The sequence below is a fragment of the Chroicocephalus ridibundus genome, chromosome 1, assembly GCF_963924245.1.
Source record: "Chroicocephalus ridibundus chromosome 1, bChrRid1.1, whole genome shotgun sequence".
Classification (NCBI taxonomy): domain Eukaryota; kingdom Metazoa; phylum Chordata; class Aves; order Charadriiformes; family Laridae; genus Chroicocephalus; species Chroicocephalus ridibundus.
The window spans coordinates 180033824-180322181 of record NC_086284.1 but is presented as its reverse complement, the minus strand read 5'-3'; the positions used below and the strand labels follow the sequence as shown (position 1 = coordinate 180322181).

The window sequence follows — 288358 nt, the reverse complement described above, 5'->3', positions numbered from 1 at the left end:
CTGTCTTGGATGAAGTGAAGGCTTGAGACGCGTTGACTGGCACATTTCAGGCTGCAGAGGGTGGTATTTTTTGACTAATCTTTTTTTTTTTTTTGACAGCTTGTTCTAACAATTCTCAAGCCCCTCTCAAGAATTCCCACAATCGAAGTGCTCACATTCCCTCTTTGCTGGCGCTTCAGATAGGCTCTCCAATTTCATTTAATATCCAGCCTGCGTGTGACCAGAAAAGCTCTCGAAAATAGGTCCACTTTTAAGGTCATGGAGAAAGAACAGTCAATTCTTTAACGATCTGACCAGCACTGAGGCAATTCCTATGTATTTCATAGTAAGTGGTAATAGAAAACTTTCATAAAGAAAAACCCTAAACCATCCCAAATTGTGCTTTCCGTGAATGAATTTGAACACAAAAACTGCCTGCCTGTGGTCTGCAGGAGTTCAAACCCAAGATGTGTCAACATAAGTGCCGTGTCCAATCTCAGTCATAACGACACAGAGAGAGACCATTGCTAGTCCCTCTGCCAGGCACTAAGTAATTCCTTCCTGGAAGAGGTTTGTTCAGTCCCAGCAGGGAAAGAGGCAGCCCCGCTGCAGAGGCTGTCCAGCTATGTGGATTTTTTTCAGGAAACACTGTAAAAACATTTTCCTTCATGAGCCCGTGCTTGAACTGTGTACCTCTGTGATAACAATATTTTTGTTCTGCGTGGCTTTTTGCAGTGCTTAATGATGTGGCAGGTTTCAAAAATTCGGTGATTGAATGATTAAAATGTGTGGTGTAAAAGGTGGCAGAGGGATGGTTTCTTTGTTTGTTTGCTGTTTTCTTGCTTGATTTTCCTTATGTTAGAAGCAGGCAGAAGAACTCAACTAAACCAAAGCCCAAATGTGTTTTTTTTTCAATATACAGGAAATATAGACTTCCTTGTTTACACTGGGAATATTCTTTAATGAAGACAACTCTTGAAGTAATAGTCTATATGGGGGAGGCTGGGTCTGGAGCTATTTCTCCTAAGGGAATCGTGAATTAATAGGTGTTCCTCTCTCTTCCTCTCATTTCCTTCTGTTGGTAGTAAAAAGTCTATCCATACTGTAGCTTCAGTCCGTGTGGTTTTAATATCCTAGAGTGGTTCCCCCTCGGGACATAGCATAAGTGGGGAGAAGGAGTATATTTAGGAAAGGAGATAGTTTGTCAAGACTTAAAGAGCATTTTGATCAAAACAAGACCCCTGAAAGGCAATAGATTCAATAGAGATGATGTCAAATACATTGTCTAGCAATTCTGCGCTGCTTTCTTTGCTGCACCCTATGGTTTCTGGATTCAGAGGCAGAAAAGATACAGCCTGCCTTACCAAGCCACCGTGGTGTAAGAAATGAAGAGTGCCAAATATCCTGTCTCTGCTGATGGCCGGCAGCAGGTCCTCAGAGAGAGAATAAGAGGAACTTGGCACCCAGCGCCGTCGCCCAGCTCCGGGGGCTCTGCCTCCTTGGTGGGGACCATCTCTGCTCCCCGGGGGCTGCTCTGCTGGCCCAGACCTGCCTTTTGGGTCCGTCACCAACCCCCCTTTCCTCTGCCGATGCGGGGACCCTACCCAGGAGCTTTTTGTGCCTTCGGAAGTGTGCCACCGTCCTTCTCCCTTGAAGGGCAGCGCCGAGGGAGGAGGCAGAGACTGAGCCCCTTTTTTGGCCTGAATTCTACCCGGTTTAGTTCAGTAGAGGTGGGCGCCTTCCGCTGTGCCCCACACCGCTTCCTAGAAAGCACACGGTCACAGAGCTGTTTAAGAGACTTCTCACATCACTGGGGGGAAGCCATTTATTAATTTTATCTGCTTTTTTCCCCTGGGGAAGTAGTCCAAAGTCTGAAGTGGCATCAAGAAAAGCTAGAGGAATACTGACAGTTCTCATTTGGCAACTTGTCAAATGAAGCCATTTCCCACCGTTGCTGGTAATGTCTTTCATTATGCTTTTAATGAAATTGTATTGACATATTTATAGTCTAATAAAATAATAAAAAAAAAAAAAGATACCGTGGAAAAGCAGTTTTCAGGAGCTGAAATGTTTCAATAATGGTTTCATAAATGATTTTGATTTTTTTTTCAGTCATAAACTTTGGCAAAAGGAACTGTGGATAATTCAAACCCACTAATGAAATGGTCTCTGGACTGTGCCACTTAAATCCTCTAAGAGGTATATTCTGCTGCCTCTCCTTCGAATTTGATGCCCTCCGTTTTTAACATCTATGGGGAGCTGGCTACAATGTGTTGTATCTTCTTCCCGCACAGCCCGTTTATCCGCTATTATATTTTCCTACTCTCTTATCACTGGGAAAACAGCACTTTGACATACCATTTTATGATTTATAATTCGAAATACCCACCTGATCCATTTTTATTATGTCCTCAGTTGTTGAATTCAGAGTGAGTTAAAGTAGGGACTTTAGCATCTGTTTTGAAATTGTTAGGGATTGGCCAGAAAATTTTGTACTGATTCTGATGAGCATCTGTCAGTTTTTTTGTGGGGCAGTGGTGAGGGCTTCCAGATAGACTGTCATGTCTGGTGGATCTGGATCTGGACATTTCCTAAACCTGGAATCCAATCTGTTAATTGTGCTCATTTGTTTGAGTGCAGTTCTGGGTTTAGTAGTAGATGACATGTAATTTTTTTTCCATAGTTTTTTCTTTTGTAAACTCATAAAATGAGCCTGACTGAGAGCTATGTCTTTTCACTTCACTTTTATGAGTCGGCCAATTGCTGTATCCAGCTCAATTAACATCTGAATTTGCTTTCATGAAAAAAAAGAAAAAAGGCTATTGGTTCTATCCCAGAGGTCACAGCAGACTAAGGAAATAAAGGTCACGTCGCATCTTGAATTCAGAATGTGCAGATGCGATATGAAGATAAGATCTGAAACCCAGAAGGGAAAGGAAGACATATTTGCAGATACACTATGTATATGTAAATGGTAACAGACGATTTACTGCTGGAAAAGCGTGGTATCCCTTTTTTTTCTTTTAACAAAACAATGTCATAAAAATAGGCAAAGAAGAAAAACCCAAAATGGACCAATGAATTACAACACATACTCAATCACTGTTAAATATGAGACTGGGGGAATATATGCTAGTTTCTTAGGATATGGCCAGTAAATATATAGACCCTTAGTGGCAAATCTGGCTTCTCAGAACATTAGTTCCTATATCACAGATGAAAATAAGGATATAAACATCAAAAATAAAGAAGAAAAACAATACATATACCCATGAGATCTCTGTATAATCCAAATCAGTTGTCTGTAGGAGAGTTAAAAATACTTTATGCATTCAGGGAATACAGCTTTCCATCAGAGAAATAAAATAGATATATCTATAATGTATCAGCGCTGGTCTCATTTCCTCTCTTTGGGTTTGACTCTGATTTGATTTTGTAGAGCCATGCTTTTCCCTTTGAAATGCACCATCCCTAGCTCAGATGTAGGGATGAGCATCACTTCAGAGGCAGAACGCTTGGCACAATTTCTGCCCCTGTTGTAATTTCATCCTGTTCCACATTTCCAGTCTCCTTCTCTGCTTGCTGTGACTTCTGGCTGGAGCTTGGGCTGAGTAACTGCAGGGTTCACCGCGCTCGAGACGTGGCAAGTGCAGGGCTAATACATCATTTTACCCTCCGCGGGGCGGGGGGAGACATGTCGGCGAGGGGTGCAAGGAGGCTGGCCCAGTTTTTCAGCAAAAAGACCTGCGTGATACCTTTCAAAGTTTTATGGAGGAGTTGTCTGTTAAAGCCGTTTGTGGCTCTTACAGATATATTTGCCTATCTGCCTGTTTCTCTTTATTACCGGCTACCTTCAGGAGCGTGCCTGCAATGGCTTATGGACTTATGTAAGCGCCACATTTAGATACGGGCAGCTTTTGGTTTCATTTGCTCTCCCGAGAAGCAGTCCCTCCGTGCACTGATGCCTTTGGAAGGGCTGCGGATGGAGAGCTGGGTCACCTGTCACTTCACCTGCCATCTAACCACCGCAGACGGACAAGCAGTGGACACCGTTTTGCCTGAGAACTAAGGCTGCCCAAGTAGGTTTCTTGATGAAAACACAAACCCTAAAGTGCAAAGAAATCCTAAATTGAGGCAGCTCTTGCCAGAGGCATCTCCAAACATTAGCCAAGTGCCGCTGCAGCTCAGTTATCCCATCACAGCGATGACCACGTCTGCACGCTCACCTGCAGCACTGTCACTGTGTAGTCCAGAAAGAAAAATGACATTGCAATGCACACTTTTAAAACTGACGCTGCTCCATTAGACACTTACACATTGAATCTTAAAAACATAAATTTTACCCTAAAAGGAAAAAAAAAATCAAGCCGGTTGTTTCTGCGTATCCTACTTTACCTAAACTCACATTTCTAATGCATTTTAATAAAATATATCATGATTTTTAGAGCAATGGACGATTCACTGTTAACTGAAACCACGTACAAAAATCATACTGAAATCTACGCATTCCCTGTTTCTTGTTTATATTCATAATATACACAGCACTTTAAGTGACTGTAGTCTCCAGGTGTCAGCATGGGATGTTGTGTTCAGTCTCACAAACGGTGAAGTGAAGCTCAGACGGAGTAAATGAGTTCCCTGAGGTCACATGTGATGTTTGCAACAGGAGCTGGAGCTGCACTGAACTTCTCCGGTAGATCATTAAATGTGAGACTGTCCAGCCGTGTCTTTGCCGGAACAGGATGGCAGCCAACCAGGGCAGAATATGAGAATGTTCGTAATTTAGTGTTTGTGCATGTTTGAAGGCTGGTTTGTGTCAAGATAATCTGATGGACTTATGGAAACTATTCATGATTTTCATAGGCTCATAAGGGCGTTGGAGCAGAATTACAGTCCTGTGTCCCGGCTCCTGTGCTTCAAAAGCAGGGAAAGAAATTCTGCAGCAAATGGGTGTAGGACTTGGCTCCCACACGGTGTCTCATCTGAGCCTCAAATAGAGATCTGCAGGACCTTAAAGTAGGACATTTGACTTCTTGTCCTTAAGGATGATCAGCACAACACCCTTACGTACTCATAGAAGACTGTGTTTTGAAGTGTGGTATATGCTTAGCTTCAGTTACAGGTTGAGGCGCTGAATTTCTCTGGTCTTTATTTTACAAAATGTATGCTGGTTCTTGTGACACAGAAATACATAAAACATAAAAAGGAACAAAACGCAAATATAATTTAGCAGCATGGATTAGAAGCCCATAGAAAATAGAAGCAAGTCAGTCAGTTGTCGCCTCTAAAAGGTCTGGGATTGATTTGTTTGTCTGAATGGTAGAAATATTCTTAGAACTATTCTAAGGATGCTTTTAAATGATGGATTCATAAACTAACAGACTTTGTAATGTTTGTGCACAAAAATTTACTCAGTATGTAGTGTATTTCTTACTAATTTGCAAAGGCTGCTCTATGTCCTTCTCAGAAAACACAGGTTTAAATTTAGCTGTTAGTTAAAATTTTACTGCAAATTCAGAACTCATCTATTTGGATATCTACTAAATTCTATATTGTTTATTACTTTGTCTAAATAATTAGCGGCCTGATAGTACTCCTGGTCCATTTTAGTGGTGAGACTAATGATGTCTTCTGATATTGATCTTAAATGTGTCTCAGGCTATATCAAAGAGCAGTACACTTTTCATTTAACGTGGAACTTCAATGATAACACCTCCCAGGTTTTCACCGGATCGATCATCATGTTGGAGGAAAAAGTACCTTTTTCTTGAATGCTATTCAGTTTTAAAAGCTGATAATACACAAGAAAATAAAGGTTTCTTTTCTTGCATAGCAGTAAATAGCAACCACTTGACGAGTCATTGCAGCATGTGAAGTAATTCAATTTCACTCTTCAGTCAGTTTGTTTTAAATGAAAATCTTGCTTAGTTCCTTCCCAGTGTTTCCCACCTAGCTTTGGCTTTTGTAGGGTATACTGGAGAGTTAGCAACGGAGGCCTGTGTGTTCCCTTGATCCATAGAAGAGGAATTATACTGCAATGCAATTTAGGAAAGACAGGTAACAGTGCAAGGAAGCCCAATTTGAATCCATGCCTGGTTGTATAAACTTCACCTTTATTCTCCATTGTGCACCACAGAAGGTGAAATGTCCTTGAGTTTGTTAAATGTGGCCTTGGTCTTACAACTGCCACTCAGGGTCTGCAGCCCTGACATTGCAGCTGTCTGTGAAGCTGAGCTCAAATCACCCTGGCTCCGGCTTAGGAGGCAAATGAAGGGCTTGGATCAATGGTGGCAATATTTGGAACAAGAATTTAACCGGTTGCCTGAGGGTAAACGGGTTTGTATTTGCTTATTGATCCCGTGAGCTCCCCCTGGCTGGGCCACATCTCATGGCAGATGCTAAACTTTGCTAGAATTGATGTAGCTAATGGAGCTGGATCTCACCACCTCTGACCTCTCCTGGTCCTCCTTGTCAGACTGGACTGGGCATTCTCCTCTGATCTGCACCCGGGGCTGCCTTTGCTGAAACCCGTGAGCCAATGCTTATTCCATAGCTCCTTTTAAAATATCCCTGCTTTAGAACCCTCATCTTACATTTACGGCCCTAAAATTACAAGTGTGAATTCTCAAATAACAAACAGAAGTTTTCTTTCCCTGCAGACTGAGTACACTGTGGCATCTGTAAATACTTTCTTCTCTCCCCAGTGAGTCCAGAATAATACTGTAGCCTGTGCAGGTGGTCTCAGGGCAGGAATCACCAAAAGTCTCTACTCAAATTAGGAGCTCTTTCCTGGCTTTGCTGTTTCAGTGGAAACTGAATTTTTTTCTAAAGGAATGCCCTCTCCTCACGACTCCTCTCAAAAATCTCCCTGAGTTTTTCTACGTGATAAGTCGTCTTTAAAAATATCTTAATGAGTAAAGTTGATAGAGTATTTCAGGTATGTTCCCGCAGAGACTGTAGGACCATTCCAGGAAGGGGGTCGCCTGGATCTGCTGTCTAATAACTCTTTATCTGTGATAGAACTTAGCATAGCTACGGCTGGATGAATAGATTGCTCTCAGTCACCTACCAGTGGAAGTTTCTCTTCACAGCATCACTTTAAAAAGAAAGCAGTTCCCCTAAAATGTTAAATTGATGTTCCAGCTGAGAAAAATAACAGTAACTTTCGAAAGAGAGTTGATTTTTATACTCTTCTGGTTTAATAGCCAGCAGCCTTAGGTATCTGCAAATATATCCTGAATACATAATCAGCCTATGCTGAAACCAGCACAGGTTTCACATATCTCTTGTAAGTACAGCTCCTGAGAAGGGTACTTGCACCACAGCAATACACAGAAATCACCGCAGGAACTTAGAAAGTGCTCTGAAAATGTACCTGTAAAGTAGTGCTTTCAAGTAAACGCTATTCTCCAGTTTTGTAATCTGTCATGTGGATAAACGCCTCATTTACCAACCAGGTGGGGACCACAAAGCTCTGTTGTTGTAAAAGTTTGATTTTCCATTTCTTGGGACTGGAAAATAAAATACAGATTTGTCCTGGCTTTGTGGCAGAATTGGCAAACCATTAATTCCATTGATTCTCATGGCAGTGAAATTTATCAAACTGAAGTCCATTTGTATTAGCGAAAAAGGTTATATGCCATGGCATGGAGAACCCTCCTCTCATGCTCTACCTTTTATACTTTCACCTTTTTTTCTTTTTTTAAAGCACTGTTATACACCTTGTAAAGAACATAGAGTGGTAGATCATGAAGGCTTCTACTTGTGCTTGCCCACCGAACTCGATGCACTGTGTGTCAAAATTGCAAATACACCAAGTCTTGCGGAACGAAAATGTTTGCCAGGTTTCAGATGGATTTGGGAGGAGCAAAAGGCTGCTCGCAGCAGGCTGACCCACTGCACCTCTTGCCCCCCCAGCCTGCAACCTTCATGGATCCAAAGGCCTTTGGCAGGGTGTCAGACTAGGAGCAAATTTCCTTGATTTGAAGAAGAAAACACTCTGATTCGTGCTTGGGTAGGCTTTCCCCAACCCCGGCGGGTTTTTGACCGTGGTTGGTGTAAATCAGCAGTGGTGGTTTACCCCAGTGGCGATGCCGGTGACGCTCACCTCTGAACGGCGTGGAGGCGCACGAGAACAGGAGGGTTAAGGGAGATCCTGATTAAAGTTCCCTTTACTGATGCTCTTTGCCAATTTATATCCAAGTGCTACTTTGCTAATTAATGACTGCTCATGAAATGCCGTGTGTCAGCAATGAATCACTTACTTTTGTTGCACTTCAGTAGTATGCGACTAATGAGCAAGGACAACTCATATAATTAAAGCCTAAAATAGCCCTGTTGGTAGGACACAATCAAGTGTTTATATCTTGCTGTAGTGGGTGGACTAGACTATATCACTTTGCCTTTGCTAGTTTTGCAAGGAAATGATGGAGGGTTGTACACAGTGTTGTACATCACACTCTGAACCACTGACATAGTCCACTAGTTTTCCTCACAGGAGGGAAAACAAAATAATCACATTTCTGAGAGGGTAAGTAGCCACTACTAGCCAAAGCACCCCATATTAGTAGTCACATGCACAAATGACATAAAGCAAACTGTTTCCCAGATTCGTCAGTAGGAACACTGAATCCCATCTCCTCTGCCAAGGGATAAATCTGTCTGTTGTGGACCCACTTATTCTGATGAACATCAGGAAGGAAGGGGAGGTATCTATGTAGCCTATATCGAAAAGATAAGACAAAAAAAAAGACATTGTGGAAGGCATGGGCAGAAAAATGGACTTCTAGTGTTTTGGATACAAAATATTTCAATGTTTAGGAGTTCAAGTTTGTAATGAAAAACAGTTTTATGAAAGTATTGGCACATTCCTCCTCGCAAAAGCCCCTAACGTCTCCCTCCCGCTCCCTTTTACACACACCTACGTGGAAACTCAAGCTTCTGTGAAGGAACAAAAAGCTTGACCAACAGTAATGACCACTCCTGCTGGAGAAAACAAGAAGTTACTTTTTCAGGAAAAGAGCAATAAAGGTGAACATCCACTTTCCTTGGAGCAGGTTCTGAATGCTTTCTCAGCGTGTGAGCAGACCCAGTCTTGCTGCTCAGCAGTAAGAACAGCAACAGTTCTCCCATTGTCGCTCACACGACAGATCAACGTTTGTCCTTGTTATTGTCTGTAGCAAGCACCCGGCAGCCCCGGGGTATTGGCCTCATATGGAGGTTTAAAAAAAAATCCCACAAAATGAGGATCTTTTTTGAAATGACTTCTACAACTTCTCAGAAAGCTTTGTGAGCGTCTGACAAAAGCCCTGACTCTGGTGCGTACCGCGCAGTGGGATGACCAGCTGTGTGTTTTCACAGGCTTGTTTAGGAAAAACACTCTGCTTGGGTTGAATAGGGAAGACCTGAATCACCGTACTCTTGAAAAACACTGCAGCCCTCCCCACCTGGCCTCGCTTGAATGTTAAGCTAGGGACACACACGTGCTGTCTGGATCTTGTCCCCTTCGTGGTCCCCCCATGATCTCCAGTGACATCCCGACACTGGAAAGTTCCCCAAAGATAAATGGGGGGACAATTCCTCTTGCCGACATCTGCTCGTCCACATTTGTTTAGCTCTTTGGATGCTGTTTGTTTGCATCGACAGGAATGCGGATAACCACCCTCCACCTGAGCGGTTAGGTTGTGAGAGAAGACCTTGGGTGGAATTAATTTAGATGCTTTTGGTCTCTTGGTGTCCCTTTTGGTTAAGTCAAGGTTCTGTATGACTGCAGCGTGGAGGCAGGGATAAGAGTATGAGACTGTCAGAGCATCTGCAAAATGGGCACTTCATGTTTTTAAAAAACATGCACTGTTGTGGAACAGAAGCGTAATATATGCCATTAACATTAGTGTCATTGAGCAGCCTCTAAATTGCAGATTGGTGGGAAAAAAATTGATATGAAAATGTAAACAAGAGAAAATGAAAACCGTAATAAGCTCTCTACAGAAGAAGGGTAATCTACAATTAAATATAAAGGCTAAACTGAAACCGTGTGAAGGATGAGACATATTTCCTATTTTAGAGCTAAGACCGATGCTCTGTTTCTAACCCCCAAAGCTGTGACAAAAACTTAATGGTGTGAAGCAGAGACGCCATGTCAGACTTCACTCTGCATTCCTGGCTCTGGATGATTTATCACTTGCAGCCATTCCGTTTGCTATTAATTAAGTGCAAAAGTTACTAAAGTAAGTTAGCTTGGCTGTGCTGCATCTCCTTTTGAGCTTAGTTGAAAGTGAAAACAAAAGGCCTTTATTGCAGCTGCTGTAAATTCAGGTTCCAAGGGTATTCCTTTGCATTTGCACACTCATAAAATGGAAAAAGGCATCCTCGATTCTCTGCTGTAGGTGCTCTAACACTCATTCCAAATGTGTTCATGAAACCTGATTACTTCTTAACAAATAACCTGCATGTATTATAACATAGCCAGGAGGATGGATGGGATCTGGATGGTATTACCAGAGAATTCTGTCATTTTTTTTTTTTTCCCTGGCAGCAGACATATGGGCTTCGCTTTATGCTTTGGAAGACAACGAACTATTGACCACCAAATGATGGGAGAGCGACGTTCGATGCTGAGAAGGCCCTGCTGGAAGTGCCCTCTGGGAGACGGTGCTCAGCAGCGCAGGTATTTCTTGGAACTGGAGCTGACTATCAGCCAGGCTCTGTCTGTAGCTCTGACTGCTTTGGAAATGTCAGGAACGTCAGCCAAAATGGGAGGCTCGTGAGAGAGGAAGACAGAGCATCTTGCTGAGCTACGGCAGTAGCACGTTTGTGGCTGAATGTGAGTTTCCACTGCCTACTAGCACAGTTTTCAGAGCTGAGTGGAAAACGCACTCACCCTTTACATGACTTTGCTAGTGACACATCCCTACTCTGCTGGGAACGCGGATAGACAGATGCCTATCAGAAGGAGCTGTTTTTTCCCCAGCTCTGTTGAGAAGGATTTCCTGCTCCTCCTGTTGCACCGGAGGAGCGCTGGCCACTTTGTTTCTTTCCTTCTTTTCCTACTACCCATGGCATATTAGAGTTTCTCCCCATTTTCTTTTTCTTAATGGGAGGCAGGAAGAATGAAAGATAAACCCCAATAAAGGCAGGTCCGTAATGTCTGGGTAATTGGATGTCTTGCGATTCAAGCTATGCTGGAATAGAAAATACAAAACCGATGACTGATGTGGCTTTTTGTTCTCCAGTGAGCCGATTACAAGGTAAATGCTTCCTTCTTTCTTGTACAGTGATGATAAATTGAAGACAAGACGTGTTTGGGCAACGCAGGGGACCAGACAGTATTCAAACACAAGATGTAGAAAATTTTATCCCTCTGGGCGTCAGAAAGTGCCACCAAGCCCTCCTGTCAGGTGGGAGGTGTGCGGCGCAGATGAGCTGAGAAGGGACGCTGGGGGCACAAGAGACGGTGGGTGTCAGATACCACGGGCGGCTTCCAGTCCTTTCGTCTGGGCTGCAGTCGTACAACTTGTACCTGTTCTTTCCTCTGAGGATCTCAGGAGTTCTGCTGCAACCCCCCTCCAGTGTAGCAATGCTGTGCAAAGGAGAAATCTCGGTTTTATTCAGGAAACAGAGACTTAAGCGTTCCCGTCTAATTCCACGTTGAACAGCTGTTTGGAAGCTCCTCGTGCCGAACTTCTGAGGATCCAGCCCGCAGCAGGCGCTCAGGGTGCTTTAACTAAACATTCTGCTCCTGAAGTCATCCCTAAAATGTAAGTGATTCAGACAATCCTTCAGCTCCCACTTCAGCTCATTAGGAAGCGCAGGCCGCCGGGAGCAGCAGAGGCAGCCCAGGATACCTTCTGTGTAGAACTCTCTCTCGTGCGCTGATTTTAACAGCTCTCTGAAAAAGAGCTTCAATCACCGTTCGCCTTGGGAGACGCTTTCTTCTGAGCTGCCTGAACCCTCCCAAGACCCGTTCAGAGGCCAGGGTCTGCCAGGCTTCGATGTTTGCTGGACGAGGTCCAGTCCATGAGCCAGAGACACCAGCTCCCGCTCCTGCCGGAGGGGCCAAGGAGTGCAACTGGGATGAGTGCGAAGAAGCACCTGGGGGCTTCAGAAAGACAAAGCCCCACCCTGAGAGGTAATCTTAATGCTTAACAGAGTTTCCCAGAGCCAGAATTACTTGCTTTTCTGAAAGTAAGAATTTTAGCTAGTTGAAATGAGGATACATGGTGGGAGAAATTTATTCTTGATGGAATATTGTTATGCACAGTTTATTATTACTTTTCACACTGAAATATCTCATTGCGTCTCATGAGAACAGTCGTTAGACATTTTGACATACTTTCTATTCAATTCAGAAATTAACAGAGTGGCTTTAATGAAGTTCAAATAAACCTGGTATGAATACTGGGATACAAGACAATTATTTTGTTCCCAAATCAAGAAGAAAAAGAAGCGAAAGCCTATCTGAAGATAACAAAGATAATGTCAAAGAAAATAAAAAGATAAAAGAATGAACACGGCTATCATTCCCTTGAATATTGTGAAATGTGTTTTATGACATTTGGCTGTAATCACAATTAGCCATACTCACGGCTGTTTGCTTGGCTGTATCTGCAAATCCGAATGTGTGTGTATGAGAGGGTAATAGTGGCTGTACAAATTAATTTTCTTGTGAAGATCTGATTGCTCCACCTGTTATAGTCTGTCTACATCCTATATTCCCATCAAGTGTTGCCAATTAGTTCACAGAATGTGATTGAAGAATGAAAATAGAAGACCAAAATGTCTGATTTATAGACTGAATTGGTTATGCCCAGTGATTTTTTTGGATGCTGGTTTAAATATTCTGTTATTAAATTGATTAAATAATTAAATGCTGCTATAAACATGTCAGATGGTGTTTCACATCAATTTTCTACTGCTGAGTGAGACTCTCATTTACTTCCCGACGTAGTAAGTATTACTGAAGTACAGTTGGTGCTAGTCTTGAACAAGACTGATAAAGAACACTAAGGAAAGAAGGAAGGGATGAAAATACCCTCTGTAACCACACGTCAGTGAAAAACATAGTTAGCACGGGGCAGCTCATGCTGTTTGCATCTACTTTATTCTTGTTAAATAAAAAAGCTTTCTTTGCTGGATTGCGCAGAGCTGAAAGAATAACTGGTTACAAAGGGAAAAGATTATTTCACTGATTCCTTGCTTTCTTTAAAAGCAGTTTTGTGACAATACAATCACCAGAGCACAAGCTGCAGTCCTTGTATGCTTATTCAGTTGTAGAACTGACTATATTTGAGGAAGGATGAAAAGTTAAGACTGTAATAAATCCCAATATCAAAACAAAGCCACTTGCTGCAAATCATAATGTTAGTGAAACAGACAAATTAAAAAACGGTTTTGTGGAAAACATATAAGCTGATAAAATCCAGGTGGACCTGCAGGAAATTTGTAAAGCAAACTGTTATTAGGGCAACAAAGATGGTTGAGGGACTGGAGCATCTCCCTTATGAGGAAAGGCCAAGAGAGCTGGGACTCTTTAGCCTGGAGAAGAGAAGGCTGAGGGGAGACCTTATTAATGTTTACAAGTATCTAAAGGGTGGGTTTAAGGAGGATGGAGCCAGACTCTTTTCCGTGGTTTCCAGTAACAGGACAAGGGGTAACGGGTACAAGCTGGAACATAGGAAGTTCTGATCAAATATGAGAAAAAACTTCTTTACAGTGAGGGTGACAGAGCACTGGAACAGGCTGCCCAGGGAGGCTGTGGAGTCCTCTTCTCTGGAGACTTTCAAGACCCGCCTGGACGCAGTCCTGAGTGATGTGCTCTAGGCAATCCTGCTCTAGCAGGGGAGTTGGACTAGATCTCTAGAGGTCCCTTCCAACTCTGATAAATTCTGTGATTCCGTTATAAATAGTCAGCTATAGCCAGAGAGAAGGAGCTCCAGCTGCTGCGTGTTACTCTCTGCTCAGAGCTAAGGCTCGCTTGGAGCATCGTACCTGAGCTCCCTTTCTTCATATCTGATGGCACCTTGACTCCTGCTGCCTAGTTTCTGTTTTTGGGTTCAATCCTGTATTTTTTCTTTACCTACCCTGAACTTGCTCAGAATCCATTTAAGCTGTACTTATGGCTGGTTTAATAACCTCCTGGAGAGTCACAGTCGTTGCCGGGGTTTACAAATTTTTGCAGGAAGAGAAAAATCTGTACCTGCCTTTTTGATGGTGTTCTGACTTTGGCGTGTTATTTGGCCCACTGGCTGTTCTCCACCCATGTGCACAGAAGAGGGGGTAGCAGTTGGTATATCATGCAAAGATAGGGTAAAAGAAAAGGTGTGGAAGCCCATGAAACCCAAGGTTTTCTCCTGCAGTGTGGTCTTATTTGCATGGCTCCACTCACACCCCATCTTGCACCTTCTCTCTGGCCCAACAGACCTTACAATATCCAGAGGGTCTCCGTTTGCCCTTCAGAAATACTCGGAGATTTTTCTGGGTTGTGGACAACATCCTGTTTAATGAATAAGTAAGAGTTATGTGCTTTGGATAGGTTGCTACTTCATGCCCAGGTCCCTCCAGTGAAATTGGTGGGTTTGGGGCTGCAGAGCAAAAGAAGGCACTACTTCCAGCAGTACCACAGCACTTCTCTGCAGAGGAATCGCTCGTTTGCACTGTCTACACAGTGCCTAAATATAAATCTGTGTATAAAAAGGTTTAAAGAAGGCTGAGGAAGTTATGCTTATCGATACACTGCTGTCGAGAATATAGCTGGCTTGTCAGAGAGGATGGCTCCTTCACTGACACAGGACCCCTCTCAGGAGGCGCAGATGGATTTGCATGGAAAGAGCATGGTCAATAAATATTTCAACACGGGTTGAGAGTTTTTGTTGCTGTGCTTTGCTATGATTTGTTTTTTTGTATATCTTTAAATTTTAAGAGCATTCTGGATGCAGTGTGTGTATTTTGCCCCTAAGACTTTACTTCTTTTTCCTTTTTTCTTAAATGTATTCCATTAATTTAAAAGCAAATCAAGGCAGAGGCTGAAGATATATTCCCTGTATTTGGCAAACAGCAATTTCCATGCACAGGTTTGCCTTACAGCAAATGTAAGCCCCTCGGTTTTAAATATCCACATGGACTCCACATTCCGGGAGTCCCAATCTACATCAATCCTCTGCCACAGTGCCCTCCTGCATTTCTTCATCCTTTTTCTTGTTCCCTGAGTATTTTCAGGACTTAACTGTTTAGTGATTTATAAGTTGCATGCGAAAGCAGGCACTCCTGCTGCTGCGGCGGCAGCCAGGCGCCTGGGCACTTCCCCGCTCGCTGTCATTTTGCAGGTGCAAAGCAGAGGCCCTTTTGCAACCGGTCATTAATCTTGAACTGTCAGACTCAGACGTAAAGATTGGAAACTTCAGGTTCCCTTTTCAGACCAGCTCTGAGCTGCGCAAGCGCACAGTCACTATTCTCTGAATACGTATCAGAGTGGATTGCATTAAAGTCCTTTTTTCACTTGCTGGGGAAGAGATTCATTGAGAACTTACGGTTTGATGTGCGACAGGAAACTTGGGAATTTCACGCATCGAGTCTGAAGGCATATACTCCAGCTGAAAGCATGATGAAGGAGATCAAATTGGCATTGTGCTTTTGAGGCTAAGGTTCCTCCAGGTTTATTTAAGGGAACAAGTTAAATAATACTGTGAACAAAAGCAGAAAGCTTATAAAAGGATCAGGATAAATACTGAAAAATAAAATTATTCTTCAGCAGTAAAGAAACTGGAGAAGGCCAATACATCTTGACGACAAGTCAGCAACGATCACTATAAAAGATATACTTGGAATGGACGTCTCCACAATTCGAGTGACTGGCTTTATTCCAGGTCTGTATTTCTAAGGTTTAAAAATGGTAAGTGTCTGAAGAGCTCTAACGGTTTGGGGTGTGTGTGTGTTTTGGTAGAAATTGCTGTAACTAAGAACAGATATGACTGGAATTTGGAAGGCAACGTTTGTCGTTACTAAACTGGTTTGCTTATATTTACAGTTCTTGAAGAAGTATCAAGCGAGGAAGGTTTCAACTTGAAGCAAATCTGCAGTGTTGTTAGGAGACGTGAGAGTAGCTCCTTTGAGATGCTCTCTTCCTGTCTTGTAAATACACTTTGGCAATTTTACGTAGTGCACGGAGAGGCAGACGTAAGTGTCTGTACATCTCAGCTCATTCGGCACTATTCGATCTGAGGATTGTACTTCGGTGTGCATTTTATTAAATGCAAAACCGAGAAACAGAGAAAGCTTCTAAGCCCCGTGTCAGTGAACCACACAGTAAAAGCACAATTATAAAAATATAATAAATATTTATGCACTTAGCGCATATTGTAAACTGTGCACGTGCATAGAATAACAAAAGACTTAATACTGAAATATTTTCTGCCTTGCAGATTACTTTAGGCTACCACAGCCCAGCTGCTTTGGAAGCAAGATTATTTTCTTTTGCTGAAAGTGAACATTTTAAGATTTTCTTGTGCATGAAGAAGCAGGCACTTACTTGTACCTGACAAGGAAGATGTACATGACATAGTGTGTCCAGGATCAATATATCGATGTGGTGTATAATTGTCACTTTTTAGCAAGGGAACCTCCGCCCCTTCTGTGGACACAAATCGAGGTTCTTTTGCACTGTTTACTAGGCTTGCCCTGATTCTTATTCTGTCAAAATAAACTCTGAGATATAAACTCTATTCCTCTGCAGAAAATAAAACTCTACAACCTTTTTTTTTTTTTTTTTGTGAATGGAAATAAAGAAGGTTGAGAGATAAGTCTGGGGGCTATAATTATAGAAATGTATAAATGAAACTGTCAAATAATTCCTTTGAAGACCCTTTTTAGTGTGTATTTCAGAAAAGGAGCAATTTGTGTGATGCCAGCCTTCATTAATTGGAATTTCTGTGCCTTTGCTTTAATAAATTCGCTTCAGTTACTTGATCTTTTAAACTGTCCCATTAAGTGGCCCGCACTCGTTAAGGGAAAGGCATGAAGCGTGCGATCTGTGTGGAATTCTGCCTAAGTGCTGCATTCACTGATGAAAAAAGAAGTGGTGCCCATCCACTCATGGTGTAAATAGGCAACCTCCTTTCTGTGGAGAAGTGGGTGGAGAAGGAAGGCTGGAAAAGGTGATTTGGACGTCTGTTTCTGTAGGGTTTGGTCATGCCATGCTATGAATAACCTGATCTTATTCCCCTATGGAACCAAGTATATGAGTGAGTCCCATATGGCTAACCAAGGATTTTAAGGTAAGAATGTGCTTTTGAGTGCAGGATGAAGCCGATGGACGTATATTAAGTACGTGGTAAGCAGTGGCTTGGAAGCATCTGACAACAGAATAAAAAATACATCAGGATATGCATCACTGGCAGGAATCTTTCAACTGAAGCAGGTCTGATAAGGTTTTCTAGAGGGATGCTCCAGCCCCTTGCTATAGGGTGCGTTTCCATCATGTGGGCAGACTGATGGTCCTCTCCCCAGGTGACAGGAAGGCCCCCGAACCTCACCCATGTACTCTCCTTACATAAATGTTGTGTTTCCAACCGGACGAGAGGACGTCAAGCAGTCCTGGCCATAGAGGGCAGCATGCAGCTGGTGCCTGCCAGCCAGCCTCGGTGGATTGGTTATATGGAGAAGGTTCTTCCTTCTGTCCATGTGAAGGCATGGTGTGGGGCTACGGGGAGAGAAGGCAGCAGGGCTGGGAAAACAATTCAATAACCCAAGAGAGGGGACAGGATCAGGTCTTGGGCCAAATTCAGTTGTTGCAGTAGAACAGACCATTCATAGGGATTGGAGTTGGTAGTTCCAGTGCACAGTGAGGCACCTGCCAGTGGCAGTTTGCCTTTTCAGGGATGTTGTTCTTATACTTTAATGCACAAACAGGGATTGAGGAGGTATACCGTGATTCTTCCTCATTTTTCTTAGTATTATGTCAGCTCTTATGCTGATACTGTGACAAACACAGTACAAACACATCACACATGGAGAATGCTAGTTTGCGTGTCCATTTCTAATGACGTGGTAGTAACCAGGGGCTGGTAAGTGGGTATAAGTGGGCACAAGCAAATCTAATCATTAACGATATCAAGAATATCCTACAGATCACACCTTCAGGCGGGCACAGGCTACAGCCAAAAAAAAGTAATCTCTGCTTAACTGCACCTTTGCTTGGCGGTCCTGTCCCAGCCTGAGCACCCAGAGGACACTGTCTGACACCCAGGCCAGGGGGGAAGGCAGCAGTCCCCCAGGCAGCAGCATCACTCACCTTTTAGATGTCAGCCTAGTGTCCCGGGCATGCCGTGCCTGCAGGGACCACAGCCAAGCTGCTGGCACACCCAGCCTGCACCCACCATCTCGGCCGCTTTCCGTGGGGATCAGTACAGTGAGGTCTTGGTGAGTAATTGTCACCAAAGAAAAAAAAAAAAGGGGAAGCAAAGAAAACTGGTAGCAATGCTGTGGTCTAAGGGATCTACCAAAATGGCGGGACCTTAGGAGCTACTTCAGCTATAAATTGAAACTATCCCCTTTTTACATGCAGCAACAGGAAAAACTGTTCCTGAGCATTAATTTTAATGCCCTTTTTTCAAAAACCACAACTACTGTTGCAATTCTGTGCCCAGTTATGAAAAGCAGTACCTACTGTCCACAGTAATACATGCTGGAGGGAGGCAAGAGAAGGATTAGTGTTTTATGCCAACCTGATTCAGTAAGCGAACTCAAGTTACCTAAATCACATGAAATCCTAGGGTAGCTCATATGCGTTAAGCTAGGATGTCCAAATACCTTGCTAGGCTGATAGGCTTAGGCTTAGAGAATTCCTGAAGGAATCTGAAATAATTTCTGTTCCATACAGTGACTGCTGTTGCGAATTAGTTATATCTTTATCTTACACTGAAAAATAGAGGAGTTTCAGCTTCAGATTTGTCCTCTGCACGTTAGAGAAGAAGATGGCTTAAATGGCAACAGGGGATCTCCCTGAGATAGGGAGATATCTCAAGAACAACCACTGGTTGATGGAGGCTTCTGGTGAGCAGAAGAAATGGCAAACGGGCTCCCTGAAGAGAAAAAATCTACACAACCTATCAACATCTTGTCAAAATTCTGTAGATTAAGAATTTATTTTCTTCAGATGGATTTTCACATTTAAACCCATTCTGTTGATTATCTTTTAATTCATAAGCAAATACTTTCCCCCCATAAGTCCTTTTCCTTTCCATAATCTTCCTTTCTGGCTTCTCAGAAAAAAAAAATAATCACAGCATTTGAACTCCCTTGTGCCAAATTAGGATCCTTGGGTTTTAGGTACAGAATTAACCGGAAGGATATAAATGATTTGCCAGTAGTGAATATGACTGGTAAAGAGTCAGGTGGCATGCTGCACCTTTCTGGATATCTGGTTCCCAGATCCTGAAGTGAAATGCTTAACTCTCCCATGCACTGTGCCCCAGAGTGGTAACCGAAGAGCTCCCCCACTGAAGTGGAAAACCAGACAGAGTTACTCACAGGAACCAGTTCAGAGCTACTCAAGAGGAACCTGTTCAACGCTGCTTTTTCAACACCAGTCTGGAGCTCCAGTGCTGAACTCAAGGTCATAGAAAGGCACCACCATTCTCAGCCTAAATTTGTCTCTCGGATAGTCCTTGACACCTCTTTGATCAAAGAATGTGACTGACAGCTTTCTCTTTCCTTGAAATTTGGAAATAACGAGAGAGATGTCTGTAAAAAACCCATGAGTCTCGGGAGCAGGAGTCAAACTAATGGCTTTGTCTCCATGCTGAAGGTCCCAAGCACAGGGCTACAGCCCTGGTGGGGCTGCTCCATCATGAAGACCCCTGCGACTGCCGTGCCCTGCTGTTCTTCCCAGTGGCTTTGAGACACACCTGAGTGGGAAGAGCAGCAGAACATCCACTGATAGCGACAGTTATTCTCCTCCCTTTTGGGCGAGAATGGCCCAGTTTCACTGTTTCTTTGTCAGCCTTCCTGCAAAACTGTTGCTTTAGACTCCTGCAGCAGATGTGGGCTCAAGTCCCTACTGGGTGAGGAGGTCCTAAGATGATGGGGATTTGGAGGAGGAGGATAACAAGGGGCTTTTAATCTTTATGTTAGAAGTGAATAGCAGGAGAAGCACTGTTTGACATTTTATTAGGTGAGCGCTGGAGGGTGCCCTCTCTGCTTGGATCCTCTCTGCAGAAATAACGTCAGTGGGAATTTTTCAGTCACAGCTGTCAGGGACGGAGTCTTATTCACCTGCACTCGTACGCCTCTGCACTTCCACGCTTCCTTTTTCTTCTCTTAAACAAATTAAGATCAGTATTTTAAAGGTTAATTTCTGGCTGCGTTTATCTACTGTACCTTTGGCATCATTTGCATCATTTGAGGCTGTTCTTTGAAAATGTACTCGCAGCACTTTTGGGAATTGAAGCATGGAAGGAAAGAAAATTACATGTTTATCTTTATTTGATTTCTTAATTTGAGAAGCAGGGATAAGTTAATTAATTGACAAAGAGGTTTTAGATTTATCCCATTAGCAGTTAGGGCTGGGACTGTTGAGCAGTTAACTATTTTTGACGTGTCCAGAACCTGAGAAGATTGGGTTTTGTTACATATTGTTTTTTCTCACTCCAGGCTAAGGTATTTTATATTTGTTTTAATATTTTTTCTAAGTAGTGAGATTGCTAATATTAGCTAACAGGAAAGGATCTCTGCTGCCGATAGCTTATACTGAATGATTATTTTGCTGGGAGAGTAACGAGATGATTTTATGCTACAGTTACATAGCTCTGATTCCATACCTTCCCAATAGCTGGCGGTGTTGAGATTCAGGGTTCTTGCTAGATTCTGGTAAGACAGCTAAAGATCAGCTGATAACAATTAGTAGTAGTATTGCAGAATGTTAATAATACAAACAACTAGTAATTAACTTTTTGTCTGGTGATGATTCTTCAGAAATGTAATCAACAAGCACTGACTCTGGTGTGCTAAGTTCTGTACCTGAAATATCCAAGGCAACCAGGTAAGACATTTATACTTAATTCATTGTCCTCTGTGTTCTGTATGTTTGGAGGAGACTTTTAGTCATAGACAGACCACTAAATGAAAGCACCCATGAAATGCTGTGACAGCTAAACCCTTGCTCTGGCACAATTCTCCATACGTCCTTCAATTTCTAATCCCTTTTCCAGGCCAGCAGTGCATTAGGTATGTGGCAGGGAAACTCAAAAGTATTTTCGTATTCCATTCAGATCTCAAGTAATTTAATCAAAACCCTAAAGAGTTACACCCAGACTTGGTTTGGCTCTTTATATTTAGCATAACCTAATCCTAGGGCTTTATTTCCTTCTAAACTATCTGATTGAATGCTGATGTAAATTATTCTGCTTTTAGCGAAGCATTATTTCATTTTGGGCTCATGTTTCGTAACTTTGAGAATCAAAAAAACAGGAAGAATTTTTTCAGGTTGTTTCCAAGATTTGCTTAGCTAAGCTTTATGATGTGCCTGCAAGATTCGAAACAACAATACATATCTTGAGGGGTAGAAGGACATCAGTGACGTTTCATATTGCCCAGATCACAAAGGGAATGTATTGCACATCTTAATTCCTCTCTGACACATACAGGATTACAGGGTAATTTGGGCTGGAAGGGGCCTCAGGAGGCCTCTACCCCAACCCCTTGCTCACTACAGGGTCAGCTACAGGTTCAGAACTGATTGCCCAGGGCTGTACCCACAGTGTGGGCTTCAAAACCTCCAGGGACAGAGACTGCACAGACTCTCTGGGCACTTTGCTCCACTACTTGGTTGTCCTCATGGGGAAACATGCTTTTGTCCAGTCTGAACCTCCGAGGTTTCACCTTATGTCTGTTGCCTCTCAGCCTCCAGACACATGCTATTGGGAAGAGTTTGGGTCCATCTCCTTGGTATGCTCCTCACAGGTGTTGGGGGCTTCTGTGTGGTCCCCCCAAAGCCATTCCCTCTCTAGGTGAACAAGCCCTGATCCCTCTGCCTCTCCTCTGATCAGACACTCCAACCCCAACCATCGTGGCGGCCCTCCCCTGGACTCACTCCAGTTTATTGGTGCCTTTCCCGTACTGGGGAGCCCCAAACTGGAGGCAGTGCTCTAGATGTGGTCTAACAGCTGCTGAGTAAAGGAAATAATCACTTTCCTTGATCTGTTGGCTGTGCTCCTGCTGACACAGCCCAGGGTGCTGATGGCCTTCATCGCTGCCAGGGCTCATTGCTGGCCCACGTTCAGCTCGCTGCCCACCAGCACTCCCAGGACCTCCTCCACAGAGCTGCTCCCCAGCCTGCCTCGTTGCAAGGGTTTCTTCCTCCCCGGGGCACGGCATTGCATACGTCCTTGTTGAATTTCATAAGGCTCCTGTTGTCCCATTACTGGAACTTGACCTCAGGCAGGGTTGGAAATACAACGGGAAACAATTGAAAGGATACAATTGAATTGAGAGGTTGCTCTTGAATCATTCAGGACAGAAATTTAAATATATTAAAGGGAGGAAGAATGTGCAAAGCTATTCCAATGAATCCTTGAAATACCTTGAAATATGGAGACAGAGTCTTTCATCAAGCTCTGTAGGGTGTTAAGTGTAGTGTAAAACCTGCCGCTGTAGAAGCAGAGCCCACAACCACTTGCCCAGGAAAAAATTAATTAGTTGTCACAGCATGGAGCCCCATCACTAGCAACGGTTAGCTATATAAAGTGAACATTATGCATGTGAGGCAATAGGAGGTGCTGCGTATGCCCTCACACATATATACATATACACAGCGTGTTGGAATAAGACTGACAAAATGTTGATGGGACAGGCCTGCACATAGGTGGGAGCATGTACCTAGAAAATCCCCTACTTGTAATAGCAATTCATTAAAATCAAGCAAAACAGGTGGAGACACTTACTTCAGGTCCTGAGTGTAAACAAAGTGACACAGGCATAACTTCATTGTCCTACTCGCTCCCTAAATTAGGCTTTTTTTGAGAGTTATTTAGGATTACGGAAGGACATGAACTTAAAGGGAAATAGGTATTCTAATTTTTCATGTAAACAAGCTATTATTTGATTTTTCTCTGTAATTATTCAGCAGGAAGAAAATTAAAGACTATATTCCCTATCAAAAAACTTTATTAAGTATTTGGCCCAAATGACTTGATTGTATCATTTTAATGAATACAGAAAAAAAACTAATCAGCACAAAAATTCATTAATTATAACATGGCAGAAAGCCACTGAAATAGACAACAATTGTTCTTTAACAGACAGATAATTACTGAGACAGACTATTTCAAAGCCATCTTACAAATTTATCCAATGTGTGGGCAACAGATTCACCAGGGGTTCATAAAGCCCTCTCAGTGCTTTACATATACTCCTACATATTTCATCAGTTACCCTGCTAAGGCTGACTTCTTCTACAGTAGTCTACGTACACGAAAGGCAGAAGAATTTACCACAAAAAATGGGATCCTGATTTTAGGATCCATCTCTCTTTTCATAAACACAATTTGATAAAAATTGAAAACTTTGTGAAAAGAGTTATTGTACATAAAAGAAAGCCAAAAAGATTCTGAAATTGGATACAATTTGAAGACGCATCAGTGCCACCAGCTCCTGCAGTCCTCAAAAGTGAGGATTAAATTATATGTCTGTGTGGATGATGTGTTTTAGATCTGCAGAACTCAGGACACTGTGTTTTTTTCTTGAATGCAGTTCCTTTCTTTGGCCATTTGTTCCAATAAACAGACAGCAATCAAATTCTGAACCACAAGCCCAAACAATAGGTAATATCAAGGGCCTGAAATCTTAAAAGCTACTCGCAGCTGCTCAGACAAGAGAAATCCTAAAGAAGAAAACTGGGACAGAGTGTCAGGCAAAACATCCTGAAGAAGGAAGTGGTTCAAAGTGCGTGCTGGCCTCTTCCAGAAAATGAGAAAGCCACACTAATTTTTTGTCTTTGAATCTTAACTGATCAAAACATAGTAGCAGGACTGTCATGTCCAAAAAATCAGGACATGGGGTTTAGAAATTAAGAGAAAATATTTTTTCTTAGAAACCCTCCAAATAGCAGGATCATTTTATTCACCTTTGTATTTCTGGGCTTTTTTTTTTTTTTTTTGAAATTTCTGATACCAAGCTTTTGTCTTCAAGCAGTTAGGCTAGAAACTAACTATTTTTTCTTCCCACGTAAATGCTGAGGTTCACTATCAGTGCTGGCACTGCCCGGGAAGCATCAGACGGAGAAAGACCTGGGCTAAGCCTGAGAGAGTCTGGAATGCTAAGACAGCAGCGGACACCCCTGCACTGGCATGTGGCTGGAAGACCTACAGACGGTTTCCATGGGCCAGGTCTTCAGATGGTCTAAAGCGGGTTAATTCTGAAGAAGTCAATGGAGCTGTGTTGATTCACACCATCTGGGTATTTGGCTAAATCATTCCCTGGCAGAGTTACAGAGCTATAAAGGTGCCAGCGCTCTGCCACCGTCACTCTTTGTGGGTTGATTCTATATTTGCTGAAAGAAAACAATAATTGAGGCACTGATATTTGCTTGACAGATAATACTCATGGCAACAATCTCTCAGGCATTTATTGTGTACACAGTTATTGAGAACACTGACAGTTTTCCTTTACTTGATGATATAATAAAATGCTACAATTAGTACAAAATGTACTCAGCATTCAAAATATAGTCGTCCAGTGATATTCATTGTTCTTGTGATTGACAGATTTTAGTGGAGAAGGATGAATTTACTTAAGTGATATTTGCATATGTTTTTCAGTTGATGCTGATTGATTTGAAGTAGCCAAAGGCAATGTCATTTCTAGATTTTCGTTTCCCTACCAGGAACACTTACATTTGTTTTGAGGTTTCCCATTAATCCATGTAATCTATTGGGTAAGTTGTGATTTATTTCATCATGGATAGGTGCATTTCCTATGATGAACAAATGCTTGGTCTTTTGTTCCAGCCTTATGTCACTGAAAGGAACCAATGCATGCTTTGCTGGCTTTAAGATCACAAGACTGGGAAGTAAGGTCAGTTTTCTAAGCAGAAGGAGGCTGTAGGAGCACTGTGACATTCACAGTTAACAAGGTTGCTTTTCTAATTTTGCTGTAGTCAAGTGCTGTGGCAGTGCAGTGGTATCTAACGGAGTGAATAGTAGGAAGAGGACAACGTTTGTGTTGTGGAGGCAGAAACGGTAGAAAGAACCCCCAAAGGATCAGTGGGGGAGATAATGGCACACAAGATCCTGGTAACTCTTCTTTGTTACTGCCTAGTAGAACATTCGGTGGGTTTTCATTGCTTCATTTACTATAAGCCATTTGCCATGAAGCATAAAATTACCACATAAGTCTTTAGATAGATAGATAGATAGATAGATAGATAGATAGATAGATAGATAGATAGATAGATAGATAACAAATGCATGCAAACCATTATCAGCATGAGCTCAGGGTGCTTGCTGAGGCGCATCCTCATCAGATATTAAACCTGGGTGAGAACTCAGCTCTGAGGCGCTAAACTCATAAAAATCATTAAAGCTCCCCATCATATGTCGCATCAGCCCTTACCTCAGTGCCCTTGGAGGTCAGGGTGCAAAGGGCGGTTAGGTTCACTTCTGAATTGAGGTAAGACTGCTGTTTGCTGCAGCTAAATTATTGCTAATGCTGGAATTGCAGAATGGCAGAGGGACTCCGAGAGGTTATCTGGTCAAAGCCCTGGCTCAAAGCAAGTCCACTGAAATAAGATTGCTCAGGATCTTGTCCAGTCAAATTTTGAGTATCTCCATTGACAAAGATGCTATATCTTCTCTGGTCAAACTGGCCCAATGTTTGACTGCCCTCAGGGTAAATTTTTTTCTCCTAGCTTCTAATTTGAATCTCATGTGTTGCAATCTGTGCCCTCTCCTCTCATCCTGTCTCTGGGAAGAATTTGTCTCTGCCTCCTCTGTACAATTCTGTTAGGTAGCTGCAGGCAGCAAGAAGATTAACCTTTAGCAGTCTGTTCTTAAAGATTGCATAAACCCAGCTGTCAGCCACTCCTTGTACGCCACGTGCTCCTCACCCCTACTAAGGTCCAGGAAAAAGAAGTGAAGCACAAGGACTCTTCCTTGCTCTTCCCTCTTCTGTTCCTGGGTGCTCAAATCAGGTATCAGTGCTGATGCTGGCGGTCAGGATAATGAGGAAGAGAGAAGGATAAGAGATAGGAAGAGAGATAACGAGGAGAGAAGACTACTCAGGCAGGTATGGTCTAAGCAGGCTGCTGGGGCCCCTGTCTGGGAATGCAAGAAATCTAATTGCAAGCCCAGGCTTAATGGGAAGCAACAAATTAGGGAGTATTTACGTGCAAAGGTGATCCTGACTTGGGACAGAGCCTCAGCCCAGTCACACAAGCTCTTTGAGAAAAGAGCTGGTTCCTTTAGTGTAAGACTTCTCTGCAGCACAGCAGACACTGATAAAAATAATAACCATGCAACACAGCACGTGCAGATGCTGTTTATGTTCAGCACAGGTATTTTTAGAATAAGTTAAATACAGTTTTAAAAGATGGTGTTGTAACTCTGGCTCATATTCTTCCACCTGCAAGTCCATACTGAGATGTACAAAGTGTGCACCAAGCGAAGAGGAGCGATGTGCACTGATGGTACAAGGACTCATTCAGTGCACCTCTGACAAGGCTGGATTCAATGAGGCAGGCTGTCTTCACAAATAAGCAAGCCATGCATGCCCATCCAGTGCAGAAAACCTTTTTTCCACTCACTGCATGACTGTGTTGTTAAATACAGAATATCTGACAGTGTAAGACGAGTTTATCTTCAGAGGTGAGGTTTCGATTCCACCAAATTCATTCCCATTCCTTAAACTACCATAAGCTTGACTGGGATAAGGGGGATGGAGAGGAATGAAGCAGTTCTTCCCTGCCTCTTCCCCGACCCTGCACAGCTGGGTTTGCAGGATGGGAACAGCCCACTCTGTCCCTTAAGACATAGTGGGGCATCTCCATTCCTTTGGAGCTCCCCAAGGGGAGTATACACAGATTGCTTGGTTAACACTCTCCTGCTACTCACAGTAACTGCTCCAGCAAAGCCATACTCAGCAGCTTTCTGGGGGCTTGTCTGCTTGTAAAAAATCCAATGAACAACTGAGGGGACGCAGCAATTTCTTGCGCCTGTCAATCTGTTATTCCGTTGCCGATGCGCAGCATGTCGCAGAAGCATTTCCAGTAGTAGGAAGTAAAGTCTGGTTAATCTCTGTAAAGCCCAGAAACGGTTCTCCAATCATCCCAATTTAATGGGTGATTCTCCTGCAAGGATAGCAATGTCTACAAATTTAAGGTAGCTGTGGATTCAACAGAATACTAACTGAGATACAGGGGCTTTCGTGGCGTGATCTAGTGAATCATAACGATATGCATGTACAAGCAGTTTTTAAATTTTGTTTTAAACATTGAATTGCCGTGCAACATCAACATAACTTTGTCACAAGGTTTAGTGGGAAACACTTAGAGCAAAATATTGCCCTCTCAGCCAAATATGTCTCAGAGAGAAATATTCATGTCTTACAGTATGGCCATAGACGCAAACCAGAGCCTAGGAAAAAATACAACATTTTTAATATAAGTATTTATTTTAGGTTGATTTTATAATGAAATAGTTGACAGCCCTGGAGTACAAATATCATTATTTACTACACTAGTTAATTAAAATATGCCTGGTTTTGGCAGCCCCCCCTGGCCCCTGCCCCCATTCGTCCCGAAATACCAGTGCTACAGTACACAGGCAAAATAAATAAGGAAACAAAATTCTGAAGTCTACATGTATTGTATGTATGCTTTGAAGTCCTATTTATGGGCCAAATTAAAGAACTCGTAGAGGAGGCCCCTGTGGATGAGGAGTTTGTTCTGTGGTATAGGAGAAGCAAGTAGGATCCCCATGAGACTCCTATACCTCTCATTGCCACCTTCTTTTCTCCCATGGGGCATGTCTGGTCGCTCCACATAGTCATAAGAGTCTTCTTATTAGGATTCATTAAGCTTTGGGTCAGCATCAAGATGGCCATGGGTCTGAAGAGGATTCCCTTAGCGGGAGCTGGAACGCCTGGTGGACCCATGTCTTGTGAAGGCAGGCAGAGGAAGAGAGCACGTACGCATGCTCCCAACATTGGATGTCCTAAAAGGAGAAAAATACGTATTTCACTGGTAGGATGGTGGAATTGGCTGGCTTTTGGAACAGATGTGGCCCTCTCAGTGAGCAAACCTGTTACACCAATAATCTGGACGAGTTCTTCCCTGATGTCCTTAAAGCGAACTGCTGGGCAGAGATGGTTTTTATACCGAATAGCAGCCAGGATAGCAGAGAACGTGTGTGATACACACCTTCTTCCCTTCAAAACGCACTGCGGGTACGTAAAAAGCCAGTGTTTTCAAACTTCCCTGACCAAAGTGGATAATTGCAAGTGTAGGCTGTATGCACGCGCATGGAAAATGTGCAACACCCCCATCGGCTACAGGAGAGTCAGGGTTTCCCAGTGATCTTAATGGATCACTCTCCAAGTGATCTTAATGGATGAATACCACGAATTTCATCCTCTGCTTCTTCCAGGTTCTTTTTCAATAGCACTGCTGGAGAGAATAGCTTTTGTTCACACAAGTGGTCTCAGCTTCCAGTCAACATATTGCTCATGCTGACACTCTGAAGGGGAATCTGAAAGAAGGAGGGTCCTAATCCTGTTTGTACTCAAGCCCAAGGTAATTTGTCCTTGGTTGGCGCGTGTGTTGCTGTCTGCATTGGGTTAAGAGGGTATAAAAATGCTGCTGACAACACCCCTTAGGGTTTCCCTTAGGAATTCTTACGATGTGGGATAATTAGCAGGGCTCTGGGAAGCTGGGAGAGAGGTCCTTTTCCCCTTCAGGGTCTCCGTTGAATAACTCAGGCTCCCTCGGTATTTGCACAGCTCTCGCTGTATGATGGACCAGGATTTAAAGTAATCAAACAGGTAGCTACAAAGAGACAAAACCAAACAAAAAACGACCTAGCTGGTATCTAAATGGAGGATCCGGCAGCCAGACCTATACAACCAGATAAGTGATGCTGTTAAGGGTGCGTGCTCCCAGAGCAGCTCCTGGCGTGTTCAGTGGGAATTGCTATCTCCTCTGTGTGATGAAAAGCAGGTCATTCGCAGAGTGCCTGAACGTGGATTTAACAGCCTCAGTGGGGCTGTTTTCCTCTGAGGATGTGGTTTTCCTCTGAGGACCTCTTGGCCTTATGTTACACACTTCTCCCTCCCCCGTCCCTCAAAAGAAAAATAAAAAACCAAACCCAACTGCTGTAAATCAAGGAAAATTCATAACTTGCTTGAGGTATAACAGCTGTTGATTTAAGGCTCAACATCTTTGGGAGCACATTGCTGCTAGGAAGATAAAAATCTTTTTGACAAAGTTGTGACCATAAAAATTGCAAGGCTTTAGTCAACATTTAGAGAGGATTTGCATCTCCCTTATAATAAATAACAATAATAATAGCTCACATTTATACGGTGCTTCCCAGATTCAAAATGTTTTACAAACATCAGCTAATTAATCTTATTGAAATACTTTCCCTCGCAATACAGTGATATACAGTCCAAAATGCATCTCATAAAGGGGGCTGATGACTCATAAAATGCAGCATTTTCCTCGCTGTGTGACTATCACTGGCTTTTAAAATGGCAAATATAAAAATCACACACCTTTATATTTATGCAGCCTATTCTTCAATTATTACATCTGTGCAGTGGCCGCTATGGTTAATTTGGGCTGGGAGCATGACTGGAATTTGGATGTGCAGTCTGATTCTCTGGCCTCTTCATTTTGTGCTCTGGCATTTGCTCACGCTATGGGAGACCGGTGGCAGTCATCATCAGCCCGCTGAGGCTAATGGTCCTCAGCTCCTGCTCAAGGTCCATGGGTGAAACAGGCTGCTCCAGGGGGCAGGTCAGGGCGGGCACAAGTCTTTGAGGGGGCATCAGAGGGGTTACCTCCCTCTCTGCAAGGTCTGCAGAGGCCAGGGAGGGAGAACAGCATTGGCAGCTCTTGTAAATTCTCTCTGAACTTCTTGTTGCTCTGGTTGGGGAATGTAAAGGAGACCTGAAAGGGATATGTGCCAAACTTGCACTCCTTTTGTATCCCCCTCCTCGTATATCCCATCTCATACCATGTCCCTGAAGGAACATGAATCAAGCCAGTGGTGGTGAAAAAGGGTTTTTGCTAGCATAGTTTCAAGCACATATTTCTCCACTGACAGCCAATATTTTTGTGAGAATCCTACCAGTCAAACCATACCGTTGACTCACTGTCAATAACGGCGGATCGAGGTTTTTCTGCCATTCCTCAGCAAAACAACTCTGTGTCCCCAGTGCAGAGGACATGTCCTCAAAAGCTGGAAGCACAAAATAGGGTTGTAACAAAATAGGTTGTAACTAGGGATTTGCTTCTTCCAGTGTGTGCAGTACCTTTATTCAAAAAGGTAGATTTACAGCTTTCACCATTGTTGTTTACTGCTTCTTACTGAAAATGTAGGAGAAAATCCCACAATCTTTAAACTGACTAAAGATGAAGCCAAACTCAAGCCAACCTTTTTATCAATCAGATGCATAAACTAATGACTATTCTTGCTAATATACTTTACTTAGTCTTTGACTTACTAATTACTGCTACGACTACGGTAGCATTTTTTATAGCAAGCAGTAAGGTAATTGCATAGCTGTGGGATTATCTTGTGGGAGGGGATCATTGTTAAGGATTTCTGCTTTCTCTCTGTAGAAATTTTGAAAGACTGTGTTTTAGGTCTTGACTCTTATTTATATGAATGCCGCTTTACTCCATATAAGTAATATCAGAAGCATTACAGTGAATGCAAAAATAGTTTACTAAGTCCACAAGGCCCTTTTAAGCTGACAGAGTGGTACAAAGTGTCCTTAAACATTTATGAGAATCAGACTGTTGGGGCTCTTGTTTTGCTCAGATCCATGCTTGGTTTAAATCAGTTCTTTGACTGAAGAAAACGACAGCAGAGGAAAGCGAAACCTGTGGAGCTGGCTCTCTTCTCACAGGCGGGTCCTTTTGCACCACAACAAAAGTGATGATGGCATCCTAAAAATTTTTTGGCAACTACCAGCATGCATCTTTCTGGGCACCAGCTCTGCTGCTCAGGCCTGCCAGGCCCAGCACAACACAGATCCTGTGGCAGGTCTGGATCCAAAGCCTCAGATGCCTTAAGTGACTCGCTGAGACTTCAGGAGAGGAGCAGCCACCTGCAGCGAGGAAAGCCCTTTGTAAGCCAGCGCTGGGGAGGACGGACCTGGAGGCACCCAGCCACGGCTGTCAGCCTCTGTCAGGTAGCCCCAGCCTGCTCCTGACCTCCATCCTTGTTCTCGACAGTCCTTGGTGCAATCCTTGGGGTTTTCTAGCAGAAGCCCTTACCCAAATAGGCAGGTTTTGCGGTATTTGAACGCTCTGGCCAGTCTTGAAATGCTTTGCCTCTACTGCGGAAGGTCACTTTGAACAAAGGGGATAATGTAACCAACTGACCCTCTCCCCTTGTCTATTCAGTCATAAATGATGACTCCTGACTAAAATATATGTTTGCTACTTTTTGTGTCTGTTACCGCTGAAGAACCACCATTACCATGGAAGCGTGAGCCAGGTTCTCTCCGGTTTGTGCTTCGTCAGCAGGGAAACTGCCCGAGTTCAGGCTGCAGCAGGCTTATTGCTGGTGATGTGTGAAGTGGGATGCACAGAGCCAGCTTTCGGCTCCCGGATCCGCTTTGCAGGATTGCCCATTAGCAGAAGATAACTTTTCTGTGGGACTTCAGCAGATCGGAGCTGACAGTTGTCAATACGCGGGATGTGAATGTGGAGCCTTTCTGGTAGAAGTTCTAAAAAGTTACTGTTTAAGCTAGAAACTGTACTTTAAGCAGTGACACATGATGCTTTAGTGACAGGTATGGTTTTCAGATCATACCTTGCTTCTAATAAAATACTTTTTTGTATGTTACCAGTTCACATGAACGATGTTTGTATCATCACTCAGAGTATTGCCGTGACCTCATACTTACAGAATAATTCCTGCACTTTATTTACACATTTCAGAATGATTTTAAGCGCTTAGTTATAATTTGCATTTAAGCCTGAAAATAAATGTTTGAGATACCTAAGCATGAGTTTGTTGTTCAGACTCTGCTTTACACACAGCACTTAGCACAGAGCCTTCTTCGCATTTTTAAACTGAACCACATTGTCAGCTGGATAAGGGGAAAACTAATGAAAACTTTGCTCATAAGCAGGAATCAGCACTGCTCAGCAACTTTTAATTCATGTAAGCGCTAAGGAATTGACATAAATTTATGTGTAACCACCTAGTAATAGGTACAAAACAGATAAGGAAAAAAGTCATATCATATGACTAGAAATTGCCATGAATCTAGTAAGCAACAATTAATATCTCCCTTTTTGCAAATAACTATGTGCACAAATGCTCTGGATAGGTGCTCAGGATACTGTACTATAAAAAGGCAAAAACCTCAAAATCTACAGAAGACCTCAGAAGGAATAGGTCAGAATGTGGAGTTAGCTAGTATGGAAATATGGAGGACAGGGGAGTCCAAATGGCCCATATTTTACATGACAAAGCTCTTTCAATCATTATTTTTCTTAAAAGCAGAAGGAGTCCTCCGCATTTTATAGCCCAGTGGGTAGTGCCTCCAGCCAAGATGTGGGAAACAGAGGGTCAACCTTCCTTTCTTTCCAAAGGATTCAAAGCTACAGCTCCGTATGTAAGGGGAGAATGTTATGTTATCATTTATCTTGGGAGATAAGGATCTGAATATTTTTCAGGAAGATACCTTTTTTTTAGCGAAGCTTTTAGCATCACAGTTTTGAGTTTAAGCACGTAGGCTGCACTTAAATTCCCTTTTGGGTACGCAGGCCGGAGCTCCACGAGCACAGAGATGACAACGTTAAGCCGAGGGCAGCAGTATCGTGACAAATCTGTGCTTTTGACCTTAGTATAGTTGTCTTACCTCCTTTGACATCAACACCTCTTCTGGAAGAGCTGTTGAAGAGAAGTAACTTTTGGTCTTGTCATATGAGAAGAAACATGACCATGCAGGAAGAGCTTTTGACAAGTAATTGTAATGTCCCTCCTCATCTCCTCACACCCTCTTCTCTCAGCCCTTATGTTATAGAGAGTTGTTTTATAGTTTTTATATGTTTTTTTCTTATTGACTAAAACCTTTTAAATAATTTTCATTGAAATTAAGGCATTTATAGAGAAAATCCTAAACCATTTCTTAAGTGTAAAAGAAACAGTTTAGCTCCTTTTAATTGTGTCTACAGACCTGAAGAAAAATGAGCAACCTTTCCGTAATCCCGGCAGTCCCGTAGAGTGTCCCTTTCTCTGCATCCTTAGTCTTAGAGATCTGTAAGGAATAGTTAGGATAACCCTGCATAGATTTAAGCCTTTTGTAAAAGTTTATTCTCCCAGACACTACCCTTATCTATTTATATAATTTAAAATTTCAAAAGCAACGGACTTCTTGTAGTCAAGTATAGCTCTTCCAAGCTAAACCAGACTAATATTTTACAAACACCATAGCATAGTGCGGAAAGAAGAGAAATAAATAAATCAGCTGGTGAACCATTATCATTCACTTTACATTGTAAAAAACAAATATAGCTGTCATTTTCTAACTTTTATTGAAAATAAATTGAAAAAGTATATCATTCTTAAACCTAGCGAAGAATCAGAGAACTGCCTAATATTCTGTGATGCACATTACTTTTGCAATATATATTACAAAGGGGAAAAAAATAAAAAAAAGAAGTAGTGAGATGGTTTAAAGTTGTAAAAGTGGCTTATCATATCCCAGAACCATAAAAGACTCATTTGGAGGAATGAGAGAATAAAGAAGGAGGAAAAAATCAATTAAGAGTAAGCAAAGTAAATAGCGGTTGTTTCTATCTTCCTACGCTGCTTTGCAGCCCCTGTATCAAGCAGGGAAAGGGTAGGCGGGTGTAGGTGTTGTAAAAGTCCAATATTGGAATTGGCTCAAAACCTCAGATTTCCGAAATAGTTTATAACACCGAAGTATTATTTTTCAAGGATACCAACATAATTATGTAGACTTTTCTTCTAAAAAGTAAAAGAAACTTACTATCAATTTTCTTCCAGCTCTGTGGATTGGAGTCACAAAAGCAAAGCAAAGAGTAAGTCCCCACACTTTGTCAGTGTGTTCAGAGGCACATGGAGCTTCGGTGGCCCAGATGAACGAACAGGGTTGTGCTCCATGGGACACCGTCCCTTTTCCGAACACCCGAGCTGGGAGTCAGTTGTGCTGAGGACAGTTTTGATCTTCACCCCTCGTCAACCAGACTGAACACTGAGTCGGGTCAATTCCTTGTGTAGCTCAGCGAGTCCAACTGCATGATTCACGCTTGCCCTCCTATAACCAGACCAAGCCCACAAAACTAATCCCCAGGGCAACATAACAACAATCAGTTTACAATAAGTCTCCTCCAACCCACAAAGTTTTGGACCAAGTGGCTACACAGAAAGATTTCTTGATTAGTGTCAGTTGTCCCTTCTGCCACTCAAGGCCGGTTCAGCCCAGTTTCTGGCACTTTGTGCCTCACTACTACTGAAATCTAGAAAAATTGCATCATCACTATTTCGGATTTCAGAAACAGCTTGGTTGAGAAGTTCTGCATCGCAAATGCTTCAGACAGCCCTTTCCAGAGGATGATCAACGGCCAGCTGACGCACCCGGGGTGCTGACAGCTAATGAAACATGCACTGATGAGAAACCTGCTCACAAAGATAACGAGTATTTTATGCAATTTAGTTATACATTAAAAAAACACTGTCCAGTTTCCTCGGAGCAGTTGCTGATCACACATTAATTATCCTTTAGAAAAGACCATTACCAAAGGCTAATAAGGTTTAACCCTGTTGAGAGGAAAATACTTGTCCCATAAAATATTTTTCGATAGCCAACATATAATAGCTTGCTTCAGAAAAAAACAGCAGATGACATGTTTAGGGGGGAATGACGAGTTACCCAGTGTTCAGTTCCTTCAGAGGACCTCAGGAAACACAGAATACAAATTACATTCTAATTTATAGCATCCTAATTGTGTCACTTTACATGGGGAAATAAACAAAGCCTTCTTCATGTAATATACCTGACAAGCATCTATTACAGCATCCTCCAGAAGCAATTTCCAGGGAGATGTATTTTCATGTACAGTCTTATTAAAAAGTTGAGGAAATTGGAGAGTATATTTGACAGATAAAATTAGAAAATTATTGGAAATGGATAATCCATGCAGAAATTCAGAAGAAGAGTATGAAGGACCAAATACAAAGGCAGAGGAGAGGAAATACTTCAATTTATGAAGATAAAAGTGAGTGGTTTGCTTTCTTTTTCCTTGGTATTATTAACTTACATACAGGCATACAGTAGCTCCAAGAATTCCTAACCAAAACTGGAACCATTTTATATTAAATCCTTTATATATACTAAATCTGTTGCAGTGTGATTCTCCCTTCTTCTCTCTCCTTCCTAAAAATATCCATTTATACTTTCTACTGAGAGTAAGAAGCACACAAATTGTAATCAAATGCTAAATACAATTATCATTACAACAATTTCGCTTTGCCCATAGAGAGCTTCATGGTGTCATGTAATGTGAATCATTTCCTGGTTTGTGAAGAAAGACATATAATAATTTTGTTTTCACTTTAAACTGCCCGCTGTTTCCTGCAGCAGTCTTGGGAAAATGTGTGAAATAGTTCATACTTTTGCTCAATTCCTTTTAAATACAAGATTTAAAGTGTATGTGAGATGGGTGCATCTGTGCCCACTATAAATGTCATTGTATGAAGTTCTGTGCATGACTGCTCATTTTGGAGCCACTGGCAAAGCTCAACTTGATTTTGAACCTTTCATCTGCCATAGGAATACATATTTACATGTGACGGACGAATCTGCAACTTAATATTGTGGCTACTGTGTAAGTGACAAGTCTTACATCAGCTGCAAACTGTGGTGTTCAGGATTATTGTCAACAGAATCTGTCCAAAAGAACGCTTCGTTTTCATTGTCTTGAGCATATTTTCCCTGAAAATATATTTTTTTACATAATCCCCTTAATTAATTTTTATTGAGCAAGAAGTAATTTGCAAGAGATGGCTTTCAATATTTGGCACTGGGTAAAATACTCTTTTAGATGATGATTATTATATTTATCCTCAGTTTGGGGAGGTAGTACATGAAGATAACAGTAAAATAAACTGCAGTCTGTGGTATGCCTTAGATGTGGCATTGATTATGCGGCTGTGACTTTCCCATTTTGCCCCTGTTCCTGGCACCCAGTCAAGCTCCTGACAATAATGATTCAGGTTCTCATTCTTACTGAGCATCCCCTTCTATTTCTGTAAAAAGCCTTTTGGCTCAGCTGGCTCCTAAACAGGTGTATCCCTTTTTTCTGTACTTCATTAGGCGCCTTGCCAGGGAGAGAAAGGCTGATTCAACTTTCCTGTCAAACGGTCTCTTTTAAAGTGGCACCTTTTAAAGTCAGATCCGGTATTTTGCTGGTGTATCTGGGCTCAAGTTTGGGAGAAAACAGAGTATTCTTGGTTATCCCAGAAATAAAACCGTTAAGCTTTAGTGATGACATTGGAACACAGTTCTTTGCTCCTGCACATCTCACTGAAAAATATATATCATATTTCAGATATTTCCAGTAACAGTTGCCAACGTATGACCACAGATAAATAGATCTTTCATGGTTTTCTTAAGGTGGAATTATTCATACGGAAAAAGCTTTTTGGGAGATCCATACTGACAGTTTTTAATTGGGAAACATTTCCTTTGGAGAAAAACGGGCTTGAGCCCATCCAGAAGCTGAAAAAACAAGTTCTTAATGTAAATAAGGTTATAATCTGAAGGGTTTAGCTTCTCATTGTTTTGCCTAGGACCCTCCACAAAACCTGCTGAGATGTTCCTGCTCTGGGGAGCTACCGCAGTCCCCGCACCTTTCTGTGTGCGCCCCCAGGAATTACATCCTGCAGTGCCATTGCCCGCAGCCAACAAAGCTCCTTTTCTTGAGCAACGATGCCTCTGTTTTGATTCTGTCAGGGTGGTTTCCCAAGATATCTAAGATTCCTTCTGATTCAATGACTTACCAGTGGGCAAAAGGCCATCTCACTCTATTTTCATGCCTTCCAGGATATTTTTGATAGCAGGGAGCCTAAGGACAAATATTCTGCATTGAAAGTCTCTGGCCTCTGAACTGGTTGCAAGTTGGTGTGCGGTGAATTTTCCACTTGGATAGACCACAGCTAAATATGATGAATACTAAGGCTGAGGGTTACAGAGCCAGCTACAAGGTTTAGCTAGACCACTCCATGTGAAATGAATAGCAGTTACGTGGACAATTCTCTAGCTGGTTTTAATTAGACAATATGGGTGCAAGCATGGACATGCTGAATAGATAGATAATAAAAACAAAAACAAATGCAAAATAGTTTATTATTACTTTTTTTTTTAGATTGCTAAATCTCTACTGCAGCTGTCATGAGCCAAAGCTGCATGTTCAGTGCATCACATATAGGATTTTGATAATCACTCCCTAAGCTAAAGCTAAGCCTCCTTTGCACATTTGGTCATAGTCTCAGCCTGTGTTTGTGCTCTTGCTGCCTGTTTTCCACCTAGCCAGCAATCTATGCTTGGCTCCCCTCACCCTGGACTCAAACCAGATTGGGAAACGAGATCTCCGGTGCTTTTGCCATGGGGCTTGTGCAGCACATGAATGGGTGCTTCCAGCAAAGCTGTGGGAGACTGGCTTGCCACCCTGTGCTCCAACCGCTTGGTGACCAACCTGGTGGTTGCGGTTGCAACCGACCTCCCTGAGACACCGTGGGGAATAGCGGCCCCTGGACAGGTGGGGGTCTCAGGTGGGAGACAGAGGCTGGCAGCTGAGCCTGCCTATGTCCAGATTTGGGCTCAGCACCAGGAACCAGGAGGCTTCCTTGGCTACCACCCTCAGCCTGGACCAAACAGGCTGTATAGGTATATCCCACCTGTCTGAATGTACACACGGTTGTGCCACTGTAGCACCTGCACTGCTACAGCCTACCCTAGATTTCCACTATACAGGCTTAAAAATTAATAATTTAAGGAAAGCAAAGGAAAAAATTAATTTAAGGAGCTCTTGATGATGCCAGCTAATGTGGCCATCTATCCAGAAAGAGAAGATTATATATGCAACTTACAAAGAATGTTTGCAAACATTATCGTTAATGTGCACACCTTATCAACATACATTGATTTTATACGCATCCTTTAATTTAAATAGCTTTGATTTTCCGTCTGGAAGACAAAAGAGAACATTAATAGCCATCGCTTACTGAGTTTACAGAGCTGTACATTAGCTCCTCTAAAATGATCTTCCGTTTGTTATGCTTTAACTATTAATACTTAAAAGAATATTAAAAATGCTGGAAACCTGAGTCAGGTAGACACTATATAAATAAATTGCATATTTGATACTAATTCACCCTGTTACTTCCTATCATCCTCTATAAAATTGTATACTTCTGGCAAAGCTACCAACAACAATCTCTGTGTGCCAGTTTATTACCTGTATAGATATCATTATTCCCCTGTGACAGCAAAGTTAAATTCAAGGCATTTTTCATAAACTAGGAAAAATTACCTTTCCAGTGACATATGACACAACCTTCAACTACTAAATGAATCCAAGAAAAATTCTCCTTTGGGAAAAGACCTTGCACATGATTTGTCAGCCTTAAAAATGTTTTTTGAGAAAGTTAATTCTGAGAGGCTTAACAACCAAGCAGTGTTTTCTACCTATATTTAAACTGTCCTCTGCTGTGATGCATTTGAGAATCAAAACTACAGAAAAAAAAAATTTGCTTTGCTATATTTTAGCTGTACAAAGACTGTTAGGTCCTCACGGTGAGATCTGAGACCTTATTGGAAATCTCATATAAAAATCTTATTTGTAAATGTCACGTCGTGATTTTCAGCACCGAGGTGTTCCAGGAGATTGATGCTGCAATGAGGAGCCTGAGGAACGGAGACTAAAACTGAGGTGAGTTGTCTGGGGATTGACAGGGGAGTTAAAGTAGGATGAAGTGGTTGAAGCAAAAAGCATCAGCTTTGGGGAGGACAAAAGGATATTCATAAAAAGAGCACGCTCCTTCTAAAATCTCACCCAGATTTAACCTTCCTTCTGCTGTTGATAAAGATGTGTCTGTAAAGCCCATTGGCACCTGGGCTCCTTAGTGCTGGTCCATAGGCAGGATGATAACCTACAGATGCTACTACTGACCTCAGTTACTGAGATGGGGTGAATGCATTCTGCCTGCCCACAGCTCAGGGAGGGTTAATGAACGGCTTAATTGCCTCCCCTAGCTGAGATCAAGCTGCAGATTTGAACCAGCTGCTGTAAGAGACGGCTGCCTGGGCATCATGGGGCAGCAGGTGGTGAGGCTGCAGGCTGCCCTGGAGAGGCTTCAGAGATACAGGCTGACAGGAGTGGTGGAAAAAAGCAATGTGGAGAGGAAAACTGCCAAGCAGGAAGGTAGGAATCTGCAAAGGAAGAGGGAGAGATAGGGAAGGATGACCTGCTATTGCTTGTTCTAGACCTGGCAGGAAAGAGCACCTCTGTCCATCCCTGTCCCACCTGGATGGGCTGGGCTAGAGGCTCTGAAATTAGGGTAGAGGCTCGTAGCTGAGTTTGCAACCCCTTCCATCTACAGGGTGTGACTTTGAGCTGTTTGTTATCTGTGGGGACTGTCTCTCTTATGGTTGGCATGGGATGGGGATGCTTGACTTCATTGTAGGCACATGCAACAGGCTTCTGCTGCCTTGGTGGGATTCAGCTGTGCAGCACAGCTTGGTGTGTGCGGAGACCCTGAGGCTACCTCTTATGGCACCTGTGTGGCACTTGGTCTCACATGGGTGATCTTGCTGAAAAACATGTTGGAGCAGTCTGAGCAGCATGGTGTTTAACACAGCTAAACCCCTTCATCCCAGCTGGACCACAGCTCTTCCAGGTGATGCGATGCTATATAGATATACAGATACTTACCGTGCAGTGTAACTAAAAATACTGCAAAGGCAAGGCTCTGGTGTTTACTGAAGCAGGGTGACACTGTTAGTCTTCTCTATCCTGCAGTCTAAGAAAATTAAGTTTGCCGTCTGCATATGCATATAGTGTTAAAATTGGAATTTCCAGCGCTCTGGAAAACTTGCATTTCAAATAGGAGTAAAACCCTGGACGTGTGGAATTATTTATGTACATAACTTTTCAAAAGCAAATTGAGCAGCTTCTTCATGAAGGGAGGTATGTGGGTAAAGATCGGTCTGAGGAGTGGGGCAGGCAAGGTGGTCACGCTCCTAATGACTCCGTCACCGGCTGATTCTTGAGACATGGGTCGTGGTGAGTGTAGCTGCTGGCGAGATGGTGGGACTCCTGACCAGCTGGGGCTGGGGGACCTCACGCTTGATGTCTTCGGTAGGAGGCTAGGCCTGGCAGAAGCAGAGCTTGTGGTGTATGTATGGTGTTTCTGATGCAGCAGAGGCTAAAGAGCCCTCGTAGAAAACAGAACCCCGTTCTGTTAAGTATTTCACAAAAAATAACAGAAGGACATTCTGTCCGAACAATAGTTGCAGTCCTGGATACCCTGTTACTTTTTTCTTTAGGGTTTTTGTTTTATGCCATTACACATGCTCTCCCCACTTAAACTTTATCTGATGCTTTTGCAGCATTTCAGGATTTCAAGAGTGTAAGAAAAACCCCAAACAAACAAATATTCAAAGTCCATTTTTAAGCACATGGCCGCTCCTCCGTCCAGTAAGTGCAACTTTCAGAGAGGCAGATTGCTAGTGCACGTCTTCTGGTGCCGGTAAATATGTAGAAGTACCTGGTAACTGATCTATGAGAAGGTTTGGCTGGGAAAGGGTGGGGAAAGACTGATGAGAACAACTGATGCATGGTGGAGTCATGCAGAGACAGCTGTCTCTATAGCTGTATCCTGAGCAACTGCTGAGATGCGAGCACAGGGTGAAAGCTCTCTCGCTTGTTGTGTGTCATTCTTCACTCAACCTTATTGCGACTGCTTTTCCCCCCTCCTGTCCTCTCAGTAGAGAAGCATTTGCCCAGCAGTGTTTTGCAGTGGGTGGCTGTTCAGCTTACAGCAAATTTTGGAACGTGACTGGCTGTGCCAGCAGCTGCTATCTCAGTATTTCCATGGGGTGTAGCATCCAAACGCCACACAGGCATTAATAGCTCTTTTTCCTCAAAGGCTTTCCCACTGTCCGAAGGGATAAAGCTAGCAAAGGGGCACAGGAATGCAGGGGTTATGAAAGAAGGCTGTGACTGTACCGGGAAGTCAGTTGCTGAGTTTTTTGCAGTCTGGGCTATTTTGCTCTCTGTTGGACCATCCTTCCTACTTTATTCTGTTTGCTTGAGCTGAACTTACCGTGTTTGAACTTAATCAAGCCTCAGAGAAACTGCTGGACACTTACGTACTTGTTGGCAGGGTGCGTATGCAGGGGACTTTACTGGGCTTTTCATTCTTGGGAAATTTCTCTGAACTCCCTGAACACGCCTGCTGTGGCATGTGCTCCTGTGCAGCTCCCTAGTCTCTTTCCATCTAAATAATAGCCATATCTGATCATGGGAAACTGCATTTTCCACTGTCTTATATTCTCTGTTGTTTGTTTTATCATATGTTTTAAGGACTTAATCTAATTTTGGTAAAACCCAAGGGCTACCATTTGAAAGGATTCCCTTCCTTACCAGCAAGATTACCTGATACAGGACTACTTGATTTGGTTTAAGAGATTTTCAGGGATGATTTATTTTCCTTTATAAGTCTGTATATATTGAGAGAGGATGCAAAGGAGCTGGCTAGCTAAAAACCAGAATTTGTAAGCTTAAAGTGTTTTGTTGCTTTTAATGTGCATGCAGAATGAAGAAAATGTTTTGTTTGAGGGCTTATAACATACGAAAACTTCTTTCTCGTAGCTTCCAAAGTTGTTTGCATTAAGAAAAGCAACTAAAAGGGTTAACAAAGTTAAAAAAAAAAAAGGGCTTTTTAAAAATTAGAAATGTCGGAAACATTCTCTCAGCTCCTTTCAAGAAGACAAAGGGAACATAATTCCACTGTCCACAGTTCCTCCCAATAATATATGAGGATGCATTTGTTCAGTTCTGTAAGGCTAGGGGACAGCTGAGTTATTAGTGCTGTATTAGGGAACTGTGACCACACTCCAGCCAAGTCTTGATCTGAACGTCCTTTGCAGTACGTATGTCCCCTGACACTTTTAATTTTTTGTATACGTTTTTGAATGTCTGGGCTTTATCATCAGCAGAATCTGAAGCTGCTGTGTGCAAATCCACCCTGAACTTCACAACCAAGTATGCTATGATGTTGTATCTGATTGCTCATCTTTTCTGAAAGTGGGATTAGGGGGAGTTTACAATTATCTAGCTTTACTTCTCATGGAAAGCTACTGCAAAACTAATGCAACTAAGATACAGGAGCATTTTTCTTGTGGCAAAAATCACACAAGTCGGAGCTTCCCACTTACATTTTCCAAGATAAGTTTGATGATTATCCTGTAAATGAGCATTGATTTTTTTTTTTTCCCTGTAGATCCCATTACTTTCTATCCCAGAGAGATTGTTCTGTCTTCTTGCATACCTATTATAAATGTATAGCAAACATTTTCTTCGTACGTTATTGCTTTTTTCTTAAAAAAAGACGCCCTAAACCCCCAAACCCCAACCTCCTCCCTTCCCCATGATGCTCTGAATGCGAGATCCTGGCTATTTTTAGTACAGCGGGAGATGTGTGTGCTTTTATAACTGGCTGACCCACAAGGTGGCACTAAAGAGAAAAGTGACAACTTGGCTAATAAAAAGTGAAAACCAAAGGCAAAATGCCATATGCTGAATCAATATTATTTTAATTAGGAGCACGCTTCCTTTATTGTCAGTTAAGTTTTATTTTGTGAAAAACCTTAAAGCTATATAGCAGCAAAGATGGTTCATTGCCCCCATCCCATGTCAAAAGTTAAGTTTTAAAGAGAACGAATGAGACATAGGTCATCTACTTATCACCGTTCCAGAATCTCAAGGAGGATAATTGTGATCAAAATGTGGTTAATTAATTTTCTTCTCTAGGGAATAAAGGAATTCAAATTAACTAAAAGCTGAAATCTTCTTTTCAGTTATTAGTCATGTTGGTAAGAGATACGACACGAGGAATTATTTATCGTCTGCGATGTGAATGGGTTTTCTACTGGAATGTTTTGCTTGCTTAATTTTTATGCCTTTGCTGTTGAGTGCTCTGGTCTTATTTCATAAACAAATTATTTGAAATGATATGGTTCTGTGATCAAGAATTTTATACCAACAGGGGTTAAATCTTGCCACTTTGATAATGAATTCTCACCAAAAACATCTTAATCATGAAACTCCTTTTGAGATCCAAGTTACGAGTGAGTGGTCAGATTAACGCTTTTCTAACAAGAAAGTAGCAGCTGTGACTGTTCTGTAGACTGCTGACCTGAAGCTTACAACATAATTAAATAAATTGCCTCAGAGTAATTTCTAGAGCTTTATAACCAGACTAGCTATAATATCTTTATTTCCTCCGAAATGTGTGCTTATGGGATCAGTGCTATGAAGGGCGATAGGGGGCAGGAGTTTACTTGCAGAGACAAACTTAAAATAGTACCAATGCATTAAGAAAATAAATAAATATCTTTAAAGGGATTCTAAAATATTTTTCTGTGATGTGAGCAGTATTACAGAATACCTGGTAGTGTGCTCTGGGATCCACCAAATGATCAGATGTATTGGTAATGTACTTTGATGCTTAATGAAACTGCAACTTTGCAGGCACCCTGGAAATCAAACGTAACCCATGTGTAGCCTGAAAGACTGGAATCTAGAATGACTAGGGAGGATATCTTCATGTATTTTAAGCATTGGTTAAAGTTTAAGTGCTGCTGATGCATTCAGAATAGTTTTATCACTGCAAGCAGTTACTTTAAAAAAAAAAAAAAAGGAAGAAAATCAATAACTGGTAGTCTACATTCAAAGACCTCATTCGACTGGTTCACAATATTCATTGCGTGAGGAAATAAAAGCATCTCTTCCTCAGGATCCCAGTAAAAGCAAACCCAGGCAAAATTTGGCCAAGACGAGCACTTCTGCCCATTCAGCTGAACTCCTCACCCCTCTTGTAGTTTAGCCTCCCTTTTTGGGACTGCCTTTCGGCACTTGCTCCATTTTAAAGGCTAGCCAGAAGAAAGCTACATTTCAGCATGTACCAAAGTACGTGCTTTCTTGGAATCAATTATAAAAACACGGCAACCATAAACACATGCTGACCTGCTTCTTTCCAGTCCTCCTTCAGTGACAGTTTGGGCTCAATCAGAATTTAGACTGAGGAATTTCACAGTGATTCGGGTTGTAGAAGCTTGTTATTGGCTTTGCAGATCATTCTTCTCGAAGGATTGTTGCAAGCTGTATTTCCCTCAGCTGTAAAATTTTGGGCACGTTCCTTTTAAAAATTGTCTATTTCATACTCACCCAGGACATTTGGCAAGTCACTGATTCTGAAGGTGATTTGATTGGGAAGGTGAAAATCCGTGTGCATATCCTTACAATAACTCGGGGAGTCCACAGGAGGATACAACTGGTGATGGGGGGCTGACAGTCACATACTCTCATAGTGTCTACTGGACAGAAAAAGGGGCCCAAGGCAGGTCATGGTTAAGCACAACAAATGCTCCTGCATAAGGAGGGACTGTCTAGCTAAGCTAAATCAGGAGACCCACAAGGGAACATCCGTATTCTTTCCTTGTAAAATGAGAAATGGGATATTGAAAGAAACAAAAAAGCGCGGGATGTTTATGCTGCTCCACAAAACACCCTAAGCTCTCTCTGCATTGACAGCCACTACCAGAAGCCTGAACATGTACTGTACAGTTAAATGGACAAAAAGACTGTCCGCTGATTTTTTTAAAAAAAGTGTTTTAAAATAAGTTTTAATGGAAATAAACCCTTGCCTTGCCCACTATCGTGCCCCTTGTATTTTTCAGTGAAGAGGTGCTGAACTAGCAGATAAGACACGATCTAGGTGTGGAAATGTTGGTTCCTAACGCAATCTGGAGTTTCTACAAATTCTTGTTCTCCCCCTGAGACTAACTTCTTACCCCTAATTGATTCCCATTAGCCAGTTTTAAGTGTAATTATTCAGTGAAAGAAACAAACAGTATTATATCTGTGCTCTGCACCCCACTACTAACAACATGGCATTATTGAACTTGTGGAATCGAAATGGCTCATGCTTGAAAAAAAAACACCTTCAAGAAGCTGTGTTTAAAAACACCGAGGGGGAAAAAAAAACCACCTTTGTAAAGAAACTGAAATATACTTTAACTAAAACTGATAGTGGAGAATGAGGACACTCGCTTTCCTTCTAAATTGCTGCCGAAATGAGGAAAAAGAACCAAATGGAAAAAAAAAAGAAAAACTAGTTGCTGAGTAGATGTGAATAAATATGAAAACAGAACATCCAGGGAAAATAATGCATCTCAGCCACCTAATTTGGAAATTTAAAATATTTAATTCTCATATGAAAGTAGATATTTTTATCCTAAAAAAATTATCCCAAAAAAGTTGGCTTTTGAGTAAAAAAAGTGTTATGATTTTGTATGGTAGTACTGAATAGTTGTAAAAGGATTGAAAGAAAAAGGAAGAAAATTCCACAGCAAAGGACGACGATGGTATGATTTCAAAGCTCAGGGTGAAGGGGAAGCAGCGGGTGGTCACTGAGGCCAGGTGATACATAGGCAACACTCCATGTTGATGCCTCCTCAGATGTTCCTTTCAACACGAGAGGCGAGCAAAAAGAGGTGATGATGAGAGAGAAAGGAGGGAGGAGGAGAAGAAGATGCAGATTACTAGGGAGACCGTCTATCCTATGGTAAACTTTCAGCTTCTCATTAGATAGGACTTTACACACTGCCTGGTCCAGCACCATGCCCCTTCCTCTTATGCCTGTTCCTTTATAAAAGGAAAAATAACGCTTGTCCAAGATGAAGCTGCCTCTAGTCATCTGGCCATCTCTACTTATAAACTAAATATAAATATTGCTTAGTGCTACTGGGCTCAAGTAAGAGAGAAGGCAATTTGTACAGGTGGCGTGAGTGTGAAGGAGCAGAGGAGAATGATGGAAGAAAAGTTCTTTTCACAGAATCACAGAATGGTTGGGGTTGGAAGGGACCTTAAAGATCATCTAGTTCCAACCCCCCTGCCATGGGCAGGGACACCTCCCACTAGACCAGGCTGCTCAAAGCCCCATCCAGCCTGGCCTTGAACACCTCCAGGGATGGGGCAGCCACAGCTTCCCTGGGCAACCTGTTCCAGTGTCTCACCACCCACACAGTAAAGAATTTCTTCCTGATATCCAATCTAAATCTCCCCTCTTCCAGTTTGAAGCCATTACCCCATGTCCTATCGTAACACTCCCTGATAAAGAGTCCCTCCCCATCCTTCCTGTAGGCCCCCTTCAGGTACTGGAAGGCTGCTAATAAGGTCTCTCCGGAGCCTTCTCTTCTCCAGGCTTTCCTTGGTACGGTTAAGCCAGCACAAATCATTGTGTGTCAGCTTGTTTTACAATCCAGTGTTTTGGCTGTTTTGGCTTTTAATTAGAAAGTGTTTCCCTTAGCATTTTTCTTAGCAGCAATTTTTAACCTAAACAGAAGGTGTATTCCCCAGTGCCATATGTTACTGAACATAACCTGACATGTTACTGAAAATGTCTTCTGGAAAAAACCAAAACCACAAAATCCAAAACCCACTACAGGTAGGACCACTGCCCCAATCTGCTCCCTTTGGCCTACTTGCCAGCCTCAGGAGGACACAACGGTCCCCTGTTAGGCAGTGGCACTTCTCTGGGGAATTGATCATAACTTGCAAAGCCAACAGATGATAGGTTGCTAATTTTCTTTTGGCTTCTCTGGCAACCTGTCGTGGCCTGGAAACAGTCATTCCCCAGTCTTCCACCACTTGGTCTCAAAGACAGTAGCAAGTAACAGCTACACGGAAGCTGGGTCTGTGGGAAGTGAATAGTTCATAATACTTCAGGACGTCACCTTATTGATGTGTTTTGACCAACATGTCACTAGGCTATGAAGTGTAGTCCATTTTAGCACTCAAACAGAAGGGATTAACAGCTATGGGTACCCTTGACTTTGAAGTATGCACGGAGAATCCAACTATGACCACAGAAATGCCTGACTGAGGCTGAAAGGGTCAGTGGAGCACTGACAGATGTGGGCTGGCTAGGTCTTTTTTCCCTCTAATTCTTCCCTGTATAAATTCCAGTTGTTTCTGGGCTTCGCATAGATGGATATTTTCTGAGCCCTGCACCATGTTGGTTTTTTTTTGTGTGTGTGTGAGTGGGGTCAGTATGATAAAGTCTGTCTGTAAACCTTTGATAGACCCAGATGAATGAAGGACAGATCACTCGGGTTAAAAGCAGAAAAAGTTAGGCAGCCTCCGAAAGCTCTAACGCGCTGATCCCTTGTTTGGGTGAACTGTACTCGGCTGCGTGATATACAAGGTTGCTCACTTATAGAGCTTTTCTTCCAAGACTGTAAAGCACCAGTGTGGATACGGAGAGATGTTTGCGGGCAATCTTAACATAACATAAACCACAGCTTTATGAGGGTCTCTCATCAGCTCTTTGCTGGCCACATATATATGTGTGTATAAGCTGATATAGAATTGGGAACTGTGCTGTCTGAAGTTTATCCATGTTTCTTCTGATACTTGCCTAGAGAGGGCCATCTCCGTAGCAATTCAGTTAAGGTGAAACATGCTCTTTTATTTTGTATGAGTAACTGAAACCCTATCCTATAAACTCATAAAATGTGATTGCATACAAGATGTTGATGGCCTAGGGGAAGTTCTAAACAACTGGGAGTCATCATCAGGATTTTGCTGAAAAAATGATCCATGATCTGATGTATTTTCCAACAGCCTTTGCAGAAAGACCAAAGGAGTCGCAAGCTTCAGAGGCAATACCCGTCTAATCCATGTGGACGTTTATAACCGTGGACAAATGAAAAAAACAGGAATTTTTCCCAGATGTACATAAATTGTTTCTTGGGAGCCCATGCCTTTGTAATTTCTCATCAAAATGGCTATATATAACAATCGGTACATAGAACTACTCGCAGAGTAGCATTTGAGAACAAATTAGTAAGTTAATACTTCCCTTGACCTGTATCTGGTCAAGCTACATTTTAGAAACCCATCATTACTAATATGAAGAGAAGGTTAATCTAGTAATGTGCAGTTTTAGAATGATAGATGAGTCGAGGCACATGAGCTATTGAACACTGTACCTAGCAGCACCTTCTTGTCATAAGTCTCCAGCCTGACAAGAAGCCCAAGGAGGGGTGGAGGGGGGGCTGCAAACCTCTCAAAGCTTTGTTTGAGTAATGGGACCAAAGTTGGAGGTGAATATAAACAGCCTTAGCTCCCGTCACTCATGCCTCGCTCCAGTATTTTGACTGTGCTATTTCAACTTGGCTTAAAAGGAATTAGCCTCATGGCTTCTTACTAGCATGCACCTTAAATCTTTTACATACCCTCTCTGATACCGACCCTTCAATTTATAGACTAATACCGTCAAAGCTGAGTTGTGTGACTGACTCCCTCAGCTGGTTGTGGAAGATCTCAGCCCGGCGAGTTATGCATTTGTTATTTGTATAGCAAGAAGGCCAGAATGATGCTCCCGTGCTGCCACACGCAGCTGTACATCCCTTTTTAAAAGTGGCAGAGCTGGTTAGCCCAACTGCCTGGCACCCACCGCTTTTCTCAGAAGGCTTCAAAAAAACCTCAGCCTGTGAAACTTGTAACTATTCAATTGTATGTAATGAAAAATGTGATTAAAATATTTTTCATCACATTTTATAGATCACATTTTATAAATGACGCTCAAACCGTTCCACCGTATTCCAGGCTACTTCTATTCTTGAAGCACATCATCACCTGAATACCTCCCTGCGCTGCTGATGGGAACAAACATAACTTAAAACCCACTGCAGAAAGCGATAGAGGGAAACACTGCCTATTTTACTAATGCCGGATACTGACAGCCTGCCCACAAAATCTTAAAAGCACTCAGGCACCTCTTTTGTGCCCACTTTTAAAGGGTTTAATGAAACAGAGAGAAACGGACATTTTAAACCTGTAGCTCTGGATGTTATTTTGCAGTGTCTGTTTCTTTTTTTTCCAAATCACACAGCAATAGCTTTCTACCTTTCTGCCTCAAACTTCAGTCAACAAATAATGAAGGCTATTTGCAGATAATAAAATGTTTCTGTTCTTTGGCCTGTTATAGCAGGTGGGCAGCCACATAACACTGCAGTAAATATGTGGGAAAGATAGTTACCAGAGCAAAATCTTACTTCTCCTAGGACATATAAACAAAATTAGCAAGTGTATCACCATACTTCTGATTAAAAATAGTTAAGATTACAAGCCTTCGTTAGACTGTGCTGCAAGATAAAAATGAAGGCTCAATTCCTGCCAGAATTAGGACCAGACCTATATATAATCCTTATATAGGAATATATAAGGGAACTGGTAAATTCCTTATACTTAAAGTGGTTTGAGTGTCAGTAAATGATCATTCGTATTCAGCAACAGCATGCAAAGTCAGATAACATTTCTAGAAGACATAGTAGATTCAAGGAAAACAGCGATCAGGCATCCCTTCGGGAAGTAAAATGGCTATCACATTTCACGAAACTCTGCGGATTTGCTTTGCTTATGAAAGTAGTATAGGGCTTTATTTTTTTTTTTTTTCACTATGGAAAGTAAGGCCCTCATTCCGCAAATTGTTATGTATGTATTTAACTTGACATACAGCATATATTCCTGTGGATTCTACAGGACTGAATGCCGTGGGTAAACGCATCTGTAACTGCTTACAAGATCGGAGCTCCAGAGCTTCAAAAAAAGAAAATGAAGAGAGATAGTTTTTGAAGTATGCAAGCACAGTAAGGGGAACAGGGATGCTTTCAGACACTGATCTAGATCCCCGCTGTGTATATTAATTCTGTGTTTCTGCAGTCCTCACGTGCACAGGTGTGAGGGCAGGTGGCCGAAGCAGGCTCAGGTTCAGCAGTTCAGTTTCCCAGAGCGGAGTTCACTCCTAGAGCTACTCAAGCCAGGTGTTGGTGCGTTACCCCAGGCAGCATTTAACACATCCTTAAACCCCTCCAACTGGGAAGTGGGGTCTCGTACGGGCAGGAGGGGGAGCAGGAGTGAGGAGGCCGCCCTGGGGCCGCCGAGTAACGGCAGGGGGATTTCTGGAAGTCCCAGCCAACACTTAGAGAGTGATTTTTTTCTCGGCATATTAATCCTATCGATTTAGGTAGGAGTATTTATCCTTTTTTTTTTTTTGTCGGCTCCATCCCCACGTTAGTGTGACAGCGCTATTGTCGTCCAAACGCGCAGTCGGCGGCTCTTTATTAAGTCTATATAAACACGCCACGGCACCGGCGTTCAATATTTATGTGGAGAGCGCGCTCGTACGCCTGTAATCCCGGGAAGTCCCGCGGCTCGGAGGCTGTGCGGTCGCCCCGTCCCCGCCACAGCCCGGCTCTCGCCCTCCGCCCCCCCCGACAGGGGCTCCCGCCGCCGCCTCAGCGACCTCCCCGGAGCCGCCGCCTGTGACACACCAGAGAAAAGCCTCCCTCGTCCCCGCGTCGCCCCCGCCTCCCGCCCCCGCCCGCTCCCCCGGGGCGCCGCCGTCACCGCCGGCAGCCGGAGCAGCCGCCGAAGCCGAGGGGCGGCGGGGCTTGCCCGCCTCTCCCCCCTTCCCATCCCTTCCCTCGCCTCTCCCCGGTGCCTATATATAGCCGCCTCTGCCCAAGCCAGCCGGGAGAGCGCTCTGTACCTGCAGGAGACCGAAAAGACAAAATAAGAGAGGAGCCGCTAGGAGTGACTCTCCGGAGCCAGCCCCGCCAGGAGGAGGAGAAGGACGGGCCCGGCGCCGCTGTCCGGTGCCACCGCCCCCGGTGCCGGGCGAACCCCGCGGGGGCGGCCCGACCTGCGCGGCGGCGCCGGGGAGCGCATGGCCCGGGCGCTGCCGGGGCCGGGCGCGGAGCCCGACCCCGGCCCCGGCGGCTCCGGGCGCGGGGGGAGGCGAGCTCCCTGCGGACGGCGGCGCTAGTGGGGGGGCCGGGGCGGCAGAGCCCTCCCCCTCGGCGCCGGGGTGCGCTCGGCGGCATGTGCTGAAGTGCCCCGCGGAAGCCGCACAAGTTGCCTGCGCGGGGCCGGACGGCGGGGAGCGCCCGCCGCCGGCGGCTCCTGCCCGGTCCCGTCCCGTGCCGTCCCGTTCCCCCGCGCCCGGGGGCCGCTCCCCGGCGGGGCTGCTGGCGGCCAGGGTGATGCGGCTCGTCGGGAAGTGAGAGGCGGCACGTCCTCCCGGGCCGAGGGCCCCCCTGCCTCGGAGCCTCCCATGCCTTCGGGGCCCCCTCGGGGGGCGGCGGCCCCGCGGGAGGCGGGGGCGGCGCTGCCGTGATGGCCCTGGAGGAGAAGCGGGAGAAGCGCCCGCCCGTCACCCCCATGATGATCGAGGAGGAGGCCGCCCTACGGAACGGCAGCCGGGGGCTGCCGCCGGGCCCCTGGGCCGAGGCGGCGGGGCCGAGACCCCGCACCACGGAGCGGCACATCGCCGTGCACAAGCGCCTGGTGCTGGGCTTCGCCGTCTCCATCCTGGCGCTGCTGGCGGTGACCATGATCGCCGTGATGCTCAGCGTCCGCTTCGAGGAGTGCGGCGCCGCCGCCGCCGACGGCCCGCCGCGGGCCGGCGGCAACGGGAGCCTCTCGGGGGCGGCCCGGCAGCCGCCCAGCATGGGGCAGCCCCCCGGCCGGCCGGAGGAGGAGGAGGAGGCGCGGGGCGGGGAGGCGACGGCGGAGGAAAAGGAGGAGGAGGAGGAGGAGTGGCAGAGGCGGCGGGAGCCGCCACCCTGGGCCCGTCCGCGGCTGCCGCGGCACCTGCGGCCGCTGCACTACAACCTGATGCTGAGCGCCTTCATGGAGAACTTCACCTTCAGCGGGGAGGTGAACGTGGAGCTGGAGGTGCGTAACGCCAGCCGCTACATCGTGCTGCACGCCCACCGCATGCACATCGAGGCGGTCCGCGTGGCCGAGGACAAGCTGGCGGGCGGCGTGCGGGTGGCCCGCTCCTTCCTCTACCCCCAGACCCAGGTCTTCGTCGTCGTCCTCAGCCGCAGCCTGGAGGTGCAGCGGAGTTACAACCTCAAGATCATCTACAACGCCCTCATCGAGAACGAGCTGCTGGGCTTCTTCCGCAGCTCCTACGTCCTGCACGGCGAGAGAAGGTAGCGAAGTTACCGGCAACTCGGGACCGAAGTTGCCGGTCCCCACCCCACCCTCGCTTCCCCGCGGCAGCCGGCGCCGAACTTCGGGCGGGCGGGGCGGCGCTAGGACCCGGTGGGCCGCGGCGCCGCCAGGCGGGTGAGGCCGCGGGGCTCCGCGCCGGCCGGCACCGGCGGTTCCGCGGCGCGCTGACGGGCGCGGGGCCCGGCCGGCTGCCGCGGAGGGTCGGGGGTGGCGGTGGTGGGGGTGCCGGGTAGGGAGCGGCCGGCACGGCGGCGGGACGCCCGGCCGGGGGATGAGCGCAGGCCGGGCCTCGCCTCCAGCCGCCGGCTGCCTCGCCGGGGGTCCCCTCCGTCGTCCGGTCGCTCCTGCGGGATGAGGAGGCGGAGCTGCGACAGCTCTCTGGGGGGGCCGCTCGCCCTTCTCCGCTCCGCCTCAACGGCCGGGGCTGAGGGGGTGTGTCGGGGGGAGCGGGGGCAGGTCGGGCGCCGCCGAGGGCGGGCGGAGCGGTCTCGGCGAGGCAGGGCTGCGGGGCGGCTTGGGGCCGGGGCCGGGGCCGGGCCGGGGTCAGGCGGGGCCGCCGGCAGGTGAGCGGAGCGCTCCGCCGGAGCGGGCCGGGAGCGGGGAAGGCTGTGGGCGCCCGTCAGGAGGAGGTGCCCCTGGGCGGCTTTTGGGAATGGACGGTGGTTACGGGTGAACTTCCAAGGGGGACAGGAATAAAACACCCCGCCCGCTGTGTGCATCTCGAGGCAATCCCGGTCTGTTGAATAAACACTCCCGCCGTGTCCAGCCACCCGGTGTCCTCGTGTGACACAGCCTTCCCAGGTCGTAAATAGCAGCCTGTAGGGGAGCGGAACTTCTCTGCTGTTGTGCTTTTATTTCGTTATTTGAAGCAAAAAGGCGGTGGGGTGTGATTTCACAGGAGCGGAATAGGTTTACACCCAGTGACAGCTGGTCAGTGCTCGCTGTTTTCACGCAGAACAAGGTTCGATTTTGATCCGTATTTACTCTTGCTTTTGTAGCCCTTGGGTCCCTGTCGAGGCCCTTGTTAAGATAGGCAGGGTCACCATGGAGGCCCCCGTCCAGGCAGTTACAGAGGCTTTTCTTTTTTTTTTTTTTTTTTAAAGTAGTTTTCTAACCACAATCAGGCTTTGTAATACAAAAGATGGGGTACGTCTCTTGATAGTTCTGGCATGGTTTAATAATTTTAGAATTAGTTTCTTTGTAAGCTGTCAGAGAATCATAGAATGGTTTAGATTTGAAATGATCTTGAAGACCGTCTAGGCAGGGACACCTCCCACTAGACCAGGCTGCTCAAAGCCCCATCCAGCCTGGCCTTGAACACCTCCAGGGATGGGGCATCCACAACTTCCCTGGGCAACTTGTGCTTACTTTAAACATCCATGCAGTGACAGGTTCTCACTTTCTGAATCTTGCTGTTTTGTACTGTGACGCCAAGAGTTCATAGTTGAAAGAACTGGACAAAAAAGTCAGACAGAAAAAGAGCACTCACCAACTCAATCAAATCAAAAACGCTTGTATTAAAAGGTATTTTCGTTACTGTTGATTACTGACAGTTACTGCCAATTTTAAACTGCCCGATGTTAGAACCGTAAGCAGGATTGAAGTTAAGTTTGTGCGATTTGTCATCGCAGTGGAATAAAAGGGAAATTTGGAAAAGCATGGTTGTAGTAAAAGATGCAGGTAAATTGCCTTTTATCACTAAGGAGTGAATGACTGGGGTAATCGAGAGTACTTGCAGACCTGTATGGAAGCGGGCAAATCTTAAGACAAAATACTGCTGACAGCAGGGGGTATAATGCACTTTACAAATGCAAGAAATTATTTAAGCAGTTACTCTTGTGTATTTAGACTTTGTATAGGAATAATTGAACTGTCAAATAGGTGTTGCAGTGACATTTCTCCAGAGTTACTGTATTACACATCAGTACCGATGCCCCAGTTATGATTTAAAAAACAACAGCAACAAAAGGCCTATTAACTTTTTGAATCATTAAGCTAGCTTAAGACATGGAGCAAAAGGCGATGGTAAAATGTGTTTCCCAGTACTCTTTGTGTAACTTTTCAGATACAAGTTTTTTTTTTTTTTTTTTTTTAATACACTTGAATATAGTCATATTGGGTGAGATCCTTACCTTGTGTTAGGTAGCATTGTTATATTAAAATAAGTGTCATTTTTTTCTTTACCACAGCTCACTTATATTTCTTTCAGTGAAATGTTGTTTTTAAAACTGTAATCAGTGTGTGGTTAGAGTTTCAGGTGTTTAATAGAAGTCTTATTCTTCCTTTTTAACTGTCACAGGCTTAACAACTCACTATAGATTGAAGTAAATAATGCACATTCTAAAACAGGGAACTTCTTTGTTCAGAGCGTGCTCTTGCAGTGTAGCAGTTTGCATTTTGATTAATAACTCTTTTTTAATGTAATACTTATCGCCATTTGTACTCCTTAAACATGGACAGCTTCTACTATGATAGATAGACAGGCTTCTCTCATGCTCTGAGAGACCTTGATGTTCCAGCAGGACTTTAGCTTTTTGACATCTTTATATTCAATTAAAATACAGCAACATCGTTGGAGTAGCGGTTGCTATAAAAGGGTCTAAACCATCATTTTTCACTTTTGTTGTATATGAAGAGTGAATAACTCTGGCTGTGAGGCTTCATAAACATAGTAATGCCTTCACTTTGTACTTTTTTTTTTTCATAAAGTTAGTTCATTTTCTGTGGTCTTCACAGGTGAAAGTCATAAATCAGCCCGAAATGTTGATATCCGCATAAAAGTATTTATTTTTTTACTGAAATCTTTGCTACTTTAATTGAAATGTAAAATGGAAGTGACATGCTACAAATTTACTTTGCATTATGTGCCAGAATTTACTGGCAGTAATCAACAAACATTTAATACAGAGCTACTGGAGACTACCATAAGAATACGCGTGCACAATTTAAATGAACATCAAACTGGCATAAATGAAAAGGAAAAAAAATTTTCTTACATTGTGCAGACAAAACAAACAGACATATTCTTACATCTTATAACAACTAGGATGTCAAAATAGGTAGGTTGTTGAGGAAACACATGTCTTCCTTTAATAGATGAGGTGGAATTAAAACACCTGCAAATTACTGCCGTGGGTACGCTGAGAAGACAGGCTGCAAGGCTGTCATTCCCAGAAGTACAACTTTTTATGGTGATATTTTGGGGAATTGGAGATAAAAATGTCAGTGCCCAGAGAGGTGTGTAGAGATGGATGAAATACTCAGCCTGTTCTTCACTTTTGGCATGCTGTAGAACTTTTGTTTGTTTTTTCCTCCTAACAAATAGACAGACAATGTTTGTTGTGGTTTTTTTTTTTTTTCCTTTAAGCATGTGTAAGGGTTTAGTCTTTGGGAAGCAGTTTTTTTAACTGCTTTGTTGGTCTTGCTTTATGGCACAATAAGCAAATCAATGTTTGATAGTAATGCACATGTTATAAATATCACTGTTATTGGTAGTTGATGTATTTTTAGTATGAAATATTGACCTCCCAGTGTTTTTCCAGTTGTATGTATGTGGATATATCTGTCTATCTGTGAGAATACAGAAGATGCAGAGTTTACCAGGTTTTATTATCCTGGCGAAGGGATTCTTTCAATGGCCTAACACATAACAATTATTAAAAGACTACTGATAGGATCTCTGAGAAGTGGTGGTGTGGGGAAAGCTTCCTTATTTAGAGAGTGTCAGAATACATACAGTGTTCCCTAAGTATGCATTTACATGTGTGTCTGAGCTCGTTAAAATTGTTAATTGCAGAGAAAAGTTCATCATTCTTGCTTTATTAATAACAGGCCAGTACAGTTTTCCATGCTTACTTGAAGCTTCTGTTGATGTCTGTAGTTGTTTAGAGTGTGCCTAGAATGCAGAATCAGGTCCACTTGAAATACTTTGCATATAAATTAAGTTGCTTTGCTTCACTTAATTGGTTGATTTGGCTCTGTTGCACTAGTGTAAATTCAATGATAATATGGAATTTTGCTGGATTAACACTGAATACCTGGCACCAACTTTTTACCTTATATTTGGCAACCTTATGCAGAATTATGATTTTAATAATCCGTGTTTTATAATGAGACAATGAAAATGTGATATGATGAATTCCTTCAACAATTACTAGCCAAATAAGACTTTTTATTTTAGAGAAAAGACCAATGTTAATGGTTTTAGACGTGAAAAAAATTTTCAAATTTTTAAAAAATTTGCCTTATTTGAAAGAGGTGATAATTTCACTGTAAAACATATATCTAGTTCTATCAGGCATGGATGCACTATAGCAAAATAAAAGTGTAACATTTCAAGAAGTCTATTTCTTCATTGTTTTTTTTTTTATAAAATAATGGCTCCAAAATATGTATAAAACCCAAGAAGTTTTGGAAAAAGTTAATTAGATATTTTATTTTCCTTATGGGCTACCTATTTTATTCTCCCTTCGCATTAGAGAGTATCATATTGCAGAGTAATGCTTATAGCCTGATTAATAATAGGTGCCACCATTTTCATTAAATCAAATCTATCCACCCATCCTCTTCCCTCAGAGGAATAACAGATGATTAGTCAGCCTCTAAAATTCTGATAAATGTTTACCTGGTATCTAAAATTGCGTGGTTGTTTCCACTGATGGAACCTTGGAAAGCGAGGCGCGAATCAATAGCACTCAAAAAGCCTACATATGTGCTACCTTTACTGTTACGTAGCTGTCATTTTCTCATCTTCTGTGCCTCCAGAAATTATTCTTAACAAACCCCATAATTCAACCTTTTAGGTGTAGCTTCTTGTTTCTGCAAAGGGATCATTGCATGTGGGTTTCCTCCAATAAGTCTCTACCCAGAAAGGTTCCTATTCTTTATCTGGATTAAAATCTCTTTAGTTCCGAAAAACCAGTTACAGATTTTATTGTCAAACTAAAGCCTTCCCATTCTCTACAGTGGCATAATAAATGTCTTTTCCTCCTTCACAGATCTTGTCATAATTTGACCCATTAACCGAGAGCATCAATTTGTTCTCTATAAAATAACCAGAAAAGAAAAGCACGTGTAGAAGAACGGTGAACTACTCTCTGCTTGTTTAATCATTTGCTTATATTTGTATAAGCTCACAGAATGGTGTTTTGGATTTGTACTGTCACAGCAGTGCTGTATAGTAGCATGTCTCAGACCTACATGCAAGTGGTACAGAAGTAATCAGCAATGGAAAACAGTGACCCTCTTGAGCACGTTCTGTGGCCGCTGTAAGTTCTCATGCCCAAAGAAAGGCAAAGTGCCCTGTTGGTGTCTCAGGGCAGAGTGAACTCCCTGAGGGCTGTTAAATCCTGGTTTGAATAAGGACTGTGCTTTTTTTTTACATTGTATAACCAATAATGGCTAACTTTTTTTCATGTATTGATGAACAAAACTGCTAGAACCTGAAATTTGATAAAAGACGAGGGATTATTTAAGGCTGAAAGACAAGGGATTATTTATTTAAGGCCAGTGTGGTGTCTGAAAATTTCTAGGAAATTTGTAGACCATTACTTTATATCAATTGCATTGCAGTACAGGGACTAAGAAAGTGATAAAGCAGTGTTCAAACACTGTATATCTTGTACAGTTTGGTGTCATCCCCCATCCATCCCGCCCCTTAGACCACAGTAGTCAAGCAATGTCTTATTTGGTACATCCATGAATCAAGTACTGTGCACACTTAGTAATCGCTTTGTTTTTTTTGTTTCCTTCTTTTCTAGGTTTCTTGGTGTTACGCAGTTTTCTCCTACTCATGCCAGAAAAGCCTTTCCTTGCTTTGACGAGCCCATCTACAAGGCCACTTTCAAAATCAGCATCAGGCATCAAGCAACTTACTTATCTTTGTCCAACATGCCAGTTGAAACTTCTGTTTTTGAGGAAGATGGATGGGTTACAGATCACTTTTCACAGACCCCTCTCATGTCCACGTATTACCTAGCTTGGGCAGTGTGCAATTTTACATACCGGGAAACTGTCACCAAGAGCGGAGTAGTTGTAAGTATTTCTAATGTTGTATCAAATACATTTCGTTATTTTGAAAACACTCACTTTTTGTAAGGGATCATAACATCAAGTACTTAAAGCACTTTCTTGATTAGCATTCCTAAAATTTGCCAGTTTATTTAATGGTAGTGTGTATTGTTGGGACCTTTTCTGAAGGTTTGTCTAACTTTTATGGTTTGTTTGATGCTTTTTGTAATTGCTTAGCTTAGTAGATGTGGTTGTCTGATGAAATGTTATGCTTTTAAATATGCCGTTTAACTTCACCTTGACTTTCTTGGGAAGTTTTCTCTTGTTTTTCCTGTAGCCTTTTCAATACCAGTGTCCGTGGAACTATTTATTAAAAGAAAGCAGTAATACTGGCAGGTTTTCCAGTCTCCTTCCTTCGGTACTAACATGTCCTTTGGTGTGCTGTGTGCTAGCTTAGGAGGCTTATAAAGTAATTTCTGTTTTAGGACTTTACAATCTATCAACTTCTGATGGAGGTCCAGGTTGATGGAAGCACTAACTTTCTGGAGCTGTTGTTTCCAAACATGGCATGGTTCCAGGAGTTAGGCCATGAAAAAAAGAGAGAAAATCCTTTATTTATGTCAGTTTTTTTTTTGTTTACAAATATCAAGCTCAGAACTGTGTAACAAGCCAAAACATAGATGAAAAATGCTGTCAGTTTAATAGAATATTTCACAGTGCTGTCATCTAGATTTTTGAGGTGAACATACAGAGAAACCCTTCCTTCATAGTTACTGTGGATAACAAAACAGAGCTAGTTCTGGAAGCAGAAGGCTAGGTGTCAATTTAAGCTGTGTGTCTGAGCAAAGGGGGTGTTTACCTTATGCTTCTGCAAATGCTGTATGACTTTGTGCTGTAGCCTGCGGGCATGAGGAGGGACTGCAGGCTTCCCTTATGCAGCTGATCAGGTCAGGAAACTGCTCCATAACCACTTTTAGCTAGCCTAAACATTGAAGTGCTGTGGAGGGAGCTGATCCCACCTTCTCTGAGCCAAAGGTATTTTTGCCCTTCCTCGTGCCAGTCTTCAGATTTGTACCGCCGTATGATCTGGCTGAAAGCTGACCTGGAAAAATAAATGAAAGTGTGGTAAGTTTTCAACCAAATCAGATCTCTGATCCAGCTTTTTGTGAGAGCCCTAATACAGATTCAAGTCTGTGCTGAAGATGAAGGAGGGTGGACCCAGGACAGTCCTCTTTGTTACCATCCCTCATTTAGGCTGTACTGAAGTGATCAGGAAGTAAGTCTCGGTTTTCATAGAATCATAGATTTGTCTTGGTTGGAAGGGACCTTTCAGATCATCGAGTCCAACCATCAACCTAACACTGGCAAAACCCACGACTAACCCATGTCCCTCAGCACCACGTCTGCCCATCTTTTAAATCCCTCCAGGGATGGCGACTCCACCACTTCCCTGGGCAGCCTGTTCCAATGCTCAACAACGCTTTCTGTGAAGAAATTTTTCCTGATACCCATCCTAAATCTCCCCTGGCGCAACTTGAGGTCATTTCCTCTTCTCCTGTCGCCTGTTCATTGTGAGAAGAGACCAGTCCCTCCCCTAGCACTGAGCTGTTCCATCAGATGACTCCAACGCTGCCGCTTGCGTGTCTGTCTCCAACCTACTGCCATCCAAATCCTCCCCGCACGCTCTCTTTTCATCTTTACAGGAGCCACAACTGGAACAGCTGGGTAGGACACTGAGGGCCTTTCACTCCTTTACAGCCCTTTCATACCATGGCCAGCAGACTATGACACTACCCTCTGGCCCCACGAAAGGCGAGGAGAAAGCATGGCTGGGAAGTGGATCTCTGAGGTGCTGTAACTGATGAGTGTAAGGATATGGGGACTGCTGAGGCCGTGCTTGTGAGTCCTAGTGGTTACCTGTGATGGCTGAAAGCCTTTGGGTTTGTGGGGTTGTTTTTGGTTGGTGTTTTTTTTTTTTTTGGGGGGGGGGGTGCTAGGTTGTTTCTCTGTCAGTTCAGTGAACTGAGTTAATTTAGAAAAGGATCTTACGAGTGCCAAAGCAAAGAAGTAAGCAGGGAGAAGTGGATGCCTGATTCTTAGTGTTGCTACTGACAGATTAAACAAGAGGGATTGCTCTTGGGACGAGCAATTGGTTGCCTCTGGCTGTTGTAATACTCACAGAATGGTTCCCGTTGGAAGGGACCTTAAAGATCATCTGGTTCCAACCCCCCTGCCATGGGCAGGGACACCTCCCACTAGACCAGGCTGCTCAAAGCCCCATCCAGCCTGGCCTTGAACGCCTCCAGGGATGGAGCATCCACAACTTCCCTGGGCAACCTGTTCCAGTGCCTCACCACCCTCACAGTAAAGAATATCTTTTTAATATCTAATCTAAATCTACCCTCTTTCAGTTCAAAACTGTTACCCCTCATCCTGTAACTACACTCCCGGATAAAGAGAAGCATTTGCTGGCCTAGTAGAACAGGGTGAGATGTCAGGCCATTTCTTACTCCCTATCAACCAGTACTAAAATAGACTTCTGTCCAGGTAGGAGTTGATGATTTTCATTGTAATGTGCTCCACCTGCTGAAGGATTTAGTCTTAAGCTAAAAATGGCCTCATATTTTTCAGCTGTAGAAAACACTTGTTACTTGAGGTTCTTCTTTAACTCTAATAAGATGGAAGTTTTTGGTGTATACACTAGTAGGTAGGTCTCATGTTGCTTGTGCTCTAATACAGTGTAACGCTTGCAAGTTTGCCCTACGTAATACTCCCCTGTTATCTCACTTTGAAATGTGAGACTCATCTGAGAAACAGCTGCAAGCAGTTCATCTTCCGACATCAGTGTACGCAAATACATGAAATGTGGGGGATGGACCTCAGGACCACCGATTCGAAAGATACAACCTACTTCCTCTTAAACTCATTTTCTTGTAGTGTTATTCAGAGCTCAGAATTTTGCTGCTTGAGTATGTTGATACTCTGAAGACAGAGGCACACTCATGTCTTATAGACAATAAATGATAACATTCTGCTGTTCTCGTGTTTGGCAAAACTGTTCTCAAGACTTTAGGTTTAATAGGAATCCGAAGAGAAAATCCAAGTATTAATTTGTTAGGAATTTGTGGCTACTGAAACCTGATAGTTACGCTTCAGTCTGTTGCTTCAGTGCATGTAGGACATACATATGTATACTCCACCAGCTTGACAGTACCACTATACAGAACTTTGCTAACAGTTCTGCAAATTAGTAGGTAATCTTTGCAAAGACTTCAAGACCAAAAGCCTACATAGATTGAGATAGTACCTTATCCCATAAAATTGCTCAGTTAGTCTAGCATTCTCTCTCTCGTTTTTTATAATGCGCCTATCAGAGAGGTATATTAACATCCAGGAATACCGAAATAGTTTATACTGAGTTATTGGTTAAATATATCTTGCTATTTTTCAGTCCATTTGTGATCTGATCATCTTTAAAGGTTGTTCAGTTTTGTTGAAATAGTATCTTTTAAGGTATGAACTCATGGCAAACACTTCAGTTCAGAGCTGTGTTCGTTCAGATGAACTGCTGAGGTAATCCATCTTTTTGAGTCTTTTGTATTGCAATGCCAGGAGTTCACGGACACTACTGAGTGAATTTGAAATTATCTGAATCCTGACACTTGCAATTTTAAACTTCTTGGATTCCTCCAAAGCCACTTTTTCACTAAAATTTAGTTGCTCCCATATCCATGGCAATGAACGTAAGTGTATGATAAAAGTAAGTTTGCCTTTAAAAATGAATGTTCAGGAAAGTTAACCAAACCTCCATATTGAAGCATCTTAATAGGCCATTTCTTGTATGGGGGAATCTTTCATCAATTAATGCAATATATATTGTATTTATTTTGTAGACGTATAGTAGACACGTAAAAGACTTCAGCTTGCATATACTTTTGCTTTTGTTTTGTCACTTTCATGAACCTGGTTTTGGTTCACAAAACATTTTTGGGGGAGGGGGCTGTCCTTTCAAATTTTGACAGCTTGCTCATGATTGAAATCTCACCTCTCTTCTAGCTGACCAGTCTTATTAAAATGCTACAGTCAAAGGCAGATAAACTCCCCAAGGAACAGGAAAAAATGGTGAGATTAAAAGCAGATTTGTTCCTCAAAAATGGTTAAGTGCTAGCTGTTCAGTTTTTCTCAAAGAATTACATTGACCTCAGAATTAATTTTAAGTGTGAGATTCAAATACAAATCAAGTTATAAATAGAAACTTTTGGAAACCTTAGGTATTAAATCAAAATAGTAGTCTTGATATATCCTATGTAATTCTTGCAGACATGAAGGTGTTGTATACGCTAAAATTCGTTTGGAAAGGGGAATTAAGACAAGCAGTACTTTTCTATGAGTATAGCTCAGTGCATGTGAATCAATAGCATAACTCTTCAGTTTCCATATGGTCTGATCAGAATCCCTTCCAGACCAGGTAATTTAAAAGAAGAGCCGACTTTTTATATGCATTACAGATATACCATATGTTGTTCACATTTATCTAGGATTACAGGAAATCATGGCAACTATCTTTGGGCAGGGCCTTGATTCCTGTGGAAAGGACTGTGGTATAGTTATCCATGCTGCTGCAGTATAGGGAGCAGTAGAGTTCTACCTGGGTGCTGCCTGAGGCGATGCTGTACTGAGGGTGGAGGGATGCCCTTAGGGTGGAGGGATGCCCTTAGGAGCAGGCTTAGCTGATCTTTGTATGGCTCTAGCAGTTGTGCCAGCTGTGGTTGGTGAAAATCCTGGGATCTGTGCACTGTCATCTTTGCACAATACAATAATCCAGAAAACTCACCTTCACATGCTTGCCTGCTTCTATTTATATGTTGTGTTTCCTGATTGTACCTCTTATCTGTGTTCTTTGTCAGTAATTCTTAAAAGCAAACTATTGCTGGCTGGATTGTAATGTCTGTCCCATCATCTCTGTGTCTCTTTCCTTCGTTGCTGTCTCTATGTGTGCTTTCAGTCCACCAGGTCTTTTCCTGCTATTACTTTATTTTTCCACTGTCTGGACTTATTTTTACTGTACATGTTTAGCTGTACTTCTTTTCTCCAAACCCTCTGTGTGTCATTCCTTTGTCAGGTGGACGTGCCTTCTTAGTGTCTCATAAGTTATTGTAAGTCCTTTTTTTCTGCTGATTCTTTCTCTTTTCAGTTAGTGGAAGGAGTGAGTGCCCAGGGACAAAGCAGAGTGTATCAGTGGAGATGAATGCACTGCTGGAAAGAGACGTTTCAGGGACATTTTATCTTCTACCATGCTTCTCTTTTGCTGTGGATGGGGTGTGGAGATAGGTATGGAAATAAAGTGCCAACTGGCAGCTTTAAAGTGTCTGGCTCTTGTCAGGGGGAGTATCTGCTAAAAAGGAAAATAGAAAGTGCGTGGAAAGGAGTGGAATCAGGAGGAATTGTGGGTGCAGGGGTTAGAAGAGCAAGTGCAGGCAGCACCAGAGCAGATGGGAGTGAGCAGCAGTGAAAGGAAGTGGCTATCTGGCTGGGTGGTGGTGAGTGGGAGGAGGAACGCCGATGGAAGGCAGTGCTGAAAGAATTTTGCGTGGTTTCACATTTTGTACTCCTGCTCCTATTTCAAAATGGTTGCAGCATATGTTGCAGGACTGGCCGTGTGTGGGCCTGACCACAGCTTGGTCAGCTGCTCAGGGCAGGACCTCCACTGGCTGGCTGAACCGTGCGCGTTACACTTTGAAGAGACCTCTACAACTGGGTACATCTTGGTTTTAGTTATATTAAACATTACTGTAGAGTCATCAGTGCCAAGTAATTACAAAGAAAGGCCTTGAGGCTAAGAAAGATCTTATGAGAAGAGTCATACCACAATAAGGCCACACTTTATTGCACTGCTGTTGTTTTGATATTACTTTATCTAAGATGTAATTAGAGATTACAAGCTCCCGATTAGTAAAGATCTTAATTCAATACTTTACAGTACAGTGGCCAATGAGGAGGAGCTGTTATAATCTGGCTAAAGGAAATAGGATAATTACTGTTTCCATAGTGCTCTCTGGCTTGCAGAGAGCCTGCGTAAAAGTCCCAGCACTGTATTCTCTTAGGCTTGTGTTTGGGGGGCTCACTCAGTTTGGCTCAGCATCACACAAAAATTTGCTTGATTTGGGCACAAGTGAAAAATCATTTTGGCCCGGGAAGGGCTAGTGAACAGAGTCACATAAACAGACTTAGGTCAGAATCAGTGCGTGTCCAACAGCTCGTGTTAGTTTACTCCAGCACCATGGGACCATGGTTTTATACTTGTCCTTAAGACAAGATAACTGGCGGTAGTGTAGTGCTTCTAGCAATCGATGAGGTGCTGGAGAGCTGGGCTGGGCTTTCCCTCGTCTGCAGTGCAGTGATCAGGCTGAGGAGACTGAAGAGCTGACCTTCATTAGTAGTCTAAAAAAAAAAAAATCAGGTTGAACTTATTCTATTCAGAATAACTTTTTCCCCAGTGGGTTCCGTCATTTGTTAGCTGCTAGAAAAAAACAAACCCATCAGTTCTCTCTAAAATAACTCTGCACTTATTGTGTAGTTCAGCCTGTAGCTTTTAGAAAATTATTCTGTATTTGAAAAATGTATTAATGTTTTTATGTAATAGCACTAATGACCTCAAGACCAGGCATTTTTTGTCAGTTAATGACTACCTGGGTTAAAGGCCTGAGGCTTTGCCTTAGGCCCTCTCTTCAGGTGCTGGTTATTAACTGCCAGCAAAGTCTCTCCATCAATTATTATTTATTCATCAGTATTGAAGCAATTATACACTAGATAATTCTTTGTGGGTGAGCAAATTGGGTACAGCAGAATGATTTAGCTGTCAAAAGTAGAATTAGTCCTCAATTAAAATTTTCGTCCTCTGCAACCTGAATTTAGTCCCGCTCCAGAGTTGAGCTTTACTTTCTAAGACCACCTGTACCTGAAAAGTAACTTTTGTTAGCCCATCACTTACCACTGGGAGGCCACACGTGTATCTGATAAACAGATAGCAGCTAATGCAGGAAGCACCAAGCATACTGCTGAAGCCTGATGCGATGCAGACGTGTAACGTTTAATTTTTATATGTCCTGGAATGATGCTCTGATAGTGATATGGTGACACCCGTTCATTTTTGGTCTTCATTACGGATGTCCCACTCTTGCCTTCTCCACAATAGCTTTCATCAAACAGTTAAAAATAAAATGCATGTTACAAAGAATGTGTTGGGAAGTATGCAGTTATATTGAGATAGAAAAGCACATGCACTTATGAACATGGGTAGGTGTGTTTATGTGTTCTTTTGCTTGTATGAAATTTTGTCTGTAGTAACAACAGAAAGGCTGGTTCTACGAGTACCTTTTACTCAGTTCAGTGCTTGCTACTGTGAATTGTTTTAGTTTAGTGGGGAACTGTAATATAACACATTAGTAATCCAAAGAAATCGTAGCTTTTTCAGTTTCACCACATCAATATTTGTTTACCCATTCTGTTTGAGGTTTGTATATTGAAAATGACTTTCAGTTTATTAATTTTTAAATACTATAGCTACAAAATATGCTACAAACAAACAAAAACCTATGTGATCAGCATCCATGCTAAACTGAATATGCCAGGGAATCTGTTAAAAACATAAATTGCAAACTTGCAATCCATTGTTATTGATTTCTGGTTGAATTTGCAAGTCGAATGCACTGGAAAACACTGTACATGTATTGTGCTTACTCCTTTAAAAAAATGCTGTCCGTCAGCACTTGTAGTACATGCAGTATTTAAATGTGATATTTATTTTATTAACATAAACTTTCTGCAATGCACTCTACAAAAAATATTATTGAAAGACTTGCGTTTGGGAATGTCCCTCAAACCAGGACAGGGAACGTTTTGTTTTGGTTTTGCCTAGGAAGATCACCTCTAAGTATCTGGTGGCAGTGATGTACTGAACTTTGTACGTAGTAGCAAGAAGACTTTTTTGAAAAGTGTAAATTCTTAATTTATGGCTAATTTGTAGGCTTATGGTTGCCTTGCAGTAACAGGGAGCACAGAGAGAGGCAGCACCCGTGATTGCCATTCACACAAGTATCAGGCCTGGGTCTTGACTGCAGTTCCAAACATTGAAGAGCATTGCTTCATCTGGGGTCTCCTCTGGCTAATGGAAAGAAAGAAAAATCTGTGACTCTTAGTACTTCCCACTCCTTCCCTGCCATTTGCTCAGAGGAGAGTAGTGTGAAGTCCCTACAGTTCCTCGCATTTCCCACACTACAAGCAGCGGAAAGAGGGAGATGGAGCAGGAAAGACTCAATTTCCTTTTCCTTTCATGTACTAATGAGCATATGCTTAGTAGTACGTACTGTGACAATGTAACTCATAGTGAAGGCTGAATACTCGAGCTGTGCTCTGCTTTCTGTACGACATGCTTTCATGTTTCCTCCTGCCTCTTATGTTCTGCTGTCATATTTGACTTCATTAACTTATTCATTAAGGTCTCTGTCCTTGGCATCAATATGAATTCTGCTTTCTGACATCCAAGGAAGTAGCAAGAGTTTATTAACATGTTTCCGTAAGAGTCATGCTCTTGCTATAAAAGCAAAAATGAAGTGCCAAATAATCTGCAGGAGGTATCTCACCCCAGGACAACGTAAAGGTGAACACATTCCTTCACCAGCCTGAACATCTGTCAGTCAAACCAGTGTTATCCCGTACACCTACCGTAGTAACTGTGCTCTGTGCAGTGAAAATGGATTACTGAGGCAGGTGGCTTAGTTGACATCTAGTTGAGTGACAGGTACAGTATTCATGAGGGAAGAGAGTGATGTGTACTTTTATTTATTCATAGACCAGTCTCTCCTCCAGAGTTTAGGTAAGCTTTAATCATATTTTTCGTACAGGAACAAGAAATTTAGCCTATTTGTTCCCAGTTTTTATAGACAGTAGTGGGAAAGTAACCACTCATTTCAGAGATTCGTAACTGTTGCTAGTCCAACCCCTCCCTTTCTGACAGTCAAATGTCTGTAACATTCACCTTTTAGGCTTGCCTTTACCTCAGTTTTTTGTGGGAAAACCTGCACAAATACCATTTTATTTTTGCCTTTGTCCCAGTATTTTTTTCTGCCTCGAGTAGAGGACAGGCTCTATGGTTTGTGGTGTTACCCCCATTTGTGCTAGTAGAGGACATAGTCTGTTGGTTTAATTTTCTATGAACATGTCCGTAGGGTTAACAAGACTCAGTGGGGTGCTTTCACACTTCAGGTACCTCTTCTGAAGATTGTTTTTATCAGATGCTAGAATAGCACGGCTTCATAGCGTAAATATGCTTTTCCAGGATCCAGCCTGGCACAGACTGGCTTCACATGTCTGTCCCTGCTACTCCTCAAGGGTGTTGTTTGCACAGGGCAAACTCTGCAGCTGTGGGAATAGCCAGGGTGACTCTCGACTGCCTTGCAGACGGTGGTTTCATTATCGAGTTTGTTCCGTCTCATAGCGGCTGCTGCCACTGCCCAACTGCTTGAGCCCGGCACGTGGCCCCATCCCCTGGCACCCCTCTCGTGCAGTGGGGTGGGAGACAGGTGGCAGAGAACCAGCCGTGTTGGCTTGGTTCCACTGAACGATACCCCTAGGAGATCCTCCACTGCTCCCGTCTGGCAACTTTCTGGCTGCTGTGTGCTGTTGAGACATAGCAAGAGCAGCCAGAGATGACAACTGAGCCTCTTATCTTCTTGTTTGGAACAGCATAATTTGAAAGCAGATTATGTTTCTCTTTGAAGGGTAAATGACCTAAAGTGTATTAAAAAAAGTTATCCCACAGTGGATTATCCTGAAAATATTTAGCGATGCGTTTTGTTTCGCAGCATGCAGTGGAGCCGCGTGGCAGTGTGGGACGGAACAAGACGACTAATGCTTTATTTATTTGAAATGACTACAGTGGGCGAGGAGATAAGAAGCAAGTAGTTATTAACATTTACTGTGGGTGCCTCTGGGGGTACCCACACTTTCTTCCCTCTCACCCTCCCTTTCCCGAGAGCAGCGGAGAGTTTGTTAGTCACATCAGCTTGGAACCTCAATTAAGAGTTCATATCCTCAGGACAGCAAGCAGTACCTTAGTTAATAAAGATAAAAGAAGGAAATAAAAGGTGGAGGAGATAAAAGAAGAAAGGAATAAAAGGTGGAGGAGGAAGAAGGGAAGTGGATTCCTATGGATTAATTTCAAAGAAAGAAATACACCTACTGAATCATTCGCATAACACATACGTGGTTCTTGTAGTTCTCCAGCCCTGTAGCTAATTAAATCACAGTCTGAACGCAGTACATCAGGCTGCGTTTCATTTTACTGAAAAGTGTTCCTATATGTTTAAAATTTGATAATACTGTTTTGGAGTAAGTTCATTGTTACCCTTGAAATACCATCGGGGGAAAAAAGAAAAGGAGGCTGATTTGTACCTGGTGAGAAAGTTTGATAATTTTTTGTCTGACCTGAGTAATTCAGACAGAAGCTGAAATCTATATGTGGGAATGTCAATGAGGGATAACATGTACTGCTTCATTTAAAGTCACACATATGAATGCATATGCATTCATAAAATAAATAGCAATATTTTGGCTACCGCTGTGTCAGAGAAGACATAAGCATTTTTTTCTCCCAGACTAAAGGAATAATTCTCCTGATCTTACTGAAGTTCTGCTAACTGCATTCAGGCGATGGAAAGGGATTGATGCCCAAACTTGGTTTTCTTTTCTTCATTAACCTTTGCTTTTTATTCCTTAGCAACTCCATATGTTTAAAATGTGTTAAATATGCAGTTATAGAGTAGGAGAACAGAGTGATCCCAGGGAATATCTGATATATTTTGGTCCGCAGTACTTATACTATATCACCTTTCAGTGATAAGCACCAGCAAAGGTCACAGTAGCATTCTGCCCTTATTTGAAAGCCTCCTGTCATCCCATGCTCAAGTTGTATTCATGCAAATATTTGTCCATCTACTTGTACAGAGAGTATGCATCTGTGATGCATATAAAGTGTATGTTTGCCTTTGTGCTTGAGTTTAAAACTCTTGCTATTCTAGGTCCTATTGGGAAAGGAATGTATATTATTTCTTCTCTATTCCCTTTGTTTCTTTTGAAGGAGTACGTAGCAGGGGTTCCTTCTGGAACCTGAGACCTTCCTCAGTTTGGGGCTTAGTTAGAACTTTCCATGGGGTTGTGATTCTTAGTATGCTGTATTGTGATCTGCTGTTTTACCCACGAAATGTGGAGTGGTGTTTTCTTTTTGCATTTGGTTTAAAAAAAACAAAACCCACAAGGTTATACTTCACTTTCCTTTGAAACTCTTTAATGTTTATTCTTGAGCCAAGCCCATTTGGTTTGAACTGGAAATTTAGGCAGTGAATATGAGGAGTTCTAAAATTACATTGCAGTCACCAGTTGACCCTGACGATCAGTTTCTAAAAAATTTTAATATGCAGCGGATCAAGAAATAGAGTAGACTCTATTAAGTTTTCTACTTAAAAATATTACATCTGTTGTGGACAGGGATAGCAATGAGTATATTAAAGTTAATAGGCCCCAAGATAGTAGAAAGATGAATTCGCTGTGAGTATGATATCTTGGCGTAGAAAAAGGAAGTTTGAAACTTTTCCTCGTGTCTCTGTATCGCTTGGCTTGTGATGATCCACAGAGGACTGGTCATTCACAGTTGCCATGGGAAGTATTGTGTAATTTGTCTGCCAAGTCAAGTTACATTAGCTTCTGGCCACAGGAAACATGTGAGGCATACAGAGGAGATATGGTGGTAGCTTAGAGTTAAGAACCTAGTGCAAACCTTTTCAAAACAGCGATGTGGAAAGCATGAAGGGGCTTGAGTAAGTGAAAGGAGATGAAGGCGGCCACGTCTCAGAGGGCTTGGGACTCTTCGCTATGAAACAACTTTGAAATGCTTAACTAGCTTGTATGTAAGAGCTGCTTGAGCAGCAGAAAAAGTTCAGTGAAAGCATAATTTAGGTATGGAAATGAAGATTTGTAATTTGCATGGTTACAATAGGGCATATTATAACATTTGTCTTTACTACAAAATACTTTGATGAGTCACACATGACTAGGAATGATTACACTACCATGAAGTACTGTGAGGATAAAAAGGATCAGTGAATCATAGTGCAGCTGGTAGTGTAGAGTTGCGTGGTTTCATAATTCCGTTATTCAGGGGCTGATGGCTATGAAGAAATATTCCGAGTACTGTTTTGTACGTACATATGTGCTTTAGCAGCATATAAAATATTTAAATACATTTAATTATACAGTCTTTTCCCTAATTGAACTCACCAGTACAATGATACCTTGCAGTACCTACATGAGGAAGTCCAGAAAAGAACAAAACTGATTTCCCTGCAGAATTTCTCTGCTCTGAAAGATGCTTCCTCTCAAATACAGAGAAGATTTACTGATGCTGGGGTGTTTTGATGAAGTTGAACTACTGTAAAAGCTTCGATGAACATTTACAAGTTGAGGTGCTTTTCCATATGTATTGTGCTCTGTCACCTGAACACAAGCTCTCCCCTGCCTACCAACCCTTAACCACAGATTTTCATATCCTTTTCTTTTTTCTTCGGTGTTGCTTTGTGGCATCTAGTCACTTCAGACTCACTGTCTTTCAAGTCCAACTTGGTCCAGCAGACCAAGTTCAAATAATGTTGCTGAACCATAGGTTGCAGTTTAACGTTGTATGTAATACAGTGGAGCTGAGAGCTGCTACTGAGCAGGGTTGTTTCCCCCACCCTCGCCTGCACACTTTTACTATATTATTTCTGTCAGGTCTAGTGATCTGTGGCTAAACAGTGAGCCTGTTCACTGCAATAATCCGAAGGGAAGCTAACAAAAAATTTAATAACCTTTTGACCGAACCATCTCGCCCAATACGTGGGCAGCTCATGGATCTAACTTGGGAGGAGGAGGAAACACGTGACTGTCCTTTTCAGTGATATACCATCGTAACTGTGGAGTAAGAACAGTATAAAACTGTCTATGAAAGTATTCTGCCTCTCTGACTTGTGGAGATGTTACTCTTTCACATCCAAGTTGCTGTCATTATTACTCAGGTGAAGAAGTTAATGCCAGGTCCTTGGTACGTGTGAATTACAAGTGAGGTCCTTCAGAGGAGTGAGATGTTTTTACTGTTTCTCTATTTGTACCTCACCTTCCTGATTTTTAACAGCTCATTATCAATTATTTCCTGGAGTCAAGCTGAGTTGGTCACTGTTCTTGGAGAAAAAAACAACCTGTATTATCCACTAGGAAGAGGCACCGTGCAAGGGACCCACGGCCGGAGCTGGCCTTCAAGTCATGTGTTTGATTACACTGAAATATTTTTTTTCAGTCTTTTCAAAAAAACACCCATTCTTACTGTAAGAATTGCCATGGAAGAAAACATTTTACTGTGTCCTATATGGAGACCAGTTTAGAGATGACAACCGGTGAGTATTACTCCTAGATCCCAGCTATCAGTGACTCTGACCTGGAGTTATACATGGGCCACTGGTTTAATAGCCGCCAAAGGACCTGCTCTCTGTGAATGTACATTATCCGTGTTGGAAGCTGTTGCACTTTGCTCTCTGTGACAATTGGTGGCAACAAGATCTGTATTTTACTTACATGTTTCATTTATTTAAATCCGTTTATTCCATGTTTTCATTGGCTGTTCTCTTCTTTTGCTGTGATGATCAGTGACTGGTTGTTCTTCATTCACTTCTTGTGTACTGGTCCTGATTTTATAGATGGCTTAGCTGTCCTTTTTCAGAACTCAGAAGTACTTAATCTCTCTTTGTAGGGGATTCACTTCCCATCTCTTCTTATTCTTATCACCTTTCTCTGTGCCTTTTAAGTTCCACAGTGCCTGTTTTGAAACACTGAGTGAAAGGGAGGGGTGGTGCCACAACTGCCTGCAGTACTCAAAGTTTGTATGCTTGAGTTTGTATTGTGGCATAATAATGTTTTGGATTTTATTCTTTCCTTAATCAGTTGTAACACCGTGTTTGCCTATTGAATATCTGCTGAGCACTGAGCTGACATTTTCAGAGAGCTGTCCACAGTGACTCCAAGAATTCTTCCCTGAGCTATAGCTAATTTAGACTCTATTACCATGTATGTATAGTTTTGGTTATTTTTTCCTATTTGCATTTCTTTGCCGATGTTGAATTTTATCTGCCATTTTACCAACCAACCGCTCGGTATCATGAGATTCACCTGCAGCATTTTGTACATATGGCTGTGCCAAATAATTCTGTACAAACTGTATACTCTTCTGCTTATATGTCCATGTCAGTTCTGGACGCATTCTTTACTGTTTGTCGCTGCTGATGTGGCAGAAGAGTTCATGACTAGTGAGAAAATGGCAATTCCATATTCTGTTTTGTGGCAGGAAATTTTGATGGAACTTCACGGAAAAGTATTGCTGAAAAAGATTCTACAATGTGATAATATGCCATTCTAAACACGTGAATAGATAATATAAAGCTTGCTGCTAGAAGTCATAGGTAATTATGGTTCAGGTCACTGCTGTGTGAGAAGTCTTGTAATATTAGCATTTGCTATGCTGAAGTTGACCAACATCTTCAACACTTCAAGTGCATTTCAGTCAGTGTCAGCTGAGGATGTAGGTGTATCTGTTCTGGAACATTCTGAATCACTCTTGAGGTTCTGTTAACTTTACTGAACAGACATTCGTTGACTGACAGTGGAGATACAGATACCATCTTGTTTGCAGACATGTACCTCATAGAGACCTTTAGGACCTCAAAGACATCTGAGGTGTCAGCTTTGTGAAGCATCACTCTAACCATAAGCTCTAGTATTTTGGCTGTAATTCTGTTATATTATTTTTTTTTTTAACAAATCTTATGAAGTTAAATGTACTGCTTTATTTCAAGAGGAATGTATTGTCTGTCATGACATTAAATACTTTTGGTGGGAAAGAGCGTTAAGGCAATCTTGATTCAATACTAACAAAGAATGGCAAGTTGAGCGGATAAATTAAAAAAATCAGTTGTTTGCACATCCCTGGTGAGATGCGAACACACTTAAAGGCTAAGTACTAGAACACTGGGAAGAGTTTTTTCTTCTTTGTATTTCTAGTTTTCCTGATTTTTATGGAATGCTAGTAATCTGTAAATGTTACAAGATGAATGCCAAAATAACCTGTAAAAATTGTGTTTCTGATATGTGGAAAACTGTTTTTGCATTGGTCACTTTATTTTTTTTGTTAAAACATGCAAGGCAGCAGTGACAGGAAGCTAATTTCTCTTCTTAACAGAGAGCACATTAGAACCGTGAAAGAAACATCATGTCATTGTTTGAAAGTCTGTCTGTTCTAGAGAAAGACAGCTAGTGAAGTATTTAACTGGTCTTTATATAGCTGCACAATGCCAAATATACAGCTGCTTTGGGAACTCCAAAATGGAAAAAGCTGGACCTTCCATACCTGAACTTTTAATCTGAAAGAGACTGTGGTTTTATACCATTTTCTGCTCATCAGCATTCAGCAACACTGCAGGATAGAGGAAAAATACAGAAGCGTAAGAAAAAGATAAAAGGAGACTGGGAGCTGAAAAAAGATAAATGGCTTTGCCGTCAGTGCAGTATAATGAAAATCAAATCAATGCTTGGCAATGCACAATTGCCCAGTATGGCTAACCCCAAACAGTGTTTTAAGTAAAATATATGCCTTTTGTATTTTATTCTTGTATTCATATAAAGATAAATGACTTTGTTATTAGTTGATTGCAGGGGAAATAGATGTCCTGATTCTGTAAAGCCGTAAGAGTGAGTGCGACTTACATGTTTAGTGTCTGTTTGGTTATTGGCTTTGACAATCATGGAATTTTGTTGTTGCTGAGGTAAGGCCTGTAACGACCCTGCTTTGGTTTGTTTGGGCTGGGTATAACAAGATTCTGCAAGCAGGGTACGTTCAGCTTATAAGTGTAAAACAATTATTTGTTTGATTATGCACACCAAAGATACCTAGCAATTAATGTTAGTGTGCTCACTCTTGCTCATAATCTTTGCTGGCATGGCAGGCATTGGCCGGGGAGAAAGAGTTGTCCTGTGTGGCTCCCTTCAATAGACCCTCAGTGTTGCTGAGCTGCCATCTTCCACCAGCTCTGATGACACTGATGATGGTGATGACTGGAGGTGTTGATTCCCAGAGGGGCCAGCTAAACTCTCTCTATGGTCTTATACCTTTGTGTTGGTATTTTCTTCTTGAATCCCTGAGCTAGCGATGATTTTTGTCTCAATAATCTTAACGTCTTTAACTTGAATGTTTTTATCTGCTCTTCTTCATTAGTTACACAGTTAGGCAATACCAGAGCTGGATCTTGGTACGCAGACAGCTGAACTTCTGGGAGGTGAAAGCAGAGTTACTAGAGAGGTTTATAGGCTATAGTGGTAGTATATACATGACTGAGTTAGACTGTAATTGAAAGTGGTATAGCAATAATTGTAGCAAACTTATCAATTTAATTTTATCAAAAGAAATAATAAAAGTACCTCTTCTGTGTTATTTTCAAATAATGTTTCAAATTATTATGCATTGGCATAGTGCTGCACTGTTTGTGGGAAATCCACAATGGAAACATAATTCATTTTAGAATGTGCCTATACTGGAATCAAAACACAAAAAGGAATCCACAATAACTTTGAAAGACTTTTGCAAACTTGCATTTTGTTCCCTATTGGATCTGACAGTGTATTTTTAATGAATGTAGTCTTGAACATCTGCAAACTGTTTGCAAGCTGGAATTTTCTTTTCGAATAGCTGAGTGTGGAATCACAGACTCTGTAATCATGGATGCTGTGTCTCCACAGTACCTATTTGCAATATAATAATGCAATAATCATAATAATAGCAATAATGTAATCCCTTCCCTCCCAGTTAAACTTCAGTGTTCTGGATAGCATTTCATACTAGTATAATGTGCTACTGGCTGTTTATCATGGCTCACAGATTACTGCAAATGATGTCAAAACACCTTGTACAGCTGAAAATACACTCGCTTTCTGGGATGTTCCTCTCCAGCTTCTTCATTTTAGTAAATGAATCCCAGAAATCACAGGTGTACAGGAAAGTTCTGAACCAGAGCTCTTTTTTTTTTTTTTTTTTCTTTTTTTCCAGATTAGATCACAGTGTACAAGCCTGTTGGGAGCCCTGTTTTTGTGTCCACAGAATGAACTTGGGTGGCTGCTAACTCTCTCATCGCGGGAGTTAAACGAGACAGAATAGTTCACAGGGTCGTATTGTTCCATCCATTCCTGTACTTCCTAAATATTTGTGTTGATAGTGGTTGTTGTAGATTTTAAGTCCTTGAATACATCCATATGAATGCAGTGCAATGTACAGCTAGGAAAGCTACTGGCATATAAACTATCAGGGATAGGTAACATAGGCACTAAGGTCAGGTGTAGAGACGCCACTCATTTAAATGGAGAGACTGTATGGTTGTGATTGTCCCGTGTAATATGGGAATAAATGCATTTCAGATCAACTCTTCAAACATTGCAGCATTCGTTGTAGACAAACCCTGAATCTTGTATTTGCTTTCTTGGCTCAGTTTTCTTTTTAAGCTGCAGGACCAAAAGGGAGGGAAGTGCTATCAGATCTTTTCCTTGCTGTGCTTACTGCCTTGCTTATGTGAGCGACCTGGTAACTCGATCTATTTCTGTAATTCCTGAGCCCTCAGGGATCTAGGGTTTGAAGTTTGTTCCAAAATACCTGCTCTTTCTAGCATGTGATACAGATGCTTCAGTTTTTAAGAGCTCAAAGCCACCACCTCTTAAACTGCTTTTTTCCCATTCAGTACTACCCTAGAGCTTTCAGAACGCCTATTGCTCAAGAGTCTGAAAAACCCTTAGCCATCTCAGCAGTAATGACAAAGTAAAAATCAGCATTCAAAGAAGAGTAACTTCTCAGAGTCTTATGTGAGAGTGCTTTGCAGAGTGTGCAAGTGCGTCAGAGAAGACCAACAGAGCAGCCTTTGCTGCTGCTGAAGGCTCTGTGGTATGGTATCCAGATACAGAAAATGGTGGAGAAGAACGTGGAGAGCAGTGGCTCTTCAGATGACTTACAGCCATTGCACAGCTTATATTTGACCCCATTCCTGCATTGGCGTAAAATGAATGAAGCACATCTGTTCTTTTTAGGGAGAGAAGAGTAATCCTCAGTGGAGTACAGCGCAAGTACGGCATGGTCATCTCTTAATTGGCACTGATTTAGCTGCCTCTGGAACGGAGAGTGGGGATAGCAATGTCAGCAGAGCGTCGTGTCCCAGGTCATTTACTGTGCTGCAAGTCAAGGCTTATTAGCTGAGACATGGCTCTGCCTCTGCCGTACCCGTGTCTCTGAGCGATGCTGGATTGTACCACGCAGCGATGCCAGGGCACCTGCTCGCTGCTCTGCATTGCGCTCTGCTGCCGAGCCTGTGGGAGCTCTCTCCCCACAAGCACGGTCCACGATGCTGCTGAGGTTGCTCATGTCTCCACGTGCCCTCTCCTCCAAAAGCTTACCGCCTTCTGAGACTGAGCTCACCATCTACAGGCCTGCACTGATCTCATGGTTAGTTTGGCCTTCTTTTTTGCGAGTAACGAGGAGTAAATTATGTTAGAAAGCAAAACAGAAGTGAAGTACTCTAATGGTTGTTTAACATGATCTGTGAGTACTATCCTTTATTATTTTTTTTCATGAGCAATCTGTGCAAGTGATCAAATGCAGCTGTAAAAGTCACAAGTCCTGCTTGGATCCATAAGCATAAGGCACTGGGGCACTTGGGGACAGCACCTGGCTGGGTGGTGTTTGGGAGTCCCTGAAGTACGGCAGCGGGAGGCTGACTGTCTCTCATAGGTTTAACCCTTTAGGGTGCTGCTGACGATGAGATTGACTGGTCCTTGAACCAGGGAACGTTTTAAGCCTTGGCCTTGAGTTGAAGGAGGAGTCAGTCAGCACTGTGAGCATGCGATTCAGCAGCGATGGCTTCTCCCTGAGATTTCTTTCCTGTTCCCTCATCATTTTTTTCCCCCTTTGCTCTGCCTACTAGGAAACGGCAGCTTTGAGGACCCTCGTGGGAAAAGCATCGTAGGTATTCTGGCAGCAGTAGCAACAAGCTACTTGAGAGCTTTCGGCGAAACTGGCAGTGGAATATTAGTCAGTGATATTTATACAAATGTTTTTCTTAGAAGCTTCTGGTAGCAGTTTCCTGCTCTTGATACGCTGATCTGAAGACTCTCAACTGAATATTAGTTTATACTTTCTCTGCCTAGCTCCTTCATCCCCCTTCTCTTTTTAATAATCTTCCCGTATCCCCCTGGCATTAGTGGCAGTTTGCCTTTTACAGGAGTCACAGGGACTGCCTCTCCTCGCTGGTACCTTGTTGCAAATAATTAAAGGGCACACACAGGTGGGACAGGGTTAGGCCACTTGTCCTTCTCTTCTGCTGCCCTCCCAAACACAGAGTCAAGCACCAGAAACTTGGGGAAATAAAAGGTATTGGTTCTGATATGCTGAACCTAGAGAAAGCTTCCTTACAAAGTCCCTGCTTTATCCTTTTCAGTATTTATATCCCATGGCAGCTTCCAAAAGATTTTGCATTTGTTCGTGTCAGTACTTGCTAAAGTGCGCAGGTGCTCTTGCTGCCCATAGGCAGTTGATATTGCCCCTAATGATTGTACTTAATGTTTATTAATCTGGATACCTGGAGGTGCAAATCCTCCGGTTGTAGACACAGTTTATTCTGTAGACACAGATAGGATGAGAGCAAATAAAGCCTGCCATTTTAAAGGTTTACCTTGCACTGTGCAGTCAGGGGATGTCTCATGAGAAGGGCTGTTATCTTAGACTCCAAGAAAGTGTTAAAAAGAGAGAGACTAATGAAGCTGTTATATTGACGTGGATGTCAGCTGGAAGCTAAGCAGGGGAATAGCTTTTTTCATCAGCTAGGAAAAGGGAAGGAAGGACTGTTCAAACAGCAGCGATCTGCTCCGCCGTCAGCAAAGGAATATATCTGTGCGGTCCATTTTATTGTGCTTGGAATTACAGAAATGATTGTGGCAAAAATGCTTCTGTTTTCCTATTTGCCTGGTTGATTGATTATTTAAGACTTAGACCTTTAGTGTGAATTCAGTTCTGCCTGTGGTATGACTGCTGTGCCTGCAGCATTTAAAAGTTTGGAAAGCCAAGGTTTCAGAAATATTTCTCTTCTTTGCATCTTCCCATAATCTGTTGGACCCCATTGTTGCATTTTGTGCTAGTTAGCTTCCCGGGGAAGGAACTGCCCTGACTTTTTTATAAGAAAGGATTTTAATCCTTTTTCTTCTCTTAGACATGATCTTGTTCTAAACAAACTATATTAATCTAACGCTAACCAGCACATCTGTCTGAATAAAGAGATCAGCTCTCACCAAATTGCTTTATTTTGGGAAACCTGTGTGATAGTGACCCAGACCTAGTTAAATCTCAGCTGATTAGTTGACCGTTCAGCTGTCCAGATGTAAACCAGATGTGTTTGAGCTGTGGCTGATCAGAAAGTGGTATCAAATTGGCCTTTTCCATAGGCATGCAGAAGACATTGCTGATTAACTCGCATCTTTCTAATGGGAAATATGTCGAGTAGTGGAGGTTTTAAGATGAGGAATGTAATTTGAATGATAAAATGTTCAAAAATAATTTTTCATAATCATAAACATCTGAGCATTTCATATTTTGGAAGGGATTTGATTAATAACCCTGCAGTTAAACGTTTTATAGTATTCTATTTTAATTTAAACAATTCACATGTTATATTAGCCTGTGTTCTGTAGATTAAAACCAGCATGCCTCAGAGTCTTACCACATTTGTCTAAGTTTGTATATGTCAGAGTGCTTGAATTTTGCAGCTTCTGTCTTAAGGTGCAAAAAGCCTCTGTTTGCCAGTTCAGATTCTTTGTGTGTATATGATCTGCCACTTCTCATCTGTGTCTCTGCTGGTGGCTGGTTAGGCGGTTAATCACTGTGATCCCTGGTTGTGGCCTTGATCTTTCTCAGATGGGAGGCCTGAGATAGGAAAAATGTTCTAATTGATTCAGCCCTTGTATTTTGCTTTCTCTACTTATAATTGTAGTTTGCCTTTGGCTTTTTTTTTTTTTTTTCTCTCTTCTAATTCTTATGTTTTACACTGAGATTGGTGTGCCCGGAAGGGGACTGGAATCCTTCTAGCCATGGTTTGGAGATGTTATTGGTAGATAACTCTCTTCTTCCCTAATTTATCTTCTCTGGCTGAAGTGCTTATTCTGCCCATGGTTTTGTCAGAGGCTAGTTGTGCAGAAGTGTTTGGATGCTATTGGCACATACAGCTCTTTTGGTTTACTTTTTATATTGTTATGTGGATTTGGAGACTTTTTAAAAACATTTAAAATATTAGTTGAGAGTCAGCAACAGAGCATTTAATGAAGCTTTTTTTTAGTGGATTTTAGTGTGTGTCCACGTGAAAAATTTGATTTCTTGTTTCCTTATTTCATGGTTTATGGATTTTGCTTTTACTGGCCAAATTGTTTGTCTCTCTGCTCCGACAAGTTTTTAGCCTGAAGGAACTCTCACTGTTAATATGGTTGTTGCTCTTATTGATGTAACCCGTTTTTGTTATGGATTTTATAACAGTCAGAGCACAAAATTTCCCATGTGCATATTTTTCTCCCTCCTAAGGGCTACAGTTTTTCAAAAAGTGTTGTGGGCTCAATCCAGCACAATGCAGACTTGTCTACAAAGTGTTGAGTTTCCTCAGTGCCAAGTTTTAAAGGGTACTTTAAATCTCAGCACCTCACTGTAGTAATCTGTTTACCTTGCAAACAGTTTTTTTATGAAGTTTACATGTAGCTCACAAAATGCTTTCCTGTGTTCCTTTTGCTTATTGCTGCTATTATAAGCTATGCATTGAGTAAATGCATTTGAGGTCACAGATGAGCTGTGCTTCGGCTTTGCTTTTGTTGGGAGTATATTTTGTCATCGGTTCTCTTTATTTACCACATATATTTCTTCCCCCCTCCCCCCCCAATACTGATCAAGATTACTGCCAACATATGATGAGTAAGGTGAAATGTATATCTACCAGACTATGTTTTCCACTATGGTTGTGCTGAATTTATGTGAAGCATGAAAGTACTGACACGCCCTTGCAATCATCTTTGCTGGATTGTTACGTACAGTTTGTCTCTGTCTCCTCCTGTTCTTGTTGTTATGCTCCCGACAAGTACATCACTGTACCTAGTAGCTATTTTGTAGGGGACCACTTGTTGAAATCTCTTAAAGTAATTACTTTTAAATGAATTATAAAATAGCCTTTCCCTTTAAACGAAGCTAAATAATCTCAGCATGGTAGCCACTTGAAAAAAGATGTTATGGGAATGGGACGGTTACTCCTAGACACGAGTGAACGTGGGGAACTTCAGTTTTCAGAATGTCTTCTGGAGTTGAGCAATTTCAGGGTTACAGGTGTACAGTTTGGGGTGTCGTTTAGGTCTGGTTTTTGAAAAACATGTTGTGACTGAGGAACCTGAAAAAAGGGGTTTTTATTTATTTATCTGAAATTTCGAATGGAAAAGGTGCTATTTTCCAGAATATGTGTTTTAAGAATAGTAATTTGATGATTTACGATGAAAAGATGATTTATCAGTTTGCGGCGGTGAGGAAATTAAATTTCTATTTCCAGCTCTTTTTCAGATTTTCTTACTGATATTAAGCCTATCTTTCTGCATCCTTCACTTATAAAATGGCGATCATAACAGTTCATTTCCCCCATGTTTTGCCTGTCTGTTCAGGCAGAAAGATCTGAGAGTAAGAGTAAACCCTTGCTCCTATTTATATAGCCTGCTGAGCACAGGGAAACCTCGTTGTCAAATTGACAGCCTGTAGACAATGCCAAAATATAAATCAGCAGTTATAATAGCTGCAGATTATCATTTCAAATGGAATCACTCTAAGGTAACATCTGTGTACTTGTGACAGAGCGATCTCTAGCCAGGTGAAACTGGTCATGCTGTAGGGCTGCTGAATGTTGTAGGTCACTTCTTGGCACTTTATTTAAACTTGTGTACTTCTGTAACTCTGTTTTTTGACCAAGAGTAGGTGAAATATTATTTATGAATAATGTGCAATGTGAATGCTTTGACTATAAAATAGACAATGGAAAATACTCTGAATAAGAGAATTCTTTTAAATGCCAATCCAATCCCAGTTCAACCAAAGGAAATGGCAACTGGTGGTACCCCTTGGGATATGTCTACTGCAGATTCTTCCTGGAGGGAAAAGCCACTCTCACATCATCTTACTGCCAGTGTTGTGGTACAGAGGTTTTATATGTCGTGGGTAAATAATGTAAATCTTTGTATTTTGTTTCTTAAAGCTATGGTGATTTTTTTTTTTTGACCTTTTACAAAGAAGGTGAAAGGAGCCTTAACCACTGGGAATCTCAACAATTTAGGCACTGAATTCCCCACTATAGCGAAGTTTTTCCTCCTAGGTTGAAGTTCTGTAACGACTCAGATTTATCTGTATGTGGTATGTCATGGTCCTCTCTTCCCTTCACAAATGCTTTCTTGTGCTGGCTCTAGCATGGACCTGATGGGTGGCCAGGTGAGGAAGCTGGGCTGCCTGGACACTGCCCACCTGGCTGGCATAGCTACCCAACTCATCTGGGTGAATGCTCACTGTGAGCTGAGCTGAGCTCTAGTGCTGGTACAAGGGAAGAGGGGAGGCTGAATAAGAGAGTATGTGGTGGTGGGATCGTGGCAGTCTTAGTTGGCTGAAATGGTGTCCGTAATTACATTTGCTATACGTTAGTTGTTAACATGTTCACTTTCCGTCCCTGAGCCATTTCAACAAGATGATACAGATCCTGAGTGCTCTAAATTAATCTTAATGGCACCGCGGTCAGTGACATGGCCAGTATTTTATTTTATGCCAGCTGAGCATTGGTTGGATTTATATGTGGGTGCAGCTCATTAACTTTCCAAAGTATTTTATGTTCTCTTCTCAAGTTAGAAATTGTAGCATGTCTGCATGACAGTTTTGCCTCCTGGTGGAATATATTGTTGGACCTTTGGCAGGAGCAGTCAGCAAACACTTACCTTCGTTTTTGTTCAGATGAGAAATTGATGAGGCAACTGGATGTTTCTCCCATGCAGTCATATTTATTTAGAAAGGAGATGCACAAAACTATTCTCCCTTGCTCCCCCCCTACCACCTTCACAACTCTGGCAATCTCTTTGCTTAATATTCCTAATTTTCCCACTGTCAGCTGGAAACCCAGAAGTTTTTTTCACTTCTTTCTCCTTCAGGATCATGCTATGAGGTTTTTATCTAGGACCATCTGCTATGTCTGTTTAAAGAGTTTTTCCCCTTGCCCTGCAACAATGTTCAGGCACCCCTGTGCTTGCACTTAGTTTCCCGGGGCACCTCTCTACCAATATAACTCCCTCCGTGACCATTTCTTTCACGCTTTCACATAAACCTTATTTTTAGTGGCAACTTCTTATTTTAACTGGTTTATTAAACCAGTTAAATCTGTCTTGAATGGGGATGCAAAAATGGTGTGTGTTTACTTTAAAAGAAAGTTCCACCCAATCTCCAGCAAAACAGTTTTTCCTTAGAAAGTATGAGGTCATTGAACTCTCACTGTTTTCAGCTAGCTTTAAAAAAAAATAAATCCTAAATTTATCAAAACATTTTTAATTATAATTCTATCCAAAAAAGGCTCAGTGCAGTGCTGTGTGTGACTGTTTAGTTTGGAGAAAATTCATCTCCTTATAAAGGTGAGCTGTCCCTTCGGTATTCAGTAAGCACACTTCATTACCATACAGTCTCTTTTGGTATTGTCCGTGATGAATAATGAATAGGAGATTGAAACAAGGCATTTTTCTGTCATTTCTTCCCATTATCAAGTTTAACTATGATTACTACAGCTGCCTCTCTCTCTCCTTCACTCATCAATGTTGTAAAATTTATTGCATTTGAATACACAGAACTTGTGGAGTTATGCACACGTGTGAGACACTTCATACACATTCTTAGTGGAACTTGTAGCCTGTTCACGTAAGTAGTGAAGTGTTATTTCTTTTGAATTTATCACGTTTAAAAACTCATTTGAGATTCAATGCCTTGTTTGCAGAAGTGAACCAGGGAGGTTGCAACGAAGACTGTTGCATCCAGATATCTGTCTGCTATATTAAATGTGTAATGTGAACATACATTTATCTCTGTAACAATAATAAAAGCAATACCTGTGCCTAAAATAGTCAGTAAGCCAAATAAAGATGTAAGAGATCTCAGATTATCAAGTAAATTGAAGCTTTTACATACAGAAGCAATGCATGTGTTTTTCAGCTGAGAGTCTCACTTGCTGCAGAGGTATTACGGATCTTGAAACAAAGAGCATAAACTATTTTCTCCCCCTTTATAAAATTTTTAAGTGTCTGCTCTATTGAAATGTTAGGGCCTTCTGAAAAACGTAAATGCATGTTTGAGGATAAACACGTGTTTAAAATTAAACATATGCATAAGTGCTTTCCTGAACTGAGATTTTTAAATCCTCGTGAGCGAGATCCCAGATGTACCGGTGCTGGGCTGAGCCTGTGGGTATAGTCACACTGGATTAGACTGGAGCTAGTTTTGGAGAGGCCTCCCAAGAACAGTGCTTTATGTGGAGTCTGCTGGCTTTGAGGAAGGGATTAAAGAACAAGCATTATTCCCAGGGTGGCATTGCTGACACCAGTTGATGTGCAGAAACATCTGTTTCATAATGGGAAAGCACTCTGAGCTGCTTTAAAACACCTGACAAAGTTACTTTTAATTCTGCTTGAAGTAGGTGGGAGGGGAAACTATCCTTAATTGTGAAGTGGATTCCTGTGTTGATACAAGGTTACCTAATCCATGCTTCCCTGAGAAAACAACAAGATTTAAGGTTGTCATCAGACTTTTGCTCAATTTCCATAGTCCCATTTTCTCCCAGACTGTTTGAACTTTAGTACATGTAGCAAAATGGACCGAAGATGGAAAAAGTGGGGAGGGAAAATCTAGACAGCAGCAGCAACATAGGTAGATGCCATCCTTGGAACATTAGCCATGTTTGTTTGGAAAGATGGTGTAATAGTGCCAAGGTAAAGAAGAGTGAGATTCAGGTCTCTTGTGGTGCCACAGGCCTATGTGATGTGACAGCATTCAGGGCTGGGCAAAGGCTCTTCGTGACTGGGGGTACCTTTGGGAGTGGATTTGTGCAGTCACACGTGTGGCAGTGTCCAGGTATCAGACCGTGTGAACCAAGGGCTGGGATTATAGATACATCTTCTCACCTTGTCAGCAACTAAGCTGGCCTTGTACCTGATGCTGTGTCAGAGGTACAGCAATGGTTACTGTTGTGTAAATTCTGCGTCAGGATGTTTTAAGGATGCAGAGAGCTATTTTCCTTGTAGCACACGGGATATAGGCATAAGATCCAGTCAGTGGTCCTGCTTCTCATGATCTGAACTATCAGTGGTCATGACCACAGTACTGCCATTTAAAGGACGAATTTTTTTTAATTTTTTTTTTTCCTGTGCACTGCCTAACAAGAACTACTTGAGTGCTGATCTAAAAACATGGACAGTAGATGTGGTAGATGTTGTTAGTGAAGGTTGCCTTGGCAGAAGTGCCCCTAGCCCAGGGGCTAGATTAGTCATGCCTCCTCTGGAAGTCTGATTTAAAGCCCCTGTAGTTAACAGGAGTCATTCAGTTGAAGTCAGCGGGTGTTGTGTTAGGTTGTTAGAGCCCAATGAGCCATCTGCTCTCACAAGCCTTCCCTTGCTAAACCAGAGGTGGACTTTCTTCCCTTGGAGCAGTATTTCTCATCCAGTGAGCTGTGATCTCCCCAGGGCATCAGGGAAGGCAGTGATGGCAATTGGAGTGGTCTTAAAACATGGAAAAGGTGACTAAACGTTTAAAGAAAAGATACCTTGCCGAGTGAATGCAGACTATTATATGGGATTATCGTAATCATCAAACTTTACTGTTACAATAAATAAAATATGTTTCGGTATCAAGCATGGTGACACTCCCCTAAAAAGACAAGACCACTGTAAGAATGAGGGTTTCAAAGGGGATGCACACGTGAAGTAGAAGGTGGCATAGAGAATAATGTCTTCAAGAGCAGGCTGCAAATGTAGAAGTAGGTATTTAATGTTAAAGGAAGAGGTGGGCTCTGGTGTACGGCACGCTTCAGGCTTGCAAGCCTCTTGCTGTAACATCCTGATTTCTGCCAATTGTCAGCTTCCTTAATTCCCTGGGGAAGCGCGTTGACAGGCTTGTGGCACCTCTAGCAAAGGTTATTAGTGTCTTCCTCTAGTGCCAGGAGGAAAACATAGTGTGGTTCTGTCTGGTCTTCCTTCACCTTTGGTGAATTCCTGCAGAGGGAGAAGGTTGGCCAACAGTCTTTTTGCATTTAGGCAGGTGTAAATAATGGATTTTTACCTTTTATTTCCATGGTCAAAATGCTGAATGTATTCCATATTCCTCCTACCTGCAAAGCAGAACTGAACAAAGCCTTCAGTTTGACCTGAAGTATTTCACAGAATGTGAAAAAATGACTGCAGTTTTTTCCTTACCGTTCTTCATCCCTTTCATCCTTTCCTTTTTTCATGTACTTCAATTTTAATGGAAAAAAAAAAGAAAAGAAAAAAGGTTGTGATTCTAAAATGTCAAAACAGAATTGTTCTACTTTTTCTGAACCCATTTCTCTGTTTATTATATGCTGAAATTATCACTATTCATTGGTACAGAGGAAACATTTTTAGTGAATGTACTATTCACCAGAAATTAAGACATTCACTGCGATTTACAGTTTGTACTTGTCAAAATTTACCCATTGTTCCTTGTATATAGTTACTAATTCACATTTTTTTTGAAACACTCTGAAGTAATAAGACAAGAAAAGTACTTCTTTTTGATGAATAACTTTTACCTGCTGTAGACAGGAAGATTTTCTCATGCACAGTAGTTAATAACCTGACTTTACTTAGCTGTGATTTGTTTTAAATCTGTTGCACACTTCTTGGCATATATCACAACTGTCCCTCACTGTGGGAAACAGCTCTCATTTTATAGTCATATTCATCTGTTCTGGTAACCTGGTATTACAAATATTTTTAAATTTCTTTGACTTTTTTGTAACAAATACTGAAATATTAAGAGGGACTACAGAAAGTGTTGCAATATATACAAATTATTTGTGAAAGTACACTTTTTGTAGAACAAATACTTTTGACTAACTATAGGGAAGTAGACTATTGGTCACTTTTAACAAATACATGGAATTTACCATACAAGTTTCAGGAATATTTTAGTATTTTATCTGATAATGCTGCTGAAGTCATTCTAAGAACTTCAGTTAGGTTACTAATATTTTTAAATTAATCCTTCAGGATGATTTTTCTGTGGTGGTATCTGAGTGTGGCTATTGTATTGTCTCTGTTTCAAGTTGTAATGAAAATAGCCCAGGGCTTCTGGAGAGGAAACAAGGGGAAACAACTCATGTTTTTGTTCACTTTAGAAAAGAATGAGAAAATACACATTGCACCGATTTAATTTAGAATCTCTAATAACTTCTTGCTCTGCTGTTAACAAAAGTGAAAATGATTTCTGGCAAAGTGTGTCTGGTCTCCTCCATCTGTGCCTGTGTGATATAAGAACAACAGTGTCTTATAAATATCAAAAGGGAGGTCTGGGTTGTAGGACTGAAGATGCAAACCTAGTTATTCAAACTTGTGGTAGGGAGGAGACAGTCAGTCTGGTTCCATTTGAGAGAGAAATGAGAGGTTTGGATTTTTTTTCTTCCTAGTAGTCAGAACTTCTGTTGAAAGATTGGTAATGGTTGCAAATGTAGGTGCAAAGGAGTTAAGAAAACCATGTGAACTTTGTTATGTTCATAGGTATTATGACAGTGTCATGACTAATATGATCCCTCATAATATTTTTTCCGGTATTTTTGTCATTTAAGACACATGAGGAACTGCACTCCATCAGGACAACACCAGTGTGCTGTGAATACGCCTGTTGTCTAAACAGTCACAACCTTATTCATTCCCAAAGGTGGAAGGTACTCGGTGCAGGCTGTCAGGTGGCTGTGAAGCTGAATGCCATCTTTGAATTCCCTCCCTGCCTCTGCCACCAGAGTTGCTGTGAGATGCCAAGCAAATCACGTAAACTGGCACAGTCTCATTTAGTCACTAATCGTGTGTTACTAATTTTCTTAATACCCAAACTAAGGCACCTGTGACCAGACTTAAAGCTGCATAAAGTGTTCACTACTGCAATAATATATAAAGGGAACAGTGCTTTAAGTGTGTGCAATAAAACTGTTAAGTATACTTGACATTGAGAGGTGTCAAGATAAGCACCCAGAATTAGTCTCAGTCTCTCTTTGTTCTCCACTTTCCTACATGAAGATAATAGTATAACCTAATCTTGCAAAGATTATGAAAAAAAAACTTGACTAATATTTGCAGGGCAGTAGGTACCATTGCAGTGAGTGAAGAATTATACGCCTAAGTTAGAAACCTATCTATCTTTTGTAGGAGAACACGTATTACTTTTATTTATACTTAGGTCTAACTCTGCAGAAGATTTTCTCTTCTTTCTCTTATTTAAATTAATGTAAAATTGAATTCTTACTATAATGATCAAGTAGCCTATGGGAAAGTATATAATACTTATGCATTATTGTTCAGTCCAACATAAGGTAACACAACCTATCTGCCTTTTGAAATGAAAGCGATAACAAAGATTATGGTAAACAAATCTCATGTCTTAATCTTCATTCTGTTTTATTTACTTAAGCTGCTCTTTGGAGCAGTATTTGAAAACTTTACAGTCTTTACTGCTTAAGACTCAGAATGTTCATATAAGCTAAGGAAATATTTTAATCCTCATTTTATAGACTTGGAGGTAAATCATGGTCAAGATGAGCCCATACACACTAAGAGACATCAGTGTGTGAAAGTTAGGGGCTTCAAGTTCAAGCTTATGGGTGCCAGCCTTTAGACTGAACTCTGGACTGAACTCCTTATGTCATGAATGACACCTGAGAAGGTGTCATCCAAAACAGCCAGCCAGCTAGGCAGAGTGTCACAGACCTTCCCCGGTGGTAGCCCTCTGCTAACCAAGAGGGAATTTTCTGAGGCCAGGGCTGAGTCTGCGATGGTGCCTCTAAGGTTCCTCCATACATTTCACGTTCAGTGGTTGTTGAGTGAAAGGCAGAAGCAGACCCAGCATTTGGAGATGGCTGGCAAGCTTTGGCAATGCTTGTTGCCTCAAAGCCCTGAGAGACCTGGGCAAAGGCAGGGGTAATTTCTGAACTGTGTTCCAGATTAAGAATGACCTTGGTGTGAGCCATGGAGCCCTGGCAGCCTGGAGCTGTTCTGGGCAGGGAGAGAGGCACTGAAGGAAACTTTACAGGCAAAATAAAACTATATTCAGCATTAGGCAGCTGGCAAATGAAAGTTTGCAGCATTGCGGTTTTTTAGCTTTGGTACCTGGGCTCCATCTCAGACACCATTAAATGCCTTTTCTGCATTTGCCAAAAGACATGCGTTGTAATGCAGTAAATCGAACCTCAATTTTTCTTGTATGTACCTATTTTTTTTTTCTTCCCTTCTGTTGTCCTATTCCTTATTATGGACACATTTGGCCACTGTCAAATTGAATGATTTTTTGCATACTTGGTTGGCTGACTCTCTTTTTCCTAATTTGCTGATACAGTCAACTGTGCCAGTAAAGCAATTATGCAAAATTGTGTATAAAGGTTTAATGATACAAAACAGTGTTCATCACAAATCTAATTGTGATTCTTACCATCCTTCAATAAACTGAAGGTTTTGAGATGTTTGAATTAGAATCTCTGTGGCTAATATCTACTCTGTTAAAAAAATATATTTAGTGTAGCAGATCAGGGAACATTTAATGTACGTATCACTGTTAACTGTGGAAGGAAGTGATTAACAAAAATAGTGACTTGGAGGTGTTCAGATAATGGTTTATATGCTTTCAGGTGGTGATTATGAGAAGTCTGCTTTATTACATGTCTCATTAGGTTACAGGGTTATCTGTTTTACATTACAAATGATAACTGTGTATGGCTGATTGTGTTGTATTACAGACTCAGTGCACAAAGATAAAAAAAATATAGAGATGGACATAGTAACAAAGCAGAATAATGTGTCTGAATACCGAAAACAAAGAGATACCAGGTTAAAACAGAATTGACAGGTACAGCATACTGAGGTTTGATATCTGGTTTCCACTTGAAACTGGTTCAGGAAAAGAGCACTAAACCAATACTTGGTAATGCTTTCACTGAAGCTGAAAATCCCCTTGGATTTTCTTGGTCCAGAATAGAGCATTTAGAAACATTTCAAAACTGGTATTTCTGCTTCATGTTTGCATTGATAGTTTCTGATTTCTGCCCTGCTGCTTTCCTCGGAACCCTGGTTGGGATTTAATCCTACCACAGAAAGTATTAGCCAGTCAGATATTATTATTAGGACTGACATTTAGTAGAGTCTCGTTTGTATCAGGTCATTATGTACTGCAGGGAGAGACCTTCTGCCACAGCCAGAAAGCACACACTGCTTCCCCTTGGCTACCTCTGTCAGACTGCGTTTGAGGAGGGAGAGCAAAAAGTGGCTCTCCTTTCTGTCCCTTTCTTCGTTAACAGTTCTCAGCTGTGTGTCAGCTTTGCACTAAAGAGGCATTAAGGACTGTGAGGACAGGGAATAATGAATAACCTGGGGGTGCTTTCTGCTGCCTCCTTAGTCAGGAGGGAAGGGGGTCACACTTGGGTTCTGAATTATTAAGGTGAGTTCTGTTCACTTTGGTGCTCCGTGTAGTCAAATGTGTGAGCTATTTTATACCGAACACAGCAGTCTGGGGCTTGTATAAACAGCTTTAACTTACTGCTCTCTGAAAAGAGAGGCCTGAAGCAGTCATGGAGGTTTCGGGAATGTTAATTGTTTGTGTACATGAATGAGCTTATAAATGGTTGTTTTTGCAGTCTTCCATAGCTCATCAAGAGTAACTGTGTCACTGCCAGAGAAAAGAAAAGAGAACGATTATTTTTTTTTCTCTACAGTCTTACTAATACTTTCAGGGCTCGATATAATGTGCCTTTAACAAACCGTGAACTTCTCTCCTACTGAGCCCCTGCATCCTGCCTACATTCAGTGTGGGCAGAGAACCATTATACTAATCCACTCTCCCATCATATCTCTAGCAGACACATGTAAGTGTTTTCTTTGAATATTTATTTTGGTGCAAGGAGTGTTAAGTCTTTTATTTGGCAACACAAACAAGTAGGAGATTGTGACTTCTCAACTTTGTAACCTTGATTGTAGAAGTTCTGGTTTTCAGCTATGGCATGTTTTGACAAACATACGACAGTCACATTTGGCTTTAAGAGAATAATCCTGCCACCTCACAACAACTTTGGAATAGTTCACCTCTGCAGGTAGGATAGCTTTAAAATGCAGATGCTGAAACTGTCTTTTGCTTTGTTTTCTTACAGGTACGGTTATATGCAAGGCCTGATGCAATCCGAAGAGGATCAGGGGACTATGCTCTAAATATTACAAGGAGACTCATTGAATTTTATGAAGATTATTTTAAAGTGCCCTATTCCCTGCCAAAATTAGGTAAGACTTCCCATAGAATATGAAGTTCACCCAGAGACGGGAGATAAAGTTAGCCTTTTTAAAGGAAATTTAAGATTGGAATGTACTAGATTTCAAAGTAAGGAATCTTTGGGTTAATTTAGAAGGATCAATAAGTAAGGAATTTTTCATCTCTTCCTTTCAGAGGAAGGGAAGCCAAATTGTCCCTTCTCCAGCTTTGCACTGAAAGGAGCAGTAAGCAGACAGTACTTAAATTTGTTAGGCAATGGGAAGAGAACTTGAGAGGGATAAGTGTGGTTTGGTTTTTTTTTTTTTTAATACCATTTATTTTGATCCTTACTTTCTTTAGCCACTGGGAGATGTTTGTTCTCTAATATTTGTATCTTGATGCCTCAGCCTTAGATGGGGAACAGAGCTGAAAATATTTGTGGAAACTGGGAAACTGTAACAGTGCAAAACTATATTTATTTTTTTTATGCTGGCTTATGTGTTTTATTAATGATGATTAGTACATATGTTTAATTGTATTTTGCTTATTGAGAGAATTGCTGTGAACTTGTTTTGCTGCTCAAGTGACCTAAATGTAAAAGCTGTCAATTTCCATTATTTTTAAATAGTTTTTTCTCCTCCTCCCTTTCACCACAATCAATTGTTCTCCTACACACTTGAATACTTTACATGATATTATTACACTGTCCCTCCTTCGGAGCATGTTTGATCAAGATCCAGAAAAGCCTATTGCTCAGCAGCAGGAAGAGAGCTTGTATTTGATCAGAAGCGTTAGAGTTGGAACCACAGGTGATCCTCCCAGGAACTCAGGGTCTATTTCATTAAATCCCTTGTCCGCTGAGTAGCTTTATTAGTCTTGCAACTAATGGTGTAGGAGATAAATAAAGTAACTGATGTTGCTAGATGAAGGTGTTGCATAATTTTTTAATAAGAATGTTGTGGCATTTGTTTTTTGTTGACTTTAAATGACGGGCTATAGGCATTGTTCTCCTGGAGAAATATGCAGATGGATTAAACATGGCACGTGCATCAGACTTTCTGTGTATCTTTTTGTACCTGGCTTCAGGTATGTAATAATGATTTCATAAAGGAAATTGTAGTCTTACAGATGCCAGAAATTTAGACAGAAAAAACTAATCAAAAAACTTTCCATTGAATGTAAAGGATGAACATCATTACTGCAGGTAGTTTATTGAGGATGCCAGGTAGCAGCAGGCAGTGGTGACTGTATCTGCTTCAGAATATCATTCACAACAATTGCAACATACGGTCTTTCAACTAATTCAATGTGCTGTATGCGTAATCATTATGCTGTAGCATATCTTTTAAAAATACCTCATCAGAAATCATAGAATCATAGAATAGTTTGGGTTGGAAGGGACCTTTAAAGGTCATCTAGTTCAAATCCCCTGCAGTGAGCAGGGACATCGTCAACTCGATCAGGTTGCTCAGAGCCCCATCCAGCCTGACCTTGAATGTTTTCAGGGATAGGGCATCTACCGCCTCTGTGGGCAACCTGTTCCAGTGTTTCACCATGCTTATAATAAAAAATGTCTTCTTAAATCTAGTCTAAATCTTCCCTCTTTTAGTTTAAAACCATTGACCCTTGTCCTATCACAACAGGCCCTGCTACAAAGTTTGTCCCCATCTTTTTTTTAGGCCCCCTTTAAGTACTGAAAGGCTGCAGTAAGGTCCCACCAGAGCCTTCTCTTCTCCAGGCTGAACAACCCCAACTCTCTCAGCCTCTCCTCATAGGAGAGGCGCTCCATCCCTCTGATCATCTGCATGGCCATCCTCTAGACCTGCTGCAGCGGGTTGATGTCTTTCCTGTGCTGAGTGCTCTAGAGTTGGACGCAGTACTCCAGGTAGGATCTCATGAGAGCAGAGTAGAGGGGCAGAATCACCTCCCTCGACCTGCTGGTCACGCTTCTCTTGATGCAGCCCAGGATATGGTTGGCTTTCTGGGCTGTGAGTGCACATTGTTGGCTCATGTCCAGCTTTTCATCCACCAGTAGTGACAAGTTGTTCTCGGCAGGGCTGCTCTCAATCCCTTCATCCCCCAGCCTGTATTGATACTGGAGGTTGCCCCAGTCCAGGACCTTGCACTTGGCCTTACTGAACCTCATGACGTTCATACGCGCCCACTTCTTGAGCTCGTCCAGGTCCTTCTGGATGACATCCTGGCCCTCAGGCATGTCAACCGCACCACTCAGCTTGGTGTTGTCTGCAAACTTGCTGAGGGTGCACTCGATCCCACTACCTATTTCATTGATGAAGATGTTAAACAGTACTGGTCCCAGTACAGACCCCTGAGGGAAGAGGGACACCACTTGTCACCAGTCTCCATCTGGACATTAAGCCATTGACTACTACCCTCTGGATGCTACCATCCAACCAATTCCTCATCCATTGAACAGTCCACCCATCAAATTCATCTCTCTCTAATTTAGAGAGAAGGATGTTGTGGGGGACCATGTCAAAGGCCTTATAGAAGTTCAGATAGACGACATCTGTCGCTCTTCCCTTGTCCACTGATGTAGCCACTCCATCATAGAAGTCCATTAGGTTTTTCAGGCAGAATTTGCCCTTGCTGGAGCCATGCTGGTTGCCTCGAATCACCTCCCTGTCCTCCATGTGCCTTAGCATAGCTTCTAGGAGGAGCTGTTTCATGATCTTCCCAGGCACAGAGGTGAGGTGAGGCTGGTAGGTTGGTAGTTTCCAGGGTCCTCCTTTCTACCCTTTTTAAAAATGGGTGCAATGTTTCCCTTTTTCCAGACACCAGAGACTTCACCTGACTGCCATGACATTTCAAGTATCGTGGAGAGTGGCTTGGAAACTACATCAGCCAATTCCCTCAGGACTCTGGGGTGCATCTCATCAGGTCACGTAGACTTGTGTATGTTCTGGTTCCTCAGGTGGTCTTGAATCTGATCTTTTACAGTGGGAGGGACTTTCCTCCCCCAGTCCCTGCCTTGTGATCCATCCACTCGAGAGGTGGGGGGACAGAGGTTGCCAGTGAAGACTGAGGCAAAAAATTGTTGAATACCTCAGCCTTCTCCTTGCCTGTTATTACCAGTTTGCCAGTCTTGCTTATCAGGGGGGGCATGCTTTCTTTGACCTTCCTTTTCTGGTTGACGTATCTGTAGAAGCCCTTCATATTATTCTTTGTGTGCCTTGCCAAGTTCAGCTCCAGCTGCGCCTTGGCCTTCCTGACCCCATCCCTACACAACTGGGCAGCATTGTTATTCTCTTCCCAGGATACCTGTCCCTGCTTCCACTGCCTGTGCATCTCTTCCTTGCCCTTTAGTTTGACCAGCAGGTCTTGACTTGGCCATCCTTTCCTGATTTCTTACACTTGGGGTTCAAGAGCTCTTGCACTCTATGGAAGGCATCCTTAAGGATCTGCCAGCTCTGTTCTGCTCCCTTGTCCCTGAGGGCAGTTTCACAGGGGATCCTCTTGAAGAGCTGGAAGTTTGCTTTGCTAAAATTCAGGGTTCTGACTTTACTCTTCATCTGACCCATATTCCTCGGGACTGCAAACTCCACCAGTGCATGATCACTGCAGCTCAGGCTGCCTCCAGTCTTGATGTCACTGATTAGCTCACTTGCGTTCGTGACCAACAGGTCCAGTATCACATCCCCTCTGATGGGGCTATTACCTGGCTTAAAAAGTTATCTTTGATGCACTCCAGGAGTCTCCTGGATTGCCTACAGCTTGCTGTGCAACTTTTCCAGCAGATGTTAGGGTGGTTGAATTCCCCCAGCAGGACAAAGAGCCTGCAAGCGCAATGCCTCTTGTAGCTGGGGTAAGAAGGCTTCGTCAAAAGCCTCCCCTTGATCGGGCAGCCTGTAATAGACACCAACCACAAGGTTCCCTTTGTTGCTTCGGTCTCTTGTTCTTACCCATAAGCTTTCAACCTGCTCATGTCTATTCTTCAGAGACAGCTCTTCACACTCCATCCGTTTCTTGATGTCGAGAGCAACTGCTCCACCCCTCTGTTTTTGCCTGTCCCTCTGAACAGCCTGTAGCCATCGATAGCTGCACTCCAGTCATGGGATTTGTCCCACCAGCTTTCAGTAAGGGCAACTAGGTTGTAGCTTTCTAGCAGCACGGTGGCTTCCAACTCCTGTTTGTTGCCCCTGCTGCATGCATTGGTGTACAGGCACTTCAGCTGGGCTGTTGGCTGTTTCACTTAGAGGAACATCCCTTAATTCCTTTGGGGTGTTTCACTGGTGTATCCCTCTTGGCTCCTATTACTTCAGGAGCTCCTCTCTCATCTCCATAAGACTTCAAGTGTGCTGTAGTGTAGCCAGCATGTCTCAGAGCCAGAGGCTGTGGGCCCTCGTTAGCACCCCGTCCCTCTAACCATTGCCTGTTGTCCCACAGCTTGTCACAGGCAAGCCTGATATTGCCCCCCTTCCCCGTCAAACCCAGTTTAAAGCTCTGCCAATGAGCCCTGCTAGCTTATGAGCAAAGACCCTCTTCCCCCTTTCAGAAAGGTGAACCCCATCTGATGCCAGCAAGCTGGGTGCAATGTAGGCCATCTCATTATCGAAAACCCCAAAATTGTGGTGGTGACACCAGCCATGAAGCCATGTATTTAATAGACTGGGCTCATCTGTTTCTTCCAATGTCGCTGCTTGCAGCTGGAAGGAGAGAGGCATGATTATATTCCAGTTTGGATCTCTTTGGAACAGAGCAGGAGGAATAGTCACAAGTAAAATTGTATTTTTTCATCAAGTATTTGTAGTAAAATTGTTGAGTTAATATGAAATACTGCTGGAAAACTTTAGTTATTCTGTAGTGATCCTATAGAAAATAGTTTGGAAGGGTTTGTATACTATAGTTAGGTTAAATTTATTTAATGTAAATATAATAAGGAAAACTTCAAAACTCTGACGTAAATATTTTTTTAAAATTGATTTGCATATGAATGTTTCTTCCCAGTTCAGCTGAACACTAAGATCACTACGTTTAAGCATATGCTAGTGTCTTTAACCCAAAGGAGTGCTGAATTTTATTTTTTTTTTTTTACTGGAAAATGGAAGATTTGGGACAGTAGTCTGATGGATGAATAGAAGGACTAAAAATGAAAACACTCGTCTTTCTATGGTAGTGATTTTGCATTAGTTCTCTGGAACTGTGGAGAATCTGTGGGAATCTTTTTGCCACCCAATGACTAAGATTTTTTTAGGTCTTATATGGTCTATACTGACTTCTGAATGCACTGGAACAGTAGATTTGTTTGCCAGTTGATGTGAATTCTCGTAATGGATGTGAACTCATGTTCTCATTTGAATAACCAATTTCCATAGTTAAAAGTTGTACTTAGCTTGTAGGTATGTGCTTTTTTCCCCACATCATACTCTGAACTGGAAGGTGCTTGTGTAGGGTTTTAAACTAATATTTTTTTATGAATTTCCTTTCTGAAAAATAAGTCAGGTCTTTAAAAACCGTGTATTTTTTTCAAGACTATAATATCATTATAATTACTAGTTAAAATGAGAGGTGGATAAAGTGCTGGGTTTTATTTAATTCTAAAAAATTATGCAGTAGGGTTTTTAATTGTGTTCCTATGCCTGGTGAATATAAAATATATTCCTGTATTTGTATCATGTATTTATTTTTAATCCTGTTTGCAATCCCGTTTGCAATACACTTCTTTGTATGCATAGAGCTTTTTTTTTTATGAGGATCTTCGAGACTGGAATAGTTTTCCTATGAGGAATGATTACGTAAGCAAGTACTCTTTACATGTGGACAGTTGTGACTCTTAAGTTGTGAATGATTTACGGTGGAGGGGCTGACTGCCTTTTCCAGCCAAGACTCAAGGGCCACCCAGTGAATTTAGCAGGAGACAGGTGCAGAGAACACTGTTACTGCAGCAGGTGGTAGATTTGTGAAACTTCTTGTCAAAAGAGACTGTAGATGCAAAAAGATTGTACAGGTCCAAAGAGAGATGTGGACAAGTGCTTGCAGAGGTGCTCCATGGGAGGAAATCCCATGGTTTGAAAATAGAAGCTAGGAAATACTCAAGAGAGTGCTATTTATACATCCCTGGTCTTACTCTTCCCTGAACATCTGCTTGTGGCTGCTGTTAGAGAGGAAAATACTGAGATAGGCAGTCTTTTTGTCTGAGCTGGCAAGGTTATCCATATCTTCATAGTCTTCCAGTTTCCCAAGGGTTTCTACTAAAGGGCGACAGAATCTCTTTTCCAGAATACTTAATGCACTGGAACTGGGAAACTATAAGGCTCCAGTTATGAAGATTGACAAATCTTCACGTATGGTGCATATATGAGCCACTCGTGTGAAGATTTTTGGGTTTCTGGGCCTTGGCTTTCTTCCCCTTCTCAGCATTGCAGTATCATAGTGTTAGTGGGATGCATTTACAGCTGCTCTGAAAACTCATTTTACAACTCATTTTATTCTGAATAGTGTACTTAGACACCGGTGTAATTAGTGTAGCCACTATGGGTTGTGTAAAGGAACTTGGGTGTCTCAAGAGTCAGACACACAGAGCCTAACTCAAAGGCACTTTGCTTGGATTAATTCAATTTAAGGCACTCAACTGGCTTGTCTAAATTAGCAAGCTGATTGCCCTAGGTTCCTTATTTCATTAGTGGAGAGGAGTTCTTCCTGGGGATAGTTCCAGTCTTATATGGGCAGAGTCTCCTGCTGGAACTGCTTAGGTAAAAGGAAAATTATTTTATTAACTGTGAGAAAGTTTGCTGACGATACTGAACTGGGAGGTGCTGGTGACTCTCAAGGGACACGAGGCCTTGCAGGGGGATCTAGAGAGATTGGAGCCTTGGGCAATGATTAATGGGATGAAATTTAACAAGTCCAGATGCCAGATCCTGCAGGTAGGATGGAGTAATGCTGGGCACAAGTATAAATTGGGAGAGGAGTGGCTGGAGAGCAGCCTTGTGGGAAGGGATCTGTGGGCGCTGGTTGACAGCAGGTTCAATATGAGCCAGCAGCGTGCCCTGGCAGCCCAGAGGGCAAACCGCATCCTGGGGTGCATTAAACAGTATAACCAGCTGGTCAGAAGAGGTGTTTATCTTGCGGTAGTCAGCATTGGTGCAGCCTCACCTTGAGTACTGTGTGCGGTTTGGGGCCCCACAATTTAAGAAGGATGTGAAAGTCCTTGAATGTTTCCAGAGGAGGGCAACAAAGCTCGTGAAAGGGCTGGAAGGAATATCCTGTGAGGAGCGGCTAAGACTTTGGGTTTGTCTAATTTGGAGAAAAGGAGAATGAGGGGCGACCTGGTCTAGTGGGAGGTGTGTCCCTGCCCGTGGTAGAGGGGTTGGAACAAGATGGTCTTTAAGGTCCCTTCCAACCCAAACCGTTCTATGACCTCATTGCTCTCTACAGCTTCCTGAGGTGGGAAAATGGAGATGGAGTTGCTGATCTCTTCTCCCTGGGATCCAGTGACAGAATGGTTCAAAGCTGCACCAGGGGAGGTTTATTTAGACTGGACATTAGGAAGCATTTCTTTACCAAGAGGGTGGTCAGACACTGCAACAGGCTTCCTAGAGAGGTGGTTGATGCCCCAAGCCTGTCAGTGTTCAAGAGGCATTTGGACAAGGCAGTTAATAACATGCTTTAACTTGGTCAGCCCTGAAGTGGTCAGGCAGTTGGACTAGATGATTGTTGTAGATCCCTTCCAACTGAACTATTCTGTTCTAACTCCTGAGTTTAATTCAAGTGTCATTTGTACCATTAAACTTCCACAATGTGCAGACCTAGGAAGGAGACATACCTAACGTATTTTAGTGATGGAGAGCTGTGAACAGGGTTGGGAAGAACTTGGGCTTTTCAAAAAGCTTTTAATTCCCCATTGAAAGTGTCCTGAAAGGTAGAACTATGAGCAGCTGAAGAATCCACTTTGGGACATGGCTGCATATGTTACAGAAAGGCTGGGTGAAAGTAAATCCCCTTGCTGTTTTGTCTTGAGGTCACTGGATATGAATCAGTATTTAATTTATAAATACTTCAATTTATGTGAGCACTAATAGTGTTAAAATATATGTTCAATTTTTTTCCCCTAGACTTTAGGAAGTCTCTTCTTCTGTAATTTGCTGTACAAGAAAACTTTGGGGTTAAATCTGATATATTTTATGTTGTTTTTTCTTACAGGTATGTTCAAGGTACTAATTACCTGGTTCATGCAAAAATGATATGATCTAGTTTTCTTTATACAGCATGAAACACTATAAAGTTGTGAATGCAAAGTCTCATAAAATGATTTTCCAAGGGATTTAGTGTGCGTGTTGCACAACGGAAGACAAGATTGGACCATTAACATTTGCTCTTTGAGTATTTTTGGAGAACAGGATCCGGTTTTTAAAGTGTGTCAAGGAAGAATTTAAACTCTTATGATGTGAATTTAAACTGTTATGATGTGAAAAATAGCTCAGCCATGTAAAGAAAAAGTTCAACAGGGAACTGTTCTGATTTTTAAAGAAAACTCATGTACCTCTGCTCTGTTCCCTGATCGTTGACTGCGAATATTTTGGTGAGACAAAGTGCTGCTGCCTGTTGCCGTGTGAAGCATTGCAGGCACAGAGTAAAAGCATGAGATGCTGTTGTGGGATGGCCAAGTGACTTGCTGTGAGCACTGGTGATTAACTGTTCATTTTGATTTAAATGCTTTACAATTAGCTTGACTCTTTTACATGTTCCTAACCTGTTCATTGCAATATAACTGGGAGGGGGTGGCTGACACACCGGAAGGCTGTGCCACCATACAGAGAGACCTAGACAAGCTGGAGAGTTGGGCAGAGAGAAACCTTATGAAATTCAATAAGGGCAAGTGCAGGATGCTGCACCTGGGGAGGAATAACCCCATGCACCAGTACAGGTTGGGGGCTGACCTGCTGGAGAACAGCTCAGCTGAAAGAGACCTGGGAGTCCTGGTGGGCAACAGGATGACCATGAGCCAGCAATGTGCCCTCATGGCCAAGAAGGCCAGTGGCATCCTGGGGTGCATCAAGAGAAGTGTGACCAGCAGGTCGAGGGAGGTCATCCTCTCCCCCTAATCTGCCTTGGTGAGGCCGCACCTGGAGTACTGTGTCCAGCTCTGGGCTCCCCGGTTCAAGAGGGACAGGGAACTGGTGGAGAGGGTGCAGCAAAGGGCTACCAAGATGATTAGGGGACTCGAACGCCTCTCTTATGAGGAAAGGCTGAGGGATTTGGGTCTTTTCAGTCTGGAAAGAAGACAACTGAGGAGGGGATCTTATCAATGCTTATAAATACTTAAAGGGTGGGTGTCAGGAGGATGGAGCCAGGCTCTTTTCAGTGGTGCCCGGGGACAGGACAAGGGGTAACGGGCACAAACTTGAGCATAGGAAGTTCTACCTAAACATGAGGAGGAACTTCTTTACTTTGAGGGTGGCAGAGCACTGGCACAGGCTGCCCAGAGAGGTGGTGGAGTCTCCATCTCTGGAGACATTGAAAACCCGCCTGGACACGTTCCTGTGCAACCTGCTCTAGGTGACTGTGCTGTGGCAGGGGGTTTGGACTAGATGATCTCCAGAGGTCCCTTCCAACCCCTGTCATTCTATTATTCTGTGAATATTGTCTTCTGCTCTGCTTGGTCTTCCATCATCTTCATCAGCACTCTTTCTGCTGCTACTGCTTTTTTACTTCCCCTTTGTTTGTCCTTCCTCCTGTCTTTGTTGCTTCTTCTATGATGAACCTCCATGTTATTGCCTGCATTCTTTGCTTCAGTTCTGCTAAAGGTTTCACAATTCCTGCCCTTCTACTTTGTCTTTCTCCCTAGCAAGGTGACCTCTTCCTGAGACTTGTCCAACTGTGACCTGGAATTGCTGTATTACACCAAGCTATACATAGCTAATTTTTCCTTCTCCATCTGCAAAATGAAAACAATAATTAGTACGTTTTTGGTCTTGTTTATACAGTAGTTGAAAGTGATGGTCAATTTGGTTGCCTCTTGATTAAGAGGTTGCCAACCTGAAAATGTAAGAAATGCTGATGGGACCTGACCCTCCAGCATGGCAAGGCTTGTAGAGTTTCACAGTGTTCTTATGACATTTTAGACAGACACTACAGCTATACTGTACACAGTCTTTCTGAAAGCTGTCCAGTCTCTTCAACTGAGAGACAATTCATCAGAACCCTGCAGAGAGAGGGAAAGGAACATTAGACTCTGTTAAGTCTGAATGAGTTGTCGTACGGTGTTCTGAATAGAGAAGAAAGAAGCGTAGGAAGGGAGGCGCCCTGGGAGCGGGACATATGACTTCTGGAGTGAGGAAGGGTGGGAGAGGAGGCACTAAGGACTTGATTCATGTGGCTAAACATAATTATTTGGTACTGTTTAAAATGCCTTGGGGTTTCCTGAAGACCCCTAACTGCTGCTTCTGCTGGCCTCATATGAGATCCTGTTGGTGCATGGCTTGTCCATACCTGACAGCTCCATAGGGATCTTTTTACTAACTTTGATCATCTCAATTGGGGAGCATCTCGTCACCCATATTTAGGCACCAGAACCAAAACCTACTATTTTCTTTGACCAGGTACTTAAGGCTATTGCCTCTGCACGCAGAGGACTGTTTGTTGATCCAGAGCATTCGTACACAGAATGAACTGTCACTTTTACCCTGACCTTTGAAGCCTTGGTTTTGAGGTTGTGAGTTTTTTTCTTTTTAGATTTCTAAGCTGTGGGCACTTCAAAACAGCAACTGGTCAGGGCTCCAGAGAGCCGTAAGAAAAAGCAATGTTTTTTCTCAGAGCGGTGCTTTGAAATATGAAAAGGAATTGTGAGTTACTAAACTGAAACAAACTGAGTAGGAAATCAGTTCATAGTATGATGTTAAGAAACAAGGAAAAAAAAATCTTCACGTAGGACTTTTTGTTACTGTATTGCTCTATACTATGTTAAATGGTAAGCCAATTAATTCCAAGAATTAATATAATACAGCTCATAAATGGGCATTTTAACTGGTTTTGGAAGTTTGTTAAGGGGAACTTGATCTCTGTCTGGTATCATGGCACAAGTTGACAGGAAAAGTTAACATGTAGGAATAAAGCAGCTTTATATAGAATAAAGATGAATGGGCTCTGGTGGAAATAATCCTCTTCTGAGTAAAATGTTTTCTTTTTATAATGTAGTGATTTCCCTCCCTTCTTAATTGTGACGCAAATAGAATCCAAACCTCTTAAACAAGGAGAATATTCAGGTTGTAGCACTGTTACCGGTAGTTCAGCCAGACCGTAGTAAAAGGGTGACCAAATCCGACAGCATCCCCACTAGCTACTCAGCTAAATCAACTTGGCTTTTAAATGATTAATTAAAAAAAACCCAAACAAACAAAGAAAAAAAAAAAACCAAAGAAAAAAGAGGGTGATGCTGCTGTTATGGGAGTGTACTAGGATGTGGGATTGTAGGAGACTCAATGGAAATGTCAGGACTTTTTTGAGCCATGAGAACCTGAACCTAAATAGATGTTTTTTCTAAGTTGCTTTTCAGTAAGTCATTTGAGCAGTTAGCACCAATGTAGAAGTAGGTGCACAGAATTTTAGCCATCTAAAAGTAGTGTCTACTCTAAGTTCATTACCTTTTGAGAAACATAGATGCCTTCAGAAAATCGTGCATTTTTTCTTAGGTTATGAGAAATAAATCTTCTACCCCTGTAGAGGCAACAGTGGAGATGTCTCTGCTGATCACAGAGAGAGGAAAGTAATCTGGCTAGTTTAAATGTGATCTCTGATTTTTAGATGGCTAAAAGGTGAGGTGAATCCTTCTGTAGCATTTGTAAAATGGGGTAAGGTCTTTGACAAACACAGAAACTTCACAGAAATTATGGGAGTCACCAGGAAGCCGTGTGAACTTTTACCTGGTACGTGATGCTTAAATGCCTAAAAGTGCATTAACCATACTTTTTAGATAGCCATCGCTAAAGTAGTTTTCATTATAACTTCTTTCACTTTGCTTGAGCAGAGCTCTCATCCCTGATTGTCTTCTCCAGGGCTGCTGGTGATTGCCTTTTTGTTAGCTTAATCATACTGTTCTTGACCAGAGACATTCACTTATGAATGTCAGGTTTTTAAAGGGTAATACTGATTTCTGCTGCAAAATAGTATTGTTGGAACCAGAATTGTCTTGACCGAGTCCAGCTTTTGAACTTTTTTTTTTTTTCAGAGCAGCTACTGAAGATTGTTAATAACCTCTTAGATCTGAAAGTTGAGAGGGTTCATCAGAGACTTTGACTAGTAGCTGAAACCTTTTACAGCAGCAACCGTAGCTTTGTTTTAAAGAAGCGTATGTAGAAAAAAAGCCTTGGCTTCACAATGAACTTCACATTTGTGTAGGCATCAGGAACTGTGCTTTTTATTATGGGATAGGGGCTATATGTCATTAGGATATTGGGAGAGTTACTTTCGGTGCGTGGTATGGCACGATGAAAGTTATCATGTGGAGATCAGAGCTGTGTGGAGGAAAAACAAATATAAAAGGGTTTGGAAGAAAGAGAAATAATATCACTGTGATAGATTTAGATTGTGTTCATGAGGAGGGATGTGTGTGAATCCTTGGCCAGTGTGTAGGAAGACTGGATTGCAGTAGGATGTGTTAAAGTAGGACACTTTTCCTTAAAAGGAATTGTACCTATAATGTTTAGTTTGAATGAAAGTAGGTAGTGTGGTAGGTCTATATCAATTAACTAGAGCACCAAGGAGGAAGTAATGACCTTTTCTCACAGAATTGACCTAGAAACCTGATACTCTCTATTTTTGAAATGGTACAGAAGTGTGTTACAATCTGCTCAAGTGTATCATCTTGGATGGAAAAGGAAAATGACTGATGTTGATCTAATGAAATATATGGTCCACCTATGCAGTCTTCTATAGTGAGTGGTGTTCAAACAGCAACTTCAAGATAGGAGTATATTCACAGACAGAGCTAATAGAATAACAGCAACATGTTCATAATCATAGATTCATAGAATAGTTTGGGTTGGAAGGGACCTTTAAAGGTCATCTTGTCCCATCTCATCCCTGCAGTGAGCAGGGACGTCTTCAACTAGATCAGGTTGCTCAGAGCCCCATCCAGCCTGACCTTGAATGTTTGCAGGGGTGGGGCATCTACCGCCTCTCTGGGCAACCTGTTCCAGTGTTTCACCATGCTTATAATAAAAAATGTCTTCTTAAATCTAGTCTAAATCTTCCCTCTTTTAGTTTAAAACCATTACCCCTTGTCCTATCACAACAGGCCCTGCTACAAAGTTTGTCCCCATCTTTTTTTTAGGTCCCCTTTAAGTACTGAAAGGCTGCAGTAAGGTCCCACCAGAGCCTTCTCTTCTCCAGGCTGAACAACCCCAACTCTCTCAGCCTCTCCTCATAGGAGAGGCGCTCCATCCCTCTGGTCATCTGCGTCGCCATCCTCTAGACCCACTGCAGCGGGTTGATGTCTTTCCTGTGCTGAGTGCTCTAGAGTTGGACGCAGTACTCCAGGTAGGATCTCATGAGAGCAGAGTAGAGGGGCAGAATCACCTCCCTCGACCTGCTGGTCACACTTCTCCTGATGCAGCCCAGGATATGGTTGGCTTTCTGGGCTGTGAGTGCACGTTGTTGGCTCGTGTTCAGCTTTTCATCCACCAGTAGTGACAAGTTGTGCTCGGCAGGGCTGCTCTCAATCTTTTCATCCCCCAGCCTGTATTGATGCTGGGCGTTGCCCTGATCCAGATGCAGGACCTTGCACTTGGCCCTGTTGACCCACTTCTTGAGCTTGTCCAGGTCCCTCTGGATGGGACCATTTGAGTAAATATGAAAGTTTACTGAGGACTTAATTGACTTTCTGAAATTTTGGGTGTATCTGGTTCATATTCAAAATCATATGACAAATTTTAAATAAAAATAACTTCAAATTCAATTTATGAAGGTTCCAGTTTTCACTTAAATGTGCAGTTTCAAGTGTGGGGGAAAAAACAAGGATACTATGGTGACCTTTGTTTTTCTGTCTTATATGTGAAACGGAGGCTTTCCTGCCTGAAGAATGAATCTCAGTAATACCAAGGTATTGTGCTGATGAGGGAAAAAAAAAAGTGGCAGATTAGAGTACTGTCGACATCAAGCATGAACATAGTTCACTCAGTCTTTTTTTTGTATGTGCAGTTTGATTACAGGACAATTTTGTTCTTTACTACGAAATTTTGTTGTGAATTGATTGAAACAGTTTTACATACTGGAGCAGCAGCAATATGTTTCTGTAGTATTTTCTTTTTATTCAGCATTGTGGTAAAGGTTTTTGGCCTCCTGCATTTCATTTGAAAAGTGAAGAAGGCTCAGTTTCAGGCCAGACTCAGACACAAGTTCAAATGAGGCTAACAGGAGGTATAAATGGCTACAATGGACTCTTTTGTCCAGTCCTCTCTATAAACATGTGTTCTGTACTAATTTTAGCTCCGCTTGCTGAACCCTGCAGTTGCTGCGTTGGCTTTCCAACCCTGGAAGAGCTAATGTCATGATAAAGCCTGTTCAGACTTTTATTTCAGAAGCAGGATTTTATTTAGCTTGAAATTCACAGAGCAACACCAGTATAGCCCATTTCCTTGGTTGAGGCAGGCTAGAAAGGCTTAAAAGACTTTTCTCTTGCCTCTTCCCCTCACTCCAGGCACTTAAAGCTGTTATGGTTTGTCTAGCTCCCTGCCTTCCTTCTCTTAGGGTAGGCCTGATATTTGAAGAGTTGTTAGCTAAGTGTTTCATGGTTCTTGGCTACAGTTTCAGAGCTAATCTGTAACTTCTGCCACTTATTCAGAGTCTCTGAATAGCTGGAATGACAGCTTCCATGCAGAAAGACTAAAAGGTAAGACTTAAGAGGAGATTTCAACAATACTTGCATTGTATTCTTCCTTTTTCAGACATAACAATTGTTTTCATGGCAATTTTGAAAACGCTGCCATCATTTTCATGCTGATTAGAACTTTTAAGAATGAATGATTTTAATTATTTTTCATATCAATATCATTGCTAAACTTTAATGAGAATCAAAAAGAACGGTGGGTTTTTTTTGTTTTTGGGTTTTTTTTCCTTTTTTTTTCTGCAGCACCGGAGAATGTTCCTGTTAACTCTCAGTATTTTCAGTTTTGGAAGGATTGTGCTTCTTTGGGGCAGTTTGTTATGCTTTCCAGATGGTATTGTGACAAAGTTTGTTTTCTATTAGATGCTGATTTGAGGGCACCAAATGTATTACTTTGAGAAACAGAAGTTTCACTAGGCAAAACTGATGAGAAAGCTCTTTGTCCACTGACTCACTTAAAGTGACTTGCATTTGCTTTTGTTTGTTTTCTTATGTTCATCTTGAAATATGCATATATACTTAAAAATTTTGACCTTATTCACTCTTACTGTAACACCAAGATCAGGACAAGTCCTTAATTGTTCCTGCCAAGAGCATTGTTCTTCCCAATGGATCTTTTGTGCAAGAAAGGATATAGATGAGGGAAGTCCACACACACACAAATATCTATACAATTAATATTCTTATTTCCTAATAAATCTAAAACTTAAAGAGTTATGCGTTACTGGTGCAGTGAGAGTAAAAAAAAAAGCACTGATAATGTTCTGAATATTAGAAATAGTTAAAAGCCTGTATGTGGATATGTAAAATAAGCTTTCTCATCTTTCTTCTGTACTCTAAAGAAAACAGCTACAGATGTAAAGAAGATACATTTTCATATATCATCAAAGAGTATGAGGAGTTTCTTTCAAGAGATTATGACAGTGTCTTGAAAAAGATTATAGCACATTAAAGTGGGACTTAAATAGGCCAGAGATTTCTGTTCATACAAAAGATGTGAAGAAGCATATAACTAGAGAGCTGAATAAACCTATTGCTACTGTCTAGATTCTACTGGCTTAGTTATAAACCTTCCACCTGTACTAGCCAGTTTCTGTAAGCTACTGAAATTCAAAGGGATGTATGTGCTCACCTTTTATTGCTTTTGCTAAGGATATTGTAACTGAAAAGATATCCTAACACAATGAATTGTGCTACATTTGCAGCACCATGCCTGAAGCAACTTCATTTTTGCGTTAAGGAAACCAATGATTTTCAGTGTAAAGATGAAAATATTAAGATGGCTGAACAACTTTCATTAAAACAAGTGAATTGTCACCGTAGATTTCCTCCCCCTTCCCCCGCTGCGTGATGGCAAGCTTCTTAAAATGGTATATGGACATTAAAAGAATCACTTAATAAAAATGCTGTGGAGATCTCTGGCAGATACCTCTAAACTTGCTTTCCCTGTTCTCCCTTGCCGTGTATAAATTCTCCTTTTCTTTGCTTCTCATTTATTTAAATGCCAACTGCTTGTGTATTTAAAATGTAACGTTTCCAGATTCAGGATCAGTTCTGTGAAGACTGCATTTTCCTTCTCTCTCTCTGATTCTTATCAGTAACACTTCTAACAAAGCTGTCTTCATGAAGATATATATTTGTCACAGTGATAGCACACTTCGGAAAGTGTATTAAGCTCAACCAACTCCCACTGTTCCACTCAAAAATATGTTCCTTGTCATATGCTACTCCTTACTGAAATTAAACTCAGGCAATGTTTTAGTCTATAGAAATCGAGTCCCTTTTTCTCCTGGCTTTGGCACGGCTGGGCGCAGTTCCTGCTGTTGGATGTCACTGGGCAGCTGAATCCCAGAGTGGGGGGGGGGGAGGCAAGGGGAAGCATGCACAAAGATGCGTGAAAGAACTTCTAAATGTATTGTGGAAACCCTTGTTATCGGTTTCTGCAGCTATTTCTGTCTCTCTGGGTGGCTTAGATAAACCTTTAGAAACTGTTTCAGAATAGCCCCCAACTCTGTGGCTTTGTAACTGATCCCTCAGCTCTGCAATGACAGGGGACGTGTCAGTGGAGCTGATCACGGCAAAAGAGCTTCTATGTGTATTTTATTCATCAGAGGGCTTGGTCTATCACCAACAATATGACATTGGCCACAGATAGATTTCCTTTGAAAGTCATGATGTGAAAGCACAGGTATTTTGACAGAACTTTAGTTACACATGGCTATGTTTATGATGCGACTCCTGAAACAGTAACAAAAGTCAGTGGTTGAATTCATCATATGGAATTATGTGAGATATTTCCATAGTTGTTATAGTACCTAAGCATTTTATAATCACTACTGGCTGTTTACGTATAACGCATTTTGCAAATGGAGAAGTACCGTGGTTCTGTTGCCCTATTTAGAGGCACAGCTGAAAGCCAAAGAGTGCTGAGAGGTGAAGGCAGGCAGATGTTTTGCTCATCAGACCTGTATAAAACATTCACTTCTCAGATAAAATTTGAGTATGTATTGAAACAGAAGGCAGTTGGAACTTGTATCCATTCATAACTAAGTATTGATGATTCAGTTTCATGTGAGGGACATAAAAGCGGCTCCAATATTTCCCACTTTAAAATTGGCCTGAGAGTTGTTCTTCCTAGGGTGCTAATACTCAGCCGTGGAAATATATAAAGCTTCACGAGACTATCAGATGTAACTTAGATACATAGAAAAAAGCATTATATGTCCTTTCAACGCTAATGTAAAATGATTTCCTAGGCATCTTTTCTCCATATTCTTGAAATATTTTAAGTTTTGATTCTGTCTTAAGGTAATCACAGACAATTGAATTTTATGAAGAAGCATGGCTGTTACTCAATAACAAACAGACTCATTAGGAATGCAGTTTTATGCTGCATGCCATCTCGCCGGGTATTTCTGTAGGAACCGTAGAACAGTTTCCAAGTGATTAAAAGGATCTGAATTGTACAAGCTATGATTGATAACAGAATGATATAGTGTAGCTCTTAATAAAACCTTCCAAAGATAAGAGTGGTGTCAGATGACACCAAAGGATATTCAGGAATTGCTGTAAGTCATTCAGAGTAACAATGAACAAACAGCTTTCTCTAATGCTTATATTGCATTTGGGGACAGCTGGATGAAAGTCGAGCCCCAGATGAATTCACTGTGTTTTATCTTTACTTGTCTATTTCTTTAAAAAAAAAAAAAAAAAAAAAAAAAAAAAAAAAAAAAAAGCTCTTTCTTTGCAATTGAAATACCCATGCTGTGTGGCAACTCTGATATTTGTGGATAAGGAGTATAAAACAGTCAAATCCAAGTACTCAGCTGAAGGATAATTTAATGTTGCAATAGTGAAGTGAAGGAATGAAACAGTACAAGTGAATATAATGCAATTTTAAACAATAAAAGAAAATCTTCCTCCAAGTAGTTCGAGCCTCTCAAAACTTTACATATATTTGTCTGTGAATGCTCCTGTAATATTAATCATAGAATCATCTATTTATCTTTCCAACCCTATGTATCTACACATAGGCACATACGAACATACATACGTATTATCCTGTCTGTATTTTATGCGGATATGACTGTAATCCTATTAAGATTACACAAATGGATAAAATTACAGTCAGTAGGTGCCATGGACTTTTATAGAGGCTCTCCCAGGACATAGTTCCCACCTTTCTGCTGTCAGATGTAATGGGGCCAAGTCTGACCATGGAACCAAGGAGTCTTTGCACCACAGGATAGGGAGTCCGGGACCAGGGAGCGTCACTTCCCCGCATGAGACGAGCCTGTGGATTATTAGAGATTTGGGGCAGTGCGCTTGCTTTCAGGCCCTTATCTGAGGGTCCCGTGGGGAACATGGGTCCTGTTTACTGGTTGTGGGCTAGACTTCCCTCATTTTACAAGTCTTCTGACCTTTTTCTAGCTGTCTGCTCCACGTACAGATCCTCATTGCAGTACTCTCTTATCAGACCCAAGAAAGATGAGGCAAGCAGACTCTGTCCTACATGCAGTTTCATGAGACATTAACTTCAGTGCTTTAAAGTCATCTTCTTCCCTTTTATTTTTGGGAGGTTATTTTTAACCTCCTCTTTCCAGAGATCTGTTTTTCAGGCTAGTCTCACAGCTTAGCTGCACTGCTGAGCAGCAGTGAACTGTAATGTGGAGATGGGGACTCGTGGCTGGACTATAGGTGAAATCCAGAACCTCTCAAGACAACTCTGCTGCTGGTATTCATGAAACTATAACTCCAGGAAGGTTATAGTCACAGTTGGTACCTTGCTGTAAAGTTAAGTGTAATTCTGAAGTAACTCTTCAGATTCATATGTAAAGATTCTAATTTGTGTTGAATCTGTGTTATCAAAATCAGGGACCTCTGCATCAGAAAACCTCTTGTTGTTGCCTGTTGGCAAAATAAAGGTGTCAGAATTAACTCACCTAGAGAGAAAGAACTGTCTCATACTCTAGCACCAGCGGCTTGTTTCCATTATTCAAGTAGCCTATAAGTAAAAGCTGACAGATGTAGAAGCTGTAAAATTGTTTCACTTCAATAATCGTATTTAGAAAGAAGGCTCCTTCAGAGACATAATAGGACTAGAGATAATATAAATGTCTCTCTCCATATCAAAACTTTTGACTTGACAAGCAAGCTATTTTATAATTTGGAAAGTAATTCCATGCAGAAACAGTCCTGTGACAGCATATTCTTTGATCTGTAAGAATGGTGAGCTTCACTGAAGCTCATTTTAACACTCCTAGCTAGGAGTTTGGCTTCACTGCACATCCAGGATCAAGGCGTTTTGACCTGAGGATTATGGACAAGTCCAGGCGGCGCAGTGTTGCTCTTTCTTTGTGTGGAGATGGAAAATTGCTGATAATGTTGGTATTGGGTCATGGTATTAAAATACAGAACCGCTCATGCAGGTATATTTAAAAGCTTTTTTGGATGTCTTTATCCATCTACCATCGCTTATACAGGATAATGCTTTTCTTGTCTTCAGGTGGCTAAAACCTCATCTCTGATGTATGCCTTTATAAAACACCCACAGGTGGGTGGGTCGTTTCAGTAAGACGTCTTCTCTCTATCCTGATACTCTAGCCCTGTGTTTGTCCTTAAACTAAGCATACTAGTGAAATGTGTGTGCCATAGAAAGGTATTGAGTTTTGATTTGGTGGTGGTGGTCCCTCAGTATGCAAGTTTCTAATTGTTTTATCAGTAGCTCTGTATCTCCTGCTCTGATGGAGACACTGCACTGTGCATTCATCTCGGATGCATTTCCTTCTTGTCTCGTGACTGACACTTCTCTAGAGGTGTGTGTGGAATACCCCAATAAAGGAAGGGAATCTTCTTTATCCTTTTACAAATCTGCTACAGGGATACATTCTGAAATGAATAGAGTATGCTGCACTTCTTTCAGCGTGAATTGGTTGTATTTTTGGTACCATCTATATTACAAAGTTGTACCTGTAAAGGTTCTTTCTTTCTTTCCTTAGCAGAGATAGTCAAAATCAAACGGCAGATGTGTGCATTGGGGTTTTATAATAAAGAAATCTTAGAACCTCAGCTTACATTTTTCTTTATGCTGATCACTGAGTTTTACTTTAAAATCTAATCTTTATATTTTCTCCTCTCTGCTCTTCTGGGGAGGCTTGACTGTATAGCCTGGTTGCTGAGTGTCATAATTATAGGGCTAATTGCCTCTGTCATCCTTTTCTGGTTTTCTGGGTGTGCCATTTCAGGATGGTAACCAGCTCTGAGTCAAGGTATTTTCTCATTTGTACGTGATACTTCAGACTCGGTTAACAGGAATCTGAAGCTGAATCCTGTGCCTGATTGTTTAAAACTATCATCTGAGATATATTTGAGATTAAAAGTTATACGTACTCAAAATGTAATAAAGTTTCGATGGGTTTTAGCAGCATACTCAGATTTGTATTCTTTAAAAAGAATTTTTCTTTAGCAGTTTAAATAGAGAAGCAAAAGGATTTTTTGTTTTTTTCACCTTTATTTATCTCACCTTAACTCCCACCTTAGGACATTTGGGATTATGGACTTACTTGTATCTTAACATCGGTGTTTGGTTTGCCAGATAGACTGAACACTCGGCTCTGTGGATGATACTAGCTTCTCTATGTTGCTGTGTTAAGTTCTGATTCCCTGCCAATGTGATTGTGAAGGCAGTATAGTTGTAGACCTCGACAGCATATAAATAACCTTTTGTTTACCTTCTCTGCTCTCAACGTTATTTTTACGTCCACTGGAGCTGTTCTAACATTGAACCCAGCTCTCCATCTTTAAACCTTAATGTGTAGCTCTTTTCTATTACAGCAATCTTTGCTTGACATCTTCCCTTCATGTTTTTATGCATTGTGATGAGCAGTGAGATTGGGAATCCCAGGTGCTGTTAGACTACAAATTCAGCACGTGGTTGGAGAACTGCCAGGAGCTGGGATGAGTTGCAGATTTGAGAATCAATATGAACTGCCCGATTTTACTTGTGGACTCCCAGCTGGTAGTCCTTGGATCCTCAGTATGCATACTTGATTTATGTTTTAAATGGCATTGCACAAAAACATACAGTTTGAAAAAAATATTTTTGACATGAAGATAATGTTTTGTCTGCTTTATCTTGAAAAGATGCTGTCCCGTTTAAGCCTTGGAATTATCATAGATCTGATTTAGAATGTTTTCACTTAAGAGATTTTATTCAATTGGATCAGACTTGATTCACTTCCTTTATGTTTCTTTTAAATCTTGATGTAATTAACAAAAGTTAATTTCTTAGTATACTGTTTTATTCGCTATCCAAAGCGAAAATGTTGTACAGTTTTAGAAAATGAGTTGGGGGAGCATTCATATTCTGTATTTATGTAGACACAGAGATTTTTAAAACAGAGTTCTGAACAACTGCATTGCTGAATGTACAATTAAGGTATAGTGTATGATCAGTGCACATGAGTTTGTGCTTAAATTTCTCATTACTGTGCACTAAAACTGAGCAAAATCATAACGTATTGAAATCAGAGTATTTTAGATTTTTTTTACGCTCATCACCATTGATTAATGTACCATGGCTACTAGTAGCACATTTGTGTATTGTGGGTTGCCTCAACTAGGCCGTAATCCCATCAGCTATCATAAATCAAACATGGCTAGGCACGATCAGAATTTGCATGGAGGCAGTCCTGTTGGTAAACCGGTCTTTTAATTCAGTTGGTGATGTTCTGCTTCCAACCAGCTCAGTTCTTCTTTTGCAATAGGATGAAATACAAAACAAAGAAATCCTTCATTACGTCATGTCTTAAAATAGTTATACATTTTGGGAGGTATAAATATGGATGCCTACATTTGGTGAAATTCCAGCATAGTGTAAATTGCGTTTGTATATAAATGAATCTTCAACATCTAAACCCCTACTAATCCAAAATTGCTTCAAAATAATAAGTGAAGTGATTAAGTCAGCATTGAAGTGCTATAAAATCTGTCATCAGTCACTGTTACCCAACCTAAATTGTATGCTTCACAAAGAATATAATTTCTGCTCGTGTTTTTTCTTCAATGAAATTGTATTGTTGGATGCACAGAATTTATTCTGTATATTGTCTATTGAATATATATAGTACAGATTATGAAATGAAAGTTTTATGTTGTACTAAAAATGTCAGAATAAATTACATCCCATATATATATTTTCATACGGTGATGGGTAAGGCTGGAAGAATATCTTTGTGACCATGTATGATATTAGGAAGTATGATAACTACGAGGTTGTAGGTTTTACAAGTTTTTAAAGCTTGAAAATTTGATTTATGAAAAGATTAACAGTGTTGCTAAAGTGATTTTCTGGAATGGGTAACATTAGGGTGTAGAGTGATATCTAAATATGTTAAAGGCATTCCTGCTGAATAACATTTGGGAAAATATTCTTGTATTTTATGGTTAAAAATAATACTATTAATTTTTGTTTTCCAAATAGCAGTAGACAGTTTCGGAAGAAAGGCAGTTTTAAAATGTATCCAGTGGTTGGGTTTTTTTTAGGCCTATTAACTGGCATACCCTCAATGGACATAGAAAATAGCTACTTTTGTCAGTAAGAACATAATAGAAGAGAAAGAGTTGTGCAGCCGTTACACATTCAAATGAATAACTTGCCAATGGAGATTTCAGTTCAGGAGCTATTTCAACATGTCATGTATCCGACTGAATTTAAGTACATTATTATTTTTACTGACTCAAACCTAACATATTTAAGTACCTCATTGCCCTGAACTTTTAAATACATAGCTGGGAGATGCCAACAGGTGATTTCTATCTGCAGTGGTATTAAATGTACAGGATGTTTGTTTGGTAGCTAACAGATGTCAATATCAACTTGCTTACAGAAGAAAAGTTTAAAATTCATGTGATAAAATATAAATGAAGAAGAAGTTGAAATAGATGCAACACATTTATTTACTTGCAAGAGATTTCATTTTTGAACAAATGAGTATGCATGCCTTTTTTGGCTTTGACTGTGCTGAGGTTTATAATTCATAAGAATGGAAAAAGCAGGTGATAAGTAATTGTTTGCAACTTGCTATAGTAAGTTTTCCTTGTAAAAATATGGCCAGCATTTATGATAGATTTTCAAACAGCTTTTTTCCTGGTATCTCTGATTGCAGAAGAAACCATTTTTCAAATTTCCTTCAATAGTCTTTAGGAAGGAAGAATTTTGTAGAACATTTCAGTTAATGAAAGGTGCTTCAGACAGAGTTTACTTTCACCTGTCTTCGATGGAATTTTTGATATGGATTTTCAGTCTCAGATTTTCAGTTCTAAGTAATCCTTCCCTCTCAAATTGTTAGCTGACTCTTGGTTTGTGTGTCGTCGCATACATTACAAGTAAACTGAAAATTATATTAAAGTGCCATGTGCAGTTCATAAAAAGGTGGTCTACTAATTAATCATAGAGTCAAAGAGTGTGTTGGGCTGGAAGGGACCTTTAAAGGTCATCTAGTCCAACCCCCCTGCAGTAAGCAGGGACATCTTTGTGTCATCGTGTGTCATACCGTTAGAGATCCGTGAGTAGTAACGTTCTTGTTGGTGCATGATAGACTGGTTGGGGTCACCTGCTCAACGAACACCTGCCTGAGGAATCTCTGTCTCTTTTGGACAGCACTTCAGCATAGCATGGCCCTGCACATTACTCTCTCCATCAGGATTTTCCCATCCTGGAAATACAAATATTAGTAGCAATAGTAACAGACCAGTAAGCCTTTCCATCACCACTTGGTTTTCCCCGAAATTACTGGTTTAAGGACCAAATCTTAGGTTACTCAAATGTAGATTCAAGTTAAATAAAAAATCAGTTTGCTTTTCAGACTGAGGGAAACTCTTCAGTTGAGCTTTTGAATCCATGGTCTCTTTTTGAGTCTGCAAGTCTGGGAAATCTTCCCTGTTGGGTCCTCAGACGTTATTTTGAGGTGTGATTGTACCACATCTTGGCTTCAGGAAAAATCTGGCTTATGAAGCTGTTCTGCCCATTACTGCTTGTTCCTGCTTCCCCCACATGTGTGCCATTAAAACTGTTACTGGATACTGCTGTAAATGAGCTTGTTGAAATGACGCAGGTTAAAATAAGCTGGCAGGAAAGATTCCCTAGATGTTTGGATTTTTTTTAAAGACACCCTTAAATGTTTACTTTTTTAAAAAAATGCTTTTCAGCAAATGATTAACCTCTCCCAATAAGTTGCATGTTAACGTAAGGCAATGTTTCATGAAGGAATGTCCGAAATCACTTATTCGAAATGCAAAAGCAACAGACTGAAGTCAGCATTTCTGTAATGTTTACAAACATTATGTGGTTCTTTGTCAGCCCCTTTTCTAAGAGTCAGATTTTTCCTGTGATTTGATTTTTTTTTTTGCTTTCTGCCAACAAACTGATATTTTATTAGCTTTCAGATGTTTTTCTATGCACACTTGCCATTTCCGTGCAAAGTCATCAGTAGTTGAAATGTCTGTTTCCCTTTGCAAATGAGCCTGAAATGACTCACCACTTTTCAGTGTGTCTGGGATAATGTGAAGGTAGCTGGAGAAGTAAAGGGACAGATTGTTATTGTTGCTAGAAAGTTGTTAATCAGCTGAGAAATTTTCTTCCTCTATGTTTTTTTCTCTCTCTCTGTGAGATCTTTCTTCAAGCTTATGTTGACAAAATAGCAGTGAAAAAGGTTGTTGAGAAGGATATGGCTGTAGTCTCTTGAAGAATTAGTGTAGTCCCCTGTACGCTAACATCAAAAAAATAGTATATGCCAAGCAAATTATGTAAAAAGAGAGAGAATCATTTGCCATTGACTTTTTACTGTCTGAGAAAGCCAACCGTGTTTTCTATCGTGTTGTGGAGAATTTACGTTATTTTGTTAAATGATTTCTGGGATAGAATAAAAGCATCTGGAGGAAATAATCGCAGAGAAAAGCCCAAGGGATAATCTTCAGGTACAGCAAGATAATTAGAGCTTTAGCTATATAGGCTGTTTGAAGTGTGATTCCATGCCCAGTGGAGTCAATGGGAAAAGCCTGAAATGGTTTCCACAGACATCAGTTCAAAGCTTTGAGCTGGCAGAAGCAGCAAGCCAATTTCTTGCAACTGTTCTGTGTGAAAAAAAGCCACACTCTGCTTCCATCAAGCAATTTTATAAATTCAGAATTTCTTCACAAGCTCTAATCCATCTCTTAACACTGGGCTCAGGACCAAAGAGTATTGTCTGACCTTTGTTGCTTTCTTCTATGGCTAGAAACCCTCGTTATCGCAGGGAACCTCTACACAAATCACTAAAAGAATCTGTGTCTTTATATATAATTAGTGATTGTTTCTTCCTGTGTCAGACCAGGGAACGAGATTCTCAAGCCAGCAGAGTCTCTGTGCAATAGCTGAATATATGTCGTTCTGTGAAAGCTGATCCACCCTCTGGTGGAGGCTCTGGAAGATGGGCCTCCTAAACTGGTCATGTTGGTCGTGTGAAGTAGGTCTACTGTGCCTTTGTCTTTTAGATGGGCTGCTGAGCATAGCAAAAATGAGGGGCCTGGTGGGCTACTGAGGGAGAGACTAATAAATATTGTAGAGACAGAATTGTGGAACATGGGGAGACTGTGTGGCACATGGAAAAAAGCCTCTTCAGACTTCACTGAATCCCAGCTGCAAATCTGACTCCAGCTTTAAGTTTGTAGGTGGTAGCTGTGAATTTGAATTACCTTCTGGACTGGAGAAGCGACTTTAGGATTTCTGCATGGACTTTGGAGTACATACATAAAAATCCATCTGCAGGACAGACGTGTTGCTGATCAGGCGCTGCTGTCAAGTTGTTATGTGGCAAACAGGCGAGTCTTCTCACTGCTTCAAGGGAAGGGAGCTGAATTTTGCACCTGGGTTTCTGTAGGAGCCTGTCAGCAAGGTTTTCCTTGGTTTCAGATAGATCAGCATCACTACCTTTTCTTTCACAGCATCATGTTTTGGCTACAGATTGATCTGAGGAAATAGGGACAAGCATGACAGTACTCTACAACAGCGGGATCTCTAGGTAACCTTCTGTGTCCCTTGAACTGTGGCAGACACAGCCAATGTCATGTGTACATTGCTGTTGATTAAATTACCCCACTCAGTAGTGAATCGGCATTTCTGGAAGTAGATTCTTTGGTCAAAGGTTGTGTTAACCTGGGGAAATGCTGAGCAAGCTAGTGCTTCCTCCCAGCTATCACTTCACTCTAAACACCAAGGAGCATGTTCCTTTCATTGTGGTGTCCTTTTGGAGGACATCAAAGAAAGGAATTGAAAAAGACAGAAACAGAGTTTACTTCAGCTGTTAATATCTCACTTCTGCAGTGCTTGCAAAAGCATCCCAAACTCTCTCTTAAGGATGGAGGACAGTGTTTATTTCCCATGTTAATTGTGGGAAATGTCAGGTGATGGAAACATTTTTAATAATATTTCTGCCTGCCTTCCATGTGTGGAACGTGGTTTACACGTGGTTTATATATGCTGGTTGATTTATAGATCAGACTCTTGAGATTCAAAGCTGTTACTTTTTGTACTGTATGTTAAAGGGAACATGCAGAACTGTCCTTTTGGAGTCAGATTTCTGAAAGGGCTAAGAATGTCTTCAATTAACTCTTCTTGGCACACATGATCTTGGCATCCTTCAGATGGTGACAGAGAAGCAAGCACAAGCAAACAAATTCATGTATCTCTCTAAGTACCACTAGCGTTTTTTTCTTTCCCTAAACTGAGATTTCTTCTAAAATACTGTTGGGTAACATCCCCAGAAAGATAACTTATACACCTGGTATAAATAAATAGACTTACTTTCACAGTGGTAGAAATTGACTTGCTGTGGGACCACCCTGAATAGTAGAAAACACAGGGACTGATAGGGCCAGGTTGACAGAATGCATCATGTAGCTGAGGACACAGCCTGGCAAGGGACCTCCTGGATCATCGTGCCCCAGTCCTGTTCTTGTGTTTGACTGCAAGCTGTATCAACAATTCATCAAACTCTAGTCTAGAACCTTCTGCTTCTGATATTCCTACCAGAAAACGTTGTGGATTCAGAATTTCTTGACAGAAGTTAATATTGTGGAGCCTGAATTCTAGTTGCAGTGACTGATAGGATTCTTCATGTCTAGTTCTCAAAGTTCATTATGGCCTTGAATGTTTAATTTTATGTTACTTTTTGGAAGAAAATTAAAACATTTATTCTAAAGCATGCTATATTGAAACATTGTATATACATATATATATTTATTTTGTTTTCCACAGGAAATGCATCCTAACTTGGTAGAGGAATGGGTGAGCTGTTTATGAACAAATACCTGTTTAGTGCTTAGACTTAATAGCTATTGTTAGTCTGTAAGGAGTGGGCAGGTAGGAAACTGTGTGAGTAGGAAAGACTGAATGTAGACCTTACGTGGTAGTTCAATGGTTTGAAGTGAAACTTTTTGACTTAGTGCCATACCTTAGGCCTGGAGCAGAAAGGAGAAACAAGTCAGAAAAAAGGGCTCTTAGTAACAAGGGAAGCCTGATAATTTAGGCATGATGTGACATTTTCCCTCCTAGGACCACTAGCTACTTAAATAACATTAAAGACAAAATACTCGTGTCCTGGTTTTGGCACTTAAACTACATGTCGCAACTCAGGTCCAGAAGTAACAGTATCAGTCATGTTATTTCTATTTTGTGGGGTACTAGAATACTGATTTAAGAATATATTCTCTAAATACTGTATTATTTCTCCTTTTCAGACTATGCCAGTTCCGTATCTTTCCCAAATCCATTCAGTTTCTTTCTTCTTCATGTACTGATAGGGGCCATGGTCAGCCTTAGTACAGGCAGTTCTTTCACAGAGCTGGGTCTTAGAAAATCCACACTGTAGCTGGGGAGGCAGATTCATTCATAAAACGTAGTGCTTCCAGTTCTCACCACGGCCAGAACCTTGCAGGTATTGTGAAAAGGAAGCAAGTTGGATGAATAAAAGCATTCGTTTACAGTAGATAGTGTCTGAGACTTTCTAAGGGATGTAAACCCTCTTGCTTCAGCACATAATACAGCTACTGATTGACAGGGATGGAAGGGCAGAAGGTAGAGAGAAGCTAACAAATGAAAAAGGGGAGAGGCTTGTGCTGCGGGTTTTTTACAATTGTTCATTCCCAGTGGTGCTGCTGACCCAAGCATTTGGGTAGAGCAAGATGCAAGAGTTACATGGTCACCGGAGGGGATGAGGGATTGTATTTTCTAATTCTGGGTGCAAAGTCAGCTTAAGATATTTGTTAGGGTATCACTGTACCCTTCCAGACAATATTAAGAACAGTTCATCCCAAACTCATTATCATCCCGGAGTGACTTCTTACCACCATAGCTGCTCTCAGTAAAAAGACAGTGTTGCCTTTTGTGTGGATCAGATACATCCTCTGTGTATCCCTAGGAAATAAGAGAGATGAATTTGTTTCAGTCAATGTCAGGCTACGAGTATGGAATGGTTCCTGCTCCAGTACAAGGAATCTTATGCCTTGTGGGAAATAACTTGTGGAGGGTTCGCTCATTGTCAGCCCAGGCAGCTAAGACTGTTTGGGTGTCACCTCACTCGTCAGCACTTCCAAAGTAGGACATGGCAAGCTGACGGGTGGAGCTACTAGGTTTCTTCTTGCCTGGGTTGAAGTATACAAATAAGAGGTTTTCTGGCAGAAGATGGGCAAAGAAGAGAAGAGCCAGGAATGTGAAGGGCTCCGGTGATAGATCTGGGTTGTAGGAGAAAGAATGCATCTTGTTATTTGTGCTGTTTTGTGGTGAAGGGTGAAGGCTACCCTAGGAGACAGGGCGTGTGTGAAAGTCACAGTCCTCAGAAGAAAAACTACTGGCTTACTAACTAAACCATGCAGTGTGGAAGAAACTTCAAAAGCTGGTTGAAGTGCAAAGTAGATGTGTGCCCGCTTCTTTTTTCTTTTTAAATCATCATTATACTTTACTTTTCACTGTGCAAACCGGTGTTTGGATTCAGAAAATTACTATGTTTGTTTCACTTTAACTCGATTTAAGGCTGACTTAAAAATAACTAGCTAACATCAATATACTCCCTGTTGCTTGTAATAGTCCTTAAAAATGGGGTACAGGAGTACACTATCAATAAAGTATCCAGCCCTCAAATTCAAGGGCATAAAAAATGCTGCTTCTCCTCTTAAATGGCATTGAATAGGTTTTGATTCATTGATTTGGGAGAAGTGTCCCCCAGTGGCCAGTGATAACCAGGGAAAAGCCTTGGCCGTGTGGTCGGTAATGCCTGTGTTAAGGGAACGTCTGCACACTGGACCAGACAGAGTCATTCTCTGTGATTTCTGTGAGATACATGCCAAGCGTAAGCGAAATATAATAGAAAGGTGTACGCATAGGAGAGGGGGACAGAGCAAGACAAAGAAAGATCTGCAGTGCTGGAACAGAAGCAGAACTCTTACATTCTTGCAGGCCCCGGGGAATCGATTGCATCAGTTTACATTTCCTAGGCCTGTTTTGCAGAGAAAACAACTATTTTTTTTAAAAAACTATAAATGGAAGTCTTTTTTCTTTGGCTTGCAGATTAGCGTTGTTGACAAGGTACTCATGAGTTGCCTCCAGGTTGTTGCTGAAAGTTGAAAGCCACTGGCAATTTTGTTTGTTCGGGGATGAAACTGTTTAAGAAAGAAGAAAGGAAGAGAGAGGGTAAAAAATAGAGGGTTTCCTAGGGGGTTGTTTTAAAATGCTCTCTCCGTGCTTTGCTCCTGCTGGGAAATTAGGATTTAAGCTATCCTCGGTTCCCTATGGCTACTCGCTGTCAGCGCCTGTTTTGGCAACCTCTGAGCAAACAGCATGGAACAGCTTTGATTCTGTTTCTTCTCCCCTCCTTCCCATCTGTTGCTTCACTCTGGATCGTGAGGTGTGCCAGCCTCCTTGTGCTGGGAGTGAGATCAAGCACAGGCTCCTCAGGAAGCACTGCCGGAGTCTGAGGCCCCTGTAATCGGCGTTGTCTACAGTGTGCCAGGTAGCAGCTGAGGATCAGTGCAAACCGAGCAGGGAACGACACTCGGCGCCTTTGCACTGGTGTGAGCGGGTTGCTGAGAAGAGAAGCCCGGTCCTGCAAGTTTCTTGCGATCTCCTTTTAAAGCATTAAGAGCATTAGTGTGTTCTTTGAGGCTGATACTTCTCAGGAATCAGACTTTAGGGTTAAAGCTATGCAGCCAGCGCAATACAGGTTTTTTTTTCCAGCATATGCCACACTAGGACTAACGTCAGCTAAAGGCAAAAACGCATAGAAAAGGCTGGTGTGTGTGGACTTCAAACTGAAGGCAGATATAATATTTTGTCTTTCATTTTTTAATAATTAAGCCATTTTCTGCCAGAGCTGAGAGCAAAACAGCAGCCAGCTGTGAGCCAATTCAAGGATTCTGCCTTTCCCAGGAACAGTGCCAGGTATGGGTGACCAGAGAATCCGAGAGATGTGACACTTCCTTCATTAGCTGCATACTCGTGATTTTGAAGTGTGATTATGAAATTCTTCTTGGAACACATGAATGTAAAGGTTTTGTTTCATTCTGACTGCCATTTTTGCAGAAAAACAGCTTTGGAGAATGAAAATTCCAGTCCTGTTTATAAGACTTCAGAAAGCTATTTGATAAGCTGACTATTAAGAGTTTATAAAGCTATGTTACATAAAAATAGCTCTCCAAATTTGGCTGTACCTTTCAGCAATGAAGGCTGATTTTTTTTTTTTTCTCTGTTGTAACATTCTGTCCTGAACGTTTTTTGTAAACTGGACAAAACCAGTAACATCCTTTTTTTATTCTCTTGTTTTCAGGAGAAAAGGAGGCTAGCAGCAAAGAAAAGTGTATTTTGCAACACTGAAATGATTCAGATAAGAATTATTCTGAGAGATGGAATTTAAAATTAAAAATTATTTGTAACTCTCTTTCCCTTCTCTCTAGTCTCCCCTATTTTGATCCAAAACTGCTTTGACTGTTAAGTACAAAATACATTATTAAGGGGGCTCTTTGCAGAGAGTTTATTAAAGGGAAAAATAAAACTGCAAATGTATTCATGCAGAATATCAGTTTATCCTGCAAGGGACACTACTACATATGACGCTCATTGAAAGTGGTAGGAGACTAGTTTAAAACAGATAAAAGAAAATACTTTTTTACAAAGTTGCTAGTAGAGAAGAGAATTTTTGATTAATTTGCTCCAATAAGAGATCAGAAGGAAGTTGCCACCTTTTTATGAGTTTCTGAAACTGATACTATAGTTACTGCAAATTTATTTTTTAATATTTTCATGCTACACTGGTGTCTTCTAACACTGGCTTTCTGGTTCCTGGAGGTTCAAATGGCACTTTTTATGTGTTTGTTTATCTCTGAATGTACCTCTACTTGATATACTTGTGAAATAAAAAGGAAATGAACAGCTCTTGTAGTTTCCAAAACTGTCATGCTAAAATAAATCATAAGCATGATTTGGGAAACTTGTCAAACTGTAATTAGGATTAGTTTTATTGAAGACTGTGTTGTGGTGGTTACTAAGCAAAAGATAGAACATAATTAATGACAGCCACTTCAAGTCACCTCATATTATATGCCTTTTAACTGTTGATTTATTGATGCAAAATTACAATGAGATGGCAATGCCTGCCAGTTCAGCATATTTGGGTGAGCCGTTCAATCACCTCCAACATATTTCCTATGTGGGCTGGCAGACACAGCTCTGCATCAGGTGGCTTCCCTGCCAAGGGAAGATAGATGTAGCCTGGAATGGTGCAGGCAAATGCTGCTTCAACTATGTGCTGAGTTGGTGTTTTTCCTCAGCACTCTGGCTTAAACCTTTCTGCTTCACCAGCACTAACTTTGTTCATATACCTATACAGAAACTTTCTTTGCTTTCTTTTTTAGACCGCTCTTTTAGACACTTTATATTGCAAGGAAGAAGACAGACCAGCGTTCCTGCTTCAACCAAAATAACACACAGACTCCTGTAAATTCAGTAGCCCACTGAAAAAAAGTAGACCTCAAAAGACTATGAAGTCTAGGAAGTGGCAGGTCATTATAGTTTTTTGTCAACGTTAGTGTGTAATGTTCAACCTCAAATCTGATCACTTAGATATCTGTGGTTTTCTGATATCCTGTGCTGGAGGAACAGAGAGGAACAGAGTATTATCAGACCTGCAAGAAACCAACTGAATAAATGAATCTAGTCACCTTCAGTTGCAGATGACTACTTAATAGTCTTTTAGTTCAGAAGCAACCACAAAATACTTCCCAACTGCTTGCTGCATACTTAAAACCTTCAGTACAACAGGTAAAAGCCTCAAAAGTTGCAAAGAAAGCAGGGGAGACTGAGAGGTCGAGAGGTCTATACACATCATCATTGTACCTGGAAATGCGTTAAGCGTAATTTCCCATATGAGCCTGGTAGGCTGATCATAGCTCGTTCAGTAGACTTGATCGGAAAAAATACTATTGACCTGTGCCTGTATGACCTAGGGGAAAGTTCCTGGTGTGTCAGTATGATACATTAACAGGGCAGCAAAAAGATGTGTTTGCTGATGCTGCATAAGAAAGCTGATAAAGCTGTTACATGGGTGGTTCCTTTGGGTCTATGATTACATACACCCGAAGGAGCTTTGAGGATTGATGACACCACTACTTTTCTTTCTTGTGGAGTCATACAAGGTTCAGCTCTCTCTTCAGTTATCTCTTCAGTCCCTTCCAGCATCCAAACGTAGCAAATTGAGGTAGCAGAAATACACCTAAGGATGTGAACGGCAGTAGTCTGATATGAGAAGAAAGGGAATAAAGGGTTTTGATCAAGAGGGAAGCATCATTAAAGTACTAGAAGAGGGGAGGAGTTAACAAATTAGTTGGAAGAGACATCCTGGAATTGACAGTGAGAGTTGAGGGGCAGGGGGCAGAATGTCTGAAGAAGCTTGCATTTTCTGCAGGCCAAGTGGGGAAGTCACAACAGAGATTCAGGTGCCTGGAGACATGCTCCCTTAACTGCGATTTCAGCTGTACTATTGTGATCAGATTGCATCCTAATTTCTCTGATTCTGAAAAAAATACTTCAAGAGGTGGATTCTCTACGAATGACGGCCTTTACCCCTGTCAGAGGGACTTCTACTGTATAGACTAAATAGCAAAATTCTGTGATAACCTTTGTTATCATGAGGGTTCCTTGCCTTTTTCATTAATTGTTAGAATATTTTTCTGCCATCTATGCATTTCTGTGTATTATAGATCGCATACAGTAATTAATTGTGTTTGGACATTTTTTTTCAAATGAATGTAACTCATACATTTATTACACAAAATAATTAGTATGAAATTATGAGAGAATGTCTGTGGAAAAAAGTGAGTATCTAGGACATTAAATACCAAATGAATGAATGTGCTCTTCTGGATCTTAAAGTGATGGTTGGGATTTATTCGTGTTTTGTCTGATACTTATAAAGTTTTCCATTGGTTACTTCAAGTGCTGAAGTTTGAAAGGGCAGGTTATAATCTTGTTCTTCAACACTCTGTCAGGCTTGTTATTCCATTCACCGAAATTTGTGTTGTCACTGCAACACTGAATATTCACTTATAAAGCAAATAGCAGCTCCTTGGGTAGTGCATAGCTGTGGCAAGAGACAAAAGTGCCTTTTGATAAATACGTGTTTCGTTTTTTTTCTTGCTGGCAGGGTAGCTGGTATTCCTGAAGCCCCTAGTAATTTGTCTCTGTGGATGACTATCTTTGGTCATCACTGTAATACCTGCAAGCTGACATCAAGCTGAATTCCCAGGCAGAGCAGACAGCAAGGAATGTACTGAGATCATGTATGGCAATGCAAAGTGCAATACCTTTCCTGTCATCTTTGAAGAAGGATGCATTGTACTTCTTTTAAACAGCTATTGAAGCTTTGAAGAAGAAGAAAGTTGGGATTGGAATATCCATAAAGAACTAGCCACAGCTGTGGATTTTCATTCCAAATAGCCAGAGGAGGTTCAGCACCTTTGAAGGTATTAAACAAAACCAGCCTTGCTTGTTTTAGCTCTATTTGAAATGCAGACAGGGGGAAAAAAATCAATGTTTGCTAAATGAGAGAGAACAAAATGGACTTTAAGAGTAAAATATCTTCTCGGGGAGCATCAAAATAATAGCATGAAAAAACAAAACAAACTGTCCTCTTACAGAAATACTGTAATGTGCCTTTCATCAAGTAAAGCCATGAGATAAGGAAAGGGTTCCTCCACTGATACAATTTTCATTGTTTAATTTAATCCAGTATATTATTAATGCTTGCACCAGGAAAGAATCCCCAAATTCTCGTTTGTTTTTCTTCATCCTCTTCTGCATCTCTCATTTGCATTCTCCGATGTTGGTGAAGTACTAGGCTTTGATCTTCCACATACTTAATAATTTGCTTTAAGCAAGTCTTCAGTCCTTTTGAATCTGATTTACTTTTGAACCACCACTGTTTTACATTGTTCCAGCACTGAAAAGGGACCAGGAACCACATGAAAACACTGTTTCATTCATGCTGTTTCATAGTCTGTCTTTAGAAGGAGAAAATGTCGTCTTCGGTGTAAAGGAGAACTTGGTTCATAGACTTCAGTGTGAATCTTGCATACTTTCAGTGCAGGTGGTTTGATGACTTGGGGTGCTGGTTTGCTGAGTTCACTAGAGGACTGTAGTGGTTCTCTGCAGGGTATTACTAAGATTTTTAAGAACACTCCTGTGGTGCACATTAAATTATCTGTGCAGTCGGAACTGTGTTGATAGGAGCCAGAACAAAAAGACTTTCTAGATTCAAGAGCTATTAAATCCTGATCCCATACCAGTTGTTCTTTTGTGCCTTCCATTATACTGAAGATCTAGCAGGTTATTCTCTTTCTTCTAGTAGAGTTTGTAATACTTACTTTGAGCAAGTTATTATTGCATTTTGTGCAAAGAAGAGCCTTTATGCTCTTTCGTAGTCTTCATCAAACATTACTGATGCAGCAAAATCTTTAATTGGATTCTTCTTCTTTTAAGTGGAATTATCAGAAATTGTTTTTTCTGTAAATAATAATGAAGCAAGATGGTATGGAAAATTACGATTCTAAAAGAGAAAAGTCATCATAATAGGAACACTTTAAAATGAAAATGATATTATTTTAATGTAAATTATTCGTAGGTTATCAAGTTTAGATGAGGTTTGTGAACGTAACTTTGTTATGGTTCTTTAATATGACTTTAATGTTTAAATCTATGATGCAGGGAATGAAATTCTACTCACCGAAACCATTCTGATTTCCGTATAATTGGAAAAGTTTATGTATTCAGTGGGCTAGTAGCACTGAGAGCAGACATTTATCTCCATGGCTTTGTAATGCCACATTATAACATGTGGCATAGACAAGGTTGTGCTTGTACAAGTAGTGCTCTTTTAGGAGAAGAACATGCTACATCTGTTTTGGTCTGTTTCGTGTTGCCATGAAAAGGGATGATCAGGAAGGTTCTCAGCTTTTGTTACCTGTTAGGTGCAATCGGGGACTTTCTGTCTACTTCACCTTCACTTTACTCATATTCTTTTTTATGGCTTCTTTTGCTAGTTCAGCTTATTTAACTGCTGTTTTTTCCTTCAACATCTTTGATACTCGTGTGGTCATTGGATTATCTTTGTCACTGCCTTTTATGTATATAGTTTGATCACAAATACAACTTCAGCATGTAAAGCTATTCCTTCAGTAATCCTCAAGCTACGGTTCTCTCAAGGTTTTATTCATTTCCAGAGTTCCTGAGAACTTCTGTGGAGCCCTTCTGGCTATGTAAAGTTCTTCACAAAAGCAGAGTATATGAACATCTAAAGTGTTGACATCTCTAGTTAATAACCAAACGGTGGCTGAAGTGAGTTATCTCAATACCTCATGAACCTTCAGCTCCTTCAACTCTTTATACTTGAGCAAAGGAAATCGTGGGCTTTTCCACAGGTTTTTTTGGTTGCTTTTGTGCTATGCATTCAAGATATGCAAAACCTTATTGGAATGAATCTGAGGAATTGCAAATGTGTCCTAGCAAGATGTGTTTAAATAAGTGTAATTAAATCATGTACTCGGGAGTAAGCTTGTATTCTCTTTCTGCGTTCATTTGCTCCCTCTTTTCTTCATCCTCTCAAAACATTTCTCTTGTTTGTATTTATAATCCCTTCGGCAACATTTCCTCAGCTTCTAGGCCCTTACTTACGGGCTGTATCAGGCAAATTTTTCATTTCTTTGACTTGTTTCTCAGTTTGTCTGTCTGTGTTTCTTACCTATTTCAACTGTGTCTCTCAAGCCTTCTGGCAATACTTTGCAGCTTTTCCCGTTGCATTTCTTGGTACTCTGGGGCAGGATCTTTCAGTTCCATCAGCACTGAATCTTCGTTTCTTCAGAAGTAATACAGTCTTTTTTTCGTTCAAGCTAGTGCTTTTCTGGTGTTCCAAGCAACCTTCTTAGCTCTTTGGTCATCACCCTGAAACACACGAAACACAAAATATCTGGAGAAGTAGAAATAGGCTCTTTGTTTGTCTTCAGTTCTTACGGTTGTTGAGTATAGAAAAAAGCTATTTCATTTGGATGTGACAAGAGTTCCATGTTTAATCCAGAGTAGCATTCTGAGTAAACTGTGCACACTAACAGAAAGACATTTTACAGTAAATATCTTAGTAAAAATGTATAAAATGCTGTTATTCAAAGCGTATTTTAAATCAGATTTTAAGCATGAAATATTCTCTTTTGAACTTAGATTGTAAGTTGTCATGGATTTTTGGGGGCCTAACTGACCTGTGTTCTTTTGTGCTCATTTAAATTTGAGGTAATATTCAAACAGTTTACTGTTCTGCTGAAGTCTTAAAAGAATGACAGATTACTAAATTCTGAAAGGCAATTTGCTAAACCCCAAAAAAGAACGTTGAAGTGTTGTATCAGTTTTGGGTAGTTATAGCTTCTTGTGATATTGGAAGAATATAAAGTTTTATTTATGTTGATGTATTCTGTTTAGTTTAGTTCCATGACTTGTTCAACACGGAGTTGAAAAACCAGGAAAGCTGACTCTCCTTTTTCAACTTATGTTGAAGAACTAAATTGCGGGGGTGGGATTTATTAGTTCGGAAGTCAAAGAGGACATACTGACTGAAGAAATGGGTTTAATTCATACCCTATAAATAGCAGCAGTGGGTGATACATCAACAGAATGGTTGTATTGTGACTCCAGATGTAGATAGTTCTACATTACAGATTATTAGATGTTGATGCTATTGCTTTATTTGTTGTAATACTGTTGTTCCTGGGTCTTTATTATCCTGTCTGGCTTGACCTCCCTCGAAGCTCATTTCCTTGTCAAGAGCTGACCAATTCTGTCTTCATGTGGCTGGAGCGAGGTCCCCAAATGGGAACGCTGGGCTGGGGGACTGTGGTGGAAGAGAGAGGTCGTGAGAGGAGGACCATGCTCACAGACTATAGTGCTGGCCTTCACTGAAGTCTCTAGCATGGGGCAGCTTTCTCAGCCCTAGGAAAATGAGGTAGGTAAAGAGTATAGAGAATACTGAAGGGGGACCCTGGGTCCACCTGTAGCCTTCAGCTAGGAAGCACATAGGCTCCAGCACTGATTCACCAAAAAATGCCTTACAAGCTGCACCTTGCCTAGAGGTTTAAATGTGGAAGTATGTTGTGTGCATCACGTTAAATCCACCATGTCCTGTCTGCATGTATGTATGGACATCCTCTATCAACTTCCTCTTCTGACCAGAACATAGACTTAGACTGAGTCCCTACCTGTAATAATTTTGTCTGGGGAGCTGATTCTCACTGTCTGGTCTTCCTTCTTCAGCTAAGACTTAATAATAACATAACAGGGACATTCAGATTGCATAAATTCACCTATCACTTAACCAGCATTTTAACCATACTCACAAGCCTAACTTAGAATAAGTGTATAATTGATCTCTGTTTTGTTCAAATTTATGAGTTTACCATAAAATACTGGTATTATGCCTATGCAGGAGATTGTTAATTAATTGTGGTGTCTCAGGAGTGATTGCTTAGGGTTTTTTTGATTGCCTAATTACTTTCCTTATTTCATTCATTCTTTTAGGGAACTGTAGAAAGTGTGCCTCTCTATCCTCAGTAAATACTTGCCTGGAGTGACAGCAATATGCTGCCTTGGCCATCCTATCTTAAAAGCATTGATTACTTTCTGAAAGGCTTCAGTTCTCTGGCAGTCACAGGCCGTATTTTCTCTGGTAACTACCTTATTGTTGTTGGTATAGACAGTATCTAGCTCTGGATTTTCTTCCCTGCTTATCTGTCAGTTAATCCAGAACACTTGTCTGATTTGCTAAACCTACAAAGATTTGAACTAGGATTCATACGTTTGTAACGCGCACAAAAAAATATCTCTGTTGTATCTTCTGGAAAAAAGGGGAGATTTTCTCACCGTTTTTTAAGCAAAAACCAAAATCCCTTTGAAGCAGGTTATCTGTGCTGTATTAGGGAAGTTCCTTCTCTGCATGAATATTGACTTCCAAATTTTTGTTAGTGCCCATGACAGTGGTCTCTAGTTTTAACCGTGTGTTGGTTTCATGCATAAGCGTATGTGCCGTGACGGGATGCACCCATGAATGCTGAGGGAGCTGGCTGATGTCACTGTGAGGCCACTTACAATTATCTTTGAAAAGCCATGACAGTTGGGACAGGTGTCTGAGGAAAGCAAATGTCACTCCATTCTTCAAGGAGGAGGACCTTGAACTACAGGAACTACAGGCCAGTCAGCCTCACGACAATCTCTGGGAAACTGATGGAACAACTAATCTTGGAAACCATTTCCTGGCACATGAAGGACAAGGCAGTGACTGCAAACAGACAGCATGGATTCCTGAAGGATCAGTCATGCTAAACTAACCTGATAACCTTCTATGATGAAATGACTGGCTTGGTAGATGAGGGAAGAGCAGTGTCTACTGGGACTTTAGAAAGGTTTTTGTCACTGTGTCCCATAAGATCCTTGTAGAGAAGCTGATGAAGTATGAGCTAGATGGGCAGACAGTAAGGTGGATTTAAAAATGGCTGAGGAGCTGGGCCCAGACAGTGATGATTAGTGGTAGGAAGCCTAGTTGGAGGCCAGTCACTAACAGAGGGTCAATGGTGGATCCAATCCTGTTCAGCATGCTCATTAATGAGGGCAGGGTGTACCCTTAGCAAGTTTGCAGATGACACAAAACTGGGAGGAGTGGCTGATACACTGGAGGGTTATGCTGCCACTCAGTAGGAGCTCTACAGGCTGGAGAAATGGGCTGACGGGAACCTCATGAAGTTCAACAAAGCAGAATGTAAAGTCCTGTGCCTCCAAAGGAACAATCTCACGCACCATTCTATGCTGGAGGCCAGCCAGCTGGAAAGCAGCTTTTCAGAAAGGAGCTGGTAGACGTGAAGTTGACCATGAGTCAGCACTGTGTCCTCAAAGCAAAGAATGCTGATGGTGTCCTGGGCTACATTAAGAGGAGTGTTGCCAGCAGGTCAAGGAAGGTGATCCTTCCCCTTTTCTCAGGACTGTTGACGCCACAGCTGGAGTGCTGTGTCCATTTCTGGGCTCTACAGTACAAGAGGCACATGGACATACTGGAGAGAATCCAGTGAAGGGCCACAAGGATGATTAGGGGACTGGAGCATCTCTCCTATGAGGAGAGGCTGGGAGAGCTGGGACTGTTTGGCCTGAAGAAGAGAAGGCTCAGGGGGGAATCTCATCAATGTGTATAAACACCTGAAGGGAGGATGCAAGGACAATGGTGCCAGGCTCTTTTTGGTGGTGCCCAGTGACAGGGCAAGAGGCAGTGGGCACAAACTGAAACACAGGACGTTCCCTCTGAGCGTCAGGAAACACTTTTTTTTTCAGCGAGGGTGACTGAGCACTGGCACAGGTTGCCCAGAGATTGTGGAGTCGCAATCCTTGGAACTACTCAAAAGCTGTCTGGACACAGTCCTGGGCAACCAGCTCTAGGTGACCCTGCTTGAGCAGGGGGTTTGGAGGTCCCTTTCAATCTCCTGTTCTGGGAATCTGTTAGAGCACTGCACTGATCATGTTAAAGCTACCTGAACAATTTAGTTTTATGTTTCCTGTCACGCTGTTTCTGAATTGGCTGTGGGATTACAAGGACATCTCTTTATTTAACTCTTTCAGTTCTTGTTGCCTTTTCATGGACTTTTCTGAGACCTATAAATGGGATTTCTCAGTAGTGCTTACAGTACTTTCTGATTAAAAAAACTACATTTGGCACAAATTTTGTCACCTAATCCATTATTTGAACAAATCTCAGTATCTTTTCTATTGGCCAGACATGATGTTTATGCTGTCCTTGTGGTTTGCCTGTGTACCTATGTGCATTAACAGCTCTCCGTACTTCCAGCACAGTACTTCCATTGTATGCCCTTTATGGGGCTTTTTTTGCGGCATTAGTTTTGGTTTAGCATTTTTTTAATCTTTCCAAAGTTGTCCAAAGCCTCTTGGCGCTCTCTCTTCCTGGTTTTTCTCAGATGAAGTGTTGCTGTGTAAAACTTGATACCCTGTCTGTGCCATCACAAGATGAATGCGTAACCTTTTCAAATGGCATCTGACAGAATTTTTGTGTATTCACCTAACATAGAAATATGTGACATCGGTGGTCTCTCAAAATATCTCCCCTTGCAGGCAATTAAAAAAGTTCCAGTTTTATATGGGTCCTTCCTTGTGCAAAAGCAAGGGAAGACATTACCTTCTTTATGTTGCCTTACTTGTTAGATCCTGCAGTTGTCTTACTCTGCTCTCTGACTTGGAGAGCAGTGAGGTTGCAGTGGGGATCAGTCGCTGCAAGCCCACTGCTATCCCAAAGCGGTTCATTACTGGTGTGTTAGCATTACTGGTCTCAGTTAGCAGTCAGTAATGAGCTGCATACATTTCATTCTATTTAGATCGTTGTATAATGCAGGTAAAGATTGATACAGAATGTAAGCTCCAGTAAGAGGTCACATTACACACTGAAAAATGCAAATGAATTACCAAAGGGAGGGGGAAATGTTTTTATCCCCTCATTGAAGTAACAAGCTGCTTACCAGCCAGTTTAGTATGGAAGATCCTTTCGAGTCTAACAAACACATATTTGCATATCTAAGGAAGTGAACAAGCACTATTAAGAAAAATGGACAGACTGTGTCTCGAAAATGGGGGAAGCAGAATGAGTCAGGATGAAAGATTAAGTCTGTTTAGATCCCAGGAACATTTCAAAGGTGAGATTGGTAAAAGCCTGTTGTGGTTTAACCAAGGGATGTGCAGGAATGTGAAGATATAAGAGGGGGTGGAGGAGTGCACCTGAAAGTGCTCCATAAGAAGGTAATCTCTTGCAGATGAATTCTCAGACCAGAACTTCTGAATAATTTTTTGATGATAGAGAAAACATGAAACATAAGGTGTGCACAAGGACTGGAGCTGTGATTGCCTGTTTGTCAGTGCCAGCTCAATATGGATGTAGGTATGGATCGGCATAAATATATTAAACATAGATTTTCTGTATTTGGTGGTAACTTTTGTAAGCATTCGCTACAGCGTTGTCTGTTTTGAAAGTTATTGATAAAATTTGTTACCGATTTTTGACCTTTCGGCTTAAATGGGATTTAAGGAAACTAGCAAGGCGTTTTTTATACAAAAGTGTAGCAATACCATAACCTAGGGCATTTGTGTATCATAAAAATACCCAGGAAATACTAATAGGAGCTGGTGATGTTGTCATCAACCCCTTTGTCAATATAGTCACTCCATCGGTGGAGGAAAGAGATTTAATCCATTACTTCTCCCAGTATTTCTTCCCCCACGCTGAAGAGGACTGTCGCTTGTCCGGGCTGTCACTGTGTGTGCAGCTCCACAAGTTCTCTGAGCTCTGCATGATTTTCTGCCTCGGGTTTCTTTTCTGGTGGGATATTGGATTATCAATCTTACTCACTGTGTCGGAGATCTGTCTGATCTCTATAAACTTTGTTGTGGACGGGATGGCTCCTGTTGTTTGTCAGTCTCTGCTTTTCCTTCTTTCTGGGTCTCCTGGTAGTCTGTCGTTGAAGTACTTGTCTCAGATCTGTCGCAACCTCTTCAGCTCTTGCTAGCTCCTTGCCAAACTTTGGTAGTACAGCTCAGTTTGTACCGGTCACCAGCCTTTCTTTAGTGTGTCGGTTTTCTTTTGTAACTTCATATTAAAAACGTATCTTTCTAGAGTTTTTATTTTTACATGGTTTGCAGTATTCTTCCCTTTTGTAACACATTTTCATGTTCGGGTTCTACTCTCTGAGTTAATTGAAACTATTAAACACTTCAAGTATATCTGAAACCACAACTGCCAGAAATAAGGCTACTTTCTAATTACTTTCTCTTCACTAGTACCTGTTGCTTCCAAGTGCAGAATAAAGCACCATTTCCATCTCTTCCCATTGTTTTCCATGCTCTGAGAGATTTTCAGCTCTGCTGGAGGTTTCAGCTACTCTTTTCCATCCTGTTTATTTCTTTTAATTCTTTTTTTTTTTTTTTTCTTTTTCCCCCTGCTGATAATCATGTGGGGTTCAGTAATGACTCTGGGCTCAAGCTGCTTTGAAAAGACCCACTTTATTTGGAGACTTATTACTGCCTGCCTCTGTATACCAGGACATGGGCTGAGTGGAGCCCGCTGCTCAGCTCTCCTGTGTCAGGGAAGCGAATAACACTGCGTTTTACTGTGGGAAATCTGGAGCAACTGTGTAAAGAAGTATGATTATTTTTTTTTCTGTCACAATCTTGCACGCCTGCTTTTTAACTATGATTTTTCGCCTGTGATGGGTAACTGTGCAGCACCTTCCTGGCAGCCTGTGCCCATGCTGACCTGGAACACAACGAAGGCGTAAATTCACTTAGTTGAATCTCTCCAGGATATCTAAATGCACCATGTTCAGCTTTGACTTTCACATTTTGGTCCCACCAGGCCATCGAGGTGTTCCTGTGAGCCTCTTGTATGGGTGAATATGGATTCTGTGACAAGACTTAGTTTAAGCAGTTCCATCCTCAGGCAGGAGCCGGGAGGGGAGAGCGTGGGCTCACATGAGAACAGAATGAGCCCTCTGTTACTCGTGTTTCTCTAGAATTCAGGATGATGGGTTTTTTTGTGGTACGTCACATAAAGTTATTGATTCTTGGTGCATTAGATAAATTGATGAATAGATAGATACATGCTGTCTTTTATCAGAAGAGTGCTCTGATAACTTCTTTAACTGTTATACTAACAAATCAGCAAAAGGAATGCAAATATTTTTATTAAGACAGTAAAAAATTACCCTAATGTAATATTATCTAAAGAATTGGCATAAAAAAGTAAGATAAACTTCATTTTAGGACTTAGGATAAGCAGCAAGACCTAAAAACAATATCTCTGGAGCTATCGAGGGCAGTCCATTCAGAATTCTTCATCTTACTCTGGAGGAGAGGAGAAAAGAAATAGGTACAGTCCCCACAAAACTGTTGCCTTTAGATGTTGTGTGTTTGATTAGCTATATTATAATTTATTTCCAGGTGGAATATTTTTACATATTTTTGAGACCCTGGTAATGTGAGACACCTGCCCATCTTCCCGAAATTCCTATTTCTCCTTTCACTGCTAAACCGTGCCCATCACCTGTGAATATGATCTCACTTTAAAGCAAACATAAAAGAGGTAAATCGGGATATATAGAGTGTTGTACTAATGGAAACATTCATTTCTTTATTAATGTGATGCAGTTCAGCTTTATGCATGGCAGATGAAAAGATTTATTTTACCTTATTGCTATAATTCTTAAGTAGGATGGATTTCTGGAGTTTTCGGTGTACTTGCACCTCGGTTTTGCAGCGAAGGGAAGGAAAACGGCAGCGGCACTCGATCATTTTCTTTGCAGCAGTATTCATACTGGAAGTGCTCAGTAATCAGTGGCGTGTTGTTTTCAGCCGTAGACTCCTCATGCTCTATTAACTGTGGTGGTAGGAAAATGGCTGTTGGCAATTTTCCATCATGTCAATGCTCTCGTATTTACGTTAGAAACAGTATTTATGAAGGCAACAAAAGTCTGTCTTGTTTTTTCCTCTCTCCAGATCTTTCGGTGTTGAGAGTTGGAATGCACTGACTCTGTTCACCTCTTGCGTCTATACTGAGAGGGATGCACATGCAGTACTACCCCTGTAACTTGGAGTAGCAGAAACCTGAGCTGATACCAGGCTGTGTCTCTTCTGTGTAGCTCTTTGTTCTAATGTATGTCTAGAAAGAGTTTAGAATACCCACATTAGACTGAAGGCTGGGGAAAAAAGGTTCATATTTATCAAAAAAATTGTGAAAGGTTTTCTTTTCCTTGTTTGTTACTGTCAGCAATTCATAATGGTCTGCCCAGGTATTAAAAGAAACGCATAGTTCATGTAGAGATCAATACAACCAAGATGATACTTAATTCATCCTCAGTAGGAGATTGCATTCATTTTTCATTTTAACATTGAATCATTTGATATCCTTTGAAATAACAAAGCAATGATCGGAACTGGGATTGGAATTCTGAAAATTAAAAGCAATTTAATAACATGCATGTCAAACAAAATCAACGGGTTTCTCTTTTATTTTCTTAACTGTAAACTAGCCATCACTCAGTGTCAAAGCTTAGTTGCTTGAAAAAATAGCAAAGTTTTTCTTTCTATAGTACTGCTTATTCTCCCCCCTTACCTTCCCCAGCTTCCTCTCCCACTTTTTTTTCCCCCTTGGATCCTTTAGTATTTGCATTGCATTAAACATCTGCTGTTCGTATCAAACACTCTGGAAATCCATCCATTGTTTATGTCAGTTAATGTTAAGTAATACTTTGTACAGCAATAAGAAGCAATAAAAACCCCAGCAATAAACCGCTGTGTGTCAGTGATTTCTCCTCAGGGTCTGCAACAAGCCATTTCGTTTGACTGAAATAATGGCAAACAGTTTTAGACCTTTGCATTAACTCTGCAGGCTAACGTCCGTGTGGGTTGGTAAGTGTCATGCTTACAGAAGGATATTGGTGGTGTAATCCCAGCGAGAAAAACTGATGGGTACCAGAATAAGTGTTTGGGTAAACAGAAATGTTAGTCAAAAGAGTTCCCGTGGGACTGTCATCCAGGTTTTTGCGACTTCTGTGCATTTGAATACTTTGTGTGTAGTGACAGAAGATAGGAGAATACTATTAAGTAGTAGTTTAAATAAAAGTAACAGTTAAAAGACAGCTAATTTAGGGTACCTAGGTCCTAAATGCCAAAAGTGAGATATGGAAATGATTTAGTTTTCAGGAAACATGTGCTTAGTATTTTCTGAAAATCAGGTGTCTCAAGGTGAACGTTCAAATCCATTAGTTGTGTTCCATTCTGCTGTGACAGTCGGTTGGAGACCTTCCTGTTGGCTTCAGAGAGCTTTCACCAAGCCCTGGGATGTTTGTTTCTTTTGGGTTTTTCTCCCAAGGAACTTTTTAAGGGTGTGAAAGCATATGCAAAGAAGACTTGGTTTTCCAGCACAATCTTCTCTGTCGTATACCAAGCAGACAGTGCAGAAAAGAAAATTTATCAGTAGCCAATTTTGATATTTCTTATAAGTACTGTTATCAGTAGTTCTTTATCAGTAGGAAATTTGGATATTTCTTACAATGAGTACTGTTTAACATACTGGTTTTTAACCAGAGCTGTCACTTTTTGTAGTTGGCTTGTTCCTTAAAATCTGCATAAATCATTAAATGGTATTCTGTTACAGAAAAGCACCTTCTGCTTATTCTCAGTCAAAGAAATGGCTTTGATTAAGGAATCTGAGGGGCAGAAAATAAACCCTGTTAGTAAATAGTTCTTTTTTTTTTTTTTGTACAACAACATTCACTTAGGAAATTGCGTAAGACCTTTAGAGAGATTTAATAAAGCTATTGATTGCATTATGCAGCATTAGGAAAGGGCAAAACTATACTTCGGGTTTTCATTTGTCACGACTAAAATAAACTGACGTTAGTCCATGCTTTCTCTTAATTTTTTGAAATGGTTGTCAAAAAAGCGAAATACCTGGTAGGAAGAAATCTACACCTGAAATCTTGAAGAAAGCCTCTCTGAAGAAATTAATGAAAATAGTGTTGTGAGAGGCATGTAGGTAAATGCAAATTATTTTTATAGTGTAATTTCTGTAATGAAATAGGGATTATAGGTGAAAAACATGGAGTAAACAGAGTAAACCATTTATCTCTGTGTGCCTCCTGGTTCTATTAAGCAAAATATATGTGTAAAGATGCTTGACAGAAAATTCTTGTTTCTCACTGTATGTTCTCATTTACAAGTTGCTCTTGGATTTATTTGGGAGACTTAATCATGTATGATAACAGAAAATTTGCAGGAATTGTTCATGTATTTAGTTATTTATTCTTTATTTTCCCTGAGTAGGTGCTTTTTATCTTCTACCTTGAGTATTAGAAATTTAATACTGTCACATGCTCTGCAGGATCGAGCCTTTGGTTACATTTCAACCAGCAGCTAACCCAAAATATAATTACAGTACATAATATTAATAAATGTGTTGATGTGTGTGGATGTCTGTCTTTCTGTGTTTCTACACACACTCATATATATAGTAAGGATGTGTATCTGTTGTACCAGTATCCCCATTAGACTTCAAACTGAGCTGGTTAAACAAAGTGGAATGATAGTGGTGGAAAAGGTGCTTTGATGGTTGTGGAAGAGCAGGATGATAAAGGAGAGTGGAAGGACCCCCAGATTCAAGGTACTCTGCATGAGAGACTTGGATCTTCTTTTGCATTTAATCCTATTGACTTCTAATCCTGCTCTCATTTAAAGCAAGAGTGGTGTTCCCAGTTGTGTGGTGTGGGGAACTGAATGGTTTTGAAGGGTGTCTAGAAAATACTATAACTGAGTGGGGAAAAGGAAAAACAGTATCATTTGTTCGAATAACACAGATACTAACTTCATACAAAAAGTTAAAAAAACATTGAATGTTGATTCTCTCTGTGACCAATTCAGGTGCTAAATTGCTAATTTCTATTTTCCACTGTCATGATACTTACTAATAATGTCAGACAATTATATTTTGATGTAAGCTCACAAAGTTATGATGCCTTAATTAAATGTTTGGAAATAAAAGAAGCTGTTGAGCTATGCGCAGTTTTTCTAACTTGAAATGTTTTTCAGGAGATTCACACAGAAATATACCTAAAAAACATCCAAATGCTGTCCTTGTATTCAAATAATTGTACCAGTATAGCATGTTAGTGTGAAGTTCCAACATGTTTTTGTCCTGATGGCTTTTCTGGTGATTTTATTTTAGCTGTATAGTTTTTACTTCTTGGCCATGAATTTAGTCTCTGTGAAGGCCAAGAGGTGGAAACTCTCTATTATTCCAGCGGTACCCAGGACTCTCTGCACTGCTGTATCAGGAAATCTCAAGTAACAGTTTTATGATGTATGAGGATATTATTCTCTGCAAGCAATAACACGCATTTCTATTTCCCCAGCAATATCCACATAATCAAACATTCACAAGTGCTTTACAAAGAATTTAATTAAATAGTGTGCAGAGTAACTGGATGCAGCATGCGCACAAGCTGTTATATATTCAGTAGTTCACATTTTGCAGTTAGTGCAGAGCACTTTTGAGCAGTGCAATGTGTGAATGATATTTCTATCAAAATGTGCATCATCACCCTTCCTTTTGTACCTTGCTCCGTAAGAATTACACTAAAACCTTAACAGATGTCACCTCCAGGAGCACAGGATGCCGTCCTCAGTGCTCTAATGGTGTGGTAACAGAGGGAAATACAAATTGTGGTGTTGAGACTTGAATATAAAACACTGTTCCTCTGAAATCAAATGTTTGTGACTCCTCAGGGAAAGATATAGATTATTGTGTCTTTTACCACAAAACTAGGTGTGTTTGGAATTTTATTTAAAGGTAGTAGAAATTTGTGGAGCAATCAAGACCAACCACTGAAGAATTTAATTTCTAAATTAACACCAAGACTGGGCATTCAGAGTTTAAAAGTGGACAATGAGGAGCAAAACATTTCTCATTTTGTAACAATGAGTATGTTCAGAGTCCCTTCTGTCAGTCACTGGAGATGAAGAAAGTCTCTTCTTTAGCACTGAAGTGCAGTGCATGAGACCCTGCACTAGGAAAAGGTAGGAGTGTGTTTGTTGTTCACTTCTTAATTCGTTCAGCATTATTGGTATGCTAATGTCACCTGCAGGGATTAGCATTCTGGAAACACACGGGGTTATCTATTATGTTTTGTTTTGTCGGTTCAGAAAAACCCTTTCAGCATTAGCTGATGCATGAGGGGAGTTTCCAGGCTTGCAGAGCAACGGGGCTGTGTTGGATGGAAGTGATTTAGAATATCCCTCTGCGGTTGTCTACCTGCAAGGCAGTTAGCCGTCCATCAGGTTGGAGGGTTTTATTGGTGTGTCAGTGCTATAAAGTATTGGTCTAAACCAGCAGGCCAATGACACAAATAGTGAAAGACAGTCTATAATTAGCCTGTAAAGGTGTTTAGTATGAGACCTCTCCCTGGTTTCTCAGTTCCACAGAGTTATTCCAGTTTATTACTTGCTGACACTGACAAAATCTGTCCATTATGACTGGCAAGAAAGACCAAAACCTACAAATGAATTCAGAAGACAGAAAGGAAACAAAAGGATCAGTTAAAAGTAGGGAACTGATTTTACTTTCATGCTAGTTCCGTTTTGGTGTCGCCTTGCTTATTTGAGGGGAATTGCTGAAAACTTAATTGGTGTAAATACAAACAGAGTCTCTCTGTATTCTTCTTCTGAAGATGTCTTTTAGAGGAAAGTTTAATTGCTGTAGGAGAAGTTACAGCTTTCTTTATGGAGTTGAGAATGGGAGAGATCCCTGTTAAATGTAAATGAAGATTTGCTGTTAACTTCAGTGATTTTACCTAGTAGCCTTTGTGTTCTTTTTTTCATCCTTCTCTCTTCCTTGTATAGCAGACAGGAGTTTTTCATTTTGCATGTCATTTATAACAAATAGCAGTTATTCTAAAAAACTAGTAGTGTTCGAGTTTCAACTGAAGAAGAAAAGCATGTAATTTTGAATTTACTTGCATGTCTAATCTTGAACACCGTGTTTTGGATTTTTGCCTTATTTTCTTTATTTAGGCCCTTGCTCTAGTGTCTGCTTTTACGTAAAGTATTTATTCTTTACCATTTGTGGTATGTCTCTGTTTGCAATTTGGATATTTTCAGTTTGCTTGTATTTGGAAGTAGCTGCTAGACTGACTCTGTGCTTTTACTAGAAGTCTGGGATTTTTATGCTTTTTGCAGCCGTCCCTTTTTGGGAGTGCTGGAATATATCCAAGTTCTCCATTCCTGGTATTTCAGTAGCAACTTTCTGTGAATCCCGAAGTAGAGGTCCTGCTGGCAGGTTGTTTGCCAAGCCAATTCTACCACACGTATCAACAAGCCAAACCAGACAAACTTAGGATATGTGTCAGTGCTGTGATGTAATTTCGAGTATTACTTAGAATAATCAGGTCAGAATTTTTCTTCTTCAGGTTAGGAAGTCAACCCAGAGACTTTTCATCCCACAGAGGGAAATATCATCTAGAAATAGTTGTGTTAACTACGAATGAACTAGCTTTGGAACCAAAAGTAATACAGCCAAATGAGAGGAGTGTGGCAGCCGGGCTAATTAATTAAGAAGCCAGGCTAATGAGTTTGACTGGAGGGAGCACCATGCTGATGTGACAGTGTAGCTTCCAAAATTCTGTCTGATTTGTACACAGATCGCACTGGGTGTCTTGTAGACATACAAGTTGTTTCTGGGTTCTTTCAGATATTTTTGCCATGACGCAGCGCTGTGTATTGGGTTTCGTTCCCTATGTCAGTTTACTGTAATTTTAGATTTATTTCCAGACTGATAGTCAATTTTAGCTCCTTCACAACCTTCTGCGGTAAGATTTTTCTAACACATGGATAGACATTGTAAAAATGTCTTGTTCAACCTCATGCCACTGAGAAAAATTCCCCACCGCTTTTTTTTTTTTTCTTTTAACATGACAAAGGATCTTCCCATCTTCTTCCTAATGTTTTGTCACTTACTGAACACAAAACTGAAGTAATACTCCTGACGTTGTGTATGGCACCATCGTTCCAGCCTGCGGGGCTGAGAGGTCAGCCGTCCTGTTCTCAGGGGATGCATGCCAGCAGTAATGCACACTGAAAGATGCCTTGTTTTGTAAAGAACTGGTGATTCTGAACAGTTTGCCATCTTTCTGGTTGTTGTGAAACAGTGGTTCTTCAGTGCTCCCCTTAATGTCAGTCCTTGCATACAGTTTGATGTGCAAGATGTTCATAAAAGAGTTGCTTTAATGAAAACATAAAGAATACTTGCAGTAAAAGTCTGTGTTACTACTTTGATATAGGATAGTAAACATGGGAAGCAGTATCAAACCCATAAGTAAATCAAGAAGGTATTGTAAATAAGCTGGATTCTGTATAGAAAACTTCCATTAGAAATACTAAGTATTGTGTTACAGCAATAACACGGTCATCATGTGTGAACAGTGTCATAAGATAAAAAATGAATATTGTATTAGTGTTTCCTAAATAACATTGCTAGACAGCTGAAATTAAGTTTTGTTTTTTACGTGTATGTTATTTAAAATGCTGTTAGTGATCATTTATGGCCTTACTTACAATAGCTCTTCAGCATAGTAGCTCCCACAAGGAGTTAACATATATTTTTTCTGTTTTTAGATCTGTTAGCTGTGCCTAAGCATCCATATGCTGCTATGGAGAACTGGGGACTGAGTGTTTTTGTGGAGCAGAGGATACTGCTAGATCCAAGCATTTCTTCTATATCATACCTGCTGGATGTCACCATGGTCATTGTACACGAGCTATGTCATCAGGTATTAAAGGCATTCAGATATTTGATATTAATGTCAGGAACCGTGCATTCCTTTTCAGAACTGAAAATGGATTTTTGTTGTTCACATAAACAGTTGCAACTTTTATTGTAACTGAAGTCCAAATAAGATGGACATCTGTAAGACACACCGCTGCAATGCAGAAAGTGGGAAGACTCAAAATGGGGGTAAAAGAGAAAATTAGTAGCAATGAACAACTTCCCTGTCTTCTGGATGATTATATTCTGTATGTTTGCGCGTGAGTGTGGTGTTGGTGTGTAGACTCAATATGTTGATAACTGTAGAAAATGATTTATTGCAGGACTACAGTAGATTCATGCTGAGTTTCATGTTCATGTCAAAAAATGTTTTGGCTGAAATCAATTTGGTAGTCGTCTTCTTCCCTCACATATACACATACTTCCATTTTCTTTTTCTTTTAGTTTGTTTTTTTTTTTTTTAGTTTGATATTGACCCTCGGTTCACTAATGAGGGGTAATTGAGTCTTTATATGTACAGAAACTTTTGTATCAATAGGAAAACTTTGTAATAAATCCATATTACAATTTATTTTACATTTCTCCCACCTTATCTCAAACTAAACACATTATGAGTGTTTAGTAATATTGAGTTGAATGCAAATGTTATTGAAGAAATTTGCTACAGGCGCAGGAAACCCTTTCTTGTGCTCATAAGGAGCATAATCATAGCCTTCAGGTTAAAATGAATGAAAACCTACTGTGTAATCAGCATGGCTTACATCTGTGATTTTACGCAATATTCTTTAAAAGGCAATGCAAATTCTTAACACTTTCTGCAAATAAAAAGTACCATATAAAAGGGAACCTTTGTAATACAGTTCTGGTAGATGAACCTGGAAATAATAGCGTTTGGTTCGTATTCATGTTTCGCATTAAATCTGTCGATGAATATGAAGTCCTTAACTACAACATGAAATTTTTATTGAAAATTATTGCTGGTTTGTTCTCAATACCATCATCTGATTTTGTTATGTGCTCTTTATGTTGCAGTACAATAGAGTAGCACACCGTTCAGCTAGAAAAATTACAGTGCCTTAGGAATCGGGTGTGGAAAACATATATTAGGTCATCAAATCCCGGCTCCCAAATCCCAGCTCCTGTTAGTATTAGATTCTTCCACGTGGTCTGTTTTGTAGTGCCGGGTTCAGTGCTCCTGATTATGGGGTTATGCCGCTTCCCTTAAAACCATTTGATTAAATCCGATGGTCAATAACTTTTTCCTAGTGTTCAGCCTAAGTCTTCCTTTTTCTGAAGTCATTCCATTGCTTCCACTTATTCTTTGTACCGCTTTAATAATTTCCTCTGCTTCCAGAGCAATTTATCCTTCAGATGTGGGCAATTATCACATCAGTAGCTTGCCAAGTTTGTTTATTTGATTCTCATTGAAACCGAAGCCTTTTTGCATTGTTCTGGGAATATCAGAGGATCATGAAGTGGGTGAAAACTATATTTGAATTTAGTTTAGAGTAGCAATGCAGTCATAGAGGCCTTTTAAGTGACCTTAAATGGGCAAATGAGAAGATTTACTTGGTGTCCGTGTTGCTATTAACTTCCAGTGCTGTTCGCTTAATTAGAACTATCTTCTTCCATTCATGTTGCTGCTGTTTCTGTTTTAGGACCATGCAGATCAGGTCCTTGCTCAGCTGCTTCACTGGATAACTAGACAAGATAGAAAATATTCAGGTAGCAGAAATATTATTGCTACTTTTTAGATACAGAATTGAGTCACAGAGAATATGTTCATCTGCAAATAGAGTTTAAAGGGAGAAACCCTCCAAAAATAAAAGCCACAAAATGTTGTCTGGCACCTCCATGACAGTATTGTTTTTATTTAGCCAGTTTTTGTCTGCTTTTATTTTACCATACTCAGAAGACCCTCAGGGAAACTTTAACTGTGGATAACATAGAGCAGGATCTGTAAACAATACTAGCTTAGCTGGAAATGTTATTGAACAGAGACCAGGTTGGGTCCAGGATCTATTGCCTCTGCTATTTAATTGTTAGTTATTCACTGCATTTTTAATCCTCTGCTGTGCATCGTCTCACCTGCGAACCTGGGGTGGCACATGAATATTCCTCCCCTTCACTTATTTTTACACGTAGAATAACAGAGATTAACCAAAATAATTTCTGGCACAGCCAAAAGTAGAATCCACATCTCCAGTTTTACTTTTTATTTATTGATATATTTTAAAATTTCAGGTAAGAGGAAAGGGAACACCTCTAAAATACATTTTTTTCTTTTTTTGAAGAATTGTCATTTTCCTATTTCACCTCATTTTAAACCCATTACTTTGAGACTTAGAGAGCATATCTGAGTGTGTAGCAAACTGACCTGTATGAGACCCTTGTTACTTAGAGTAACACAGCAATTGCTTTGCTAATGTTCTTCCCAAGATTAGAAAAATCAGATTAATATTAAGAATTTGTATTGTTACCTTTAGATATGACTGTTTAAAGTCGGAATTCTAAAACCTGATGGGTATTAATACCTGAGCACAGTATTCAGGACAGATAGAAAAAAAGAGACAGCATTGCAGAAGGGCAAAGAAATTCTGTGGTTGTCAAAATACAGGTAAAAAGCATGTAAGAAAGAATTTTACACCCAATTTCTTCACAGGTGACTTTGCAATGCTTGACCAGATATTTATTTTAGGTGTGTGTTTTAGGAGGGACACATTGAAATTACACGGGTAGCTTTAGTTTATTCCTATTGTATGTTGCTAGTGCTTGATATTTCAGCTTGAGTATTCTTTTAGAACATTTTATGTATTTAATTTAAAAAAAATTAATAATTGGAAGAAGTGTTTCAGCATAAAAGCCCCAAACGACAAATGAGATATTGGCCAAAACACACATATTTTTAGCAGCTTAAGTTGATAGCTTGAAATAATTACCATAACTTATTAAAATTAAGGTAGTAATCAATTTTATTTGCATATCACAGATCAGTCCCACCTACAGCCTTTGAGGAAAGAGTCATTTGAATTTATGCATTATGATTTTTTGTGATAGTTTTCCCACCTGAGCACAAAACTTGGTGTGACAGATTGAGTTAAATAGGCATGAAAGCAGAAGGCAAATTCAAAATTTCTAAATCAATGTTTTTTTAATAATCTGTAAAGAAAGCACATAGGAAAGAGTGTCCTTTCAGTGTGTCTATAAAATAAGTGCCTTCTGCACATCAGGCTGAACATAATATCTGAGGGAGACGTGAAATTTATGTAATCAATACATTCTAATTTATTTTTCTTTTCCAAAATGACAAGAAGTAATGATCTTCACTCTAGGCAAATAGTGTCCATAGGCAAATACCCAAATAAATAAATAAACAATTACTTAAATGAAGTGCTTCACTTAATGTTCTCCTTTCAAACGTATAACACCTGGGAAGATAATAGCACCTTTCTGCTGGAAAAATTGGCTTCATTAATTGCGGTCTCTGGGACTGCTCTGTCTCTGACATTCATAGCTATCTCTGGTACTATTCAAGACTAGTTAGGCACATTCCCTATATTTTCATATTGCTATCACATGCTGGTTTAATGCCTGTAAAATATTTCTTCATTTAGGTGGATAATTAAATGAATACTTTTAATTGTCTCATAAATAAACCCAGAAAACTCACAAAGAAATTCTCTTTTGTGACATCGTAAGTTAATATTAGTTCTTTTGAGTCCCCTCTTTTTGAGGGGATGTATTATGAACTTTACAACCTTTATTTTTTAAGTCTTTCTCTGAATAGTCATACCATACCATGACTGTTGCTGGTTTCGTATTTGTTCAGCAGTCCTCTTGTAATTCAAGAAATAAACTCTGTGGTATTGTATTTAGTCTGTTTTCATTAGAAATCATTTAATGAACCTATTCTAGTATAAATGTAACTTTCATACTATTCTGGTAGTATGCTGCTCTTAACATTTCAAATTGTGAAAAGTGCATTATCTGTATGAAAGCACTTCATTCTTCGTCTTTTCAGGTAAATGTTCTTAAGATCAGGATCTATCTCTGTTGGTACTGTAGAGAGTTAATTTATTGATAGCCTTCAACTAGTTTATGATCACGGAGTGTCCATTAACTTTAGTTTCACTTAGTGTGTGAATATGACTTTTGTCAACCTCAGTTTTTCTCCCTAAATTCTTAAGTTGGTTGTCAATGACATTCATTGTCACGTTTCGGTTCATTTTTTTCGTTCAAATCCCATTTACTGAACATTGTGTCGCAATCTGGTAATCTCAGTTTCTGTAGTCTCTTCTTTGGAGCCCCCGTGTTCACTTCACCACAGATCCTCATCGCAGCATTGATCCTTCCTTGGCGCTATTCTCACTCCACAAAGGCATGCACGGAGGCGAGACCTTTCATTCGGGTCCCAGACAAAGCCTTCAAATAGACCAACTGTCATGAAAGCAAACCGCTTACTGGTCAGCTCGGCTTTCTTTCGTTCCTCGCTCTCATTACAGTGTCAGCAGCAGCTCCTCTGCTCTGACATGAGTCTTTCCCTCTGGAATACTTACTTGCTGCTCCATTTCTGTGTGTTTTCAGAGCTTATGACTCCATGAAAGCTCAAAGTTATCTCTGTTGATTATGAATTCATCTCATTTCTAATCACATTAAGAAAAAACCTGGCAGACCATTTTACTGAAACAAAGTTTTGGTATTTGGCAAAAATGATGCTACAGAGCATGAAATATGTTTTCATAATAGTGTATGTGTTCCTGCTCTTACCACTGGTGCTACGGTAATCCAGGTTGCACCGGGCCATTCCAGTCATTTAAACAGGGTCATCTATGAGGAGAAGAATTGATGACGCCTGTCTTGCTGTGAATTTTTGTCCTCATTCCTCTTCCAATGGTCATCCCAGCTCTGTCTAAAAGCCCTCTGAAACCCACATGTCCCATGCTGTGGCAGGTTTGTGGCTGTTGACAGCTACTGAGCAGAATATCTAATGGCTATGTTCTATCCTTGCCCTCAGTTTGGGTCCTTCTCCTCTTTTCAGCTGCTGATCTTCATGTACTTTTGTAGGAGTTTTATTACCTTTGAGATCTCTGTCCTTCTTTCTAAATTTGACGGAAGCCAGTGGGGACGTTCAAGAGCAACGTGGGGAGAATGGGAAAGGCAGTCAGCTCCAGTAGGGTTCCTTTGCATAAACATAGGTGGGTAATGCCATTTTAGATACCCTCTGCCTCTGGTTGCTTCTCAGGAAGGCTGCAGATCTCCTGTCAGTCCTGGGTGAAATTTCATAGGCCTGTGTGGGTATCTCAGATACCCTGGGATGTTCTTTAAATGGCATCAAATACCTGCTTTTAGGCATCTGAGCGCTACCCACAGGGAGATGGCATGGTTGTTTAAAGCTGCTTTCCTTAGGAAACTGGCCAATGAATGGTGCATCAGTAGTATTGTAAATCTTAGTGGGCAGACATCGTGGAGGAAGAAATGCTAAAATTTAGGTCTGGGATATGGAGATTGTGTTCCCACTTTTTCAAGATTGCAATATACATGGTATACAAGTTTTCAGGTGATGACTCAGATTACTCAAATTAGAAGCCTTTTTCTGTCCATTGTCTATGTTAGTCCCTTAAACCTGGGTGAGCATCTACTTTAGATAACTAAAGTAAACACTGTGAATACTCTCCTCAATGCTGCTTCTCCCCTGTGTGTTATTTTCTAATGTTTTGCTTCAGTAACTTGTGCGTCCTGTAAAGACTTAACTAATTCATACATGAAAAAAACAGTTAATGAGTTTCAGTGGGTGGTATATACTACTGTTTTTATTAAAACTTGTGAAGAATGTGTTCTGTATAAATGAGATGTATGCAAACATGGTTTCCTAAAGATTGTTTATTTGAACTTTCTTTGCAGTGGTTTGGTGACCTTGTGACTCCAGTTTGGTGGGAGGATGTGTGGTTGAAAGAAGGTTTTGCTCACTATTTTGAATTTGTTGGGACAGACTACCTCTACCCAGGGTGGAACATGGTAAGTCTGTTTTATTTTGTTAATTTGGAGACTCCACAGAAAAGTTGCTCTGCTGTTTTACTCCTGCTTTTGTTATAGACAGGGACTGCTGAAAAATACCAAATGATGCATGGAAGTATCAGATGTCCAATGAAGCAAAATCACTAGGTGTGAAATAATTTGACAGCTTTCCAAAAGTGTAATCCGCAATTTGTTACAAAAGAAATAAGGTCATGTCTATCATAGCCCAACATTAAAATAACTGCTGTCTCTCTGCTCAGAAACATTTTGGATTAAAGCAGTTATGATTTAACATGGACCGTTTTTGAAAATACTCAGAATATTGAATTTTATCCACAAACACCAGATAAATTGGAAAGAAAGGTTTGGCTAAAACATACTGTAAAACTCAGCATATTTTTCTTCCAGTATTCTGTTCTCCTCTCCCTGAGTTTACTCGTTTTATCTTCCTGCTATTATTTAGTCATCTAGCAGTACATACTAAGTTAGAGATGAGGCAAATGAATTGAGAATTAGGTTTCAATATGAACATGCTTTGTCAGCCGGTGTGCAAATACTGGAGCTCTCTGAGGGCAAACTGGAAAGGCCATGCTGGGACATTCTTTCGGAGTCTTTCCATTATATCACAGCTAGTCAGGTCCTAGTTTATATAAACCACTGTAGTCTAGAAACATTGTGTTTATAAGAAAAATAAGAGATACGAGACCTCAGGACAAGGAAATTGTGTGAGAGACCATATTGAAGGTTGCTATATAGATTTTCTTGTCCTTTGGAGAATTTTTTTGTTTGCTATACTTTTGTGTTTGCACATGTTTAATTATGTGGCGAAGTGCTTGTTAAAAATACAGATTGCCTGATAGAGATTTGTTGTAGCTTGAATGTTTTGCGTAAACTCTTGCGTACTAACTTCTGAAATGGTTTTTCCCGTTTCTGGGGGATTTATTGAGTATTCTTATCCCATCAAATTTTGTGTGCCGTGAAATGAAGATGCTATAATTATGAGTTAAAGCTATTTTTTAAAAATAGTTGTATACAGGTACTCTTGTTTTAGGTACGCTTCTTGTGAAGTTTGAATTCTTTGTAGTATTTTAATTTTTTCTTTCAGGTGTCAATTTTGGTTTATAATTGCATTATGAAAAGGAAAATAAATCTTTATCTGAACTGACATCTGTCTTGCATAGGTAGGCTTGTTGGGTTTACCTGGCTTCGGCTGTATTAAAACTCATTCTCTTCATCTCTATGAAAAACACATCCTGAATTACAATGTAATGATTCTAATTATGAATGCAATGAAATCTGGCAGGCTTTTATGATTTTAGCCTAGTGAAATGTCAATAGATGACAACGTTTATACACTGAATTTTATCTTCAAATCATCAGCCATTTGTTCTTCACATAATCAGTTTAACAAATCCAGAATAACTTTGCTTTAGAAGTCATTTGGAATATAGAATATTTGCCTGAGATTTCTGTGGAATGAATATAATGTTCACTGTTATGCAAATGACATGCCCATCATGTGAAATCCCGGCATCTTAGCAGAATACAGGCAAAACGAATGGGTTGAACAAGGTATGACAGTTAAACTGGGAAATCAGACACGTGCTGAATAAATTAGGATTAACGACAGTAATACTGCTGTGCCTGAAAATATATTCATCTGTCAAGTTTTTCCTTAAATTAAAAAGAAGCTAGACAGAAACTTTTCATAAGAACTTGGATATCATTGGCCTTTGATATAAAAATAGCCATACTGACATATCATAGATATATCATATTAAATAATTAGAAAATTGGTGGCAAGATGGAACACTTGATGAGTTTCAACATGCTGTATTCTTTTGCAGTCGAGAGTAGGAATCAATACTGTGATGTTTCAGCCTTATTACAGAGATTTTAGGAAGGAAGCAAAAGCTACATTTACTGGAATTTGGCTTGTTGGGTATTTTTGTTATCAGTATAAAGTGCATTTGCTGTTTAGATCATAGTGACATTTGTAAACTTGAAAAAATAAAAAGTGAGCATTTATAAAAAGAAAAACTGTTCCAAATAACTTATTCTTTTTTTTTCAAAAGTGAAGGATACGGTACAAGCATCATGAATCAGTTGCAAAAACAAGAACTACAAACCTTATTTTCTGTACTGGTAGTTAAACAGAGCAATATTCCAGCATTCTGGGTGGTGTTTTGTCAGCGGTAATTCATACTTGTGAAATAAAAATAAAAGATGTTACGGTGTATGATACTACAGCTCTTTGCATCAGGAAAAGGAGAGTAATATGCCAAAATCCTCTTTCTCTCAAAAGAATTGGGAAAGTTAGACAGTTAGCTTCTTTCTCTTGTAGTTCTGAAATGTTACCCTTGAAAGTTTCCTCAAGAAGCCATGGCCTAAAATGTCAAATTCATCCTATTTTCAGTTTACTAAAGATTTTTTTGTCACCTTTTCTTTTGGATAAATGTAGAATCAGAAGACTGGTAGTCAATTCCAGAAAAAGGACTTTTGTCTGGAAATGCAACTTGGGCAATATGGATACATCTGAATTAAATGGATCTATCCACAGCTTCCTGCCTAACCTGTTGGATGCTTATAGGCTACAGGCACGTAAGCTTTCACCAGTAAAGCTCGATAAGCCCGTAAAGTTTTGCTAAGTACTTGTCTGAAGATTCTTCTCTTCTAGCAGAGCTGAGCATTTTTCAGTGTCCATCTTATTTGGCATTCACAGACCTGGGGGCTGAACCTGAGACTCTCGAGGGGAGATATCCGTTTAGGTGTGTTCACACAATTATAACTTAAATCAACAGCACTGAGTTCTGCAAAAAACAGAGCGCCATGGGTTTTATCTGAAAGCTGTTTTCTGGCTTTTCCTTCTCCTCTAGGTTATTTAGCTTGCTTAAACATTTCTTCCTCCTCTGAGGTTCTTGATTTTATCAGCTTTTCTTCAATTGTTTTATAAACTCCTCTTTTACTGCAGGAAAGATGGATGGATACGGTATTGACTGAAATGCCATGGAGCTGTAACACTTTATTCAGCCATGCAGCAGGTCCAGAATTTCTTGTCTTGTCCAGAAGGCATTTACGTACTTCATCAGGCTTGTATAATCTTAATGAGAAAGAAAATCCAGTCCTTATTAAACGCTTGCCATCCTTATGCCCTGGATCCTTCTATTAAAATTTTGGGCGAAGAACAGAATGAACTGAGTCATTCTGACGGAACGGTCCATTATCTGTTGCAGTTAACCTAAGATACATCAGAACTCTCCTGAGGAAATGGACAGAGTTTTGCTGGTTTTAAAATAGGAAGGTGAGCTTTCTGTACTGAGATCCTTCATGGTTCCACCACTGTTCTTAATATCCTTTTTGAAATTTAAGTTACGTCAGATCAAAGCTCAAAATTTTAATTTCCTTCCCTCAGCTGAAAAATAAGCCTCTGCATGTTACTTTTTACCTCTTGAAAGTGAAGCTACCTTTGATTTTGCAGGAAATATGTCCCTACAACAGACTCATTAGACATTTGCCACGGAAATGAAATCACCATTCTTCCCATTTTAGCCTCTTGCCTTGCCTATCCCGCAAATTAGGGGTTCTTTGGAATTCTTATTCTGAAATGTTACAAATTCTTATTCTTAAATCTCATTCTTCAATGTCTTGGGAGTTTAAACAATTGTTACTGTGTTGTCAGGATGGTTTTAAAAATAAAGATGGCTCTTCAAGCTGTCCCCCCCAGGTATCAGAGACATTCACTTGATCATGTGTGCTCAGTCATCTGCATGTGGATTCCCTGGCTGTTGCTACTTCATGACTTAGAGGTAGAGGTGAGGTTTCTGTTGTTAGAGGCTTACCGTGTCACTGTTTGGTTGTCTTTCCATGCCATCAAAAAGCAACAGCAGCTGGATGTGAGTTCTTGAGCAGTAAGATCTTACGACTGATACAACAAGGTTATCTCACCTCTGTGGAAGGTGCCTCTGCTAGTTTGAGGATCAGAGAAAAGAGAAAATTACAGCAAAAACTACATGCTGGTAATTCCCACTTCATAGCCCTGTCTTTTCTCATCTGCCCTGCTCACCTTCTTTCAGAGGCCCATTTGCAACTATATATTCCGTCTTCCTCTCTGCTTGTTTCTTTTATTATCCTGAAGTCCTTTGTATGTGGGTTTGTAAAGGAAGGAATTCAACCGTGGCTTACAGATCCAGGAGTTTATTGACTGATCTTTTGCCTCCTTATTTTCTGGTAGAAGGAACCATCATGTTTGTCCTTGAATGTGTCTGGTGTTGGGGTAGGCTTTGAGGACTATGACAGCAGGAATTACCGGCATGTATTTTCCCTTTCATCCATCAAACAAGCGTCAAATACTTTAGCAGTCAGTACCCGGCTTGATGCTGAGAAAGCATTTCACAGAGCCCAACTGCCTTCTCCCATTTCTTTATTACATAAAAGTTAGCTTTGCTGACAACTTTATTGGCTGAGTCAAGGTGTAGTACGTCAGAGATAGGTTTGAATCCTCTACCTCCTCTGTCCATTGAGGATCTGGGATAAGGTCTCCCACTTCCTTGTTTGCTCACTACGTTTATAATTAAGGATGGTCATATTTGCCAGAAATTTCCTTAGTATTAAACAATTGTGATTAAAGTATTTGGAGTAAAATTTTGTGTCTACATGGCGGGGCATCTTTCATCTTCCTTAAAATGAACCATGCTTCCTTCACACTATCAGGTTCCACAGTCTAGATGATCCTGCCATTACTACAGGCAGTTGAAAATAATACAGAGGTTGCATGTCAACATTTCTATTTTAAAAATACATGCTGCAAGAAAATACCTGTGCCTAAAAACATTAATAGGAAACCATTTAAATGAACTTCATTATATTAAGTACTTGAACATCATGCAACATGCTGCCCAAATTCTTGATAAATGATCTTAAATGCCTATCTTTCTCATTGGCTAGATTGAAATATTAAAAGTGAATTCGGCCATTAGACACATGTATATCTTTAATGTGCTTTGGCTCATATTGCCTCCTAAAGCATTTGTCTCCATCTGTACAGCTTTTTTAGGCATTGTTTGATTCATAGAAAACTCAGAAAATGATTATAAGTTTTGAAGTAGACTTAAGACATGGGCCTTTTTGATTTATTTCATTATTATTTTGGCATTTCAGATCTGAGCTGTAGCCTGCTTGATCCTTCTGACCCAACATCAATATCATGCTGGGTCAGCATTGAGAGAGATTCAGCCTCTCATTTTTTAAATCTACTTTCATCTCTTCTTTTTTGGTTAAAGGCTCCCCATGCAGGTGTAAAGTAAGCCTTTAATTAATACCACATGGGGTGTTTTTTCCCCCAGTAACTGCTCAGTGAAGTCAGTCCTTGTATGAGTTTCTGTTTTAACTCAACTATGGGGGAAGCTTTCAATGTAAAATTAACTAGAATCTCATGTATAATTGACTTTGGCAGGAAAAAAAAGACATATAAAAGGTAAGCTGCAAGATCTTCTGGTTGCTAATTACTAGTCCTTTTTCAGTATACCAGTTTAGAAATCCTTATACTGAATTTAGCTTATAACTAAGCAAATAAATTTCCATCTCCACATGGTCTTTCTTAACAAAGTTTCTTTTTTTATGCTCTGGCAAGGTGGATTAATATACAGGATTCTTAACTTTAAGTAGTTAACTCTTAACATTTAGAGATCAGACATAAATTAATATCAACATTTAGACGAAACATTTATTCAAGAGATTGAGTACAGGTTTGGAGAATGTCAGTGTCTCTTCTTTCTTTGTGTCGTTATCTGCTCATCTTGAGAGAGCAGTTCAAATGACATTATGATGAGAGCTTTAGGGTCATGTGAGTTCAAATCTCCTGAGTTCAGGGTTAGATGAAGCTTTGGTTTCAGAAAGAAACTTCAGTCAACTGGCTGAATTTTACATAATTTTGAATTAGTAACCACTTTGTCTTCGGTAAAAATCAGAAAGAAACTTTATGGCAACTTTTGCCTCAAGGCAACGACTCACTGTACGGTGGCTCTACCAAAACAAGAACACGCACTTCATCAGGAAGTATCATTGATACTGGAAGTAAAATGGCAAAGCTGTAGCTGTGTATTTGAGGGCATCCTTACTGAAAGACTTTGCTTTTCAAATTTTCAGTTGTCCTGAATGTGCTGCCACTGTTACTTGGAGCACAAGCTGATAAGTAATTTTTGGTGTGCCTGCAAAACGTCTTTGATTCCTTCAGGACTTAGCTCACTGAATCTCATCACTTTCAGCCTGATACAGAGTCCAGGTGTGCAAAATCCATCCAGCAAATGTTAGAGCACCTAAAAAATGTTCTCATTGATGGTGATCTCTGGCAGATGTTGCTGGAAGTTGAGTCAGTATACCAACCACACCTCAAAGCCACTTTTCATTTAAATATTATTTACTGTGTTTTGAAGTGAGGTGAATTCCCTCTACACCTTCCCCCCGTGGAGTTTGAGTTAGACGATAAACTTCATACTTTGTTGCCTAATGTTTTAAAATGCTCTGGAGACATGAGGAGACAGTGAATCTTGCGTTCATCTCTTTGCTTTATGACTCTATTTCTGTGAAAGCAACTACATACAAAACATGATCTTGGGGAGTGAAAAAGGCTTTTTTTTTTTTTTTTTTTTAAAGCACTGGTGGTCAGTACGCGTTGTTTCTTTTTGTACCGCTCCCTTTGTTTGTACTGCACCCTCCCATTCTGCAAGCATGCATTTGGCGTAATGAATCTGGTGTACAACCAAATCAAAGCTATACCTGAAAAACAGAGGGGTGAGAAGAAACAGCAGTTGAAGTAGCTGATGAAATTGCACAAAGACTCCAAATCAACTACCCATCTCCGTGGGAATTTAAGAAGGCGGTCATGAATATCTGGTTTGGCACTTCATTGAAAAGAAAATACATAGCCAGTTCTCCTTCCTGATACTCAAAGCCGTTGGTCTTCCTTAACTACAAACTCCTAGAGCATCTACGTTGCTTTATAACAACAAAAATTGTCAGCCAATGTGAAAATTTCTCAAGCACAGGGACAGAAATTTTGCAAGGACTTTGACTGAAAATGCAGGAAAGAGGGTTCTGAAGGTAGACACGGAACCATGACATATTCATAGATGATAAATGTAGAATGTGTTGCAGGCCTTCTTCAACAAACTATGCACATAATTGAAGCACACATGCGGAGATATAAATTAAAAAAAAGCAATCTGTAATCTGCTCAAGCTATTTTCAAAAATTTACTGTTGGGAAGAGAGAAAGAGAAAGAAATGTTGCTTTCATTTGCAAGTTCTCAGGAGACTTCCTGTGCTATGACAACTTAGTTCTGTAGACAGAAAGAACTTTTGGCTGCCTGTGGATCTTTTCTAGCCTTAAGTATTTTATTGAACCTTACATTTCCTCATAGATGATATTCCTCTGGAGTTTGTTAAGCTTCACCTTGAAATATATTGTATTAGGACTGAATTTCTGGTATTGTATATGTATACATACATATTGTTCTTTGAGTGCTTTCAAAATTTTGCTCCTATTTTTTTTTTCTCAGGGTGCACTTTACGTAAAAACCCAAGTATTGCGTCTTGCAAGTGCTTGTTTTGTCAGGCATGGGCGATAATGTATCTCCTTTGTATTCCTGATGACTAGTAAAGCTCTATATTTTGGAGAAGATATTTCCAGCAAGTTTCTCAGGAAAATTATTTGCAGATTTGCCCACCAATATTAAGCTTTATTCATGTAGATTTCTCTACAGTCCATAAACTGTTTGAATGGCTGTCCCAGAACAAAGGCGATGCCTTTAATGTTGAGGCCTTTGATCTCTTCTGCATACTAATTATCAGCTTTGGATTTCATTGTGCTATTCCTTTTGTTCCGCTCTTGGATGTTTTCCAGTTTTTTCATTTTAATTCTTTTCCCTGGTATTCCATATTAATTTTCAGAAATTATTTTTATGTGACTAACTTTAAGTATTACATTATTGTCATGCTAACTTGTACTCTTATATTATGCCTCAATATGATATTGTAAAATCACCAGCAGCAACCCCTTTCCATTACATCATTGTTATCCTGTTATGCCCAATAAATTTTTAATGGCTCTTGAAGGTGCAGTCTTTTCTGCCAAAAAATGTTATTTCACAATTGCTTTCTTTCCATTTAGAGGTAGATTAGTTGAATGGTGGACATCCTGTTGGAGATTAATACACAAAGAGTGACCACTACCTTTCCATAAACCTTTCTCCCTAGAAAAAGGTGAAAATAAACCAGAACCAGAAAGCTTTCTTATGCTTAGCCAGTTTCTTACTCCTGATTCTTTCTGCTATGGAATCATTTACACTACAGATCCACATTTAAGAATCTTCCGATTATTTCCATGATGTGGAAGAATTGCTATAGGTGGAAAGTTTCTGACCCTGCTGCCCATAGCATTTGTGCTGCTTTTACCCAAATGAGAATTTTCACAGCGTTTAAAGGTTGGCTAAGGAGAGGAGAGCACAGAGAAGGAATACCTCTTTCAGGACAACCTTGTACCAAACAGAGAAGGTCTTACTGGCCAGGATTAAAAGAAGTCATTCCTGTGAAGAGACTAGTACTCGAATCCAGTGACCGCAGGTGTTTGGGAAATAATCTGAAAACGTAAATCTTCCAAAGGCTTGTTCATCTGATAACAGCACTTCAGTCCGTGCACCAGGAAGAATGCTCAAGAGTAAGAGGGGAAAGCAAGACGAAATAATAGGCATGTATTTTCCTCTCGACGCTGGTCTGGTCTCCCAGACTTTGACTATCCACAATGCAAGGAAGACTCTGAGGAGAGGAGATGAGGAGACAGGACTCTACATGGGCAGTAGGAAGATAAGGAGCAAGAGGAGCTTCCTGCTTGCCTTTAAAGAAAGGCACAAATTGGAGTGGAAGCACCTCTGTCCTTATTTCAGACCAGGCTTCTGCTGCTGTTACACCAGCTCCTGCTCAGAGCCGTGGACCTGCACAGCCTCGCACTTACACGCAGCTAGCAAGACTTTCCAAGGAAAGCCTCAAGAGTCACCTGAAGCCTCCTTTTCCTTATGGGCAGATCACAGCCTTTGGCTTTTCTCTTGCAGTTGAACTCCCTCAGATGAGGGTCATCTTGAACAACATTTTGTCATTGTCTCATGTCTGGCTGCAAACCTGTCACCTACCGTGTTGACAGCTTGCTGGCCTCATTAAACACATTCCAGGATTGATTTTCTTTACAATTTCTGTGCTCGGTGTTTCTTTAGTCGTGTAGGTATCATGTTAAAACAGATCGATTCCACCGTACTGCACAGGGTAAAATAACTGAGGAACAGAAAGCCCTTCTTGCATCAGTATAAGCAGTTTGGTCACATGTGTTGGCCTTTTCCCCTTAGTGCACTAATAGGAGCTGAGGTAGTGTTTCTTCAAGATAATTAAGGCGGTTTTAGTTTCTTTCTGTGTTTGTTTCCTGTTGCCTCTTCAAGCTGCAGGCTCTCTGTCAACCAGCAAGCTCCCCTCTCGCTCTCTCTGTCTCTCCCTGGAGTTATATTTGACTCTCCTTTTGAAATCTGCTCTCAGAGGCTGCGTAGTGATGGGAAAAGGTGGGAATGTTTTCCTTTTAGTTCAATAAATTTATCTTTAAATCAAGCTAAATTTAGCTTGACCTAAGAAGGTCAAGAGCCTTCTTAATTCTCACTAAAATGCAGGTTTACATGTTTGGAGGCATGCTGCTATTCCAGTTGTATCCCAGTGTGACGGTCTGCCATAAATTTGAAGGAAGACTTTTCAACTACAGTAACTTGAATGAGTGATCATGAATTTAAAATGCTCCTTTTCTGCCCTCCAGGAGGTAACGAAAGTGTAGCCTGTCCTTTTTATATCTTCCGTATTCTTCTTCTTATAGCTTCACGCTGTTTCCTACATGCTGATTTTCTTGATTCCAGGTTCTGTATTTAAAGTATTAATTTGTGATTAGCAACAGTCCTTTTAATGAGTGAATTCCAAACAGTAACAATCCACTCCCTCAACTGTTTGTCAGTTGTGGTATCCAGACTTGAATTTGGAGACGGGTGTGTACCTGTGTGTGTTCATACCTGTGTGTGTTACATATCGCGCTTCTGATGAAATTGGTGCCCTGTTACTGACTAATAGAGAATGTGAGTGAAGTGTAACCAAAGCATCTACAATCCTTTACACCTCAGCTATTTTCCCCTGAGTAGGATTGTCATAACTGTTTCCCTACACCTTTCCCTCCCTCCCCTCCCCCCCCAAAAAAGGCAGTTACTAACTGTGTATGCCTGAAAAAATTTGGAAATGAACAATAATATGAACAAGACATTACTTTTCCCTTCGCAAACCGTACCTCATGCAGCCAGCTGAGAACACTAAGAGTGTGTTGGGTAATTGGCTTTCCTGCATCCTTGTTTTTAATTGCCTGAATATACAGTCAGCTCAAGGTACATTTCTTGTGCTCTGATGAATTTTAACGTAAAGGTTTATTTCCAGATGGATAAGCACTGGAACAGCTTTTCAGCTTTCGTATAAATATAATTTAAATTAACACATTGATACCAAAACCTTGCCACCCAAGAAATTAAACATAGAATTTATTATGTAATTGTGTGGTTATTTTATCTGTGGACATCAAGATGGCTTTTGAAAAAAATGCAGCATTTCCAAGAGTTTCTTTATATTATAGCAGTAGTTTGACATTAATTCTGGAACTGTTGTAATTTAGATAAAGTTTGAGATATGTCATTTCAGGGTGAAAAACACTTACTTAAACCTTCCATAATTTTTAATTCACTCTTTACATTTATTCGTGACTTGAAAAAAAGAAGTAAATGAAGCTCATCTTTCCTGACACAGACTTTTGGATTAGAGATTTCTATATGAATGCAATATGAGGAGATTTTAAGGCATGTAATTTCTCAGCTGAAAAGGTCCCATCTACTTGCACTGTAAAAGTGAGTGCAGCACAGTTCATAGAGTGTACATGCACACTTAATTAATGTTGCTGCCAGAGTAAACATGCAGCAGTTTTGCAGTCCATGTTCATAGAAGGTGTAGAAATAAATTAGTATGTTGGATGTTGTTTGGGTTTCCACCTGCCTCTGATGTAGCTGTGACTTTGACTATGTCATTTGACTTCTATATGCAGCTATTGTCCCACTGGTAAAGAGAGGTAACAATGGTTTCCTTCAGATGGAAGTTACAAAGTTTGTAGAGCATGCAAGCTCTTGAGGAGAAAGGATTTCTATACCAGCGTTATGAAAGACAATGCAGTGGGCTCTGCTCATTGTCCAGTCCTATGTCGACCTGCAGCATGAAGTTGGCACTAAGAGCCAAGTGATTTAAACCTCACTAAATAAAGCGGTAATTTTGATACGTTTTGATTCATTCAATAGTCTTTAATTTAATTTCAGTCAAGTTTCATTGCAGCAACAGATCTCAAGTCAGAGGGATCCCTGATGCTAGAATTAGTTCCTTTCTATTCCGTATACCTGTTCAAGATTGTAGGAGGTTGTGGTGGCTTACTTTCAGATCAGAAGGTCTGATTTTAGTCAACTGTCATATAGAGGCTGCCTTTGATAACTGTGCATCTTTTCTGTATTGTTGTAAATATGTATTTGTCTCCGATATTACTGCATATGCTGTATTTCAGGAAAAGCAGAGATTTCTGACAGATGTCCTGCATGAAGTGATGTTGCTGGATGGTTTGGCCAGTTCACATCCAGTATCCCAGGAGGTGCAGCAAGCCACGGACATTGACAGGGTGTTTGACTGGATCGCCTATAAAAAGGTGAGACTAATTAAACCTATCTATATATATAGGTATGTCAGTAGCTATTACAAGTTCATGTTCCATCTGTAAAACAGATACCATTGTAAAAATACATACACCACAGTGATAGTGATTGCTAGTTGGGAATCTCTAATTTGTGTGGAATATATTTGGAATATACTGCAGTGATTTTTGCCAATTACATTCAACACGTCCAGTGTTATTAAATGTTATAAATAAACTTGGGAGGCCGTCAGAATTCAGCAAGAAGATTTAGTTTAGTTTTTTTTTTTTTACTATTTATTTTGTGTCACTGTCTGAATTGTGTTAGATGCTTTAAAAAGGAGAAGGATGTGCGTAGTCTTTGTCCTATTAAAACTCTTCAGAAAACTTGTCAAGTACTAAAGTTAAATGTGATTTTTTTCTGTTTTTTTTCTATGCATGTGAATTTTTGTTTCAGCGAGTGAAAACTCGGAAGTCACTGCTGAACAGTGAGAGTGGAGGAACTGCCTTGTGGTTTTGTGAAGGAATATATATTAAATTCAGGCAATTTCATATTGTGTTTGAATGATAGAAAGCCTTTTGGTCAGCCTTGGAACTGAACAGCTTCTGTGCAGGAGTAAGAGGGTGGCACAATTCCACTTTCTCCATCGTATGACTGGGCTTGCTGTTAGCATATGCCCAAAACCTGGTGGTTACCGTCATGCCACATGACGCTTCTCTCCTACATGGTGTGACATTTAATACTGTGCCTTAATTTCATGACCAAACGCACTTGATGTGTGACGCGGAGGCTGCTGCCTGCAGCCTTCCGCTATGAAGGCTGCACTGGATCTCTCTGCTGGTGATTGAGTAATAAGAGTCTTTTGACTGTCACCTTTGCATTTGATAATCGTTTCTTCTGCATCATTAGCTCCCCAACATCAGGCTGCACCAAGACAGCAGCAGCATAGCACTGACTTGCCTATTAAGCCTCCAGTTTATCCAGTGCTCGTTCTGGGCTCAGAAAGAGGTGTATCCTCTCTTGGTCTCGTCAGCTATTCCCAGTCAGCAGTAACTTCAGCTTGATCCTCTTCTGTGAAAGGTTCTTATGCCTTTAAGGAGGGGCAAATGAGAGTGTGTGTGTATATCTGCCCATGTAATAGGTATAGGATGTAATATGCAAACACAAAATACTTCAGAAAATATTTTAAAATGCTGGAGTTGCTCAAGAGCCCAAGTAACACTTTCAAAAAGCCCTTAGCTGGTTTGGAAAACATTACTCTGGGTCAATTAGGCTATAATAGCCAGCAGCTTTTAGCTTACTGAAGTATTCTTATTGTTTCAGAGTTTCAGTCATATGTTTACTGGTGATAGCTGAACCTCAGTAGGTTCAGACGTTTATCTCACATAAGTATCTTCATATTTCAAGCTAATTATTTTTTCTAATTAATATGATAATAGGAATATCACACAGTAAGCTGTAATACTTGACACTTATCTTTTCATCTTATGAACACTTTGCAAACATTAAGTAATTTTTGTTTACATTGGAATGATAAATAGAACAGTAGGACATATCTGTATACTGTTAGCTATTTTATGCAGGCTAATAGTATCACTCTCTTTCCTGTGTGAATTAGAGTACAATCTCTATTTTGTATCTGTCCTTTTAAAGGTTCCTGTTTTAGTGTAACAGTGGCCATGCCCAGTGGGTATGGCAGCCTCTCCACTCAGTTTCTCTGATGGCCAACTCTCCCAAACCCTAGATGACACTGAATGTGTGCATATCAGGGCCTGATCCTGTAAATTTTGAACCCAGTTACCAGATCTAGCAAACCACCTTGAGGGATGGCAATGGAAGGATTTACTTACACACTTTCGTAGGTGAGGAGATTAAAAGACCCACTCTTTCACCCATGAAATTTTTGCAATTTGTCTGTCTGCTATTCTGTGTGACCATGCGTCCTTTGGTTTTAGATGCAAGCAATATCTAATAGGAAGACTGACTTCATAGCTGCTCTTTTCACTGTTTCTGTATCTTCCTCCAGGCATGTGACACTGTTTCCTTCTGACGATAAATTAGAGCAAATTTAACATGTCGTAGATCTTACAGTTTCATTCCTATGTAACCTTGTATGCATGCATACATAGCTTGCACTTAAAATCAACTAGGGAAACAAGCTCATTTATTAGATAGCTAGAACATTTGCCTGTTCTTCTAGCTCTCCAGTGTCTCCAATATAAGTACTGCGGTGAATGGGACATCAATAAAATCCAAACTGTAAAATTATACTGAAGGCTTTTACCTGGACAGGTGTGTGCTCAAATATTTTCAGGTGCCTCAAAGCCCTCCTTACACAGTGAGCCCTCCTGGAGGGATATTGTTGCTGGTGTTTCTGGGATGGCTTTTTGGTTGTTTACTGACTATTTCTTAAATTGCTGTCAAGTATTAAGTTCTGGGGAATTTTTTGTGTTGATTCTAGTAAACTTTGGATCAGGAACATCAGTGAGGGCATTTCTACTGTCTTAAATAAAATGTTCATTTTTAAATAGTTTAGCACTACATGCAGTATCTTTTCCCTGCATTTTGGAATGGATGTTTTTTTTCCTTCCCTTGTAATACCTTCTGCTCCATGGGACCTTGGACTGTCCATGTGATCTCTTTTTTTCTCTTCATGATTTTCTGCACGGTACTGAAATGATGAAATTTTCTCCCATTTAATTTTTGCTCAGTGAAATGGCAGTCATAGAATGTCATTGTCGTTTCCCTGTCTTTGCTGTCATCAATATGGCATCAATTAGACACCACTGAAGTGCCCATCCCTGATAGACACTTAGCTGTGATTTTAAAGATATGCCTCTTTCTCTTTCTGTACACTTCAGAGATGACCATTGAAACCGTGCTATTTAAATGCCTCGGAGCTGAATATATTTTTCATTTCCACTTTCTTGTCCTTAGTGATTGCACACGTTAAGAAATCTCTTGACATAAACCCCTGAAGAGTGGTATTCAGGTAATCCCACAAGCAGAGCGAAACAGGCATCACAGCCCTCCTGCACACAATGTTTTTCCACTTAAGCTGTTGAGGGTAATGTTTTGCCTTTTTCAAAAGCATCATACTAGTCATTCTTCAGATAGAAGCATGTCATCCTCCACTAGGGCCACAAATATGTAGAGAAAATTGAGAAGTCGTGATAGTTCATTAATAAACAGTACTGGTAGATGATTCAAGGCTCTCCAGTTACATCGGAGAGCAGATATGTCTTCCTAGTGCAGCTGGAAGTGAGATAGTGTCCTCCCACGATGACGGGAAAAGTGGTTATATCCCAAGGCGGTAGGAAATATAGCCTGTTGAACACAAGAGTGGATCTGAGAATTGTTAAATCAAAGCAAAATGCGTGACAGCCTTTCCACACCAGAAATAACTGACAGCAGGAATCATAGCCCTGGAGAGCTGCATCAACAGAGGAGGAGAGAGTGCAGCAAGAATAGCATAAGAAGCAACAATCAGCAAGGAAAAGCCGGCTGTAATAAAATGGAGAAACAAGACAGCTGCATCTCAAAAGGAGCAGCCAGACCCAGAACAGCGTGAGGGAGAGAGATCCCAGACAGACCTAAAGGAGTCATAGCCCTAGATGAGTAGTCACAGCCAGATAAGAGAAGGGATGAAAGGGCACCAAGGACACTGTAGAGAGCCAGATAATATCTGAAGTCGTTTCCATCAGCCTGCTGCATGCTTTGAAGTGTGCTGGTTGAAGACTGTGGCAGCAATCAGAGCAGGCAAGACCAGTATGACGGAGTGTAACTATAAAAGTACCCCCAGTGGAATATGTCTTGCCAAGTGACAAACAGTAATCAAAACAAGGAAGAGGATGACTGGAATAAGGAAGAATATTCCTTTTTTTTCCCTCCCTGTAAGCACAATTAACCTCAGGAGTGGGATCAGTTACTGATCCTGGCTTTGTGATGCAAACAGTTCATTATTTCCTAAACTGTTGCATGTAGAATTTCCTTTTCCTTCTTAACTCTGTGCGGCTTCTTTAAAAATGCCTTTTCCTGCTTTCTGTGTCTGAGTGATGGAAGGAAGATACATCTCTAATAGTAATAAAGGGGGACCGTGCTCCCTGCCTCCCCTCAAAGGCAATGATGTTCTGCGATAGGAAATCTGTTGAACTAAAAATTTGCACAAATCAAAATGCCCAGCTTCCCTGTATGTTGCAGTAACGGTTCTGGCAAAGGAGAATTTAAGACATGGAAAGGAACGTCTTGCTCATACTTTTGAGTGTAATTCTCTTTGAAATTTTACAGCATAACATGTTCTGCAAGAACGTGGAAGAACAGGAGGGCTAACTGCAGTGACTGGAAAGGCTCTCTAAAAACTTTGTGCTTTTTACTTCTGTTCTTTGGCTACTGGGAAGGATACTGGCACTGTAATAAGAAAACAGAACAAAACAACAACAAAACCCAATCCAAAACATCTATTCTGCCCTGTAAAACCAGGATTAGTATCAGAGTGAAATCTACTCAGTTTATGAGTGTAATGAAATTGTGACAATGGGCATCTATGAAACGACCACAGAAAAGTGAGAGCAGCTCATTAACAGTGAAAGAAATACTACATACGTACTTATAAATTGTAAAATACAGTAAAACAGGTTTTATTTTAATTATTCACATAACTAAATCAGTAACATAAGATGGCATCCAGCTAGTTAAAAGTCTTAACAATACAATCCAGGTGGCTTTGCAACCCATTCCTTTACTGCAGTGTAAAGGGAGAGCTTTTTGTTCTCTCTGACTAATTTAGCTGTGAAGTCATCTGTGAATGCCATTAAGTCCTGGGCGCGCGTTTGTGTGGTGCTGGTTTCTGTTCCATGACTTGGCGAGTGCAGCAGGTCAGTGCCCAGATTGCAGCAGGTGCTTTCAGGAGCCATTTGCTCATAATGCATTGTACCAGAGGAAGTATCTTGTAATGGAAATAATTTCTTTCTGTTTAGATAAAAAGGTGGTAGGTCGTTACTGCTTCCAGTATGAAAGCCATCGAAACTCAGAGGCAGTGAAACCTTTAGGTTCAAGTTCAGAGCAGCCCCAACAGCGCTTGACTTAAAGTATGCAGGCTGTCCCATTCCAGCTGGTGGATGCTAGTGCGTAAAACTGGGCAGGTGCTTCAAGATACTTAAAATACCTCTCTTAAGGCATCTGAGCACCTTCCTGACTCAACACAAGCTGTCATTAACCTTTTACACTGTTTAGTGTATGTTAAGATAGTATTTTCTGAAGAAGAAACGTAGAAGCCACTGCATGTGGTATATAAACAGCTACACACCTACAGCACTTCAGGACTGTTACACTCCCCACACTGGGGAGAACTGTATATGGGTTTGACTGGAAATAATAAAAATGGAGCACAAAATGTTAATAAACGCATTTTATTTTAAAGAAGAGCTTGTTAGACTAGATTGCTCAGTCAAGGTACAGCAATTGGGAAGATGGAACTCGTTGTGGTAGAAGACTGTCTTCTGCCTGTTCCCTGCCGAAAGGCCGCAGCAGCAAGCAGCAGCTCCCAAGGGCTGGAGGAGGCGGTCAAAGCAGAAATGGCAACAGTGGCTCAAGAACACTGCGCCCTGCCATCATTTCTCATACGCCTTTCCCTGACAGGGGCTAGAAGGAACAGAATAGTGCATCTGTGTCTCAGATGTTTCCATGGCTTAAAACAGAGTATTGATAAAGGTGAGTGTGCGCGGAGGTACCAGCCTATGCACCAGAGTTCCTGAAATGCACTTGCCTTTTCTGCTTCTCTGGCTCTACTTTGTGACAGTTGTTTTCAGCAGAGGGCAAAGTAGAAAGTACCTTTGTAAGCCTTTACAGCTAGTTTCTGTTTATTCCCCGGAGGAGTCCGAAAAATGATGTCTGAGTAAAGGCAAGGGATGACTTTTGCTGACACACAACCTAGTTCAGATCAGTAAAACAAGAGGAATGATTTCAGGTGTTAAAGTAACTTGGAACAAGTTGTAAGAATTAGAGAGTAAACTGGAGGTAATGAAATAGAGCAAAAGGAAAAAAGCTTGATGTAAAAACATGATCAATATTTTGATCAAAATATGATCCTGCAGGACCTCTATTCAGGTGGGAGCTTTCTGGAACAACCTATGCCATGCTGTTTTGTTGTTGTTATTGTTTTTTAAAGGTATGTTTAAGTACTAGATAATTTCCGAAGCTTAAAAGAGGTATTAAAAGAGAGAAAGTAGAATGGCACGTTTAGTTATAGCTAATAGCAAATCAGTCTTAGGCAAAAGGACTGAGATCCTTACACGGTATTTAGTGAACTAAAAAAAAAAAGAAGAATATTAATTTTCATGCTTCATGGAAACAAACCTGGTCAAACAGACCTGATTTCAATCTTTGATGAGATTAAATGTGTGGTCGGTGAAGATAAATTATGTTGAGACATAGACTTGTAAAATCCTTGGTTTATTATGGCATAATACTCTAGTTAAAAAACCCCCAGTGCTATACCATATCACTACAAGACACATTGGCTGGATTAATAGATAGCTATCAGATCATACTGATCCCCAAGGTAGTCATCAATGGAGAAACATCACAAATTCAGGGTTTTATTTTACTTAGTTTGCTTTTTGACTCTCTTTGGAGCTGGTTGGTGGAACGGTGATGCATTTCCTCTTTAAAGTCAAGTAACTGTGACCATTTAAACACTTCTGTAAGTATTCATCATAAAAGGGAAAATCTTTGTCTGTTACTTCTAATGGAAAATATGTGTTTGTGGAGCCAGTTTTATTATTGCAAGAGATTTGTAATACAGTGGATTTAAGATGTGCTGGTTTATTTGCTACTTGAATTCTCATGATGGCCCATCTATGTAAATAATGTCATCAGTCTCTTGTGTTTGTCCATCCTTGAAGATTTCCTTATACAAGCAGTTAATAAAAAAGTATAATGTGCTTTTGTCCTTGTCAGTGGTGTCAGAACATGTAAGAGAGATTTTGGTGGCAAGACTAAATGAAACTACTGTTGTCAATGGTGTCCTGATAGCAGTTTGTCTAGGCCACTGATATGTTTTATTATTCAAGGAAAATGATGTCACAATATCCACCTGAAGAACATGATTAGTTATGGTCATTTACCCCTGAATTTTGTTCATTGTGTCATGTTCCTAAAATTTGCAACAGAATTTATGTCTAAGACAAACTTTTCACCAAAGCTCATCTTATCATCTGACCATTTTGGTATTATCCAGCCCTAGAACAGCTGTGTTTGTCAGAATGGAAAATGATTATGATTTCCCAGAAAAGCTCTCCTTGAATATAATGTTGCTCTTTCAGTGATGTTTTGGCATCAGATAAATGGCCTTAAAACCTATAAAAACAACATAAGATGCCTTTATGCATTTTTGATGATTTAGCACAGTACATTACAGGTTTATAGGTATATTTGCTGATTTTAAACATACCACACTGTAAGTAAAGTTTTAGAAATAGTGTAAGTTTAATTTTTTTTATTAAAATATATCCTGGTTTTATTGCTGAGTATCACCACACATTAACTTGTGGGTGTGCACTGCTTGGTGAGCAAATATCGGCTGGAAATTCTGCATTACTTTAAAAAGTAAAGAAAATAAATTAAATGACTGATTTTTTTTTTTCTAGTCTGTATTGTTAAAATCAAGTAGGGATAGGGTTTTTTGACTGCTTTTAATGAACGTAGTCCCTTTTTAACAATTTATTATGAAGTGCAGGGAAACCAGTGAGACCCAAATTCAGCCAAGTACGTGCTTAGTTTTATTGTGTGTGAGCTGTGGAATTTAAGTCGGGTTGCTTATGTGTTTGAGGTACTTCTGTGTGCCGCTAAATGATGGCCTGGTCTAAGAACTTCAGGAATGATTAGGCTCATATTGTCACATTTTGTACTAGTATGCTGTGTAGTCTGCATATGCCTATCTCCTTCCTTACTTTTTCTCATGGCTTTTACGTGCGTTTTCCAAAGGGAAAGCCTCTAGGAATTCATTTGAACATTTTATATTTGTGCCATAGGGAGACATAGGCACATGTTTATGCGTTTTAACAAATACATTCTGTTATCCTAATCAAATAAGGAAGCATTCACACTCATCAAATTCACATGCATTAAGCTTCATTTTTCTTGTAGTATTTGGAAGTGCCGTTGGAGAATACAGAAAATAGCCAAGCTGGTGTATTACAGCGCTCAGTTTCTGAAAATGAATGAGGGATTTAGTGCTGGTGACTCATGATACAGTCTAATTAATTCCCTGAAAAGAATTTGTCAGCGAGTACTTCTGCAGTTCCCAGGGATGAGATATTTTGGATAGAGGCAGCTGAAGAATTCCAGAGAAAACTTTGCAATTATCTCTGCTCTACCAGCTCAATAGAAGGACTTTAGCAGAGGTCTCTCAGGAGTCTGCCACGGTACCGTGTTGTAACTGATGGCATGAACAGAACACTCCTGTCCCACGACCATCAGGGTAAAGCCACATACCATGAAAGATGGTTCAGATGACAAAGGCAAAATACATTTCAGCATGACCGTCCGAGTGGGAGCTGAGGAGTTGGACTTCTCCTCTTGGGGAAAAAGGAAAAAAGCAGGAGTGTATGGTGAATATGTTTGCTTAAGGAATCACGGTTTAAATGCAGCGCCTGGATTTGAAAGTGGTTGCTCAGTTTTCAGTTCTTACAGGGGGACTACGGGATGCCCATTGATTTGCTTAAGGTCACAGCAGTTGCTCAACAGACGTTGCAGCCAGACTTCTCCCATCTCTTGGTCCTCTTCTTTAATGTGCTGAGGGTAACAATTCAGTTAATTCAGTGCACTCCATGTAGTGTAACACAGCAGCTCAGTTGACCAAGTTTTTAAATAATTAATTTACACATATATACACTATTCTGTATGTACATTTGAGCAAATTCTGCAGATGTGACTTAGTCAAAACATATTTTTTTGTGTTAAATTTCTCTAGGATTTAACAGATTCCATTTTGGTTTTTTTTGATTTTATGTAAGAGTTCTTTTTTAAATGTCATATTTTTGCTATGTGTTTGATGTACATTGTTCTTTCACTTTAATTCATGCTGTGTTTTTCCCAATAAGCTAAATTTCATGGGGCATCCAGCTGTGGTTGCTTAGTACCAACAAAGAATGATTGTTTTGGAAAACGTGACTTGGATATTAGTTTTTGGCTAGTGTTCACATTACAAAATAATGTGCAAATGTGCATTCTTAGTGTGAGTACTTGGTAACATGTTTTTCTAATATTTGAAGTGAACTTAGAATCACAGAATTATCTAAGATTTTGAGAAATAAAGAATAATGAATTCAGAAACTTTGAACTGAAATGAAATTATACGCATTTACTTAAGAACCCATTTGATTGTGAATACCCTTAGGCTTCTATTTGACAGACTACTGTAAAAATATGTTAAACATTTTTGAGAAAAAAAAGCATCCCGTATGCTGCTTTTATTACATTTGCAGTTCTACAAAATCTTTCTCCAGCACATTTCATGAAGATACATTTCAGCCATTATTCAAAACATATTAGTCAAAATCTGAAAGTTTTTGTGTGATCTTAAGTGATTCTGCTAAGGTAGCTCATCCCTGACTTGAGTGTATGCAGCAGGTATGACTGTTTTACTGTGTGAGGGGCCACATCATGGCCAAAGCGTAAAAGGGGGGTGCAGATTTTTAAGAATATAGCAGAGAAGCGCAATGAATTCTTTGTATTTGACTTTCCTGCTGAAGAATGGGTTGATTCCCGTGAACAGTTTATTCTTTGTAACAGATAGGTTGCAGGATCTATCAATTTGAGGTAGGTATATGGGAAACACAGTAACTAGAAGAGCTGAATTATTTGTTAGGAAGTCTGCAGAGCTGCGTGGCATCCACCTGCACCTTCTGAAGGTAATCAGATGTGGAGCTGCAGAATTTCTGGCAATGAGACGTAGACCATCCTTAAAAATGGCCACTGTGCCAGGGAATTGCTGGCGTAATGTACAGAAAGGGCACCAGGGGAAGTTCTGTGGGCTATAGGATGATGAGTTTGATTTCCTTCTCTGTCGAGCTGGTGACTCTATAGGATATAAAGAATAAGATGACTGAGCACATGGATAAATATGTTGGTCTTCCCTGGACATAACTGTTGCAAAGGGAGATTCTGTCTCACTAACCAGCTGGAGTTCTTGAGTGGAGTCAGTAGACACTGGGTTTAAAAAAAATCTTTGACAAGGCACTTTGCCTGTACCTCAGGGTCAGTAGTTTAAGGAGGGAACTATTTAATGTGCGTGTGATGTGAGTGATTAATGAAAAAAAAAGAATACTAGTATATATCAGGTGTCTATTAGTAGCCATCAAGCTTCATATATTGATTCTCATCTTAAATCAGGAGCTCTTTATGAAAGAACGGTACTTTTGTGAATGCCTATATGTGGTCTGAGTCTTGTTTTAATCAATTGAGATGATTATAAGAAGTTATTATTGATAATAATAGTTCTACCAATACTATGAATCAAATCTAGTGTAATTTAGGTAGAAGATAGAACTAACTCACATTTAACGTAGCTAGAGAGAAAGCAACCCTAATCTTTAATTGCAGGGATACCAGCATAAACAACTGTAGGCCTCCTATCTGTGTCCCATTTTATTCAAAAAACAAGCGGTGCTATTACATGTTAATCAAGACTGACTTTGAACTGACTGCTGCACAATAGAAGAGTGTTAATCACCTGTATTCAATGTTGGTTTTTTGCTTTGGGTTTTTTTTTGTTAAATGAGAAGAGAAGAAGCAAAATGGATGGGTGGAGATGTCGTGGAAAATTGACAAATGATTTTTTTTTTTTAGAAATTCAGTTATGTAATTTTTGTTGGTAGTCCAGTGTTCCTCTCCTCAGCAGCTCACTCCCTGCTTACACCTTGAATACCACAGTGGTGTTTTTCATACCAGGATACTTCCTGATTTTAATTTTTGTGTCACAAAAGGGATCGTTCTGAACTAAAACAAAATAAACACCCTTCATTCCTAAACAAGGACGGCAAGGTGCACATTCAGTGAAGAAGAGATATATTGAGGTCTGTGTAATTATTGTTACTGATATTTGCTGTTACGTGAGATAAATGGATAGACGAGCCTGCAAGATGCTGTCTCAGACTTTGCAAACCCAGGGAGGTGTTTTTGCACTGTTTACGCTTGCACAAGTTTAAGGTTACTCTGTAAATTGCAGGATAAAATATCTTCAGAGGGATTCATGTCATCTCACTTGGGATGTTCACACTGTGGAGACTCCTGCAATTGGCTAATCCTCTAACCTCCCTGTATCATCGGTGAAGATACTTCATCTGACCTATTTTAGATGCGTGTCTTTGGATGAGATGAATCAGGACGAGCTGAAGTGCTTGGTTCTCTCTCCATTGCCTTTAAAGGGAGTCAAGGCAGCTGGCTCAGCTTTATACAACTGAGTAAGCATCAGATAGCTACAATGTAGGCATCTGCATTCGGTCAGATGAGTCTTAATCCTGCAGTTGAAACAAAAACCACAAAACACACAAAAGCAGAACCAAAAAGAAAAAATAAGTTGATATTCTAGGAAAAAAATGGCAAGTTTTGGTGGGAAAGGACGGAAGAGCGATGCTTTTTCTGGGTTAGCCTTTTATGGTCTCTTTTCCTTCCTCAACTCCAGCACATTTACAAAATGATATATTATTTCACCCTCACAAGAGACAGCTGTAGTTCATGGTTTCTGTTTTATGTTGGTGACATTTTTCTCTCATGAGCACTTTTTAGAATACCGATGTAATTTTTGGTCCTTAAAAGGATAACGCTGAATGAGCTTCCAGCTCAATTGTATCTCTTCACATGCAGCCCCTTGCCCTTGCCTCCTGGCTTCTGCATAATCCTATGTGCTGGTTTACTGATTTTGTATATTGTTCCCTTCACTGCAACTGCTTCACTAGGTCATTATTTCAAGTGCTTTTCTTTGCTATCTGCTCGGTACAGAACATCCACCTTCAGCTAGCAAGCACGCTGCCCTGTCTTCAGGGCCCTCTCTTGAATACAAACCTTTGCTGGTTTTCTAATACGAAAGTGTGACAATGTAGAATAAACTGAGAAATTGTTAAATTTTATTCAACTCTCTATATAGAAAAGGCTGGTGTCACACCAGTTTTGTATCTCCACAATTCAGAAGTCCTTGGGAACTGCTTACTAGTACAGAACTTTTGTAACAGAATGGGGAATCAGTCTCTGTACGGCCTTTTTGGACAACGCAGGTGAATTCTTCTCACCTCATTTTAGATGTCTGCCGTGTAGATATGTACATATAAACTAGTCACCCAAGGCTACTTTTGGAGTGAATTACATGAGATGGGTGCTTTTAGGGTAGAATTCTCCCGATCTGTGTGGAGGTCTACTTTAGGATGAGATAAAGTGCACCCAGAAGTGACTGGTACTGTCCGTTGGCTGGAAAGAAAGTCTAAAAAACTAAAGTAATTGGAGAAACATGCTATAACAGATACCTGCATTGAGTCAGATGTATCTCCTCCTGTGTGGCTGTATAACAGTACTGTGTTGTATGCAGTAATCATATTTTTGTGGGTTTATACATAAGACCGACTTTTTTTTCCTGTTAAACGAAATTCCATTTGGTACTTTCTTTTGTATAAGAAAGGATTACAGGATGCAAGTTGCAAGTGAAACAATTTATTTAAGAATTCAGGTATAATACAATTGGATCATTCAGTAAGTCAGAGAATTAAATTAACTTACAGTAATTGTGACCTAAAGTGATGCCATAGGATCATAAAATACAGGAGTGGGTCTTTAAAAATTAGTTTCATTTAATCTGAGATCAAGGTTGCAATCACGTTATTTTATGTTAGCATGGAGAGAATTAGACTGAATGCCTTAACTGTGACTGCATTTTGTGGATTTTGAAGACAAGTTCAGCTCACATATAAAGGAATTTTGCTCCTAATTTTAGTGAAGGATGGTCTTCATCATGATGTGAGTGTGCAAACAAGTTTCTTTAGGGAAAGAAAGAGCATAAAGTTACAGCACTTCAGCCAGTGTTGGCTAATTGACCATAAGCACTGCTTTTCCCAAGATTACTTTGCAGAAAAGGACCTCCAAACAGTAGACCTCCAAAACAGATCGGGAGAATTTTACCCTATGCAGTTAATTTCTATGCAGTAGCTGACATGTTTGTAGAATCATAGAATCATAGGATGGTTTGGGTTGGAAGGGACCTTAAAGATCATCTGGCACCAGCCCCCCTGCCATGGATAATTACACCATCCACTAGACCAGGTTACTTAGAGCCCCATCCAGTCTGGCCTTGAACACCTCCAGGGATGGGGCCTCCACAGCTGCTCTGGGCAACCTGTTCCAGTGCCTCACCACCCTCGCAGTAAAGAATTTCTTCCTAATATCTAATCTAAATCTACCCCCTTTTAGTTTAAAACCATTACCCTCGTCCTATCACTACACTCCCTGATAAAGAGTCCCTCTCCACCTTTCCTGTAGGTCCCCTTTAAGTACTGAAAGGCCACAGTAAGGTCTCCTTGGAGCCTTCTCTTCTCCAAGCTGAACAACCCCAACTCTCTCAGCCTGTCTTCATAGAAGAGGTGCTCCAGCCCTGTGATCATTTTCATGGCTCTCCTCTGGACTCAATCCAACAGGTCCATGTCGTACTTATGTTGGGGGCCCCAGAGCTGGACGCAGTACTCCAGGTAAGGTCTCATGAGAGCAGAGTAGAGGGGCAGAATCACCTCCCTGGACCTGCTGGCCATGCATCTTTTGATGCCTCCTGGGATACAGTTGTCTTTCTGGTCTGCGAGTGCACATTGCTGGCTTATGTTGAGCTTCTCATCAACCAACACCCCCAAGTCCTCCTTCTCAGGGCTGCTCTCAACGCATTCTCTGCCCAGCCTGTATTTGTGCTTGGGATTGCCCCGACCCACATGCAGGACCTTGCACTTGGCCTGGTTGAATTTTATGAAGCTTGCATGGGCCTACCTCCCAAGACTGTCCAGGTCCCTCTGGATGGCATCCCTTCACTTCAGCATGTCGACTTCTCCACAGAGTGTGATGTCATCGGCAAACTTGCTGAGGGTGCACTCGATCCCACTGTCCATGTCGCCAACAGAGATCTTAAACAGCACCGGTCCCAGTACTGACCCCTGAGGAATGCTACTTGTCACAGGTCGCCACTTGGACATTGAGCCGTTGACGACAACTCTTTGAGTGCGACCGTCCAGCCACTTCCTTAGGTACTGAGTGGTCCATCTGTCAAATCCATGTCTCTCCAATTTGGAGACAAGGATGTTGTGCGGACAGTGTCAAATACTTTGCACAAGTCCAGGCAGATGATGTCAGTTACTCTACTGACATGTTCTACCTTCCTTTCCTGTAGCAGTGCAGTCACAGTGCTGAGGCTGAGGAAGCTTCAGCTGTTTCATAGGTTGTATGAGGAGCATGCTGGGTGATCTTCAGCAAATGTTTTCCCTATGATGTGCCTCGGTTTCCCTTTAATTTGCATGATATTGATATCAGTGTCTTACAAAGCACTTAACGATATCTGCTAATGTGCAGAGCTTCACTAGAGCCAAGTAGTGCCATTAATAATTGACTGAATATCTAGTGTATTTGTCTGAGTAGACTTTTATTAAGATGGGGTACAATGGCATTAAGGTGAGTCGGATTTTACACAAGGTGAGTCAGATAGAATTGCTTTCCACTAGACCTGTTAAACCAATGTGTTTTACCTCTTGACAAGGTACTGAGTCATCCACTGCCTGGAGGAGAGCACTTAAATTATCAATAAATAGCCATTTTGCCCTGTAGGAGAGCCAGGTTCACTTCTTAAGGCTCTGTATGTCATCCCTTGGTTGGACAAATGTTGGCAGAGCAGAAGTGGCCCTGAGAGTGAAGTGGGGAGCAGATTGGTTGCATGTCAGGCTGTTCAGGGAACGATGCTGACAGGTTCCAAAGGGCTTCCTCTGCAGCAGGGAAGATTTGATGTGATTTATGATTTTTCTGTAGGTTTAGGTCTAGTTCAGAGAAGCTTTCAGAAGGTATGGAAGCATAGGGCCTCTGGACTCTGTCTAGTTCACTGCTTGCTAGGTGGATAGGCAGTGAAAATGCTAGCACGTTGGGCCATTCAGATGACCCCAAGGCTATGTATTCTATGACTCCTGTAACTGAACTTACTGTACATACCTTCTTTACCTCCCGGGACCCTCTAGTTTGGGTCATCTTCCAAGCTCCTCTTTTTAGTAAGCCCCTCTTCCTTATGCTAGTTACTTTGTCTACCCTCTGCCTGCAGACATATTTCTCTTCATATCCAGTGAGAGGGCCAGCGTTTGCTGCTTTTTCCTTTCCCTCCCAGAGCTGGGAATGTATTCATTGCTTCTGCTCTTCGTACAAACGTATTACTGTTCTCTGTTCTGCCTGCTCTCAAAGTGCAACAAAGGTGAAGTAAGTGGTTTCCTCCCTTTTCTTCCTCCCATTTATTTTGCCTCCACACCAAGGGCTTCATTTGCTCCTGTGTCTCCTCCTGTCTCCTCAAGACAGTTTTTTTCCTCGAGGTTCTCTTGTTTTCTGTTTTCCCCTTTTTCTTTAGAATCCCTTCCCTTCCTTTCCCTCCCCTTCCCTCCTCACTTCTCTTCCCTTAAAAAGTCAAGAAGGCATTTGCTTCCCCTGTGTGGGGAAGATGGCAGAACCAGGACAAGCATATAGTTCTGGAAGCTGTAGGGTAGGACGTCTGGGTTTCCTGAAGGTAATTTATTGATAGAAAGTACTTCTAAAGTAGCTGTGAAAAGGGATGGATCCTGAGAGAGTAGTTCTGTCTTTGTGCCTTGGATCTCCTGCTTAGTCTTTGCTTGCGTTTTTGTTTTGTTTGCCGTCTAAAACCATAATTCCATCCAATGTGTGGCTAAGTGTTACCTGTCAGAGGAATTCTATAATTTTTTTATGTGTGTCTGATGGTTCTTGGTCTCTGGATAGAAAAAGACTCTATGGGGCAAGATCATATGAAGGTATTTGCTTGCTTACTTCTCACAGAAATCAGTAGAGTTAAGGTGCCTATATAAATATATGTCCATTGCTACTATGTGAAATTTAAACTGTGAGAAAGAAACAAGGGGACCCTGGAATACTAACAAGTGAGTAGGAGAAGAGATGTGTGATGAGTGGAAAAATGTCCTTGTTGTTAAGGGTTTAGGCTGATCTCTTTTATATTTTATATATTTTTGGTTCCACTACAGATGTTTTGGGTTGCCCCGCCCAATTTACTTACAGGATAAATAGGATTTATCTGTTTATTACATTTTTTTATCTGCTGTTCATCTGCTGTTTATCTGCTTAAACATCTCTGAGAACTTTACTTATTCTGTTCCTCTAGTAAAATAAGGGTAATAATGCTTCCTGACCTATGGTCTTGTCTGTTCAGGCAATAATCTGTTTTGATAGGAATTATTTTCTATGCTGTTGTGTGTTCCAGACATGATTGGTCTCCCGATAAGATTATGTACCACCATAAAAATAGTGTTAATAGTGTTAATAATGCAAACACCATCTTTTGGTTTATCCACTGTTAAAGTTTATAAGCAACTACAAACATCTCCTCAATTAATGACCTTTTTTTTCTTTTTTTTTCCAGTTGTTTTGCTAGCTATATATTATTTGTTGTTGCTGCCTATGTGAAGAACTTGTGGTGTTTTCTTACAGTTTACTAATAATTTACAAATCTTTTTGATTTACGCAATTATTTCAACTGTTGGTTATTACAGTTAATCCCTTCTGTACTTCAAAAATAGTCACTATACAAAAAAATCAGTAGAACACGTAAAATGGTCTAAAAATTGGACAACCGTTAAATTCAAAAACTATTCTGAACTTTAATCTAGCAGGAAAAGACATAAAATCATGTTTTGAAAGCTGAAGCTAGAGAAGTACAAATTAGTAAAAAGGTGCATATTTTCACTGTGAGAGTAAATATTAGTTGTGACAAGTTACATAGTACTGTGAAACATTTTCCTTTTCTTGAATCTTCCTAAAATAGATGCTATTGTGTAAAGAGAAGCAATAGGGTTTTTGCCTAAATTACTGTTTGACCTCTATTCATGCAGGAATTCAGATTACATTGTTGTAATAATCCTTTTGGCTTTAGAACCTGTGAGTTTTTGAATCTGTGAAATGTTTCTTTTTTTTTTTTTATTTTCTAATTGAGCATTGGCCTTATTCCTGAACCTACATCTGTCGCTGAGGTTGTTGAGTTCTACCATCATGTTTTCTTGTGGCCTTTGATTCCCTGACTTTAGATCAAAAGTGTCCTCCCTCTGGTACAGTGATCAGCACTAAGTATAACATTTAAACAATGCTATTGGAAGGCTGGTTGTCTTGAAATTGGATTGCAAAGTGGGATATTATAGGTAAATCATCAAATCAGATCTGCAAAGATATTTCTGCTTGAAATAGAACACTTGAGCAAGGGGAAAATACACAGCAATTGTGGTTCTGAGAGGGAGAGAGAAGACACAAAAGGGATGCCTTAAAGAAAGCTACTCGGCAAGTATATATCTGTTTCTTGGTGTAAGTACTGAGAATTAGAATCACCTGTGAAACAAAATAAATTTTTTAAATCTCTCTGCTTTGCCTGAAGGGGCAAAGGGATAAGAACTGGTATAAGTAGAGAAAGAGTGTTATACAAGCACTTACCTCTTTGCATGACAGTGTGGGAAATAAGCTGACTATAAGTCAAATATGTATATCCACATCTTATAAAATTCTTACGAAAATGATCCACTTCCAGATGATCAGATCGTCAAGGCTTTTACAAAGGAAAGCAGGATTGCTAAATCCTGATTTACAATAGTATAACGAAGGTAAAAATATTATGAATAATCACTGTGGTAGAATTAAGCATGGACATTATTTTTTACCCTCATTTAAAACTGTGCGGTACTGCTGAGTGCGCAGAAGGGCTGGGGGCAACCAGCTGTGGAGCTGACACATCCCTGCTCCGGCGGTGAAGAGAGAATGTTTTATGACCTGCACCCTATTCAGTATACAGGGCAGGATATTAACAATATCAGTCTACTTCCTCACTTTTCCTTGTAAGCATTTGCGTTTATCGTCTCTCTTTTTTTCATTCCAGCACAAGTAAAGATTATATTAATCACAGGTTTCTAAGATGGTAATGTAAGATGGAAATGCCTGCTTCAGATTCTTGTTATTGTATAATATTGATGTGCAAAATGGTAACTTCTTTTTTTTCTCTATTATTTCCCACAGGGTGCAGCTCTAATTCGAATGTTGGCCAACTTTATGGGTCACTCTGTTTTTCAAATGGGCTTACAAGTAAGTAGAGGCGTTTCTGTCTTTGTGTAGGTGTGCATTTCTGGCAGTTTCTCTTGCTCTCTCTTTTGTTTTTAGACTATATTTGCATCTACTTGTGGAAATGTTTCTTTACTTCAGTACCATCTGAGGCACCAACATGTCCCTGAAACTGAATGTGATGGAAGATGCTGAGTAGTGTAACGCAGAAGGCGGTGCCCCCAGTTCCACCTGCATTTCTTGGTGTCTGAAGCGATTGCACTTTAACTGGCCCACAGTTTTGTGTCCATTTGGTGTAGATTGCCATGTAAAAGCCACTTTATCTATGTGGCAACCGTGTGAAAGCATAGCTGAGGAAAGAGCTACTTCTCTTCAAATACACTTGGGTGCTGGGTATAACTAATAATAACACATGATGTCAAGCCATCTGGGAAATACACAGCCATAAAACTAGTAATGCTTTTCAGATAAATGTTTTGCCTTCCCTTCCCCCATAGCAAAATCCTTGAGCTTTATTTTTACCTTTGATAAGCATAGAGTGCTCTCTGCCTTAACAATGTTTTGAAAACTCACTCTGCCTTTTAAAAGAAATTTAAAGAGGTAACATTTCTGTGCGAAGAGAAAGAAATTCAACATGCTGATTACCAAGGATGAACTCTTTTCAGCAATAATTCAGCGCAAATGAGTGTTTCGTAAACTATTTAAAAACAAACAAGCAAAAGCATAAAAAACAATGTGACTCCCTCTATTCCATTGAAATCTGCTTGAGTAAATCATGTTACAGGCAGCTGTGATTGATGAATTATGTATGATGCAGCCTGCTACTTAGAAGTGTCCTTTAAAGTAAATTGATGTTCACCTGAAATACAATTATGCTAAGATGGAAAGAGCAATCAATCTTATCTGTTCTTAGTAAGCTTTTCATTTTGAAATTTAAATAAACTACGTCTGGGATCAGGTCATTTTTTAACAGGATAATTCTACCTCTAACCAAAATGAATTGGAAGATAAAATATAAAACAAAAGTTAAATAAAGGCATTGGTTATATCGGAGAGGTGCATTCCATGCAACAGGCAACGAAAGGAAACCTGCTGGGGAAATACAGCTTTTTGGAGAGTTTATAGGACATTCAAGATATGCAGGATAACTTTTTCACAGGACCCAGCTGGCTCATTTTTTGCAACACCAGGTCAGATCAGTTAGTTAATCTTCTTATCCAGATAAGAAATCTTGAAATCAAGAGTTTCCTTCATAAAATCTTGTTTATGTCAAGGGTAAAATCCTTATCTCGTTTAAGCCAGTAAGACTTCTGTTCTTAGTCTAGCGAACTCCGTATTCCAGCCAGCCAGTTTTGCCTGCACAGATCCATTCATATAGAAATTCAGTAGCACCTTTTTTGGGAAAAAAAGTATTTCACTTAGGGTTTCAAAAAGGGAAAGTTTTAATACATATATCTTAAACCTCCTTTTTCTATTTTCTTCTACATTTGTCTGAGAAATAACAGTGTGAAAAATGACCTGAAATAAATGTAGGAAAAAAGTTCAGATCAAAGAATAGGACTATGCAGGGATTAAATAATCATAATTACCATAAAGTTGTAATGGAGTTTTGTTTTTTGATTTGAGTGGTTTCCTATTATTTCTGCTTTTCACCAGTTCTGCCCTAAATAGAAACTCTTCTGTTTGCTAATGAAAGTCTATGAAAAATCTAACTGTGAAAATCTGACTAGTGAAAGTCTTGGCATCATTTCAGTAGGAAGATAATATTCTATTCTTTTATAAAATCTATTTGAAATCCAGGTAGAGATTTTTCCATGTGTATGTCTCCAAGTTGAACTAAATAAAACATGAAGTTGATAAGCTTGTTCATAAGCTACGAGGTATACAATTGGAAATGTCTGTCAATCATTTAATTCTTTGTGTTTTGTAGAACTAACAAAATAGTGTTCCTGCACTGTAGAGCTGGGAGGCTAGCCTTGCTAATGATAAGGGGAACTGGAGGACTAATTTACCCTTTCTATCATGCATTTTTTAGGCTTTTTGGCTCTTTAGCCACGGTACCATTACTTGGGATTTAGCATTGTATTCCCTTGAATCCAGGTTTATCGTCGAATTCTAACATTCAGCTAAATGGCCTTTCTCAAGGATAGCTGCAAAATCAATTTTTTATTACTACTATTTATAAATCTCTTCAAATAAGGAATACTCTGAAAGTGCACTTGGTGGTTCATTCTTCCTGGCTCATTCTAATGGCTTGCTGAATAACTGAGTTCTGAAGGACTTTCACTTCACCGTATTTGCTGTATCCTTCATTAGCCTCCAGTACCTGGAGCACATCAGTGTTAATAACATTAATGTTTTTTCAGTTGTTTTTAGTGTATTAGGTATGTTCTTAGTGTTTCACAGATGATAAAAAAGAATATTCCTGTAGTCTTATTACACTAGCATAAACCATAACGAGTAACCTTTTTTTTGTGTTTGCGTTGAGTGTTTGTGGTTTCATCGAAATCAAGGTATGATTCATCATCTAATTAAGAGTTACTGAATTAAAGCTTTTATATAAGAGAATCTACAACAAATACGCTAAACTTTGGATTAAGGAGAGGAAAAGATAAGATTTAGAGCAAGAAGTAAATGGGATAGCTACCTTTTTCGTTCCTTACCACTTTTTTCTTAATCTAATTACATGCTGTCACCCGGCAGGTGGACTTTTTGGAGGGCAGATCAAGATAGCCCAGGGCAGAAAAATCCCTTATATGTCAAGGAAAACAATCAATTGTGTTAAAAAGGAGAAGAAAAAAGTTGATGAAAGAGAGTGGGGCTTCTTGTTTGGATATTCTTTAACAATAAATATGAACTGAAGCAAGTGTAGGAAGGTGCACATGATCTCTAACAGTTCAGCAAACCGTTCTGTTGAGGAGTCTGCAACGAGGTAAAATGGTGGAGATTCTCAGTTTTGCAGCCTAGATGGCTTTGGAGAGATTCATATCTGTCAAGAATAACTGGCTGGTTCCTATTACAGTAAATATACTGTGAAAGTCCATTGGATTATAGTGTGGAAGTTCCACAATAAAACTGCAGCCAAGAGACTACCTAGTGAAGGTATGATTTTCTGGAAGCCCTTCAATGACATATGATGTCTTGAACCGTGTGACATTTTCAAAGAGGAGATTTGGTAACAAAGACAGAACTTTCTCCCTGTTCTTACATAGCAATCCATAGAAAAAACCAAAAGAGAACATATTTATATTGGCTGTAATGAATAACTGAATAATGACAGTAATAGCCACAGCTGGTAACGCTTTCATACAAGAAAGTCACAGCTATTATTTTTGTAGAAAATGTCTAATAAACCCTTACTTCTCACAGTAGGTGATTTCTTTCTTTTTAAAAGTCCTGATATCTTTCATGATGTGCAAAGCTTCTTATGCTCTAGGGAAATTCAAGAGGTGCACGTCACTGAGTGCCGGTACTCTTACAAAGTGGTGTTGCTTTTCAGTCAAAAAGCCATTAATCAGCTAGGGCAGTGATTAGAGTATGAAGAGGCTTGGTCAGCACCGCTTGCTCTGATTATGTTTCTGAACTGCATACATTGGTAGAGGAAGAAGCCTTAAGTTGGCTTTATCATTCAGTCATCACTCAGGGCAGTAATATGCAATATAATAGTAGATTTGTGTGAGATTTTCGTCTGCAGGCTGTTGTTCCTAATCTGTGTGCTTGAAATAGATGGTTGCTTACATGACCGGTGTCACTGTATTACATTTCCTGGAAGGTTTTACTGCTTTATGGGAAGGCATATTTTTTTTTCATATTAAAAATAGAGAGAAAGCCCAGTGATTTGAAGGTCTGGTACTTAGATGTGCATAAGGAGGCACCTCCAGCTCTGTAATGAGACATTTCTGCACTGGTTTATTTAGATTTTTCTTACATTTGGTTTGATTATTTTGGAGCCTCATCTCTATTACTGTACGTTTGTCAACACTGCATTTCATTTGCCACATGGCAGCTCATTGATCACATAGATCTGTATCCGTTTGAACTTCACTTGCTGCTATGTATGTGTTCATCACTCACTCTGATTTAGTGCATCATCAGCAGTTTGAATTAGTTACTGTAGGAATCTCTGCTTCTGTGATAAATTAACTGCTTTTGTACTTTAGGCTTCACATTGTAAATTTGGAAGAAGAATTTCCATACAGTGCTTTGGATATACGCTGTCTTTTTTTGGTGCTGTTGAGTGGCCACTGTATTGAAACAAATTGGTCAACCTTGCAGAGGAGCTATCTGGGGAAATGTGACGTGCAGGCTGTTAAATGCAGCAAGATTCAGATTTCAATCGCTTTTTACTATCATAAAGCTGGCTAGTTAGACTTTCTTTCATCCACATTGCTTAGTATTTCCTGCTTTTTAGACACCTCTGTGTATTCCTCTCTTCTGTTTCAGTTGTGGCAGTCAATGTGAAACCCTATCAGAAACTTTCTAGGTGTGAAATAACGCTCTAATGTGCTGTTTTCCGTATTGTTTGACACTTTTGTCCAAGAATCTAGTAGTACAAGAAATGTATTAGTCTATTTTCTCAGTATTGTTTTATAGTCTATGTTTTACACAGTATATTAAACAGGTTTCAGTGTACCCATTTTATCATACCTATTTATAATGTCTTTATTCCCAATTTACGACAGTTAGCTGTTTAAAATGAGACATCGTTAGAGACTTCTTAGTAGAGTTTTCCATAAAAACAAAAAAAAATCAGGCGCCTTAGGATCAGGCTTGGTGAAGCAATGAGCTGCAATATTGTCCCCATATCAACGGTGCACATGGAACTACCTGGAGCCTTCCTCTGCTCAGTGGGAGGATGAAATTTTTGCCAACAGGCAGGAGCATCTTTACAGCTGAAGTGCCTCTGGTGTTGCAACTCACCTTGCTGGTGCATTTAGTAGATGTTGAGTAAAGTACTTTTCAGCTAATTCTGCACCCACCTTCTCTGGTTTAGAAGAGCACAGAGCCTATGACGTTGGTGAACATCAAAGTATCACGATGGGCATACTGGCTATGACCTGTTATTAAGTTAGTTGCTACTGATCCCTTTATTTTTTAAACTGTCTTACTTCTACTGGCAGTTGTCAACAAGATAACTTGAGCATGTTAAAAGCGGGACATAGGAAGTCATAGGAAGTCTCATAGGAGCTGACATCACTGTTTTCTACACTGCATGTCATACGAGATTGATAACGTCTTTCACCTTTTCTGGCCCCTCAGCATTTCTCATTGCTTCTAATTTACATCACTCCGGGTTTTAGGTTTACATTTGTTAAATGAATTCAGTGCTACAGGCTTTTTCTGTAGCTTTTTCCACTATGACTTAAGTAGGTCAGTAAAAGTTTACATTAGGAACTTCTGTAATTTGCAGTGTCACAGTATTTTTTTCCTTTGTAAGTGTTAAAGATGTACAGCATAGTAAGGGCCAGACTTGGATATCACTACTGCAAATGGAAGTCCTTCATCTAGCTCCAAGAGGATTTGAGTATACTATATGTATAGCAAAATGCTTCTGTTTAAAGAAAAAATGTTGTTGAAGATGCATAATTCAAATGTACAGCTATTGAGAAATGCTGGAGTTAATTTTATCTTTGCATTCTTTTCCTTTTTTGTATGCACCTTAACCCGGATTTTTAATTATGCAATTGGCCAGTGTTTTCTACCTAGGACAATGTCTGATTCAATTCACAAAGTGGACCACGCTAGCTGAATTGTCCTTCTATTCAATAGTTTGGTATACTCTTCATTTGCTTTGTAGCCCCAGTTCCTAACTGCTGTATATAATTTTCTTAAATGCCATCCAGTATGGTATCGGAGTGCATCACCAACAGTTAGTGAAGAGAAGACATAAACCTCTTATGCGGGTTTATGGGGGAGGGAGAGAGGAGGGAAGGGGTGGTGCTAGCTTCATTTTACAAATGGAGATCTAGGCCCACAGAAATTTAAGTTAAAATTTACCCAAATGTGAAGTATGCAATATGAGACGCCCAGTGCAGCACTTTTCCCTCCCATGTGTCTTAGCAGTTATGGATTGGAAGAGTTTATGTGTTCAAAGCTCAGGTTCCACTGGCTCCATCATCAACTGTGAGCGCTTGGTGTGGCTGCAGCTCAGCCTCTAGGGGCACCGAGCTGGGCCTTCAGAAAATGTCGATCGTACGATTAATGTTGCTGTAAATAAATCAGTGAGAGGGAGTGCCTGCACATTTGGGTGGAAATTGGACCAATGCGATTAAAATAAAAAAGATCCATGGAATTTGGATAGCTATTTTGAAACCCAAGAAGATGTTCTGCCGAAGCGTTTAGCATTATAAACTATTTCAGATATTCAGAACAGACTTCACATCGGGTTCAGTCACAGTATCCAACTCTGCTATAACTCAGGCCACAGAGCCCTAAGCCCCCTCTAAGCTTGGGCAGCTGTGAGCGTTGGTACAGGGGGACAGAGGGACTCCCTAAGCTGCTCAGTCACCTCAGGTGACTCACCTCAGTGCTGCGAAAAAACACGTTCCTGAAACGAGATCACTTTTCCTTCCGACCTTTAGACCTGTGCTCAGTGCATGGGGACAGCAGAGCTTTTTGAAAGGAAAGAGTGACAAGAAAAGGTAAAACGTGATATTTTTCCATACTTTTTTTTCTGGTGTTGACTGAAATTTTAGAGAAGAATTCAGTCTGGGGACCGGACTTCTTGAAGGTAAGATTTCAGCTCAAACAGTTGTTTTGGCCATGTTGGAGGTTCCAGCAGGGAGAGTTATAAAGAGTGGTAACGGCAGGTGCTGCTGAACCTCAATAGCTGGCGGTGTCCCCAGTGCCCATGTTCAGAGCAAGGTTACGGTCGGTGTCGCCTTCATTAGAAGAAAGTCGTGCTGTCCTTCAGCTAGGATAAAACGTTGCTTTATTACTCCCTTGCTAAAGCTTCTTAGAAAAAGAAAAATAATTAGTATACACATGATTTACTTAAATTGTTGTTTCTCAGAACAGGATTGCCCTTTATGACAATGTTACAACTGGTTGTATTAGAGATACCACATACGTATTCACTTGGCGTGCTTGCAGTGACCTTCTCTTATTTTGCTGCATTGTGAAATTCAGTTATGACTGTTTTCTCCTTCATTTTTATTATAGGAATTATTAAGAGGAAGTATGATAGGTATGAATTCTCAGATAACGTTGGTGGGTTGAGCGTCTATTTAAGAAAATATTTTCTTTGGAGTGAAACTGTACTGTTTTCCTGATAGGAGCTCAGTGGCAAGCTCGCCTCTGTTGCTATGAGGCAGCACAATGGACCTCACAGGGTGCTGGAAGTACACGTTTTGTGTGCGATTCTGCCGTCCTTGTGCAATCAAGATTTCCATTCGCTATTTAGAACTCAGTGGGGATATTTCCAGCACAAAGACCGCAGGACTGAACTCCTAGTTAAAACTTAATGTATCTCAGAAATGAAACAAGTCTACTTCTGTTCAGCTGTATTGGGTCTGGCTGAGATGGAGTTAATTTTCCCTGTAGCATAGTGCTGTGCTTTGTATTGACAGCTACAAAGGTGTTGATAACACACCAGTGTTTTGGCTACTGCTCACATAGCGTCCAGGCTGTCTCTCCAACATTCCTCCCCCCTCACCAGCAAGCTGGGGGTGGGCAAGATTTTGGGAGGGGGCACAGCCACGACAGTTGACCCAAACTGACCAAACGGATATTCCATACCGTATGATGTCTGCTCACTAATAAAAGGTAAAAGAAAGGAAGAGGAAGGGGAGGCATTTGTTACTTAATGATGTTTGTTTTCTGGAGCAACTGCTGCATGTACTGAAGCCCTGCTTCCTGGGAAGTGGCTGGACATCACCTGCTGTTGGGAAGTAGACAATAAATCTTTTGTTTTCCTTTGCTTCCGCATGCGGCCTTTGTTTTTGCTTTATTAAACATCCTTTATCTTTACCCATGAGGTTTTTTTTCCATCTTCTTTTCTACCCTCTCTGTCCTGCTGAGGAGGAGAGTGTAGAGCAGCTTGGTGGGCACCTGGCATCTAGCCAGGGTCAACCCACCACATCAGCCCAGTGGAGGACATTCCTGCTGGATAAAACAGGCTGTCATCAAAACTTTCTCCTCCTCTGCCTCCGCTTCCTTCTCCTCTTCCTCCTCGTCATCCTCCTCCTCCTCCTCCTCCTCCTCTTGATACAAACAACAAATAACTTACAAGCAAAGTTGAAGCTTCACTGTTACTGCTTTCCTATCTGTTATTCATTGTTACTGTATAAATGTTGTAGGTCATTATGATCTAGACACAGTGACATGCAAATCAGAATAGTTTTCTCGAGTGATTTATGGTGACCTTTTCATAGTAAGTAGCATTAATTTCTTTCCAATTCTGTGTCTTCTGTAGAAAAAAAGTATTACAGAAAAGTACAGCAGAGATTTTTTGCCTGGTTAGCAATCCCTGGGCATAGTTCAAGTTAATGCAGAGGAATGAGCAGCCAACCTGTCACAATTAGCAGGTGCCATCCAAATATCTCTGGAAAACATTCCATCATTTTTTGTGTGCATTAAAAATATATTTATTGAGCAATATCTGGTTTTAGGTTGAAATGTGTTATACAACCGAACAAGGCAGAACTAAAATGAATGTACAAATTCAGTCAAATATATGCAGTTCAATTTCAAAGAGTACTTTATTTCTGTAAGATTTGTTCTTAGCTGAGTAGTTTAGTGCCACTACCGAATAATACATCAAATACATTTTTCTTTGAAGCCAAGCTTAATATACTAGCAGGTGTCTCACTGCACAGCAGATACCATCAGACTCTGCTAGGCAATAACTCTGCAATCCTTCTAACTGTTCCCTTTAGGCTTCGCGTGCAAACTGTTTTGCCACCACACTGCAATCGCTGTTGCTGTGTCTCAGAATGGAACCTCCTTCCTCTTCATGTTAATAGCTAATAGGTGAAGCTGAATTTTACAAGGGAAATAAACCTCTCTGTTTAATAGTTCTGATCTTTTAATAAGGATTCCCAGCAAAGCAGGATGTATTTTAAAGTAGCTGGAAATTTGCCTGAGTACAAATTTTGCATGTTTGAGATGCCCCATTCACATTGAATTAACTGAGCTGCAATGCAGAAGATGTATTAGTTGCAAAATTGTGTTTCTTACAGTGGTTTGAGGTTTGATACTTTTCTGATGTTGGAATGAAAATGACAGGGCCATATTGATTTCAGTTGGGTTACTTCTGATGTACAGTGCTAGTCTCTTATCAACAAGAAGCAGGTAGAGCGAAGAAAGCAGTCCCGTTGACTTAATGATGGCTCTTGCCTCCTCCGTTCTCTGACTAGTTTCTCTTGCGTCTCAGCCTGGACGGCACGCTGTTTGGGACACGATGCAGATCCTATCTGTATCCTCCAAAGGAATGTTACACTTCTAACACCGTGGATGAGATACTCTCAACGTTGCCCTAATTCTTCTCCCACTGAAATCAGTGCTAAAAACCCCATTGACCCATATAACGCCAGAAATGTCAGTTCTGCTGATCTGATTATTGTTAGGGCGTATGGGAGTATTATAAATTACAAAGGAAAAAGGACAAAGTAAAATACTATAATTATGTGGCCTATTCAGCATCATGGGCTCTAGAGAAAATTAAGATCTATTTCCATATATGGTTCCAGTATCACTCTTCCTGATTAGTAGTTATAGCTTCCTGTTTGGTTATAATGATTTAATTGCAGATATGACATGTTGACAGTGGATATTTTCCAGTTGCTGATGATTGCGAGCATTGTATCTCTGTTGCATGTGAAAAAAATCTAAGTATACCTTTTGAAGATAAAGGGCTGCAATTTCAGCTGGTGTACTTTGATGGGATTCCACTGATTTCCTTCCCTAGGATTTTATGCATTGGCTGAGATAGTAGCCCAAAGAGAAAGCAAAACACAGCTGAAGTGAATACTTGCATGATGCCTCTGAAGTATGTTGCACACTTCTCAGGCTTTTTTTAACTTCCTTTTACCTATTTGTGAGTTCGAATCCAGAAGTTAGCTAAGAAGTTCCTGATAGTTGACATTTTAAATATTCCTTTCCTGTGGTACCACAGTAGAATTATTGGGAACATTGAAGGTGGTACTTGCTCTTAAAAATTTGTAATTGCTTAATGCAGCTAGTAGTAAAAATACAGGCTGGATAAATTAGCAATTGAGAAAGTGTGATTGTATATGGAGCAGATAAAATAATTCTTTTGTGTTATTATTTAAAGAAAAAGACAAAAAAAATTTGGAGAAGATTTAAAAAATAAAAAAACTCCAGCCCTGTCTGTGAGGCCCGGCCATCTTACAGGGACACCACTTTCAGAAAATAAAGAGACAGATAGAATTACTAATCACTTAAAATATGTTAGCCAATAAATTTCTGTGTGGGAGAGATTCAACAGGTAGCTCTACTGATACGTGTGGAATTATTAGAAATAAGGAGAAAAAAAAAGGTTATCCTTAGCAGCTGTATTCTTTGATTGTTCAAAGTGGTGTAAAATTCTAATTCAGTTTTATTTTTTAATGCCAAGTAAACAAGCTGTGTTTATACAGGACACACAAAAGTTTATTCAAAGTAGCTGAAGGTGTGAACTGTAATCGGATTAGTTAAACCTCATTGTAGCTCCACCTAGGCACTTTCAAAACTGAAGTTAACTGTTATTTCACTTACTTGAATTCATGATAGTGTTTTCATTGTGACTTGAAGTCACTGATTTTAATTTACTTCAGTTCTGAATGACAGTGTCCATGCATAAGGTATAATGAAGGTTAACTAATTCAGTGTAAAAATTAGCTTATTGGTGAGGAATGTTACCACCAACTCTTAGTTGAACATTTGAAAAGAACATTTGAGCATTGCTTTTGGAGAAATGCACTTCAAAATATGCTTTTTGTTTCCCTTAGATGTGATACATTGATAACCTTTTGCTTAACTGTCTTCTGAAATCACCACTGGGTTTCTTTCTGTCCGGTCTCTTCCATAATACTTGGCGTGTGCTTGGAGGGGACACTGGCTTAGGAAACCACCCTTCTGTTTTCCTGAATGCTACCTCCAGCTGCTCATTCCCATCCATGCGTGGCCACCCAGTGCCACTTCATTTGTACTAGTGGAAGAGCTTGGTGTCCTTTGTGGTAAACTTGATTGGTCTGCACCAAACTCCTTGGTGCAGAATGGTAGATTTTCTTCCTTTCCTTCCTCAAGCCATTTCAGAGGTTTGGTTTGCAAAGTAGCCTCACAAACAGGGGGATGGGGACAAGGAGGAGCAGTGGTTGTGGTGGAAGGTACATTGGCTGTACCGCCAGAGTATCGTCAGACTGTAGCTCAGGGGAGATACAGCAATGCATTCGATGCTGTGTCTATATAACAGACGTCATAATTTTAGTACTAGATGGGGACTATCTACACTGCAGGCATGCCTTGCACTCCTTATGGTATCGAAACTCCTGTTTCAATATCATTTTGATGCTGTTTTTTGTTATTGTAAGTTGAAATAACAACCTACGGAGAGAAGGTTGGCAGAGAGGAGCCTTAAGAAATTCAATAAGGGCAAGTGTAGGGTGCTGCACCTGGGGAGGAATGACCCCATGCACCAGTACAGGTTGGGGGCTGACCTGCTGGAGAGCAGCTCAGCTGAAAGAGACCTGGGAGTCCTGGTGGACAACAGGATGACCATGAGCCAGCAATGTGCCCTTGTGGCCAAGAAGGCCAATGGCATCCTGGGCTGCATCAAGAAGAGTGTGGCCAGCAGGTCGAGGGAGGTCATCCTCCCCCTCTACTCTGCCTTGGTGAGGCCGCATCTGGAGTACTGTGTCCAGTTCTGGGCTCCCCGGTTAAAGAGGGACAGGGAACTGGTGGAGGTGGTGCAGCAGAGAGCTACCAAGATGATTAGGGGACTCAAACACCTCTCTTATGAAGAAAGGCTGAGGGATTTGGGTGTCTTTTCAGTCTGGAAAAAAGATGACTGAGGGGGATCTTATCAATGCTTATAAATACTTAAAGGGTGGGTGTCAGGAGGATGGGGCCAGGCTCTTTTCAGTGGTGCCCGGGGACAGGACAAGGGGTAACGGGCACAAACTTGAGCATAGGAAGTTCCACCTAAACGTGAGGAGGAACTTCTTTACTTTGAGGGTGGCAGAGGACTGGCACAGGCTGCCCAGAGAGGTGGTGGAGTCTCCATCTCTGGAGACATTGAAAACCCACCTGGACATGTTCCTGTGCAATATGCTCTAGGTAACCCTGCTGTGGCAGGGGGGTTGGACTAGATGATCTCCAGAGGTCCCTTCCAACCCCTATCATTCTGTGATTCTGTGAGATGCTTTTTTAGTTAGTTTAATTCTTGGGCAGTGAGTAACTTCATTTTTTGTTGGAGGAACACATTTTAATGCAATAGTAGATTAAAGTATAGGAAGGATATAAACATTTTTGATCCTCTGGTAGAACTCACTCATGAAAGTTAAAGTATATTCCATGACTCTAGTGTATTCTGTAGCTTGGCACTTTATGACAAGAGTGCCTGGAAGCAGTTTTGGGAACTCTTAGTAAAACTGATGTGGAAGTTGCTTGGCTTACTTGACCTGGAAAAATGTTTCCAAGGTTTTTATTAGCTGGCTTTTCAGTACTGCTTTGATAAGTGGTCTGATCACGGCTGTTCTTTCAATTTGGAGGTAGCTCTGCAGCTTGACTCCCTGGCACAAATTAATTCTGACACGAATAGAGTTAACCCCCATCTAATTTGCCTTACACAGTGTTTACCATGACCAATAAGGTGGATTTACCTACTCCTTATTTTGTACTCTACTGTTTGTCTGACTGCCCAGCCAGGAGGGTGATCTCTTCTCTTCCTTAAGGCTCTTTCTCAAGGGTTAGTCTGTTGTACAGATGAAAAATACCACGAACCTGGTTGGCTATTTTAGCTTTTCTATTCAGTAGTCTTCCTCTGTTATGAGAATCTCCACTTCTTTGTAGCTTGCTGGTAGTGCTTTACCACCGGTTCTCACTCCCTCTTCTTTGTCACTCACCATTGCAAACATATGCAATACCTTCCTCCCTCTGACCCTTGCCCAGGCTTTTTTATTTGAATGTTAGGCGATGTCAAGATAATAAGTGATTGCAGCTTTGATGTTAGCAGTGTGAAGGAAAGGGGGAAAAAAGGTGGCATGTTATAGTCAGCGAGTCAGCATCTCTCAGATGGTGTCTGGTGGCTTAAGGTTAAGTATACAAATTTCTGGGAAGACAAACACGCTGGATTTGATAGCCGGATCTTAAGAGCCTGATTTCCACCCAAACTAAATGTTCTTATTAGTAGCTCTACATCTGTGGTGAGGTACAGCAGTCACGTATAACACTGTTCAACAAGAACATATTGTAGGCTGAAGGGAGGAGGACGTGCACCCAGGAGTAGGAATGAAATACAACAGAGGCAGCTAGAGGCAAGGCTGCTGTTTCCTGAGCCCTGAGAAATTAGGGCATTCAGAGGAACGTAGCCACAAGAATTTGATGCCAAAATATTTTGCTACTTTTTCCTCACTTTCTTATCTTATATAGTGGAATTTCCCAGTTATCTTTAGAAGAAAAAGGTAAGTTATTCCATGTTAATCTGTTTCAGATCTCAGCACCACTCATATAGGTTGGGAGCTGTTTTTTCAGCCAACCAATCAGCTTCATACAGATAAACTGAGAAAGGAGTTTGGTCCTAGAATTGATGTTTCAGTTCCTGGTTAGATATCTGAAGTCTCCCCTAAAGTAAGATACATGTTTGGAGACTTATTCCCCCTTTACACTTGTTTAACCTCTTTGCGTTTATCAGTCACTAGCTTTTATTAGTTGTGAGCGTTATCAGGTTTGGATGGTGGGGTAGTTCATTTTTTCAAAACCAAGAGGCTCAATCCCTAGCAGTACTGAGAGAACTAAGATTGCAAAGGGATAAAAGACATTTTCCATTTAAATAATCTTCTTTTCTTAAAGAAAGTCTAATACAATAAAAGCTTAATCAATACAGCATTACTGAAAACATCTTTCAAAATCCTTTAGCACTTTTCACCATACTCTAATTTCTACTACTGTTCAAGCTATCTACTTCAGTATTCGAGTAATAAAATAATTTTAAAAGCATTTTTGCAAGATCTTAGGTTTTGGTTGTGCAGCAACTGAACTTTTTTTTCATGGCATGACAGACTCTGGATTATTTTTTTTTTTTTAATTTGATGTTAAAAATTACCAAAATGCATTTCAGAAAACCACATTCTCAGATTATTTTTTTTTTATTGATAGAAGTGAAGGGATCATATTCTGTTATTCTTTTTGGTAAAGAGTGACTTTATGTTTCAATGCCAAAATGTTAAGAAGAATATTACAAGAGGATGCTTGCTGAAAATGTAAAACCAAATGATCATTTTTGTGTGTGCGTTTGATTAATTTGCATGTTGAGTGACACTGCACTAGGGTCTGTGAACTCTCTTCCTGCTTTCCCCATGGCAAAGAAAAAATTTAGAGGTGGCATTACAGTGAAGGAGAAAGGGGGAGTTGTAGAAGAGCGCTCTTGAGTTTTGGGTTGTTAAAGAGGTTTTCGTGCCATCTTTTCTCCTCACATGTACTGTAGGATTATAGGTGAAAGTTAGGAAGGTGGCTGAAGCGTATCGTCGTGCTCCAGCATACTCCAGTTGATGGAACAGCTTTTGTAGGTGATAGACTTGTGAGTTTATGATGGGAAGCAGCCTTGCAGCCAGATGGTTCTGGGCATATGTGTTTATGAGAAGGTGGCTTTAAGTCACTTTACCTCCTTTGGAACCGTGCTGATTCAGGCAGCTGTGTCTTCAGTGCCATCCTCCTTTTTTAGTTCGGTGGCTTGCATCTCTTCTGTTTGCTTTGGTTCTTTTGTAATCAGTGTAAAGGCAAAGGGGTGGCTAATACTCTTTCTCTGGAGAATTACAGTGAATGAGAATGTGTCCTCTGCCCCTTTGCAAGCTACTTCAGACTTAGATATGGGTCCCCAGAAGGAAAAATGGATTATATTCCTGCTTGTTCTATCCTTAGAACAGACAAGCAGGGTATGTATAGATCTTTGGCTCCTATTTTAATACTTCCTGGGACGTGTTTGATGCTGATATGCTAAGCCTTTTTTAAGTTGAGTGCCAGTCCAGGAAAGGTACTTCAAGAGAGGCTGATAATTTGGTAATGAAAGTCCAGGCTGGGTCATGGTTGCCCTAGGTACCTTTGAAGTCAATAGCTTGGATGGTGGTAACAAAATGTAAGTTTGCAGTATAGCTGGGAGTGATTGGGTTGGTGGTGTTCTCGGTATAAAACCAAGCTCTGGTATGAGGACACATATGATACACATCTGTAAAAGCATGAATGGCTTGGGGAGAGTGAAGTAGGGAACAGTAGTGCGCGGTGTCTTCTAGTGCCAGAACTAGGGAGCAGCAGATGAAACCAGCAGATGAGCAGATGTTTGAAACGGGTATCTTCACACAACAGGTGACTGAAGTGGGAAATGCTTTTTTGTAAGGTGTTGCAAATGCTGAATATTTATATGGGTTCAGAAAGCAACTGGCCAAATTCACAGACCATAACTATTAAATACAGAGATACTGATCTGCTCAGGATTCTTTGTGCCGTGAAGTGCTGGATGATGGGAGAGCATACTGGGGAAGAACCACTGTCTGCTTGTTCTGTTTTATACCCTTTCTAGGTGTCTGCTACTGGTTATTGTGGACAACAAGATACTGATATATGAGGACATTTGATGGGACCTGGTTCAGTAACTCTTTGTGCCTGTAGAAAGTGCCCTCAGATTTTGGGTTGCGATGTAGATTTACTGCTGGAAGCATATTTTGATGCACACCATCACTTAGGACTGCTTTTTCTGTAGTATGCATTCTCTAACACTCCTAGTTTGATGCTATGTATCTCAGTGCAACTTCCATGAAATAATGAAAAAATGGATGATTAAATTGTATGATACCAGGACTGTACTCGCATGTTGTGTTTATCTTTGTATTTTCTTATTTAATTGTAAATGTTAGAATTACTTTTGTTTTCCTTTGTGTGATGAACATGTTAGATTGGAGGGAAATAAATTTCAAATGAGTGACGAGCCACATCTAAACCTCCCAATCTGTGTATTGGGAGAACAAGCAAAGAAAAGGACAGAAGCATTTAATTCCTTTGCAGTCTTTCTGATTGCAAAATTTAAAAGTCAAATTTAATGTCTAATGGTAGATTTGTAAACAGGATTGTTGCCTGGATGGAGTAAATCTTCAAGTGTTCCACCCATTTTACTTTGCTGTGTAACGAACGATTCTGAAAGCAACTCTCACAAGGACCAATACGTGCAGCTTTTTCTGGTACTGCTTAGGATGCACATGTATATTTGTTGTTATTTATTTACCTCGTCCCACTTTTGTTTATTCCTGTTTTAGCTTTTTAATTTGCAATTCAACTTCTTTAGCTTTGCAAGCTGTTGAATATTTCGCTGTGCCTTAAATTATTCGGTATTTTTAGACAAAATGGCAGCAAAGTGTGCTATAGGTGCAGCCTATATAATATTGCCTTTTTTCCAAGTTAGTCTCATGACATTGTTAAGACTCAGCACTGCATTTACAGAGTCAGTGTTCTCATTTAGCCTTCCTAGCCTGTGATTAAATGGGAGTTGCTGCTTGTTGTGCTATGAGTTGGCTGACAAAAGCTAAATCTGTGTCACAGGTGCTACAGTTTGTGTATCAGAAAATTTGCTTTCCAAATACTAATTATTCCCAAAGTATCTTACTTCACACAAAGCACAGATAACAGAGTCAGCAAATTTGTCCCAGTTTTACTTCACTTGTGCTGTAAATTAGGGTTTGTCTCCTACCATTGTGTAAAGTGAAGGTGGTAGAAATTCAAATGCAGGAGAGCCCATTGATTTACAACCTCTGATGTGCTTTTTCACTTAATTCTTCCAATCAAAATGCTTGAAATGTCATTGCTGACTCTCACATCTGTAATTGAATGAGGTGTTGTCTAGGGACATAGGATGGTGGGACAACAGTGTTGTCTCTCCAGATGTTCTTTAAATTGGAAGCGTTTTATCCCTGAAAGTCCCAGACCTAACCTGGTCACACGCTTAGACTATTAATTTGGGAAGGTAATTTAATGTGATGGTAGCTTATGAGGAATTATCTTTCTGGTTGCTATGGGAGAAGAAGGGATCCTCAGTCATTGAAACTGTGGGTGAATAGGTAAAAGCATTCAGTTTGTAACCTCCTCAGACTATGAGTCACGTATGTTGTGAAAACTCCTGTGCACAAGCACGGACTTGGCTTCCCGTCACCCCTCTTCCACCACTCCCTGTCGTGGAGAGCCTTTGTGATAACCTGTTGTAGCCCCGGTTGCCAGTATGATGTATTTTGACATCGAGGCACCAGGATCTCCCTAGATAAGAGTTTGTAGTTCAGGTAGGCTATTACTCAGTTAAATCTTTTGTAACAAATCCAGCTGTCATCCCAGTGAGCAAATTTTTGACACTAGACACGGAATGACCTGCTAAAATAGCAACTGGAACTGTGTTTTATCAGCTTCTCTTTTCATTGCCAAGAGTTACCTAGGAACCCCTTCTGAGATTAGGCAAGTATTTTAAATGTATATTCAAAATATTTAGCTTATAGAGTGACTTACACAGAAGAGCACTGAATGCTGTAAATTAAATTTTTAGCAACAATTTTTGCATTGTAAAATACCTTAAGAAACTGTTTATTTACTCCCTTAGGATGAACATATTGTATATATCTAGATTTCTGACAAATGCAAACATTGATGTGATTTAACTTTTAATAGCAGTGATTCACAGCTCTAGTTGTTTGGCTTGTCTATAGTAATACTGATTTGTATTTTTATTTTATTTCTGTAGGACTATTTAACCATTCACAAGTATGGCAATGCAGCCAGAAATGATCTCTGGAACACATTGTCAAAGGTAAAATGCTTTAATCTATTGCACTGAGGGAGAAGCAGGAATTTACTGTGGTGTTTTTCTTGGTGAGGTTAGGAGTGAACCGTGCATATTGAGATCTTCAGACCTCAGAGCAAATATAAAAATTGATGCAAAGAAATTCCATTTGAGTTAACCTAGTGGCAACATAAAAATATGGTCTTTGCAGCATTGCTATTCTTTGTTATGTTAGAATATATTTCCTTGCTTGTGCTATGTTATGGATGTGCAGTAAAAGGTACTTCATGGAATCTGTGTCATTGACTTTAGTGGCAGCACGCCGAGGCCCATAAGCACATGCAAGTGCTGAGCTTTAGCATGTATATCACCATCACATGTGTTCGTGATTTTGTACGGAGTTACGATTTGTGTGAAGGACAAAACTGTTAAAGCTTTAATGTTCGGTGTAAACAGATAACTATTTACTGTAACATTTGGCATGCTGTAGAGACTTACAGTCGCTATGCCCATGCTCCCTTTGGTTGCTATGTCCAAGCTCAAAGGAGTTTAATTTTCATAAAGTGAGCCAAGCATGCCGGAATTTCTTGCCTGCAGAGCTAGTCTGGGCACTCCAGAATGAAGGCAGAGTGCAAACCAATGTAGAATACAGTCAGGGAGGCTGGGCATAAGTACGAACTCAAGCTGTCTGTGAACATGGTAACCTAGTTGTAACTATTGACACCAAAGATGGGATTCAGCTGGAGGTCAAGACATCTGCATTTATGTACATAAGCAGGTATATACATATAAGATAGGTGTCCAAACTCCAGTTGTTGTCAGTGAGGGCTGGATTCAGTTGCCTGTTCATAGACATCTAACGATGTTTACCTTAGTTTATTCAACCTGGCTTCCAGCTGCCCCATGAGATAGATATGTCTGCTGTAGGTCCACCAGTTCTGTAAGGATGTGTCGAATATTTTAGGACATCTCTTTTGACGCTTGGTGAGTAGGAACAACTGGAGTCCCAGAAATCTAGTTAATACAGTCAGCAGAGCATAGAGAGCAAGTCAGTTGACTAGCCACTACATGATTATTTTAAAAGGACCCCAAATTGTTAACTGGGGACTTTAGCTAGTTGTTCAAATATAGGCAACTAGTGCCAGATCAGGTGCAGTAGGGTGTTCAAGACATTCAGGTGGGTCTAATTGATTTCAGGCAAGGTCTGTGGGGAAATCTGAGTGGCAGGTCAAGCTCAAATGACATTAGCCACCTATGTGTGGGCAACTGAACTGAGTCATATGTCTGTACTCACTGTTCATGAGAGTTGAGACATGTAACATACAGTCAGGCTCAAGTCTATGTCTTAATCTGAAGTCTAATACCACTGCAAGTGTCTGTCTTGCTTCTCACTTGTGTCTTCCGCTGTTAAAGTTCTGAGTGATGGGAGGTCAGAGGGGTGAATGTAATCTTGAAAGAACATCAGAACCCACAGCTAATAAAATAGAACAAAAATGAGACAGTATTCTGGTCCATAACCACTGTGGCTATATTGTATGCTCAAATCTGTTGTTAAGGCTAATAATTCTGTTTGCCTCACCTGTAAGCACTTTTGTTGCCGGACGCTTTGTTCCTAATTCATTGCAATTGCAGCTTCAGTTCTGAAGACTCCTTGCTGGGTTCTGCTTATATTCGTCAGAGATTGCTCAGTCTGTGATCTAGGACTGTTCGGCAGCTAGGGACATCTCCGTCGCTGAAGAACAAAAGGCGCTTGTCATTCTCTTCATACCCAGTCTCATCTCCCATGATGCCATAGTATCTCTTTTTGTTTCAGATGAAAACCCACTTGTAAAACAGCATTTTTATTGACACGAGGTATCAAATATGAACACATTAATCCTCCGTGTGTTATGACAGGTGCAGTTTATGAAGGAGCTAGGGATATCTTTTCATATATGGCCTCACTTTGGACATGAGGGGCAGTATTTTCAAATAATTAGTAATTCGATTTTCAGAATAGAGATACTCTGTACTTTTAGAAATCAGGCCCTTTGAATATGCCTTATTGTAGGTACCCTAGATCAACTAACACCGAGTCCTTTTTAACCTTATCTGGTCAAGAATATCTTTTGGAGACAGCCACCCAGTATTTCTGTGGCTCTTGTTAAAACCCTGTAAAGCAAGTTGTTTCTTCTGTTACAGCAAAAGTGCCTGAATGATGTGGGAAGCGTGACTTTCTGACTGTCACTCTCCTCTCTGGCAAGATTGCTCAATGTTTATTTTTAAGATAGACAGAGACTGGTACTTAAATTATGTAGTGTGTGTGTACAGGATGTAAATGGGTCTGTGTGCGTGCGTGCTGGTTATTTAAACCTCTAAAATTAATTATGCTCTCTGGGACAAAAAAAAAAAAAAGAGTTTTATTATGTTGTATGATGATATTGTTTCAACATATTGAAACTTTTCTTTCTTCTTGAAGGCTTTAAAACGGGTTGGAAAATCTGTAAATATCCAAGAAGTTATGGATCAGTGGACACTACAGATGGGTTATCCTGTTATCACTATCTGGGGAAATGAAACTACGGACAATGTCATAGTGATCTCCCAAGAACGTTTTGTTTATGATAGTGATGCTAAACCCAAGGATCCTGCCCTTGGAGACAACAGGTACTTATATTTCTCAATGAATATCTTTCAAGAGGCATTAGTTGTTTAAGTAAGTGCTTCATGTCTGCATTATTATGAAGATGGCTCTTTAGAAATCTCTGAGCTTTGTTTGGTATCAGTAGTGGTGACCCTTCCATTTGAGCTGTAGTAAAGATGAGGCTAGTTAAAATAACTGAAAAAAAACCATTAGAGCAATAGAACAAGATAAGGCTTTTAATTTGCTCATTTGCATCCTGACAGTTCTGTCCTTGACTACGTCTTACACCTTATATCACACATCTGTTTCCTCTCCTTTTCTTTTGATTTTGTCACGCTACACGAAGTAATTTGGAATGTGGTTGGAAGGTCTGATACTTCTTTTTAAGTAATTATTTGGAGTGGATGTCTCCTTGCTCATACATGAAGTAGGCAGATGTAACTGTGTGTTGGGAATATACCTCACTTGACTCCGGAAGCAGTCAAGAGCTGAACTGGAACTCTACAAGGCAGGGGGTTCCAGCTGTTGCATTTTTGAAGCAGCTAAACTGGTCCTACGGGGACTGTTACATCGGCAGAAATCAGCAGGCACTAACGCATCTCTGCCCCTACCCTTTTTCCAATTGTTAGAGTGTTTCGTTCCTGCGCCCAGCTGACTCTACACACTTCCTTACTTCATCCCAGAGACAGACTGGCACTCCTGGCTGATGCTTGGTTATCCTCATCGTATTGTTTAAAGCAGTTTTTACATCGTATTTTAAGGCCAAGGATGTAGAGCCGATGCCAGAGAACTGCAGTTTAGCCTTAGAAGCTTCTGTGTTCTTCTATTCATTAAAGAGGGCATGCTGTCAACCTGGAGTATTCTCTGCTTGTCCAGTAGATTAAAATCATTAAGAGGTAAAATTTAACACTAAATTTTGCTTGACACAGCTGGATCTTATAGAATACTCCTGCTGAGGAAAGCCTAAAAATATAATTACGTTTATTGGGAAATGTTTAGAAGTGCATTATCCTTTTTTAGAACATGAATATTATGGAACTCAAACATGACACAGAGTAAATTGCTGTTTTTCTGGCTGTATTGGAACAACCTAGCAGGATATTAAGCATCCGTTTAAGGTCTGGGCTGAAATTAGTTCCTTTGTGAGAAAGAGATAAAACAAGTAAATGTGGACTGTTGGAAGTGTTCATGAGTCGCAGTTCAGTGCAGCACGAGAGAGGTTCTCCCTTATTCACTTGAAAATTTCTTTTGTGCAAGTGTATATACCCATAATGTAATGTGACTGGGTTTCACTACTCAGAAAAACAGAGATTATTAGGTTTTTTTGGTTGATTAAAACAAAGACGTTAAGCCTTTTAAGTATTGCAGAGACTTTTTTAAATAGGTTTGCTAGGTATTCAGTATTGATTGTAATAACTGCTGCTGTAATTCGTGAGTAAAGTCTCCTAGGTGTGTAAGTGGTAAGGTGGAACATCAGGGGTGAGAATTAGACTTAATTTTATTTTTGTGTGACATTAATTCAGAATTCAAACAGCATCTTGAGATAGGTGGAAGCCTAGTGTTCTGCACCAACAGGGCAAGTTACGCTGTGTTTCTTAGGAGATTTTTTCTATAGATTCTATCACAATTATAATTCCTAAAGATTGGAAGTAAGATTTAGTGCTACAGAGAGCACAGAAAAAGGTATCAGCATAGGCCCTGCCAGGAATTTACTGTCCTAACAGGCAGTTCAATACATACTATATGTATCTACTTTGGCAAGTCTCTGTCCTATTCTCTGCTCTTCAGATTTGTTTTTCTCTGTGCTTCCGTGTCCTTTTCACCACAAATGGGAAGGAGCCCCTTGCCCAAGGAAGGCTTTGCAGATGGGATGTTTACTCCAGCCAGTTAGATGGTGGAGCTACTTTGCTGCTTCCCAGTTAAAGTTATTTGAAAGTCATGTGACATAAGCATAAATACCAAAGAACAGGAACCATTTAGCAAAAGGTGAAATCTGGCTATGCCATTCACCTTTCAAATACCACCCACCAATTTATATTAAAGTCCTATGGGTTAGTTATAAATTAGTGTCTAGATTGTTCTAACAATGACCATGCAATCTGTTGGTGCACTGCCCACAGGCACATGTGGCTTGATAGGCACAATGGCTCTGTATCATTAAACTCCCTTTCGTACTATCAAATTAAGTAGAAAAACAAGAATGACATTCTGAAAATAAATTTAATCTTTCTGCCAGCAATGACCTAGATATTATTCATGGGTTTTGTGTTGTTTGTTTGTTTGTTTGTTTGTTTTCATAGGAAAAGTCACTATTGCTTCAATTATTGTGAAAGCAGTAGACAGGGAAAGTCACATTGATGTGGTGTCATCTGGTAGTTCATGATACGCTACTCCACAATTGTATGACATGATACAAAGGGGCCAGTTTTTCTACAAGTACCCAAAGGGGCTTGATAACTGGAATGGAAACAGCACGTTGATGAATGTTCAGTGCTATTACGAAGTGCAGTGCCCTGGCCGATTCTGCAGGTGGTTTTGGTCAGGTAGTTGGCAAGGGTTTACTGGCTGGTTCAGCGGCAGCCTAATAGCACAGGTAGAAGTTGGGGGAGGCACAGAAGCGTGTATATGTATATGTATATGTATATGTATATGTATATGTATATGTATATGTATATGTATATATATATACACACACATATGTAATGTCAGCCTGCAGGCTTTGGGGGTGTTACATATCAGTGGCCTAATTCACAGTCCAATAAAGTCGGCACTCATCTCCCCTTCATGACCCATGAATTAGGCATTGGACGCATGGCTCCCTGGGGAACCATAATAGACACTGTAAATAACGGGGAGCAAATGGTATTTATGCCACGTTTGAGGCCCTGCTCTTGCAGAGCAGGCGACATTGGCTTCCTTAGGGTGGTTTATCTATGGATTAATCGTGATGATCATTTTAAACACCATAAATAGTAGAGCTGCACAAAACACAGAAAAATGTACCAGTCCAGGCCTTTCCAGGAGTTTATCATCTAAACAGACAACACAATATGCACTGGAAGGCTCCGGGGAAGGCTCTTAAAGCATCCATCTGCCACATAGTGTTTAGTTATCCAGAGGTGGGGCTGTAGTTTGGCATGGCACAGCAATAAAAGTCAGTTCTATTGCCTTCAAAGTGATGAGGAGTTTAAACTTCTGGTTCAGACCCTCTCTAGACAAATTTAACTTTGCCTTCCTTTAGAAAGAGTCACTTCAGAGTAGGTCTTTCAGATCTGTCTGCTGCATAAGAAATGCAAATAAAGAAGCAACTGAATATTTCATAATCGTTCTAGTTTTATGAAATGTCTGTGCTTTTCTTTATGCTATGTATTTATGCAGCAATTAACTGTTGAAAATGAAATGCGAAGCAGCATATTTAATTTTTCTCTCTGAAATCATATAGAGGAATATAGAAGCAGCAAGCAGATTTTTCTACGTGATAAATGGAAAAAGTGAAAATTGTTGATACCTTTGGCAGTGGTTTACTCCTAGTTCTGCCTAGTCCATTACTATAAGCGTCTTTAATTCTACTGCAGAAGAGCATGATTACATATAGTTGGTTTTCCCACCTCGTGTACAGTTGGGCTACTTGTCTCTCTATAACTGCAGAAAAATGTGTTTCAAGGGCCATACATATATAAACTGTGATTTATTTGTGTGTGTGGAATTGACTGTATGGCGTGCTAGGCTCTAACATTTGGCCTGAAATTACAGAAGGTATACAATTCCGTTTCTTCACAAACGGAGCATAGATTTTACTTGACACTTACGCCTTTACATGATCCATACTTCTCATTTTATGAGAGAATAAAACTAACAATGACAGACGCTGTTTCTAGCAACGCCATTCCTCAGAAGGGCCCAAATCACTGGGCTTTGATTTGAATGTCAAAGCCTGTGGTTGGTACAATGTTTCAGTAGCAATTTCAGCTTATCCAAGCAAAAGTTTAAAACTCCTGTAATAACCGTATAATTCATATTCTTCCCTCAAATAACAATCCTTTAGTTATGTGTACGTTCAGTCCTGGACTCCTGTATACCCCTGTGAGAACGGATTATGCCCTTATATTATAAGGCTACAGGGGATGAGGTGATATTCCATCTGACAAGGTTCAGTGGGTTTCCCCGCTGACAGAGAAAATGATGATTTTAAGGCACCAGTCTCATCCATCATTACAAGAATGGCTCACAGATATGACAAGAAATCTTATGAAAAATAATCTGTGGTCTAGACAATAAACTAATCAGTTTTGATGAAATCCATAAACCTTTTATATACTGTATTGAAGAGCAGACCAAAGCTTTCTGGTTGTGGGTATAAGTTTTGCCTTCTAAAAATACACTGAGCCTTGTCTCTTCAAAAGTGGAGAAATAACCGTTCCAATGTTATCAAAATAATTAAGGTCATGTTGCTGAGGTAATATTCACTTGCATAGTGTTCTTATCATACGCACAGTTTCTGTAGCTAATCTTTGCTTGTTCATGATAATATCCTAAAGGGAAACGTCTTGCTAGACGTTGAACACAGCTAGCTGTGAGAAAAGAGAGAAAAGGAAGAGGTACAAATCAGGAAACAGACAGGGTATTCATATGTACTGCAGAGTGGTGATCCTCGGTGCCTTTCTCGGTGTGGTTGGACTAGGGAGAATTCAGTTGAACGGTGCAAGCCAGGGACATGACCAGCAAAACTAGAGCTGTACAGACTCGTGGGTCTAACACCATGTAGTAATTACGACAACTGAAAGGCCTTACAACGGGCAGCAGAGCTGCTGAGCCGTCGCTCCACTCCAAGATGAATGGTTAACTGCAGAATTTATTTCCCTTCTAGTCTCTTCTGAATTCCCTACACGAAGCTCATTTATTCAGGCTTTGTGGAAAAAGGGCTGTGCTTGTCCCTTTACTGATAATTATTTGTATAGTGAAAGCATAGCCGTGTTTGAATATTGCCATGTGTATTCTTATTTGTATGGCATTATCACTTGAGCAGCGATGGGGAACTTACTCTGTCCACTTATCAGCTGAGGGGCTGGTTAAACACAAACCAAAGTGTTAGGAGCACAAGGGGAATGCAGATAAGTATCTTTGAGATCTTCTTAGAGCAGTCATGGAATAATGGAGCATATGTACTATTAATTGTATAATAAAAAGAACCATAATATGGACAAATATTATTCCATGAGCTGAGGAAAAAGGGATAACAAAATATAAATAGAAAAAGAAGTACTCATTTACCTCCCTGTCTGTGGGAAATATCCTCTAATCTTCCATTTCCTCATGTCCTTTGAGTGTTTTCTTGTTATGCCTTTCATCTTTGCTATACCTGAAAGATTACACTTATATCAGCGTTTTTCCTAGAAACAACTTCTGTGCTGCTGCCTGGGGAGTAGATGTGGTACCCTGGTTCGTCTTGACTGTCCTGAGTGCCTCTGTATCAGCTATAATAATGATGAAGGGAGTGGGCTTCAGGAGAGGAAGGTACTGATATTAGGCACAGAGGAAATGGAATTATCAGGAACAAGATTAAAAAACCAAGAATCCTTAGTGAAGCACAGAACTGTGCGTGAACACAGCCAGATATTGATTTAACCAGGTTTTTTGCTGGTCAAGCAAGGACTTGAAAAAACTTGTTCTTGCAGAAGAGTGAGAAAGTGTGGGGAGCTCCTTCTCTTTACACGAACACCGGTGTTTAGTAGAGGACAGCTCTATGGCACCAGTAGATTTTGTCCTTCAGTGGGTATAGGGATGGTCCTTAACGCCAGCGGCCTGAGAGGGGACAGTGCTGTGCAGATTGCTGCTCCTCCAAACGAACAGGAGGAAGAGCTGCTTCTGCGAGTGACCTGGAGGAAGCCAGCCCTGCCTCGGGCGTGCGCGGGAGGATGCCTTTGCTGTTGGGTGCTGGCGTTTGCCAGCCCAATACTCGTGCCGCGCACTGCCTGCCACAATAGGGTATTTTTGCTGTAGAATCCACTGGAGAGTCCCCAGTCTTTTGTCTTGCCTTTTTATTTTTTAGAGGCTTTTCTGAGGGTTGCATTATTATTCAATCAGAATGGGAAGTGCTCTTAAAATTTGTTCCTGCACATTTCTTTGCCGATGTCTCTTCAGCAAGGTTTTGCTGCTAGCAAAGATCTTGGAAATGCCAGTTTTAATTTAACACTTTATTTCCGAAACCATTTCACAGCTTCTATTTGCAAGAAATGCTTCCCACTAGGCAAACACCCAGGATGCTCTGGTGTGCAGGACATGGGCAACTGTCAGTGTTAGAATTTGCAGAATGCTAAAGAAGACAAAATTGCTGTATTGTGTCATTGCTTCCTGTGCAGTGGCAGCACTCGTATCCTGACAGAAGTTAGGCTGACAGGTAAAAGCTGCTGCTGTATTTTATTATCACCGCGGACTGTGTCATTTTCCTCATCTTATTTGCTAATACTGCTTCTCAGGATTGAGATACCCAACCTAGTTAATTAACTCACATTAATTAAATCCGTTTCAGGGTGAGGGAAGGAGCATGTACTTGAGGGCAGCACTGTGTTTTAATTCAGAGCGAGGTGGGGAGGCGAAGAGGAGACTCGGGGCTGCAGTGCTGCTGCCAGGGCTGCCTGACATGCAAGGGGAGGGAAAGGGAACGCCGTGTGGAAGGGTGCAGATATGAGCCGGATCTGGGACCATTAAAATTGTGTAGCTGGAATAAGGAAATATGGAGAAGCAGTGAAATAGAGAAGGCGGTTGAGATGGGGGCTTTAGTTGAAGTAAAGAGCAGATTGGGGAAATCCCAAACAGCATTTGGCAGAGACAAGGGTAATGGAATGGATGAAGGTGGATAAATGTCATATTTTATTGGCATTGTAAAAATCAGAGAAGTGGATTCCCCATTGTAGATCAGAGATTGAAAGTACTAACATGCTTTCTTTTTTAACCTCCTCTTCCTTTTGCTTTCTTATGTTGCTAATGCTGAATTTTTTTCTTTATCTCTGTATGGGAGCCTTGACGGTCAATAGTAGAATCTCAGGTTTTATGGAGAAGATATTTTGGTGAGGGACTCTTAGGAAAGTTTACTGAGGAAGGAGAAACTATCATAGGAATTATATTTTGATTTTGCTTAAGTTCATAGTATTCTGACAAAAAATCAGAACCAAACGTTGGAATACACTGAAAAATGCTTGGCACTAAGTCTCTGAGAACATAATGGAGGTTTGTAGGCAGAGCTAAAATGCTACTCTTGTTCCTACTGCGGGGGGGGGAGGGTCCCTCCTCAGCTCATAACGCATCCTTCCACTCGGAATTATGTCAGATGAAACTCAGACCTGAACTCTGTAGTCAAGGGACCATGCTCATGGGTAAAGGACAACCTGGAGGTGGGGTTTGCATGGTCAGCACTACATGTGCAATTCTGGAAGGACGTTTTGTGCTGGTGCAAGATGGAACAGAGGATGCAGGAGAGATTAAGGGCCCTTATTGGAGTGTAAAGAGGCAGCTGTTAGGAAAGACACTTAACAGTGCTTAAACCCACCTTCTTTCTATCCATCTCTGACTCAGCACCCAAAATTGCTTGTCACTTTCGAAAATGAAGCCTTTTGTGCTTTAGTGTAAAAAGGTAATGTTAGGCAGGGAGGAGAAAGCATGTACTGACAAAAAATTTGTAGTATTTGTTCTTTGCCCACAATATTTTTCTAAATTTAGGAAGGTACTCTGCTAGCACTGACACTGACATGAGTCAATTTTAAAGAGCCCCATCATATTTCTAACCACTTCATTTATAATTTATTTTGGTATAAAACATTAATCTAAAATTACACAGAACTTTGTAGAAGATTTAGTAATCAGATAATATTATATTATCAGACAATGCAATTTTTTTTCTTTTCAAATTGGGTAATTTAATTCAAATTAACTCATTTGAATTACCTTGTGCCCACCCTTAAAAAAGCAGTCAGACCAAAGAAGAGCGGGGTTTATAAGGGATGGCTGAAGACATACAGCTGTTTTCTAACAGCATATGCATACTGTCATCTTAAGGCAGTCCCACAGCACAGGGCCACACAGGGGCCCTTTCATGCTAGTCTGCAGTTACAGCACTGAAGCCTTTTCTGGTGTCTGGGGCTTTGTGGTTTGGTTGCATTGGTAAGGGAATTCCTGAAGAATATAAATTGTTTTCCCTATTTCAGCTCTAGGAATTACTTATTGCTGAAAATTGTTTCAAAGATTCTTGTAAAATTCAGAAAGAATTAGGGCTATGGCAGAGTAAAGGAAAACAACAAAATCTGCATCTGTAATACATTGCTGTTAAACATGTTAATCACTATTCTGACTACAGATGAATTACAGTGTCAATGATTGTATTAAAATGCATACCTCTAAAATACATTCCAGCAATACAGTATTGGCATTGAAAATATTTTTCCCTCCCTATCTTTGTGTTTTGATCCTTATACAGAAAAAATCCAAACAATCCGTGATCTATCCTATAAATAATGGCTCTTAGAAGTAACTATCAACCTTTATTTTAGAATATAACAATATGATAGCGTTTTTTAACATGAGTTTCGAAATGAAAGCATCCATAATAGACAAATATATAAAATTAGCAGCTGTGTTGAGGCAGAGCTGCAAATAAAGAGGATTACCATCAGAAGCAAGTAATCTCAGATGTGCTAGCATCTTTCAAGAGTAGACTATAAGCTTCCGAGTCACCCTCTCATGCAATTCTAAATATTTCTCCAAAGTATAAGGATTATCCATAGTTTCCTCCGTGTATGCAGCTAAGTCTAATTTGTATTCAAAAATTATAATAGGCCCACAATTCCAAATGCCTTCCAAATCACCAAGTTTTGCTTCCCTCTGAAGTATATATTAGGTGGGCCAACTACATATCTGATCAGAACCTTTGAAAACCTCAGACAAAGTAGACAAATCTTAGTAGTTGAAAGGCAAGACTGCTCTACAAATTAATTTCTGCTCATCTATGAGGCATCTATTAAGTTCATTTCTATTAAAAGCTTGCAATACTCTTCAAAAACTGACACCTCAGACATGGAGCCCATTCAGATCCACCAGGTGGTCCAGCCATTCTCTGCCTGGCAGCATCTATCAAGAGCTGACCCCGTTGGTTTGTTTTGGATGGTAGGTTGCTCTGACTAAAACGTTGAATTCCTTCATAGGTGAGGCATTAGTGAGAAAGAAGAAACTGATACAAAAAGCTCAGTGAGGCTTTGACAGTGTTGGCAGTAGATGGTAACATGAAGACCGTTAGTTTCTGAGTAACGTGTACCTCAGTTGCAGTTTTGTTACCTGCTTGGACAAAGCTGCATGTGTATTACATGGCACCCTAACTTAATTATGTCTGGAATCACAGGTGAAAAAAATACAGTCTGTCTTGCAGTCAGTTACAATCCCCTAAAAACTGTGCTGGAACACTGTCTTTAATTCACAGAGTCCACCAGTCCAAATTCTTACCTTGCTTTTCTAAAGGGGCTGGAAATGCCTCTGCCCAGCATAGTCCAGGATAATCTTGGAGTAAACACTTCCACAACCCTTTTTTTTTTGCAATCTTTTTCTAATTAGTCATGTAATCATGTGTTTGTTAGTAACAGTGTCCTTTTTTTTGTCTTGGCTTACCTTCTTCTTGTTGGCCAGTCTGTTAGTTTTGTGCGAGGGTAGAACACCTGGAACCTCAGAATCCCAACCTTAGGCCAGTGAACATGTTCCAGGCTGAGCTCAGTTGGTCTCTCCTTTATCCATTTTTCATCTTGTATTTGTCTTTGCTACAAAGTCAGTGAAATCTTCCCTTCCTATCTGCCATCTTCTGTGCTGGCAGGGTACAAAGAATCCCTTGACACCCTGGCTCAGTGTAGGAGGTGTGAGAGCTGGAATTAACATCTTCTTCTGTTGTGTTGTGCCTCTGGGTACAGCCTACAATCACTTTGCCGGCACATATTAAATCTAATGAAATCTCTGTATTCTTCAGTCTTGTGAAACTGAGATTCACAACATGAATATATTGTCAGCTCCTTATCTATTAAACAGAACTAACACTCTATAGAATCACAGTAAAAGTGTGTGATTTGCTATGGTATTCACATGAGCTTCCCCTGGAACTTGAAGCACTCTTTACTGAATGAGATACTATACTATATAATAACCTGGGAAGATCTCTATGATGCTTATAAATTATCTTTCCCAACACAATGTGTCTGGAAAGCGTGGCTTACGAAATTTTACCCTGGTACTGCTGAGTTCTGCTTCACTTACAATCTCTTTCCATAGCAGGAAGCTCTAAAGCTGCTGTGCTGTTCAACAGCTTCCACTTGTTTCCCACTCACCACCTTATGATGTCTACTTGTGCTGTCAGCCTAGGAATAAATTCTTCCAGGTATCACAGCAACAATATTTGTAACTCTGTAGATTAGTTGAGTACAGTTTTAGGTTTTCCGTTAACAATTTATCTTTGAACCTTCCACTATCTTAATGTTCAAAATTCACCGAAAACAAAGGCCTTCTTTTTTCCTTGCTAACAAAAATTGCAGTTGTCTCAGCAAGGAGAAGAAATGAGAGATCTCTGCTCTCTTCCTGCTATGCTGATTTAATGTCCGAACTTCACGCTATCCTTTAGTTACCAACTTTCTGTGCCCTTTATTTTATAATAGGCTTTAAGGTTATTAGCCAGAAACTTTTGCAGCCAAGCAGCTAAATACTTCTTTCACCAGACACTATTTGTATATGGCTCTGTAGATCAGCCAAGTATGCAACTGAAGGAAAAATATAAATCTTTAATTCTTAGCTTTCATTTTGTTCTGTAAGACTGACTTACTTTCCAAAAGGTCATATTTTCTCATTACTTTGCTTTCATGTTCTTTTGTCTCTGAAATCCCAACAACATGAGTTTATGCGGACAGCTCGTAGCAAGGTATTCCCTTGGTAAGAAATATCCCTGTCAGATATTTGGTATTCCCTTGGTAAGAAATATCCCTAATCAAGGAGTCGTCACTGTTGGCAAGAGCCACACCAGGAAAGTGTTGTCTTCTCAGACTCGGCACTACTCACACGAGCATATATCTCTGTGTACATGAAATTTCAGGGTTCTCCATCTGGAGATGCGGGAATGGGAAACTAATGCCAAGGAGTCCTTCGTCCCTGTTTCTGAGCTTCAGCCATTCTGGATGCACCAGATTTCAACTAAGGAGACAGAGTTGGCGTTTTGGATATTAAGTTCTGGTGGTTAAAACAAGGAGCCAGGTGTCTTAACTAGTCAGTTTTACTCTTGGATTTTCTTTTTATCCTTTCTACTCTTAAATTATTTTTATGCCTCACTTTATCTCCACGTTAAATAGCTTTAATCATATCCTTCAGTGATACGAAGTCTCAGATAGTTATGTTCTCAAAATACTTTACAAAGATTAGTAAGCGTTACAGATGAGCAAGAAATGGATTCCCATCCCACAGAAATTTTCAGCATATCAAAACATTTCCCTGTACTGAATCAGGACAAAAATCAAAGCAAAAAATTGGGGAAAAAATGGTTTAGAACATTCATTTCAATTTCATAATTTCAGTACCTTACATTTCAGTTTCAATCATTTTAACTTCTCCCTTCAATTAACTTGTATTTCAAGCCGAAATTCATTTTGAATCAGCAAACTGGAAGTTTTTATTTAAATAGTAGTTATAAAATGTTTCAGCAGTGCCTGTTTTAAGTATTATAGTTGAAAATCTGTGCTGAAGTCTTCTCTTTCTTATGAGCAGCTTGGTTTTGAAAATTTGCCTTTTTCAGTTAGAAATGAAAAAGTTTCCTTGGGAATTGTGGAATGTATTGTTGTTAACATCAAGTGGATGGAGAGGCTCATTTAGTTGTTTGCACAGGTGACTGGTGCCATTGGAGGTGCCCTCAGGTATCGAGCGTGACCTTGTACTGCCTTTACATGGGCGGGAGCATCCGTAGGTGCTGTGCCGTATCTTTCAGGCCCTGACAGATGTCTCAAGTACCCAACGGCAGCTCATTTGACATCAGTTTGCACAATTGAATTTAGCCCAGAGAAGCTAAGTCATAGAAGAGTGATGGCTGAGATTTCACCAGTGCCAGCTGATGGAAGATACGTTAGTTCTGTTTTTCCAACCAGGAATAATTTAGACAACTCACAATTTCATTTCTCAGCCAAGTAAGCTGTTGGAAGGTGCATACAGCTTTTGGTATTCAGCTGTTATGAAAGTAATTCTGTAGATGCTTTGCACGGGTAAGGATTAGGAAAAAAATCAGATAGCAAATCATTTACCACATTTGACTTTATTGACTTCGTGTGATACCACTGAACATACAGCCTGTGTATCCTCCTCTGATCTCATGTTCTACCTACAATGAAACTCTGTTTTCCTGTGCTGTTAGCACATTTGAGCAGAGGATTGGATCTCCTTAGGTCCCTTCCCACCTAAATCATTCTGTGATTTAAGTTCATGATTCCCACTACACTTTAAATTAATTATGCTTCTTATATCCTGCTAATAGGCAGATCAGTTAATTTGCTTTTGTGCATAGCATTTTAATTTTGCACCTTATTCTTCTGCTGTTAGCTGTACTAAAAAAAATATATTTTTTTCTAAAGTCGGTACATTGTTCTGTTCGTCTACCTTGTCGTGGTTCTCCTTTGATTTTCTAGCTAGGTATATAATCAAAGACTATAAATAGATGTCTTCTATATCTAGATGTATCTAGCCTCGTCATTTTAACTGTTCTTTATGAATTTTTGGAGGTCCAGCTTCCTCGTTAACAATTCCTAACGAAGATAATCTGTACTGGGATAAGAGGGAAGATCTCACTTATGAAATACAAGCAAAAAGGGAGAAATTAATTGGTTTAATTTCTCAGTGGAGGTTGATAACCCATTAAATTCTTGAGAAACCTGTGTTGAAGTTTTTCCTATTCAATGATGTGATAAAGGGCATGGAAGAGTGAGGTAACAGAGTTTTCTGGTCATAGGAGTTTTGTGAGGTTAGTAAAACCAAAAGGTAATCACTAAGATTACAGAAGTATCCTTTAATGCTGGTTGACTTGGTGATAAAATGACTGATGAAGATTAATGTTGATAAATGCAAAGGTGGTATATGTGGGGAAGACAGCTCTAACTTAGTTGCTTAGTGCTGGGTTCTGAAGAAACGGTTTTCTCTCAGGAAAGATATCTTGAAGTTATGGTAGGTAATTTTCTGTAAACATAAGCTCAGTGTCCAGACGCAGTCAACCAAGTAAATAGAACAGTAGGGATTAGTAGGAAAGGAGTGTATAAAAAATATCAAGAGTATAGAAGAGAAAATAATTATTCCACTTCTAATCCATGGTAGACCTGCCTTCAAAGCACGGAGGGCAGGTCTGGCTTTCTAACCTAGAAAAGGGTATAACAGATAGAAAAAAAAATAGAGGTGGCCAATAAGAAGGATTAAGTACAATTTCTGTATAACGAACAGCAGGATAGATTAGGAGTCTTTAACCCAGAGGTCTGTAAAAGCAGAGGATATAGAGAGGGATGTGGTTGTTCACGTCCTCTCCCATTCAAAAAGCAGGGCAGCTAAGTTCTGCTGTGGTATTTTAGATGCAGATGTTCTGTCACTTTACATGAAGCAATCCCATTACTTGTATACTCTTTATAATGCAGCCAAGGATAATAAACTTATGAATATTGAACAGGTATCTTCATTGTTCTGTGAATAATGACTAGGAGTAGCTGAACTTCTTTGTTTAGATTTGAATCCATGGAGAAAGGTGAAATTTCACTGGAGGAACACGGTATTCACTAGAGGCAGAGGGTGGAAGCTTGGCACATTATAGTTACTGGGAGGATGAACCTTGAAAACGTATGGGCTTCAATCTCAGCAAAAACATTCATTAACGTGAAAAAGCAGTTGAAAAGGGGTGCAGATTCTGAAACTCCAGGAAACTTGCATTTTCCTTTTTAATGACCTGAGATCTTTGTTTTGTCAGCAGAGGAAATAATCTACTGCCCTTTTTTGGCACTGCATAGCTCTTTACAAAGAAGCAACTAATTGTTCCACTGAAAATCCGGTGTTGATACAACATTACTGTTCACCAGAGACAGAAGTGTGAGGCATCGTGTTTGCTTAATACTTTATGGTCGCAGAATTTGCCTGTGAAGGGATATCAGTTCTTATTTGTTGGAAGTCAAGGCACAAGCAAGTACTCATCACAAACATGATAATTTTCTGAGTGAAATAAAGTACACTAATACTGGCTATGTAGTCATTCTGTAATGCTCAAGACAAAAAAATCTATATAATCCAGTCAGAGCATAATTAGCTAGTTTCTAGTATTGCACATACCTTGGCAGATGCAAGATTGTATTAGTTCATCAAACAAATCCCTATGATTATTCTCCAAGCGGAATGGAGATGTTAACACACTTCAGTATTACACATTAAAGTGGTGCTAGCAAAAAAAAATAATAAATCACCAAAATGTTCCCTTTAATTGTGCAAGTCAACCTAAATTTAACTATTTCACATTAACAGTTTCTCACTTGTAAATCAACAGGAAAAGGCTTATTTGTACTACCTTTCAACAAGATCCCCTTTTTCCTACATGTCTTCAAGACATTTCCTACATCTCTTTAAGACATTTCCTACATCTCTTTGAGACTGAACAATGTTGTGTACAGCGCAGTTCATATTTACCATGTCTGTTCCAATTTTAGATGTCTCTCCTCCTTATCCTCAGAGCTGGTTTCTTTTAATTCCTGAAACACCCCTTAGTTTCCCCACAATTAAGTGGTCTGGCTTTAGTTCCCTGTTAAGGTGATCAGGTTTGTATCCAGAGGGACATAATGTGAAGATCCCTCTGAAGTTCGGTGTCATCTCAGGCACATTGAATGTGTAGTTTGTTAGCTCCGTTTCACCCAGTGCTACCTGAACAGGCATCTGATTCCTGCAGACATATTCCTGAGGGCAGGAGAACCAAATGGGTTGTTTCCAGTCCTGCTGCCCTAGTCACTGGGCCCTCAGTGCTGGATTCTTATTTTCACTGCAACTGGTTTTTCGCAGCGGGCAGCAGATGGCCAGGTGGAACAGAATGCTCCTTTCCCTGGTCAAATACATACAGAGAGCATATGTGCTCCCAAGGTATAAAGAATAAATAAAAGATGTGCACTACTCCCAGACAAAGTAGGAGGAAAACAGGCAAGTGGGCTCTCTTCCTCTTTTCTCTGTAAAGTAGAAGAGTGTGATAGAAAAGCACAAAAACGTTTGCTTCTTCCTAGTCACACCTGGAGAACACAGTCCATACGGATCACTCAGAAATGTTGTGTAGGAGAAGTCATCCTAACAAAAATTCTTGAAAGGTGAGCTATATATATCTTCCTCCCATACAGACAAAAAAGTTAGCCATGTCATCTTCTGCAACAGCAGCAGAAGTTTCACTGAGGATGAAGAGGTTTGGAAGGGGAAAGCGGATAAACATCCACAGAACAGCAGCAGTACAAGCAGGAAAAATGCGTTTCTGGAGAGGTCTTTTAAAAGGAAATCTGTGGTTCACCTGGTAAACCAATAACCAAGAGGATGAGATTTGGAGATTCTGGAGAGTGCTGAGAACATCAGTAGGTCTTTCGTCTTGGGGAGATAAAAGTTAAATCTACCAGTACTAATCTTCCCAACTGAATCCACACGTGCTTTCTGAGGATGGGTAGCTTACATGACTCTTGTTCCACATCTAGGTCACCTTTCAGAGAAGGTTCTGTCCTTTTTTTCAATGGGATTTACCTTAATTGGAGGTAACATAAAATAATAATATAAAGTAATATAGAATTCTTCTCTGTATAGACATTGCAATGTACAGAATATCTTTTCATGAAGTTCCTTCTCAAAATAACAAGTTTCCGTGTATATGTTCATACACTTATATTTGTATGTTTATATATGTGTTTAAATAAGCTACATAGGCAGCTCTCAGTATCTTTTATTTTGCAGTATAACTTTTTCAGTAGGAGTTGATCTCAAAAATCATAAAAGTCATAAAAATACCATGCAAATGCAGTTCTTCCTGTGCTTTCAAATAATATATGAGCTTTGTGCTTAATTTTGCCTCAATTTTCTTGATCACAGCTTGCCAGCATCTTTTTCATTCTGGAGAGCTGAGTATTTAGAACTGGATATATTTTTAAAGATAGTATCTTTCCTAGAAGGTTTTTTGGACAGACTCTAAAACAGTGGTGGGTGTCTAGCAAGCTATAAGGTATTTAAGAGAGTAGTGAATATTCTCCGATGCATCGCTTCACAGCATCTCCTGACTGCCCTCACCTGTCAAACCCAGAAGTTATTACTGCTGTAGCAGAAGCAGTAGGACACAATACACGTTTTCACCTCATTACTCTAGTTCACAGTCCAGAGTACTAGTTAAGCCAACAAAGAAGGTAGCTTTGCGTGAAGACCCAACTGGGAAGTGGAGAAGCTAAGGCACTGGTGGGCATCCTTTTCTGCTGGCTGTGCTGCGAAGGGTGGTAACATCCAGCACAAGGTCTGGGCAGACTGATAAAGGCAGTAGCATCTTTAGATGCCACAGCTTAATTATGCAAAGTGTCTGCCAGAACACATGCTCATGTGGAACGTGTCTTCACTGCGTGAGTAGATCTAATAATTTTCCCAGTGTGTCATGATACCAAGATTCAGAGCACCGAAAATCACATGGGACCCTTTTTCTTCTCCCATATGGCAATAAATGCCATGTTTTCTTTCTAGTGTCACTCATAGCTCTTTTAGCCATACAGTTTTCCAAATATCTCCCCCTCTCCGCTGAGTCACTGCTGTATGGACAAGTGTTTCCCGGCACATGCAGTTCTGTTCTGAGCGCTGCAAACCCCTGTGCATGTCGGGGGGCTCTTCGCCAAGGGGTGGGGAGCCGAGCATGGCAGCAGGGCCGGCGGGGCAGGGATCTCTCCCTCCCCCAGCAGCCAGTTTGAGCCTGAACTCTGGATCCCCAGACAAGTCCACGGTGATGAGGCCGGGCTGGGACATCGCATTGACCCTGAGCCCCAGCAGCCAGACCCCCTGGAGTGGGGCTGCTCTCAGCACCTTGATGTCAAGTGCGCAGAGTTACTCATATGGAGGCGTTTGCTGGAGCTGGCCTTTGAAATAATAGAATCAAATAATCCTTGTCTTATTGATGAAATCTGAGAGTAGCAGAGAACAGAAATTACTGCAGTAGCCTACCGTTTCTCACTGAACTGGCACAGGGGGAATTCAGTGGTGCGTGATGTGTGATCCCCGTGGTTTTCCAGTGCCGAACGGCAGGCGTGTTCCCAGGCATAACGCTTGCAAGCCAGCACGCATCAGCGGCAGTTGTGGCACATAGACGTGGTGTTTGTAGTTCAGTGGAACAGGCTTCTGGGTAAGTGGAAAAGAGCAAACCTAATGTTTATGGTGCCATAGGCTAGTTTTGCAGTGCTGGGTACTAGCAGGAGGGAAGCTGACGGAGACATCAAGAACTTGCCCACACTCATCCTTGCACCATTTTAATGCAATCAGTCTAAAATGATACACCTAATTGGTATCTAAGTATAGCAGACGGTGATATCTGACTTGGGACCATTCTCTTAGCAAGCTGCCTTGCTTAAATGCACATGTACTCTGCCATTACTGAGTGCTCCCCCTTGACTGGTGTACAAAATGAGATGGCAAGCCTGGGAGGGAATGCCTGTTCTTTCACTGGCTGGTGGAATGATACTTCTGAGAGTTCAGGAATAGAGGTGATCATGAAGAGACACAGGAATTCATCCTTTCCATCTCTTCCCCAAAAGATTGACTTCCTATAGTCAATTTTTGTTTATTGCGATAAAAATGTTATAGAAGTCTTAGGTAACTGACAACATTTATTTCAAAGGAGAAACAGTTTGTGATACCCTATAAGGAAGTTGAGGTCTGATCAACAACAGCATATCTCCAAATCCACATGTAGCTTGTTTTGTCCAGTTTGCATACACGTAAGTGGTAATAAATGGTGCAAAGAAATGGAGATCCATCCCATTTGTTTTGTTTTTATAAACCAGGAGTTATGAAAGCCCATCATAGCTTTTTAAGAAGTTGGTAGAAGAATATGTTGTTTTTAAACTTTGGAGTCCCTATAAATCAAAGCATGTTTTACCTGGAGGTTGTCTTTTTCTAACTAAGTGTAAAAAAGTGTTCTTCTTTCTATGGGAAATCATTATTTCCTCTTTTGTGAATCATTTTGTTAAATTAGGAAAGCCTTGCAACAAAGTCCTCATATGATGATAGTGTGTGAAAAATGTGAAATATAATTTAGTTTTTCTTAAGATGAATGACTTTTTCATTGTTTTACTGCTAATAGCAAATGCATTTCAAATTCAAAGTAACTTGTTAGAATCCACATCTACACTGCTACTGAAATTGTGTTTTGATTTCTTTGACATGATCCCTGATTGCTGTGAGAAGAATCAGTTCAGTATTTTTGTTCTTAGATTCCCCCTCCTTTGTCTTGCAGCTACTTGTGGCAGATTCCATTAACAATTGCAGTAGGAAATACGAGCCACATCTCATCAGAGGCAATTATATGGGTGTCTAACAAATCAGGTAAAAATAAACTTTCCTCCCAGTGGAATCTCATAAAGCATACTTGTGTTTTCCTCAACTGTTTCTTTGGAATTGATCCTAGATAACTGTTGCTCTGCACCCAGTTTTAGCTACTTGAAATGAATTACAAAAAAAGGAGAGTTGGGAAGGGAGGGAGGAGGAATGAAGGATGAGCAACAAGCAAGATTTATAATTATCGCAGAAGTTAGTCAGTATAATGAAAAGCTTTTACATAGAAATGTGTACCTAAGTGCTAAGTATTTTATATTTAGCAACACATATCAAATCATTGATGAATGCATTTCGCTTTATTGATTGGTGAAAGTTAAATGTAATATTTTTATAGTAAAGCATCTGATGAATATGACTTAGTAAATGCAAAGTATTTAGAATTCTGGCATTTTTAACTCCAATCTCTAGTCTGAACCAGGACTAAGAAATTATTACTGTCATTAAAAAAGTTTCCTTATTGATCTATCAAAGTATTTCTTTTCTCTATTAGATGACCAGATGATGGACCTCAAAAGTGCATTATTCTGCTTACTACTTATTTTCTCCCTCCTCAGTTCCTACATGGTCATAATAGTTATCATCCTGAGGGCAGCTAGGGCTAGATACCAGTGAGTTTTCATCACCCCAAAGGAATCCCACCATAGAAATTTCATTAAATATTTCTCTATTTTCTTTAGCAGTTCACTGGAATTGAAGAGAGTGAGGAAAGAAGCGTGGAGACTTGAATAGAATTGTTATATGGAAGGGAAAAGAAGGATCCATGCATCCTCTCAACACATGGGCTGTAGAGGGAGAACTGACCCCTTCTTGTAAAATTAGAAGGGCATAGAGATTTCCCTCTGATAGAAATCTAACTGGAGAGAGGAAAGAGTCAAACCTCTGTGAGCCTGTGGTTTTTTCCTTTTTTTCTCTTTTCTATGTCACTAAAAGATAATAGTCAAGTACAGCTTATCAGCCGACAGGACTAGAAATGAATGGTGTAGGACTGGTGGGAATCTGAGTATCCCAACTTTCTAGTGGTATAAGGCATGTGTTTCTTTGCCCCGATCATTTGCAGCCTATCAGAATGTAACGTGTTTTACACTGCTCCGGTGATATAATGATGTAGAAATGTGCCTGGGACCAGGGCTAACCTGGGAAACATTTTCTAGTCAGAGCATACAGATGCTGCCTCACTTTGAAGAAATATATTGCACTGGCCATACTTTTTAATGTTAACACCTCTGGAATACTTCAAAACCTGTTTGCACTTTCACAGTCTGCCTTAATGACCTGCTCTACTTTTGTCCTTTAGGGCTTGATTGAACTCTCACTGAAGTTAATAGAAAGATTTCTACTGACTTCAGAGAGAGTTGATCATCTCATCTCATCTCATTAGGTTATACACGCATGCCTCCTTCCCTTCACTCCTCCCTTGGAAGTTCAGTATATCACTATTATCTGCACAGTTGCGTCCTCATTGCCTTTTACTTGCAGAGTGCTGTGGAGGAACAAGTCCATAAAACCACTGCCCACTCTTTTAAGATCTACTGCTCCTATTGGAATGCCTTCAAGAAATCAACAAATTAATGATGGCCAGTGTGAGCAATGATTTTGGGGTGGCTGCTATATAGAAATTAAAGAGGAACCTTTCTGAGTCATCAGTTTCCTGTGTAGCAAATCAATGCTGCTGTGATCTATTGTCATTATCCTTGTCCTTCCTCATTACTTTCTCACTCACTCAGTTGCTGTGCCTCATTGAAAATGAGACTGTATGACTACGGCAAGGATGTCCTCTTGCTTCTACTTGTTGTTGTCTAGCTCAGCTGGAGAATTCCTCAACATAAATAGAACATCCCTGGATGTAATCAATGTACGATTCATTGTATGTGCTGTTATGTATCGGGGCTGGTATAAGTGGTTTTGTGATTCTCCTGGAGATTTTCTGCAGCTGGTATGTTTGTTCCATGGCGATGTGGGAGGGGTTCTGAGATTGGAAAGGATGGTTTCCGGGATTGATTCTTGTGGATGGGAAGAATCCTGAAGACTTTCTGTTGTGCAGAGGACACGGTGTCAGTGTTGTCCCAACAAGTAGTCTGGGAACAACTCTGCAACCTGGAGGTGAAACAAGCTACTCCAGAGGATATTTGGAAGATTGGGAGTGGTCACGTTGTTCTTCAAGCGAGTGTAATTGAATGCAGATACTCAAATCAAATTTGGAGGAAATGCTGTTCAGGAGGATGGTTTCCATGCCCTCTTTAGGAAGGAGGGGGCATTCATTTCCTTCTTGTTGACTAAACTGCTGTGCTAAAGAAGCTTCCAGTGTAACCTGAAGAGTGGATAGGAGATGATGAACAGCTGCCTGTTTTCTGTCATATTATACTGATTACATACCTCATTTCAGCTGCCAGTAATGAAGAGGGTCCAAGTTATTGAGTACCATTATGATATCTTGGCATATCACTTAAATTTTTCAATAAAATTAACCTCGTCTGTGTGTTATCTGAGAGAAATGAAACCATGGCAGTTTTTAAATAGCTACATATATTGCCATCAAGAAATATTCCTTTTTTTGTTGTAGTTTAAATAACAATTTCAGAGGGGAGTACACCCTGTCCTTTGCACTACAGTTCAGCAGGGATGGTTATTTGCTCATGGAAGAGTCTCTTCCTTCATGTACCTCCAGAAGGACATGAGAGAGAGTTACTAGTTTTTGCATCCTCTTTGCTGCTGTGTCTGTGACCTCATCAAGGTATTGCAGGGTGCCAGTTGGCATTTTCATGAGCAAGGGATAAGAGGCTGTCCAGTCTTGTGAGAGCCACTGAATGTAGGATGCTTGGGTTGCTGCCCTCTACTCATCCTGGCCATGTCTGGTTACGTACTAGAGATAGTGAGTCATGCAGATCTCTAATTGTTCAATACGATGAGCAGGATTAGTGCAGACAATTGCAGATCATCCCAGCTGCTGGCAACAGAGCTCATTCTGTCCACTCTTCACAACAGCAAGGTGAAGGGATACGCTGGAAGTTACAACTAGGCAGCATCTTTTTGAGATGTGATTTGTTGTCCTTTGCAACAAATCCTGTAGAAAGGACAGTGCCAGGCCCTGGCAACTTGCCTGACAAAGTGCATAATCTCCAAGATGTTTCATATTCAGTGTAGCTCTTCACACCTGTTTGTGGAAAGTACAAAATCATAGTTTTGGAAGATTTTAATTTTGCAAGTGCTTCTGCCAGTGTCTGTTCTCCTTACCCAGTAAGCCATAGCATTTATGTAACCATTTTTCTACTCATCAGTTCATATACCAGTGGTCAGATGACCCTTTTACTGGCTCAGTTTGTCTGGCATGTGAAATGGAGCCATCATTTTTGCTCTCCGAGCGCTGCACAGATACGTCACCACCACCTTTTTCCCTGTTCACTCCCCATAGCCATGGATGAGGCTGTTCTGCTTCAGGCGAGTGACAGCTGTTAAACCTCTGAAAACTAAACCAGTCACAAAGAAAGGAGACATCTCACGATTAGCCTTCCTGTCCATGCTGAGGTCAGAGACATCGCACTAAGATGGCTGCGGTGCTCTGTTCTACAGTCTTGCAGGTCTGCTGAATAATAGATTTCACTGGCACTGTGGAAATCATTGGTGTTACACACTTCTGCTCTGTCATGGATCCAGGACTTGTTTCTGTTTCTCCTAGATAAGTTGCCTTGTTTGTGGTAGCTGTAATGATGTATGAACATAATGTCCACAGAGTTTTGGTATCAGCCCAAAATCAGTAATGGGTAAAAAGTCAAGGACCAGCTCTGAACTCAGTCCATCCCCACAAGATGACTCCTTAGCTGGGCTTGCAGGAAGGTGGTGGCGATGGCTGCTGAAGGAGCACTAAGTTTGGAAGCACAGACTCATCTGTTGTGTTTCTGCAAATCCAGGAGAAGTGACCTTAACCTCAAGTGAAGAGGTTTAGCTAGCATCCATTTCCAACGGGTGGGCAAGGCTTTGGGCAAAGGCATACTTGCTGTTCCCTGGGCGAGACTCTTATGGCGCTCAGGCTCCAAGAAGGAAACATCTCCATGCGACCCAGCAAGTGCTGCTGAACTGACTGATGCAGCTTCACAGTCTGCCTCCCTGCCCTTTCCATCCACACCTCGTGTACCTTGACTGATTTGTTATGTCCCAGGGAAATATTCCTCTCGTGGACCTCCCTGCCTCTGGTAAAGTGACTCTCATTCAGACTTCTCTTAGTATCTCCGCAGAATTGCCATGGAATGAGCAAAAGAAAGCTCCAAACAGCAAGTCCCGACTTCTATTATGCCACCTCCTACTAGATAATCTTTACTTTAACTGTAAGCCCCCTGACAGTCTGATTCTCCTCCATGAAGTGTTTTGTGGAAAACGTCTGCTTCTGAGCTGGGGTTTGCTGGCTCTCCACCGGAGAATAGAACATTAGTACAGCATTAGAAAAATACCCTTTCTTTTCCTTTCTGAGACTCTGCTGAGCGTGACCCCTATTGCTTCCAGTCTCCGCTTTTCTATCTTTCAAAAGCGGGAGGAAGGGAAGCACTGTGAAGTAAAATAAATACATAGATCCTGCTTTACAGCTTTAGCCAGCCATGGTGAGGACCATGGATACAAGAGCTGCAATCCTGGCATGATTTTGACAATGAGGCAGAATCACTCCCCTTATCCCAACAGCTGAGCAATGATCCTAACAGAAAACTGCTGCTTACATTGTATATCACCTTAGACATTTGCAGTTCCATCATATAGAAAAGTTAACGGATGGAAGGGTAGTCTGAGGAAAGAGTATGTGAGACAGAACATGATCATATTTACTGATGTGCTCCATTTATTGTGTTGTTCATTATACCAAAACATTTTTTTTCAACATGGAGCTATGGCAACATGGCCAGTGAGATGGAAAGAACTCCTCGTATGACAGGTTCTTGCAAAAAGATTTGCAGAATTTACTTAAAGCCAGTATCTTTTCACAAAATATTGTGATTGTGAGGAAATTCCTCATGGAACGTTTTCTTGGTGAAAAAAATTTCACTTGCTCTTGTTGGCATGAAATCGTGCTACTCTTGTGCAGTTATTTTTGCACAAAAATGGAGACAGTTCTCCCAGGAGGGATTCCACCAGCCATAAACCAATTTCCTAGTATGCAAGGGGTTGTATAAAAAATAACAACTGTGAGTCTGAACTCTTGAAACAGCAGTAGGACTGTGTTTAGCCCATGCTCTTGTCAGCATTGGAGTAGTGTCTTGCAGAAGGGTGCCCTTTGCCCAGAGCTGCCTTGCAAGGTGCTCGTGTTGCTCCGTGGAGAAGCAGGCTTCCATCATTCCTGCTGGTTTGATGGAGTTTAAATTGCTCGAGAGCTGGGATGGCTGAGAACTTCAAGCCACATGCAGTTAGCACCAGCTGGAGGACTGTCTCACGCTTCCAGAGTGGAGAAAATGAGAATAAGACCTTAACTGATTTTCTTACTTCAAAACAAATGTCATAAAATTTAACCATTTCCTCCTAAACATCTTTTATATATATATATATATATATGTGGCAAACCTGTAAGTTTCAGAGCAGTGTTATTTTCTGAGGCATCCAGACAAAACATGACCATCGAAAAATGCTTTCTGATGGAAGAGGATTAAAAAAAAAATTCCCTTTAATGTCAAATATAAATGTATATATATTTTAGATTGAATTTTAAGAGGCAAACTAAAACCATCAAAGGTAGATTTCTTCCCAAATGAAATCTTTGTCATTGTTTAGAAAGTCATGAATGGTTTAATATAAGGTTTAACACTGAATGACTACCTTTTCCCTAACTATAATACTTCTAACAGGAAACTAATAAATGTGTTTGTGGTAAGTGGAGAAATTGCCCACGTGTATAGAAATTTTCAGCGCTGTAATCACCAAAAGAAAGAAATTCTTTTATAGGAAGGCATGAGAATCAACAGACTCAAACATCAATTTCCAGTAAATTATATAGAACTATGTGAAGCACATGCATCAGGCAGTCCCTTAAAATAACTACCTGCTTATACGAGCTGGAAAGGCGTGAAAGATTCCTGTCCTATATTTCAGGAAAAGGTCAACACATGAGTGGTCTTATTGAAAAATAATAGCAAGGGGTTATGGTTGGATTTAAACTGACCAAAACAGCAATAATGCCATTGAGCTTTGAAAAGATACTGTTCTCCATTAAAGCAATATGTGCTAGAGGTGTTGCACAGCTGTTACTTGTGAAATAGGTTATTTTGAACTTGTCATGTTTTGACTGGCAAGTATCGTTCAGTACTCTATTAAAGCATAAGTAATTTCCTCACTTCGGAGATAAAAATTTAATAAAAATACTCAAACAAGAAAAAATGTACGTACTTTTTTTGTTACATCTGATCTTGAAAATTTTCCATTTAATGTATTTATTTTCCCAGATATTGATTAATGTGTGCACATAGCCTGTTTGATACCTTTTTCGGTGTCATAGAGGGGCAGGGATTAACCAGTTACAAGTAACTAGCTGCTTTCAGTGGTGGTGGCATTTAAAGGTTAGTTTGCAACAAAGCATGGGCAGAAGGCAGTACTGGGTTAATGTGGTAGGAATCTGTGCCAGACGGGAGTAGTCCGCTCCTGACCCCACACAGCAGCACGCCCCTGAAGACCCGCGGAATTTCTAAAAGTCATTGTTTCCATGGTCAGTCTCTCCTAGGTAGAAAAAGTGCGTATTTTTGCTCTTCCCCTTAAGAAACCCACTAGGTTGATAAGGAAGATAGCTGAGATTTAGGGGTGACAAGCTGTATTCACATCACCACGCTGGGTAAACTAAAGAGGATGGGGTAGTCCAGATTCAGATTCCTTCTCTCCCTGTTTTGCAGCAGATATTTGATCCAAATCTGTTCTAAGAAAGTGCCTTTATCACTATGCTGTAAATTGTTACGATCTTTTACAGTATTTTCTACAGTAATGTTTTTCTTTGTATCAGATTTGGTGATTTGCACAGGGACCAGTATTGAACTCTTCTGTAAGTAGGCTGGAGCAACTGGGTGATTCTGACTTCAGGTCCAGTGAAAAAAGGACTTAAACAGAGGAGCATCTTCAGTGTAGTAGCAGCCCAGTGTTTAACAGACCCCTGTGGAAGGAAGGACACCCGGTGTTAAAACCTTCTTCCAAATCAGGTGGTGTGTCCAAAGCAGCTTAAGTGCTTTGACAGTGTGAACGCCTGGGAAACCCACAGAATTGTAGGACTTCATTCTGGTTTTCTCACTTAGTCCCATTTCTGCAGGATATGTTGGCTCCTAAAGGTTGTGTCTGCTTGGCGCTTTCTCACAGATAACTAAATTGGTGTAATCAGTATTTTAACTAAAACCAAGAGTCTGCATTTTTTTTTCTCAATTGTTTGTATAGAATAATTAAATTGAACTGGTGCAAGTCAGTTAGACAAACCCTAAAAGGGCAATAAAAATTGAATAGGTTAGCAACCGAGATATTCTGGGCTTTATATTTCTAAGAAATGCATTTTTAAGAGATTTTAATGATGTCAGAACTACCTAGGTGAGAAGAGGACTTTTCTTTTTTAATTCTGCAGCTTTTTATCTGAATTCATGTGCATAATGCAACTCCATGAATTTAAAGTTGAACATATCGTTAGGTGGTTTTAGGATTGGGGTCTTGCTGCTTTTTGTATTTTTTGCACCTTAAAATGATAGTTATTTATGTGTTTGCTAGAGATATTTAGTCAAGGGAGAAGCGTAACTTTTATCTGTAGTCCCAGTCATCTATTATTTTCTCAGAAATTACTTTTTATAAGAAAGGCTGAAACAAATGAATTTCTTCAGCAAGTCTTGGTACTAGATAGTACGTGTGAATTGTTAAGACCGTATTGGTAACTTTTTTTCCTATTCGTTGCTCTCAGGGAATTCAAGCACACCAAACAATTCCCTGATATAATTACGTTTAAAACAAATCTTATGTATTTCTTTTTTATTTTTAAAAATGCATGAGAATACTGTTCCTTTTTTCAGTACTGTACAAACTAATTTTATTACAGCAGAAGAAACGTTGCTGAATTTTTAGTGAGTTCTGGTTCATGATCAGTTTTGTCAGAATAATTTACTAGATTGCAGGCTTCTTTGAGAGACATTGGAGCCTGAGGCTTCATTCCATGGTGATTCTTTCCACAGTGAAAGAAGTGCATGTTGTGAGTTCAGGGTGTTTTTGTTGTTGAAATCCCTGGTCCTGCAAGTAGTTGTTGGCTGCCTGACTGTACAAATACTGGAATAAATTTAGACTTTCAGCCCAAAGTGATTACTTAAGAAGAGGGGAAAGAGGGAGACAGGTTAGTTGACAGAAGGTTGATTTGTCTAGCTCTAACGGGGAACCTCTCAGTGGCTAGCAGCTAGAAGCTGTACAACTGGAAATACTTTAATTTAAAATCCAATATAAAAGCTTCATCGACTACGTGCAGAAACACTTAAGAATTTATTTTTTTTTAATCACAGGTTTAGTCTTCTCTCTATAGAACATCCATTGAATTATTGGAGTTACGGTCGTAGGAAGCTACTTTAGCATGGCCAGAATCAGGGTACCGGGCTTAAAACGGGCACGTCTTGCATAAATACTATTTGCCAGAAAAAAACTCACCCTTGGAGTTCTGTGTGCATAAAAGGTCCTCACAGGAATGTCAGCTGGTGTCTTTCTACATCAGAACAGATAAAGGAAATCATTAGTCAAACACAGTGTTTTTGTTAGTCTTTGAATTAATTTTACTGCCTTCATGGCTATTTAAAGAAGGAGATAATGTAACAGATACGTCTTTAGAATTTTTAAATTTAAACCCAAGTCCTTTTCCCATCTTGTTCTTTGTTTCCAGAGCACCACAGAATTCCTGCTTTGGAAGAGGCAAGTTGGTTGCTGGGGAACATCAACCAGACTGGCTACTTTAGAGTTAATTATGATATTAGGAATTGGAGGCTGCTAATTAATCAGCTAACAAGGAACCATGAGGTAAGCTCCTCTTCTCATCCCTAAAATCTGCTTTGATAGGTGAACTTTCACTGTTTCATCACCGTAAATGGTTCAATTTTTCTGCTTGCCCCTCACAGGTTATCTCTGTCAGTAATCGAGCAGGCTTGATCGATGATGCATTCAATCTAGCCAGGTATGTTTTCCTGAAGATAATCTATCCTCATACACGTAGCTGCAATAACTCATGCAATCATTAACTCAGCAGTTGAGTGTGTTTTGAAGTTAAATATGTTTTAAACACACTTTAGTTCTTTTCTCCTCCCTTCTTTTTTTTTTTTTTTTTTTTTTGTATGTGTGTGGCACATAAACATGGTCTGTAGCACATTCACTGCTCTTGATCAATAATGACCGTAGGGTATTTCCGAGTCTGGAGAGGTCTGATCAATTTTGCAGCAAGTTCAATTTAACACTTTGGAGATTAATAATCTCTTTCCTGTTTCTCTAATGAATGAGGGTTTTTTCTTCTGTTTCTCCCTGACGTCCCACCTCTCCTTTTTTTTGTATGACTGACCCTTGTGCTGTATTTAATTTCTGATGGAAGGCACCTTCAAGCTTCAGGATATTTTTGCCCTAACTTGTACTGTTATCATTTTTCCAATATCTTTGTTTTCTTGTAATCTGCTAGAACAGACTCTTTTTCTGCATGATGCTTTTCACATAGAATGGAAAATCAGAGGTCCATTGAGCATTTCTGGAATATATACCGCATTTTATGTTTTACTCTAATCAGAGTTAATGACTCATATGGCGCTGGTTAGGTTATGCCTTCTTTACAAATTTAGGCAATGGAATTGTCCCCATTTTGAAATCAGGATATCCGATATGTTGGTAGTCAAAGTGTAAATTGAGAGGAAAGTAGTGGAACATTTCAAACTTTTTGATTCTTGAGGTACCTGGGAACATTGCATCAGTAAAACACTGTGATGTCAAATGCAGTGTGAAAAGAATTCCTGATATTACTGGCTTTTCTGTTTGCTAGCGTATTTATAGCCCTACTTGAGCAGGGGCTTGCAAGAATCGGCAGTACTAAGGTACATTGCAGTACAAACGCTCACCAGAGATGTTTTGAGATTCAGGCACAGTGTCACACAGAAATTATGGCTCAGTGATATTCCAGCATCACTGCAGTAAAACACTGTCGTGTGCCCTACCACTCTGTTCCTGCTGCCAGTGCTAGACGGAATATATGACATAAACTAGTGATTAGCCCTTACTTAACAGTCCAGAGATGTAGTAGGGAAGGAGGCATCATGGGGAGAGAAGGAGTATCCATTTGCTTTTTGCACTGCCCTTCATTCTTGCCTTCTGGCATCTTCCCATTGGCAACAGTAAAGGACTAGAAATAGGTCATCACTTCAGACTTCAGTGGACCGTGATTTGTGTACTCCCTGGCTAGTACAATATTGCAAAGTATTCTGAAATATCTAGACTATTAGAAGAACTACTAAATATTCAGTAATGTAACAGTCTGTTCCGATCTTATTTGGTTTTGGTGCCTCAGAGAAGCAGTGTGCAGTTACACAGGATCAAGTGTGATGCTTTCTTCTTTTTCCATGCACTGAACGCAGTCGGATGCGGCTAGACTTCCCTGAAAATCTAGACACTGAAAAAAGCTGTTTCTTAATCTGATTCTTGTAGGTGAGTGTTTTAGTTCTTAGTCAGTAATGAGGCAGTGCTCTAGGATCTCTTGTTCATGAAGCATAAAGGCAAGGTCCTGATTAAAGGCCCATCCTACATCCTTTGGCCAAATTTTGTCTACCTAAAAAACACCCGGAGATTAGATGACTAACGCGTTCCCCGCTTGCTTTCCAAAGCAGTTTTATGGTGATACTGGATCCTGCTGCTTTTTTGGAGGTAACAGTGCCAGAGCACTGTGCAGTCTTTCACAAGATTTCACGTTGTAAAAACTTGGCTTTCTTTTGTTAGCGATGAGCTGCAGCGGACTGCTGCTGCACTTCTTACTCAAGCACAGTGGAAAAAAAGTAGTTGAGCTAAATATTTACAGTGTATACATGTGCATATGTAGATATTACATAGGAGGAAATATTATTCTAACAGGGATAAGCAGCTATATTCTTGCTTCTTTTAAATCTCTACACAGAATCCTGTCAGTAAGTAGTGTTACTTTGAGTACATGGCTTATAAGCCAGTCTGGGTGGAGGAAAGATCTGCATGTTTGCAAGCAGTAGATTTATGCTCTGTATTTGAAGAGTTGCAATAAGATATGTAGCCCTGACTAAACGTGCCGTGTAGGGTGTACTTTTTGTTGATCTTTTTTTATTTTATTCATCTATCGCCTTTCCTATTAAAAAAAACTCTGAACAATTATAGTGATGCTGAAGTTAGTCTAATTGACTAGCTGACTATATGGTACCTTTTTGAGAGGAGTTTGGTATTTTTTGCTTTCACTTGCCCTCTCCCAGAAAAAGAAAGACCAGGAATAGGCCTAGCCCTTGCTCTGTTCCTTTATCATGAGTAGGACGAAAGGGGCATTCAGAGCCTGTTAGAAGAGGAGTGTGTTTGGTGCAGGTGTTGATGGCAGAGTGCCTGAACTTCTGGGAGTCTGAAAACAGATGGAGAAGCTCTTGCTGGGACAAGCAATGGGGAATCTCACGCTGATGCTGCAGCACGACGCAGCTGCCCCCGCTGTGTCGGGTGCTCCGACGTGACAGCAGCGTTCCTAAAACAAGCTCCGAGGGCTATCAAAATCACATAGATCCTTTCAATTTCCTCCAAAAGTCAGTGTTCAGAAGGCCACCATCAGCCTAAAAGCATCTTAGCTTTCTACCCCTTGGCTGCGAGGCGCGCTGCAGAGAGTCACCTCGCTTTCTTTTGGGGCAGTGCCGTGGTTTGGATGTTACCTGCCTCGTGGATGCAGGGCTGATCCAGTCGCGTCTCCGATGTACGGCATGTGTTTCTCCCGGCTCATACAATGTTATGTGATGGGGAGATGGAATGCGTATGTTGTCTCTGTGACATGAGAAAAGGTGAGTAACCTTATTGACCAGGCATAGAGGTAGTAACTGGTAGTTTAGGCTTGACTGTTTTTAAGGGTAATTCAGTCCTCGGTTGTGGTCCCTAGTTGCACTAATGTGTTATCTTCTTGTCTACAACATACACATTTTGAGAGAGAGAACTGAGGAGTACATACTTTTATTTCAATCTCTGTCTATTTTTTCAGTGAGAAAATAATGCAAACATGAAAACGTAACTTCTTAAATTCATGCTGGTCCTTTTTAAAAGAGTTTTTAACATAAACAGTTCTTTTTACTGTACTGAAGAGACTGTATTTCTTCAAAATACCCCATCCTTCTTAGAAACTTCTGAAGTACTCCCTAGTGTGTTGTTGAACTTGATACACATAATGTCCATTCCATACAAGAAGAGTTTGACTCAATTTTTCCACTGTCCTAATACTGTATGTTCTAATATAATATTTCTGTGTAGCTTTCCTGCTGATTGGTTTTGTTTGTGGAACAAGTACAGATCATATCTTTAGTAAAGTTTAATAATTTTACTGGAAAAAGATTAAAAAATTGCTCATATATGTTATTTTGGAGCACCACATTTTATTTTATTTTTAAGGGTGTGTTTGGTTTCAGTCCTCCAAAATGTTTTATTATCCTTTTACTGTCCAGCATAATGATTTCTCAAAAATAAACATAAATTAATTGATATCTCCAAGGAATATTTTAAGCTCTATAACTTTAATTTCATAAAGTTTTGCCCATTTTATATGGAAATATATTCCTCCTTCTTCCTTCTTGCTGCATTTTGGTTCCATAAAATTAATCAAGCAGAGTTGAATTGAATAATAACAATAAAAGAAAGCTACAGCTTGCCCACTGTGTTTGAATTCTCACAAACCTGTTTGTTTTTCAGATTTTTAAGTGTAATTCTGTCCTCAGCTGAAGTACATGCACACACCCTGAGGATCTGGAGAGCTGTAGCCTTGGCAGTAACATAGCTTATGCAAATACATGCCCCAAATTCTTAAGCAAGAGTAGCGCCTTGGCACTCTCTCTTCACTTCTTCGTAAAGATCCTTTATCTTTTGGGGATGTTTTGTATGAAATTTCAGTACAATTTGAAAGCGTGTTGATTGTAGTAAATGGGATGAGTTGACTGAGAAAGCTGAGAGAAGACAAATAGAACTGAGGTTCTCTTTTAAGCTTAAACTGAGCAGAGGGTAGTTCAGATAGCTCCAATAAGTAGTGTCACAGGAAATAAGAAAGATCCTACTGTTTCTTGAGAGTGTGAGTAATGTTGTCAGCTGCTCCTGTCTTTCTCTTTCTTTAGGATAAGGGGTCAGTTAGTGAGCATGAGGTGGGATGCTTCCCGCTTTAGGCATCCCAAAGGTAGACCTGAGCTTGTCACCTTGCAGAGCGCTGAGAGTTAATGGAGAGAAACGTGCACCTGACCTCTCAAAGCCACCTAACCACATAGGGTGAGATATATTACCCTCCTAATGTGAGGAGTGTTGTGTCACCCCTAGTTCTTCCTTGCTGTGCTCTAAATCTTCATATTCACTTCCCCTCATTAAACTCGTTGACTTAATCCAATATTATGTCAAAGAAGTAGGTCTGGTTTGTATTCACCGTTAATCAGCGTTGGATCAGATGTGACCATGATTACCTATTTCACTGTCATCTAAAATAGTTATTGTTCTTTCCAGTTCTGGAAGAATCCATCAGTTTTGTCTTTTGAAACCTAATGTGTGTCTCTGATCCTATCTGCACCATAGTCAGCTCACCGTGTTAAGGTGGCAGATGCTTGGTTTGCTCACCAGTTGCTCAGGAAAACATTTTTTTGATTCTGACAATCTGTCTTGCTATCGATTGGTATCTTACCTTCGGTTCTGCGGTTGAAGAGATAGTGGTGGAGTTCCTCTGATACTGAGATTTTCCTGACGGTTCTCTTTCAGGTGGGTCACAGGCCTAGTGACAGCGCAGTGTGTGTCAAGACTGCACTCGTTGGTTACACATTAACAAAGGCCAAAGATAAAACTTGTCAGCAGTTTTTCATATTCCTTAGCAGCATTCCTTTGATGTTTATCAGAAACTTTTTCTTGACTGGATTCATGAGAAAGCACAAAGCGGTGTTGATAAATAATTGTTCTTCTGCTCCAGGGATGGATGGCCGTGTTGGAGTGCTGTCCGTTTCCTTTCACAGTTTAGGGGGAGAGTGAGCTCTAGTCTCTTCAGATTAAGGGGTTTTTTTAGGCCAGAAAAGCCTGCCCCTGGAGACTTCATAAATACAGGGAGCTGTGTCAGAAATGAGCAACGACAAAAAAAATACACCTTCAGAATTAGCTGTGAACTAAGCGCCTTCCTTGCTGCAGATGTCCTTCATGAGAGTTCCTCTCTCTCAGAATTTCTTTCACCAGGCCAAAACCAGGAACCTGATGATGAATTATGATGATTGTTTTCCTGTCATTAATCAGTTCTTCTTGGCTTGCTTCTTTTCAAACTGTGAGTTCTGCTGACTCTAGAAAACCAAAGTATGAGGGTAAGGGAAAAGGCAGTGCCAGCCTACCTTTCGATATATAAATTCACATTCTCTCCCTTGACACAAATTCATCTTTAACAGCTGGTGCATTTGACTCCAAGGTTGATTCCAGAAGTAAAATACTGAAGTAAGCTAATGCTCACTCCAGATCACTTTCTCACCAGCTTGAGAAGAGAAATTAATTTAAAAGTAAGTCTCAGTTAACCAAGTATAGCTTTTCCTATCTGGGAAATCACGTCTTTAAAACTACTTGTTGTAAATTTTTCTTAAAAAACAAAAGCCAAAAAATCAAAGCCAACCTTTTCCTTATTCCTTAAGTTAATTCCTGGATGTGGAGTGTTGCCACTCAGGCAAAACCATCTTATGCATTCAGCTACCTGAGGCATCCCCCCCCCCACCCCATGATTAGCTGATCTTATTTCTGGAAACTGAGAGTTGTCTTGTAACTAAGCCTCTAGTATATACGCTTCCATATAAAATCCGGAATTATTAATGCTAAATTGGAGGAATGTTTTCTTGAAGTTTCTGGTGGAAATACGGGCATAACAAAACTAAACTGTGAAGCTGAAGTGATCCTCGTTGTTTTCCTTCTCCAGAGATAAAGATTTCATTTATTGTCGCATTTGAAGTCTTCCAACATATCTGGGCTAATTGGTTCCATGTTGCACTGGTTGGTGCTTACTTAAAGTCCTGTTCAGTGTAATGTCAGGAAAAGTCAAGGCATTTGAGGGCCCATTTAAAATTCTAGGGTTGGATAACAAGTCGATGACAAAGGTAGAAGTTCTCATCTAGGCCAATTAATGTACTTCAAAATGTTTCAAAATTTCAACAGCTGCATACAGGGTTGTTGACCTTGTTTTGCTTGGGTATTCATAAACAGCCATACAGGGTCCTTTTAAATTAATAAACGGCAGTTTAACTCCAGCCTTCATTATTACTCCTGATCGCATTTGCTGGTAGTAGAGACAATAGAGACAAACAACAGATATGTTCAGCAGCTCCCTTAATTAGCACCTCTGAGTACCAGCTAAGGGAGCGAGTATTAGATCGATAGTTTGTATCACGCTTGATTAATAGTGGTATAGATTTACTATTTTAATAAATGAGGCCTCATCTAAATTATTTCAGCAGATGCCACAGTAACTCTCTTTCACTGTCAGGAAAATTTGGGTGATGGTTCACCAGCAATTGATTTATATATGGCTTCCTGCAAAAGTTTTTGGATTTCCTTTCACGTAAATACTCTCTCAATTGGCCAGAGCAGCTGCGCCTTTTTTAGAGAAAATAGAAAGCTACAAAGATTTTAAGGTAGCCATCGTTTATTCCATATGTTGTGTGTCAGTCCATATGTTCTGTGACATATCACAGCCTTGATATCTGCTTTATGTGGAGATACTCATTTCAGCTAATGTTTGCATATGTTTGTACAAAAAGAATCAAAGCAGTTCTTGAGAGTAAGCACAGTAAAAGTCAATTCTGCTTTTGTAGTATGTATCATATGTGCATCTGATCTTGTTGCATAGCGAAGAGCTGTAGAGCAAATTGTACAGCACATTCCAGGGAAGTGCCAGTGCTGTGAGAGCATCCTGGACAATAGAAAAAGCTAATAAGGGCTGGGGAAGAAGTTGGAGAAGACTCTTCAGCACGTCCAAAAGAGAAACTGTAGATCTGAGTTCTTGGCAGAGTGTTTAGTGCAGGGGGTAGGTCTTGGTGTAGTATAGCTCTGTACTGTGGAAGTGGGTGATGTTGTTAATCCACATCCCCACAAAGTCTTCGTCCAGCCTCACAATTTATGCCATTCTGTGGGGGCCCTATCCTCTCCTTCCTAGCATAGAGCTGTTCACTCTGCCATCCTCTCATCTACGGATCCCGTTTTCTTCCCCGCAGCTGCCTCATCAGCTCTTTTCCCCACCTCCCTCACCTGTCTTCTCACAATGAGCAGCTTTTTTTCCTCCTTAGCTTTATCCCAGAATCCCATTACTTTTCTTACTGAGGGTCTGGCAGGACTGTTAATGGAGCGAAAAAGACCCTTGGTCAAGGTAGCAGCAATGAGCCACCCTGAGGGGCTTGAGGCGCTGCTCTAAACACCTTGTCCTTTCCCAACATCAACGAAGGATATATGAATAAAAGGCAAGAATCAACTTTTCTAGCTAGAAAGGACAATGCCGATGGCTCATCAGTATAAACTTAGGCTACTGACTGGTTTGCCTGCTGTTTTGACCTGACTGCACCATTTCTTCTCAGAAATGATCCTATTTTTTGGGCTTGTCCGATTGCTGTTGGCCAGGATTGTTGTCTAGGGGAGGTCTGGTCTTTGTCAGCGTATGCTCTGTCCGCTTGGCAGAACATACTACCAGGGTGAACATTTGAATTTGGGTTAAGTGCGTATTGTACATACAAATTTTTTGATCTTCATTTGGTGATTTTATAAAGCAGTTTTTGAAACTGTAGACTAAGGTCCCTTTGCTTGGTAAGATTTAAGAGAAGTCTTGGGAATCAATGTTGTCTTAGTTTAGCTCCTTCCTATTTGGCTAGAAGTGTGTTTTCCTCTACCCAGAAAGCAAGCAATAAATAGGAAGGACCATGTTATGACTAAGGCACTGCACAGGGATTAGAGAAACCTGGGATGCCATTTCTGGTATAGACTTCCTGGGTGATCTTGGTAAAATCACTTAAACTGTTTGTGTCTGTTTTCTCTCTGTAAAATGGAGATAAGAGTATAGGTGAGGGTTTATGAGAATATCAGAGAGTCTTTTATTATAAATATGTTTATAAGGAATTACTTTTATAGAAATAATATCCCATTCTGTAGATATTCTGGCAAACAACATTCAGATTGTATATGTATTTTCAAGATCAGGCTTCTGTGCTTTCCATATGAAGTTGCTAGCTTTTAAACACATATTTCAGTTGGCTGACTGATATGCAAATTATAAACATTAGAACAGGAAAAAGGAGAGATATGAAAAAGTATTGTGCATAATAATAAATGAACTCAATTTTGAATTTGCTCAAACATGCTCTCATAGATACCATTGCGCGTTGATAACTTAAGGAATAGAAGGGCTGTTTCAGGCTACCCTTCCCAACAAAATCATCAGGAAAGGAAATAAATAACACTTATAATAATTGAGTCATCTGAAATTGACCCCTATTAGCCCCCCAAATACATTCCAATTTCTTTAGTTAAATTAAGTGTGTGAATGACATCTCAAAAATCAGGGTTTCATGATGATGAAAAACATGACATACCTAATTTACTGCATAGTCTTAATTTTCATCAGTAAGATTATGCCTTTTCATCTTGAACTACTCTTTTTTAATTCAGTTTTTTTCATATGAGGAAGAAGAGGAAAGGAGAGATATTGAACTCCAGTTTGAAGGAATTTGTTGCATTTTTACAAACACAGGGAGTTTTAAGTTTGGGGGTTTTTTTTCTGTTTTCAACAAAGGCAATTAATTCAAATTAATATTAGCCTTTGCTTACGTGGCAACTCTAAAACTATGCAAGACAATTTAAGCCATGTGATACTCTAATAATTACATTGAATTGGAAGTATTCTTTGTAGGATGCTTCAAATGCACTTGTGTGGAGTTGAATGTCACTTGAAGAGTCCTCAAATATTTTGCATGTAAGAAAACATAATAATAAGCAGGCTTCACCTTAAAATTGTCATACTCTCTGAATCCTTTGATGTTGGAGAGACTGAATGCTGGTTAAATTTAGTACTTAAAATAAGTTTGAAAGCCAAATGTTGGTGTTGTATTTATCAAAGAGCAGATGTGCATTCCTGACTTGTTTACGTGGAAGTCCATAGCTGGTACAAATGAGAAGTCGCTCCATTAAGTCATTTTGTATGTCTTAGAAAAGCAGAGTCATTACCTGGTCCAAAGTCAGTGCAACCATGGGAGTGGAAGATGAGGTAAATCATTCTTTGATACTGGAGATCACAGGCCCTTTTTTACAGGTTGCCCATTAGTTTTCTATGAGAAAACATTCTTTTTCCAGCTTCCCTTGTTGAATGCCAGTCATCATAAGTTTTTAACCTTCGAGTTCCCAGGCTTACAGGAGTTGAAGGTGAAATCTGTGACTACAGGAGTTAGTTTCCCTGTTGCATGGGTCACCTTGCCCAAAGCCTTTTTTACGTGCCAGGGTTCAACATGCCTGTTTTCACTCAGCTACCAAAGAACTGCTATTAAAGCACTGTGGGAAAGAATATCCTGAATGCATCAGTAGGGCACCAGTCCTTTGTAGGTCCAAAAGAAATGAATAGGGTTAGGAAAAGCCAAATACATTTAAATGTGAATGTTCATTGGCACTAACTTTCTCTGCGAATTATTCTAATCCACACGCTTGACTTTAAAGGTAAAAGAATGAATCAATGAATAAGAATCCTAACTGTCCCTTTATGGGTTAATGAGTATATTCTAATTATTCATATATTGCACATGCACAGAAACCGAACTGAAGTTAATCTGAGTTGTGCGTCTATGTTCTGAAGAGCTGTGTTTTCCCCCTTCAGAATTATCCAGACAAAAGGCTAGTCATGTTTTACGTATTTCGTAAGAAACAGACGATGCAGGGTGAGTTTTAAAGCAGCAGCAAGTCAACCACCTCACGGAATCACCTCATTTCCATTGTTTCAACAATGCAGACCAGTTTGCTGCCAGCTTGGATTTTCTAATTTTGATTTAAGCACATGACTTACTTATAATGACTTTGTTGGGTGGTGGGACTACGGGATTTATGGTGCACTTGCATGTGGGACTCTCATCACTGTATGGCAACCCTGTCGTTTTTGTGACAGAGTCTGTTTGACTGGTGCTGGATTTATGATAGAAATAATTCAGAACAGAGTAATAATTTTCCCTTGGCAATTACACTACCATTTGGTACTTTGTCCCTAAGGGGAAAATGAATGTGCTGGGATCTGTCCATAAGTTCAGTGGCTTGGTGTAAAGAACAAATCAAGGTCGGAATGCAGCTGAATACACGCTGATGTTTCGTAATAGCATCTAGATCTCCCGCTTTTGTCTGACTCATTAAAAGCTCGTGTAAATTAAAGTTTATTTTTGATTGCTGTGAGATTTTTAGTGAGAATTCTTTGTGAGGGATATTTCATTACTACGTTCAGTACTTTCTTTTTCTGCTCATTGCCTCTTTCCTCTGTAGCAATGGCCACCCTAATGATTTCTTTAGTGTAAGCAGGATAGTACCTTGCTAAGGGTTGGTGCTTATGATATTATATAATGTCATAAGCCACTTTATATATATATTAACTTTTGAAAGGTCTCTTTCTACCTCTGCCCTTGTCATAAAAATGGGATATCACCTTTTCACCACAGTTCGTCAGCAGCCTCTTTAGGCATAAAAAGCCTCATGGACCGGCATGTTTGTTTAGAGGTAATTTGTCTAATAACTAAAACAGATCTCTTTGCTAGTTTGTGTGCCTGTTCTCCACTTTAGTGAAGCAGGCAACTGTGAAATTAGGAACACAGATGATAAGACAAATCTCACGTGGTGCCATGTTTCTAACACAGGCTACAGTTCTCATGTGTAACAGTGGCTGCAGGATGATTGGCGTGCTGATAAACTGATGGGTAAGGACAATTATATAAAAAGTGTATCAAGTGTGATCGTTTTGGTAAAATTTTGCTTTTGTAGTCATGTTTTTTAAACAACTCAGAATGGAGAAGGCTGGCTTAGAGATGGCTTGTAGCAGCTCTTTTTTATGTCTGGGCTCCTTTCTATGGCACCAGTGAAGTCAATCAAAGCCCTCCAATCTAGAATATAATAAAGAGGGTCCCCCGCTTTTTCTAATTTATACTGAAGCTACATAAACAATGGTTCATTTTAGGACATGAAATGGATCTGTTGGTACTCTTCTGTGAATATTTACAGGACAAAAGACCAGATTTGTAGTATTCTTATTATCATGCCCCTGAGAAAAGGGAGTACTGAAATTTTGGTGCTCCTCGGATATCCATTGCTAGAGCGCTATGTTAAAAAAAAAAAAAAAACTAGACAAATTTCTGTCAGGACTGGCATTGGTATAAATCTGCTTTGGGTAGGGGAGAGAAGAGTTGAGTTCTTAAGGTGGCTTCCAGCCTTTTCATTCCAGATGCTGCAGGTGAAGTTTTGTAAACTTTTTAACCTGCACTTGAGAAATGCTTAACCTGAACATAAGCCACTGCTTATGAATCAACACGTTTGATTTGACTGTTTTATCTGTTAAGATACTTGCCAAGACTATCCCAGATTCCTCTGCAGAATATTTTTGGTTGTAGATCTGTGCCTGCTAAGATTCTCGGGTAGCTACTGGAGAAACAGTGTGATGAATTCAGACCAGACATAAGATTGGACATCACAGTATTTCTGTGGTGTTTATATTTGTTACCTGGTTTCAGTATAGCCCGTAATCAGTTGTTCCCGGAGTGACAAACAATATTTCAATTTTCCTCTGAGATGGCTAAGCTAGAAAAGAACTTTATCTCTTAGCCCTGTCTCTCATGCATTTGGACTTTGGCAGGCAATATCTGATGGTACTTTTGCTGGACTTTAAGGATAGCAATATGATTGATGGCTAAAAAGACACAAGAAAAATAAGGATTTCTGTCACCGACCTTCCAGTGACTTTGCTGGAAGAGAGTGTGATAAATCAAGCTGCATGTGTACAGTATGTGCTTAACTTATGTTATAGTCTGTAGCGCCTCTGAGTAAATATTTCAAGACAATTATATCACAGGGGAATGATTTTACATTTTTCCCTTTGATGGGAATGTTGCTACTCTTACTTTTCTTATTATTGTAATGCTAATTGTTAAACGTTTCTGTTTAACATTTCTGTGGGTCTGTGTTTTTCCATCAGAGTTCACAGAGATACTCAGAACAGACTCACCCTGTTTTCTGCCTTCTTTCCTCATCTTGGTTATTGTCCTGCAAACAAGTGATTTCACTTAGCAGTTGTCAGCCAGCTGGTGGTGTATGTTTGTCACAACTCCGGTGACATTTTTGAGTCTTTGACCCTTCCTTCCTACTTTGCTGGAAGCAAAAATTTTTCTTTTTTCTGACCAGATCCCATGTAACCATCTTTGAACCTAGTTCTTCCAGGCTAGTGAAGGAGAATCCTAGAAGCATGTCAGCACCCCTTGGTTGGTGAGTTTGCCACTGTTCAAGTGAGCCAGTAAATCTTGCTGGATGCAGTATCCCCTGGGAAAGAGGACTCTTGAAATCACTCTTAGCACTGGACAAGCTTTTCATGTAAAGTAAAAGAATACAATTATACTAAAATATAAAGCTTAAGAAACCAGGTGCTGTGCTTTGTGAAGGTGCAGAATACTAGAGCATAGCTCACCACACAGTCACGCTGCTTTGGCTAATTTCTGTCTTCTGCTGGCCTGGTTGTCATGATAGTCATACCGCCTCCCAGGACAATTCACACAGGTCCTAGATCTGTGATCTGGATTTTAGGACTTCTGTGGTTCATGGTTTCTCTCTTTTATGGTTTAGGGTGAGAGCTTCTCCTTATATCCTGTTTTCTCAATTATGAATGCCAAAAGTTAGCAACCTTAATATTTGGCCTTACCATTAGCAAACTCTTTCCTTTTTTTGTGAATGAAAATATCCCTCAGGCTTTTTAAGCTATAATATACATTTAATATTTTATAACGTGTATCTTATATACCACATATTACACAAAAAGTAAAGCAATGACTATACTTATCACTACTTCTTCACAGAAACGATTTAATGGCAAATAGTCTGGGAGTGCAGCGCATTTGGAATAAGAGGTTATAAACATGGCTTAGTGGCTGAGGGTGAAAGAATAGGGCTGTCATGGTTTTCTGCAGGCACCCATACCATAAAATAGAGTAGAATATAAAGAACATTCTGCCAAGTTCCTGAGGCACTTCTCTTTTCTCCAGGGAAGTGCTCCTATCTGAACTGCCACTGTAGGAGTGTTTTAGACAAGTCTCTACGCAAGTTCACTCAGAGGTCCAGCCTAGCAGCTGAACTTGAAGCACATCTGTCCAACATGTGCTGACAGAGTTCAACATTGATCGTAGCAGCCATAACCACTTTCCCTCAAAATCATGATCTGAAGCGATGAATTTATTGTCATTTATGTAATAATGTCACCCACAGGGACCTCCCTTCATCCCCATACCTGCTCTCACTCTGTTGATTTGGGAGGGTTGATTTTGATGTTACTGTGCATAAGCTCTTCAAGGGTCATACCCAGAAAGAGGAGGAAGTTCAGGAGTAAACACAAAAAACTCCGACTTTGCCACAATCTGTTTTTGTGAGAAGGAATATACCGTTAGGGAAACAATAGGAAAAGTGGAGGACAGGGGGAGAGGCAGGCAGAATTGAATGGGCTGATAAATTCATAGGTTAGAAGCAGTGACTGATGAGAGTAACGGTTTCTATTGTGAACAGGATGAGTGTCATCAGCTAAGAATCATGATTTTGAAACTGATGAGGATGGCTGAGAGCTCAGGAATAAGAGACAGATCTCTCTGAGTTCACTTCATTCGTGTCTTTATGGAGAAGTTAAGCTTAAAAAGAAATAATCTGTTTGTTTTGCAGTGATGATTTCCCTTTTGCACTTACCATAGAGAGATTTAATTTTGAAAGCATGATCCTAATGTCCATTAGTGCAGCTATAATAAACATTCATCTGTTTATTCCTTAAGCAGCATGTTTCCTAGAGCTATTCCTCTTATTCCTTACTCTACACTTTCTCATGTCAATCAAATTATCAGTAACAATAATCACAAATCCCATTAGGAACTAATTACATATATGCAACTTCAATCTAGTTTACCTCTTTGCTAACATTATCTCTGAGATTTTTAACTGTAGTCAATCCAGCTTGCTTCTGTCCCCGTTAATTATGGTTACTCATCTTCACAAAGTATTAAGACCTAGAACTCATCTTGATGATATTCTGTTGCTTCAGAAATAAGGAAGACCTATAAAATGGAGTAACTTTCTCTGTCTTTGATGCATTGAACTCTGTCCGCCACCCACTCTGAGAGCCCCACCATTCTCATTTCATATCTGCTCAATTCCTGAGTGACACAGTGAGCTCCCCAAGTGATCTTGTTTTTCTTGCTTGAGTATGTGCTATAACTGGAGTTGAGAATGGAGCCTTGCTGACAAAATGTGGACAAAGATGACATGAAACAGACCGGAGAGTGGGTTGTCGTAAGGACACCAGACAAATACTTTTGAAATCTGTTACATGAACTCAGTTCTTTCCCAAGAAGATGAAGGGAACAGGGTGTAATTCTTTCAATAGGGAGTGTGAAAAACAATTGCTTGCGTGGATGTGGTATGTTGCGTGAAAGGGGACGAAGCAGTTTTGTCAGAAAATAAACCCCCTTGCGTTGTAACACTCCTCACCGAGGTGGGAGGCTAGGTGCGGCTAGGTTTAAATTCTGAGTGATGCCCAATTCAGCACTATCAGTCCGGTCACGTTTAATGTGTATTAAACTATTATGATTTGGATACTAGTTTACATATTAAACTATTATGATTTGGATAGTGGACTGCACCTTCAGTCTAGTCGTACTCATGAACTAGCACGGCCGCTCTCGAGTCTTTGGTCACGTTCAGTGAGAAACCGACACAACTAGCTGCTTAAAAAAGTGCAGTTTATTTAAAAAACAGGTATAAAGGTCTTAAGATTGCCGGTGATAAATACACTGTCTGCAAAGCACATGCAAATGAAGGTATTGTTAAATATACAAAACATGCGACAAAGTTACAAACAATGCAGCCTGGCTATAAATGTAGGAAAGAGATTCTCTAGAGAGATTTCTAAGTTTTCTGAGGAAGCATTTGGTATAATCTAAGTCTTACCCAAAGGCATCCCTATGGGGGGGAGGAAAGGCTCAGCCCCTCGACTGATCCTGGAAGTCAGTGATGGAGTTCTCCTCAACTTGTTCGCGATGGTGTCTTCCCTGATATCCCCCCTCTCTCGGGCTATGTTTATACTATTTTTTATCTTCAAGGTGGAGTTTGAGTGACTTTAGTCATAAATACTTTTATTATGATTGGTGTACTCAAGGAGTGGTTGCACCTTGGAGGCGGGTAGCCTTCAGGATGGAGGTGTGTTTTGGTACATTATAATGAGCAGAGTTTGCACAAAGGACAGCATTTCATCAAAATTTGATGAAGTGTTGGCTCAGGGTAGCGAGTAGGCAGCTTATCAGTTCAGTAGTACCATCTCATTCCTGTATCTGCTATACGTCATAAGGCAAGGCCACAGAATGGTCACATTCCGTCCCGTACCTCATGTAGCTTCGCAAGCAACCTTGTACAGAGAACCACAGATGTTGCATTTTTCACATGTCAGCCGCGGCTGTATTCTACCTCAGAAGCCTCTTGATTTTATGACTTTCCTTAATGTGTGAACAGTGCTGTACTTTTGTATTTTTGGCCATTTTAGTAATTATTCCACATAATCCACCCTCTGACTACAGTCACTCAAGGTCCACGATATTTAATACTGATAGGGAATATCACATGTGCTCTTGTGGTGAGGGTTATCAAGTACAAATACATCTTGTGGAGTGATCAAGCGAGTTAAGCTTTTCATCATAATCCAAAGTTTAGCATACAAAAAAATTGTCAAATCAAAGCACAATACAGTGAGTACTAGTAAAACAACAACAGGATGGAGCATCTTGTTAAAGATTCCTGTAGCTGTTGGCGACCATCCAAAAAGAGTGTCCCACCATTCATGTCCTCCATCTTTCTTAACTCTTTCCAGCAGTTGGTGTATTTCTTCAACATCATGATGGACAGTAATCACAGTTCTTTGTCCTTTTTCTTGGGCCTCTTTCAATAGTCACTTCAAGCCATCGTGTTGTAGCAGCTTCTTTACCAATGTGAGATTCATTCCAATAGGGGTAGGCAGCAAATCTCGAATCAATGTATAATTAGATTGTAGCAATTGATAAGAAATAACAGGAGCTGAATAATTGAAGTCACATCTGATAATGTTAGTAAAGTTACAAACACAAAGATTTGAGTGATTACTTATATCCGCTACTATGTCATCTACGAATACAAGACTACAGGGAGATCTCATGCAAATGCACCCTTTCCCAACATATACAAGCACAGTTTCTGGCATTTCATTTGGATGTATCTCAAATTGGCAAACATTCTGGTTGGTGTCAAGACAAATGTCTTGTGCCTTGAGAGTGGTACTCTCACAAATGAATCCTTGTTGATCTCGTGAAATGCATGCATCAACATCAATGGTTTGCCATTTATTCTTGTTTTGTTGTGCCCACACTCTGTGCTCTATTGGATAGAGTATGGCTCCATGGTGATTCAACCCCAGTGCGATAATTGGGTATATGGTGTATACCAAAGCGTTGCGTATTGTTAAGACAAAAGCTGTCACCTTGCTCTCAATGGGATCATAGGTGAAATTAACCAGATACCACCAGGATTGAAATTTTTTCTCAAACTCAATTGAGTTATCCCATATTACTTGTCGAATTCTGGTGGGCAAGGTGCCTTCTTCACCTTCCCTTATGATCAGGGCTGTCATTGATTGCATCCACAGTTGGGCTTGGATGCAACTAAGAGCCAAAGAAACATTGTTTTGCATTGTATCATGTGCATCTGTGATCAGCTGATGGTCTTTTTCACTTGTTTCTTCCCACTGAGGCAATCTATCCAGTAAAAGCCATTGGTGGTTTCCCAAGGAAACTTGCGTGGGTTGGCCCCGTACCAAAAAGAACAATCTATTTCAAATATTTGAGCAAAGTAGTTTTTATATGCTGTTACAACTGAGATAAAAATTTATATCAACATGTATGTATTGGTTCATTTCCATAATAATCTGTGTAATTTTCTTTCTCTGCTATATGCCTGCATCTCTTCCTCAGACAGTGATGGAAATTAAGGGAAATATTTGCAACCAACAAGGAGAAAAAATAGTCTATGAAGATATGTCATACTGTAGCCTATGTTAAAGTGAAGCTTGTGGAATTCAACTTGCCGACTTTAAGTGTTTAATGAAAATAGAATCATTATCTCTTCTCCAGGCAGGTAGAGAACTCCTTTGGGATTTAAACACATGCATCAGGAGAAGAATAGACTTGTGTGTTTCTGGGAAGTTCACACCCACAGGGTTACACTTTGTTTCTGCAGTCTGGATAGTTAAGAAAAAATGCTGTTCTGAAAAAGAAAATGGGAGCAAATCCTAACGCTTGATGTTTCCAGTACTCAGTTTTAAAAAGCAGCTTTAAAATGCTTGTGTCTGTATTGCACTTCACTTGTAAAGCTATTAATTTAAAAAGCCTGCCTGAAACCCCACTAAACTCTTTCCTTTGCAGGGAGAGGTCTTTTATGACTGTAAAAGAATGGGGCAAAATTCTAGCTGATGATTGATTTATGAACATCTGAAAAAACATGCTTTATATGGAATGTGGTGAAATATCCTTAACCAAAGTGATGTCACTGAATGCCACTTCAGTTTGATAACGTAAGTCATTCCAAAATGGCTTACAGTGGATAGAAGACAAGGCAACTCTAAAGGAGAGAGAAACGAGTGCGGAGGAGAACTGTGAAACTAAAGGATGCTTCTTCTCCATTAGTTCTTCCCAATTACCCATGGCCAGTAGAAATGTTCTCTGAAGCAAAATGCCGTGGGTTGTTGGTTTTATGCAGACAGCTTTCTATCTTACAATTCATCAAAGCAGCACCTTCCTTTTGTTTTTTTGCTTTCATTGTTCATGTCTTTTATAGCCACATGAATCCATATAAAGTAGGTATAGCTTGTCTAGTTTTCTTTCACGTGTCTTCATGCCTTCCTTCATCCCATAAGTATGCTCGCACATGTGTTGGGAGAGACTGCGAGTTGCTTTTTTTTATAAGGTTGACTTTTATGTCACTATAATGTGATGAGTTTATTGTCTTTTTCTGCCTTTTTTAATTTCATTTGGAAAAAAAAAAAGTCATTTTTGCCTCATAATGTATCTTCTGCAAAAACAACTTAATACTAACTTCTTTTATTTTGCAGAGCTGGTTATTTGCCTCAGAATATTCCTTTGGAAATTATCAGATACCTTTCAGAGGAGAAGGATTTTCTGCCTTGGCATGCTGCCAGCCGAGCTCTTTATCCTCTAGATAAATTGCTGGACCGCACAGAAAACTACAACATCTTCAATGTAAGAGATACAGCCTCCCTCCCTCCCTCCCTTCCTTCCTTCCGCCCTTCCTTTCGCCCTTCCTTCCGCCCTTCCTTCCTTCTCTCTCCCCCCCCTTTTTCCTTTCTTTTCTTTCTTTCTCCTGCTCTCTCTCCTTTCATTGCCAAGATCTGAACTATTCCCCAGTTAGATACTGTAAATGACCTAGGGATATTAGCTTTCTTCCAAGTTGTTCTTTATTTAAACATAGCAATTGTTGAGCTTTGGTTCATTTGCATTTGAACAGTGATAACTGTTGTTTGAGGCATATATGATTAGTAGAAGGAAAGGTAATTATCCCTCCTTAAAATATTATGACAAATAAAGTATTTCACTTAAAAGAGCCAAAGTAATCTATTTCCAGATTTTCTCTTTTGAGGAGCCCCACGGCGATATTTAGATTGATGCCCAAGCTCAGCAAGGACACCAAATGCAGGCACAACTGAACAGGATGCGTGCAATTAAAGTAAAGATTTGTAGTCATTATTTCATCCAAAAAGCCATGGTGAATTCAATGCAGTTACCTTAATTAACAAGGATTAGATACCATTGAATCAAAAGCCCATTCATAATTGGGTCCGAAGGGACAGCAGTAACATCTAGCAGTAGATAATTAAGATAGACATGACAATCATTTTAACATTTTACCTGAAATAAAAAAAAAAAAGTCCTAGCTACGCTGAAGCATGTTTGATGAAGTGTGCAGGATTTGATTGCAGCCAGTGACAATTATAAATTCTTGGGGTTTTTTTATTCACTAAGAGTTTTATATAGTCTACATATTTTCAATGAGCCTTCAAATGAAGGAACTCTCTAAAGCCTGAAATGCTTAAAGGTGCTTTTTTCTTCTTAAACATACATTTGCTTGTACGTGTGTGTCCAGAGACACACAAGCACAGAAAGCAGGAAGCTAGAGGTGGCTGGATGTACTTATATATGTAGAAGTACCCACATATATATATGTACATACACACACACGCTACCTGCTGACATGGAGAATTATCTTCGTGGAACATATACTACAGGGTGATAAAGACACATTGAGATTCTTTCTTTATGAACATACTGTGTGGGCCTACATGCAAGCCAGAGCCGTAATATAAAATGATGTGGAAATAACTTGCATGTTTAGTCCGTTATTAACTGCACAGAAAAATTCTTACGCGTCTGCCATTGCTATTTCACTTTTAAACATGGCTCTGTAAAGAAAACACAATTTTAATAAAAAACCCCTGTAAAATTCCTGGCTGGGTTGTGTTTTATCACTATTGATGAGAGCTTTGAAAGCAGAGGTGATAGCAGAGGAAATAAAAAGCCTTTTTAGTCACAGAATAACATATCTGCCAGGGAAAGCTGCACCATGAATCTCCTTTTATGCTGACATCACATATACATGTCCGTGCATCCACAATAATAAAATATATGCTCTTCTATGTGGTTCTTTATAACTCAGTTCTCTTTTTCAAATTGGTAAATTCCACTGACAAAAGATTACACTGAATACAGTGACAGTGGTTTTCTTCACAACTGGCCAGAATATACAATTATGTCTCCTGTGTAAAAAGTAAAAGTAAGCTAAAATACATCTTGGGCTTGTTTTGTTCTTTAAGCATACCAAGAACCTAAATTTAAAACATAGCATCATTAAATGCACAAAGGTCATTTGCAGCCACATTGTTTGGTATTCTGAAGTCAATTGACTGTACTTAGAGAACATTTTTGCCATGGCTATGGATATTAAAGCAATATTATTTTAAAAGTGAACATGCACAGTGTAGTCGAGATTTGGCACAGAGTAGAAGTTAAGCTGTTGACACTCTTGCAACTTTTCAGCTGTGAATTGTGAGTTCAAAATAGCATGTAAGAAACTCTTCTTAAATTGATGGGGTTTATAACAATAAATTGTCTTGTCCTAGACATCTAATCAAATAGCTGTTCTGTAGATTACTTCTCACTGTAGCAATGAAGGAGGATTATACGTGGACATGGTGCTTTACTAAATGCAAATCAAAATCTTTGGCAAGTCGGACATTATTTGCGGGTAAAAAGGGAGACAAAACCTCAAAAGTCAGTAGTATTTCAATTTCAAATAAAAATTAAATGTTAACATTAAATATGTTTTTCTTTTTCCCCTCAGGAGTATATTTTAAGACAAGTTGCATCAATGTATCTCAAGCTTGGATGGCCAACTAACAATTTAAACAAATCGCTTGTTCAAGCATCATACCAACATGAGTACTGTTATATTTCTTTTTTTATTCTTTGTTTGCGGGATATAGTTGTAATAATGCACTCTCCTAAAATTTGATGTCATCTTTAGCATGTCATACTTTCCTAGCTCTGTTGTCCTTCTGTTTTTCCTTTCTGGGTTAGAGGGAGAGCAGCAAGATGCTGTGAGATGAATTCCTCTTTCCTGAGTTTGGAGAACATGATTTGCTAAGCCTTGATTTAATATTTGACTGCACTGGATATTTAAGAACTTGCACTCGTGTGACCACAGAGGTCAAGAAGAGTGCATAAGTGTAAATGGCATCTGGTTCTGGTCCCTGACCTTTCTGTAGTTGTTGCAGAGCTGTAGGCATTAAGTTGACCCTGAGATTTGTGTAGCCGGATTATCTTTGATATGCTGCCCAACTATCAGTTGCTGACACTGTTATAAGAAATGCCTTTTTGTAAACATTCAAACACGTTCATTAATGCAGCCTTATTGCTGTCTTTAATTTGGACAGAGAGTTGCGTCGGGAAGTCATCATGTTGGCCTGTAGCTTCGGTAACAAACACTGTCACCAGCAGGCTGCAACGTTAATCTCGGATTGGATTTCTAGCAATAGGAACCGGTAAGTAGAACGGGAATGTGTATTTCCCATTTCTCTTACTCGGCGGCCATACAGCTGGCATGCTCTTCCTCTCCTGCCCACCCCCATCCGCAGGGCCCCGTTCTGCAGAGTGCTGTGGGAGGAAGCAGAGGTCACTGGCTGTTATTTAAACATGTCTGTGGGGCTTCAGAGTGAGTTGTTTGACTTTGCATGTGTGAGTGGGTGAAGGGGACACCCGTGTAGCCTCTGCCCACTCCTGATAAGTTGCTGTCAGGTAATTATCCGCTGGAAGGCAAGAAGATGGGTTTTAAGGAGGGGTTTAAAGGAAGAAAGATGAGTGAACACTGCGTTGGCAGACAAACGCGGAGCCTGTGTCTGGGCAAGAGAGCAGATGCTAAGTGATTAAAGAAGTGAGAGAGGTTAGAGGCAGAAGGAGTGAGAAGTAAGAAAGGAGACAAAACAATGTATTTGAGGGAAATGTTATGAAGCACTTAAGGGTGAAGACTTGAAAATTAATGTGTTTCAGGAATACATGGAAAGCTCATGTAAGGTTTCGGAGAGGGGATAATATGGTAGCTGGTATGTTGAGCATTAGCAGCGCTGTAGTGGTTTGACAGCAAATATGTAAGTGAGGCTGTGCAGATGCAGGTTTATTCAGCTGAGGCAAGGCAACACAGGCCATGGATGGTGTATGAAGTTTATCTTTTAAAGGCAAGCGTCTAAGAATTGTTAAATTACTGAAAATACAAATATTTAAGCAAGTAATGATCTATAGACAATGAGTTAAGTACAGAGTATAGGTTAAGACCACGGCTTCTTGAGAAAGGATGGTGGATTTTCTGATTATGTGGAATGTGGGTGTAGAAGTATTTACATAAGTACATCACATGATATTTTGGTTTAAAGGAAAATATTTTACTTTCAAGTAACAAGAAGAGAAGGGAAAAAGTCTTACATTTGTAGTCCCAGTCTCGTATTAGCTCTGTAGAAGTATCAGACATATTGGCATGTAGGATTTTTCAGACATTTTGGATCAATTGGGTGTTTGTTTGCAATTAAAATATGTCTGTCTGTCTTTTTTTGAAAATCCTTTACAGGCATACTCAGTTACATAGTTACCGGAGTGTCTTTTAAAACCAGCCACGAACTGAGCATGAATGGAAATCGCATTCCTATATGACTTTGAAAGTTCTGAAAAAAAAATAACCTTGAAACTATGACTATATACCTTTAAATAAGATGTGTGTGAGGGAGAGGGTTTTATTGTTTAAGATGGTACCAGATATATTTACTACAAAATATATACCCCAGGATTTTATATGAATTCTTATTGTCAGCAGCACCAATCAGTATGAAACTATTCAAAGAGGGGATTAAAGAGAAAGAATCATTGGAAACAATCTGCAAAAGTAATTTGCTTAGGTATTTGTTAGCAGAACTAGTTAATCAAACCTAGCACCATCTATTAGCATGCACAGCAGTAGATTATTCAGTGTTAAAAGCTGTCACCCTGCAAAGCTTTCTCCTACCCTATGTCTTCATCCTTTCCAACAGGATTGAAGAAGGAGGCATCAGAAACAAAAAATAAAATAGCTTATTGCTTTACTAACAATAGCAAGAGAGGAAAGGAATGGATTTAAGAAGCCATCTGAAGATTCATCTTAGCCATTCTTGGGTGCACAAGATTGTGGCTGCCAGCTTATGACGAGTATTACGATAAAAGCGTCACAGCAGGGCAGAGGAAGAGAATAGCTACTAAGTTAAAGCAGTGCATTTCTCCAAAGGAACTGCAGTTTTGAAAAACAGCTGCAACCAATAATTTAATTACAAAATACAGATTGGCAGTCAGCTGATAAGTCGGGTTACAACTTGCAAAGAGGACAGAGGCATGTTTTTATTTATTTCTTATGATTATAGGATTTGTTCAGAATTTACCAGTTGCTGTTCTCAGAGCGGCCTCACGTATTGAATAACTAATGTATGAGCAGACTCATTTCAGGTCTGCTTACATCGAAACGGCATTGCAAAGATTACTAGTAATAGCAGGTCAGTAGACATAAAATCAGCTTGTGTTTCACAGTAACAACATTTGTCGGGGTCTGTCGGTGTTCTCTCGGGAATGTTCTCATTCCTGCTGCATCAGAGGTACCTCATATCACCTTTGCTCAGTTTAAACCAATTCAGACTGAAGCCTGAAAATAAAGCAGAGGCTGTTTTCCCTGCTTTTACACCAAGAAAATGATGATGATTCTACAATAAGAGTTTAATTAACATAGTGTTTGAGTTGTGCCTCTGCCTCTTTTTGCACTTTTAGCTCAAGTGCAAAGGGCAAGTAGGTAAGTACAAGATAGATGCAGAGACCACATCCAACAGGTGCCATTCTGTATTCTTTCTCATCAGTCAAGTGCTTTGCTCGGTTTGATGCCCTTAACAGCTCTTTGTCAATTTGCTACAAACCTCCAAATCCATAGGAATCCCTCAGAGCTTGTTTCCTCACAAAGAAGGGGAAACTCGTGCTGCTCATCTTTCTCCAGACTTCTCCAACAGCTCCTGGTGAGGAAAACTGGTGACAGGTACAGAAACTATATGTATCCTTGCCTGTTCCACTCCTTCTCCACAATGAGTAAAGTTGTATCTGCTGAAAACTACTCTAAAACCCCTTCCCTCTTCTGAAACAGAACAAAGACATTGACTGATGCGTTGCAGAAAGCCTGGTGGTTTCCATGGGTTTGTATAGCTAGAGCACGAAGATAGAGTTCCAGAGAGCTCAGAGATATTTTTATATACACTATAATTTGAGTTTGACTATAAGAGTAAAAACAAAGGCTAATTTGCAACCTTTCCACCCATCCCCTCCCCAAAACCTTAGTCTGGAAGACGAGATGTTTATACAATGAGCTAATTCACAAGCAGTGCGTGTTGGAAGGAACACACGTTCTTCAAAGCAGTAGACCCCAAAATAAGACTAGGGAATTAGGTTTGTGTCCCAAGGTTCTAATCAATACGAAATTAGGGTAATATTAAATTAATATGTGATATTAAATACCACATAAATGCACAGGCAGTAAATCATGTAAAGGAAGTTTTCGATTCCCTGGTGGTTACTGCAGTTAAAGTTCAAATAAGCATAACAGTGTGCAATTAATAATACTTTACGAATGCTAAAATTCATAACTTTTTAGCCACATTTTTAAACTATGGCTTTTTAGAATTTCTTTTGAAATGTTTTTTCTCTTTTACTTGTAGCATTTAATTATGGATAAAGTGTTGGGTAATAAACAAATACAGTAATATCTAACACTGTTTTACCAGCATATGCGTACAGTTGCTGTGGTTTCTAGTAATTATATTTAGTCTGGTAGGTCCAGAAATTAATTACCATCTACTCTTCACTGTAGGGGATTGAAATAATCATAATAATCAGTTACTGTTTGTACTTCATAATTACATGTTCTTTACTGTGCAAGTAATTTGCCAGTGTTCACCAAGTAAAATAATGGTCATTCTTAGCACAAAGGCAGAGGTCCTCTTTGTGTTTCCGGCGCTATTGGAAAAAAGCCATTAGATTTCCAACTGTAGCACTGCAGATTTTCTTATGGAATTAGTAGAAAAAAACACCAGACATGTTATCTACAACATTAGCCTCTGTGCATGAAAATGGAAGGCTTGAAGGCTTGAATTTCTAAAGCAACTTAGGTGTTCCAGTGCTTCATTTTTAGATGCCTGGCTCACAGGGCAGAATCAGATGCTTGGAGTTACGCTTCCTACAAGGGGTTTTGGGAACCTCTAAATGAAGTTGGTGGCAGCCACTATGCTGAGTGAAGAGCCCCTTAACTGTGAAGACAGAGTGGGCCCTCTTAGGGTCAGACACTACAGGTGGCAAGATACCTATATCAGATGAATATGTAAATGGCAATCATAGAGTTGGGGGTTCTTGCAAAAGATGCCTTTCAAAAGTGTCACTGAGGCAGGAAAAGGTCTGCTCCTTTTCTTTTCGAACAGAGCTGGCAGAGAACCTGCTCCTCAACCTCCTTTGAAACAGTAGTTCTGAGATTGTGGTAGAGCTGCAGTTTAGTCCTCAGCCCTGCATCTGCCACATGCAGAAGACCACCCCGATGACCTATCTGTGAGGTGTTTGGGACAGTATTAAGACACTGCAACGCACTTTCCTCCTCTAGTTGAAGCTCAGCCACTGGGATTTATTTCACTAGCAAGAGCAATAACACAGCTTTCCAACCTAAAGATGAGAGCATTCATGTGAGGGAGAGAGGCAGGATGACTTAGTATGCGAAGGGCTTTAGGTGGTATTGTTTAGTACTGCTTCTGCAGGGCAAAACATGATGCTAAAACAAGGAACATAACTCTAAAAAAGAAGTTTGGCTCTACAAGGGGCAAACCAAACACATCACGTCACATGTAGAAAAGGCATGTATAAGGAGACATCTGGTTGTACTAGTCTAGGAATTGATATAATATTTAAACCCTTGTGATTGTTAAAAAAGAAGTGATTATTTCTTTCAGCTGAAAATCTGAGATTAGACTTCAAGGTATGTCTTACTGTCTTTTTAATAAATGAGTTTAAGTAATTTTGCTCTCTTTAAATTGCTGATGGCTCCAGCACATTTTCCTTGAAAGTCTGCGTTGACTTCTGACTTGATATGAAGGGAAACATTTTTCACTCCGTTAAGTTGGGATATATGCTACTTCTGTATTGGAGCAATGGAAACCCTTGAAACTTCCATGTTGATGTTTGGAAGAATACAAACCTAGTAGAAAACGTATAAGCTCATTGAAATTTCCCTTGTCGTTTGAGTATGTAAGGTTACTGGGATTCAGTCAACAGCAGAATGCTGTACAAGAGAAGCTACTGTTGGCTGAAAATTAAGATGTTTGCTTCTACCTTCATTTAACTGAGCTCATCCCTGTGAAGGTCTTTCATGTGTGAAGAAATACATTATTCACATTCCTTAGATGTAACAGCGTTGTGGTTCAGCCTAAAAAAAATTAGCAGAATTACCATACAATGCCTGCCTAAGCTTGAGAATCAGCCTTGTTAACCCCTTTAACCTTCACTGTGTATCTGTTCTGAAGGAAATACATGTTTCTAAGAGGATTAGCATTTTCAGACTTTCTGCCTTGGGTAGACTGAGTAAATGTGTATTTCTGAGGTCCAGGAGAGAATGTGTGGAGAGCTGCAATCTGTAAACTCCTGACAGGAGATATCATAACAGCGGGTTCCATGTGGATAGAGGCTGTGATGGCTCAAAGCATAATTCATCCACAGGCACAGGCGTGTTTTTGCAAACCTCTCTGTGGGTACAGGCAGGATTCTCTTCCAGCTGCTGTTACCATCCATCAGCTACAGGTTGCCACGTACCCGTTTCTGCTGGCAGAGTGGACTGTGGATGTGTGCTCGCTTGCGGCTAAGTTAGACAGGGTAGCGTGAACATGTGAACACGCGAGCGCGCTGCTTTGAAGTGAGACAGCTCACTTCACTTTTCTGCCTTCAGCAGAAAAGGCAGTGCTTGTGTTCTGGTTCTGTTAGCAGAGCTGTGGTGATGCTATTCTTTTGCTAATACGCAGCAGTGAGCAGTGGGAGGTGATAGTATTGCATTGGACACAATTATGTGGCGATGTTTCTTTTAAGGTGTTACTGGACCCATTGGAAATCTCCTGGCTAGTCATAGCCACTTCAGTTTGCTCTGTTTCCTTCTTCAGAAATGTAACCATTGCTGTTTATTGGTTGCTGTCTTTTAAATGGAAACAAAGTACCTTAATTAATTGCCTCAATACTGCTAGAAAACTTACAGTAAATGTATCTGATTAATCTGGGCTTTATATCACTTTGGGGTGATTCTAGGTTTAATGCAGTTTTTACTATTTTTATCATTATCCTTCTGTCACAAGTACTCTGATCAGTTTTGTTTACTTGCAATACTGCCTCACAGATATCATCAATTGAAAACAATGGGAAAATCACAGAATCGCAGAACGGTAGGGGTTGGAAGGGACCTCTGGAGATCATCTAGTCCAACCCCCTGCCACAGCAGGGTCACCTAGAGCAGGTTGCACAGGAAAGTGTCCAGGCGGGTTTTGAATGTCTCCAGAGACGGAGACTCCACCACCTCTCTGGGCAGCCTGTGCCAGTGCTCTGCCACCCTCAAAGTAAAGAAGTTCCTCCTCATGTTTAGGTGGAACTTCCTATGCTCAAGTTTGTGCCTGTTACCCCTTGTCCTGTCCCCGGGCACCACTGAAAAGAGCCTGGCCCCATCCTCCTGACACCCACCCTTTAAGTATTTATAAATCCAATATTCTACCACATCAAACTTGTGTAAAGTGAGGGTTGCGTTCTGATGTCTGGAAATTTGGTGTCTCTTGTCCTTGCACCCCTTAAGCTGACCTTATGGTTGATAACAATCTGCTACTCTGATCGATGGAGCTAAGCTCACTATGCTGTTTGATAAGTAGAGCTAATGTTCAATACTTAGCTTCTTTCTAATACTTTTTTCTCAGGATGCTGCACTGAATTAGACTGAAGTCAGCATCCATTCTGTAGCCCATGGCTTAATGAAGTTTGCATTTGTCTGTCTTCATGAATGAGAAGTAGAGACTGACGGACAATCCTGAATGCAAATCCGGATATTTTGAATCTCTTCTGGTCTCTAGTCATCCAGGTTGTTCTGAGAAGCCTTGGGGTGCTGAGGTGGAGCCAGAGATCTCTTAAAAGAGAATATGCCGTGAATTTTCTGTTCAGTCTGTGGGTTTCAAGTCAGAACGCATCTGTGTGTGGATTTGCACTACAGATGAACCACTTTCGGTTACTAAAAAATGAAATCGGGACCTTGGATGATTGCATCCTAGTACTAAATTACCTCATTTAATCTTTTTAAATGTAATAATGTGGATATGAGCTTTTCCAGTGACTTCTGTTTGGCATTTCAAAGACTTGTTGCTGTGACTGTTAGGAACACTGGTTAATTCTTTATCAGTCTTAAGAAAGGTGCAAGTACTCAAGTTAGATGACTTCCATCATGTAATTTGAACAAAGACAGTGGTAACCAACAAGCCTAATTTGAGAGTACTAAATCTGCGTACTTGTTTGTGCAGAATTTGTATTTTGTCTGCAAGGAACAATGGATTCATGTCGATCCACCTGCCTAAATTGGCAGTGTGCTTACTTGGATGGACCTTTAACTACTCAATGGAAATGCCACCAGAAAAACAAATTGCACTGCAGGAGTGTACAGGAGACTGTAACACGTCTATAAATGAAACTGTCCATAGATCTGAGGATGCGGTAAATAACAAATTACCAGTCATTAATTGAGATCATTTCAATGAAGCCTGGCTTAGGTGATAGAAAATCAAATGTTTTTTCCAAACAAAGCTTTTTTTTTCCCTTTACCTTCTCCCTTATTTCCCTAATGACTTGAGATACATCATTTTGTTGTTTTGTTTCACATGGGCACACTAGTGCTACAGTTGTGCTACAATTTATAAATGTACTTAAGTTTAACCACCTACAGAAGTATTTGTGGGAATGTGGCCAACAGGTTAATTATTTTTGCTAGTTGCTTGGAAGAGGCACTAGCTTTTTTTGCGGGTTTGATGCCCACGAGCTATTTTTGGAAATCATTAGCAGCAAACATGAAAAAATGAGAGTTATTTTCATTTTTTTTCACACTTGAATGTCTGATAAATGTAAAACAATAAAATGGATCCCTTCTTCTGGGTTCTCAACCCCTAGAAGTTTTAATTACTGAAAAAATTCAAGCATAGCTATTCGTGCATTTTGAAATGTTACTGGAGCTTTGCCAGCTAATGTCAGCCAATGTTGCTGAAGTGATTTAACTAATTAATAGGTTGTTACAACATTTGAGTAGAATCTTGCACTCAAGTCAATAAAACTCTTTAAGGAGGAAGAAAACACTGTTGAGTGCATGAGTTAATCAAGGAGTTAGTGCTCTGAAAGACCATCTGGGGAGTATGTCTGCAAAGAGAGGGTTTTGTCTTGTGAAAGGAAAAACTGGGCTTTATGGGGCAGCTGGTTCAGGTAACATTTTTACCTTCTGACTTCAGTGTATGATCACAATAAAATGACCCTATATAAAGCAATTACGGATTAGCAGTAATTAATTTGCAATCCTTAGAAGTTAGATAGGTTTGTCTCCAATTTTCTCCCTCAGGAATGGTCTCTCCACAACCGTGCAAAATGATTGAACAGAAAGGACCATATTTTTTTGTTGCAAAAACTTGCCAGAAAGGGCAAAACAAGTCATATCTACTCAGAGATTAGTCTCACAAAGAAGTGCTTAACTCACCACTCAGTCATTAAAATCAGTGTTGAAGAGCTGGAGTGTGCTAGTCGTGTGGTCAGTTGTGGGATATCTGCCGTCGGAAGGGGAAGGAGCAATAGCAGTAGCCATCACTTGAGGGATGATGTATTCTCTGCCTGCCTCAGTCAGACCCGTGCGATGCCTGAAGCTCGGAAGCACAGGACTGGGGCTGAGGAGACCTGGCGTCTTCTTTCATGGCTTTACCACAGATGCCCTGAGTAGCCACATCCCTGTTTAATATCCCCTGAATTCAACGCGTGTCAGGCACCTGAATGTCAAGCCCATCACAGTTCTGTGCCGTGATTTTTAAGGGGAAATTCCACCGTTTCTCTTCAGACCGAGCGTGTGCTACGGCAGAGCATTCTCCCCTCCTCCGTGTGCACGGTGGTGCCAGCAGCATGGCTCCTGGAGTTTGCAATAGAGAACAGGAATATAAGCTTTGGGACTGCCATCTTCAAAAAATAAACTTTGTGTCGTGCTGTTCATTATAACACAATCTGTAGTACACATCTGCCAACAAAGTACCAATACTTCATTATTTCTTATCTGAGCCTTGTAACCTATTAAACAAGACTATAAATATAGCCATCAAGAAAAATAGGCTTAAGTTAAATGTTAAATAGTTGCAAAAATAAAGAATAATGTTTCTGATTAATTTTCTTTGTGAAATAGTACCCTAAATGGTATTGAAATTTGTCACTTAATCAAAGAAATGTCTAAACTGTGTGCAATTACATTTTAAAAAATTAGAACACAATTTGCCCAGAAGATAAATAATTACGGTCCAATTTTATAAGTGTATCTCCAATTGTTAGAACATACTTTAAATAGGAGCAAGTATGTACCAATTAATTATAACTTAGAAGATTATTCTTAGCTCATTGTAGAGCTCTATTATTCACTCTTGAAAAAAAATCCCTGTAAAGGCACAGTGCGATTTTAATTAATTTTTTTCTCACTGTTTAATTTTTAACTTTTTTCCCAAAGTGTTTAATTTTTAAACATGAGCTCTGCTAGCTACATATTTCATTCTCACCATCGTATCTCTTAAGCAAGAAAAATAAAAGTTAAATAAATTGGATCAGTATTCAAATAAAAGACATTTAAAGTGATGCTTTCAAAAGTTAATCTTTATTCTTCTGAAGTATCCATCAATCATATTAGCCCTTTAAAAATGAGAGCAGCCTTGAAGGCCCAGACGAAGTTTAATGTAACAAGGGGATACGTTCTGCAGTGTTACTACCTAAGCGGTACTGAGACAATGGCAATTTTTATTCACTTGATTCATTAATGCAGGGGGCAAACATTCCACATGCTGATCTAGTGCCTTGGAACTGCAGTTTCAGAACAACGTTTTCCATGAAGCTATAAAATTGGTTGGATGATATTGAGTAGGGTTGCTGCAGCACCGCAAGTGTGCTGTTATGGACTTGGTGGCAATGGAGTTTTCTTAGCAAGAAACATGGTGATGTCTAGGCTACGGGCATGGGATCGGTGCCTCCTTCCTTCCCAGAGCACGCAAATGATCCTGCGGTTACTGACTGCACTGCTGCTAAAATCGTGAGTGTTGACACTTAGAATGTAAAAGATGGAGTAGCTGGGAAAGCCCATTGAATTTATGTGTTTTACTGTAAATATTAAAGACATAAACCTCACAAGTGAGGAATGCTGACCTTTCTGGGGTTAGACTTCCACTTCTAGGAACTTCTGCTGTTGATGTACTTCCCAGTCTTTCCAGCACACAGTTCCTACCTGAAATAATGTGACAGTCCTTCCAGCACACAGTTCCTACCTGAAATAATGGGGCAATCAACCAAAATAGAATTACCTTTTCCAGGTGCCTTATAGTTCCTTAGAGTATCTGTTGTCTAAGTCGCATCTCTTGCAGTAAACCAAAGATAGTATTTCTGCCGGCAAAGCTCAGACAGCACTATCTGTGCTTCTAAAAAAATGATTTAGTGTTTGTCTATCAAGATATAAAGTTCTTCCTTCATTGAAATAATGCTTGACTGGGTTCAGTTGTTCTTCATATTCAGCTATCATATGATAAGACAGATCTGGGGCAACGGGTTGTTTGGTCCCACAGTCAGGATGGCATCTCTTAGTCCTTTTGGTTTAGCATATGGCTGCTGTCAGTGTATTAAATCCCAAATTAAAAGCAAAAAGAGACATGAGCTGGTAAGGAAGTTGTGCATTAAGGAGAAATAACCTAGCGTACCAAAATCAAGACACAATTATAATACCACTTTCATGTACTGTGCAGTGTATGTGTATATGGCTGCATATTTATGTTACTGTAGTTGCTGACCCGAAGTTTTGAGAGAGTTGCAGTTATTTAGAAAACTTTAAGCCTCATTCTAAGTTAATATAAACCAACACAAAGGCAGCACCTAAGTATCTGCTCCGTTAATTGTAGCATGTCTTGATTTCCTGTGTTTAAATATGTAGTCTTAATTTTCTGCACTAGACTCAATTATATGCAGTTTCCTTTGCATGCACTTTTTGAAAGAAAGGTTAAATGGGGGAAAAATAAACTGCTGATGTTCATTAATGTTTGAAATATCGCAACAAGGGCTTAATGATAGACTTTCAAGTAAGAAGTACAAATTCCATTACAGTGAAATGGAAATTCAGCACCTAGCACACATGGATAATTCTGTAAATGTCAACCAAACTCAAAATTTACTAATGTTAACTCAGTTTTTGAGAATCAAAGCTCAGTAATATGGAAAGGCTAGTGAAAGTGATAACTTTTCTTTACTGCCCATGTATGTTTAAACACTATTTCTTTTAATGGATCTGATCAGCTTTAAGGATTTTCTGATTTCTTTGGTCCTGGTGTAGCAGTTCTACAAGGACCACAGAAACAGTTGCATAGACTATACATAAGCCAAAACCTACTGATCCTGGGCAAATCTGAGGAGAAATACTAACTTTTTTGAGTGCAAACCTTTTTAGGTGGTCTGATCATTGAGGGAAAAAAATCTAAGAAGGTAATGGGAAGCTTCAAGAGGGAGGAACCTGAGACCTGCGTCTCATCTGTATGTCGGTGACATCTAGGAATTGCTTGAGCTGTGTGGTCATAGCCATAGCAATGCTGATTGCCTGGCAGGGCTCGGGACAGGCATGTTCTCATGCAGCAGTTTGGTGGTGGGAGGAGAAGAAATGGTAAGACCTTGAACCATGCCAGGATCTGCACTGTAGTACCAATCTCCCCTGGCCAGATGGAAGCAGTTCATGGCAGACAGGAGACGTTGCACCACTGATTTTGCTTTAGAAGGCAATATTGCTGGTGTGTGCCGCGCATAGTTAAAAGTTTCATATTCCTAGCAACTTTAAAATGGATTCCTTTTCTCTTGCCTACCCTTTCAGTTTTGCTTTGGAGAGTTTACTCCTGAATAAATGTCTGGGTTTGTCTCCGTCTAATGCAAAATACTTCAGCACTAGTCAAGGCAGCCCTTTGTGGCTCTGTTAGCAGGGGACTCTGCTAAAAAATCTCCAAGAAGCAGCACTATCCTGAGCCATGTCAGCTCAGCAGAAGCAAAATTCACGTGACTGTCTGCATGTAAACCTGCAGATTCCCCCTCTGAGCTGATGACTACACTTGCCAGAGAAAATGAATAAAACCTCAACCTCAAGGCTTTTTTACTACTCAGAAAAAGCATAACAAAAAAGCAGCAGGCATTAATTCCCCAAAGTTCTTCAGCCAGTAGGAGGAGGAGTGCCCTTTTTATCAGAGTTTTGCCTTAATTTAGCTACCTATTCCTTTTACTGTTTTTCTCAAGAAACCGACATAGTTGTTGGGACCAGCTAACCCCATAGAAGGAACAACAGTTTGTAACCCTTCACAGTCATCAATATATGGTTTCTTACCTTGCCTACATCCTTCTGAAGTGCTGAAGAAGAACCAAGACTTTGAAATGCTGAAAAGCCACACTGGATTCTTTTTCCAGGGACTCAGACATGGACAAAGAGATCATCTGAAGAGAGCTCACAGAGCCCAATAATAGAAAATTTCAGTGAAAGAAAGTGTTTTGGTTTTTGTTTTTTTTTTTTTTTCTGGAGAATGAATAGATGGGAGTAAAAGAACTTCTTTGTTCTTGACTGGGATAGCCTGGTCTATGGTATAAGACTTTGGTGGAAGTCTTGTAATTAAAGTATTGATGTAACCTTTTCTTTCTGTGTTGTGTAAGATTTGATATCAGATTTTACAGAGGTAATTTCACTCTTTGTCCCACTCTATTACTGCCCAGACACTGACAGGAGCTTTTTGTACTTCCAGATTTTCTAAAGAGGTCTTGCATATGAGGTTGCAGAGGTGTTTCAGCCCAGCTATTAGTAACTATAGAGAACTGTATTTTGGTATAATTTTTACCAACAAAAACAGGGCATTCTTTCCTGCAAATCAGAAACATATTTCTCTGAGTAATGTCCAGCTTTGTCTGCAGGAATCCCCTTTAGCTCACAAATGTTTCAGCTTCTATGCTTGTATAGGAAACATAAGCAGGACAGGAAATTGAAAACCTGGCTGAGATCTTTTATAGAAAAAAATGGTACATAGGCACATCCTATACTAGGTCTGATTTTAGCTTTAAGAAGCTTTCATTTAAATGAAATCTGAGTTTATATTACTTGAGCAGTAGTGACAGCTCACAATCATCCTATGGCATAGCTGGTTTTGTACTGGTACTAGTATACTGCAGAAATGAAAAGATCTTTCTATTTTCTTCACTCCTGAAAACACCATTTTTAAGTAGCATTGTCTCAGTACATCCTTCCTTACTTGAATGTTACTATATGAAGATGGAGTGCTTCACAGCACAAGCAAGGAGGAGTTTCTGGCTGATCAGCTCCTCTCCTAAAACCTCAGACAAGAAGAGGAGATTTGGCTTAGAGCCCAGCAACAGAGCGATAAGATCCTGTGCTAATTTGGAAAGCTTATGTTACCTGTCCTGCAGGTTATGTGGCACATTATGTGTTGATGAACTGGATGACCATAATTTATAGTCTCCTGACAATGTGACAGCATTATGAAAAGAGTGGCAAGCATGTGTTACCCATTAGAAAATCCATTAGGATGGCCTGGAAGATTTTGTTGGCAGTAAAGAGAAGCAAATGTTAATTTAAAAAAAAAAAAAAAAAAAAAAAGATTACTGTTGCACTTTAATTTTGGAGTCTTACAAATGTAGTCATGTTCCTACTTTGTTTCCAGTATCAGGAGGCTGCTTATTTACCACAACTATTACTTATTTCTGTTGTAGAATCCCACTCAATGTGAGAGACATTGTCTACTGTACAGGAGTTTCACTGATGGATGAAGACGTATGGGAGTTTATTTGGATGAAATTTCATTCCACCACAGCAGTGTCTGAGAAGAAAATATTATTAGAAGCCTTAACTTGCAGTGATGACAGAAACTTGCTCAACAGGTATAAAAATATTTTATATCTGTATCTAACCATTAACAATAATCACTTACAACATTTATGGATCATCACTTGAGCTTTGGTCTAATTGAAAGAATGTTGCTTTTGAAGCGCAGGCTTTGAACAGACAGTTTAAACTGTCTTATGTTTTTGCATTAATGCGTATGAAAACTGACACATACTATGTCTTTTCACTTGTAGATTTCCTATACTCATTGGAAATGTTTGAAATCCTGTAATAATTAGTGTTATTTTTTTGTTAGCATATCCTTTATTTAAATGTATTGACCAGTTTGATCTTACTGACTTCATACAAATGCACATGTAAAGTTCCACTCAGGTTTCACTGAAATCCTTTTGCATCAAGATTTTTCTGATTCATGAATGTGTCTTTGGAATCATAGAAATAAACCACTGAACTCACTTGGAGGCTTAAACACGCTATTTGGCAGTTTTGTTTTTTTGTTTTTTTTTCTGGGAATTTTCTGATCTGCTGTTGTTAGACTATGTGTTGGTGAAACTAAATAGGATTTTTTTCCCTTGTTTCTCCCACTAGGCTTTTGAACTTGTCTCTCAACTCAGAAGTTGTCCTGGATCAGGATGCAATTGATGTGATAATCCACGTAGCTCGAAATCCACATGGAAGGGATCTTGCTTGGAAGTTTTTCAGAGAAAAATGGAAAATATTAAATGCTAGGTAAGGATAAGAAGTCTAAATTTATTTACATTTTCTTATGTTGATGTAATTCCTGCAAGTATTGTATATGTATGTATTCATGTAAGTTCCTGAATCAAGTCCATTCTCTTCTAATCCATAAATAGAGATGTCTCTAAATACAAAATACATACATATGAGGCATAAATGCATTTATTCATGGATTATCACACACATGCATAGAAACATGTATCTCTTAGCGATCATCTGTATATATATCTATTACTGTATTGTGTCTGTGCTTATGATAATGAATTCTATCTGCACGTCAAGTGCCGCAGTTCTTCTTTTACACAGATAAAAAAGCAGCAGTTCCCAAAGGAATTTTGCTGATTTTAAGTCTGATAGAAAAAAAATATTTTCAAGAACATTATTGCAGCTGGGGGAAAAAACCCTAAACCCTTTTTGAAAGATTTCCATTTTCAAAAGGATGCTAATATAGTGTCATCCCCTTTCCTTCCACTCTGTGTTTCAGGTGAGTTTCAAGTAATAGAGGAGCGACATTTCGAATTAAAAATAGGTGAACAGGATGAAGACAGGGTTGTTCCTTATACCTGCTTCTCTTTCTCTTTGAACAAGCGCGATGTGCTCCTACTCAGAAGCCCAGTCAACATTTTAAAATCCTTTTTGATGAAGATTTTGATATTAATTTGGTGAATGAGAAATTTCTTTAGGGACAGCCTGAGCGTCTGAAAGATTTCACAGCAGCTCATCTGATACTGACAGATTAGATGGGACTACAACTCGGATGAGGTTCAAGTTCTTGAAGGCAGGTGTCCAAGAACTTCAGACACCCCATGCCAGGCCACTCCCATGGTGTTGGCAGGAAAAGTATTGGAGATCTGTTCCATTCTGCTCTTCTGAGGAGCCATCTAGTGTACCACAGAATATTCAAAATGGTATATTTAAGATGCTGTATTTAAGCAACTAAATCCTAGTGCCTGATGAATACAGGTACAAACTTAGTATAGGTTTCATGGCATCAAAAGAAGAGTCAAGGAAACTCGGAGACTCTGCAACTTCCCTAAAGATTCAAAAAGTTGTTCATGCTGGTTTGGATAATACTTTATAGTATAGTGGGATTTTAGAAGAACTTCAGCTGAGAAAATAGGTTTGAGCTGGAATTGGTTTTGGAAGTTTATATTGTAGGAACATACTTTTTGAAAGCAATTTCCAAAAAGCTGAAGGGTTTAAAAATTACGAATCCTCTGCTTATGGTATGATTATTCCAAGAACTGGACTTTTACACAGAAAGTGGATGGCAGACCCATTACTATTATGCAACCCAGCGCAGTTAGTTATGCTCCCAATAGCAAACAATTTTTCAGGTTCCTCCAGGGATTTATACAGAGTTTAGGCATAAATCTGTCAAAATCTGTATTGCTACAAACACATATGCAGAAGTTGTGTCCTGCCTTAGCAAGTACGTTCGTCTGACAGCCTAGCTAACACCTGTGAATTTTGAAGTGGACAAGGTTAAGCAGTGTAGACAAATGGACAAGAGATAGAAAACTATGCCACATGCCAATTTTTTTGTGCGTTTTAATTTTAAATAGCTTAACTTCACCTAAAATTTGAATTTTACTTATCTGACTGGCTTGGAATGCATCACTGTGATCTGAGCTCCTAACAATCAGCAAGGCCTCATCAAAAGCCTGTTACTGTCCTTTTTATAAGGAGAAAACAACAGAGAGTCTGTCTCTTTGCCCAACACTGATTTTATGTTATCTACATTCAATTTTGATCCCCAAACACAAGTCAGAGCCACCAAAAGGATTGTCGCAGTTGCATTTTTCTGAAAGGCACATCCAGTTGAGTTTCTATCAATCGCCAAAAGATTCAGCGCAGTGGAATTAAATAGTTCATGCAAGCTCTACATATGTGATGTATATTGAAAATAACTTTGTAATTATAGATTAAAACCTTTTAAGGGGGACTTTGAGAGGGTGGAATTAGTCTAACACTTTGCCTCTTAATGTTCAGTGAAACAGTGACATGATAGAATGCAAAATTAGGCTTCTGATTTAAGCTTGCCACACTAGTACATTTTTAAAATGCAAGCTTTATTGCAGAATTGTAGTTCAAGTATACTCTGTCCCAAGGCATCATTTTTCTACAATTATAATTTATTATTTAATTTTATTTAAAATTAAAATACTAAGGTGATAATAAGGTGGTATCTCAATGGCATTTTCCATTGAATTTATTATAAAAGGTGTTGACGTTTGAGATAGTAATATGAAATAGCTGAGGGTGATTAAATTATACTATAATGCTGTTTCCTCTAACTTTAAAACACAGCATGTCAAAGAGTTATAATGACAACAAAATATTGTTATCCCTTTATATTTTTACAGTATGCTTGTATTCACATTGTCCAGAAGATATTGATAATGTATAAAGTCTTCAAAATCACTCATATCCCATTTACGAAGGTCACTTAGAGAAATTGAGGTGCTTAACAAGTCTTTCATAATAAATCAAAAATAAAATTCTGAAAACAGTAATTGAAAATACTCTGCTTGAATTCCTGTTACGTGAGCGTGTGCTACCTTGGCTCCTAAATCATTTTCATCATGTGTGCACATGTGTGTCTGTGTGTGAAAATTTAATCCAACATCTGCCTGTAAGAATCCCTTCATTCTCAAGTGCTGAATCATTTGCCAACATTTGGGAATTTGACAATATTTGGGAAGCCATTTGCATCTGTCCAAAGTTAATTGACTATGCTGCCTCTCCAGTTGAGTTCGCATGGGCGCAAAGCCTGTACAAATGTGAGACATTGGAGGTTCACATCCCCAGAAGTAAAGGAGCAGGTGGAGAGCCCGTGACTCCAGGATGATATTTCCAGGGAGCTCAGGCATGTAAGGTCCTGGTTCTGCAATGCTGTTGTCTTTCCTGTGAAGGAAATAGAAAACAGGTTTCTGTCAACCTATTCTGAGAGGTGGCTTTTCTAGATTTTTTGCCACCAGAGCCCGTTTAGAAATTGCTGTTAGTGTCTGACTTTTTACCAAGTATACATAATGGGCAGTAATCAGCACGGGAATTCATGAAGGTATCATTTTCAGTGGAAGGAATTCTGCTACTGCTTGTTTGCACCGTGGCTACGGTACAGGCTGGAAGAAAAATAAAATCCCTGCAGCTGTTTTTATGAGGTCACTTCTGTAAAGTGGATTGGTAACCTTGTCAAAAGACCCCATCAAGAGGAGCTTCCAATTTTCCAAGCAGTCAATTATGAGACTAAGCTGAGACTGTAATAATAAAGGGCTTTGTTAGAAAGCCTAAACGTGCTTAAAGGACCATGAAATCCATCCTTCCCATAGGAGGCGTTTGCCTCTGGATGTCTGTATATGTCAGTGTGACTGAAGTTTTGGAAAAAGAGATGTACTTGCTGAAATATCCGTGATTAACTCAGTTATTAGTGGTAAGGGAGTAGGATTTTTGATACCTATAACTGTGTTTCCCCTCACACAAGCTCAAGGTACCAAGCAACACAGTGTACACCTTCCCTAAAACAGAATTTTCTCAAAGAAAACACTGTTGTCTTCCCTCTCCCTCTTTCTCTCGCTTTCCATGGGGCTGTCACTCCCCCTTTCTCTTTCTTTCTCCCTTTTGAAAGGACTGTGGCTTACGGTACCTGAGCATTTAAGGGTAATTAGTTTAGGATTAATAGAAGCAGAACAGAAAGGTGTGACTGTACTGGTTCATTTCACTTTGAATTTCGAATCCCTCCTCTAAATGAGCTTGTAAAAGCAAGGTATGATCTGAATTGTTCCCCCAGATAAACTTAATTGCAGCGGTCTATTGGTATTACTTACACTTGTCTGACAGGAGAGCTGGATTCCCTATCTTGAAAACAGTCAGGTTCAGATTAGCTAGATATTGCTTTGGATGTATGTGCAGATAAAGATAAGGACAACTATTTGTCAAGTGCCTTTTGCTATGCTGAATGACATCTAACTGGAACAAAAGACTTGCTCTCGGTTTACAGTTGAGTTATATTCTTCATGCTAGAGACTTTGAAAAAAACCAAACCCACAAGCTATTCCAACGTGAAATGCAAAACTTGAGGAGTAGTCTGGTTAATCTTACAAGTGATGTAGATTCTTCATTTGGGGGATTGAAAAAAACTTCTGGAAAAGCAAGTGGAACAGTAGGATTTGAATGGCCAGTTTCAAAGCAACTACCTGCAGAAGGTCATTGCTGATTGCTGCTGAATATCCTACCCTTTAAATAGGCCTTGACCAAGCTTTCAAATTTTCATTCCAGGTTGGTTCTTTGAAGATGCTACATCATGGCCCAGGGGATTATTTTAGCAGTATTATTCTCTATCAGTATTATTTATTTTAATTATCAGGTTCTGGAACAGGAAAATTTGATTCAGTTCACTTATCGAGAGGCTATTTGTAATGTAGATGAGGTGTATGAATAAAAAATGCAGAGAAAGCTGCAGCACTTCAAAAGGTCTGGTTTAATGGTACAGCTAGAAGATTTCCTCAGAATATTTCTCCATAGTTGCTGCTCTGCTTTTTCTTTAGCACCTGTATTTTGAGCTGCTTGGTGTTATTACATGGCAAGCTGTTTCATTAAGCATGAGGTGTTGTGGTTTGGTCCTCTCCTCTTCTGGAGCTCTCAGCTGCGGCTGCTCTTAAGCCCATTCTGCTTAGTAGCATCCAACTAAAAGTTAACTACAAATAGCTTGGCCTAGAAGGAGGTCTCAGTCCAGGTTTTTAGCGTGAAGCACTGGAATACCAGTGTCCAATTCCAGTGCTATTTCGTTGGATCCCCAGACTCAGTCCCATGTCTTCTCCCTTGCTTACAGAAGACGGCTTTCTAATTTTCAGCTGGCCTGGCACTTGCACTAACCCTCTGTGCATCTTCTTTTTGCCCTTGCAGGTATGGAGAAGCATTATTTATGAATTCGAAACTTATCAGTGGGGTCACGGAATTCCTCAATACCGAAGATGAACTAAGAGAGGTAATTTTTAAATTACTTTTGGCACGTCAGGCTGTGTTTGTTGTAAGAAGGGAGCAGGGCAGGAGCACTAAGGTGTAGGTATTCCAGGAGCTCTGGCTGCTCAGCTGGAGTCGCAGGAGGATGAGGAGCAAATTGCAAAGGCAGCCAAGTGCATAGAGGTGGTGGTGTCAGGAGGTGGACAGTGCAGGCACTTCCCTGTGCTTGGCTGGAGATGTAGGTTTGCTTCTTTTCTCTTGACTATTGGTTGAGAAACTAAAGATGAAATCTTTCTATCCACATTACTTTACGGTGCAGAGTGCAGCCCTAGAAAACCCCAGTGTTGAAAGTAAAAGCTGCCAGATGTCCCTGCTTCCTGCAGGGGAGGTTGGACTAGATGATCTTTAAAGGTCCCTCCCAACCCAACACATTGTATGATTCTATGATTCTCTGTTTTTCTTTTGCCTACACTATTTCCATGTTAGAGAAGCCGTTAACCCCATACTCTGGCCAAATGACACCACAATAATTTGTTCTAAATGCTAAGTACTTCTTATTTAGATTGCAAAGATTTCTCATTTTAACGTAACATCTGCCCTGAATGAGGTAGTTGTGCGGCTGTGTTATGCTCTGCTTAGCAGCTGCTCAGCATTACCCCAAATGGATCGAATGATTCTTATGCAGCATAATCATCATTAATTGAACTCTGATTGTGCTATGATATTTTGTGGCCAACCATTTGTCTGCACTCAAGTCTAGTGGCCTCAGGAACTTATGGAAGCGCCGCAGCTGGTTTCCTCAAAGCTACCCGGGTGGGAAGGACAGTGTTGGCCAGATGGAATATCTGCCCAGCACAAGGAAGCCTTCTGTACTCTCAGTTTCCACCTGCGTGATAGTATTGGCAGGCTGCCTGTTTATACTTCACCTAAAACACACTGGCCTTGTAAACATTTTGGTATAAAAAGTACAGAGATCAGGTGAAGTCTGATTTGATAGTTTCCAGGTCCCTCCCATGCTTTTAACTGTGGTGGGAACGAGATGGTTGCAGGATCAGCCTTTTCAGTTTTGAGCCCATGCACAAAGAGATGTTGTTGGAAGTTAGATTTAAATAAACAAGGTGAATTTGGCGGCACTGGGAAACAAAAATTAACTAGTTATGAATAAGTGTTGCTAAAACCACCTGATTTTATACAAGTCAACAAAACCAGCAACCTACTGTGCAGATCAGCCTTGCAATTCTTCCTTAAAAAGAACAGTAATTCAAAGCACACACACATGTCAGCTACAATAATCTGGGTGATAGTGCTATAATTTGCGTATACACAAGAACAGAGCAGGGGCCTTTTCAGGCTGCTGGAAAAAGATCAAAGTTTTCTTATAAGGGAAGGAATCTGTTTCAAGCATTCAAAGATCATCAAATGAGTGCCCACCTGCTATTTTGCCATTCTCTTCACACTGTAACCATCCCTTCCTTTTCTAAACAACCAGCCTGTATTATATCATCAAAAGGGTTCTGCAAATCAAAATGAAATAGATTTGTTGTGAAGCTTGATAAAACCAAAGGGCATCAGGGCCGCCTTCTGCTGATATTTGCACCTAAACCCGAATTAGAAGCATTTCCAGTGCTCCCAGTTTGGTTTCTTAGGGAGCAATGAAAGTTTAGAGCAACCCAGGTGTCTATGCAGTGCAGCAGCTGGGCTGCAGGAGAGGAGGAGGTAATGATATTAATGTGGTCCGGCACTGACATGTCAATATCTTCCAGTGCAATTTGAAGCAATTGCATCACATCTAATTGACGTTCTGCTGTCTTATTACATTTCCTAATAAATCTTTCTACACGATACTACATTTACTTCAACAGTGATTGCGGAGGTTTGTCCTAAATGCCTGACTTGTTTGTGTGCCCTGGAAATGCTTACTTTCTTTCTTTAGTTTCTGCAAATTTAACCTGTTCACTTGTATTTCCAGCTAAAGAACTTTATAAAGAGTTACGAAGAGGGAGCTGCTGCCTCTTTCTCTCGCGCTGTGGAAACAGTGGAAGCCAATGTGCGGTGGCAAAGGCTCTATAAGGAAGAACTGTTCCAGTGGCTAAGAAAATCCTTGACACACTAATATGTCTTTCCAGCCGACTATTTAACATGAAGCTCTGCAAGAGGAAGAGGAGACATTTTAGGAGTGTTCAACATTAAAACCATGGAGAAAAGATCAGATTGCAGGGAGAAGGTTTTTTTTTTTTCCTTTTTTTTAATTGTGGGATTTTTTTTTTTACACTGGGCTCTTGTGAAGTTATCAAGAAGCTTTTCAGGAGAGATCATGAATGCTTGTGAAATCCAGTCCTCAGTGTACACAGCCAAACATGATATTAAGTGGTGCATGTAAATGTTGAAGAAAAACAAACAAAAAAATCCTTCAAAGACTATTTTGTGCATGCTTGTACTGTCCCTGCCTGTATTCTAGCATGCTTATGTATAACAGCCACATTTTGTATGTGAGTTCCAGTTACATCAAAAGTTGGGCATTATACAAAGCACAAAGACTATCTACGACAATCAGTGTTGCAATGAACAAAAGGAAAGGAAGGAAAAGGAAATGCAGAAGGCTTCCAACTTGGGGCAGTACGAGATGTAAAGTCAGTTTTCCCACTAGCTGCCAATTAGTCTACCACTCAGATTGTCTCTTCATGATTACAAAGTCATTTCTTGAGTTGCCAGTTGCTGTATCTGCAGTCTCCATATTTCTGTATTTCAATAAGCGGCATAGTGAGCAAGGAGAGAGAAGAAGACAGGGCAGGGTGGAGAGAGACAACGAGAATGACAGAAAAGGACATCATCCATGCATTATAATTATATACATTTATTCACTGCTGATCAGTGGGACAGTGTAGTTTGTTAGCTGTGAATGTATGCAGTGTCTGAGGGGAGCTTTGCATTGATTGCACAATGAAGCATCTCTTCTCGGCAATTTTGCAAGGCAGTGGTATTCACGATGGGTCACCCAACCTGTGCAGCAGTAAGTTATGCAGCTGACAGTGCACAAGTATTATAAATAAACATAGGATTCAAACGGAAATTAGCAGACAGGGAGAATACTTTGCATGCAAAGACATAAAATTAACCAAGAGGGCGTTTTATTATGATAGACAGATCAAATTCTCGATGTGTGCAATACTGTTGCAAATACAGGATGCACAATTTATGACAACTTAGAAAAGTGAAATATGGACAAAGAGGGGCGTGTGTGTATGTTTATTTGTACTGGCTAATACCGAGAAAATGGTTTTCTTTCTGTTTCTTATATTTCACATAGACTGTTCTAGATAAGTGATGCTTTTCTTAATCATATGTTTGCTTCTTTTTTCTCAACTTTAATCCGAAAGATCAGTGATACAGTGGAACTGGTACTTGTACAATAACCATCTGGATAAAACTGATGGCGGCCAAATACTCTACCATGATTGCACCATGGATAAAAAAAACACCCAAAACTACAGAGAGTTTTCAGGAGACAGATTGCAGCAGCTTCAGAGGGGGAATGTAGCTGTACGACAGTGTTTCTTTATCCCATCCCAGCCTGTCACAACCATCCCACCACATCATGGCCCTGTACATTGGAAACATGTGGCCAGACGAATAGAGAACAGCCATTTTATCGTGTTGTTTCCTTCACAGGGTGTGGAAGTTACCAACGTGCTTTACAGTTGCCGTTGCTTATCCCCAGTGATTTGTGAATTCAAACGTTAGTGCACAAAGAACAAAACCAGATACTATCAGAGTTGCGTGGAGATGGTATTGTTTTCTGGGCTCTCGTTCCCATGGTACCCTGCTCCTCAAGAACTGGTAGACACATCCCATAACTAAGCTGTCATAGCCATCTTGAGCCTGTCATTTTGTGTCTTTTACTGTGCAGAGGGGGGCGTTTGAGAATTGGGTGCGTGAAATCCTTGCGTGGGCATTTGCTCCACTGTTTGGTGCTGTGTAGCACCGCATGTTACCTTGACCACATATAACCAGGAGAAGAGGGAATCCTATGCTCTAGTACTGTTAACTCTTTGCCTTATAGTAAGCCCCAAACCTTTGTGCGATATTGCAATGGTAGTGAACTTAATGCCCAGAGACATTATCATGTCCAAGCTGAGTGAAATCCTCCTCCTCCTATGTATTTTACCTACCTCACAGGGGTGTTGTGAGGCTTGACTAATGTTAACAAAGCGTTTGAATATCCTCTGATGAAAGGCAGTTAAAAGTGCAAAGTATTATTTTATGTGGTTGACCAAACTCAACCTCAATGCCAGTATGTAGCATCACATTTTTAATTTCTGATGAACAAAATCACATGCAGATTTGTTATAATAAAAAAGCAAGCCAAATATTCTTTGATATAACCTCTACCCTGTAATGAAGCCCAAAATAGCGATACCCAAAGAGTGTGCAGAAAACCAAGCCCTCAAATGTGAATTGCTTTGAGGATTTCAGAGAAAAGAAGTGTGCGTAATGGTCTGTCCCTTCGCAGTTTTATTCAAGATTATCTTTGATGACTTTTCTTTGTCAGCACCACAGATTACGCCACATACCTCCAGGATGCGCATAGAAGTTTCTGGTCTTTCCACTGATAAAGGGCAGGCTAACAATATGTTCCAAAGTCAAAAGTTTATTTCAGCCTGCGTGTTCTGCACAGTGCACAGAAATTTCCACTGTTGCTCATTTGAATTGAAGTTCTTGCACATTTAGCTGGTGTTGGATGTAAATTGATATTTTAGTGGCCTTGAGCAACTGGTCTACCACAGATACCAAGCCCTAGATGTATCTATTATACGTACCTATTGATGTATTGCTAATAAGTGTTGTATTCTGGTAATGTTCATATTACTTCTATAGCTAAGGTTGAGCTGGCCTTTCCATTATAATTCCCTTTTCTTTTATTTTTTATATTTTGTATTTTGCTGTTTCACACTGAATCAGGATTAAATTTACATGAATTAAATCAAAAAACCCTATAGCTGTTTTCCACAATATTCAACCCCTCTGCATTTAATTATGTCTTTTGAAACTTTTTCTAATAAGAACCTCCACACAGCTGTGTGTTAAAGAATAGTTGATACCTCATGGAAAACTCTAATACAGTCTGCTTAGAAAAATCTATTTATCTTATTGATTTTCTTTCTCCTTTACCAGTCCTTTTCTTGCTTTGTCCTTATCTAAAGATTGGCCCCATTTTTATAATTTGGATTGTGATTAGGAAGCCAAATACCCCGGACTTTTCAGCGTTTTCAAATCCAGGATTTAATTTTGTCCTTTCTAGTGAGAGGAGATGCTGCAAAATGTGGATCAAGTGTGGACGTGGACCTCACCCAAGCCCTGGGCATCATTTTATGGAGATTTGATGGGGCCTGCATCTCTAATCAGCCTTTGTATGACTCAGGATCCTTGGCAGTTATTAATTGTTATGGCTTACTAAATCATATAGAAAGACATATGAATAGACACGATTTTATGCCAGCATGACAATATACCTATTGTAAAAATACCTATTGTATTTTTATAACATTATCCACTACAAAAATCTCAGTCTATTACTTTGTAGCTGGTAGAATCATTCATGTGTCCACTGCTAATGGCTGTTAAAATGATAGTAGGTACATGATTTTGACTAGGGCAGAACAATGTGAAAACATTCTTCTGAAATGAAATGTCACTTCTGCTGTAACTAGGAGTACTTGGACATTGATTTTGATGAAAAAAACTTCATATGTCCTTAAGTACATCCAAATTTCTGACCTCTGATGGTCTTTTCAGTCAATATAGCAAGAATTCTGATATTATGTTGGAAACTGGTGAATTTTGTGTAGCTTTTGGGCTGTTGTGGATATGTCACTGAGCTTTACAGTGTCAAAGAAAATATCTCCACTGATGCAGAAGGGTGCTTTCACAGCAAAGATCCTGAACCATACAATTAAATCCTTAGTAGTAAAGAATAAAAAAAAAAAAAAAGAAAATTATATATTTCTATGTTCATGTGCAAAATCTTCTGTAGAGATAATTTTCCCATAAAATGTCAGTAAGTCTGATTATTTAGATAGAATAAAGTGAAGATAATATTTGCCTTGAAGATGAGGGTGCCTTTGTTTAGGTACCTGCACAATAAGATTTTGGTAGCCGATACTGAAGTCAATGAAAATATGCTTTGAATCAAATGTGCAACTGTCTCTCTGAGGAAGAATGTTGCGGCTTTGAAAACTGTTCATGTATTCAGTTGACTTACCACCACTTTTGTTGTGAGTACTCACCATATCAGGCTCCCTGTCCTAAAGCAGAGTTTATAGCCACAGTGTTAGCGTGAGCGTGAAGGAGTAAAAGGACCATCTTGCTTCCGAGCAGCCTGAATAGAGGCTGTTTGCCCAGCGTTGGATGGAGCGGTCCCAGAGCTGCTGGCTCCATCATCCACCACTGCCGCCAGCCCACCTGGGTCAGGAAGGCAGCTGGGAAACCATTGAAGTGCAGAAAGGCTCCATCCAAGTTTCTCTTAGATGGACAGGAAGGACAGAAGGTCCCTTTGCTGATTATGGGTGATCTTCAGAGGTTAGTGACATTGCCTTGTGCTAGCAGGAAACAAAGGTCCGGCTAGTGAGCCTGCACTGCACAGAAAAACCTAAATCCTGAGCTGTGGTCAATCCAACTGGAAAATGTTGACAAAAATACTTGTAAAGGTCTAGACTAATGTCCATTCTTCAGAACTAATTTCAAGCAGTCAAATATTTTGAATTTTCAAGTATGCATAAGAACACAGACAGTCTTTTCCTTTCTGATAGTTTTGTTAATGTTGAAAATGTGCCATGAGTTTCTTGGGACTTTTTTCTAATAAATGGTTTGGAAGGATGTAACTTCAAATTATTTGTGGTAATAATAGTAGTTACTGTACTAATGCCATCAAAAAACGTGGATGCGTGTACAAACCTGTATGGCACTAGTGACCGTGCAGTTCCCTTTTTGTATAGAAAACTGTAAAAAGTGGGCCACTTTTTGTTTCTCATGTGACTGTGGAACCTTCTGCCTGTCTTAAAACCAATACTGAAACCCAGTGAAACCACTCTGACTTGAGCAAGTAGTCCATGCTGACATGAGCAATTTAGTTTTCTGTGAGAAGGAAGGGGAAAAGGGAGTGCTATGTGTAAGGGTTTTTCACCAAAGTAAGGCCACATGCCCTAGTTGGAGAAGAATTTTAAAATCAAGTATATTTTGAAAAAGCTGGATGAACTTAGCTCCATCTTGTGTCTTTATGCTGGCAGTGGAGGGTAGCTTGACCTCAGAACACCCCCATGTGATGATGCCATTGAGGTTGGGCTTTATAGAACAGATACGGAGCCAGTTTCATTGAGGTGTGTTCAAGGAGAATCAACCCCAAGCGCTGCGGGTCAGACCCAATGTCCTTTCTCAAAAAAAAACCGCATTTATATTTGGCTGATTTGTAACTAGTGAATTAAGCGCAACTTTGCCAAGTGGCATTTCTGAATGCTTTGCTTATTTTGCGTGCACTGTTTCCTAAGGATATTAAAGCGATGTCGGTAGAGAACACAGTGGTGAGCAGCCCTGTGAGAGCAGAGGGGACTGACTGTGCTGCAGCCGGTAGTCACGAGCCAGGAGGCTTTAGCCAGAGTGCCCCAACGTTTCCTGGACAGCATCGCTTGGATTTGCCCGATAAGGTATGCCTCGGTGCAATGGACGAGGCCGAGAGCCAAGATGCAGTCTCAGTTCTCTGCGACACGTTTCGGTCCACTTAATATGTTCATTTCTGTAATTTCAAAACAACCTGTAGCCAAACTGACGACACGCATGTGACCGCAGATCCAACGCTGGCGCGCGGAGAGGTAGATCCGTTGAAGTGACTGATGTGAATTGCAGCTGAGGATCTAACCCATTGCTTTCAAAACAGCCCCCGGAGGTGATGGCTGGGCCGGTGTACGGGATGTTTCGCGTATTTGTATCTGTGTTTCAGTAGCACATATGGGATGACAAATGTCTTTTGGTTTCCTTTTGCTTTTTGTTAGAATAATACTTTGCGATCGGTTCAAATGTGATAAAGCTTTATAATATGTTCGGAGAACTGCAGAATACTGTGCTGTGAAGAGTGTGGCTACTACCCTCTCTTTTTCCTGCACACAGTAGATTTCAGCAGAGATGGACTTCCCTGGACTTAGACACTCTGTGAAACAAAAAATATTCTGACAGTTTCTAATGGAAACATCATTGTAATTACTGTATAACTACCCTGTACAAAGACAGCTTTATTATATGTGTAAATGTAATTTTGCTATGTTGTTTTTATGTTTGAGGGACAATAGGCTTTGGTGTGGGTGAGACGTATAGCCTTATAAAAACAGAGATTGTAGCTCCCTGTCTCATGTTTTGCTGAAAGGTGTTCAGTTGCTCTATTTTTGCAGAAGATAAACATAAACCACTTCCCTGAAAACTAATGATCTATTCCACTACACACACGTCATATGACATAAATGGATCATACTATTGAAAATAAAGGCTTGATAATAAATGGCATTATTTTCCCAAGAGGTAAGATTTTTTGACACCTTAAGAAGAGAGTCCTGCAGCTATTAATGCTGGCTATAATGGATGAGTCCCTCTATTAAGTCTGTCTCAGCCTTAGATTAATTCTGAATACTGTGATTAGAAGAACGTATTTTTCCATCACTTCTCAAATCTGTACTCTTTGGAATTCAGTTCTTTGTCAAATAAGAGGTGGAGCTGGCTCAGTTTAGGTACAGTTCACCAATGGTTTCACACAAGCGAGCCTTTGCAAGATCAGAATGCCATCTTCATTTAAAGGAAATGCAGATCATTGCATAATGTCATGGTTGTCTCTCTACGTTCCATTATATGCATGCGTGTATAGCTTCTAATTCTGGACCATTTTGCTTTGACAAAGCTTTCATGGGTTCTTTGTATTTACAGACATTAGTCAGAAGTTTCAGCTGGGCGAAGCAGTGGAACGTAGGCAGGGTGTGAGGCTGTCGAGGCTGACCACGACTCAGCCACCGACGTAGGCGTGTAGGCAGCCCCCCTGATTTCTGCGGGGTTAATCAAGTCCTTCAAATTCTGTAGCAAATCATGCGTCTGGCTGAAACAGTCTTTCTGGAGAGTGATTTAGGTTGCAACCTGTTTCTGCACAGGTTTTAGGTGCAGGATATAGTGTTGTGTTTTTGCTGAATTTAAGATCACAAGTTACTTTATACAGAGCCAATTTCTCTCTTTTCTTTTTTATAGAAAAACATATATTTTGCATATAGAGGGGAGATACTAACTGATTCTCAGTATACCTATAAACGCCAAATTTAACAAGGTTTTTCATTTATTGTTTGAAGCATCCTGGGATTTGAGAGTAAAAGCAGAATTATTCTTACAATGTTAATTAATGAATATTAAACTAATCAGCAATTTAAACCATTAGCCAGATGAAATATATAAATTTCTGTTACAGTTTACCAGAAAAATGTTTTTCTATGATATGCCTTTAAAAAAGACTCCATAAATACAAGACCGCTATGTGTTCAACATAAAATTTTTATTCCACTCTACCTAAGGACTGCCTAAATGGAATTTTTTTTTTAAATGAGAAACTTTATCTTCTGTATTTTAAGCAGAACAAATTTGAATTTTGTCTCTGATAATAAAATTTTGTATAGTAATGTGTAATTCATCACTGTCTTAATTTTCTGACGTGGAGGCATGGCTAAGATAAATAATACCCAGCCTTTTGATTATGTTCCTATTTCAGTTGAGATAACAGTTTAATAATGCTGAATAGATACACTGAGTTTTACAATGAAAAACATGCAAGAAAAAGTGTTTTTTGACGTGAGGAATTTGTCAAAACATATTAAAATCCTGGGACTAATAGAAAGCAGAGGTCCTCAGAAAATACAAAATTTGGGCTTGGAAGTATTCCTGAGCGCTCCAAGACCAACAGGACCAAGACTGTAATAGAGAGCAAAGTCTGTCTTGTGCTTTTCTAATTATGTAGATTTTGAATAAGCAGAAAAGATCTTTTCATTGGTAAAAGTGATTTCAACTGGAATGCAGTTCGAATGACTTTTTAATAGAGTCCTTGAATTCAGGCTATTATTTTCCCTTTTTGAAGAACAGTTTTCAGTAACAATGAGATGTGAAATATGTGCAATTATTTACCCATTGGGTACAATCATGTTCCCACTGAAGTCAATTGGAGCTTTGACATTGACATCACTGGGAGTAAAAGACAACCCTGTATTTTTCAAAATATACCTTTCAATGCCAGAATGGCTTTTCTCTTTAACAATAAAGATGTTTTCTTCTCTACTGCACATCTTAGTCTACTGAAAAGCCGAAGGGAATTTTTAAGGTCCTGATTTTGCAAAGCACAACAGGCAGCATTGATGCTTTGGGCACAGGTAAGCAGAGCTGGGGCCTAAATGGGTCCGTTTATGTACCCTGCTATTAAACACTTCCCTGTGTGATACTGGGGCTAGAATTTTGGCCATCCCATGCCCGTGTGTCAGCAGAGTATGGAGACATACCCCCTCACACGTGTTTTTCCTGGTTTTAGGGCTGGGGCATGAGTTCAGGAGGCCCAAGGAGGTGGCTTGGGGGCCAGTAGAGAGCTTTCACATAAAGAGGGGCTACTGGTATGCAGGGTGAACTATGGAAGGCTAGGACGTACTGCCTCCCAAAAGGGGCCTTGTCCCTCCCTTTTCTGCTACATACACCTCTCTAGGAGTGTTGAAACAGCGGAGAAGAAGCACACAGCCACCTTGGAAGCATGCCTGGGAGAGGAGGCAGGACCTGAGGAGGGAGAAATGGCACTTCCCTCTGAAATCCCAGTGGCAGCACATCTCCTAATCAAACATCAAAAAGAACATGCTTGTTTCTTCCCCAGTGCGGCCACTGCAATCAGCAGCACTTCAGTCGGTGGCTGAGTTGCTTTCAAGTTGAACATTTTCATACAAGACCAAATGAAGAGCTGTTTATTTGCTCTCGGCTCAGTGTCTTCGCTAAGAGCAGAACTTTAAAGGCAGACATTTGCTTTGAAAGCTCCGCGGCTGAGCTGGAGGGAGTAGGACGGAGATAAGTTAGAGCTTTTGGTTTGTAAATTGACTTAGGAGTATTTGCTATCTTAATAACAGAAAATCAGTTTTTGCTGACGAATTCCCTGCTTACTCCTATTCCTAGCAAAAATGATCTAGCTTCCTTTAAGCTGCACCTTCAGCATAGAAGCCACCATGCAGACTCCCACTGCTATGAGAGGCGCTCTGACTCCTGCATACTGCAAGGGCCAAGGCCTCGGGAGTGGAGAGAAACAATTCAGTGAGCTGGTGACAATCCTGGCTTCTCTAAGAATCAAGCACATAAACCCCATGTTAGATGAGAACGACATATTTGATGGCTGAGTATATTACGGATGGGCTGGGAAAACGAGCACAAAGATAGTTGTCAGAAAAGTGTAATGAAGGTAAGGCTGAAATGGTGTGAAATAATGAGGATGTGCTTGGGAAATTAAAGCCTCATTATGTCGAAACTTAGTCTTTGAGTTAACAGCCACATCTACTGTGGCCAAAATCTAATTAAAGTAAACAGAAATTGCTGAATGGTTAAAAGGGCCGCCCTACTAGTGGCTGTCGTTTGCATCTTGGGGCTGATGTCAAACTACAGAAACTCCTCTGTAGCGAATCTAGCCCATACTGTCCTGTAGGTCTGTGACAATTTGTCCTAAGTCAACCCATTAGAATTGGGACTAATGGTGCAAGATGAATTAGAACTGCATCAGCAGGGCCATGGTGAGGCTTGATCCCCAGGTACGCTTCCCACACGTCACCTCCTCCCCTTCTGTCACGGTCCCACTGCTCTTCTTCTCAGGCCACAGCAACTCCAAGAACAGCAGGTAGAGCCTGGATATATTTTGTATGGTTTTTCCTTCGTATCATCTTGTCTCTCAGCAGTAATTAGAGGCCTGCAATGAAGAAACCGAGGCAGAAGGATCTGAGTGGCCTTGATCTTCCATGGTGATAACCATCCTGCCCCTGACTCGCAAAAGTGCTTCCATATCTGCCAAACTGCTAGGGCCTGAGTAGCAGCGTTAGGGCTCAAGCCCTAGTATAGCGCTTTCATTTTGCGATGTATTGAACACGATGTTAATTACTCACTGTGCTGGTACAGCGTTACTTTTAGCAAACATCTTTTTGCTTCTTGAACTTACTCAGGAATCACTTCTGTCTGTTACGCATAGCATCATTTTTGACCTGCTCATTGCAGAAGGTTAAGAAAAAGAAAGAGGAGGAAGAGGGGGAGGATAATGAGATGCTATTACATGACATGTCTATTACAGTAATTCATTTCATGTGGCACAGAACTGTTGCCAGAGATAAATGCGTGTTCCTGGTACAATTATGAGATGTACCTTGAACTTTTCAACAATAAAACTGTCAAAAGGTTGCAATAAGAACACGCACAAATGTGAATCCGTCCCTTAAAAAGACGAAATACCTCACAAATAAGGTTTTAATAAATGGTATTATTTCCAGAGATGCACTTTTAGATCCGTTAACTATTTATAGTTCATACAAATCGTGTATATTGTTTCCGCTCTGCATGTATGGATGAAACACATTTTTTCCCACCCCACTCAGTTGCTTAGCTGATTGACACATTTCGAACACATTGCTATGGAGGTTAGGGTAACGGTGTTGTAATAGAAGCCTTAGCGCAAAATCAGCATGTATTTCCATATGAACAAGTGGAAATCAGAGCAGTTCTTTCCCTTTCAAAATGCCTATAAGCTTTTGGGTGGTTGATATCAAAAGTAGGTTAAACCAAGTTGGCAAGTGGCCCCCATGGCAGATAAGTCACTCCAAAGGTGAACACGTCAGCTTGGAAAGCAGAGGCACTTGCAGGAGGGGGAAGAGGGTCTTTCTTGAGCGTTTTCTGATGATTTGTGCTGCCATAAAGGACAAGCAGAGGAAAATCTCAAGAAGTTGTAACAAATTAACACAAAGGCAAGACACAAGCAAGAATTGAGACTGTGCCTCTGAGAAAAGCTTACAGAAAAGCATACAGAAAAGGCACTTCAGGCTAAATGCTGAATTAAAAGACTGAAAAAAAAATACAGAGGGTTATTTCACATCTATAGGTTTAATTCAATGACAAGCAGTTAAAATAATCTCCAGTGGAACAGTGTGATAGGAGAGCGCCCAAGTTTTTATGTTAAAAAGTGTTCACTGGCCAATGTAAGTTTAATGAAACACATGCATTTTAAAACATTCTTCCCGTAGTTACCAACAAATGTAAGACAAGTTATTTCTCCTTAAGTTAAACACTGGGTAATGGTTGCCACTAAATGTGGTGGGTTTAAGAAGCGTTAAAAGATAAAGACTCCTTAGTGCCTTATTGGGACTGGTATAGGCTGGTGGGCCAGGAGCCTTGGTTAGGATTTCACCCGGTTTTCTATGCAACTGCAGACTTTTCCCTTTAGTTTTAAGACAGTGTAAGCCATAAGATGTATCATGTATACTGAATGCTTGTACCGTATTAAAATATATGAACTGCTTAGGGGAAGCTCTTGCTTGAAGTAAGATTAGTTCACAGAATTCAGTAGCAGATAAATGGTTGACTCAGGAATTTCTTTGTTCTGTTTAAATCGCCTTATCACTGAGGGTATTTTTCAGTAACTCATAGTTCAGCCTGGGAAAAATAGTCAGATGAATAAAAAAACTAAAGACAAAATATCAGGGTTGTGGTTCATAAAAACTGTCTCTGCATCTGTCTTTACATAATTCATTCTTCTGTGACCTTGCCTAATACCAAAATTTCAAAGGCATATATGAGGTTTGCATTTTACTATTTCTGTGTGCACACTATGACACTGAAATAAAATGGGCAAATATTTAATTGATATAGCTGCATGGAATTTCTATGGAGGCTAAGTACTCAAAATTACACATACAATAAATGGGAAAATGAAGGTCATAGGTTTAAAATTAGGTGTGCAACTGCAATTACAATTTTAAAAGCATTTCACTTGTGTTCAGCAATTGTACTTTGTAATAGGATATAAAATGGTGCTACACATTTTAAGTGTCTAAAAGTGATTTGTTTAGGCTATAAAAAGGCAGAAGTCTACTACTTCCTTCCTACATATGTTAAACTTGCAGTTTCTGCTGACCAGATACAAACCTGACAGGGCATAATGGTGCAATATGCTAATTGCACTACATTTGAAAAACTGAAGTAAATATGAGATTTGCTAAACCCAAGGGATTCAATGAAGTATGTAATGAGAAATGACTCTTCAAACCAGCAGGTTGAGTGCAGGCATGTATAGACAAGTGGATAAGCTTGAATAAATAGAGTTGACTCACTTTTGGCTGGGTAAGATAGAGTTTGTCTTCCTAGTAAGTAAGTATACCCACTTTCTCTACATTGTGTTAGCAACTTCTAATTTGTATCAGAGTTGGTGACAGAAGAATTGTATCCGCTGGTCTGAAGGCACAGCAGGACTGGGACTTCCATGTGTCCTGGTAGTAATGATTCAATTAATGTACCATCCAGTCCTATTTTAGCAGAGCTAGAAAGATTTGAACAGCTGAGACAAAGCAGTGCAATACACTACTTCCAAAGAGCCTTGTTCCTAAAACGTGTGCCAGACTTGCTAAGTTTAGTTGTCTACTAAATAGATGTCTGCATCTGAGCTTGTTATCGAGGATCCCTTAGTCAACATGGAGAAAAAAACCCCAATAAATCACATCATAAAATATGCAACTAATGCAGTAAGGGGGATAGAATGGGTGAATATAATGAATTTCAGTAGTGGGATAACGTACACAGGAAATTTTAAGGGATAAACTGAAGTGAATGATGAACTTGGAAAAAATGACTCCATTTGCTGTAAATGAAATTAGTAAATGAAGCCTGACTCAGGGAGCTGGTCAGAACATGAGTGTAAAAAAGTAACCATCAAACCAAGGGAGTCTCAGTAGGGTGGGTGGTTTGTTTGTTTGTTTGTTTGTTTTTTCATAGACTTCTGTCATTTGTGTTAATCATAGAATCAGAATCATAGAAAGATGAAGACACCGTAAAGATCGCCTAGTTCCACCCCCCCAGCCCTGGACAGGGACACCTCCCACTAGACCAGGTTGCTCAAAGCCCCATCCAGCCTGGCCTTGAACACTTCCAGGGATGGGGCATCCACAACTTCTCTGGGCAACCTGTTCCAGTGCCTCACCACCCTCACAGGAGAGAATTTCTTCCTAATATCTAATTTAAATCTACCCTCTTTCAGTTTAAAACAGTTACCCCTCGTCCTATCACTACACTCTCTGATAAAGAGTCCCTCTCCACCTTTTCTGGAGGCCCCTTTTAGGTACTGTAAGGCCACTATAAGGTCTCCCCAGAGCCTTCTCTTCTCCAGGCTGAACAACCCCAACTCTCTCAGCCTGTCTTCGTAGGAGAGGTGCACCAGCCCTCTGATCATCTTTGTGGCCCTCTGCTGGATTTGCTCCAACAGGTCCATGTCCTTCTTATGCTGGGAGTCCCAGAGCTGGATGCAATATTCCAGGTGGTCTCACAAGAGCAGAGTGGAGGAGGAGAATCACCTCCCTCGACCTGCTGGCCACGCTTCTTTTGATGCATCCCAGGATGCAGTTGGCTTTCCAGGCTGCAAGTGCACATCATCAGCTTCTGTTGAGCTTCTCATCCACCAGCACCCCTGAGTCCTTGTCCTCAGGGCTGCTCTTAATCCATTCTCCGCCCAGCCTGTATTTGTGCTTGGGATTGCCCTGACCCATGTGCGGGACCTTGCACTTGGCCTCGTTGATCTTCATGAGGTCTGCACAGGCCCACCTCCCAAGACTGTCCAGGTCCCTCTGGATGGCATCCCTTCCCTCCAGCATGTTGACCACACCACAGAGTCCGGGAAGCAATATATCCTAATCAAAATACGTTTGAGGATATACACTGCCTGTTTTGACAGATGACAATCCTCTGATAGCAAGTAATTGCTACAAAATTGATAAATTGAATCTTTCTTATGTCTTGATTTAAACCCAGACTTTTTCCCCACACATGTAGTATTTAGGGTTTGACTGTTTCCTGATGACATTACTCAAGAACAGACATTGAGCAGTGCTTTTGACTAAAACCAGCGTAGCTCCTGAAATATGCCAAGGCCAGAGAGCAGATGCATTCTCTGAGCAAGGCTGAAGTTTGTTTTATTCATGAATAATGTAATTTCTTCCTGACTCTTTGATGCCATGGTAGGGGATGTGTTGTCTGAGATAGAAAATCCTTTATATTGTCTATATCTCTTCAGTTTGTAATGTCTTACATTATAGAAACAGAAGTAGTATCTGAACACTATATAGTGGTAAACATAAGGTGGTGCAATGATTTTCTTCACTCTGAAGGCAATTAGGAATAAGTTATGAACAAGGTGGTTGTAGCAAAGAAACCCAGCAGGTTGTAGGAATCTAAAATAACAACAAAAGCGCTCATGGCTTTGAATAAAGGCGTTGGACTGAAATGGGTTAAGATACCACTTTAATCTGGGACAAGAAAAAAGCACCAGATAATTGAGTACTTAGTGAAGAAAGATACCGAGAAAGAGGTATGGAAGTCGAACAGTCCAGTACAGCATCGATAATCTGGAAATTATGGCTATAGATGAACTGTTTTCTTTGACCAGAAGAAGAAGCTTTAGGCTTCACAGCCCCCCCCCCCCCCCATTTCAAACCATTATTGGAAACATAATATGCAAATCGCAGAATAGAAACGGAGGAATAGATTAAAACAATTATTACCTACCACTGGGCTTTAGAAAATTGAAGGTGGAAGAGACACAATGATTATGTATACTTAGGCAGCCAGAGTATTGCCCTTTAATAAATCTAACTTTGATCATTAGGATGCTAAAGAAGAAGTGTTGGGGAAAAAAAGGCATTTCTGGACTTCTGGAGGATAATGAAAGCAACAACATTAAGTAGTGTGAATTTACCAAGTACAGATCTTGCAAAACAAACTCGATGATTGCTTTTTTGATAGAATTGCAAAATTATTGGATGAATTCAGAGCAGAAGCTATCATTTATTTGGATTTTAATAAAGCATTTGACAGCAGCTTTCAAAATTAATTCAAATTGGCCAGGGAACAAACATGTTCACATGGACTGAAGTTGGCTGAAGAACTGTTACAAAAGATAATGAAAAGTGGCAATCTGCAAAACTTGAGTGAGATATCTAGTGGATGCCTGGGTTTGCTCGAGTTTTAATATCTTCATTAATGATTTCACAGAAAGGAAGGAAAAAGCAGCCACTTAATGAAATCTACAGTGCGAGGGACTTGTTAACAATAGTAAGGATGGGGAAAATTTACCAGACCCTACCTAAAGAATTGACTAATGGGCAGGAAATAATATTCACCTCTAAATGCAGGCTAATTCTCCTGTGAAAAATCATTCACAAACTCCGTTACTCAGTAGAACGGAGAAACCTGAAGAGTGCCAGGGCAAAATAGTCTAGATGAGTTAGCAGAGCAAAAAGCAGGTACAAGTTTGCAATGAGTTATGGCAGCAAAATGAGCTGGTACCATTATGGGATCACACTGTAATGCATAATGTCACTGAGCGAGGAGTTATAATCTTTGTCTGCCAGTTCTGGTTTGACTGCTATTGGATATGGTTTTTCATTCTCAGAAGGATTTAAGAAATAGGAAAGAATTCAAGATGAGAAACAAACCAGGGTTTAGGGAGATGGTATTTGATTGCTCTAATTAGATGTCTCAACTTGTTAATAAAATTAAGTCTTTGGCAAAGAGACTATGAAAATAAAAACTGTCTATGTATTTATGTGTACACTCAATAGCTATAAGATAACTAAGAAAATCTTAAATGAAAGACCAGTGACTGAGACAGTCGATGAAGAACCAAAAAGCAGTAGAGGAGAGGAAGTTTCTATGATTGTATCTGAAGACAAGAGGAGTCCTAATACCTATAAGAAGTGTATTCGCAATGTCATCTTGAATTATTTGGATCATATATGTGTTTAATATTACAATCCTTACGTCAACTATGGTAATATGTACTTTAGAGGCAATAGGAAAGGGAAAAAAGAGGCGCCATGGCTTAGCTATCCCAAATTTCCTGGAATGGACAGGGTGAATCCTCCAGTAAGAATAATGGGATGAAGTTAAGAAAAAGAATGTCAAACCCACGTGAGCGGTCTGCAAGTATACCGTCTCAGTGTTTCCATTGACAGTCTGGTCTGGAAAACGTTACAAAGACTAAATCGAAATCAACAGTGGGCCAGATTTACTGCCCTGTCGCATCTTTAAATTTCTCCATCTGCTGTCACTTTGTGTCTTTAAAAGATGTTTGAAGAACATCAAACACCGTCACTCACTAGCTAAAAGGTGTATATATTGACATCTGATGCTTGCGATGGATTGTTCCTACCTGCCAATAGCAGAGTTGCAAACACCTTGTTATCCTTACTGGGAGCTGCAGAAGCATGGGAAACAGGAGGGTTTGGGCTTACTCCCCACCTACCAGGGCCTGGAATCAACCCATGAGCAATCTTAGCATAACGATTGTCAGAAGAGGTGGCTTTGGGGTGAGTAATTATTGATAAGAAAATATAAAGCATATCATTTAATTTTAATTTATTCCCATCTTTAGCTTTTTGTGTGTGATTGCGGCTATGCCTTGACAAACTCTTACATGACTGTGATTTCTAATCCTCAGACTCTCCCAGAAACAAATTATAGCAGCGCTCAGAAACTCACCCTATTGGTAATTGAAAGCACTTTGGGCATCTTAAAAATGAAATTTTGATGCACAGATAAATCTAGTGACACATTACAATATTGCCCTCTGAAAGTGTGCAAGATTTTCCTGGCTTGCTGCATATTACATAACATAGCCATTAAATGCAGATTATCTTTCAAAGGAGAGGCAGAGATTAATGAGTCAAACGAAAATGATGAATTAAATGAGCCCGATCAGACACACTTACAAAATTAGCTAGCAAAGAGTTCTATAGAAACAAGAAATATTAGAGCTAGATTGCTCAAACACAATTTTAAAAAGAGTGGCAATGCATATAAACATACATTATCGCATTAGAGTATTCTTATTATATTCTATTTTTTTTCTGTCAAATGCGTAATGCAAAGACATTGCAGGCATTGCTCCACTAACAGCGCTTTGGGCAAGAAAAAGGGTGACTGCCTTCTCCTAGATCGAGTATTGAGACTCAGACTGCTGGATTCTGACCCTGCACTGTCTCTTTCTCCAGTGGGGGCTGGAGATTTCAGAGAATCCGGAAAAGTCTTCCCTTGCAGTCAGGCCAGATCAGAGCTATAAATCAAAGCCACTCATTTGCTCTGTGTCTTTAGGCAAATCATTTATCCTTAGCAGAATGCAAGTCATTTAGCCTTTGCATAATAATACTTTCCCCCCAAGGGATATTGGGAGGTCTGAGTATTGAAAGGTGGGAAAAAGTTCGGATTGCTTTTGGTAGAAGTTGTTTTGTGAATACAAAGTCTTCTTGTTTTTACATGCTATGATGGTCAGGAAGATGGCGACTTGCTACTTATCACTCTTAATGCTTGTTTCCCGCTCATATCTGCTAACAGATTCCTTTGTGAGTTGTCAAGGCTGCTACTGATGCAGTTGTTATCCAGCTGCCACTAATATTTACCCTGGAACAGAAGGTCAACAGCTCCCCAGCCTCTTCATGTTCATGCAAAGTGTTCTACTAAAGGACCACTTTCAATGCAACTCAATGTGTCCCTACGCAACTCATCTTTGGAGCGTTTCATGGGATCCCCAGACTTTGGAGGCACATCTGCCGACACAGTGCAGTACTGTGGTCCCTCCAGCCCAGCTCACAGCCTGACCCAAAGCAGCTGCCTTTCTACCTCCCCGCTGTAGTCGGCGTGTCAGCTTAAGGGCTGCACTGCTCAAAGGCGGCTGAACTGCTCGCGCCTTCCTCTTCCTGGGGTACAAACTGCTCTGTTCTCCCGGTCTCACCAATTAACACAGTTAAGTCAAGCGGCATTCTGAACTTGTCTGTAGGTTATTCTGTTTCAAAACTAAAGGAGGGCTTTTGTGCCTGAAATCTTAGGGATTTTCTCCAAATCTATCAGTGGGTTGAATAAAAGATGTATTTCTGCCTACCAGCTTTGTACAGCTTTTATGCGGACAATCCTGGCTACAATAACAGTACCTCTGCAAAAATTTACGAATTGTATATTCAGTGGAGACTGCCAAGATGCCTTGCTGACACTACTTTAATTACCATATCATCTGATAAATGACTGCATAGCTTAGTGAGATTCCTTTGGTGAGGGAGATCAAGACACTGGCTCCACTAGCCTGAATACAACCTCTTCACTTAATTTATGTAAATCTCTGAAATCAGTCATATCCCCAGCATATG

General features: G+C 40.4%; 1 protein-coding gene across 1 annotated transcript; it reads left to right on the top strand.

Annotated features, from left to right (window-relative positions):
- Nucleotides 1-51557: 51557 nt before the first annotated feature.
- On the top strand, nucleotides 51558-277574 carry TRHDE (thyrotropin releasing hormone degrading enzyme). Its single transcript, XM_063322932.1, has 19 exons — nucleotides 51558-52521; nucleotides 58303-58576; nucleotides 91162-91288; nucleotides 142421-142575; nucleotides 148473-148586; nucleotides 160248-160385; nucleotides 178666-178731; nucleotides 196637-196702; nucleotides 199134-199321; nucleotides 217819-217907; nucleotides 226768-226901; nucleotides 227000-227055; nucleotides 245479-245626; nucleotides 247782-247879; nucleotides 248374-248481; nucleotides 262058-262225; nucleotides 262779-262919; nucleotides 267834-267915; nucleotides 269860-277574. The coding sequence occupies exons 1-19, from the start codon at nucleotides 51698-51700 to the stop codon at nucleotides 270001-270003; spliced, it is 3120 nt and encodes a 1039-aa protein (XP_063179002.1). The 5' UTR covers nucleotides 51558-51697; the 3' UTR covers nucleotides 270004-277574.
- The last annotated feature ends 10784 nt before the right edge of the window (nucleotides 277575-288358 follow it).

What these genes read in the sequence shown, in the direction of transcription:
- TRHDE (XM_063322932.1), top strand. Translation starts at nt 51,698, where the DNA reads ATGGCCCTGGAGGAGAAGCGGGAGAAGCGCCCGCCCGTCACCCCCATG. An exon ending in ACTGGATCGCCTATAAAAAG is followed by an intron (nt 160,386 to 178,665) that starts GTGAGACTAATT and finishes TATTTCCCACAG; the next exon opens with GGTGCAGCTCTAATTCGAAT. An exon ending in CCGAAGATGAACTAAGAGAG is followed by an intron (nt 267,916 to 269,859) that starts GTAATTTTTAAA and finishes TTGTATTTCCAG; the next exon opens with CTAAAGAACTTTATAAAGAG.